At 41.1% G+C, this 207,275-nt stretch overlaps 8 protein-coding genes and 2 long non-coding RNA genes across 16 annotated transcripts; 4 read left to right on the top strand and 6 right to left on the bottom strand.

The window, feature by feature from the left end:
• The first annotated feature begins 24,928 nt into the window (after positions 1-24,928).
• On the top strand, positions 24,929-43,459 carry lhcgr (luteinizing hormone/choriogonadotropin receptor). The gene is made up of 11 exons (XM_061790621.1): positions 24,929-25,235; positions 25,404-25,475; positions 28,220-28,291; positions 32,857-32,931; positions 33,250-33,324; positions 33,543-33,620; positions 33,810-33,878; positions 34,726-34,800; positions 35,558-35,746; positions 35,868-35,915; positions 38,938-43,459. The coding sequence occupies exons 1-11, from the start codon at positions 25,075-25,077 to the stop codon at positions 39,923-39,925; spliced, it is 1,902 nt and encodes a 633-aa protein (XP_061646605.1). The 5' UTR covers positions 24,929-25,074; the 3' UTR covers positions 39,926-43,459.
• Positions 43,460-44,127: 668 nt separating this feature from the next.
• gtf2a1l (general transcription factor IIA, 1-like) lies at positions 44,128-50,425 on the bottom strand. The gene is made up of 10 exons (XM_061789677.1): positions 50,218-50,425; positions 49,350-49,451; positions 49,159-49,282; positions 49,027-49,076; positions 48,611-48,704; positions 46,707-46,922; positions 46,422-46,597; positions 45,791-46,030; positions 44,782-44,871; positions 44,128-44,700 (listed from the first exon to the last, which is right to left on the bottom strand). Exons 1-10 carry the CDS (start codon positions 50,242-50,244, stop codon positions 44,593-44,595), a joined length of 1,227 nt encoding a protein of 408 aa, XP_061645661.1. The 5' UTR covers positions 50,245-50,425; the 3' UTR covers positions 44,128-44,592.
• A 76-nt stretch (positions 50,426-50,501) lies between these two features.
• On the top strand, positions 50,502-67,293 carry LOC133485641 (uncharacterized). Of its 2 annotated transcripts, none has more exons than XR_009790743.1 (3): positions 50,502-50,610; positions 52,503-52,567; positions 67,158-67,293. It is a non-coding gene; the product is annotated as an uncharacterized LOC133485641 (long non-coding RNA). The 2 variants fall into 2 exon arrangements; XR_009790742.1 differs by lacking the exon at positions 67,158-67,293 and adding an exon at positions 61,820-62,892.
• LOC133485638 (stonin-1) lies at positions 52,715-61,189 on the bottom strand. Its single transcript, XM_061789672.1, has 4 exons — positions 61,031-61,189; positions 56,184-58,108; positions 54,617-54,819; positions 52,715-53,860 (listed from the first exon to the last, which is right to left on the bottom strand). Exons 2-4 carry the CDS (start codon positions 58,036-58,038, stop codon positions 53,795-53,797), a joined length of 2,124 nt encoding a protein of 707 aa, XP_061645656.1. The 5' UTR covers positions 58,039-58,108; positions 61,031-61,189; the 3' UTR covers positions 52,715-53,794.
• ppp1r21 (protein phosphatase 1, regulatory subunit 21) lies at positions 62,900-80,123 on the bottom strand. The gene is made up of 23 exons (XM_061789671.1): positions 79,855-80,123; positions 79,474-79,557; positions 78,347-78,415; positions 77,705-77,851; positions 76,547-76,648; positions 76,297-76,461; positions 76,144-76,202; positions 75,961-76,055; positions 75,464-75,516; positions 72,742-72,891; positions 72,540-72,641; positions 72,366-72,454; positions 72,142-72,278; positions 71,896-71,988; positions 69,212-69,339; positions 68,622-68,771; positions 68,264-68,356; positions 67,718-67,969; positions 67,397-67,432; positions 67,183-67,299; positions 65,909-66,007; positions 65,702-65,830; positions 62,900-64,261 (listed from the first exon to the last, which is right to left on the bottom strand). Exons 1-23 carry the CDS (start codon positions 79,855-79,857, stop codon positions 64,232-64,234), a joined length of 2,382 nt encoding a protein of 793 aa, XP_061645655.1. The 5' UTR covers positions 79,858-80,123; the 3' UTR covers positions 62,900-64,231.
• Positions 80,124-82,585: 2,462 nt separating this feature from the next.
• foxn2a (forkhead box N2a) lies at positions 82,586-113,373 on the bottom strand. 3 transcript variants are annotated; one of them, XM_061789674.1, is made up of 7 exons: positions 113,195-113,373; positions 99,530-99,675; positions 93,200-93,777; positions 90,093-90,217; positions 89,804-89,853; positions 88,773-88,841; positions 82,586-85,322 (listed from the first exon to the last, which is right to left on the bottom strand). In XM_061789674.1, the coding sequence occupies exons 3-7, from the start codon at positions 93,761-93,763 to the stop codon at positions 84,898-84,900; spliced, it is 1,233 nt and encodes a 410-aa protein (XP_061645658.1). In that variant the 5' UTR covers positions 93,764-93,777; positions 99,530-99,675; positions 113,195-113,373; the 3' UTR covers positions 82,586-84,897. The 3 variants fall into 3 exon arrangements, with proteins under 3 accessions (XP_061645658.1, XP_061645657.1, XP_061645659.1); XM_061789673.1 differs by lacking the exon at positions 99,530-99,675 and having other exon boundaries at positions 113,195-113,371; XM_061789675.1 differs by lacking the exons at positions 99,530-99,675; positions 113,195-113,373 and adding an exon at positions 112,816-113,170.
• On the top strand, positions 112,167-125,552 carry LOC133485642 (uncharacterized). The gene is made up of 3 exons (XR_009790744.1): positions 112,167-112,299; positions 123,697-123,823; positions 124,193-125,552. It is a non-coding gene; the product is annotated as an uncharacterized LOC133485642 (long non-coding RNA).
• A 7,628-nt stretch (positions 125,553-133,180) lies between these two features.
• On the top strand, positions 133,181-148,683 carry fbxo11a (F-box protein 11a). Of its 3 annotated transcripts, none has more exons than XR_009790741.1 (22): positions 133,181-133,476; positions 134,790-134,914; positions 134,997-135,078; positions 135,588-135,732; positions 138,764-138,893; positions 139,600-139,683; positions 139,762-139,894; positions 139,975-140,081; positions 140,164-140,275; positions 140,360-140,466; positions 140,584-140,721; positions 140,807-141,024; positions 141,108-141,288; positions 141,457-141,579; positions 143,093-143,178; positions 143,275-143,351; positions 143,438-143,581; positions 146,157-146,267; positions 146,352-146,459; positions 146,533-146,583; positions 146,724-146,822; positions 147,295-147,433. XR_009790741.1 is itself a non-coding variant. In XM_061789668.1 (22 exons), exons 1-22 carry the CDS (start codon positions 133,383-133,385, stop codon positions 147,422-147,424), a joined length of 2,643 nt encoding a protein of 880 aa, XP_061645652.1. In that variant the 5' UTR covers positions 133,185-133,382; the 3' UTR covers positions 147,425-148,683. The 3 variants fall into 3 exon arrangements, 2 of the variants coding, with proteins under 2 accessions (XP_061645652.1, XP_061645654.1); XM_061789668.1 differs by having other exon boundaries at positions 133,185-133,476; positions 146,533-146,641; positions 147,295-148,683; XM_061789670.1 differs by lacking the exons at positions 133,181-133,476; positions 134,790-134,914; positions 134,997-135,078; positions 135,588-135,732; positions 138,764-138,893 and adding an exon at positions 138,923-139,385 and having other exon boundaries at positions 146,533-146,641; positions 147,295-148,683.
• A 119-nt stretch (positions 148,684-148,802) lies between these two features.
• Positions 148,803-160,342, bottom strand: msh6 (mutS homolog 6 (E. coli)). 2 transcript variants are annotated; one of them, XM_061789666.1, is made up of 10 exons: positions 159,974-160,340; positions 158,328-158,533; positions 155,577-155,749; positions 152,895-155,463; positions 151,697-151,983; positions 150,111-150,228; positions 149,956-150,045; positions 149,722-149,876; positions 149,106-149,305; positions 148,803-149,034 (listed from the first exon to the last, which is right to left on the bottom strand). In XM_061789666.1, the coding sequence occupies exons 1-10, from the start codon at positions 160,204-160,206 to the stop codon at positions 148,953-148,955; spliced, it is 4,113 nt and encodes a 1,370-aa protein (XP_061645650.1). In that variant the 5' UTR covers positions 160,207-160,340; the 3' UTR covers positions 148,803-148,952. The 2 variants fall into 2 exon arrangements, with proteins under 2 accessions (XP_061645650.1, XP_061645651.1); XM_061789667.1 differs by lacking the exons at positions 148,803-149,034; positions 149,106-149,305; positions 149,956-150,045 and having other exon boundaries at positions 149,767-149,906; positions 159,974-160,342.
• A 13,908-nt stretch (positions 160,343-174,250) lies between these two features.
• kcnk12 (potassium channel, subfamily K, member 12) lies at positions 174,251-206,906 on the bottom strand. Its single transcript, XM_061790948.1, has 2 exons — positions 206,183-206,906; positions 174,251-175,369 (listed from the first exon to the last, which is right to left on the bottom strand). The coding sequence occupies exons 1-2, from the start codon at positions 206,520-206,522 to the stop codon at positions 174,492-174,494; spliced, it is 1,218 nt and encodes a 405-aa protein (XP_061646932.1). The 5' UTR covers positions 206,523-206,906; the 3' UTR covers positions 174,251-174,491.
• Positions 206,907-207,275: the final 369 nt, after the last annotated feature.

The raw sequence follows: 207,275 nt of genomic DNA, 5'->3' as shown, positions 1-207,275 counted from the left end.
TAGACCTTCTGTGTCCTAGTCTGTCTATACTCGTCTGACAGTACATACAGTATTTAGCTCAGCAACACAAGTTTATTTTCTAATGAAATACCTGGGACACTGACAAACAGCAAAACCGCCTTTAAAATCATTCATGGTTCATAAAGAAATTCAACATATTTATAATATAATATATTGAAGCCCTGCAGCCTTACCTATTGCAGTATATTACAACAGCTCTATTCTGCAATTATGGTGGAAAAGAGATTCACAAACTCATCTGAAGTCCAGAGACTTTTTTTCATCTTGACTGACATGTAAAACACTGCTATTGCTCAGTCCATCATCCATGACAATATATATCAATACACACTGGATATCAAGAGTCTTTACACACACCCTGTTCAAATGTCAGGTTTTGTGTAACTCAGTAACATAAAGTGAACTAGCATCACACACGAGTAAAAATATCTGCTGCACTGTACAATTAAGACTTCACACGAATGCTATAAGTAATTAAACTCACCCTTTGGCATCCACACACAACAACAAATTTGTGGGAATACAGCTAACCTAATCTGTAACTGCAACGTTTGACTGGACGAATGGTTAATAGCTGCCATGGGAGAAGCAAAAATAAAAAGATTTTCTTCTTTGATTGATGAAGATTGACTCACACCATAGGACATTCCAAACTCAGAAAAAAAAAAACATTAATGACTACAGGATCAAGCAATGTGGGCTTTCTAACCGTGTGTGCAGGTGAAATGCTTTCTTGGTGTCTTGCGGCTCTTTAGAAAACATTCTGCCTCTCAAAAAAATGTAAATCTGGACAAGAATATTTGCGACAAAAATACAGACGATCTGCCCTGGTTATAATGATTAATATCTAACTCATCCAACCAATGACAATACAGTCAGATATATTATGGTGGGAAATACAATTCACAGAGAGGAGTAATATCTGCAGATCAAGCAAATGGAATTACAGATGATTTTAAAATCCCATCTGAAATCATTTGAGAGGTTGCAATAAGTGGTTCAGTATAAGACGGTCTGGTCACCACCAGGATAAATTGCAACTCACATTACCAAGATTGTCATAAAATAGTAAAGTATTAAATAGCACAGAGATGGTATTAGTAAAGCCACATTACTCCTTTACAGCTAAAAGTGAATTTGGTTTACTTATGACACGCTAATCAAAGACGCCATATTATTAGTGAGATCCTACAATTCATACAGCCAATTTTCCTTTTCGCTAAATTTTAACATGAACAGATTTTAGTCTTAGTTAACTTTCTTTTGGTCGATTTTAGCTTTAGTGGACCATGTGGATTGGATTGTTGGGATCCATGCTTTCAGAATGTACATTTGGTATACAGTGCAGTGGATCGAGCGTTGCTTGTTGTTATATTTAGTCCAACTATTGTGGGTTGACGCTATTGTCTTGCGTTGTTGTGCCTTTTGCAATGCTAATCCAGCCAATTGCTAAATCTCTGCTGTTGTCCTGCAGGAAATCCGTCAGGTATGGAATTATTTTCTTCATTTAATTGTAGTTTTAAGCTCTCTTCTTTCTACTTGTCTTCCCTCTTCCAGCAAGCCCACAGAGGCGGGGGTATTAATCTAAACACGCTGGCTCTTTATTGCACCCTAATAAGTGGTGAGTGGATGCATGTCTGCAATGAGACCTACAATTCCATTACCACAAGGTTGTTAATTCATGAATTCACCCTGGGCCCCAACCAACGTCTCCTTTAGCCACAATTCTGCTTTTGGAGCGCAACCAGTGAAAAACTATTTTTTGGTTGTTTTTCTTTTTCATATTTAACAGTAGGAGATGAGCAAATAGACTTTCACAGTAACTGCTGCCGAAAATTAATCTGCAACATGTTTTTGTGTAAACTTTAGTAAGTGTCATATTTGTATACTTTTTCAATAGAGACCCGAAGGTCCACTAATAATTTGCTGGTCGACCTAAACTTCAGAATAACACAAATCGGCTTGAAGAGTATCTGGATAGGCTCAGACACTTTAGCATACTGGTACATACAATATCTAGGCATCTGCCTTCCCTAGATGAAGATCTAAAGGCCAGTCCACTCGCAATAATAATTTGCCCCATTTTGAGCCCGATTCTTCCATTTCTGACCAAAGTCAGCAAAGGCTTTAAATAATATCGTGACCAATTATCCTGTGGTGTGGTGTGTGATATCAGTGATATTTTTTCCCTCTGATCTTCTCGTGTGGAATAACTGTAGAATAATAATCTCAATACTGCTTGTCCTCATTAAGGTCACAGGTGAACTGGAGCCTATCCTAGCTGACTTTGGGCGAGAGGTGGGTACACCCTGGTTGCCAACCAACTGCAGATAACAATGTGTTCATTATTTACTAATCACCTCAAAAAGCGAATTAGCTGAGCAGCTTTCTAGCCATTATACGGTGTGTAAGTTTGAATACAATCTTTTAAAAATCAAGTTTTTATTTGGCATTCCTCTGGCCAATACGTAGATGCACTGATACATAACCCAAACCAAATAATCTATATGGTAAATCTATTAAACGCAACATCCCATGAAGAAATAATCGTACCACTGCTGGCAGTTGTTTAGGTCATTTTAGCATTAAGGCTGAAAATATGCCAGCATAGCTGGCCTGGCACTGCCCAAAGATAACAAAATTGTTCCACCAGGCACATGAAGCTACACATGGACATTTTTTGACATTATGGCAAGAATTATGATGGTAAAATTGATGAAAAGAAAGATTAATGAAAGATTTAGTGGTGAGAGATTTTGGCACCACCTGACATTCTCCCCTATTTTATTTTACACTATGGAGTATGCAAAATATATAACCCTAATAATAAAATATTCTGTTCTTAACACATGAATGTGCTCATTGTCACCTCAGGCAGTCTTACTTCAGTCTTCCTGTTGTCACGGACATAAGTCGAAGCCCAGCAAAATTTGGAGAGCTCATTTGCATTTGTGTGGCACAAGACATCGCTATTGAGTGTAATCCTGCAAGGCTTCCCCACATAGACTAGGCTTGTTAAAATGTGTCATAAATAAGTCCTAGGACCGAGACTCTTGCCTCCGGGGAGCACGAAGTGGCTAACAAGCACATTAGGCATGTCAGCGATGTGGTGCTCATTGTTTACAACCTTACTACAGGCTCACTCGCACACTAACATGTATTGTAGCACTCAAATAAAATGGCCGCAGGTAAATGAAGATCTTGACTATATTGAGTAATATTTGAAGTGTAAATATGTAGGCCCTTTCAGAATGCAGTGGAAACTTCAAAGTCAAATACCTCAGTAGTCGTACAATTTGGAATTCAACCAAATGGTAATGGGAAAATGTGTCCTGACGCTCCCTGAGACATAAGGTGAGAAACTGGGTTATTCGAAAGGGGCTCCGATTAAAGCCGCTGTTCCTCTGTATCGAGCGGTGCTAGATGAGGTGGATCGGGCATCAGGTTAGGATGCCTCCTGGAAGCCTCCCTGGTAAGTTTTTCTGGTCACGTCCCACCAGGAGGAAGGCCCAGGGACCGCCCACAACACGCTGGAGAGACTGTGACCCGGCTGGGCTAGGAACGCCTCGGGCTAAACGATGTGGCAAGAAAAATGTTTCAAAAGTAAGGTGATGGCAAGCAGGCTGTTGAAACGGTGTGTGTGTGTGTGTGTGTGTGTGTGTGTGTGTGTGTGTGCGGGTGCATGGATTGCGTGCATGCCTGCGTGCTTGTGTATTTTTGTGTGACGAAGGAAAAGCGTCTGGCTATTCAGTAAAATATGACTAGTACGATGAATTATCAATTACATTACAAATTAATGTTAGTTTGTTTTGAAGCAAAAGAATTGCATTCACATACCTTCTTTCTCCACTTCTTTTCCCTGCCTTCTCTGCATTGCAGCTGCATTGGCAGGAAATCTGATTTCTCACATGGGCAACTTTTCTCCTACTGAGAGATTATTTCAATAAAAAAATAAAGTCTTACCCCCTCGAGGCATTATAAGAGTCAAATGATCCACTCAGAGAATGGAGCTTTAAAAAATGAATTATGCATGTTCATTGTTGAGACTTTTGCCTGGAAAAAATATCCTCTTCCTGATGATCTGGAAAATGTTAAACCATCAAATAATTGAAATGTACATTTTTTTTCCCCCCTTAATAATAATTGTGTGTTGATAGTCAAACTGAGAAACAAGCAGTCCGACAAATGGTATTTTGCATACAAAAATCTGACAATTATTCTTCCACCTTGTTTTCAGAAAATGTATTTTACTATGTACAACGGTGCCTTGAAACATGAGTTTAATTTGGTCCGTGACCACACTTGTAACTCAAAACAGTCATATCCCAAATCATCTTTCCCTACCATCAAAAATAAAGAAATAGTAAATAGAATTTAAAGAATTAAACATCGGTGCATCATGATTAATTCACTGCGATTGCTCCTTCTGGTGTGTGCGTCTTGGCCGCCTTGGGAGTATAATACAGACATAAAGAGACACACGGAGACGGACGAGACAGTCACAATTCCTCAGTAAACTGTACTAGTATTAGTTGTTTTTCGCAGAGGTTCACAATTGCCGTACCTGTGTAAATAAAGGTTAAATAAAATAACTTACTTTTAAATGTACAGTGACAGAGCACATTTAAATATGCAGACACAATAGACAGATTTTTAAAAAAAAAAACAGTTAAGCCCTAAGGCATAGGGCCATCAGAGTCATCAATCTCATCATCAATCTCCTGCTTTTACCCAGTCTATGAAGTTCTCTAAGGCAGAAAAACTGACCCAAATGTGCAGTCATCTAACATAGCCCATTGTCTTAACTTAAAATAACTTCCAGACAACTACAGAGGAACAGAACCAAAACAAACCATTTGACTGATCAAGTCTACATCCCTGTTATCACAACCAACCACTCCATTTCTTATGCAGAGCCCTTGGAATTGTCGCTCATATCTCCCATCTTTACGCCACTCATCTTTATTCCACTGATCTGATTACAGTTTGCATTTCCAATTAATCTCACCACCAACAGTGGGACAAACATGGAAGGGAAGTTGATTTCACGATAGGGCTTGAAATGTGGCCTGATTGTAAATGAAGGGGAAACGAGCTGGGCGTGTGAAAAAATGCCAGCAATGCTGCAGTCCACAACGTGGGAAAGGAGCACATCTGGAGATACTTCAAGCACCTTGAGGGTTATGTGGCAGAAAACATTTAAACAGTAGAACGCAAGTGAGTTGACTTCGATCTTAGAGATACACTATATCGACAAACATACTCAAACACACATCTTAATCAATGAAATTATTCAACCATGATTTGGACTCAACCTCTTATTTCCCACAGCCATCACCAAAACGTCTACACACCCCTGTTCAAACTATAGGTTTTTGTGATATAGTTTTTGTGATACAGTAAAATGAGACCTAGAAAATGATTTTAAAACGTTTTCCACCATAAAATCTGTATAGCGCAATAGAAAAACAATCTAGTGTACATTGTTAAAATTGGGTAGATATGGGACAAAATCTTTAGGAGTACTGTAGTTCGTTTTTGAAGAACCCCTGGAAATGGCCAAAATGACCCTAAAATGGCAACTTCAAACCAAAATTATTACCTGTGGAAAACTGACAACAGACCTCAATGAATACTTCAGAAATGGACCCAAGATTGGACCAGGTCCAAAACTTTAAAGAAAATCTTCTGATGGCTATTACAGCATGGCCAGATGGAATGTATTGATTCTGGATTGGTGAAGGAGGAAGGTTTCAAATAGCGAGAGTAAAACAAGGAAAATTGCAGTCCAAGAAGCACGTGACGCTACTGAAAGGCAGTTTGTATTGGTAAATGATGAGCAACAGTCGCATGGGGAATGCTTTTGCATTACTCCTCCCACCAAAACTACAACAAACAATGCAACTGGAATGATTATCAGTATTATCTTTAGTACTTTGACTATTGACAGTAGTCCTGTAGGCAAGAGTTATCATTATATGATGTAATTGTAAAATACTGTATTATTACTATTATTAGTGCTATGAGCAACATCAAGGTCATTGATCTCTCATACTGTAAAATCCCTTGTGGCAGATGACTGCCCCTTATTGAGTCCTGGTGTTGTTCAAGGATTTTCTCTTTCCTCTGCGGCCTTCATACTCGCTCATGCCTCCACATAACTTTTGTTGTAATTTTCTATTTTAATGAATAAAACCTAATAGAAAAACAAATTTTATTGTCAGTATTGATTGAGGAGAAAGGTCCAACAAAACCTAAGGGCAAGTGCATCCTGTGTAAGACCTGCTGTAGAAAAAGGGTGTTCTTACTGGTGAGCTCATTTGAATGCAGTTAATTAGAGAGGTTGAGTGATTTGATGGCAGTAGTGGGGTGGGATAGCAGAGTGCACTCATCTGTGAAGGAGTCCACACGTAGGTCAATAATTTCCTCCTTTCAGGGAAGCTTTGATAACAACTTAAAGGGGGTAGCCTGCCTCACGTTTTTGTTTGACTTCCAGAACGACACTTATGATTGCCTGAATCATTCCGGTCAATAAAGTTTGCACTCCCAGTAACTTGGACACACATGTAGTGAAACTGATGCTGATTGCAGTGGTTTACTTGATTTAATAACACCGAAGAGTTTTAAATGAATCACCAAAATCAAGAGCTGCTTCGCTGTGTTTTTCAAAAGATGCAAACCACTTTACATTATGATTCATATAAATCCCTCTTTGAAGCTCTTTTTGGATGATGTTACATTAAAAGATAACTGATAACAACCACATATTGTATACAAAGCTTTTGGCCTTTTAAAATGTTAATCATTGTAAAATATGTTCACTCGTTACAATTACCCCACAGTGTAACCCTTACGTGCGTATACAACATCAACTTCAAAATTGCCGTCATTTACGCCATCACGAGCAATGTAACGTGTTACTGTATACTGGAAGGTAATCAGATTACAGATAAAGCATCAAACCAATGATAGTTACTATTGATACAACAATTATTCATATCAAGCAACCATTTATAGCTGATTTCTTGATGAAGCAGTAGCATTTTGCCAATTAAGCAGAGCGCTTCCTTTCTAACATCCATCCATTTTCTGTACCGTTACGACTCAAAATAGTCTCTGTTAATCATGACTTTAGCATGATTCTCATCTGCTACTCCATCTCAGTGGGCAGAGCAGGACTGTTCCCACAGGACACTGGGTAAGGATACATAAGAGACAGCCTGGACAGCAAGTGTGACATGGGACAAGTCACATCGCACTGTGACCGCCCTGGACACGTCAGTTACAGAGATACACCGAGATAAAATGTGTGCGAGCGACCAGCACTGTCGTTAAGTCAATCATTCATCTTCTTGCTATTGCGGTTTCCTCATTTTCCTTCCAAGGAAGCATTGAGAGCTCAGATCATTTCAGAGGGAGAAGAGATATCAAGTCAGTGTGTGTGAGTAGCCATGGTTTCCACTGCCAACAGCATCTGAGGCGAGATCCCACTCCATTTCATAGTATATGAAATATTCATTGTTATTCTAAAATATCCAGCAGAATACTGTGCAACATGGCCGGTCCAGTAGTAGAGATGAATTCTGGTTCATATAGAATACAAAAATATTATCTTATTATCATGTACAAATATTCTCTCTAATATTTAATCTATTATGGATTTAATAGGTCTACAATTGAGTAGACAGAACAGAGTCACCCTACCCCTCAATCTTACGCCCTAAAAGTGGTGCAATTTTGGAGTTCGAACATTTTCAGAAAAAAATATGGCTCGAAATTCAAATTAAACCATGACATCTTGGAAGACCTCAACAAATCTTGAGTGCCTTCAAATTACTGAGCATCTAATTAACTCTACATGTGTCTTACTTTTTCTTTGGCTTTTGAATGTTTTTTGTAATGGACAGAGGGATACTAATGATGGTAAAGAAGCAAGGTGCAATAACCATAGTACTTAAACATGACAAAGCAATCACAAAGCACAAGATGTGCTCTTATGCTGTCTGTTCCAAAAATAACTAGAATACTACTAGACAGCAGTAACATTCTCCAGACATCCCTCTCCATTACATGTCTGTTAGGTGTTTTAAAGGAAGTAGAGTAGTTTTGCTTTACTTTTGTTTTATTTACATTTGTCATACAATTGTTAATTTCTCTTTACGATACTATGAGTTACCTACATGGTTCATAAATCTTTGTAATGTTTAAGCATGGCGCTTATTAAATTCTAAAGAACTGTGAGGCAGACGCTTTAACCAGTCGCCCACCGTGCCGCTCACGTCGCCATCGTGCACAGTGTATTTGATTCCAAAAGCTAGTTTATTTTTAGCCTTGTCACGCGTCTTTTGAAGTAGTATTAGAAATATCTGACGGGAAATAAAGTTCCATCCATCCATTTTCTGAGCTGCTTCTCCTCACTAGGGTCGCGGGCGTGCTGGAGCCTATCCCAGCTGTCATCGGGCAGGAGACGGGGTACACCCTGAACTGGTTGCCAGCCAATCGCAGGACACATACAAACAAACAACCATTCACACTCACAGTCACACCTACGGGCTATTTAGAGTCTCCAATTAATGCATGTTTTTTTTGGGATGTGGGAGGAAACCGGAGTGCCCGGAGAAAACCCACGCAGGCACGGGGAGAACATGCAAACTCCAATAAAGTTATTAAAAAAAAAAAAAAAAAAAAGAGTCAGACTACTGCAATAAAATATTGTATTCCGATACAACCGCATCCCGTTTTGTACGATCATTGGGCTTTATCTTGTCAACTCAAATGCGACAGGATACACTCGTTACCGTGGCGACGACAACAAGAGTGGAGCGCGCAGACTTTGAATTATAAGGACAAAATGGGGAAAAACGTGTGTTGGGGGTCACTGGTGCTCAGGACAGGCCAGGACGTTCGTTTAAGGCTTGCTTGAGGTATGTTCACGTACTTTGAATACGATACGGCTTATAAGCAGGCAACAAAATGTTATGTAGCCTAGCAAGCTAGTGGTAACACGAACGGTTGTACGTAACCATGCCGCCAAGCCTCACTATGCCTTACTGGCATAAATAGATGAACAAAGATACATTATTTATTGTAAATATAATTATTTGAGCAATTAAGTACACAAGTATATACAGTAAATGAACAGGTCATTTAAATAGACACATTGCTCCATCTTGTGATCGGATCGGTGATCAGTTATCGTTTTTTTAAACTTGCTGATCGGTGATCAGTGATCGGCCCCAAAAATCCTGATCGTGTAAAGCCTAATTACCACAGGTATTCCAAATGCATTTTTTCAACACGCGTTGTAGGAGGCGACACTAGAATGATCACTGATGTGAGGCGATGCATTAGCAGACCCTAATTCAATTTTGCACCCTTCTTCTTCTTTTTCACGACAGCCAGTGTTAAACAGCTCAATGTCAGACCAGCAGCACTGGATTTACCTGACATTTTTATGTGATCGTTAGACTTTGTGTTCCTCTCAGAATAATAGAGGACATTGATTGCCGTCTCCTTAACCCCCACCTCCAGTCATTTTGAGTCTGTGTTGGCCTGCAAGTTAACGACTTCAGCCTATGTTGCACTTGACTGCATTTCCACAGCTAATTATGGTCTGATTGTCACAGAAAAACATTCACTCTCACCATTATAGCTGCTATAAACGCCCCCCTCCCTCCTGTCCCATGCTGCAGATGTGCGAAAGCCTAGAATGTCTTTTGTGTTTTCTATCTCTCACCATGAAAGCCCAGAAATGAGTATGTGATTAAAGTGTAGCTGCAGCATGGAAATTAATTGTCATGTTGGTGATTGCTTGTTTGTGTTATGGATTAGGAAGATATAGACCAAGATGGCCTGTCTGGGTACAGAAAATTTGTGAACCGATGTTCTAATTAATGGGAAACATGATTTTGTCATGATCAATTAAACTGTTGTGTATTTTGCAGGACTAACAGCTGTGCCCACATTGTGGAGTCGAAGTGTTTGGGTTCTCTGATGTGCCCATCCCAAATGGAATACACCAAGCCAAAGCAAAATATATATATATATATAGAGAGAGAGAGAGCTTTGTACCTGCCGACACTACTACCATGATACAAAAAAGACAAAAAAACATAGCAGCATTGCACAAATAGGCACTAAAGTATGCCGTCGTGTTATTTCCTCGTGTCTGAAGAGAGACGATGAGGAGGACAGTAATGGAGGACATGCACCACTATGGCCCTGCATCTACCAGCTGCAAACTCTCGCCTGGGACTTTCTTGTGGCTGGTTGTCATGGTGATGATTGAGTGCAGGAGGCTATTTGTTTTGTTTCCACTTTCATCTTTTTGTCAATATCCATACAGTACAGGTACACTTGTTTATTTGCAAGATGGTGCTTGATAGTCACTCTTATTGGACTGCCCAGCTGCTCTTCTGTTTGTCTGTGAGAGTGATGACGTCCCACTCCACTGTGCTATTTCCCGTTTCTATCCAGACTCACTTTTCTTTCATCACACATTTATTAACTACATGTTCAGTATCACTAATGCTTGTGTCGCCTGCTGCACCTTTTCTTCACATCACGTGAAATACAGTATGTACAAGGAACTATGCCCAAAGGCAAAGACCTCAGTTTGTAAGAAGCTCTTATGACATCTGCTGGTCATAATGTGAACTGCGGGACTGCAACGTGACTGCAAACCGGTTAGGGCTGAAAACCCAGAGCCATCACGTTCAAAGAATGATCTCAACAAACTATATTCACTCACTCGGGGGGAAAATAATTACGGCGCTAACAACCAGCTTTTAATACCAAATGTAATACAGTAACGGGAGCAGTTTAGTGTTAATAATGGCTCCATTAGTCGTAACTAATTTGCGCCACCGTTTATCACAAATATACATCAACCATATTTACTTATTTAAAAATTGGTACACATATAATATTAATTACTCATTTGGGTCTGTATTTTGTTATTTGAATAAATTAAATTCCACACTGTTAGACAATTAAAGAATAGTGATTATTGATTAAATTACAGCAGAAAAAAGAACAGCCAATCACATAATTATCTTTGCAGTGGTATTATTGCAAGTCACAGTATGCTTCTTTATAATAATTCTGACACAATCCTCTCCTCAACTCATTTTATTTCTGTCAAACATTGTTTAGAGAATACCCTAGAGTCCACATTTTTCTAATATGAGACTGTGCATACTTTATGAGCGGCCAAGCAGGTGTTGGCTTGATTTACATATTTGTTTCCAACAGCTTGCTGTGTTCTGTCGACACAGAGAGGTTGCTTTCGGGGGGAACACAGTTGTTCAAGCAAATTTAATCTGGAAATGTTTAGTTTCCCAGATGAGAGGTCTTTAAAATGCTGTCATAAATCTACAGACTCTTAATTTTGAGTTACGCCCTCCGTGGTTCAGTTACATATACTGACATTGAAAAACATACAGTTGTAGCGGACATGAGGCGTCACAGAGACTCGCGACCACCTGAGAACCCCCACTCCTCCACACTGCCCTGCTGTGAGACGGCGACTCAAACAGGGCCTGGTGTACGTCAAGTGGACCTTAACCTAATTAGCAGCTTCCCGTTAAATCTCGATTCCTGTCTTCAAAAGACCCCTTCCCGGACCAAACGGTTGGGGAAGTCTATGTGGTTAATATCCACCGATGCGCGTGAGGCTCCACCCACTGGCGTTGAGACGAACTGCAAGCGGCAGAACTTTTGGACGTGCCTTTGATGTTTGTTAACAGAAGATAAAATGTCCGTTTTTATATCTTGCAAACTGTGTAGAAATATTCCAAATGTATGCTTTGGTGTCTGTGTGCCCATTCTCAATTTGACAGGTCCTCTGCACGATTTTGAAAGCTGTTCATGATTTGAAATCAAACAGTACGAAATGTTGTATTGAACAATAAGCAACCCATCTGCCACGACCAAAGTTTAAAAATAGATTCTATGCGTGAGAGTACAAAGTTGGGATTGTTTGAGATTAATATTATTTTAAAACCTATTTACTCAAATTTGTAGACAAGATTCAGGCTGGTGGGCGTGGTCTTCTCCGGGGGTATTTAACTCTAAACTCACACCTTTCTCAGAGTTGCGTTGAACTTGAGTTGAGGCTTCTTTTTCCTTCTCCTCGTACCTGTGCTGGCAGCTCGTCAGCTGGGTGGCCTCCTCCCCCTTCTTTTGTTCCCTTTTTGTCCTCAGGCGTCTCCGGCTGCCACCACGTGCGCGAACGCCACCGCAACCAAGCCGGCGCAGTTTTCGATCGAAGAAGTCGACCATGCGGCTCCGATCACTTTCCCTAGCCACGATCGGTCGGCGGGACCTCAACGAGCAACTGCCGGTATCCCGGACGGATGCCGCAAGCCTCTGAGGCCCAGAGCTCGGCCCGCCACCAGGTCAATCGGCAGGGAAGTTATGAGCGCATCCCAAACGGGACAACAACTTTCCTTTCCTACTTCTTTGTATTTTCGTGCATCTGGTTTTTCTTCAACCGAACCTGCTTCTTTCCCGCCTGAGGTCCCCAAAGACCAGCTAATCTGCATTCGTGAGTCGACACTGCAATCCTTACTATGATGTACAACATCCGTGCGTAATTATTGTGGGGAAATTACTAGCGTCATACGAAATCCCAACCTTGCCTTCTCTCGCTCTGACTCAATGCATTAAATGCTCACACGCTCATTTAGTTTAGCCCAACGACCACACACGATGTCTTCTTTTCCATTTTCGTACGCCTTATGTTCTCTCTTTTGTTTACACTTAGTGTTATTTGCTTGTTGTAGTTGTGTGTTTCATTAAATATACCATAAAATTCCACTCGTGGTCGTATTTTGTGTGTGTTCTGAATTTAAGTAAACCTCTGTAACCTAGGACTCTAAATGTCGTAGAGTGTAGCAACCTACAGATCATGAAACTGATTTAAAAACGTTTGTCGTCATTTCGGCTAAAGTTAAACTTGAAAAATCTGATGCGGTGCCCTTTTCGAGACATTAGTTCGATTTTAACAATCAAATCAAATCAACGATAAACCAGAAGTAACGTAAACGTCGCTCCCGGCGTATTACTTTATCCTAAATTAATTGCAATTCTTATTTCATACATAATCGCAAAACACTGTCTCATGTTATATTACCATCGTTCATTCACCTCCGCCCTCTGGTTGCCAGTTAACATGTTGGACGTAAGGCAGAGAATGCACAAAGTAAACCCGATTCACAGACTGGATGTTGCAGAGAGAGTGTGAGGCTATGATGGGCCTTCTCCGGCAGTTTAATCTTATCCGTGACAGGTCAGTGTCTTGGAGAAAGCCGACAATCAATGCTCTTTCACCACCAGCCTAAATATCATAAGCGCCGACATCACTCATCTCCATGTCTCGGCAAATCCGGATTGATTGCAGCACTTTCACACTCCTGCGTGGACTTGGGACTGCTGTGAGTTGCTCACTTTGAAAACTGATGCTACAGTATACTTTCTTGAAATAATATCTGTCTGTGATGCTGAGGTGCATCCTCAATAAATGTACAAATAATAAATCTATAACTCATGTTAGGTCAGGATGTGGAACATGAAATCGCATATAATTTCATATTCAAGCCAGCTCTCGTCTTAAAAAGGATGCTTTCACAGTATACTATAAATGTTAAATATGTAGCTTAACCCTAAAAACATTCAAACATTTTTACAAATTAAGACCCAATGATCCATACGTTCAATAACAAAGAGTTAAAACCCTCTAAAAATAATGAATATCATAATTCATATATCTATTTCAAATACATATACAGTACACATCCAACATCAATAAACGTACACTTTTCAGGAGCAAAGCACTCTTGCAGGAAAAGTACTGCAACAGGAAATATACATCCCATAGATCAACTGTATTTGAGGGATTTTAATCCTAGTTAACAACGCAGCGTGTGAACCTCAAAAATCACTTTAAATTGTACATGAAAAAAACACACGCACATACAGCACACACAAACTTCTGTTTTTACATGTACATTCGCCATTATGCACCAACGATCGCTGCTGTGAAGCTGTACTTAAGTAAATTTTTGAGGTATCTACTTGAGTATTTATTTTTCTGATGACATTACTCTTTCTCCCAAAATTTGAAAACAGATATTTGTACTTTCTGCTCCTTACATTGTCATGTTGTTTTTTTTACTTTTTCCAACCTCTGTGGATGACAATATGTCTCCAAGCATTTTGACTAGAGATGATGAAAAGATGCTGATGTACAATTCAGAGCTCAAAGTGGTGTGTATTTATATATGATGTCCATGACATTAACCAGGGGAACGCAACAGAGTCAGAGAAGCAAGATATTCCCCATTCATGGCTTTATTTAAGATTTTTTTAATTATTATTTTATTTTTTGTTGTTGGCCGCAAAAATTATTCGTGGCGAATGTGTGCTTTCACGCCAGCCTTAAAACCATGAGCTTCTGGTGTTAAAACAAATACAGTTCATACTCGTAAAGGAAGGGTGTATTTTTCCAGTTAATTCAGTATTTTTTGTCAGTCATATCACAAAAAAAAAAGAATAATAATACATGAACATCAATGTTCCTGGCAGCAGATAATGGTATTTAATAGCAATATTAATATATTTTATTAGTATTTTTTCCAATAACATTAATTAATTAATAAAATGTATGTCTTTTGTCACGGTCCTGTGCCGTTATCTGCTAAAATATATTCATTCACAAAAAAATAATAATAATTCATTAATTTGTTTTACTGTATTATCCATCCATCCATTTTCTGTACCGCTTATCCTCTCTAGGGTCACGGGCACGCTGGAACCTATCCCAGCTATCTTCGGGCGAGAGGCGGGGTACACCCTGAACTGGTCGCCAGCCAATCGCAGGGCACATATAAACAAACAACCATTTGCACTCACATTCACACCAACGGTAAATTTATAGAGTCTTCAATCAAACTACCACGCATGTTTTTTGGGATGTGGTAGGAAACCGGAGTACTCTGAGAAAAATCCCGCAGGCACGTGGAGAACAGGCAAACTCCACACAGGCGAGGCCGGGATTTGAACACCGGTCCTCAGAACTGTGAGGCAGATGTGCTAACCAGTCGTCCACTGTGCTGACTGACTGGATTATATTATCTGCATTCTGATTGTGTGACTATTTAATCTGCTCAAGTGAATTTGTGCTCCACCAATGTGTGAATTACACTTAAATCGATTCCTGAGCAGAGTTGACGAGTGTGCTCTTCTATTCTATACAAGTGAAATAAAGCACAAGGGTTCTCATCGTGACATTGTCTTCTACCCTTTCTCTGCACCAATTGTATTTTAGAGCGCAGAATGCTCACACTCCCCTTGAGTTGCTTGTAGTTCTCCACGATTAACACTTTTCTCTTTGCCAATCTCTAAAAGCATGTGGTCGTGTTTCCAAACTGAATCCTTTCCCCTGTCGTCCCGTGTGTCACATAGTAATCACACCTTCTCACAAGTTCAACCATAAATGTTTAGTTTGAGCTTACTCTTGCAATGGCTCCCAAAATAGGTTTAGCAGTTATTGAGGTCCACTTGTGTATTTACTAACGCTGTTCCCAACTACAGCATCCCCAATCACAGATGTAGTGTATGGTATATGTTACGTGATAACATCAGGGGAATTCACTTTATGTCACTGGAAGATGTTCAGTTCAGCAATGTTAAGAGGTGAAAACACTACAAATGGTGACAAGCATTGGATTTAAAGTCGGAGGATGCTGGCAAAAGTAGGTTTTATCTATTTTACTGCGTAAGGAATCTGTGATCCTGTGCAGAAAAGAGCTTTATTGCTACACTTGGCAGGAGCATATATGCAGCACATCTTCACGCTGGAGAGGTCAAGAGATGAGGTTGGCTAAGAAGTTGCAGTAACTAAACTAAATGGATGTTTCGTGCCTCAGAAAAACATTCCCAATGAGAGAAATTTATAGACAAGAAGAACAAGCACAAGTAGAATGAAGCAATGGACAGTTTTGTGAGCAGATTAAAGAAACTTGAAGACAATAGAGAGGATTTTACACGTGATCAAGTGATTGATGAATGCACATCAAACACGGACGTCTAATATTGCTTAGAGAGAAATGTTAAAGTTCGGGGTTTCCCGATATGTCACCAACAATGGCGACAGTAAACCATTAAGCTACAAAAATGGATAAAGAAATAATGCTGTGTTGGCAAACCTGTGAGACCCAGGACAGTGTGAAAGAGGAGCACAAAGAATGCAGCACGACTTGAGCGCGGATAGCAAGGATGACGCTTTGCTCAAGGCCACCTCGACATTAGCAAGCAGACAACCATTATTCAACACCATCACACAAACTCATTATATGACCCAGTGAGAGGAATCTCAATGTAGTTATGTACTTGCTCTTTGCTAAATAACGAGTACTTTATGACTCTCTTACCTCATTGCAACTTAATGAGGGAATCAACTTGATGGATGACTGCAATAGCTGAGGTGTAATCTAGCTACCTTTATTTGTGCATCAATCTACTCTGGCTAACTAGTTAACATTTTAAGCAACGCTACTTCTATCAATGGCACTTGCCCAAGACATGTGACAGATTTTCAATCAGCTATACAGCCTGTAGGAGAGATTGGGTAAAGTGAGCATACAGTCCTGTTGAGCCACCCCTTGTTGCTCATTACAAAAATTGAGCATGTGACAAAATGTTTAGAGGGAAGACTCCATTTCATGGAATCTGTGAAGGTAAGAGCCGCATTGCAGAGTAAATTTACTCGATAAGGTTCATGATGATTGTGTAAAAACCAAAGCACAGTTTTAAATGTGTTTTATTCGGATAGCTATGAGCTGAAAAGTAGGTTATGATAGCCAGCATTAAAGGGCACCATATTAGCTGTGGGGGATAATAAATTCAATATTTGATCACATTTTTATTTATTAGATTCATCATAGTCCCTCAAGGGGAAATCCAACTCACATTCAGATGTACAGTATACGGTAGTTGTCCACCAATACACATAGGGGTGAGTTGGGAAATATGGTCAGCCATTGGAAACTGCCCGTGCAAATGGATCTATGGATAAAGTCTTTTAACATGATATGTATCCAAATTGGTGGCACGGTGGATGACTGGTTAGCACATCTGCCTCACAGTTCTGAAGACCCATGTTCAAGTCCAGCCTGTCCTTTTGCATGTTCTCCCCGTGCATGCGTGGGTTTTCTCCTGGTACTCTGGTTTCCTCCCACATCCCCAAAACACGCATGGTAGGTTAATTGAAGACTCTAAATTGTGACTAATTTGACTGTGAGTGCGAATGGTTGTTTGTTTACATGTGCCCTGTGATTGGCTGGCGACCAGTTCAGGGTGTACCTCACCTCTAGAGTTAGCTGGGATAGGCTACAGCACGCCCACGTCCCTAGTAAGGAGAAGCGGTCCGATTTATAGCCACATATGAAAGAAGCCTGGTTTGTAAAAATTGGAATTGGACTGTTCACACTAACATGAAAAAATCAGGTTACATTTGAGCAAAACAAATCGTAAGTCAAAACAAAACTAGACGTCATGCCCCGTGTGTACAGTATAAGCGCAAAATGAACAGGGGGTCAGCCTCCACTGAAGTCCGTGACAAAGCGGCCAAAGAAGTGAGAGAGGGAAAGTCTGTCTGTATTCTCCTGCAACCTGGACAAGTGTAATGTAAAGCAGGGAGGTTGTAAAATGGGTGAAGAGAAGGGATGAATAGACAAAAGGAAGGATTATGGATGAGCAAGGGAGGAGAAAAAAGAATGGATGATGAGGATGAAAGTTTCTGTTGGGATCATTCAAATGTTAACGATTTATTTTCATCTTCAAAGGCACATCAAGAAACATCCTGTTTTAAGAGGATTCAGCTTTTGTGTTTTCTTTTAGGTCACACATGAAAGCATTCTCAAGCCAATGTTGAAAGAAAAACTAGTAATATAGGCCTTATTGTTTATTGTGTTTTATAAATAAAAACAATTTTTTGAGGAAATGACTGATTTCATTCGGAGGGGCGAGGGAGGATGGGGGGGGGGTCTTCTAAGGGGGGAAGGGGAGGGTGAAAGGTTGGGGAAACTAGGGAGGGGGAAAAGGGAGCTGGCTCAACATACACCCAGTCCTATGCACAAAATTCATTACTGTAAGTAAACCTTTTTTTTTTTTTTTGCACATGCTCTATCACCAAAATGCTATGCTATGTTCACATTAAATCTGCTCTTTTGTAGGGGTGGGGGTAGCAATATCCTGAAATGCATATTCCTGTATTAGTTAGTCAAAAGAATTTTACTAACTTTCTGTAGTGACCCTGAAAAAAGAAAAATGCCTCAACCTAACCTGGTCTCCCACAGAGAATTCTTGTGTGACACCTGTAACTTGGAGTGATTTTCTGCCTCCACAAGTAAGCGTTTCGTCATACCTTGTGGAGCTGCGGTATCTGCATTTGGTGGTTTGGAATTGCTGCAATGCTCTGCCAATGTCCTATTGCGAAAGCACAAACAAGCTTAGTAATTTCGCATTCCCATCTGTCTAACAGAGAGCGATAAGATGAAGTGCAAAGGAAAAAAGTATGTGTAGAAATAAATGTAATATAGCTGGCACGGAGCACAGCTGCCTCACAGTACTGTGGACCGGGGTTCAAATCCCAGCCCCGCCTGTGTGGAGTTTGCCTGTTCTCCCCGTGCCTGTGTGGGTTTTCTCCAGGCATTCCGGTTTCCTCCCACATCCCAAAAACAGCCCACATCACACTGTTTGTCTGCACCACCGAAGGACCTCAACAGTCATCAGAAAGCAGACTAGCGTCTCTCCACCCAGCTGTCTGGATTTCCCATTTTTCATGTCTGCAGCGTGATTTGAACCTTTGTTGCTGTAGCCAAGTCCTCACAAACTAAGCTTATGTCACCCCATTACACCAGAGACAGCATAAAACTGTGGGGAAGAGGATGAACAGAAAAGCAAAAAGTAAACTGCCATACAAGAATAGTTAGCCATAAGATGATTGTCTGACAATATAGTCAAGGTGCTAAATGCCTACAAAGCTCAGATTGTACCCAGCAGGTATGGACAGTGCTGTCCTCAGACATTCCTCACAGTTTCTTGTCTCAGTAGAACATCACACCTTATCATATCTGGACAAACAATGCAGTATCCAAAGACAAAGATGCATTTAGATACACAGACACAGCAAGTCACCCACACACTCACACAAGCATACATAGGCTACACTGAAGAGCACACAAACACACACGAGGAGCCTATAGCCCACCAGCCACTGTTGCGATCCAGCTGGCTCGGAAATTGATGGTTTGATGTCGAGGTGCGAACAATGTTTTCTACTTAAAGAGTAGAAACTGGCTCGCGATTGGCTGGCGACCAGTTCAGGATGTACACAGCCTCTTGCCCGAAGTCGGCTGAGATAGGCGCCAGCGCACCCGCGACCCCAGTGAGGATAAGTGGTATGGAAAATGGATGGATGGATATACTGTATGCAGTATATATACTGTCAGAGGTGGGTAGCGTACCCAAATATTGTATTCAAGTAGGATTACTGCTACTTTAGAATAATATGACTCAAGTAAAAGCAGTCCTCCAAATAATTACATGAGTGAGCGTAAGAAAGTACTCAGGGGGGGAAAAAACTATTCAAGTACTAAATAAATGGTACGTAACTTAAATCAGCATGAATGTCAAATCAAATTACATTAATTAAGGCAAATTCCGCTCCAAGAAATGCTCTTAAACTATTTTGTTTCCACTTGTTAAACATCACAATAGGCTCAACAGGCAGAGATTGCAAAAACAGGAACAAGACTGCAGTAGATATAAAAAGTCTACACACCCCTGTTCAAATGCTAGGTTTTTGGGATGTAAACAACTTTAGGGCAAAATAAATCGTTTTAAAACTTTTTCCACCATTAATGTGACAGAATTTCCATCCATTTTCTGTACCGCTTCTCCTCACTAGGGTCATTGGTCATAGGCTGGAGCCTATCCCAGCTATCTTCGGGAGGGAGGCGGGGTACACCCTGAACCGGTGGCCAGCCAATTGTAGGGCACATAGAAACAAACAAACCATTCGCACTCACATTCACAGGGCAATTTAGAGTCTTCAATCAACCTACCACGCATGTTTTTGGGATGTGGGAGGAAACCGGAGTGCCAGGAGAAAACCCACACAGGCACGGGGAGAACGTGACAGAATTTACAATTTGTCTTTTTTATCTTTTTGAGCGGGGAAGTGAAAATAAACTGGAATTGTCTCATTCAGCATTCACCATTTGAAAAAGAGATGTTCTGTCTCAACTGGTATTTTACCTGGTCAAATAAAGTAATAATAGTAATCAAATGTTTGTGTGTGTGTGTGTGCGAGCGAGAGAGAGAGAGATGACAGAACGTACCCAGAAGCTGCATGTTGTGCAATTACTTTTGACCATAACATAGAGCTAATGTTGCACAGCCAAAATGAAAGCAAAGACATCTGCAACTTACCGCAAGGTGTCTTCTCGAGTGCGCGTTGAAATAATGCAAGTTTGGGCGGTCAAAATTTAAAATACATTGCATGGCAAAGCTGTTGTATTTCGGACTCTATCGTAAACAGACTGACGCAGATGTTTTTCCCCCCCCCAATATGAGTCACTTTGATTGGCCAGCGAAGGCTTCGTGTGCGGTCATGTGGCTGCGTTGAGCCGTTTGATTGGTGAACTGATTCAAATGACACTAGTGATCACTTTGGATTGGTACAACGGCGCTCTATGCTGAAGTCTAAAGCGAAGTCTAAAAACAGATTGCGCACGCAATAATTGATTGGAAAAAAAAGTAGCAAGTGACATGTAGATCACCGTAACAGAGTAAAAGTAAGGTTTCTTCTTCAAATAAATACTCAAGTAAAAGTAAAAAGTATGATTCATTAAAACTACTCTGACAAGTACAATTTATCTAAAATGCTACTTGAGTAAATGTAACGGAATAAATGTAGAGCATTCTACCCACCTTTGTGTACTCGATATGTTTGTGTGTGTGTTCGTGTGTGTGTATATATATAGAGAGAGAGAGAGAGATTTTGGGATTATCTATCAATTACCCCGTGTTGTCCCTGAATTGTAATTCCTCCTTTTCCGATCAAATTTTTATTCTATGATTCCAACTTGGACTCTGGACACATAAGAAGGTCCATAAATTGAATGAATGAATTTTGGTGTGGAAGCACATCACTACTGTCACTTTTAAGCCTCACCCCCTCACTAGAGTGACATTAAATGTGATGAAAATTCTTGCCCCCTCCTACATGCAACAGAAGGACTACCACTTCACACCAATGCATCAACTGGTGTGTTTTTTTATACTGCCACATCTCAAGTGAGCACTTAAAAGTTTTCAAGTCCCAGAATGCATTTATTCTGACTGTGATTTGATGCTGGGTTCCAATTCACAGAGCAATAAAACACAGAAACTCACAGAAGACACACAGTGGCTCTGTTGCCAGTTACTGCAAATGCCTCACTGATGTTCATTTGCGCTCAAGCTCACCACGGCTTGAAAACGACCCTTTCAGTGCAAATAGTAAGAAAACAGGACGTGACAGCAAATTGCTTCTTCTACCAATTTCAGTAATGTCTGCCTGGCCTCTCAATTCTAACACTTTTCCGGGATGTTTGTGACGTGTTGCTTTTTTCTGTTGTTTTCTGCAAGGTGGTTTTGTATCATTGCAGGTAGCCTACATTGGTTGTCCCCCTTTGCACACAGATCCTGTCAGACAGCCAATGTGGAGACCTCGGCGAGATTTTACAGTATATCGGCCCTCCATCTGCGATTTACCTTTAATTTATAAGATGTCACACAATTTGAAATATAAAATAGAACATTTTCTTCATTTCATGACTGTATCGCAGAACAAATCATGTGAGTAACTTGCTGTAGGACAAACGAAAAGTATAACAACAACTTGACCTCTCTCTCCCATTTTCCCTCTTTTTTTCTTCCGTGTTCTGAACAGTTTTGGTTGTTTTGACCTGTTTCCAAAGTTCTCTGGGGTCACATCAATAAATTCGCCACTACCCCAACAGAGAGCGAACAGTATACCAATCAGCCATGGAGGGATTATTTGGTATTATCTTTTGTATTAATATTAATATGGCATTTAAAAAAAAAAAAACAGGAATCCATGTTAGCTTTTCCATGTTTTTATTTTGGATTTTACTCAGTGAGCAAGCAACATTTTCAATTTCTCTCATTTTATTTTAACATTCAGTAGTTTGACAGTTCATTAAAAAGTTTAATTCCTTACATTTGCCTCTAGCAGTGCACTGGTATTTGCATTTGAATTATATTTAGTATTTTGAGAAAAATCAAGAAAAATGAAAAGTGAAAATAAAATTGCTAATAACTGTAAGTAGTAAGAGAGAAACATAATCCAAAAATTTGTAGTTTCTATAACATCAAGCTCCAGCCTTAGATTTATCAATTTTTCTCATTTCTCCACATCAAATGAGGCTGCCACTGTTGTTTTAACTTTTTAGTTTAACATTAAACAATTAATATATTTACATGTTCTTATTGCCCTTTAATATTGTAACGCACTGTTCTGTGTGTTTATTGTTGTGTGTTGCTGTTGGGGGGTTGTGAGAGCAAGATGTGTTCTGTTGCACTTAGCGCTGCTAATTCCAAGGGGCTTTGATTGCAACACTCTGCGCGGTGTGGAGAAAACGAGAGAGAGAGCCTCGAGGTGCGCTGACTTCAAACTACTGTACATAGTTCCACTTGCTCCTCTTATTATATTTAATTGTTTGCATTCATTTCAATTTAATCCTCTTTCCTTTCCCTATAGAAGAAACATGGGACTTGAAATTAAGAGTTGACAGTAATAATTCAGTTTAATAGAATTATATTGAAGGTGAATTTTCACCCAATTTTTGTCGGCACCCTTAGCATGTGCTAATTTCGCCCTATGTGTTGGCCAGCCCTGTTGTCAGGTCAGCAAGTTATCACCATGTCAACAGCCCCCACTTAGAGATAAGAGAAAAACTTACACAAAAACAGAACCTCTGACAGCATCCAACAACAATGGGGTGAAGGTGAGCGTGTATGGTCAGAAGAGATCACACCTACTGGCGATTATTTGAGACAGAAACAATTTATTGTCATCTCTTTGAATCGACAGGACGATAGGGTTTCTTGGCAGGCCTCTACTGGTTACAGTTGAAGGGTAAAGGAGCATTCAGGCCATGCTCCAAAGAAAAAAATATGGACACTGCAAGAATAAAGTTATAATTTCAGTTATAAAATAGGTTCAGTTTGCAGCATTGAAGTGGTGGGGCCCAAAGCAGATGCCTGGCGGCACTCCTGCTGCCAGATGATGTAAGGTGTGTCACAAAGGTTTTCCTCTTCAGTGTGGGCTAGAGGATCAACCAGCCCGTCTACAAAGATGTGCTGCAGTGTTTGCTTAGTTCAGTGCGCAAGAAAAGGCGAGCACTACGGCAGGAGAACTTGTTGCTGCTTCACCATGCCAACGCGCCTGCTCACAATGCCCTGAGCATGCGACAGGGAGTCATCAAGGGAACCCGTTTTGATGGTGTGGACGACAGCTGTGACGATTTCAATTGAGTTGATTTGAATTGAGACATTCCTGTATGTACATTTTCCCCTCGTAGTATAACAAATCAGAAGATTACAGATTTTTCCTTTTTAAATGAATTTGAATCCTCCAAAGGGAAATTCATTCTACACTCTGCTGTATATTTTTTGTCGCACACACACATGGGCATGCAATGAGTGATGTCAGAGTTATGGGACGTGCAAACGGTGACTGAGCAGAGTGGCTTGTTCAAGGGCACCTCAACAGTCATCACAATGCAAACTAGCATCGCTTCAACAACTATTTTTATCCACAGCATAATAATACAACTCTCATCACTTTTTGTTTTACGAATTCATTAACAATTTATTTTTAAAAAAAATCCTCGTAACTTTATTACTTATTAGTCATAAGATTACATTTTTGCCAGTCATATTAGGAATTTAATCTTGTAACATTACAATTTAATTATGGTGACTTTATCCCCGTTATTTACACATAATATTATGACATCATTGTCATTACACCATTTTCATCATAGTATTTCAACTTTATTCTCATTTCATTACTGGTAATTTTGACTTTATTCATTATCTTAATGCATTTTTCCTCTTAATGTTACAGCTTCTTTCTCATGACTTCACATTTTTTTACATGTAATTTCATTTTTTTTTTTTTTTTAGTGCAGCCCTAATTCTCTTAAAACACTTTTTCAATGTGCACAATTGTCAAGTTGTTTTACGCCAGAGAGGCTTTGTTGAATTTATGTTACGTCTCGATCCATTTTCCCCATTCTCTTTCTTCCGAGGTCAACTTGCCATTCTCTGAAGAGGTTTTCAAGTGGAAGACACAACTAAAGCACCCTGCGTGCGTGTCATCTTTCACCCCTGCTGACTGTTAGGTCATGCATGAAGTCGACTTGAACTGAACCTTTCCAATGATAGTTGAAAAGCTGTGCATGCACAATGCTAAATGAGCATGCGGTCTGTTTTTCACAGTTATGGGTAGAAAACCTTTTCTTTATAATTCAGAGAGACTTTTATACATCAAAGAGTTTTTCTGGTCACAATGCGTAGTAGTACTTGTAATAGTAGAAGATCTGATCTTTTTGGAAAACAGCTGTTGTATTAGATTGTGCGGGCATACCTAATGCGTTGTTAAAAGCTTTTAATGCAGTTTTACTGCATATTATTCAGATATCATGAAGAAACTATAGTGAAAGAGCTATCATAATCTCCACCCACTCAGCGTCACAAGTACTCCACTTTTTAGCCAACTCCTCCAGGCAGGCATGCATCTCACATTTACGTGAGTACATGAAGGCAACACTACCGCTAACACTTAAAAGGAGAAAACAAGACAGCCACCTTTTTTTTTTTGCAGTGTAGCTTAGGCGTGTAACATTACATTTTACTTATAAAGTCTTCTTTTTTTTGTAAACTTAAGGGTCTTTTTTTTAATTCTTGATTTCACAAATGACCCCCCAGGTGCTCTGGGTAGTGGTTGCATTGTCCGGCATCCTCTCTGTGACCTCCTATGAGGCATTCAAATGTCCGCGAATCTGCCACTGCACGGCCTCCAGCTTCCAATGCAGCAATGATACTCAACTGGCTTCTAAGAATAACACCACATCCATGTAAGTATCGTTGTCTTTGAATAAAGATCTAATCTAACATGCATCTTTTTTTGTTTTGAACTTGTAGTCAAACAAACCGATATTGTTACTATTGAGACATTCTGTTGCAATATTTCTACTGTACAAATACTGTGGAGGAAGCATTTTCCATTGTTACATATTTAACAGAGTTTTCAAACACCTGGATCTTGAAGAACTTCCAACCCATGCCTTCAAGGAACTGATCAACATAAAAGCAATGTAAGTTATTGCATAAAGTGTATTGAAGCATATCTTATGGGTTGAATCGAGCAAAGCAGCACAAGTACTCATGTTTAATATAAATGATTGAAGCAAGAATAAAAGCTGCTCCAGCCACCTTAAATAATGTTAAAAAAAACAAAACAAAAAAAAACGATTAGGAATGTGTCGTTGGAAACATTTCCCTAATAACATAATTACATTTTACTTGACGTATTGATCAGGGGTTTCGTTCATATTGGAATCAATATCCAACTAGCTCATAGGCAAAACTGTGTTGCTCTAGTTAATATGATGCACTCATTGGCTACAACATTAGGTGCAGATACACAACATATTACAGAGCTGTACCTGTATTAATATGCCTTGACAAAGGTAATAATGCTGTTTAAAGTGTATTGCTGTTCAAAGATATTATTCGAAATCACTGCCAGCCATACACACAATAATGCACATGTTACATTCCCAGCGCTCCAGCTGTATTTGGTGCCATTTAACTGTGCCATTGATGGTTTACATCTATGAATAATTGTACAGTATTAGTGTTCGTGTTGAGTGTAAAGGGCATCAGCAGACCATTTTGCAAAGTGTTATTTGTTATTAAACTGTGAAATTAACAACCATATACAGTCAAAGAATGCATTTGCATTTTATTGCATAATATCAATATTTATCGTAACTAACATTTTATGATATATAATCATAGGCATATTTAATTATCTTATATTTCATTTCATTTAAGATGCTATGGCTAGAAGAAAATCATTGCTGTTCTCCATACCTCATAGTGAGGCATAAGGGGTTCATTTTGAACACCCATTTAAGTTACCAAATGTAGTTCCTTGCCTGATAAAGCAGGACCTTTGCATACCACACTTATAACCATCACACCGCAAAAGTAGGCCATCAAATGCCAAAGGTCCCATTGACTGGAATGATGTGATATTGCTTTTCTTCAGAGGATTTTCTATAGAACTGTGATGAAGTATGTCCCAAAACTCTTGGAATAAACTCTAAACCTAGCATTTTATTCTATATAGCCAGTGAGTTTTTAGAACGTTTATAGTACTGCATATTTAAATGATTAAATAAAATATTCAGACTGGACAAAATCAATTGAAAGTTGTCCATCCATCTAAATCTAACTTATACTGTACATCTAGTGACAGAAAAATTTATATGAAGTAAAATGGATGTATTGTATCATGTTTACAGTTACAGTGTATCTATAAACCCTCAACACCTTATTGCGCTTTCCAATGTTGGCATTAGTTTTTAGTCAACAATTCTCTTCCAGTTGGAGGAGCAGATATGAAATGTTGTTTGGTTATGGTGAAAACTTTGCTCTCCTCTTCAGGGACGAGCCTTATCAGTCTGGGATACTTAAAATTCTAATCTGGTCAAAATGGGTTTACCGTGTACAAGTAACCTAAAAGAGACAACACAGCATTGTGTAAAATAGCACTCAGTAACTGTATGTTGTTGTCGGGAAAAAAAATGTTCTTTAATCATTTTTATGCAAGTTTGTACAAACAGTGCATACAAATCTTAAAGACTAAGATTAGCATGTGAAGTGTCCAGGCTGGTGCGGGGGTTAGCATGGGATGATAGTATTTTCTCTTACAAGCCATTTTAACATAAAATTGTTTATCACTACATATTGTTACTTTAAAGTAGATTACAATAAGGATGCTGCAAATGTAGATTGATACGTATTTCTCAGTTGCTCCAAGATAGACTGAAACAAGAAGCTCTCTATCGTGGGTGGGCAAAGCTTTCTTTGACAGCATATGGCAGGAAGGTTTGAAAATAAATTGTGGGATTTCATTGTCACTTTGATATTGAAGCACAGTGACCCAAGAATAGAAAAAAAGAAATTTGTAGAAAAGAGAGAAAGAGAGGTCAGTTATGCTTCTATTAGAAAACAAAACACTCAAGGACAAGTCTAAAAGTCTGTTTACCTTTCAATGTCTTTGTTTAGACGTCATTCTTAAACATTTTCACTTGATCTTCTTGGCCTAGATGAGGGGGTCACCAATCTTTTTGAAAACTGATAGCTACTTCTTGGGGACTGAGTAATGCGAAAGGAAACCAGTTTGATACACACTTCTAAATTAAGAAATTTGCCTGAATTGCCTTGAACTTCATGTTATTATTAATAATGAATGATATTCATCTATAGGAAGACTGATCATGATTTGTCGCAATAATTATCAACAGTGATTTACTGTAGCAAGATAGGAACAGATCAACATAAATATGCAACACTTTCAATTTATAAATCTCTACAAGCTCTTACATTTTCAAATGATCACTTCTACAACATACGGACAATGTGCCATTAATGTGTGCTACGTTTACAAGAGGCAGGCTTCTCATGTGGTCGGGGTTACATGGTGCCAGTTTAGCACCATGTTGGTGACCCCTGGCCTAGATACACCCATAATGTACTTTAAAATTGACTCATCATACAAGATGAAACGTGTTTGTGTAGGAAAAGAATACATTTTGCATGAAATCTATTACGCCAAAAGCCCTTTTGTGACAATAAGATCCAGCAAAGCATACCAGGAGTACAAGTATGCCTATTCATTTATTGTTTTCCATATACTGTACATTTTGTTGGATTTGTGGACTTCTTAAAGGCCATTCCTGTTTAATACTTAAATGTTAAATATTTCAGTTTCTTGATTTAGTCTCCTATCTCAGTCTCAACCTGATGTCAAGCTGTGTGTGTGCCACAGCATGATCTACTACAGCTCTGTGACCCGGATACAGACACACGCCTTCATCTCCATTTACGGCTTGAGAGAAATGTATGTATAACATACTGTCTATGTTGAAACAAGTTCATTATTTCAGCGGTTCCTCCTTTTCCCGTTTCAGTTTCCCAGAATTTATCGCTCAATTACACTCCCCTCCAAAAATAATGGAGCAGTGTGGGGAATCAGAATCAGAATCAGAATCAGAATTATCTTTATTTGCCAAGTATGTCCAAAACACACAAGGAATTTGTCTCCGGTAGTTGGAGCCGCTCTAGTACAACAGACAGTCAATTTACAGAACACTTTGGAGACATAAAGACATTAACAAAAAACAACAACAAACAACAATTGTGCAAAAAGATGCAGAGTCCTCAGTTCGAATGGCTAATATCGCAATAGTCCGGTGCAATGACCATTGTGCAAAGGGCACTGAGACTTCAAGGAGTGTATGCGGTTTAAAGTGACGAGTAGTGCGATAATCTGGGACAATGGTTGTGCAAATGTTACAGATACTCCTCAATCAGTGTGCAAATGGAGCAGATACTACTCTGGCATGAGTGGCCACTATATGCAAATAGTGCAGCACGGCGAGACAACTACAGTGAGTGCACGAGTAATACATAATACAGAAATGTGACAACGAACTCAAGTCAAAAAATTGCCAGCTTGTTGTAATGGAATTGTAAGTTAGCTGTTCAAGAAGTTGATTGCAAGAGGGAAGAAGCTGTTGGAATGTCTACTAGTTCTAGTTTGCATTGATCGGTAGCGCCTACCTGAGGGAAGGACCTGGAAGAGCTGGTGACCAGGGTGTCTTAGTTCTGGCAGCGTGCAAGTCCTCAAGGGTGGGTAGGGGGGTACCGACAATCCTTTCAGCAGTTTTGATTGTCCGTTGCAGTCGGAGTTTGTCCTTTTTTGTAGCAGCACCAAACCAGACTGTGATGGAAGAACACAGGACTGATTCGATGACCGCTGTGTAGAACTGTCTCAGCAGCTCCGGTGGCAGGCCATGCTTTCTCAGAAGCCGCAGGAAGTACATCCTCTGCTGGGCCTTTTTGAGGACGGAGTTGATGTTGGTCGCCCACTTCAGGTCCTGGGAGATTGTAATTCCCAGGAACTTGAAGGTCTCGACGGTTGACACAAGGCAGCTGGACAGCGTGAGGGGCAGCTGTGGCGAAGGATGCCTCCTGAAGTCCACGATCATCTCTACAGTCTTGAGCGTGTTCAGCTCCAGGTTGTGTCGGCCGCACCACAGCTCCAGCCGCTCCGCTTCCTGTCGATATGCAGACTCGTCACCGTCCTTGATGAGGCCGATGACAGTGGTGTCATCTGCAAACTTCAGGAGTTTGACAGTCGGGTTCGCTGAGGTGCAGTCGTTCGTGTAGAGAGAGAAGAGCAGCGGAGAGAGGACACAACCTTGGGGCGCCCCAGTGCTGATGCTGCGTGTGGATGAGGTGGCCTCCCCCAGCCTGACCTGCTGTGTCCTGCCCGTCAGAAAGCTGTAAATCCACTGGCAGATGGCAGGTGAGACGCTGAGCTGGAGAAGCTTGGATGAAAGGAGTTCAGGGATGATGGTGTTGAACGCTGAGCTGAAGTCCACGAACAGGATCCTCGCGTAGGTCCCTGCACTGTCGAGGTGTTCTAGGATGAAGTGCAGTCCCATGTTGACTGCATCATCCGCAGATCTGTTCGCTTGGTAGGCAAACTGCAGGGGGTCCAGCAGGGGACCTGTGACACTCTTGAGGTGGTCCAGCACAAGACGTTCAAAGGACTTCATGACCACAGATGTCAAAGCGACAGGCCTGTAGTCATTCAGACCCGAGATTGCAGGTTTCTTGGGGACTGGGATGATGGTGGAGCGTTTGAAGCAGGATGGAACTTCGCACATTTCCAGTGATCTGTTGAATATCTGAGTGAAGACTGGCGCGAGCTGGTCCGCGCAGACTTTGAGGCAGGATGGAGACACGTGGTCCGGGCCTGCCGCTTTGTTAATCTTTTGTTGTTTGAAGATGCGTCTCACATCCTGTTCATGGATGGTTAACGCAGAGGTCAGAGGTGTGATTGTGGTCGCGGGTGCGGCCGGATTGGTGTGTGGTGTGAAACTGTCCTTTTCAAATCTGCAGTAGAAGGTATTCAAGTCGTTGGCTAGTGTGCTATTGTTCTCAGCTTGGGGGGATCGTCGCTTGTAATTAGTCAGCGACTGGAATGCATGCCAGACTGATTTAGAGTCGTTTGCGCTAAACTGTTTTTCCAACTTTGCTGTATAGATCCTCTTTGCAATGTTAATTTCTTTGGTCAGCTGGTTTCTAGCTCGATTATACAGGGCCCTGTCCCCGCTCTGATATGCGTCCTCCTTAGCTTGGCGAAGCTGCTTAAGTTTAGCAGTGAACCACGGCTTATTGTTGTTGAATGTGCGAAATGATTTTGTTGGAACACAGACCTCTTCACAGAAACTGATATAGGATGTAACAGTGTCCGTATATTCATCCAGGCTGCCAGCTGAATTTTCAAAGACACTCCAGTCTGTGCAGTCTAAGCAGCTTTGAAGTTCCATCTTGGCTTCATTTGTCCACTTTTTGACTGTTTTCACTGTAGGCTTCGCACATTTAAGTTCTTGCCTGTACGTCGGTATTAAGTGAATTAAGCAGTGATCAGACGAGCCCAAGGCTGCACGAGGTATAGCACGGTATGCGTTTTTTACCGTGGTGTAGCAGTGGTCTAAAGTATTATTTTCCCTGGTAGGACAGTCGATGTGCTGCTTGTATTTAGGGAGTTCGTGGTTGAGTTTAGCTTTGTTAAAGTCCCCAAGAATAATGAGGGGTGAGTCGGGGTGTTTTTTTTCAATTTCGTTGACTTGATCGGCGAGCGTTAGCAATGCGGCGTTCGTGTTAGCTTGAGGCGGAATATAGACGCCAGCGAAAATGAATGATGCGAACTCACGTGGCGAGTAGAATGGTTTACAATTTAAGAATAGCGACTCCAAATGCGGGCTGCAGTGTGTGCTGATCACCGTGACGTCCGTACACCATTTTTCGTAATGGTAAAAATGCCTACATTTTTACTGTAGACTGACAAAATGTGTGTTTGACATCAAAGTAGGAATACGAGACAATGGATTAACCTTTCAGCTTTTATATTCAGGTATTTACATCTGAATCTGGTACACAACTCAGAAGACACCGAGCATTTTTTTCTTGAACTTACCCATTTTATATGGGTAAAAAACGTGCAATTTTTGAAACTGAGAGAAGATGGAAAATCAATCAGAACCATTACACAAACATTGGCCAAAGCCAATAAAACCATTTGCAAGGTGCTGAAGAAGACAGAAACCACTGGCGGACTAAGTGACCTACTGTACTTCAAATAAATAGGTCTATGAAAACAGCAGTAGATGATTACAATTTTTTTTTTTTTAGCATTTTAAAGAAGTACCAAAAGACATGTTAACCACATCAGCAACATCCTTCAGAGAAAAACAGAAAGGGCAAAATGTACAGAAGCTTACCTCAAGAATTCTGCATTAACGTTTTATGGAATGAGAAAAAGGATGAACCTTTACAAAAAAAATGGAAAGCCTAAGACTTTGAGAGAGTAATATACAGTACAATGCTCTTGATGTCAAACATCAAACATCATCTGTGAAACCGGGGAGGTAATGTCCTAGCTTGGGATTGCATGGCTTCTTTTAGGAGGGTTTCATTAATCTTCACTGATGAAACACATGATGCCAGCAGCAAAAGTAATTGAAGTCTACAGAAACATTTTTGTCTGCCAATATAAAGAAATATGCAACCAAATTATTGGGAGAACCTTCCTCATGCAGCAAGGTGGTGGCTAAAACACTAAGGGGAATGAAGTGAAAGGTTTGTGATTGCTCAAGTCAGTATCCAGTCTTATACCCTAACGTGCATGTATTGTATCCTCAAAAGAAGTTCGCTAATGTCAATAGATCAGAGGCTCAAGGCAGTTATGCTAAGGATTTGCAACTAAATAGTAAGTCCATCTGTTCTCATACTTTTTTTCACCACCCCGCACACACACACACACACACACACACACAATGGGGTTTTATTACAAATAACAAATATATTCTCTGTTGTGTACTGGAAATCAAAACTGAAATGTCCAAATGTTTTTGTTCTATATTTAAAAAAATAAATAAAATGGCCTCACTGTTGCAATTCTTTTGGAGGGAGTTTACATAACTGATCACGCTTTAGTTGTAGCACTGGGCAAAAGTCCTCCTCAAAGAATGTTTGTTTTATGTCGTTTGACATACAATACAGTCAAAAGTTTGAACACACTTTCTAGTGCTATTGAATGCGAAACTGCGTCTAAACCTTTGACTGGTAATGTAGTACACCTAAAAAATAATATACATGAAAAAGACAAGATTGTGCCTATTATTACATAGCATGTTGCTGCATGAATTCATTTTTAGCATGTGAATGACTACAGCATTAACCAGAATGTACCCTGCTAACAAACACATGCACAAACTCATTTTTGTGACTTTTGTTAAGAAAAACACATTTGAGTGACATTCTATTTACATATAGCTATTGTGACCTAGCCAAAACAACAAATGATTTTGCTCTGTATGTGTATTCCCGTAGTACTCTTAAAAATATGAAAAATCTGAGGACAATTGAAAAGGGAGCATTCACTGACCTGCCCGATCTGAATTATTTGTAAGTATATCCTTTTTTTCATAATTGTATTTTATTTCAGAGTATGTTAGCCTGTAGTAGTTCTTCATTATTCATATGTGAAAGTAATCAGTGAATTTTACACTTAGATTGACAGTTTAATCTTAGCTATCTCTCAGATACCCTTTTTAGACAACAAGACATGCAATACAGAGGAAGCATGTGCATTTAAATGTAACAACATGGACATTCAAGAGTAAATGAAAGGGATTCCTTGAAAGTAAAAGGTATGGTGGCGATGGGAAGAGTTACATAAAAACACATACCAATATTCACGTAATGTAATATCATTTTTCACAGGTGCATCTTTGGCACTGGGGTGATGCACTTCCCAGACCTTTCCACTATATCCTCCTTGGCATTCCCATTCAGCCTGTAAGTAATCCCATACAAAATTAATAGAGTGGTTGCCAACATCGTTTTTGTGCACTTACATTTTTTTCTCAAGGCCTATTTTTATACATCACTGAATGTCTCAATGCCACGAACATCAGAACATATCCTACAGTTGTTTCACAGTTCCTCAGACTGCATTAACTAACATCAGTGTCTGACTAATTAGCCAAACCTTTTGGATTGATCTGGTTTTGCAGAAAAATGCAAGGAAACATGGCCATAAAAAATATTCCTGCCAATTCCTTCAATGGTATGACACAGATGACCAGTGACATGTGAGTATAAATGCTAAAGACTTTGTCTTAGCACTTTAACAAACATTGGTGCTTTTAAGAATGTAGTCACAGTTTATTTATTTATTTATTTATTTGGTGTTTTGCTTCTCAAATGTGCTTTTGTAACGGAATGTTCACTTCCTCAACCTTGGCCATTGGATTTGTTGACTGTATATTTTACCTTGACAGCAGCCTGATCGGTAGCGGTTTCAAGGAAATCAACCCACATGCATTCAATGGAACCTTCATCAGAACACTGTAAGTCTTCCGTTGGTGATCTTTTTTCATTTAAAAGACAAGCGTGCAACAAATATAAAAGGCTGATGTAGTATTTTCCTGATAGTATATATCATTATGTTGTATACTTTTAATAGCTCTCTTATAAAAATACAGCAAACAAATAGTATGCAAGACTAAACAAAGACCGGATGTCCCTTTATTTTCTCGAACTTCCACACACTGATAGATGTCAATGGGTAGATGCAGTATATGCTTCAGTCAAATATGAATGATTACTCCATCCATCCATTTTCTGAGCCGCTTCTCCTCACTAGGGTCGCGGGTGAATGATTACTGTACACTCAAAAAGAAGTACAAAGAACTTCCAAAGTTGAATAGCCAAAAAAGTTGTACAATTTGGAGTTCATCTCAAATTTGCTGGAAAAACATGACTCAAAAGTTACAAAATAATAACAATAAAAATATTTGAGTGACATGAAATGTCAGCAAATCCCATCAAAATTCAGCTCAGTGGGCACAATTATTAGTTAAACAATAATGTGTCACCACAGAAGGGTAAAACCGAACAGTATAACCATATAACCAGGAATTGAACTTACTGTGACATAGTAAACGGCCAACCTGCTCAGCACAACTCATTTTTCAACAAATTAAATGTCCGTTATAGACACAAATTTGTTTAGCAGGCAAATGATGTGTTTAGCGTAGAATTACTTTACCGACAATACAAGTGCTCAAAATGTGTTATGCTGCCTGCCAACCATTGTCAGAGAATGGATTGTTCAACTTTGGAAGTTCTACTGTCAATGAAAACGATCTATTTTTATCTTTCACACTTTGAATGTAGCTCTTTCTTCATTTGTAGAGATTTAAGATACAACAGACATCTGTGCAACCTTCCAGAAGACGCTTTCGAAGGAGCCTTGGGTCCGCTTTATCTGTGAGTGTTAAAAAAACACATTGGTTATATATTTTTAACAAACCCAATTCAATTATATCAAAATTCTGGCTGTCAGTTTGGAGGGACATTTAAACCGGGTTTCAAAGCCACATGCAGTAGGCTAATCATGTTTGGAATTTAGCATTGAACTCATGACCAGTCGTAGCCTCGTACTGTGTAGGATCAGGACGGCTTCCATGAAGCCTCAGAGACTTTATCATTGTTTTGGTTTCGTAGCCGACCACATAGTCATATAGCCAACAACCTAGTCATATAGCTTTAAAAATGTGTGTGTGCGCGGCATAAACAAATTTCAAACGCTCACAGTGTGCCTAACCACACAATTAGCAGATAGCAGCAATAGCTTGATAAGTTGCAGAAAAATAAAATGGTAGGAACAGCAAGCATTTAGCTCTTAGCATCCAGCACTATCATTTATCAGCTAATATGAAGCAACCAACACGAGAACTAAATGCGGTAGTAGACCTATTCACAGGATGACCCAAATCCCGACAATTTATAAGCAATATTGCCTGAATGTTTGTCCTCACTCACTATGTTTTTTCCATGTATAGACACAAGTAGAATACTTGAGGTGTTCCATATTTCTTCATATAGGGACCCAGGTGTTTGTTTACTCACCTGCAGTTAGCAGCCAACGTTTATTTAAAGGGGAGATCTGCCTGCCGTTGTGTAATCAGGGCCGTATAGTTAAGGTAACCTCTTCTCTATGTGTACACGTCTGTGTGTGATTCAGGGATGTGTCCTCCACAGCTTTGACCTCCCTCCCCCGGAAGGGGTTGGAGCAGGTAAAGCGCCTGAAAGCCAAATCTGCTTTTGCTCTGAAGCGCCTTCCTCCATTAGAGAGCCTGGCTGAGCTGGGGGTGGCTGAGCTCACGTACGCGAGCCAGTGCTGTGCGTTCCGCTTGTGGTACAGCAAACACAGGTAAACAATCTGTCCTTCCAGATGTAACATGAAATAATAATACAAACATGAATACAATCCATCAAAAGTTTGACATTGAGCAAAGAAACATCACACTTAACACCTGATTTTACATTAACAGACAGGAGGCCCTCAAGAATCCAATCCCATTTTGTGAATCGATACACACGTAAGTTACTAAAATACAATATATCATGTATGACACTGCTAATTTTACTATCCATCCATCCATCCATCCATCGATTTTCATTACCGCTTATCCTCACTAGGGTCGCGGGCTGCTGGAGCCTATCCCAGCTACCTTCGGGCGGGAGGCGGGGTACACCCTGAACTGGTCGCCAGCCAATCGCAGACTAATTTTACTCTTAATATTCAAATCAAAACTTCAAAAAAGGTTTGTAAATTAGTTTGGTAGATTATTCTGTTGTAAAAATGTTTCTCGACAATACATTTTATACCATTGGAAAGCCTTTTTATTTCCCCTCAAATGATGCTCCATTTGTAAGGAACGTGTGGATTCAAGGGATGAGCAGTGCAATTGAATATGTGCCTGTAAAATGTGCCAAATCATCACTGCCCATGCAAAACAGCTTATTCTACTGTTGCTATTGTCTCGTTTGGTGTCGTAGTAGATTGGATTTGGATGGACATGAGTCTTAAGAGCAGTGGCAGGAAGCAATGAAGTACAAATACTTTGTTACTGTACTTAAATTTGTACTTGAGTATTTATTTTTCTGATGACTTTTACTTGTACTACATATGAAAACAGATTTTTACTTTGTAAAAATAGGCTCGTTCCTTTTTTCAACCTTCGCGGATGACGACACAATGTCAAAAAGATGTACTGTAAATAGAGAGGTAGTAAAGTCAACTGCGATTGAGAAATTGATTGAATGAGATATTGGGGTCTTAAAAGACAGAAAAAACAGGGATAGCAGTAACATGGAGAAATGGGAACAAGGAGGCATGAACGACAACCGTTTAAAAAAGAAACATGTGACAGGATTGTTTTTCTTCTCAGTACAAGTGCTTTGTAAGTTAATAAAAAATGGGAACTTTTGTATGCAAAAATAATGTTTTTTCATTGTACCAAGTTATCAAAAGGGATATTGGGAGTAAAATAAAATTTTTACTTTAGTACTTAAGTACATTTCCTACGGAAGCGTATTGCATTCACTTGGATAAAAAAAAAAGAAAACTCCTGTTTTTCTGAGTAATTTCTTTGAGGGCTTTGTTTTTCTGACAATTTTTTTCTGTTTTTCTGACAAAAAAAATTTCCGCCTTTTTTTCTGACTATTTGTTTCTGTTTTCTGGACAAAAAATTTTTCCACCTGTTTTTCTGACTATTTTTTTCTGTTTTTCTGACTATTTTTTCCACCTGTTTTTCTGACTATTTTTTTCTGTTTTTCGGACTAATTTTTTTCCACCTGTTTTTCTGACAATTTTTTTTCTGAGTTATCAGGACACATCGAACTCACGCGAGAACCTGCGAACTGCAAGTGACTCTTTGCGGAATCCGTAGTAAGCAACATGACCGGCTTATTCAGTTTGATCAAGTTTTATTTTGATATGGGTTTAAGACATTGGGAGATACTCCTGTCTTTGAGTCACATAGATGGTATTGTTATTAGTTTGTCGACATTACGCAGGCACCTGCTGACTTTGCGTTTGTTCAGGAGGAAAGCCCATTCAGATCAGGCTAGATACAGCAATGTTTGTCCAGAATCAGTTGGACAGATATGGTATGCTCCATGGATACAAGATAATGCATTTAAAATGCATTCAGGCTGGCTACGTGGTGACTCAAGAGACGATCAGGAGACTGATGAAAATACTGGACCCACATGGTGTGCAGCTGAGGCGCCGGAATCGGCTTCGCCAGCGTATGTACCACAATCCGGGCCGAGCAGTAAACCGGCATTAGTGAGTCCGCAAAGAGTCACTTGCAGTTCACAGGTTCTCGCGTGAGTTCGATGTGTCCCGATAACTCAGAAAAAAATTTGTCAGAAAAACAGGTGGAAAAAAATTAGTCCGAAAAACAGAAAAAAATAGTCAGAAAAACAGGTATTATTATTACTATTACAGGTACTATTTTTTTCTGTTTTTTTGACTATTTTTTTTTCTTTTGCATAAGTATCTGTATCTGTAAGTAGCACTGGTTGTGTAGTGGTAGATGCTGCTGTCCTTCATGTTGGTGGCATGTGTTCGATTCCTGGCCAGCACACCAATACCCAGGCATTGCTGGTTCAAGCCCGAATAAAAATGATGGGTTGTGTCAAGAAAGGCCATCCAGTGCAAAAACTGTACCAAACAAGTCATGTGAGTGACTTGTGGTGGTGACCGCTGATAGCTGAAAAGCCACAAGTTACTTCTGCTTAAGTATCGCAGTGGAGTACTTTTGCCATCTCTGCTTAAGAGTCACTAAATAAAAAAACAATTACACAATTTAGATAGTTGAAACAGTCAAGCAGTGTTTAAGAACGAGCACTACTGCTGGCACCTCCTCCTCAAGGTGGTCACACACTACTGCAGGATGGTATTCTACTCCTCAGCATGTTGGCAGGTCACTCCACTTTCTACCCCCAAATTCCAGAGGTAGTAGTTGATAAACACTGTTCTGTGGGGGTGGCACGGTGAACGAGTGGTTAGAACATGGCTTACAGTTCTTAGGTTGGGGGTTCAAATTCAGGTCCTGGCCTTCCCACATTCCAAAGACATTTTTAAAGATAATTAAAGACTAAATTGTGCGTAGGTGTGTCTGTGAGTGTGAACGATTGTTTCTCAGTATGTGCAATGCAGTTGGCTGGCGAGCAGTTCAGGGGTATCCCACCTCTCGCCCAGTCAGCTGGGATAGGCTCCCGCTCAAACGTGACCTCGGTGAGGATAAGCGGGACAGACAATATTTGGATGATCTTTTAGGGTTAGCGGATGGAGTTCTGAGGTATTATTACAACAGACCAAACACATATTCCCAACCTTTTTGTTTAAGGTTCAGTTTGATGACATTTTTCAGTGTTGTTTTTCCATAATAATGCAAGCAAAGAGCCTTCCGAACAATTAAAATAACAAGAATCTATTTGACAATGTACTGTTTGGAGAAATACAGTACTCCACCCTGATGTCCATAATATGATACATGTAAAATGTTCCATCAACTACTTAAAATAACTCAAATATCTTTGGTTCTCCAGACATTTCGGTCGAGGCATTGACCTCTACAAAGAGAATCCACAACTGGAACATATTTGTCCCAGCCACGCCGGCATCCAGTGCACGCCAGAGCCAGATCCTTTTAACCCTTGCGAGGACCTCCTGGGTCCCATCCTGGGCAACGTCACATGGATAATAGCATTTTTGACAATTGTTGCTAACCTCACTGTGTTGGTCATGCTGCTCTTTACCAGTCGCAAGCTAACTATCTCACGATTTCTTATATGTAACCTTGCCCTGGCAGACCTGTGCATGGGCTTTTACCTGATGCTCATTGCCCGCATGGACTGCCACTCTCGCCACGAGTACTACAACCACGCCACGGAATGGCAGACGGGCCCAGGATGTGACATGTCAGGCTTCCTGACAATGTTCTCAAGTGAGCTATCCGTTTATACGCTCACTGTGATAAGCTTCGAACGCTGGTACACCATTATCAATGCCATGGATCTAAACAAGAGGCTGGGGATGCACCATGTGGTGGCCATCATGGTTGCAGGTTGGGTCTTCTCCCTGCTGGTTGCTTTGCTGCCCTTAGTAGGAGTCAGCAGCTACAGCAAAGTGAGCATCTGTCTCCCAATGGATATTGACACGCGGGCTTCCCGGGCATACGTGATGATTGTGCTATTGCTTAATGTCCTTGCATTTCTGGGGGTGTGTTTCTGCTACGTGTGCATCTACCAGAGTGTCCGCAAGCCGGAGCCTGCCAATCACTACAATGATACAAAGCTCGCCAAGCGCATGGCGGTGCTCATTTTCACCGACTTCCTTTGCATGGCGCCAATCTCCTTCTTCGCAATCTCTGCGACACTGCATATGCCCCTGATCACCGTGTCTCACTCCAAAATTCTCCTCATCATTTTTTATCCCATCAACTCCCTCTGCAACCCTTTCCTGTACACCATCTTCACTCGGGGCTTTAGGAAAGAAGTGCGCCTGCTGCTCCAACGTTGGGGAATACTCCCATAGCATTTAAAGGTAAAGCTCCACAGCTCTCAAATTACCTGCCTCCAAATTATGCCCAACACAAAACCACACTTTAGTTTCTCTGCTATTCACTAGAATTGGTGGATGGACAGATGTTTCAGCATGTACAGTATTTGTGTGTGTACTATATTATATACAACCCCAATTCCAATTAAGTTGGGACGTTGTGTTAAACATAAATAAAAACAGAATACAATGATTTGCAAATCATGTTCAACCTATATTTAATTGAATACACTACAAAGACAAGATATTTAATGTTCAAACTGATAAACTTCATTGTTTTCAGCAAATAATCATTAACTTAGAATTTTATGGCTGCAACACGTTCCAAAAAAGCTTTGACAGGGTCATGTTTACCACTGTGTTACATCAACTTTTCTTTTAACAACATTCAATAAACGTTTGGGAACTGAGGACACTAATTGTTGAAGCTTTGTAGGTGGAATTCTTTCCCATTCTTGTTTGATGTACAGCTTCAGCTGTTCAACAGTCCGGGGTCTCCGTTGTCGTATTTTACGCTTCATAATGCGCCACACATTTTCAATGGGACACGGGTCTGGACTGCAGGCAGGCCAATCTAGTACCCGCACTCTTTTACTACGAAGCCACGCTGTTGTAACATGTGCAGAATGTGGTTTGGCATTGTCTTGCTGAAATAAGCAGGGGCGTCCATGAAAAAGACGTTGGTTGGATGGCAGCATATGTTTCTCCAAAACCTGTATGTACCTTTCAGCATTAATGGTGCCTTCACAGATGTGCAAGTTACCCATGCCATTGACACTAACACAGCCCCATACCATCACAGATGCTGGCTTTTGAACTTTGCGTCCATAACAGTCCGGATGGTTCTTTTCCTCTTTGGCCCGGAGGACACAACGTCCACAATTTCCAAAAACAATTTGAAATGTGGACTCGTCAGACTACAGAACACTTTTCCACTTTGCATCAGATCATCTTAGATGAGCTCGGGCCCAGAGAAGCTGGCGGCGTTTCTGGGTGCTGTTGATAAATGGCTTTTGCTTTGCATAGTCGAGTTTCTCAGTCTTTTTTGCCACCTGTCCCAGCTTTTTTGGAACGTGTTCATAATTATTTGCTAAAAACAATAAGGTTTATCAGTTTGAACATTAAATACCTTGTCTTTGTATTCAAGTAAATATAGGTTGAGCATGATTTGCAAATCATTGTATTCTGTTTTTAGGCGGCACGGTGGCCGACTGGTTAGAGCGTCAGCCTCACAGTTCTGAGGTGCGGGGTTCGATCCCCGGCCCCGCCTGTGCGGAGTTTGCATGTTCTCCCCGTGCCTGTGTGGGTTTTCTCCGGGCACTCCAGTTTCCTCCCACATCCCAAAAACATGCATTAATTGGAGACTCTAAATTGCCTGTAGGTGTGACTGTGAGTGCAAATGGTTGTTTGTTTGTATGTGCCCTGCGATTGGCTGGCAACCGGTTCAGGGTGTACCCCGCCTCCTGCCCGATGATAGCTGGGATTGGCTCCAGCACGCCCGCGACCCTAGTGAGGAGAAGCGGCTCAGAAAATGGATGGATGTATGTTAACTATATAATCAGAACTGGGGGAAAAAAGCATGCATTAACATCTCCATGTTGGCTCTAGAGAGAATGGAGCAGACTCTGGCTATGTTCTTTAAATGAGAAAAACCTGTTTTTGTTATATTTTTGATGTGTGCAATAAAAGTGAGTTCAGAGTCTAGAATAACAATGAGGTTTTTCATCAGTGGGGAAGGTTTTAAGGACAGTGCTTGTAGTTGAGTCAGCGGGCCTCAGGGCCACAGACTAAAACTTCAGTTTTCTCCTGGTTAAACTGGAGAAAAATGTCTGCCATCCAGGATTTGATGTCTAAAATATAGTTTAAAAGAGTATCCATTGGACAAGTGACATCAGGAGACACTGAGATGTATAGTTGCACATCATCAGCACAGCTGAGGAAGTTCGCTCCATGCCTCCTGATGACACTGCCAAGAGGGACAATATGCAAATTGAATAAGGCGGGCTAAAATTGATCCCTGTGGGACACCACGTGTTATTTCATGGATTTCTGAAGAGTATGTATCTAAACTTATCATAAAGGTTCTGTCAGTACCATTTCTGGTGGAGTAAAAAATATATATTTGTGTATAGTACCAGAGAGGCCAACCAGGTGTTTAAGTCTGTTTAAAAGAATAGTGGGGTCTACCGTGTCGAAGGCAGGACTAAGATTCAACAGAATCAGCACAGTGAATTGACAGTTATCAGAACTGACTCTAAAATTTTGAGGCCCGTCCCAGTGCTGTGATTCATGCTAAAACCAGACTGATACTTTTCAAGGATATTAAAATGTATTGAAAAAAATACATTAAAATCAGTGAATTGAATAAAAACATTTTTTTTCTAAAATTGTGCTTAAAAATGGTAAGTTAGATACAGGTCGGTAGTTGTTCAAATCATTAGAATCGGAATAGCTCTTCTTCAGAAGGGGCCTTACCACTGCTTCTTTGAATTGCGCAGTGAAGATTCTCATCTGAAGAGAGCAATTTACAATGTTTAAAAGTCCTTGGGTAAAAATCCATGTTTTAAAAATTTAATTGGGTCTAAAAGACATGGTGGACATGGACTTTGTCAAGTATCTCAGCATCAATATAAGTAAAAAAACTGTCCAATGTCTCTTCAGGAAAAGACAGGCACTCAGATGTGTTTAAAATGTGTAATGATTGGATCAAATGTTGCATCTGATAGTGTCAAACTTTCCTCTGAAGTGGACTGCCAAATCCTCACAGAGAATGTCATTTGGAGTTAAAGGGAAGCTGTTAAAATTCCGATTAAATAAATATTAAATAGTGGAGAATAAAACATTGGATGTATTTTTGTTGTTTGCGATTATTTTTGGCAAAATAAGCATTTCTAAAATATTTCACAGTCTTGTTATGAAATTTAAGTTGATCACACAATGCCTAATAATTGATTCTGGTCATATTCTTCTCTGTAACACCCTCCAGTTTTGTTTTAATTTAAAGCCAAACACAATCCATTCATGATGCTGGTTGACTACTTTGTTGTTCTAAATGTAGATTTCTGTGAGCAGGCAACATAAGGGCACATCTTGTGCTGAGTGGCCTGAGTACTGGCCTTCAGATGTATTATCTACAGTAACCAATTCATAGTCAACATTGTTGACTGTGAAATAGGAAAGATGTGCCACTCGTTGGTAATCTCCTCTGGTCATTTTCATGATAGTCGTTAGCCCCTGTGAAACTTAAAATATTGCATTGCTCATATTGCACTGCACAGCCCAAGTAGTTCCTATGCCACAGCAACTTCCATTCCTGCCTCTATGATATTCATTGTTAGGCTTGACCAAGTTTTAATTGGACATCAAAAATTGAACTCCAGAACAATTTTGTAGGGTTCCACTGTCTATCATCAAAACTATTTTTCTGACTGTACTTTTGGGTATTGTGTATAATTTTGGATTCTGTTAAGTCATTTTTGTGTAGAATTTTCCAATTTTATCAATCCATGATCTCCGCTTAATAACTTAGTTAATATGCACTCATGGAACCCTAAGAGATTTCTTGACTGTTTAGAATGTTAAATTCAATAAAACATTTTTTTAAAGATAAAAAAGGGGGCGGGGTTATCGTTCCTCATTGTGTATGCTATAGAGACAGACAGAGGAATTATTCTCAAGTCAGCCAACCTTAACCCACTCTTATCACAAACTGTTTACTGTCCTGGCATCAACAAACATGCAGAGAATATACTGCAATTCACGTTCTGTATCCACCTAGAAGCCTACGGTGTCCGTTGCATTGCGCATACCGGTACATTGTGTGCCGCTGACATGCCACACGAGCATATAGAAAATATCTATCATAGTGAATATTTTGACTGTTTTTATTTTTGTATTTATAGAAAAGATGCAGCTTCACTATTATATTGAAAGACATGCACCCCAGCATCTTTCAGTATGATACAATACAGTCCTATACAGAATTGTAAAATATAACAATGAACTGATACCCGTCTGACAGTGACAGTCAAAATTACCATTCTAAATATTAGTATTCGTAAGACAAACGTTTTCATACTGAAATGTTACTCACTGTCTAGATGACTGTACTGTAGTTAATTTAGTGTTCAGTGAGTGCAAAAGTCTCTACTAAATTCAAACAAAGAAATCATGGCGTATCTGGTTTTAACCATGATAATGCAAAGTCCCTATTTCAAGGTTTATTGAATGTTGCACACAGCATAGAAAATATGAGGAATAAACATTACAATCAAGCAAGGAACTCATATTGGCAAAACAACACAGGCGTACCCTTTAAACCAGAGTATTTTTTCTTAAAGAAAATAACTACAGAACATAAATTAACGTGAAATTAAATTACATTCGCAACCAATCTAAAGTACGGTAATTTTCTGTGTCGATTCTTCATTAATCACACTAATGAATATAAATACAGTATATCTAATTAGGCAACATGTGCTCTGTTGATATCATTTTCCCCTCCATCATAAGCAGCAGTCCCTGTGATTGGCTGGTGTCCAGTTCAGGGTCACCTCTCACCCAAAGTCAGCTGGGATGGACTGCCCTGACCTGCTGCAACCCTACTGAGCATAAATGGTAAACAAAATGGATGGAGCAGTGAATTACCATTCTGCTTCCCCAACAGCTTTAGAGAACACATAATCCCTGCCACCATAACACATGACTCCATCTTTCAAATGGAACTTCCAGCGGTTCTTACTGCGGTGAATCTGCAACCCGGTGAAGAACACAAACATTGCAATGTTAAGAATCAAAGCTCAGAATTTTGTTTTGCTGAAAAGGCCACTTACTTTGTCATATTGGCATACAATGACATTCTCTGAGTCAAAGAGATCTGGGATATCTTGTTCAAACACATCGTCACCTGAATTCAATGGATCCTGTTGAACAGAAAATGTGTTTCAATTTAACAGCTTCACAAACATTCTACCCATTTGCTTAGCTTTTAAATATGCTCATTGGCCATAAGACACACCCGCACAATCTAAACCATTGGTTCTCAACTGTTGTCACCCTAGGACCCACATTTTTCTATTGTCACTAAGTCTCAACCCACTTTTACAGAAATTGGGAACAAAGCGCATGCATTGTTCAAAAATACTATTTGAAAACATACCCTTTTTTAAACATAAATACTTATGCTTACATGTTTAAAGTGCCTTACAGAGCACCTTATTCAGAAACTGAAGATGAACATAACTGCACGTACAAAAATGTATATCTTGACACTCGTTTCTTTTAAGAAATATTTCTAGTAAATGAAGACTGCTGACCAAAAGCAGTTTTAACAGTACAATTCTTTTTTTTTTTTTTTTTTTTTTTTTAAACTGACTGTCTGAAACCCGGCGGCTGACTGGTTAGCACATCTGCCTCACAGTTCTGAGAACCGGGGCTCAAATCCGGGCTCGCCTGTGTCGACTTTTTGCATGTTCTCCCCGTGCCTGCATGGGTCTTCGAGTACTCCAGTTTCCTCCCACATCCCAAAAACATGCATGGTAGGTTAATTGATGACTCCAAATTGCCCTTCGGTGTGAATTTGAATGGTTGTTTGTTTATATGTGCCCTATGATGGGCTGGCGACCAGTTCAGGGTATGTCACCTAAAGATAGCTGGGATAGGCTCCAGCACGCCCCTGACCCTAGCGAGGATAAGCAGGTACAGAAAATGGATGGCTGGATGCTCCATGACACACTTTTAGGTCCCCACCCACCAGTTGAGAATCACTGCTAAACTACAGTGCACATTTGCAGACTACAGGGGGGAGAAATGTAGATTAAAAGGAGCCATACAGTACAGTACCTCATCTTCTACATGTTCAAGCTCATCAGGTCCTTCACTGTCACTACTGGAGGAGCCAGTGTTCCCATCACTGCTCCCGACTCCTTCCTGCAGAGCCTTGATGGCCTCTGCGTTGATCATACCCAGGAAGTCATTCTCCTCCAGTGGCACGACTTCTTCCTCTTCCATGTCCGAATTGTCCGCCGTACCATCCAGCTGTACGATGTCGGACAGTTCACTGTAGTTGAAGTCCAGGTCCAGCTTGTAGACAAAAGTTATGATTATCACAAGAAAATCAAGATTTAGCTAGAATAGAAACAGAACATTTCAACAACAACAAAAACGATGCCGAGTGATGAGGTCAGAAAGCTTAATTGCTAAGGGAAAATTCTTACATTTACTTTAAACCAGTGTTTAACAAACATTTTCATCCAAACTAAAAATTGGGTTCCACCCTGGGAGCCAAATTTACACCATGTTTCTCTATAACATTGTCATATACCAGAGATTCCCAACCACTTTTCCAAAGAACATTAGCGTTGAGAAAAAGTATTTAAAAAAAATGTGCCTGCTTAAAGATCAATAAAATGACAAAGCATTTCACTCTGGCATGCAACCTAAGCCCTGATTTAAACTGCTATATTGAAATTACCCCGAGAATTGCTTCAGGCTGGTCGCAACATTTGGTGTGAGCCAAGTTTCTTGCCCTTGCTGCTTTTTCTCGCTCCTCTTTAATGAATTCTTTGAGGATATCATCAATGTCGCTGCTCTTGAACTGAGTGGTCTTCGTCAAAGCCTCTTCGCTGCCGACCAACTGGCTGACGGCAGAACTTTTGACGCTAAGGTCCACAGGCTCTGGATTCGACTCGCTCGCTTGCCCAGCCAGTGCAGATTCCGGTTCTGGAGAAGATGCTACCTCAATCTGTGGGGGCTCTGTGATAAGGGTCTTGCTGGGGAACGCTGCTCTCCTGACTGGGGGGTAAAGTAGCGTCTGGCAGTTGCGATGAGTTGACCATAAGGGTCGGCACAGGCGGTGCCTCCTGAGGAAGTGTTTCACCAGGTTGGAATGAAGCCGGTGGAGGTTGGGATACTGTTTGCTGACCTGCTGGGGCCTGAGTAACTACAACAGGAACATTGACCTTGTAAAGTTGACCTATGGGTAACAAAAGGAGAAATTGTTTTCAGAACAGTCAGACCAAACTGTTCAGTGGAACAGAACACAATCTGTTCCGAGTCACTGACTGACAATTTGTTAGAATTTCAAATTTTTCCCATAACACTGGAATGAATACATCAAATCTTTATGATTAAATATTTATTAACTTACGGGGAAATGTTTTAAGTCACATTTTAATCTTAAGCATCAAACAAGTGTTAAAGTTAATTGCTATATAACAAGGCTAATTAAAAGCAAAATACAATAAAATTACACTCTTCTCCACATTGTACTTCTTAACATTCTTAACTGCCATACAAGTGTTAAAATAACTCGACGGCTTATTATTTAAAATTAAAATGATGCATACTCACCCTTAACTCTGATGACAAGGGTAGAAAACACATGACAGTGGTGAAACATCTAGAGAGAGGATTACTGTGTGTGCTTGAGAGGGGAGTCTCTTCAAATAACTTTTATTTTAATGAATGACATTGACTTATCGTAATTTAGCCGTACTATATATTATAGTATTACATAGCACCATTCGGGGTTGTATGGTCATTATGAATTTTTCCTTTGTCCCGACACTTGTACCCCCTACCGGGGTGGGAAAACATTTAGATTTTTAAAACAGATGGGTTTAGTCAGTCGTACACACATATACATACATATACACATATATATATATATATATATCTATCTACATATACATATATATCTATCTACATATACATATATATATATCTACATATACATATATCTACATATATATATATATCTACATATACATATATACATATATATACATCTACATATACATATATACATATATATATATATCTACATATATACATATACATATATACATATATATATATATATATATAGCGGCACGGTGGCCGACTGGTTAGAGCGTCAGCCTCACAGTTCTGAGGTGCGGGGTTCAATCCCCGGCCCCGCCTGTGTGGAGTTTGCATGTTCTCCCCGTGCCTGCGTGGGTTTTCTCCGGGCACTCCGGTTTCCTCCCACATCCCAAAAACATGCATTAATTGGAGACTCTAAATTGCCCGTAGGCATGACTGTGAGTGCGAATGTTTGTTTGTTTCTATGTGCCCTGCGATTGGCTGGCAACCAGTTGAGGGTGTACCCCGCCTCCTGCCCGATGACAGCTGGGATAGGCTCCAGCATGCCCGCGACCCTAGTGAGGAGAAGCGGCTCAGAAAATGGATGGATGGATATATATACATACATATATACATATACATATATATACATATATATATACACATCTACATATACACATATATACACACACACACATTCACATATACACACACATACACACAGACATATACATGCATATACACACACATGTACATATACACACACACACACACACACGTATATATATATTTATTTTATATATTTTATGAGATGACTGAATACTAAAAATAAATACATTTTAATGAACCCATGCAGAATCTCGATTATGTAAATGCTCGGTGAGAGCAGGCCTGCTATGTTCCCCGGGCCATACTTTTTCATCAACATTTTCATTACAAGCTCTAAAAGCTGAAGAGCCGAATTTTATGACACCTCGCGATCATGGCATAATGACGGTTCGACCTCAATATGTTTGTGCAACTTTCAACGGGTAGGATACGATAGGAACCATCACATACCAGAGGCTGTTTGTAGAGTGACTCCAGCAGGTATCTGCACAGGGTAAGATAGGCCAGCAGGAAGTGAAAAGGTAGCAAGTGTCTCAGAGTTGTTCTGCAATTGAACATTTGTTACAGTTTGTTGTGAACAGGCACAGGAAACAATTATACACAGTGCTACACCATTATAAAGTGGATCCGCAACAATTATTGATTAAATGGAAATAAATGGTTGTACATAACCACAATGTATGCCATTGAAATTGTAGGAAATAGTCAAGTCGATGAAAACACAGTGTAGCTGGAAAAAAAAAACTTCAGTTGAAAAAAAAAAAAAACGGATTATCATTGTAGAGGTTGAATCTTTGATAAAGCTCTTGACTAATAAAAATAACATGCATGTAATGTACTGGTTTGCATAAAATCCACATACTTGCCTTGACAGGGAAACTGTGAATATTCTGACTTGCGGGGATCACTACTGAAGCTGTCAGTCATAAGAAAACAGCTAATAGAACACAATTCATGCCACTGTTTAAAAGTTTGAAGTCTTGAAGTCTTCGTGCTACCTGTGAGTTCTGCATCATTGCGCCTGTAGTTAGCTGGAAGCTGGAGCACAAAGTCTGGAGAGTCACTGTTGTTCTTCCTGAAGTCGTCCATAGTCTTCGACTCCATCGTCTTTGTCTCCCAAAGCTGCATAACAGAAAATGCAGCATGCTCTTTCTTTTCTTACTCTTATTCAACAGTGTATTAAACTCACATGTCGTAAATTGTCGAGGATGCAGTCTTCAAGGCCCTCATCCAGGAACAGCTCCCTCATACTCTCAATCACATCATCGATTATTGACAAATAGAGCTTGGCCTGCAATCAGTTACCAGAAAAATCTAATAAACAATCAAGATAGGCTTTATCAGTACTGTGTATTAGGAGATTGTGTAATTCATTTTGAAATTAATGCGTTTAATTATCAAAACTAACACAGCTAATGTGGACAGACTCATATCAGCCTGAAGCAATGGTGGGCAAAGTGTGGCCCACAGGGCGACATAGAGCCCATTCTGTTCTTTAATCAGGCCACAGAGCATTTACAGTACATTATCAAGAGCCTTGAAATATTTGTTGCAATAATTTAGTTTTCCTAAAATGAATTTAACTATTTAGTCATTTACTTTTATTTTGTCTCAAATAATTGATTTATTGTAAGTACAAAAATAAACTATTGTAAATATATTTTAACTTTTATTAAATGTTTAACTCCGATTATAATTCAATAAAATGAAAAATAAAAACTATAACTTTCATGAAAGGTTTACACACACGCGCACGCATTTTCTTTTTTAAATATATGTACTGTAAACTTATTCTAAAAGTGACCGAGCTAAAACACATTTCCCCCCAATGTAATTAAGATAAACTATGAACATGATATATTCTTGTAGGCCATACATTACAGGCAATGTATAATAGATATTGTTAAGTCATATTTTTGCAGGAGGGCAAACAAATTAAATGCAAAAAAAAACATGTAATGGCTGTAAAGCACCATATGCTGAATTTGCATGACAATTGAGTTTTTACAAATGCTCTTTTTCATAGTCAAAATTTGCCATGAGGAAGCAGCTCTTACCACCATAGGGCCCATGTTGATCAGCATGATTGAAGGCACATAAATAGCAGCCACAGTGCACGTCCATCAGAACTAATGTGTGCCACAGTCACCCACAGGTGATAGCAATCAGCCTCCTAAGAGAAGCTGTGATTGGACTTGTGTCCCTCATGAAGATCCTCTCCTATTGTATTTCCTTGTCTTGTTATTGCTTGAAATATCACCTTAGAAGTTAGGTAGAATGAATAATTTTTTTAACCCATTAAAAAAAAAAATCACCAATTCAGTTATCTGATCTCGCAGATCCCAGTGATTGGTAGCTGCTAGCAGCTGTGACAGGTGGTGAAGATTGTGGCTTGTGCCGAAAGGATCCTTGGTTTGATCCCGACAACCATCTGAGGGATAGTTGTAATGGTGAGTGCCTGCTGTGCTCACTGAGATCAAATGCCACTTCGGAGGATTAAGAGTTTCATTATGGCCTATATGGGTTATCTTATCTCAGGCCCTCCTGTGTTAATTGTAGACTTGTGAGTGTAAATGGTTGTTTGTCTATATATAGTCACTGCAATTGGCTGGCGACCAGTCCATGGTGTATCCCGCCTCTCACCAAAGTCAGCTGGGATAGGCTCCAGCACAGCTGAAACCATAAGGACAAATGCAGTGGATGAATGGATGGCTAAAGCAGCTATAGGGCAGCACGGTATACAGCCGGCAAGCGTGTCTGCCTCACGGGGGCATGGGTTTTGTCAGAGGAGCACAGTTTTCAACATGCACACACACGCACTAAATTGATTTATTCATGATAATGTTTAATTGTACTGTCTTCAGTACAGTCTTTCAGGCTAGACATCTATGCATCACATATTCCCATTTTTAAAGGCAACAAAGAGCAGTGGAGAGGAATCAACAACATTTCAGCAACACAGTAGGCCTACTGTATATACAACTTTAACTATAAAAGGCTACAGCTTTGGGCTTGCTTGGTTTCATGTTGTGGTTAACGAATGTTAGTTCGAAGCATGCAATCAACTCAAGCTGACATGAACGCCTGCTCTGACATATTTTTATTCATCAAGTTGTTTTTTGATCAGAAGTATTTCCTTTATGGTTCATAGTAATTGTTTCTTGGTTCTAATTGCCTCTTGGCAGGTGGATGGTAACTTTGATGCTGGAATATTGAACAACACGCATTTAGTTCCGCCTTTTGCGTCAGTGCAATATCACAATGTTAATATTTACAGTACATATTGTAGTGCCGGAGAAGTGGCACAGAGTTCTCGTCATGTACCAACATGTTGTACATGTGGTAATCACGTGTCAGTCTTCATGCTAGACATTGTTTCCCCATAATAGTTGTGTCTGTGTTTTACTCACCTGTTGGTTTTTTGTTGTGTTGCTGTAACTAATCTTTGAGATCAGAAATCGGTCCGATGTCAGCAACAAGTATCGGCTCGGATCAGACTGGATCTAAAATCTCAGCTTTTACCGCTTACACAGCGCCCGAACAGCATGCAAATTCCATGTGATCACAAACACAGGTTGCTCAGGTGCTAAATAGTAGCAAGGAGTAACGTACTGTACTTACTTGCAGATGCATTATATAATTGTGTCAAAGATAGCTTCATTGTGGCGTGTCCAAACCCACGAAAGAAATCATTAGACGTATTCAGCTTGGTATCGCAGACTTGGCTCATGTCGAAACCGTCCTCCCTTTTTCGTGTTTCACCTTTCGTTTTGTTTCTACTGCAACTTTGTGAGTTCCACACTGAGGGACAAATAAAGGAATAACTTATCTCAAGTCTTCGCCAGTAGGTCATTGAAGGCGCCGTGGTGCCGCCTGTCACAAAGCCAGCTGAAGATTAGCATTTCAGGAAAACACTTTGACCTTACGATATTATTATCATGCGTGGCGTGTGTGCACGACGCATTATTGGCAGAGCACAAGATATACAGAATGCAGAGGGTTTAGTTTTGCCAAAGTCCGAAGAGCAGAAGGCACAATTTTGTAAACACTTAATAATGGCAGCGGCATGTTGAGCGACTGGTTAGCGCATCTGCCTCACAGTTCTGAGGACTCGGGTTCAAATCTGGTCTCGCCTATACGGAGTTGGTATGTTCTCCCCCGTGCCTGCATGGGTCTTCTTCGAGTACTCCAGTTTCCTCCCACATCTCAAAAACATGCATGGTAAGTTAATTGATGACTCATTGCCCTTAGGTGGGAGTGCGAATGGTTCTTTGTGCCGTATGGTGGACTGGCAACCAGGTCAGGGGTTCTCACCTTTTTTTTTTTTTCGTTCTTTCCCCAGGGTATCTCACCTAAAGATAGCTGGGATATGCTCCAGCACACCCCTGACCCTAGTGAGGATACACGGTAAGGAAAATGGATGGATGGATGCCTGCAACCCACACAAAAAGGCTCCGTGACACAGTTTTAGGTCCCCACCCACCAGTTGAGAATCACTGCTAAACTATAGTGTACATTTATATAAACAAAAGAAGCATTATTGTATTTATGAGATTCACAAGTCATACATATTTATTTCTCATTTTGCTTTGGTAGGACAGGATTTCAGAACCACATACAGTATATCAGTCTTAATTGAAGGCCTTTGAGTTCACTGTGACCAGGCTGAACTGTCACATAATAAGCACAACATTCGATTCAATGAAAACACATTCCTCCAAAATTGAACCTTGATAAAGACTTAAAGCCCAACTAAAGGTAAGCAGCAAATCAGATGAGATGCATAAAAAAATAACTAAGTCAAATAGTTATGTACAATTTAAGATCATGAGTGAAATTCTTGGGGTTTTGCAGCAGCAGCAGTTTATACAGAAAAATATACTGTGATGCATAATTAAAAACATTATTTGCCAATTGCCTTGTTACACTTTCACTCATTTGGCAGCTTTTAAGCTCAATGCACAAAATGTCCAACAGCTTGTTGGTTGTCATTATTACTAAAATGCAGTTCAGTTCAATCAAATTAGCCCAAATTAGAGACAAAATGAAGCAGTTGGTTGTGTTATTGTGTTTACATCACTCTTCCACATGGGGTTCACATTTAGATTTTGATTCTTTTGGATGATGTCAAGCATTTGCCATATTCTAGTGCAGTTAATTGACTTGTCAGTTGAACAACGTGGAATGAATGAGATGCTTAGAGCAGGAGTCAAATCTTTAAATACGATTATTAACATGAACCATAATTCACTCGTGTAACATAGGGCGTAATTGCAAACCTGATGTAAATCTACTTATCCCAAACAGCGAAAACCGCTCATTAATAATAATCTCAGTCCAGCCATTTATTTAGACTGAAAATGAATCTGGGGGGCAGTCCAGATGACACAAATGCAAGCATACATACAGTTTTCATGCATTTGTTATTTTACTTTTAACAATTACATGTAAAGTGCAAGTGTTATGATGTTTATGCATACAGTCTTAGTTAAAGGACTAAACCTTCAATAGCAATTATACCAAGCAATGTCAAATTAGATGAAAATGACACCAAATATTACGCAGTCCCTTGTCAACCATGTAAGCTATTTTAAATTTTATTATTTTATTTTTTTAAAGGAGTTTCTTTGTTCATCAATGTGTCATACAGCCGGACTCCTTCTTTGACTCTGTTTCAATCAATTTCTTCTCCACTTCCACCTGGACAAAAAAGAACACAATTAGTTGCGATTGGAATTGAACCATCTAGGACGAGCAATTAATTTTGCAAAAGGGCCATGTAACAAACTGGAACGGTTGCAGAGGGCCGCGTCATGCTAAGCTCAATTGTGGACAATATAAATTTTCTGACTTTATGGAAAGCAGTAATTGTATTGTTTTAATATGCTGATACTAAAATAAGTGTTCAATAAGTAAGCAGCCATATTAAAATTAAATATTCACATATTAACACTATAGGCACCATTTAATCTAAATAACAATTTCTGCAACAACCTTTCTGTATTTTCAAAGTCTGCTGACAGTATGCACACCCACTGCTAAGTCATATTAGCCATTGCTAGTTGAGACTCACAAATTATTAATGGGGCAAATCCCCCCCTTCCCTCCATCAAGCTGAAAATGAGAACGTGGCTAACAGGAGGACCACTGTTGAAAAGATAGTTGCTAGACGAGTCGGAAAAGACTTTAAATATAGTCTGTGGACAGGCTGGATGTGAGCTGTACTTTGCCCAGGTCTGATCTAGACTACATTATATATACACCTAGCAATTACACCCAGAGCAAATAAAAGTGAAAAATATACGTTTTTTTCAGCATACATTCAGGGACAGGCAAAGTTTACAGTCACAAATTGGAAGCAAAATAGAGGTTCTGCAAGAACAAAGGTGTGTGTGGTCCAAACCCTGGTTTATTAATTGAGATATGTGTCTGAAGACTGCTATTGAAACATCTTACCTGACAATGATAGCGTGTCCAGCTGGTCACGTGTTTCAGCGGCTGGATGTCATTGACCGTGCCCAGTGACTTGACTGTAGTCTGTGACACGACGGCGCCCATAATCTCACATTCCATTGTGATGAAAGGATACCAGTCGCTTGGGATTTCCTGATCAGATCCCAGCTCTAGTTTGCAGGAGAATGAATGAGGATGGTCGACTGCTGCAAGGGAACAAACACACGTTCAAGCTTTCATGCACTCGCCTGCAAACTTAAAACTTGCACTCCACAAGAAGCAAAGATTAGGACACACCGTACAGAAAGAATACAACTTTTTAATTTTAATTTCATTCTATTTCTATTTTTTTTTTCAACAATCGCATCTTATCCTGTTCAGGGTTGCTGGGTGCTAGAGCCTATCCCAGCGCTATATTTGGGCTCCCCAACCTTTTTCAACCTGAGAGCTCCTTCTTGGGCAATGATGCCGTACTGAAGGGCTACCAGTTTAATAGACAGTTCTGAAATAACAAATCTGCTTAAATTACCTTTAACTATGTATTATTAATATTGTACATTAATGATATTCTTCAATGGGAATACACTAATTATGTTCTCACAATAATGAATAATGATTTAACAAGACAGGAAACATAAGTCTCAATATACAACACTTTTTCTATAAATCACTACAACTACTGGATCACTTCTAAAACATTCCTAAGAATTCACAATGTCCCTTCATTTGTGAGCTATGTTTAGCATTGACCGGGGGTTACTCAAGTGATCCTTCGGGGCTACCTATTGTTATGATAAAATGACCAACAAAAAACATTTAAAAGATGGGTGAAGCACTTCCTTAAAGAGTATGCTCTGTGATTTTTAAACACACACAAAAAGTTTAAATGAGGGTTATTGAAACAGTTGATTGACATGCTTCAAACCTGCTGATTAATGTAGTGGCTGGTTTCAGGTCAGGGGTGCCACATTTCGTTTGAGGGCATTTGAAAAATCCCAAAACTGTTTTGACTTTCCAAAATCTCTTGGTACGATGAAGCATTCAGATTTTCTATCACTGGAGCTCAGGGGCTAATATTTTGGACATTTTCAACTTTGCGGGAACAGTTTGAAGATGACCTCTTCCTGTTCCAACATGGCTGCGCATCACTGCACTAATCAAGGTTCATAAAAACATGGATGAGAGCATTTGATGTGGATGAACCAGACTGGCCTGCACAATCCTGACCTCAACCCTATGGAACACTTTTGGTTCCATTAGAGTGGAGACTGAGAGCCATGCCTTCTCGCCCAACATCAGTGTGTGACCTCACAAATGTGCTTCTAGAAAAATGGTCATGAATTCCCATAAACACTCCTAAACTTTGTGGAAAACCTTCCCAGAAGAGTTTAAGATGTTATAACTGCAGAGGGTGGACCGATGTCATTATTAAACCCTATAGATTAAGAATGGGATGTCACTAAAATTCGTACCAGAGTTGAGGTAGCTGAGCGAATACTTTTGGTAATATAGTGTATATTACTTGGTGGAAGCACTGCTCAGTCAAGACTACGTAGGGTACGCGTGTTACCTGTGTTCTTTGCGGGGAGTCTGTCAATCTTCCACACAACAGCAGAATAGACGTTCTCATATTTGATGCTCCCGACTGACACCTGCATGACAGGCTGTGACTGTGCAGTGCTGAAGGAACCCAAGCAGGCATTTCTGTTCATACGGGCCTTTAGTGACCTCTGGCGCAGCAAGGCCGCTGTTTGTGTTACTTTAACCCATTCACCCGGTACCGGCACTCGCACTTCTACATTCTCACACAGTGGATACATGTCTGTCAGCCCCATAGTGGAGAGGAATGTTGCTGACATATTAAGAAAGGCCTGTAGCTCCACATAGGCACCTTGAACTGAGACCACAGCTTTTATAGAGAAAGGTATTTCTGTGCAACCCAAAAACATCGTCTTGTACCGCATCAACTCCACCCTACATGCATCAGGGGGGCAGAACTTTAACAGTCTGGAGGTCCGAAATTCTGTTTCATTCACGCACTTGTGAAAGTGGCAGTCTGTGATCTCCAGCCAGAGCTCACTGCCATCTTCAGATCCATAGCTCGCATTTGAGCGCAACAGGCCGAGGTCATTTAGGGCGAGAAAGCAATCGCCGACTCCATTCAGGAAAGCCAGACAGTGAATCTGCGTGAAGGCAGTCCGCTCCATGACTCCTCCAAACTTATCTTGTTGGACCCATATGTGGTCAGTGATCTGCAGCGACAGCTCCTGCTCCTCATAATTCCGCCTGGGCTGGTGGAGCATGGACAGCTTAAAGATCTCCTCCTCCATGGAGACTACTAGGTCTTCCATGTCTTTGTGTACAGTTGAGCCAAACTTGAGCAGTTGTTCAACTTCTGCTTCATGATTCACCTCCAGCTTGGGGTGGTAGCGTTTCTTTTCAATGTAAGTGAAATGTTCAACTTTGACTGTGAGGACTTTGCGGGGCTCACTGTAACTTTCTATCTTGAGGTCAGAGAGCCGACACTGAGGCAATAGTTGGAACTCCTTGAAGGGCTTCTCAAGCCCTTTCTCATAGTACATCTGCAGCACCCCCCCCGGTAACAAGCGGAGGTAGATCGGTCCCCATTGTCTTGAGGACATGCGGTTCTTTTTTTCAGGAATCCTGAGCATCACAGGCCAACCATCTCTCCTGTGGCTACGAAATAACCCCCGGGGGACAAACTGAGAGGGACCCTCAGTTATCACCTCACATTTTGAACTGAGGCGCCTCTCCTTTCTCTCGTGTCTTTCTGTCTCTCCACTGTTGTCCGATTCTGCTCGGAGGCCTTCGATTTTGTTGCAAACGAAAGACAAAGCGTTCTGGAGATGATCACGTGGAGGCTCACTGCCATCTTTGGCCCGTATAAAGAAACGTGGTAGACTGTTGTCAGATTCAGAGTCTGAAGAGGAGCTGTCCACATCAATGCTGTGTCCAGAGTTGTCCCAGAAAGGGTTAAAGTGTCCAGAGTTCCCCTGGAAATTAGGGAAGGCGTTTGGTCCATCTGAGCTTAGATTCAGGGCTTCTGGTGCAGAAGAGAGAACAGAAGAAAGAGATGTGCTGCTAAAGCTCTGGAAGAGGTTGCTCGTCTCCCTTGAGTTGGAGCGAGACGTGACGCTTGGAACGCCACTCATGGGGGTGCGAAGGGGCGTGTTACAGGGAACACAGGAACCTCCACTGAAACTTGACTGGCTTTGAGGAGATTCCAGAGAGCTGTTGAAGCTCCAGGAAGTGTCTCTTATAGGTGGAAGAACTAATTTGAGACCATTGGGACGTGGTAGTGCCGCTTTGATGCATCCTGGTGACTGTAGGGGCTTCTGTGGAGAGGAGAGTGGTGTGTTATCGTCTTCAAATGTAACCCAGTTTGAGTGATTGGTCGAACACATGGCTGATAGCACTTCAAAACAACTGGTCCTGCTTTGCTTTGACAACTGTCCTACACTGAGGAATTCTTATCTGCAAGAAAACAAATAGGAAATAGGAAATAATTAGAAAATCACACAAAGATTAAAAGGAAAACGAAATGTATTAAACAGATTTTCAAGCGAGGACAAGTATAGTACATGTATTCAAATGAAATACGGGATACAAATGCAAACATATATGCACATGTGGCAGGGTCAAATGACAAGTGTTTTTTGTGACATCAAGTCTGCGATTTTTTCAGTACCATACTGTGACATTTGGCAGTGAGGTGACAAGTGATGCTTGTCCGCTGTAAGGTTGCCTTGGTGCACTGTAACCTTACTGTTGAAATAAAATAAGTCAGCGCGATAGCTTTGTGTTAGGATGATACCACTGTTGTCCTTTACCTTGAATGTAGATGGTGCGAATTGACAACTTGGTAAAATCAAGAGACAATTTGCCACCAGCTGAGAAAACTACATAAGAATGAACAACATGGACAATAAACATAAGTATGTATCTTAATATATCTTTGGGATACTCCGACCTACATATGGATTTGACACTTAAACTGCAAATCATAGCACAGCTTATGTCAGCAACACATCTGGATGAATTTTTCTGTTGGCATGTTGCCTCACTCATGTTAATGCTAAGCTACAAGAAGTCTAAAATGTACTGCAAATTTTAATGTGCATGAAAGGGTTTTCATTTCAATCTCTGCCATGTTCAACATGGGAAAAAAAAACAGGAGAGGAACCAGGGTACATGGTACAAAAGCTTTGGATGCTTTGGAAGGAAGAAGCTGCATAAGAGTTAGAACCCTAACATAGAGTCATTTCATATGATTTAAAATTAATATAAGGTTTCATCATCCATTTTCTACAGTATACCGCTTATCCTGTTCAGAGATGTGGAGAGCTGAAGCCTAATCCAGCTGACTTCAAACAAAATGCATTTTAAATACAAAAAAAAAAAAATATATAAAGTTACAGCAATATTTCTAAAATAGCTGATTAGTACAGAGGATTTGTACAAACTATCAATCACAATCTATTTAAGTGACCTCAGAAGAGACAGAATACATTCCCCATGTCTGCTGCAACTGAACTAATCAATTCCATTTTAAGGAGACGTCCAGTGTGCAAATGAATTGAGCTACAAACAAACCAGGAAGTCAGCCTTGGTATGTTGTCGAAAGCTAAATCCAAGCTTTTCCATGAGTTCATCCCCTCCTCTACATCTCATGATGTTTTTCTAGGCTGAACTTCTGCTCACTAAGCAGCACAGAAATGAAAAGCATCTAAATCTGTAGTGGACAAAAGAATGAATTCCATACATTCCTTTGGGACAAACAGCCAAGCACACAGGAAATAGCAACAAGCTCTTATTTGTCTGTACATACAGCAAATATTGCCTAAATACAAGTTGATCAATTTGGGAGAAAACACCCACAATGTGATGAACACATTATAAATACAGCTACGTATAAAATGCATGTCAGCCAAACAAACTTAAACACATAACACACTGGAGTGAGTCAAACAATAATTGTAAGATGGCACCCATCTGTTTTTTAAATGAGGCCACCCCATTTTTGACATCACAGTCATCAAAGCTGCATTACAAAAACTACGAGTAGGAGCATCATGTGCTGATGGGTGAGCAATTACATCAAGCTCAATCATGTGGCAAGTTAAACCAAACCCTTCAAAATACGATGAGTTCAAGTAAATGGAACAGTAATTCCATGCGGGGGGTTATGACAGAAGCTAGAATAACTCATTAGACTCTCATTTGATTAATGTTGATGTGACCACAGTGAGTGTTATCAAGTGCAGAGCAGAGAATGCGATGACCCATTTCCAGAGGCAAAGTGTCAACTCATCAGTCAGCGAGCAGAAGAGAAACTGCTGCTCAGCAGACACTGGAAACACAACATGCAACAAGCATCACTAGTTAGCTGTGATTAATCACTAGTTAGCTGTGATTAACTTTCATTCCAAGGACCACAGCTCTTTTCCCCCCTATTAAAACAAACAGTGGTAAAATAAAACGCACCACAAGAATTAATAAATGGTAGTGATTTAGAGCAGTCCCTTTTTGCATTAAACGTCACACTTTAAACACAAACAGTTCAGAATATTTTGGTTTTTTTGCACCTATTTTTTTTAAAGCCAAATGCTCACAATTCACAATATAAGGTACACCTGCACAATCTACTGGGATCCAATACAAGCTCTGTATAAATTCTGTCTTCACGAAAATATACACTATACGTTTTAATACATTTGACATTATGCATATGACGTTGTTGTTATTGTACATAACAGTAGATGTTACGATGATGATTTATGTAAATAGAAGTGTTCTGAATCAAACATGTTTCCAACCTAGTACATCGCTTACATTTGCATGCAACGCTAAAGAATGAAGAACGAGCCCAGTTATTAGATTGTGCAGGTGTACCAATTGTTGTGACCCCAGTGTGTTTGCTTAGTTGTAAATTTAGTTTGGCAAACGGGCCGAAAGTTGGCGATGTTGTGATCTTCAGAGTGGATAGAGGTACGGTGAAGATCAGGACATAAATGAAAATACAGGACAATCACCACACTTCCGCTCCTCGGTAACTGCAGCCACTGACACCCACAACACCATCGCCCGGGCTCCGTGTCGCGGACACGCAGGCCCCTTTCCGGGCTCGCGGCTTCACGCCATTGTTTTTCACTTTGTGAACTTTACACTGAGTTTAGCCAAATTGTTTAAAGACGTTTTAACAACAAACGCCACTGGACTCAATCCCTGCTTTGCTGCGACTGACAACAATCACTGGGTGGGGGGGGGGGGGAGAACAAAAAACGTTCGTCCAACTTGGACCAAAGTCGGACTTTCGGCGCGTTGGAACGTCACGCGAACTAATCCCAACTCCGCACAAAACATACACGAATGGTGCCAAAGGCAAGACAAACTTACACATTCACAAAGGTAGTTCACTCTTCGAGGTCATCACTGAAGTTTGATGGACGCTGACGTCGGCCGGTCGGTTCTCTTCAAAATGGCAGAGTGAGAATCCCGGCCTGGAGTGTTCACGCTCCCCAGCACTGTCCTGCGACAGGACACTGCAGGAAGCAACAGAGCCGCGCTGCGTTCAGGAATGTGGGAAACCACACGCTTCAACTGCTCTTCGATTTCTATTCGCCAGGGGTGTCCAAACTTTGTTCTTTGAGGGGCACATTCAGAAAAATCGAACGATGGATGGACCACTATTAAATTATTCGACTTTAATTTATGTATTAAACACCGTATAACCAATCCAGCAAGCAAAAAGTTTTTTTGATACATATTAATTTGTATTTATTTTGGAATAACTGCAAGGTCATAGGTTTTTTTTAGAGGTGATAAGGCAGTAAGTTAAGGATTTTGGGGTGGCCCACAGACCTAAGCCAAATACCATCTCCACAATGAGTACCAAAATGAGAGGAATTTATAGTAAACTGACAAATTATAAAGCAGTGACTTATGGATCATTAACATGATGTAAAAATTGAAACTTGATACGAAGCTGAACGTGGAGGAAACCATTTTTGCTTCTGAAACGGAATGAACTTTATTCACAGTTATGGATGTATTATATTACTATTTTAGTCTTTGCCTAGCTAGAAAAGCTAGACTTAAGTTAGATAAAACCAATTCATCAATAATATTAATAGTTGTGTCATGTGACAGTGAAGAGTTGTCTGTCTCTGTGTGTCCTGTAACCAGTCCAGGGTGTCGTCTGCCTTTTGGCTGAAGTCAGCTGGGAAAGGCTCTGGCTCCCTGCAACCCTGAACAGGATAAGTGGTATAGACAATGGATGGATAACAACAACTAAAGAGGTGGGACAATTAAGCCTCCTGATACACCACTTATTCATCAAGGATAGGGCTCGAATGCTTAGCTCCATTCCCTTTTGGAAATGGTTGCATGGTGGGATTAGCTTGCTGTGCCCTTTCAACCAGAAAGAACATGAAAGGCAATCAAACCCCTTCGATATCATCAGACAGATCCATCCCTCCATTTGGAATGTGAGAGGAAGCTGGAATATCCACAAAAAACCCACACAAACACAGGGAGAACATGCAAACTCCACACCCGAAGGCCGGAACCGAGATTCGACCCCAGAACCTCAGAACAATGAAGCAGATGTGCTAACCATTTGTACAAGGTGCTGCCCTTCATTTCAATTTTGGGGAAAAACTATGAAATGGCAATTTTCTTGTACAAAGTAAAGCATGGTTGGATGAGTTTGCTGTGCCGTTTCAACTTTGGAAGGACATCAAACCCCTTTGTGATAAACTAGAACTGAAATCATGAGCCAGATCCCTTCACCTCTGACCTTATTTTTACAGTTCTTCTGAATAAATGGCAAAAATTCTCACACATTCCAGAATCTTGTTAAAATTCACAGAAGTGAAAGTTGTTACATTTGGAAAGGAACTAATTCTGTAGTTGTTTTTCATTTTCACTTCCAGGCACCACAGTCCTTAAGTAATCATGTACTTTATATTGTAGTGAAATGTACTGTATAAAGTGAACCACATGCTCACACTTATCTCAAATAGTTGAGATTGTGAGTTTTGAAGTCTATCAAGTACTTAAAGGCACAACAAGCTACAACAGATTGACACAGCATATTTTATAAAAAGATTTTGCCTTAAGAAAGTGACACCATTGAATAGTATTCTTGAAACAATTTCTATGTGAAATTAAATATTGTTACCTTATTTCCCAGTGGTCAGGGTAGGTCTTTGCCTAAAAAAGCCCTCACAAATACATTAATGAGAAGGCTCATACTAAGCCACATAATTTTAAAGACAAAAAGCTCTTTATTCTGAGTCTCACACACATTGTGAGCTTTTGAGAAGATTACACTGTGAGGATAGTAGTACAGTACTTTCAAACATGTGGACAGTTGGCTAACATTTGTTACCCAAGTGAAGACTGATGAGCAACCAGTGAGCGGCTTCCTTACTGACCTCATCATGTCAAAACAAGCCAGAACTGAACTGCAGCTGCACATTGCATGCTGCGTGAATCAGCTTGTCTGCGCACCAGTTAAAGAGTCCAGGCAACGACACATCCCATTATACAAACTTTATGAGACACACCCAAAATAAGTAGGTACAGACTTCATATTTTGTGAGAAACATTTGCACGTTCAGGAATGAAGACTTTCTGTATAGGGTATGTGTGGATTTTTAAGATTCAAACATGTATTATATACACATATATATATATACACATATATATATATATATATATATATATATATATATATATATATATATATAAATATTAATTGTATGTATAATAAATTATGCTTTATAATTCCAAACCACAAAAAAAAAAAAAACAAGGCTTCAATAGCTCAACAGAAGGGCACCTCTCCACACTTACTTTGGTGCTTTTTAAAAAAAAAAAAAAAAGAGGAAAAAAGAAACTACTGTTGCAAAGTAAGATCACACACTCGTACAGGATGCTTTACAAGCTACAACTTGTCCATTGTAGACTTTTACTTCCATGTAAACAATCAGTTTGTGGTTCCCGACAGACAACTTTGTTGTCCTCTTAAGAGGACTCAGAATAAGGGATGGATTCAAGTGTTTAATGGTTGGTTGATCATTGGAAGCCCTTCTTAGATTATGCAGGTGTTAGAAGCGATATATATATATACATTAAAGGCGGGAAACAATATGTGCATGTAAAACAACCGCACTGACATTTTGTGTTCAGTAAGCAGCAAAAACAGTGTCATTTCCCCCTCACATACCCACAACAAGGAAAAACCGAATGGCTGCTTGATCAACAGGGTTTGGTCTTCAAGTCAGCAAACTTTATCCATTTCCTGCATTCCAATTGGAAGGAATCTCTCCTATTCATTTCTGGCCAAAAGGTCAAACAGCCTCCAGCACTATTAACGTGATGCTGTGTCATGAGGAAAGAAAAGGCCTCTTCAGTCAGTCTTGAGTGTTTGTATTGCCAAAATGTAAAATGTGGAGGATTCTGAGGCTTTGCGTGTGACCTGGTTTTGGTAACATGGTGGTCTTGGTAACAGGATGCCATGGGAGGTGGGGGGCTCCACAGTGTCTTCAAGGTGCTCTTGTGATCCAAATGGAACCAATGTGAGGGCCACCGCTAGCGGCCTTTGTTCTTTTTGGCATTTGCCTGCAGAAGAAAAACAAACTCAGTTCAGGCTTTTTTTTTTTTTTTTTTTTTTTTAAACTGATAGTTGATGAGGAAGAATGGAGTGCACTTCAGTGCAACCACCACAGGCGCTGGTGGGTCTAGATTTCTGGTCTGAAAAGGAAAAACGTGAAATAGTTTTCACATTTATTTCTGTATGACATCATCATGCTGAACATTGTTAAAGACATGGTGCCTATTCATATGTTGTACAAGTAGGGATTTAAACATGTTGAAAACGTTTGACCAGAGGTATGTGCTTCCAAGCCGTAAATATTTTGCCAAGGTCGCCTTGCCTCCTCTGTACAACTCTTCATGAGACAGTGAGAGAGCTGGAGGGATATATGGACCAAATGAGCCATGCAGTTTGACGGCTCATTTTATGTGAAATTTTCGAACATTTAAAATGTTACTTTTACCAAATAATGTGTATTCGGTTACATCCATGTTTGCCTAAAACAAGATGAAGCACCCATTTTCCCATTATCTGAAAGAGGGGAAAAAAAAGCTTTTTTAAAATTTTTCTGTGGGAAAAAAAAAAACTGTTCAAAGCTTATTTGGTATCAGGAGAAATACTGCAAATCTCAAAAACAAAAAGTAAAACTTGCTTTGAATAATGACATTGTCATCAGCTACAGCATTATACGACTCAATAGAACACTGGCATCAAAACATCAGTTCTCCTTGATTGTTAATTTTCCCCATAACAGACCATTTAGTCGTATGCCCATCCCCAATTTACAAACATACTCCAAATGAATGTTTACTTCATCACATAAAAACAAAATCTGTACAGTATATATCTTGTAACATACAAGCACAATTGCATATGCGGTAGTACAGGTCGTGAATGCCAAATAGTTTCATGAAACTGAAAGGAGAAAAAGTAAAAGGAAAACAAACGCCCCCATTTGTGTCCAGTCTATATTGTCAAATTAAGGACTAAGGTTTACTTCACATTCCTGTGAGAATCTAGAATCATGCTAGATCTGGTTTCTGTCCTTCAAGAGAAAACCACCACCTTCAGATCACATGTTCTGTCCTGCCATTTGGCAACCTGCCCTCAAGCAGCCCGGCACGCACGCACGCACGACAGCAGACCTCTCCAACTCAAACCTAATGTCTTTTTCAGATGGTGCCAGTATGTTTGTTTTCCATTAGATCGTGCAATCAGTACACTGTTACCACTGACCTCCGTGTCCACCTTGTAACTGACAGAATCTTTACGACGTCACAGCTCACAGGCTAAAAACATAACTTAACCTCCTGAAAGACACTTGAGTTTTCTTATTCACTCCTTGGAGCTTTCGGTTTTCTTTTAAACCGTAACAGCAGCAGCCCATTAGGCCATATAGGGAAACGCAAACGGTGTCGTGGCATCCAGGGAGTACAAAAGAAAATAAAGAATGGTCATCAGTGTACCTTGCTTCCCAGTTTGAGCGTGTCGATCTCCTCTCTCTGTTTGCTCAATGTCTCGTTCATACTACACAAATGGTCACTCATCATGCTCAGCTGGTCTTCGTAGCTCCTCTTGGTCGTGCTCAGTTCATCCTGTGTGGCACAGGACAATTTTAACTGAAGGGACAAGTAAGTGTGGTCTGTGGTTCTTTGGTTGGAAGATCAACATACCTGCAGGTGTGTGATGTTCTGATTGGCCTTTTTCATCTCCTCGACGACAGTGTCCCGTGATTTCTCTGCAATGGCCAATCTCTTAGCCAAAGCGCGACACTAGAAAGATAAAGTGATTACAATGTTACAATGAATGCAAACTTATACTGCATTCTTTTATTTGAAGGCACAAATCTATACTGAATGTGGTTATTTGAAGGCACTGTGAACAGTTAAAGTTCTGGTTTGCAGTAGGGACAGTTTATCATCTGACATTCAATAGAATACTACTGCTGACATACTAATTGCAGATGAACATGTCATGTAATTTTATTTATTTACTTACCGGTACTTACTTACTTACACATATAGGCCTCTTTTAGTCTATTTTACTTTAAATGATGTCACAGTGTTTGCAGAACATTTAGTAACTTTGTGTGATATTCAGGAATGGGTCCGGACATATGACTATCCCTTGTGACACGACCTTGCTTTTAAATGGATTTACGGTTAGGTGTTACATCGTCACCTGTTGTGTTGGCATGCAATAGACAGCCATGGCAAATGTGCTTGTGTGGATTAACAGCACTGGCGGGGACAGGCAGACATTTTGACCCCAGGATTGAGGGAAAAAATTTTTAAAAACACCCATGTATTGGACTAGGGGTCACCAACGTGGTGCTCCCAAGGCAGCCCCCAAGGACCACATGATAATTAGCCAGCGGCCCTGCTCTAAAAACCGCTCACCAGTGATGTGACATTGTGATTTTCTAGGTGTGCTGTAAAGTGACCGTTTGAAAATGTAAACGCTGGCAGAGAGTTATAAAAATAAAGTGTTTAGTATTGATATTTATGTTTCCTAATTATTGTGAGAAATCATTAACACGATCAGTGTCTTCACATAATATAATTATTAATCCAGTAATATCGGATAATAACAACAACATATTAAAAGATAATTTGAGGAAATTTGTTACTTCAAAAATGCGCAAAAAAGGTTGGACACAAGCCATTAACTAATGTGGTGGAGTTTATTTATTTATTTATTTTTAAATAAGAAATAAGATGAAGGCCACATACTGACAGCGTCTACCAGTCGTCCTCAGCTCCTCGTCCTTCAAATATTTGGAAGGGATGCGTATACTATAAGGAATATTTGTTATGACTGGTGTTTTACACCTAATCTATAAGTGTCACTGCTAAAATGACTTACAATGCTAAATGGCTAAGAGAAGGTTATTTACACAAAATTATTGAAGTTGTTTTTCAGACAGACTGTCAAGTGAAGGCTTCACCTCAGAGTGGAAGTGCACTGCTTTGCTGTCTGACACCTGCAGCTGAGTGGTGAGCTCTCCCACTCTGGTCATGTAGTGAGTCTTTATCAGCTGCTCCCTGGACTCCTCATCTCCCACCTGCAAAACAGACGCAACATCCTGCAATGTTAAACTCGATTTATCCATGGAGAATATGCTGCTTTGAACTTTTTCATATAAATGCACGGCCACTCACATGCTCAGCTGTGGGCACGGTACACAACATGCCAACCTGGAGAGAGGAGACAAAAACACAGCTGTTGAGTAAACTGCAACAATAAAACCTTTGCACAGCCTGACCAGTGAGGCCTGACCAGTTCTGGATTATGAGGACACTGTGAACCTCTACAACAGTATTCTTCTATTGTACTGCCTCAGCAAATTGGATGTCTGAGTTTTATCGTGCAAAAAGAGTGTGGGGGCATCAAGAAAAGACAATTATTGTTACAGGAAATGAGATGCTCCAGCCATGAAGAGGAATTTTCCTCTGCAAGATAAAAGTGAGAAGTGACTGTACCAAGCTGGTGCACATAGTTTCCTTCGCAGCAGTTTTCAGAGCCGTCTCCACTTCCTCGTGGTTCTGTGTCAGCGTGCTGACTGCAGTTGTCCGTGAGTTCTGACCTGCCCCCTGAGCCATGGCGAGCTGTGCTTCCAAGTCTGAAATACGCTGGTTCTCCTTTTCCAGCCGCACCTTCCCCAGCTGAGCTTCCAGGAGCCAGTGTTCTTTTTCCTGCTCAAGACGTGCAATCTTTTCCTGACTTTGTTGTACCTGCAGGAGGCCAGCGTGGGAAAAATAAGAACCGTCAAACTAAGGGGACCATGCACAACAATTAAAAAGAAACTGAAAAATACTTTAATCTGGCTATCCTGAGCTCTTTTTGCAGCAGCTTCTTAAACTGTAAAATACAGTAATCATCTTGAAACTATTTTTTTTCTCATCATAGCCTCATACAACAACAAAAATAATCAGTAGCAACATAATTAGACAAACACGATCACATTAACACGTACGGCCGCATGCAACCTTTATTTATGACGACCAATAGAGGTATCAGCAACATACCTGTTTAGTGAGACCTTCTCTACTTTCAGTGGAGCTAGTGAGTATCCGGCGATTGGACAGCGCTTCCCTGTATGGAACGGACTGTGGCCTGGGCTAAATATGAACAAAGGTTTATTGAAAACAAAACTCAAGCAGTAACAACACATAATTGATGACATAATAGTAGTAGTTTGCAGTACATCTGTCAAAATGTGTTCGTATAGCTCACCGCTGCAAACTACTAACACTGTAATAAACACATTTGGATTACAATAGTAGTATGTTAAAGCTCTTAAACCTAACGGGGAGAGTGTTTTGTCCAATCAGTTGTCTACTAGTCAGTGAATACTGATCTGAGCAGAGTTTAGGCAATGCTTACCTTTTTAAGCGCGTGAATGTAAGCAGCTGCTTTCTTTTTGTTGGAAAGCATACTCTCGGCATGTAAAGGGTTAAGTGCTGCTGTGCTTCCTCTGGGACTGTAGCTCGATGATGTGAAAAAATCCAAGTTGTTGCTGAAAAATGTGGCAAGCTGCAAGAAATCACAGATATTAAGCCTCATAAAAATAAATCCTTCACAGCCTCTTGAGCCAGAAGGCAACAGCGATGGGTAAAATAAATGTCTATGCAGTTAGGATTCCTCCTGCAGAGATGCTCAATCTCAAAATGCTCCCTTCACACATCCTGTGCCAGTAAGTGTGCAAGTCACCGCACTGGGCCACCCATCAGACATGTCTTTACTCAAAAAGAGAATCATTTATCAGCAACTCTAGCTGGGGAGCAGCTGTATAAAACTGATTTAGACAGTGGCTTTGAATATTTAACTGCTGGCCACCTGAGTCCTGCCTAAAGTGGCAATTGAGCATCATGATACTACTGCTGTCAAATCTCAACTGTGGCTCAGAAGGCTTAATGTATGGTGTGTGAGATGAATCATAAACCTGGCTGCCTATTGCCCCCTATTGGCCGTACCTTGCCCGTGCTGTTGGTCAGCGAGCCCAGGGAGCCCAGCAGACACTCAGTGGTGGTGAAGAGTTTCTGTGTGGCCGTGGGGAGCTCCTGCTCTAAGCTGGCCTTCTGGTTGTAGTGCTTTGACATTTCTATGCACACACATGCATGCAGAAGAGTAAGAAGAGCAAGAGAGGTATAATTGTGACGATTTGCATCATATTTTGAAATTAATGCAGTTGACGAATGGACACATACAGGAAGTGTTTGACTAAAACCTGTCTAGACATTAAAAGCTACTGCCTGAAGTTAACCAAGCAATGATACAAGAACAATCCATCCATCTATTTTCTGTACCACTTATCCTCACTAGTTTCGTGGGCGTGCTGGAGCCTATTCCAGCTATCTTCAGGCGAGAGGGGGGGTACAGCCTGAACTGGTCGCCAGCCAATCCAGGGCACATATAAACAAACAACCATTCGCACTCACATTCACACCTATGGGCAATTTAGAGTCTTCAATCAACTTAGCACGCATGTTTTTGGGTTGTGGAAGGAAACCGGAGTACCACGCAGGCATGGGGAGAACACGCAAACACACAGGCGAGGCCAGGATTTGAACTCCGGTCCTCAGAACTGTGAAGCAGATGTGCTAACCAGTTGTCCACCGTGGACTTGTAAAAGGTTTTACTATCTCAGAAGGTTGTTTATTATTGGCTTGGGATGGGAAATCGAATGTTTGGTGAGATCAAAATGTTAAAAAAAATAAAAAATAGCATAACTTGTTGCTAGGTTTAAAATTTTAAAAGGTTTCGGAACAATCAGCTGTACAATATACCCTTAAGAAAACTAAAACCAGTATCACACAAGAGGAAAAGGGCTGCTCTTTCCTAGAGAGCATAAAGACTGTACTCTTGAGCAATGGAAATGGCCATGAGGTAAGTTGAATCCAAACTAGGCCTGGGCATTTTTTTAAGCAGCTTTCGTACAACATGGTCACGAACAGATAGTAGTTACTAGTTTACAAAAGCAAAGTCAGTGCTGCCAACTTAGCGATTTGGTCTCTATATTTAGCGATTCTTCCGACTCCTTAAGTGAGTATTTTCCAAAAAAGCAACCATAACGATGGCATTGGTTACAGGTGCATATCTAAGTTTCTGAATGTTGAAGTGAGCACAGTTGGGGCCATAATACGTAAGTGCAAAGCAAATCATACAAACATAAATTTGCCTCGATCAGGTGCTCCTTGCAAGATTTCTGACAGAGGAGTGCAAAGAATAATCAGAAGAGTTGTCCAAGAGCAAAGGACCACCTGTGGAGAGCTTCAAAAAGACCTGGAATTAACAGGTACTGTTGTCACCATGGCCTGTATGCACGCTTACCACGCAAGACCCCAATGCTGAAAAAAAAAGCATGTCAAAACTTGTTTAAAGTTTGCTGAACAACATTTGGACAAGCCAGTTAAATACTGGGAGAATATAGTATGGTCGGATGAGATCAAAATTGAACTGTTTGAATGCCATAATGAACACCATGTTTGGAGGAGAAATGGCACTGCACATCACCCTAAAAACACCATACCAACAGTGAAGTTCGGAGGTGGGAACATGATGGTGTGGGGCTGCTTTTCAGCAAATGGTACCGGTAAACGTCACATTATTGAAGGAAGGATGAATGGGCAAATGTACCGAGACATTATTGACAAAAATCTACGAGGATGATGAAACTGAAAAAAAAATCTGCTGCCATCTAGGAGCATGCTGAAAATGAAACTAAGGTGGACATTTCAGCAGGATCAAAAACATACTGCCAAGGAAACTCAATTGGTTTCAAACAAAAAAAAATAAAGCTGCTAGAATGGCCCAGCCAATCACCTGACTTGAATCCAATCGAAAATTTATGGAAAGAACTGAAACTCAAGGTCCATAAAAGAAGCCCACGGAACCTTCAAGATTTGAAGTCTGCTTGTGTGGAGGAGGGGTTGTTTAACACATCCATCTATCCATTTTCTTTACCGCTTATCCTCACTAGGGTCGCGGGCTGCTGGAGCCTATCCCAGCTGTCTTCAGGCGGTACACCCTGAACTGGTCGCCAGCCAATCGCAGTTGTTTAACACATCTAGATGTAAATACCATTAAATAAAACCTGTACTTGGTTCAATTTGTCACATCTCAGTTGAGCAACATTATGTGCCTCACTTTAAACCGCATACACTCCTACACTCCTTGAAGTCTCGGCGCCCTTTGCACAATGTTCATTGCACCGGACTATTGCAATATTAGTCATTCGAACTGCTCTAAGTGCTAAAGGACTCTGCATCTTTTTGCACAATTGTCAAAAAAAATCAATAAATGTACCGGTATTACCAGATAACTAGCAACCCTTTACTGCTCAGTGACTGTTTTTTTGTCAATGTCTATGTCTCCAAAGTGTTCTCTGTCAATTGACTGTCTGTTGTCGTACTAGAGCGGCGCCAACTACCGGAGACAAATTCCTTGTGTGTTTTTGGACATACTTGGCAAATAAAGATGATTATGATTCTGATTTTCCCATTAATTTGTATTATTTTCAGATGTTAGGGGCATAATTTAATATAACAACATCAGGGTCTATGGAGCTCCAACAATGACTCATTCAGACAGTTATTTGACTCAACCTGTTGTTACAAGGAGGCCATGAAGGTGGTCATGAAGATTAATGGCTGCTTACCTTTAACAACATCATGAAGACTGTGCAAACAGGCCGCCAGCTGGGTGAAGACTGCAGAGGTGCTACTTTGTGGCATACCATCCTGACGAACACCTAAGATAAAAAGCACACATTTAAGTGGACAAAAAAATCATTTGTGTTATCTGTGAAAAGAAACTACCACATCTATGTGATTTCTTTTTGCAGTATTGGAGGGATAATACACAAAGATCTTAAAACTGGTTTGAGTAATTCATGTAAACCTACTGGGTAAAGTCAACAGGTTGATGTAGTTCTGTAGTTTGTCAAACACTGAAGTGACACTCCTCACATCATTCTGCAGCTCCCGATTCTTCACTGAAAGGGCAGCAGTGCATAGTGGTGTCTGGCACTCCTCCTCTAGGCTGGGAGGAAACCACAGTTTAAAAAAAAACAAAAACAGCCTCCTCCACTCTCTGCCCTTATCGCACACATGCAAGAACATTGCTGACCTTTTTAGTTGATAAGGAAGAAGCTTTTGTAGAAAACGGGTATACGTGGAGAAATTGTCACTGAAGTTCTTCAGCTTGTCCACAGTCTCCTGCAATTCAACAACATAAAATAGATGGTGGTTAGATAGAAAGACACAGGACCTATCACATTGTATGTATCCCAGAACCTCTCACTAGCACTGTGACTGTGTCCTCTGTGAAACTTTGGTGTAACTGCATAAATCTTTCCTCCAGGGGGCGCACGTACACCGCATTCTCGTGCAGATACTGAGAGAACTGGAAGGAGAGAAAGTTTGTGACCATAATTACCCGTTTACGTTAATATTCACAAGAAATGTAGTGTATGCATGCTGTGTGTGTTTGCTGTTCTACTAACCTTCTGATTCAAAGGAGAAATGGGCTCGATAGAAGAGTCCAGTGGATAGATGTGGACTCTCTGCTCAGTGTATGAATGGAAGTTTAGCAGACCAGCCACCAGGTCCTGAATGAAGCTCAAGGCTTGAGCTGCCACATCTCGGGCTTTTAGCTGAATTTAGAGAATATATAATTCAATGTAATTAAAACTACAGCGTGTACATTGTTGATGCTTGAAATGCAAATCCATAAATCCATCCATCCATTTTCTTCTGCTTATCCGAGGTCGGGTCGCGGGGGCAGTAGCTTTAGCAGAGAAGCTCAGACTTCTCTCTCACTAGCCACTTCCTCTAGCTCTTCCGAGGGGATTCCGAGGCATTCCCAGGTCTGCCGAGAGATGTAGTCTCTCCAGTGTGTCCTGGGTCTCGTCCCGGTGGGATGTGCCCGGAACACCTTGTCCAGGAGGCATCCTAATCAGATGCCCGAGCCACCTCATCTGCCTCCTCTCAATGTGGAAGAGCAGCGGCTCTACTCTGACCCCCTGCTGGATGACCGAGCTTCTCACCCTATCTCTCAGGGAGAGCCCAGACACCCTGCGGAGGAAACTCATTTCGGCCGCTTGTATCTGGGATCTTGTTCTTTCGGTCACAACCCACACCTCGTGAGGGTAGGAACGTAGATCGACCGGTAAATTGAGAGTTTTGCCTTTTGGTTTAGCTCCTTTTTCACCACAACGGACCGATACAAAGTCCGCATCATTGCAGACGCTTCACCGATCTGCCTGTCGATCTCCTGTTCCATTCTTCCCTCACTCGTGAACAAGACCCCAAGATACTTTAACTCCTCCACTTGGGGCAGGAGCTCATCCCCGACCCGGAGAGGGCACTACACCCTTGTCCAACTGAGGACCATGGTCTCAGATTTGGAGCTGCTGATTCTCATCCCAGCCACTTCACACTCGGTTTGCGAACCGCTCCAGTGAGAGTTGGAGAACCACATCATCTGCAAAAAGCAAAGGTGCAATACTGAGGCCACCAAACCGGACCTCCCTCTACGCTGTGCCTAGAAATTCTGTCCATAAAAGTTATGAACAGAATCGGTGACAAAGGGCAGCCTTGGCTGAGTCCAACCCTCACCGGAAACAAGTCCAACTTACTGCCAGGAATGCGGACCAAACTCTGACACTGGTCATACAGGGATCGAATAGCCCATATCAAGGGGTTCGGTATCCCCTACTCCGGAAGCACCTCCCACAGGTCTCCCCGAGGGACACAGTCGAGCGCCTTCTCCAAGTCCACAAAACACATGTAGACTCCCATGCACCCTCAAGGACCCTGCTGAGGGTGTAGAGCTGGTCCACTGTTCCACGGCCAGGACAAAAACCGCACTGCTGCTCCTAAATATGAAATTCGACTTCCCGACGGACCCTCCTCTCCAGCACCCCTGAATAGACATTACCAGGGAGCCAGAGGAGTGTGATCCCCCTGTAGTTGGAACACACCCTCCACCGCCACCCCAGTCTGCCAATCCAGAGGCACTGTCCCCGATGTCCACGCGATGCTCAGAGACCCCAGACTCTGCTTCCTCTTTGGAAGCGTGTCAGTGGAAGTGAGTAAGTCGCAACATCCTGAGTCGAGGTCAGCAGTGTCCCATCCTCACTATACACAGTGTTAAAGGTGCACTGCTTCCCCTTCCTGAGATGCCGGATGGTGGACCAGAATTTCCTGTGCGGAAGTCATTCTCCATGGCCTCACCGAACTCCTCCCATGTCCGAGTTTTTGCCTCCGCGACCACCAAAGCTGCATTCCGCTTGGCTAGCCGATACCCATCAGCTGCCTCAGGAGTCCACAGGCCAAAAAGGCCTGATAGGACTCCTTCTTCAGCTTGATGGCATCCCTCACCGCTGGTGTCCATCAACGGGTTCGGGGATTGCCGCCACGACAAGGACAGACTACTTTATGGCCACAGCTCCGGTTGGCCGCCACAGCAATGGAGGCGCGGAACATGGTCCACTCGGACTCAATGTCCCCCGCCCCCCCGAGACGTGGGTGAAGTTCTGCCGGAGGTGGGAGTTGAAACTCCTTCTGACCAGGGATTCTGCCAGACGTTCCCAGCAGACCCTCACAATATGTTTGGGCTTGCCAGGTTGGACTGGCATCTTCCCCCACCATCGGAGCCTACTCACCACCAGGTGGTGATTAGTTGACAGCTCCGCCCCTCCCTACACCAAAGTGTCTAAGACATGCGGCCGCAAGTCCGATGACACGACCACAAAGTCAATCATTGAACTGCGACCTAGGGTGTCTTGGTGCCACGTGCACGTGTTCACACCCTTATGCTTGAACATGGTGTTCGTTATGGACGATCTGTGATGAACACAGAAGTCCCCTAGCAGAACGATGGAGTCCCCAGCAGGAGCACTCTCCAGCACCACCTCCAAAGACTCCAAAAGGGGTGGGTACTTTGAACAACTGTTTGGTGCATAGGCATTACCATCCATTTGTTTTATTCATCATAGGGGTTTTTGGAGCCATGCTTTGTCTGGTCCCTCACCTAGGACCTGTTTGCCATGGGTGACCCTCCCAGGCGCCTGAAGCCACTAGGATGATTGGGACACACAAAGCCCTCCACCACGATAAGGTGACGGCTCAAGGAGGGCTGAAATGCAAATCACAAAAAAAAAAACAAAAAAAAAAACAAAAACAATGGTACATTACAAGTTAGACCGTCCCCGAAACACCCACCTGATGTCTTCGATTGTGTGCCGGCACATTTAGACTGTTGTAGTCACTAAATTCTAGAGAATTGGAGGGACAAGGAAGACACTACAATGAGCAAAATATTCAACATCAGCCGTCTTAAATTCCGAAGGGATTAGGATCAACCGGAGGTATTCTATTTAGGATGGCACCAACATAATGTTTCGAAATTACGAGGAACTAGTGCAGTGGCATAGGAATACATCGTTACGTGATAAAATAATAAATAATATTATTATTATATATAATATATATAATAATATATATTATAAAATAATATATAAATCTTCTATTTATGTCCAAGAAGCGTTTTTAAACAAATATTTCCTGGACCATTACCTTAGCTTAGTGATCAACTACAGCACGCTGCGACTCACAAATTCGGGTTATGTCGTAAACTGAGAAGCCCTTTTACATTGGTTACTAGCAGAATACTGTATTTCTATTGCATTGACATTCTTTTTTGAGTGCAGGACACTTACTGGTGTCATTAAAGGGGACTTTTTCCTGAATGACGCTGCTGCTTTGTTTCAGCTCTCTGTTGAGTTCTGACTGGCATCGTCTTAACTGCTGCTGACTGCACAAAAAAATCACAACAGAACAACTTGTCAATATACCAGGACTAAGCTGTAAAAAAATCATTTAAAAAAAACAGGCAAACTTACCACTCCTCGGTTCTCAATCGGCAATCTTTTCCCTCCCTCTCCAGAGTCTGTGTTTTGACCTAACAAAAGAGGAAAGCACAAAAATGCAGTCAAATCAACTTACAATCGCATGATGAATTATCCTCTTGGCTTTTTGTTCTGGCTTATTCTCACCTCCAATCGCGCCTTGTCACTCTCCAGCCTCTCGATGGTTTCTGTGTACTTGGTGGTGAGTCCCTCCACGACAGTCTGGTGATGCTGTGAGTCTCTTTCCAACTCCTCGAGACGCGCCCTCATCTCGGCCTCCTGCCGCTTGTGCTGCTCATCTGCCTCGTAAAACTATAGAGTGCACAGGAGAAAAACTAATTTGCAGGCGCCTCAGCATCCTTCACTTAAAAAATATACAATATTAATTGGACCTTACTTGTATGTGAAGCCTCTCGTTTTCTTCAATTTTTTTCTGCAGGTCCTCATCAAAAACACTTTGTGTCCTCACAGCATGGTGTGAAGGAGAATCTCCTTTATTCTAAAAGTGGGAAGACACAAGCATATATTCATTACCATCCAAATGCATGTGTACAATTTGTTGAGAGATAGTGTTCGCTGAGATAAGCACATTTTCTTCATATTAATTTAGCATATAATCACAGCAGCACAGTGGACTAGTGAGGAGTACATCTGCCTGATAGTTTTGAAGTTGGTCGATGCAATATCGACTTTGGCCTCAGTGTGTTATTTGCATGTTCTCGCCGTGCTTGTGTGGGTTTTTCCCGGTTACACATTCACATCCCAAAAAGACGCATGTTAGGTTAATTGAAGACTCTAAATTGCCCTTAGGTGTAAATGTGAGCGTGAATGGCTCATTGTCTATATGTGCGATTGGCTGGCAAACAGTCCAGGGTCTACGCTACCCAATTTCTTGCCCAAATCAGCTGGGAGTGTCTTTACTTCACCCATGACCATAATGAGATCACGCACTATAGAAAATGGATGGCTAGCATATAATCACAGCACCATTGCGCAGAGATTCTAGTTCAACTCAGTACAGGTTTATTACTCATGTTATGTAGTATCTGGGTATTGCTATACGTTGTGATGTATTAACATGTAGCATTCAACACATTTGAGGGATTTTGTAGGGTAGCACTATTTCTCAGCTGCCCTTCCCTCTCAGGAAGTATATGCATAATATAAGCTATAACAACAAAAAAGGACACGTTAGATTTCAGCACTTAACATTTAAAAGGACAAAACCTTGCTATAACTGTAGAGGGCAATGCTGGTGCAATGATATTAAGTGTGGAATTCTGTCAGAACACAGCATTACTAGGCATTCAATCTGATTGATTTGATATCATGATTATACTTCTCACAACCCCCCAGAGGCCATATTTGCATGGTATCTTAAGATTGCCAATTACCAGAATTCTAGTCCTCCATTTTATTTCTGTGGTATTTCGCCTTGTGTGGCATCCCTTCGCATTACTTTTAAAATCAGATTAAAAGCAACAGGATTGGCTCTACAGGTATTCCAACAAGAGATAAACAATATATCAGATTCTAGTTGTACGCCCGTCATTACCTTCCCCTTTTTCCCCTTAGCTTCACTGGCAGCCAACTCCTCTTGCAGTAACTCCACCCTCTTAGCCAGCTGCTGGTTCCGAAAGCTGAGGCTGTCCATCTCCTGGTCCTGCTTTCTCAGACTCTGATCCCTCTGCTTCAGCTGCTCCTGAAGACAAGAACCAAGCAGTGAAATAGGAATAATGGTGCTGCAAATATATGGACTACCAGAGAATCACTAGTCTCTTTTACACAGAGATCACACCAAATTACTGCTTAAGAGTCTTAATACGGTAATTAGATGCGTGACGATATTATGCCACCAGATGCTTCGTTGATATTGTGAGAATACTTTGGACAGTGACAACTGCTTTCACTACAACAGGGCAGGAGAAGTCTTTGGTGTCACACACCTCTGTCCCACCTTTCCGACATTCTCACATAGGCGCCATGCCACATCTGTTACAGTTATGATACTACCGCCAAAGCCCTGAAAAAAGGCTCGGTCTTCTGATTTGGCTATGATGCACCAACTTGTAAAAGGGCTTCTGTTGGGAATTGCAATCAGCATTATAGGGACTGTGGTAAATATTTGAGCAGGTATAAAATAAATGCATAGATGCATAGTAGGCCTCTGTGATTTGTCTTTTAAAAGTCACCTTACCTTAAGGGAAGCTGAATTAGCCTGCTCATCGACAACTGCCTTCTTCAGCACCTGGTTCTGGGCACGAAGCTATGAAAATATACACGACATGTGCACACACATACACATGCATTAAAACAGCAGCTGTTAGGATCAAATTAACTGTACTACTTATTTAGTGGACATCATTATGACATTCGGCACAACTGTTTAAAACACTGAACTATACTAGCATAACATTATGTGAGGGGCAAGTACATAGTCAACACTTCCTAAGTAGGATGTAGCTGTTCACTAACTGGGAGATCAGTCAAACAGGAAACAGCGCACGCTGGCCAATGACCATACAATCAGCTGACATGGAGACAAAGGGCACATAGAGCCCACAAGAGGAAAAAACAGTTGTTCGTGCCAATAACCAATTTGACCATTTGAAATTTTGAAAGCATATGACTGCATGACATTGTAAGCATTTTAAGGTCTAAATGTGGCATGCAAAGACACCCAATACACCCTAATCCAAACAAGTGAGTTGCATCCAGCATTTTAGTATTATAATGAATGATGCTATTTAATTAACATAGTTTGAACATCTATTGTAATGTGAGGAAAAGAAAACACACACACTCACTAACCACATCATTAGGTAAACCTGAACAATAATTAAAATTTTTGTATTTAAGTCTTGGAGGACTGAACAATCTAATAATGAGACAATGATAACTGTCTTTTAAAAGACAATCTTACGTAGGTAAATAAAGTAACCAAAATATTAAACCCATTGAAGTTCCACACCACTGAAAACAACCTGAATAATCAACAATTAATAATCAAATCCCTACACTTCGTGAGAGATAATAGTGTATTTGTCAAAAAAACTATACATGGTGCAGTTGAATCCTATAGGATTCCAACGAGAAGCATTTATCTGTCGAATGTTGTTAACAAATAAGCTTTAGAATGACAATTAATTGGAACATCACAAATGCCATTGTCTTTCAGTGGTTATGTCTTGTTGAAATAATCCATATTTTCGCACTAATCGAACATGCATGGTGAGAAAATAAAACCACACCTCAGTGTCACTTTGGTGAACATCGATATGAAATATCAGAAGGAAAGTGAAATTAATTGAAAGGTTTCTTTACCTTGGAGTACTCCTGTGCCAACCTGCTGTATTTGGTCTGCAGATCCGTGACATTAGCCATAGTTCCTCGAAACTTTGTCGCGTCCTAAGAACGCGAGAGATATGACCTTATTCAGAGTACAAAGTGATTTCCAGAACTTAAGCAAAACTCTCCACTCTGCTTGACGGACGATACGAGTTAAGAAAGCTGGCTAGATCAGGTTAGCAAGTCCACACATATTACGTTCTTGAGAGCTGCAATAAATAATTGGCAGTGCGTACATCGCTAAAGAGATAGAGCCATAGTTTCCGGACAACGTAAACGTTGGTGGTCATCAGATTTACGCAATGGTGCAAATGCGGATGTAATTCTTCGGACTTGCCAACGATAGGTTGAAGTTACCATTATCAGCGATGACAGCGCGTTGCAGGCTAACTAGTTAGCAAAGTAGCAAAACACATCCCGGTGGTACCGAAAACAGCATAAATAGAACTTTAGCGGAGTTATCCGACAGACTAACGCTCACGTATACTGCCAAATACGAAGAGTAGCTGTTGTTATATTACTAAACAAAGCCGTGACATCAGGTACAATTCTTGTATTTTATTATTATTATTCCTCGGCGATGCGGCCAAGCACAAGCTTAGAGGTCAGAGTTGAAGGAAATAAACCTGCTGAGCGGCTCCTCTTAGTGCGCTCTCTAGCGGTTGGAGGTATACAAATGTACAAGTGGAGTGAGTAGATGACAGTACATACTTTATTTACGTCTACATTAAGCACTGCTTCCCAACGTTTACTTACACTAGAAAAAGCTCAAGGCACGCCCCCAAATAAAACTGTCAGAATAAGTATGACTACTGAAATAACGATCTCGTCTCAATTTACACATTTACTTAATGTGTGCAATTACGGCTTAATTAGTTGAACACAAAGCGATTATACTGTTGAATGAATGAATGGCAACAGGTGGATACCATCTTATGGAAGAGCATTTGTTTTTGTTCTGCATTTCACTATATGTCACTTGCATATATAGATGAAGAAAGATATATTTCTAATTAATAAATTCACTGTGTACGGTTTTTCACAGTCATAACGACCATCTGGGAAACTCTATGTGGCCCACGAGGAAAATGAGTTTGACACCCTCCATGTTCAGCAGCACAAACGAGCCAATGAGAACTAGAGTGGGATAACGCCCTTTTTTTTCATTTTGCAGGAAAGCGATCTAAAGTTTAAAGTTATATGACAATGATTACTTCTTTTGCATGTTTTTTTTTTCCACAGAAATTGTTGGTTTCCCCAGATTTTAGTTCATTACAAACATCTGTCAAATCTATCAATAGTTCATCAAAGATGATCAATAACATTAGTAACTATACCAAAATGCAGATGCACTGGCACCCAAGCACAATATTCACATGACCTCATTTTGACTAAGAGTGAAATGGCATGTTGCTAATGCAGCCATCACTCCTCAAATCCTTGACGATTAATTTCACCTAATCCATAATACAGTAATCTCTTCATATACTGACGACATAAATGTTTCTACAATTTATACACCATTGGATGCTTCATAGGTATTTACATAAAGAAGTGAATATTCTTCACCAACATAAGCATCATTTGCCACTTTCGTACATGGAAAACTCACACACACACACCGCAGCCAGTGGCTCCAGCATTGTCTGGTTGCCTGGCAACTGTCGGCGTGGCGTGGTTGCTAAGGCTGTGTGGGAGGGGGGGAGGTGATGCTGCTCTGATTTCCAGCTGAATTGAGGCAGTCAGTAGGGAGAAGCCCCCACCTCCCCACTTCCAGTCCGCACACAGGACTCTATTGAACAATAGTGCAGTCCCACTGGCCCGAGGCTGGTCACACAAGCTCTTGTTCAGGGTCACCACTGTGCTCATCCCTCCGTCCTCTAGATCAAATTAACTTAGAGCAAAGAGTGTGTTTAGGACATCTGATGATGAAACCATCTCTGGCACGGCCTCATGTTAATGTGAGGTGCAATTTTGGTAGCCTGCCAGGTTGGAAGAGTGAAAAAGACAAGCAGGAAGAAGGAGGCAGTGTGTGGTGGAGGAGTCACCCACGTGGTGCTGATCACAGATTGCGCAGTCAAAACAAGACTAGAACAGCCGGACTTGGTGGGAAATATTTGCCAGCTGTGATATGCTAATGTGAAAACTAAGAAGGCTGCCACATGAATGAAGAGTTGTATTTGAAGAATAGGCTATGATTAGCTTATACAAGTGCTGTGGCGTTCACAGCAGGTGGTAACGTTGATCAGACATGTAGCAAGTTTAGACTATTAACACACTGGTGGTGCATCAGAATAGAAAAGTGCTCACTGTGCTAAGAAGAACAGATTTTATTAATAGTTTTGTAATACCATATATAATGCAATTGCATATCTTTGGCGAAAATAAATCTTATAAACATTTTATCAACAGAGGTTAGCTTACAAAAAACAAAATTGTGTGTCAGTCAAAAGCCATGGCAGACACAAACCGATACTGGGCTGGCAGTTTTCATTGTTTTCTTTTTTAAACCAATGCAATTTAATCATACCCATACAGGAGCTGCAACATAATTTTGAGAACCATATGACCGATATTCAATAAAAGCTGATAAGCAACAGCGCGACCGGTGTCATGTGTGGCGTTAGCCTTGTGGCATCTCTACATTAGAGTCTGTGTTATGTCACCGAGAGCAACAGAATCTTCCTTAGACAAGTGCTACAGAAAGAATGAGTGACAACTCTCTCTCTCTATCAGGGGAGGGGAACCTTTTTCTTTTCAGGGGCCAATTCAGTTTTTATGGTGTCCTCTGAGGGCCATATCAAATTCATGAAAAAAAAAATCTTAAAAGTTTAAAAAACTGTTTATCATTATATATATCCATGTATAGTATTATATATTACAATAATTTGTGGGTTAAATTTTTTGGACTTCCTCTGAGTTCTTAATTGCTCTGTGGACCAGATTTATGCTCTCACGGCCTAGGTTCCCCGCTCCTGCTCAAAAAGAACTTTGGCTCTGCAATGACAGCAGCCTGGGGACTGCATGGGTCAGTCTTCTCCAATTTCCAGTGACAATCAAAATAATTCACAAGACCTGGAAGCATGACTGATGAGTGGCAGTAGTTTTATGCAGTTAGCGCAAGTAAAAAAATATCTTAACATACACATGGAGACAAAATGTAAAATGATTATATCAGAAATTCTCTAGCACAAGAGGAAAATGTGCCATTTTGCACCACCCAAGTTGTATATCAAATTTGGCAGCAAAAGAAGGGTTTTGTATGAATGTTAATCAACATTTTCTATCCAGACTAACAAAAAGCAAAGAAAACCTGGCAGTCATCATTAAATTGCAAAAACAAACAAAAATAAAACACCCGATCTATGGACAATTGGCAAAAATACTTAATATAACACATTAGAAGAGGGAAAATAGGGTGTATTTCTGTAAAATAAAAAGCAGAGCAAGACAAAATACTTCTCGAGAAAAACAAATGTGCCTCGTCATTCCTTTCGGATGACCAGTGTTTGATGGCGTTTCCACCTCATAAATTAATGTTATAAATAAGGTAACGATTCATGAACAATTGTTCTTCTTTCACAGCAAAATAAGACCAGTGTATGCAAGAATTACTGTACGTCTGCAGCTTACTTTGAACAGATCCAACCATAAAGTGGCTGAAATAAACCAAAGGATTGGTAGCGTCACTACACTGTCCAGAGTCTGGTCGCATTTCCTGTTAATGGGGTTCAGAAAACTGGGACATCAAGTCATGACCCTCTACAACTATATTGTGGTAACAGGGAAACATAGTGACCATGGCCCCTTGCAGTTTTACATCAGTGGCACAGTAAAATGTTTGGCACTGACTATGCATGATATACTTGTAGCTACTATAATCCACTGTGGCACTTTTTCTTTACTCACATGTGATGAGATTGCTATTGTGCATGTCTGTTTTCCTCAGACTGTGATGTACTTTTGATTTTAAAACCCAAATGAGAAACGTGGCTTGCAACCTCTCGCAGTGAGCCGAATGTAATCTGCTGACAGTAAACACCACATTTCATAGCTTGAGGGGGATTTCTACTTCCTTATTTTGTTTTTATGGAGGAAGTGCAGAGAGAGGAACACGAGTGGCCGACCGGAAGTGAGGGCCAATCACAAGAGAAGCACACATCTTCATATGGATTCCAGTTATGTGGAACCATGACTGTACTGTCAAGTTTATCATTCTTTTGACAAGCTCTACTGCAACTCTTTCCCAAATTAAACAGACCTTGCACCAGACTTCGACAAGGAATAAACTGCAAATACAGTAAAAGAACAAGTGGCTATTTACCATCCAATCCACAAGGGTGACTACACAATGAGTTGAGCAGCATGGCTACTTTTTTTTTTTGCATGGGAAGAGCAACTGATCCTCTCATCTCACCTTGGGTTTGGACTGAAGCGAACGCAAAAAAAAAAAAAAAAACAGTAAAAACTATGGAGGAAATCCTATGCACACACAGTGAACAGTGAAGAGCCAGATGTTCATTTCATTTGACACATCTGCACCGCAAATGGAAAACACACCGGTGGGTGAAAGTGATTAACAGACCAAAACAGAGCATAGCAGAGTGGCAAAGTTTGCAAGTAAAATTTGGCAGTGGCAGAGTAAATAGTATTCCGAGATTTTGCTAATCCTCAAACAGTTAGAACTTGTGTGTCATTTATGTTCATGGCATAACAAGACTCACACTATTTCATTCGCTTAATTGCAGCTTAACTAGCATCTCTGGGGCAGGAAAAGTCACAATATTAAATGATGGGGAAAAAGTTAAGGTTGTGGAATTATTATTGCATCTCTCTCTCAAGAGGAGGTGTTGAGCACAAGTTGTTTTAAAACTGTGCCATATTTTCTTTTTCTTTTTAGCACAAGAGGGAAAACTTGTAACACCAGGAGGTTAGCTTTTGTCCGTTACAAACATGCACTCGTTCACTTCATACATAGATTCACTTGGAAGAGGATACAGGTTTGAGGAGGAAGCATGCAACGCTTTGAGTTAGAAAACCCTTTCCCATTTTTCAGAGGAAAAAGAAAATCTTGATTCACCATCGTCTATTTCGACAGAAGCAGGCAGGTCATTTTGGATTCAGTTCGCCATAGCCTAGACACCCCGCAATATGCTGTGACCGCTCCGAAGCTGCAAAAGTCTCTTTATGGCTTTGTTCTCCTGTGTGAACAATACTATTGCCATTTGTTTTGTTGGACAGAGATATCCCAAACAAACAACGAAAGAAAGGCTCAAAATGGCCAATATTCGATGAGATAAGGAGAAGGAGGCACACCGGGACACACGACAGAGGTGACGGTTCACAGGGTCCGGAGTCTGATGACGGGGTATTTTTTTTCCGGGGTCTTTTTTATTATTTTTATTTCCTGTTAAGTTTTGTGCTCTTGACATTGCGTTTGGAGCCCTCCGTGCAGCTGCGTATACCAGCGAGGTGCAGCAAGGAACCAGCGGCCTCTTTAAGCTCATCATCCAGCTCCAGCTTGACATCGCGTCGCGGCCTTTTGCCGACAGGCCACTTGATGGCTGGCGGGCGGCGCTGCGTTTGGTTTGCGCTTCTCTCATCCCAGAGGTCGGAGTCCTCGTCGCTGTGGAAGCCCTCGCTGCCGGCGCGGCGGGACTGCCTGCGGTCGCAGCCTCCTTCATCTAAGGAGGACAGGGAGGAGGAGGAAGACCGGGAGGAGCAGCGCTGCAGGGCGACACTGCTGTAGTTGTGGTCCTGCTTTGGATCGCTGCTCACCAGCACTGAGTCGGGTCTGGAGAGGTCCAGTGGGCTGTCAGAGTTGCCTGTCGAGAGCAGATGTGGCAAAGCGTGATGAGTACTACAGTTTCCAGGCAAGTTGCTATTAGCGCACTGAAGTACAGCGGCTGAAATAAGTATTTAACATGTCACCATTTTTATATATTTATAAATATATTTCCAAAGGTGCTGTTGACATGAAATTTTCACCAGATGTTGGGGACAACCCAAGTAATATACCCAAGTTATGTGTAACAATGTGAAATTACACAGGGAAAAAAAGTATTGAACACATGAAGGGAGGTATAAAAAGGTATGGAAAGCCAAGACAACACCTAAAATCTGTCAATAATCAAATGTTAGGAGGAGAAATTGCCCTAAAAATACCATACCAACAATGAAGTTTGGAGGTGGAAACATGATGGTGTGGGTCTGCATTTCAGCAAATGTTACTGGTAAACCTCACATTATTACAGGAAGGATGAATCGGCAAATCTACTGAGACATTCTTGACAAAAATCTGCTGCCATCTTCGAGGAGGATGAAAATGAAACGAGGGTGGACATTTTAGCAGAATAATGATCCAAAACATACTGCCAAGGAAACTCTCAATTCGTTTCAAAGAAAAAAAAATAAAGCTGCTAGAATGGCCCAGCCAATCACCTGACTTGAATTAAATTGAAAATCTATGGAAAGAACTAAAACTCAAAGTCCATAAAATAAGCCCACGGAACCTTCAAGATTTGAAGACTGCTTTGGTGGCGGAATGGGCCAAAATCACACCAGAGCAATGCATGCGACTAGTTTCTCCATACAGTGGGTACGGAAAGTACTCAGACTCCCTTAAATTTTTCTCTCTGTTATATTGCAGTCATTTGCTAAAATCATTTAGGTTAATGTTTTCCCTCATTAATATACACACAGCACCCCATATTGACAGAAAAAAATGAATTGTTGACAGTTTTGCAGATTTATTAAAAAATAAACACTGAACACAGCCATAAGTATTCAGACCCTTTAATGGGACACTCATATATTTAACTCGGGTGCTGTCCATTTCTTCTGATCATCCTTGAGATGGTTCTACACCTTCATTGGAGTCCAGCTGTGTTTGATTATACTGATTGGACTTGACTAGGAAAGCCACACACCTGTCTATATAAGACCTTACAGCTCACAGTGCATGTCAGAGCAAATAAGAATCATGAGGTCAAAGGAACTGCCTGAAGAGCTCAGAGACAAAATTCTGGCAAGGCACAGATCTGGCCAAGGTTACAAAACAAATTCTGCTGCACTTAAGGTTCCTAAGAGCACACTGGCCTCCATAATCCTTAAATGGAAGACATTTGGGACGACCAGAACCCTTCCTAGAGTTGGCCGTCCGGCCAAACTGAGCAATCGCGGGAGAAGAGCCTTGGTGAGCGAGGTAAAGAAGAACCCAAAGATCACTGAGGCTGAGCTCCCGAGATGCAGTTGGGAGATGGGAGAAAGTTCTAGAGAGTCAACCATCACTGCAGCTCTCCATCAGTCAGGGCTTTATGGCAGAGTGGCCCGACGGAAGCCTCTCCTCAGTGCAAGACACATGAAAGCCCGCATGGAGTTTGCTAAAAAAAAACACCTGGAGGACTCCAAGATGGTAAGAAATATGATTTTCTGATCTGATGAGACCAAGATAGAATGTTTTGGCCTTAATTTTAAGCAGTATGTGTGGAGAAAATCTCAATATGGGGTGTTGTGTGTACATTAATGAGGAAAAAAAAAGAAAAATGATTTTAGCAAATGGCTGCAATATAACAAAGAGTGAAAAATTTAATACCTGAATACCTTCCAAACCCACTGTACAGGAAGCGTCTTTGAACCTGTTATTGCAAACAAAGGCTTTTGTACAAAGTATTAAATAAATACCAGTTGGCGTGTTCAACAGTTTTTCCCTGTGTCATTTCACATTATTACACATAACTTAATTTCTGAGCTTATATGTTCTACTTTCTTTGTATGTATGGATTACTTGGGTTGTTGTGAAATTTTCATGTCAATAGCACTTTTGGAAATATATGTTGTGAGAAAAATGGTGACATGTTCAATACTTATTTCAGCCACTGTATACTTCTTTTTATGAAGCCCAAATGCATTTGGTGGTTTGTGTATACGTATAATAAAATTCCAAAGCTACATAAAGCTCTAATTAGGAATGGGCATTAGGCTTGAGTTCCTTGATCAACCATGGGGAAAGTTAATGATCCATTAATCAATGATTTTTTTATTTGTATTTTTAATACAGTGGAACATCTGCTCACAAACTGTTTCCAAACTTAAGCAAATGTTCCCATTAAAATGAATGGCACTCTAGCTTTGCTGGTGAGGAGGGCGGGCAGCTGGGTGGCTGCTCCTCCAGCATGCATAGCCCAACGAGGGCTAATTTAGAGCAAAAAACAAAGATACATATCTGTATGTAAAATATGTGACGTACGGAGCGAACAATATTCATGCTGTGTGAGAACGCATAAGTGAGTGTTCCACATGGAAGCTGTGACGAAGGTTCCACTGTATTATTTTAAATGGGATCAGATCAGAACATCTGAATGTTCTGAACTCCTGCTGCAGGAGTTGTATTGAATAATGTGTGACTTTGGGAGAGATGCCATAGCAAAGGTCTTCATGGATGTAGCTCAACTTTTCATTGCTGATGGCATGTTGTTCTTCTTTTGACCGCAAATTAATTGAGACCAAATCAACAGCACTTGTCCGATGCTGTTTGCAAGTAGTGCACTCCATTTTTCCTCAATTTCTTCAAAACTCAAAGGAATTTATGCACACTGCACTTCTGCGTTTGGGGTAAAAAGACGTAGCAACTTCTGCTCGCCAGGTAAACGCATATTGACAACATGGGAAATGTTGAAACTAAAAAGAGTTGACGCAGAACATGGCGGAAAACTGCAGTTTTATCTTTAAAAGTAGTTTTGATGAAAGTTCAACACCAAACCTTTTTAGTATCCCTTACACAATCCCACATCCTCAAACATTTATAAAATGAGGTTATTTTTTCCATCAGATGGCATACCAGTAGCTTGAAACATACGGACAGCGGAAACTTACGCCTCCTAACTCTTCCACAGGAAATGCTGAATATGTTGCTGTGCATACATTCCATTAATCGGCAATCAACAAAATTCTTCATGATCAATTAATCAACTATTATGCGCACGCCAAAGGCGTAAGTGTAATTACTAATAATACTGATAATGATTTAAAAAAAAAAAAAAAAAAAAAAAGGGTTTTCCAAGAATCTATGATTAGCCGTGTTAAAGGGCCATGTAGTAAATGTTTTTGTAACTTCCTGTGCTTGAATAAGAATCAAACATAGATATTCAATTTTAATATGAACAGAGATGACGAAGGTATCCAAACGAATCAGCAGACAAATAAAAAACACTTAAGCAATGGGGTGGGTGGTATGTGAGGAGGGTGAACATATGGTTGCTGTTGGATTCTCTTACATGGGTCAACGTGGTGCCCTGGGGCAGAGTTTAAGAGCATCATGGCAGTGGCAGCATCAATATCAGACTCTGGAAGAGGAGAGAACATGCATGATGGTCAGTCCTAAGGTGTGAGCGCATGGCAGCAGGGTGTTTCTATCCCTTTAACACTGCTCAAGCCCTGTTTCCACCAAGCAGTACAGTTTGGTATGGGTCACAAAAGTACAAAATAACTCATCTCTGCTATTTGAGTACCAAGTAAAACAACCCCCTGTAGTCTGTTGTTGCTCAACAGAATGGTCATTTCTAATTTTTAAGTATTTTTTCTACCAACAGCCATACGACATAAAGGGGGGGGGGGATCTGCATGTCCCCTATTTTTATTCTTTATTTACTTAATTTTCCTTGGTTTAATTAATTAGTAGGTTAGACTGTGAGGTGTAATGCCATTTACATTGCTGATGAAGCTATAGCCATCCCACCTGCCTGCCCCATGGTGGTACTGCAAGCCGTAGAAAGGTTTAACTGTTCCTAAGAGTACTGTGGTAAGATGACCTGAACAGTTCCCCTTGATGGCTATGTGACCCAAAAATGCCTTTGGAATGGATTGGACCAAACAAAGATTAATCAAAACAAAGCAGAGGATAAATTCATGCCACAGATAGGGGGAATGCATCCGATCTTCTCAGACCTGACCAAGTGTCTAAAAGGCTCATGGCTCACTTCTGGGGCACTAAATTATTAATGATTACAGCGAGATTGAGTGCTCCATACTCAGCACCAGCGGAACCTCAGCCTGTTGTCAAGGTTACAAATCTAAGAGGCAGAGAGAGGAGCCATAGCTAAGGCATCGAATGGAGCACATGAGGCATCAATGACTTGAAATTAATAAATCAAACTAAGAATTGAGGCGGGGTGGAGGAGATGCTGGATGTTCTGTGACTGAAATGCACAAAAGCACCACAATTGCGATACATTCACAAGCACACTAAAAACAAAAGCACCAAGCTGTGGAGCATGTGAGCATACAAAGCGCAAGAGTGCTGCCTCACCTTTAAATGAGCAACCTTGCAGAAAGAGATGACGAGGGGGTGAGGAGGCACTGTAGGAGAGATTAAAAAAAAAAAAAAAAACAAGAAACATGAAGTGCCATACTTGAATTTGAAAAGTGTGTTAAAGAACTAGACACTACTCGAACCCATCAAAATGACACCACAAAAAGCATCTTCAGTTTCAAAGAACTAAGGCCATTTAACTCGGAACAATGGTCTGGTTTGATGAACAATTTCCTGCATCTTCACTTTCTGTCATAATTTATTGTGGTGAATGAAGAAGGGTCACCTGGGCGGGGAGGCGGGTGGTGTACAGAAGGCATGTGCGGCGGGAAAGTGCTGCTTCTTAAGGGCTTGGATCAGGTTGGGGCGGTATTCTGGGTCGACGCACCAAAGAGAACCTTTTCCATTGGCCTGTAATCATAGTGAAACATAATAAGACTATGAAGAATGAACATCCTTGATCCTGATAATCATAACAACACTTCCTAAGATCAACACTATTTTTAACCTCTGAGTTTTTGAAAGTGTTTCAACTATCAGTCATGCCACAGTGATCTTTATGTCTAACAACACAATTTATGACAGAAAATACAATGAATACAATTGTTTTCATTGTCCTGCTGCGATCATTTCACGTAACAACAGAAAACACCTATTATCACGGAATTCCTTGCTTCTCATAGTTTGTTTTTGGCTTGGAGAGGTCCATGCCATAAGAAGAGTCATACTGAATAACATGAAGTATTTTTAGGCCAAATGTTCCCCTATGTAAATTGCATCTTCATTCAATCTGCATTTACTCCACTTCCTAATGATAAATAGAAGTTAAAATTTTTTTTTTCAAAAAATACATTGATTGCCTCACTTAAACAGCATTTCTCCTGGTGAAGACAGTCAATTTAACAAAGTTCCTCCACATGCTGCACACACTGCTCCAATATTAGCGATGAATCTGTCTGTTAGTGATCCGTGCCAGAGTGTGTTAACTGTCACAGTATCTGATGGCGGTATATTCTTGCCTAGGCTGAGGGAGCGAGCAAGGGAGGGTGGAGAATAACCTTGACTCACGTTACTAGCCCGTCCCCGATGCAGGAAGAAGGAAATGTCTCCATGGCAACGGAAACCACCAGCCAGTGTCATGTGAAACTGGCGCTGGTCTGTCAGCAGATGAAGTGTTCACACTGTGCACCTGCATGGTGGGTGACTTGCGCTACTCCATGGTGCTACTCGCAGAGTGCTAACCTCCCCTATCCCCTCCCGTGGTAGAAAAAATATCAAGTTGTAGCCAGGCACAGTCCTAGCACCACAGGCTCTACCGGTCACAAGTCCGAACTCATACTGAAGCTCAATATGGCAACCATTGTGTCTCTCCCTGGAAAACAGTTTCTGTCACAAATTCAGACAACACTGGGTATGAACAAATATTCTTCTTGTGAGCATGAACATTACATTGTAGTTACAGGACCAAAAACTATACATGTTAGCCATTTTAGAAAGATCAACAGATCATACAAGATCATACAACAACAACAACAACAAACTAATGAGTCACGCCACACATTTTTCAAGTGTGTTTTTTGGGAGCTAAAGATGATGCTCAGGAAAACTAGTCCAGATTTTAAACTTTAGCCTCATTAAGAGAGAGAAATTCAGAAATCATGCAGCAAACCAAAACTGCTTAGACTCTTTAAAAAAGTAAAATTACTGAGTCTGCAGCTTGAAAACTCCAATAAGACAGACTTCAACCAGGCTTTCTGGCTCCCAAAACGCCAGTTCCTTGTGGATGAAAAACATTAAAACTATTACAAAAATATTTAAAAAAAATTTGGATACACTTAAACTAATTTCCATGAGGACAGGGTATAAGAGAACTGAATTACCCCAAACGACTGTTAAAACATCAAATGTTCATTGTTACACATGCAGGAAGCAGCTGAAGTAAACTTAATTCAGGTTACAGGAAAAGGGGAACATTCAGGGAACATCAGTTGTAGTGGGCTTTCTGTAACTAGTGTATAACGTAAACAAGAAGCTGGTCTCTCGGGACAGGGATGTCTGCAGTTTGGAAGTATTTTAATTCGCAAAGCAACAGTGACAGCAACAGTGTCTGTAATGTCTGTAAAGCGTTTTGAGTGGAACTGAGATATTTGAATTTGAGTACTACACTAGTTGGTCTATATTACGAACTCCACTGAAATGGGATTTTTTTTAAATACATTTTTTTTAAATACTTTAATTAGGACAGGATATTTAAATGTAATTCATTTGGATCATTATTTTGTGCTGCACAGATTAAAAGATTGGATTTGTTTACTTGACTTGTCTACTTGACTATACTTGTTTACCACTGCTGACTTATAGCCCTATAAAAAGGTATCATGTTGGGATTCCCTTAATTTAATTTTTTTAAAATTTTGATAATTGAGACAATTTGGATGCGCTATATTTTTCTTCCTAATGCATTGCCAAGGTATCGGATCAGTACTCTGTATCGGCAAACACTAAAAATCAAGGGCTTCAGATATGGGTAGGAAAAAATTGTGGACATCTCTACTATCAATCACTATAAATTTTAAGCAGACTTAGACTGATTACCTTGTTTCCCTGAGTAGTGACTGAATATTGACTTCGTTTATTGGAAACCTAGCTTCAGTCGTACTTTGTGGGGTAGCTCAAGCACTCAGCCCTTTTCTGATTTAGCTCCTAATTAGCCATGTGATTTAAAGCAACGTTTGTGGACACAGCTGTATTCTAAATTTAAATCATTGGGGTTCAAGAGGATCATTAGGTAAATTTATTATGCAAATAAATCACAGTATTTTTTTATGTTTTTGTCTACATAGAGACAAAACACTCAGTTCTTCAAGAGTTTTTTAAACTTTGGTTTTACAATCAATATTTACGTATATTTGGTAATTATAGTAATAGAATAGCTTAGTTTAATTGTATTATTATATTGTATGCATAATTTTAAAGCTCTTGATAAATGGCTCCTTAATAGCTGCTTTGCCTTGAGATGACCTTGATGGGACTTTTCCAAAAGTTGGTCAACTCAATTTTTAGGTCTAGATGTGCACTACCTTGGACATACAAAATCTTTCTTACTGTGCTTTGTTTGCAATTCCTGCATAGCTGTGACCTGGACAAAATTCCAGTCTTATTTTAGTCGAGGATACTGTACTGCCTTTAAATAGCTGACCTGGCCATTGTCACATTAGCCACACTATTTACAGTATAGGGATTTGCCGAATGAATTATTTTGGCCAGTAAAAATTTAAAAACAACATCAGTATAGTAGTATATAGTAGTAATAGTCTAATGATTCGATAAAATTGGACTGTATTGTCCTGATGAATACGTATGTTGAAGGGAGGAGGCAGCTTAATGACATACCTTTCCTAAACTCCTTTCGACCTTGCGGAAACATTTATTCAGGGAGAGATTGTGACGCACTGAGTTCTTCCATCCAGTGGGAGCGTTGGAGAAGTAAGGGAAGTGCTCAAGAATCCAGCCATAGATTTCTTTGACAGGTAAAGATTTGCTAGGAGATTGCTCAATGGCCATGTAGATGAGGAGCGAAAACGAGAAAGGGGGTTTGGACTTCAACGAGTCCCGCTCCCTACCCCTACTGTGAGCTGAGGCTGTGGCGGAGGTTAAAGTTCCCTGGTTGGATCCATAATCTCCCTCGATGTCAAAGAGGGGGCTGCCACTGGGTTGAGCTTCGGGACCTCCCAACGTGAAGTTCTGAAGCAGGTTCTCATGGAGCCAGTTGAGGTTGGTGAGTTCTTCATCTTCAGTACCTCCAGTCCGATCCACGCTGGTCGCAAGGGGACTGGAAGCGCACTCTGCCTCAGGCAGTGTTCCCACTCCACAAACTCCTCGGAGCCATGTCCGCCCCTCTTGCATATCCGGAATTTCCGTTTTCTTGTCTGGTGACATCCCAATAATTGGACCCATTAAATCACCGAGTTCTGTAAAAAAAAAAAAAAAAAAAGAGAGAAGATGGATCTCAATATTCTACATGATTAATCAGAAACATGTTTTTTTTAAGTTGCCATTATGGCAGCACTGTTGACTACAAATTGGAATATTAGGTACATATTTTCTTGAGTTTTCCATACAACCAAAGCATACTGTGGTCTTACTTTTGCACCTCAACTGTACCCGCTAGGCCTCTGCACCTCTCCTCCATGCCTGGCGAGGACGGAGAGCCTCTTGGCTCTCCACCTCTTGACTTTAGCCAAGGACTTTCATTGAGATCCTCTCAAGCAACTGAGCGGACTTAAGGCTCCACTCATTGACGCCCACCTCATTTCAGGCAAGACCTGGCTGCTCGTTCTGTGTAAATGAGCATGAAACCCACCAATGACTGCTGGAATCAAATGACTGCTTCCACAGTACAGTGGAAGGCTCTTACAGGCTGATCCACATTATGCAAGAATCAAGCCCCAATTTGTCACTTGCAAGATTAAGAAGTGTTTGGTCCTTAAAGTCATCTGTTCTCTAACAACTATAGGACATTTCACAGGCTAATACAGTAGGTTTTAGCAAAGTACATTAAATGAGAGAATGGCACCTCTTGTTCAGATGGGACAACCTTATGTGACTCTGTTCAAAAGTACAGTATCAATATAATGCATTGGTAAAACTAAGCACACTCATAGACATACTTTCGACATAAGTACTTGATCAATGTGCTGGATGTGTAACAGCCAAAACAAGTGAGAAAGAAGCAATAGGTCTTGTTCAGTTCAATTTTTTACCAATTGCCCAATGCCCACACACACAGGGAAGCTTTAGATTGATAATGTGGAATTTTGCCTGCCCTGAGCATTGCTTTCTTATTGTGCTCTACATTAACATTTATATCTACTGTATATTGAATGCATTCCTCCAACAAATACAAGTAAAGGCATTGTACGCTGGGGAGGCCAAGTGTACAGAGAGATTACTCTTTGGCTCAGCTCACAACAAGCTTTAAGTCTTGGGTGTCACCATGACAACCACACCGTCCTTTCAATTAAGGGGAAAAAAACCTCACAAACGAGAGAAGGAAAATGAGTAATCCATGTTGGCTGTCTCCACCATGATATGCACACAGCGGCATTGGGAATGCTGCAGCACCTGAGTGTGGACACCAGATGCCTGAGTGTGGTTATGTGTGATGCATTGAATGTGGACCAATGTAGCAATGTAAGGGGACATATAATCTGTCAGATAGGCGTATCTTTTCATTGCTGTGATAAGATAGGAATTGGATTAGACTAAAGAGTGTTTGCCTAGAGAACGAGATGGGAGAGGAGGGAGTGTATGCACTCACATACACACTGACACACAAATCAGTTTGTTAAATTCAGCCAGGAGTGGAAGGAGAAGGCATTAGTGCATTGACTATATTACCACTTAACCCTCAATGGAGGTGTAGGAACATATAACAGACAAACCCAATTTGCTTTATAGTTGAGTCATGGGGTTATTCCGGCCTTCAGAGTACTTGCAGTGGATTTGATACCTCTACCGGAGACAAATTCCTTGTGTGTTTTGGACATACTTGGCAAATAAAGATGATTCTGATTCTGATAACGAGGTTATGGTTTCACTAACATGGGATTGATTGAATGTATGCAAACTGAAGTTTACAGTTTGTGATGTAACAATTTGTTTTACAAAGATGGGTAGGTACTCTTCCAAGGATGTTCTTGTTTAGTTTTGATGAGAATCCATCACTTGACATCATTTGCTGCTTGTTGTTACGTTGAGCGAAAAAGAATAATGAATGAAAACAAAAAAACAAAAATCTCTTATACAGTGGAAGTCTGAGATACCAAATTAATTTGTTCCATGAGCCAAAAGGTTTGCAAATCGAAGCAATGTTGCCCATTGAAATGAATGGAAAAGCAATTACTCTGTTCCAGTCCCAAACAAAGTTTAAAAGTAGAACAAATAAGATCACAAATTAAGTTGTGTGTAATAATGTGAAATGACATAGGGAAAATGTATTGAACACATGAAGGGAGGTGAAAAAAGGCATGGAAAGCCAACACAACACCTAAAATCTATCAATAATCAAACAGCAATCCAGCACCTTTCCAGTGCAAATGAATTATCAGGTGGTTCAGTCCTAATTGATGGCCGACAAAAAGGTCTGAGTGCCAAGGTGTGAGTCAAGACACAGCTCATGATGGGTAAGATCAAAGAGCTGTCTCAAGGCCATCACAAAGTAATTGTTGCAAAACATAATGATGGCACTGGTTACAGGCGCATAACTAAGCTTCTGAATGTTCCTGTGAGCACGGTTCGGACCATAATACCTAAGTGGAAAGCCAATCATACCACCATAAATTTGCCTCGATCGGGTGCTGCTCGCAAGATATCTGACAGAAGAGTGCAAAGAATAATCAGAAGAGTTGTCCAAGAGCCAAGGACCACCTGTGAAAGCTTCAAAAAGACCTGGAATTAGCAGGTAGTGTTATCACAAGGAAAATAGTGAGTAATCCGAATCAGAATCATCTTTATTTGCCAAGTATGTCCAAAAAACACACAAGGAATTTGTCGCCGGTAACTGGAGCCGCTCTAGTACGACAACAGACAGTCAATTGACAGAGAACACTTTTGAGACATAAAGACATTGAGAAAAACAGTCACTGAGCAATAAAGGGTTGCTAGTTAACAGGTAATGCCAGTACATTAATATTTTTGTTTTTTTGACAATTGTGCAAAAAGATGCAGAGTCCTCTAGCACTTAGGGTAGTTCGAATGACTAATATTGCAATAGTCCGGTGCAATGACCATTGTGCAAAGGGCGCCGAGACTTCAAACGAGTAGTATGATAGTCTGGGACAATGTTGATTGTGCAAATGTTGAAGATACTCCTCAGTCAGTGTGCAAATGGTGCAAATGCACTCTGCCGCCATGGCCTGCATGTACGCTCACCACGCAAGACTCCATTGGTGAAAAAAAGAAGCATGTTAAAGCTCGTTTAAAGTTTGCTGAACAACATTTGGACAAGCCAGTTAAATACTGGGAGAATATAATCTGTTCTGATGAGAGCAAAATTGAACTCGTTGGATGCCGTAATGCAACAGTGTTTCGCGGAGAAATGGCACTGCACATCACCCTAAAAACACCATACCAACCAGTATACCAGTGAAGTTCAGAGGTGGGAACATGATGGTGTAGGGCTGCTTTTCAGCAAATGGTACTGGCAAACTTCACATTATTGAAGGAAAGATGAATGGGCTAATGTACCGAGACGTTCTTGACAAAAATCTGCTGCCATCTACGAGGATGATGAAAATGAAATGAGGGTGGACATTTTATCAGGATAATGATCCATAACATACTGCCAAGGAAACTCTCAATTGGTTTCAAAGAAAAAAAATAAAGCTGCTAGAATGGCCCAGCCAATCAACTGACTTGAATCTAATCGAAAATCTATGGCAAGAACTGAAACTCAAGATCCATAAAAGAAGCCCACTGAACCTTCAAGATTTGAAGACTGCTTGTGTGTGTGGAGGAATGGGCCAACTGACACCAGAGCAATGCATGAGACTAGTTTCTCCAAACAGGAGGCAACTTGAACCTGTCATTGCAAACAAAGGCTTTTGTACAAAGTATTAAATAAATACCAGTTGGCGTGTTCAATACTTTTTCCCTCTGTCATTTCACATTATTACACATAACTTAATTTCTGATCTTATTTGTTCTACTTTCTTTCTATGTATGGATTACTTGGGTTGTTCCCAACATCTGTTGAAATTTTAATGTCAGTAGCACCTTTGGAAATATATTTAGTGAGAAAAATGGTGACGTGTCAAATACTAATCTCAGCTGCTGTATTATGAACAACATATCATCCCTGTACACAGCATTGTTTACAATCGCCATGACTACACATCCCACAATGCAACACAGCTTTCCCACAATGCAATATCAAAACCACATTGCATTATTGGATGTGATGGTAGTTATTCAGCTAGCGGTAGTGATGGCGAGATGAAGCTTCGCAACACTTTGGCCATGTGCATAATCACAGGCAGCTGTATCTTTACCATATACAATATGTGCTGCGTTGCATTTTTGCGTCTTTTTGGCTCTTGTGAATGACTATGTATTACAAAACAATGTTTGACCAAGTAATTTTCTAACATCCATCCATCCATCCATCCATCCATCCATTTTCTGAGCCGCTTATCTTCACTAGGGTCGCGGGAGTGCTGGAGCCTATCCCAGCTGTCAACGGGCAGGAGGCGGGGTACACCCTGAACTGTTTGCCAGCCAATCGCAGGGCACATATAAACAAACAACTATTCGCACTCACATTCACACCAACGGGCAATTTAGAGTCATCAATTAACCTACCACGGATGTTTTTGGGATGTGGGAGGAAACCGGAGTGCCCGGAGAAAACCCACGCAGGCACGGGGAGAACATGCATACCTCCACACAGGCGGGGCCAGGGATTGAACCCCAGTCCTCAGAACTGTGAGGCACACGCTCTAACCAGTCGGTCACCGTGCCGCCAATTTTCTAACAAAGTGCAAAATATATAATTTTTGAACATATTCTTTGTGCTTAAAATGTTCCTCATCACTGGTATGGCAGGTTGTGTAATGTTTTTCTGTCACTTTGGGAAAATGGCATGGGCTTAAGAGGGCAGAGGATTTTGAAAGTGCTTATTTAGAAATAACATTTTATCATCTTTTTTTTTTGTGTTAAGTGATTCATTCAAGAGCAATATTTTTAAATTGGGGTACAGTAATTTCTCCTCTACCAGTGAGGTTTTATTTTACCTTACTTTCTGTGAACACAAATACTTTCCCCGTGAATAAAATCATAAACGGTGGAAAATGCAGTTTTTGATAAACAAATGTAATTGATAAGCCTCAATTACAGTTCCTTATGCGGTGCGGTCCCGCTTGGGATTCAAACTCAGGCAATCACTCTACCCCAGGTTGACAGTGAGTGCACCAACGGCTGGGCTATTAGACCAGAGTGCTGGGTTAGCAGCCAGCAGCCTCTTTCCAAGGATTCTGAGGAGTGACGGAATCTCTACTGTCCAAATTGCTGTCAACACTCTCCAAACTTATTATTATTAGTAGGCTTTACACGATCAGGATTTTTGGGACCGATCACCAATCAGCGAGTTTAAAAAAACGATAACCGATCACCGATCCAATCACAAGATGGAGGAATGTGTCTATTTAAATGACCTGTTCATTTATTTTATATACTTGTGTACTTAATTGCTCCAAAAAATATATTTACAATAAATAATGTATCTTTGTTCCTCTATTTATGCCAGTGAGGCATAGTGACAGACAACAAATGAATGTGCTTCTATTTGATGGCAGGAAGTAAATACAGAAATTAATATAACCACTTTTTGTGACGTTTGTTGGTGTGCCGTGAGATTTTTCAATTGTAAAATATGTTCCTTGCCTCCATAAAGGTTGGAAATCACTGCTCTAGTCAGATCGTGTATTCTAATCTGTCATGTCAAACCAACATTACATGACAGAAATAATGGGTGCTAACTTACTGTAATTAAATTACTTTATTTTTAATTAAATTACTTCACCCACACCGAAATTTTAGCGCATGATTCGATAGAACGGCGGCATGTTTACGTCCAACCGTTCGTGCTAGCAGTAGCTTGCTAGGCTACATAACATTTTATTGCCTGCTTGTGTGCCGTATCGTATTAAAAGTACGTGAACATACCTGAAGCAAGCCTTAAACGAACGTCCTCTCCTGTCCTGAGCACCGGTGACCACCAACACACGTGGGTTCAATCCCCGGCCCCGCCTGTGTGGAGTTTGCATGTTCTCCCCGTGCCTGCGTGGGTTTTCTCCGGGCACTCCGGTTTCCTCCCACATCCCAAAAACATGCATGGTAGGTTAATTGAAGACTCTAAAGTGCCCGTAGGTGTGAATGCGAGTGCGAATGGTTGTTTGTTTATATGCGCCCTGCAATTGGCTGGCAACCAGTTCAGGGTGTACCCCGTCTCCTGCCCGATGATAGCTGGGATAGGCTCCAGCGCTCCCACGACCCTTGTGAGGATAAGCGGCTCAGATAATGGATGGCTGTATGGTTATCTGTTCATAAAGTAATTTATAATGGTAATAAATTGGTTATCCATTTATAAAATGATTATCAGTATGCAGTTATCCCTTCACCATCGTGGGGGTTTACATTTAAGTCCCTATTTAAATACACCCTAGCATGTTTTTGTAGCATTTATGACCCTTAAATTTTTTGAAAGGTCTATAAACACACATAAACCAATACAAACACATTTAAACACATAATATATTGAGAGCGCGCAAGCGCAATGGATAAAACAACAATATTGTACAAACGGTATAAAAATAGAGTAACAATTGGAATTAAAATCTGCAATATAGCGGGACTGAAACAAAACATTTTCAATGATGTGGACATAGGCTAGTGTCACTATCCATGTTTAAATTGTTTAAATATGAAAGGAGAAAGTATCATGCATTACATTGCACTTTAAGTTGTTGTCATATAATTTCAATGATCATATTTGACATTTACAGTTTAATTAGTCAGGTTTGATTTAATGAGCAAAAGAGTTTTACAAAATAAGGGCAAAATTCTATTCTTTTGGGGATTTCCCCCCCCTCTTTTTTTTTTTGCTGACCCGAACTTTGAGTTATTTGATCCGTTGCACCCCTTTTTTCTACAAAATATGTGTGCCAATCCCAATTTGTTCATAACCCAGGTCATTTGTAACTCAAGGTTCAGCTGTATTACGAGGTAATGTTTGCTATGTGTTTAGGTGATGGGCACTTGACAAAAAATGTCGAACATCTAAAATGAAAATAAACAACAAATTATTGATTTTTAGAAAATATATATTTTAAAAGGTATGGCGGGAAAACCTCGCTCTCTGAACTCCTGTTCCAATCCCAGTGTCGTACTTAGCAGATTAATGCTAGTAGCGGAGTAGTTCCACGGCATGGATTTACCTCAACATTGCAGAACTGATATGTGGTTTAGAAAACATGTTCTTGCGTAATAGCGCCCTTCATTTTGCCTCAATTGGTGGACGAGTCAATTCGTAAACAATCAGTTCCACACAATGGCTAGTACAGGGGTCTCTAACTCATTTTGTCACGGGCCACATCACAGTTATGGTTCCACTCAGAGGGCCGTTATGGCTGCAAACCCGTATGAATGTATGATTGCCTCATATTATTACAGATACACAAATTCATGGATAATTACTTTTGAAATCAGAAGCCAGTAAAAACTGTTTGTTCAACTACAGTGTGAATCAATTTCATTTTGAAAGTGGGGTTGGTAACAAAAAATGCTTGCAATATCTCAATATTTTTAAAAGTGAAGACAATTTGCAATTTTAGTATTTTAACAAGAAACACAAAGTTGATGCACACTCTCACGGGCCACATAAAATGATGTGGCGGGCCAGATCTGGCCTCCGGGCCACCAGTTTGACACCTGTGGGCTAGTATGTTTAATTGAAGTGATTCACGATTATTATGCCTGTGTAAAGAGAGAAGAAGCTTCCCGGTTCCAAGTCATAGGTACGGTAATAGTCAATTTAAAAGGCACAATCACGTTTAACATTATATCTAGATTAAATTTTCAATCTGAATGAAATTTAACAATATTTTAGCTATTACTGTAAGACTCCCAGAGCCTTGGCCTTCAGTGAACTGCTTTATAGGTAAAAAAAATATTTAACTCTTAGCAGAGGTCTGTGCATTCTGAGCGCTTGTTTCGGTTGTTTATTGTCTGCTGTATACATTAGCTGAGGTTGTGTTAACCACATTTAGTAATGCATTCAGGATTACCTTTTAGTGTCAGCACATACCGCAAATTCCATAAATGTTTTCAATTTTGAAGTTATCTTCAGGCCAGGGTGGATCACACCACTTACAAAACTTGAGCAACAAGATACAGCATGTGATGCAACACTATGTCAGGAGGCTGTGAGAACTGTCTATTTGTGCTGTTAAGAAAATCTCTACTATGGAGACCAAAACACACACACACAAAAAAAGTTTTTTTTTTTTACATAACAGGTTCCTATTCTGAATGATTTTTCAAATAGAGAGCGTACCAAGCAGAGAGACTCCAAGGAAAATAGCATTCACTCTTCCAAACAACATTTTTGACTAAAAGTAGCCAAGTCTCTAGGCTGCATATTCATCACTTTGTCCATGTCACTCCTTATAATTTGGAACTAATCAGGCTGGGGCCTGAGGATACATGTGTAAATCCCAGAATAGGTTCTAAGATTAAAGGACTTGGACCTACAAAGTTCATAATTCTGCTTGCTGATCAACAGTGATGCCCTGATTGAGACTGCTCTTTCCAGTCTAATCATGTCATGATTGTGTTACCCAAAACATTCCACTGACAGACATTAAGGTGACAGTCAACCACGCACAACAATTGTGACTGTATTCTGTAGACATTTGTTTCGCTGAGGCCTGAAGTAATTTTGTCTTAATATTATTAAAAACACGGCATAGACGAGATGGCTCTGTACATATGTTCCAGTTTTGTTGCTTGGAGATGAAAAGAAGTCATGGTCTGGCTAAAGCATCAGAACACTGTTTAACCCTAAAGCACATGAGGGCTCCATGCCGTTCCATCTTAATCCTGACCTCTCAGCTGGGCCTCTTCCGACTGCCTGAGAATAACTGGTCCCTCCAAGAGGAAAACGTTATTTGAATATGAACAGAAGCAATGTGAATGGATGGGGAATTATTTTTTTTTGCATCCAGTCAAACACAGGAAATGTTTTCCGCTATTGCAGCTGGTCAATTACCCCTGAATTTGTAAGGATTGGGCTTCACTTCTCTCTTCATTCTGGTGGGGCCAATGGGACGGACCTGCCTGTTGATTGCAGCTCATTGTTGAAAATACACCAAAGCTGGAATTGTGCTGACCTGATGGCTCATCTGCAAGTTAAAATAGCCAATGCCATGAGCCGCATCATATTCATGTGCAAACAGGCAAGGACAAACAGCAGGTGCCAAGGCAAATTTTTCACCCCTTTCAAACTGCTCTTTTATCCTGTTAAGCACTTAGCCTATTCAAAAATGACATAAAGACACAGATAGCTTTAAGCAGCAGATCAAGCCATTGATGTGTCACATAGGTGCAACAGAATGTAAAGGGGAGACCATGTTTGCGTCAGCGATGATCTCGGGCAGCGGATCTGACTTTCAGGAATCAGTTGCCACGGCAGCCAGTGTGGCGAGGGAAGCGGTTGTGCTCATGTCTGCGCATGAAGAGAGAGCTGATGTGGGGAGATCAATACAGGCGGAAACTGCTGAGGCCAGCAGTCTAGTGCTGTTCTCCATAAAACCTGTCTGACAAAGAGGGGCGGGAAAGGCAGCAGCCAACCTGGATGACATGGTGCTATGACGAATTGCCATGAGGGTATACTTAACTTATAGATGCTCATTATATATAACAGGATTTTGAGAAAATACATAATTTCGGAAAAGAAGCTTAAGTTTATACACTGTTGAACCACACCCTGCTCACAGCCACTAACTAAACCAGTCGACACAAACCAGTTACACCTCTTAGGACACAAAGGTGTGTCGCAAAACCCCAATGGCTGTTATTTGAAACCCTCTGTAATGTTTCTGACTACTCTGCGAATCAGAACCTGAATTAAACAGCTGGTATGAGAATAAGGCTTCTCTACATGCATTAAAACAATAATTCATGTGAGGGCTACTCTTGCAACATGGCATATAAAGTATACAATCTTATAAAAACAAATCTACTAAATGGATTAGAACAATCTACTCAGTAAGAGTAGTTATCAGTGGTAAAGAGCGAATAAAAAAGCTTACAAACAGTTCACACACTCACACTAAGGTCGTACAAAGATGCAGTTGTTTTGTCTTTTTTTAGTGTGCTTCTGTCATGTTTCTAAGTTCTCAGTATTCACCTCACAGTTACAAACAGATGACCAGGAGGGAAGGAAACACCTCCTGCCTGTTGAGGAAGTCAGTTTTCAGAGAGCACTCACAGTTGGGCCAGCTTACACTAAAACAGTGAACTAGCTCAAGAAGAGCCCAAACGTTTATAGAATGGCAGCAAACACCCACGCCTGTTAATGACACACATGGAAATAAAAGTAACACAGGAAAGATTGAGTTGTTGGGAACCGGCATCGATTTTATAGTTACAAACTGCACTTTGACTCTAATCAGAGGTTAGTTTTCCAAAGTACAGTCTCCCTCCCAGCAAACACTGAAACCTTATCTCCAGGGTCATGTGCCCGTCAAGTCTATAAACCCTCCTTCCTCCATTCGCTTATATACTTCCAAATACTACAAACAGCAAACACTGCCATACCATTTGCTTTTGGCCTGTTGTCAGTTAAGGTGCATATCCTTCTAAAAATCTAAGGTTTTAACACACATTTGCTGACGATAGTGCCGTGAAACAGTATTGGCCATGCTTCTCAAATTCTTATATTTTTGCATAATTTCCCCACTTTGTTTAAGATCATCAAACAAATGTAAATATTATATACATGTTTGCATTTTTTGGTTTAAGGAACAAACATAAAGGTTACAATGTAAATCCCTGTAAACTTTATTGACCACAGAAATTTTCCAATGACAAAAACGAAAAAGAATTTTCACTCAAAAGTCAAGTTGAAGACAATTGGAATTGCCTTGCTTGTATACTGAAAATATTAACTGTTGATGCAGCATGCAGCTGTGAATTGCAGCAGCTTGTCTTGGGCAGTATTTACTGCGGTCAAGACTAGTCAGGAAATCAAAACATTGCAATGTTAAATCTGATGAATGTATATTAATTTTTACACACACACACAACAGATTTGCTTTTCCCATTGATCATAACACCTAGTTTATCCCAAGAAGTGCTAGAAGCAGCACACTACTTGCACAACAGCTCCCAAGTCCTGCCTGAGTATAGTCGTTTATTTTTCGTCTATTAAATGAACCCTGTTAATTATGCCAGGGATGATGAGACAAAGACCCATTGTGTTTCACCGCTTCCCTGCTACTCAATCAAGGAAACGTTCACATCAGTAGTGTTAGTGAGGCGTGTCCTAATCAGCAGCGTCTTGCGTCCACCAGTCAGAAAGGAGAGAGTGGAGGAGGTGTTACTCGCAATCAAGTTAGACATGCATTTCCATTGTAAGCAGTCAGTTAAACTATAGATTGTACAGATTTGGCAATACAGTTTTCTCAATGCTGGACCTTGTCTAACACCAAACTCAGCTCGCAAAGTGTCTTACAAAGACAATATTGTTAAGTGACTCAAGAAAGACCTGACTAGTTCATTTAAAATTACAGCACTCCTCAATAATAAAATCTTGAAAGTTCATCTCTATAACGATCAATTAGGACACAATTTATTCTGGGATGCTAGTTAACCACCCTTTGTGTGAAGCTATGAACATTTAAAAACATCATAAAAATGTAGTTAACACTTTAATTGAGCATACAAGTTACCAATAAGTTAACCACAGTTTATTTTAAGTAGGCTTTAGGCGATCAGCATTTTTGGGGCTGATCAGCGAGTTTAAAAAAACGATCACCGATCCGATCACAAGATGGAGCAATATATTTGTGTACTTAATTGCTCCAAAAAATATATTTACAATAAATGTATCTTTGTTCATCTATTTATGCCAGTCAGGCATAGTGACAGGTCTTCTATTAGATGGCAGGAAGTACATACAGTATGTATCCACTTTTTGTGACATTTTTGTTTGTTGGTGTGCCGTGAGATTTTTCAATTGAAAAATATGTTCCTTGGCTCCATAAAGGTTGGAAATCACTGCTCTAGTAACGTCATGTATTCTATTCAGTCAGGTCAAACCAACATTACAACATGACAGAAATAATGGGTGCTAACTTACTGCAATTAAATTACTTTATTGTAATTAAATTACTTCACCCACACCGAAACTTTAGAGCCTGATTCGACAGAACGGCAGCATGTTTACGCACAACCGTTAGTGCTAGCACTAGCTTGCTAGACTACATAACGTTTTGTTGCCTGCTTGCAAGCCGTGTCGTATTAAAAGTACGGGAACATACCTCAAGCAAGCCTTAAACGTATGTCCTCTCCTGAGCACCAACACACGTTTTTCCCCATTGTGTTCTTATAATACAGTCGGCGCGATCCACTCTTGTTGTCGTTGCCACAGTAACGAGTGTATCCGGTCGCATTTGAGTTGACAATGTAAAGCCCAATGATCGTAAAAAAACGGGATGCGGTGGTATCGGAATACAAGATTTTAGTGCAGTAGTCTGACATAGTGCAATCGTGAAAGAGCATATTTGTCTTGTAGTCTGATCCGGGCATTACGTGTTGTCTGTCTCAGATGTGTTGTCTGTCCCATACCGCCGACATGTTTTTTTAATAACTTTATTGGTCGTCAGACATTTACAGTACGACGTTAAAAGACACGCAACAACTAGCTTATGGATTCAATGATGTCATTGATCGGATCGGCGAATTATGACATTAAAGCCGATCAGCATAAAATGCTAAATATCGACCAATACCGATCAGATCGGTGTAAAGTCTAATTTGAAGACATAAAAACAATAAGACACTCACGTCTAACGTAATGACAAATAACAAAGGCACAAGGGTGATTCACATGGCAGATGAGACTAATGCTTCTAGTTTTTTAACATTCGTACATATCACACAAGAGTAAAAAGAAGTGAGCCAACAAGTGACGACGCACATGGTGAAGCTGGACCAAAGCATTATGACAGCAATAGAGTCAGCTTTGAATGACGCTTACATCACATAACTTTCTGTATATGTTCTTCTGCCACTCTTGCCAGATTCTTCTTCTCTTAACACGTCTTGTTGAAGCTGGTATGTCACTTTGGGAGTGTTGCAACTAGCGTTAATCAATTGATGGACGCTGAACTAAGCTCTTGTGGTGAACGCTGACGTCTTGCATGAGTGCGTGACTTTGGAGGGATATTTTTCCCAATAATTTGGTTGAAATTCCAAGTTGTCCAAAATAAAGCCTGGCGCACACACAAAGCTACTCTGGATGATGTTGAGCTGGGTTCCTCCTTCCTGACCAAAGTCGGCAAAGGCCAGATCATCCTGTGGTGTGTAGTGCTTTTTGTGACCGATTTTTTTCTGGCCTACAATTATAAAAATTTACGATTAAAAAATCCTTAAGCGTTTGGCCAGTAACAAGGACAGTCGAGCCAAGGACTCCATTGTGACATGGAACTGAACTAAAACTTGCGCTATTGCCGAACTTCAGAAAAGGAGGTGCAAATGGTTGAATTCAGTATTTGTTTAAAGTCGCTACACCAGACTTTTGGTTTGGGGAACGAGATTCTTGATTTTCAGCGTACAGAAGATTAAGTGTGTTGTGTGCTGTTGTCATCTTGTGTACGACACACACACACACACACACACACACACACTATGGAAACACACTATGGAAACAGTAAGAAAACATGAAAAAAAATCTAGGGAATATTCAAATTCAGAGGTTCTAGTGTACTTCTACAGTCCCGTCCAAAAGTATTGGAACGGCAAGGTCAATTCCTTTGTTTTTGTTGTCTACTGAAGACGTTTGGGTTTCAGATCAAAAGATGAATATGAGACAAAAGTTCAGAATTCCAGCTTTTATTTCATGGTATCTACATCTAGATGTGTTAAACAACTCAGGACAGAGCACCTTTTGTTTGAAGCCACCCAGACATTATAAAAGTAACTTAAAACGAATAACATTTAATATTTGCTGGCATAACTCTGACTTGCAGTCGGCACGGTGGTGACTGGTTAGCACATCTGCCTCACAGTTCTGAGACCGGGTTTCGAATCTCGGCACCGCCTGTGCGAAGTTTGCATGTTCTCCCCGTGCCTGGGTGGGTTTTCTCCGGGCACTCCGGTTTCCTCCCACATCCCAAAAACATGCATGGTAGGTTGATTGAAGACTCTAAATTGCCCGTAGGTATGAATGTGAGGGTGGATGGCTGTTTGTTTATATGTCCCGTGCAGATGGCTGGCGACCACTTCGGGTGTACCCTGCCTCTCGCCCGAAGATAGCTGGGATAGGCTCAAGCACGCCCGCGACCCTCGTGAGCGGTACAGAAAACGGGTGGATGGATGGAACCCTTACTTGCAATAACTGCATCAAGCCTGGGACCCATTAACTTAACCAGACTGCTGCATTCTTCATTTGAAATGCTTTTCCAGGCTTTTACTGCAGCCTCTTTCAGTTCTTGTTTGTTTCTGGGGGTTTCTCCATTCAGTCTCCTCTTCAGGAGGTAAAATTCATGCTCTATTGGGTTATGGTCTGGTGATTGACTTGGCCAGTCTAAGACTTTCCACTTTTTCCCCCTGAAGTCCTTTGTTGTGTTGGCAGTGTGTTTTGGGTCATTGTCTTGTTGCATGATGAAGCTTCTCCCGATTAGTTTGGATGCATTTTTCTGTAAATTGCCAGACAAAATGGTTCTGTAGACTTCAGAATTAATTCTCCTGCTACCATCATGAGTTAAATAATCAATAAAGACTAGTGAACCCGTTCCAGAAGCATCCATGCAAGCCATGACATTACCTCCACCATGCTTCACAGATGAGCTTGTGTGTTTTGGATCATAAGCAGATCCTTTCATTCTCAATACATTGGCCTATCTATCACGTTGGTAGAGGTTAATTTTGGTCTCATCAGTCCTAAAACTTTGTTCCAAAACTTTTGTGGCTCATCTTTGTACTTCCTTGCAAAATCCAATATGGCCTTCTGATTCTTTTTGCTGACAAGTGGTTTGCATCTTGTGGTATGGCCTGTATATTTCTTCTCTCAAAGTCTTCTTCGAACAGTGAATTGTGATACCTTCACCCCTGCCCTGTGGAGGTTCACAGTGATGTCACTGACTGTTTTCTTTGGGTGTCTCTTTACAGCTCTCATAATGTTTGTAATCTATTGCTGTTGATACCCTTGGCCGACCTGTTCGATGTCTGTCGCTCAGTACACCAGTAGTTTTGTTTCTTTTTCGGCACATACCAAATTGTTGTATTGGCTATGCCCAATGTTTGTGCAATAGCTCTGATCGATTTTCCCTCTTCTCCCAGCTTCAAAATGGTTTGCTTTTCTCCCATAGACAGCTCTTTGGTCTTCGTGTTTGCTTAACAGCAAATGCAGTTTTCACAGGTAAAACCCAAAGCCAAAAACAAGCACTGTTTAAGCAATCATTCTAAAAAGCAACACCTGAGTCACATGTTCCAATACTTTTGCTCACTTGAAAAGTGGGTGGGTTCAAACAAAAGGTGCTCTGTCCTGAGTTGTTTAACACATCTAGATGTAAATACCATGAAATAAAAGCTAGAATTCTGAACTTTTGTCTTAAATTCATCTTTTGATCTGAAACCCAAATGTCTTCTGTATACAACAAAAACAAAGGAATTGACCTTGCCGTTCCAGTACTTTTGGAGGGGACTGTATAACAGACAACGTCATGATGCCTTACTGAAACACGTTGTGATTAAAAACATGTAAATAATAGGGGCACATAAGAGCATACCTTTAAGTGTCTGAAATGTTACTTATTTTCCCCGCTTACTCCTTTTAAACCCAGAATGGTTTCATCAAGTCATTCAATATGAAGCCATCAAATTCTTGGGGCAATTTATGGTGTATTCAGAAAAACATTTTAAAAACTGGAACAGCATTTGTCTTTTGAGGCAATTCATAAGTGCACTATAGACTGGTTTAAGCTATCAGAATGAGAAGTATCTGCTTTCACAACAAATCTAAAACTGTAGACAGTCACACGCCTAAAAAGCACATGGTGGATTTTCGAGGACGCAACCTTCCATTTACTTTGGGTCAGAGTACACAATACTGTGATAAGACCGATTACATGGCCACACCACCATTTTTAACTGCAGTTCCTGTGCCACTTTAGCCTCAATAAGAACAACAAATACAGACTTTAGAGTTTGTGTTTGTTATTTGTTTCCCCAATTGCTACATTTCATACATTGAGCATAGTGTGATGATTGTGCATAAATTCAGCTCATTCATTCTGTATACTGGTATGTACATTATGAAAATGGAGCCTTGACGGTCACATTTCTTCACTGTTAGCATATATACCCTGAGGGGCATCTGCATCAATTCAATAAATTCAATAAAGTGAAATGGAGCAACTGCTTGGACCAATGAAACCAATAAGTATTCGAAGTTGTAAAAATGAAGTGTGGTTTCCAGAGGAGCTATGTTTGTTACTACTGAATTGAGTACAGTGTTCTGTTAGAGTAAAATATCCCCAACAATGGCTGCTCTGTGACAGCCCAGTCTAAACACAAATACAAAAAGCCCAATACAAAACATGACTGTCCATAATCCAATCCAATTCAACTCAAAATCAGTACGGTCTGGACTTTGCCCTAATCTAATGATCTGCGTTCAGCAAGTGGGGCCATATCCCATTTTAGGCCATTAACCCACACTAGCAAAATGGCACTGTTGGGTTCTCCATTTTAGTTAAGATTCAAATATCTCAAGAACTTCTTGCTTGAATGACTGGTCATTACATCATGGTAACCAGTTAGACGTTTTAAGCCAGTGTCATTTAATTTCTCAGATACTAATAACATTACTAACAACATCGTCATTATGTCAAAATGGACTAAAATGTACAACAGACAGATAGCATTGTTCAATGAATTGACTCAGTGCAGCTAACATGTATGCAGTCAACCATCAAAATACCGGTAGTGTATTGGTAATAGGCACTGTAGAAGGAAATCATAAAATAATTTCATATGATTTTATTAAACATCTCCCAAGAAAGCAACCAAACTCAATCGTCACATTAACAAACTGCATGTAAACTCCCTCCCTAAGTAATAGCCCTCGATAATCATGACACACAAGCAGTCAGTCATTCAAATGGTTTGGTTACATCATCAGCTTGCTCCCATATCAATCACACTGAGTATGAAAATAGTTACAGATACACAGTTTTTTTTAAAACCGCAACAAATATCCCTGATTATAAACGGTCCAAGAACAATAAAATACCAAATTCAAACCAAAACACTGTCATGTTAGTCATCACCTCGAACAACCCAAAGGCCGTCCATCCTTAGGAGCGAGGTCAACCACTATTTCTATTAATTTGAACAGATGCATTACTTTTGTCATTACTGTGATAATACATAAATTCTGTATTCTTTGATGAATGGATTACATTTATGGTAAGGATATAAAATTTAGCAGAATTTAAAAGAAAATAGTCACTAATGCATTCATTCGGCTGTTTTATTTTTTAAAAGCAGGTTGTTATTACATTACCTTATAGAACCTCATTTAACATTTGAGTACCTATCACTAAAGCATGAGACATTAACAGATTAACATTATTACAGTGGACCCCACTATTCGTGGGGGGATAGAGATCGCCGGACCACGAATGGCAACAATCCGCGGATAATTGGCACCCATTATAGTTGTATTGAAGAAAAGAAAAAAATAATAATAATATATATATATATATATATATATATATATATATATTTATTTATTTTTAAACCCAAAATATTCTTCAATAAGTGGGGATAAACCGCTAATAAGCGTTTTTGGGGTTGGTTCACCGCAAAAAAGAAAAAAAAAATTAATAGGGAAAAAAAATAAATTAAAAAAAGTTTTAAAAAAAAAGAAATAGAGAAAAAAATCTGCAAATTAGTGAAACCACATTGCCCAACCGCAAGTATGCGGGGGTCCACTGTACTTTTAATTTGCATGTTTCTAGCTTATGTCAGCAGGTTTGCATTATGTCTCCCCTGTTACTTTCAAAACAAAAATTACTAATTGTTGTTGTTTATCATGAGTGAATGATTGGAGAACATCAGTGCGCTGTCAACATCTAACCCAAACTAAATTTTTAGTGCAATTTTATGTTTACTCACAGTAACCATTCCTACTACTGTGGCCTCTACTTAAATAATGAATTAAATTTTACTCTTAATGTTACAGGGATTCACCGAAATTAAAGGTATTTAACATCAGCAAAAACAACATTGCGGAGTCCTATTTATAGTAATGAATGTCAGTAAAGTTAGCAGGCTCTCAGCTATTCTGGGGGGCAAGAGTACTAACCCTGCAAAGGCCTCTGTACATACAGACGTGGAATACATGCAAGGACTACAAACAACAATGAAAACAACAGATGGTTGTGGCCATAGAAACACTGGCTATAAAGTAATGGCAGATTGATAACATCGGCTTTATTTTGTTCATTTATCTTTATCGCCCTTTGTTTTGCATTCTATTTACCACAAGGTCTTTAACAACTGTCAAAATAGGCTTAATTAAGTAAGTCAATCTCAATGTCACAGCGCAACATTTTTTCTCCAAACACAAAAAACACATCGACAGTAAGTAGGAAATTAAGGATGGATCCAGTTAATGTAGAGGATAAAGTAAAGAAGAAGTAATGGTAAGTGGACTATTTTGTCACTGTAACATTTGATGGCATCCTGAATAACATCAGTCTCTTGTGAACGTCAATAAAAGCATAATCTCTACATTTAGATATTATTTACAGAACACGCATTATGTGGGACAATCTTGTGATAATCCATTACATCATGTGCTCAACCAATGTAGCCTCACAATCTTCGGTCCTGTAGAAATATACCATTACATATTTGTCATGTATAGATAAGACAGAATAAATATATTTACTTGAATAAAGTATCACTGCTGTCGACTTCAATTGTCGTTAGTTTAAAATGTACAGCATTCAAAGAAAACAAATTACTGTTGGTGACTTGATAAACGGATGGATGAATCACCACACAGTCACATGCTACGTGGAATATGAAGTTACACGGAGTGACGTGAACTATTGCACAATACATCCCGACAAACCGGACTCGTTACCGAGTAACTTATTACCGCTTAACAACCATTTGGTCAGCTTTAACAGTAAGCGTTTCATGCGTTAGCTCACCCAGTACAGGCACGAAGCGAAGTAGCCTTGGCAGCCGCTCGGTAGGTCAGTGAGTGAGGGGAAATCCAAAGCTAGCGTTAGCATTGTACAACTTTAACTCCTCTATCGATTATTTGTCGATAAAGGTGACATAGCTGAGGATAAACAGAGGTATGTGCTTGGAATAAAAGGCTGGGTACTTGAATATTGGAGCTTGGGAAGCAGAGGGGAAGTAACGTTAGCTAGCTGCCACATGCTGTCGCTTATTCTGCCATGCTGGCTGCTCTGAGCAAAGTCACTTGACCACGTTTACTTTTAGCTTGTTCCGAAACACACGCCTCGCAAACACACACGGACTTCAAACAACAGCGAGAAAGCGGGAGGAGGGTGTAATACTCACTATCATGTACGGCGTGTCTCAGCGCGGCGTGTTTAAAGACACGACAGTACGCAGTTTATTCGGTTGTCTGCCTCGCACAATGTCAGAGATCAGATCAGCAGCTGCTTCCTCCATGCACGCAGCGCGCGGATCACACAGCGCACGGCAACGCTACCAAACCCCTAGCCGTCGTCATGGCAACACAGCCACTCCAGCCAATCACAGCCCCTCCCCTCCTATCTCCCCTGGCAACTGCCGCAGCCAAGGGGCTCCACGAGCGCGCACGCTATCCTATTTTGCATCGCCAAATAGGCTTTCACTTTTTTTGCCATCTCCCTCTAGCAGAGGGAAATAGATTGAAACATTTAATTATTTTAATATTGCACCGCTGACAGCGACGTATACGCGGAAAGGATTGTTAGAGGTCGTTTAAACTGAATGTTGTTTAGATTATACACAAACACCTCGGGGCGGGGAGAGGATGTGTCACCACACCCATCACAGTGGACCCTCAACAGGGCCCCACCTAAAGTAAACCGTGATACTCATGAGCTAACCAGACCTGTGAACACACACACATTGATCACATGCTGAGTGATACCTAAGACAAAACACATATTTCAGTAACATTCCTGTCAAGGTTCATTTGCTATTTATTGAGTTGTTTAGCGAGTTGTGATTTTAAGTGTAGATTATGAAAATGAGTTGTAATCAATGCTTGATTGATATTGTGTTGTATGATTAAGTAGGTTGCGGACCCATACTGGGAGGTTCTCGTCCAAAATTACAAGCATATTTAATGTTTGTCCCATGATGGACATGCATTTTGTTTTATTACATTTTTTTTTCAGACAGGCATGCATTGTATTTGTACAAACATTATTATTGTTGTTTTTATACTGTGCATGCAGCTCAGAGGCCTCTTCAATTTGTGCTTAACGCTGTGAAAGTGAAATAATAAATCTCATGGCCTTATTTTGTGCAATGTTGCTGTTTAATTTTACTTTCTTCACTTTTATACACATTGTTATCATGGCACCGTGTTTGAAGTGTGGTTGGCAATGTACTTTAAACTTGACTTTGACTTGACATTTCCCACACAGCGGCTGTCTGGTTAGCACATCCGCCTCACAGTTCTGAGGACTGGGGTTCAAATCCCGGCCCCGCCTGTGTGGAGTTTGCATGTTCTCCCCGTGCCTGCGTGGGTTTTCTCCGGGCACTCTGATTTCCTCCCACATCCCAAAAACATGCACAGTAGGTTAATTGATGACTCTAAATTGCCCGTATAGGCGTGAATGTGAGTGCGAATTGTTGTTTGTTTATATGTGCCCTGCGATTGGCTGCCAACCAGTTCAGGGTGTACCCCGCCTCTCGCCAAAGAGAGCTGGGATAGGCTCCAGCACGCCCGTGACCCGAGTGAGGAAAAGCGGTACAGAAATGGATGGATGGATAGATGGATTTCCCACACAAACCCAGCTTCCTGTTTTCTACAGAAAAAGTCTGTTGGACAATCGAAATTTGCCCCATTGCAGCCCTATTATTAAGCCCCAATGTTACACAATTTAAAAGATGTCTCCCCTTCTGCTTAAGTCTGAATGACTTGAAGTTTCTCACTTAGGTCCATTATAGGGTCACATACCAAAAGTTGACAAAAATTTGCCAAATGAGTGTGCTATTGTTAACTGAACCCCAAATGTAAACATTTTGACAAGTTGCACCTCTAAGACAGATAGCTAGAGTTAAGAATTATTATATTTTCCAAACTGCACACAAAATGCATCCGATGTAAGTGAAATATGCAAAGACCTTTGCACCACAACATTAACATTTTAGCCTAAACGTGCGGTGGAAGAGAGCAGGTTTTTTTTTTTTTTAATCTGTCCTTGGCTATCTGTGGAGTGCAGCTTTACTGGCTGAAAGCGACTTCACACCAACGTGCAACTTTCACATACTGGTGATATCGTGCTCAACCTATTTCATAAGCATACATAAGTACCTCTCTGTGGTCTGATCTAATAGGTTCCCTGTGTGCCTTTATTGTGCATAAACCCACATAGCAATCATGCCGTCATGGCGTATGTGCTGTCTGTTGTACAGTAGATGCACAAATTTGCTTTGGCCTTGTTTTAACTTGGCAAACAGGTTTTGCAGCGGTTGTTGTATACCACAGCAAATGCTTGACTTGAAGTATTTCAGGCCTGTCATTAAAATCATTTTCATGCTTTGCATCTCAAACAGGTACATAATGCACAGACTCAAAGTGAGAAAAGGAAGAGATAGTTCATGGTTTAGGTGGGCATTATCATTGTCATGTTATATTCATTCATGTTTTTAAGGCCTATGCTGACATCATTTTCTTGCACAACAAAGCTATTCTTAGGGACAGCAAGCTGCGTAGACTGCGTCCCATTTTCCCTCCTGGCGTCACTCTCAGGGATGAAGTTGCAAAGCTAGCGAGGGACAGAGAGGAGAAGCATTAATCACCAGGGAAACTGTTGATAGAGGATGCCTTGAAAAGACAGGACCATTAGCCGATGTGTCTAAAATGGGGCTAATCTGATTGCTAAACGGTTTGGCTAAAGCAACATACCCTACTGACTACCATCAGAAATGTTGTGCATGGTATTGGAGCATATATCCAGAGTTGTATAACAAACTGCATTCAGGGTGCGACTGGGGGAAAAATAAAAACTTTCATGTGGAACATCTTAAAGTTTTGTGTTAACATGAAAGTGGTTGCAGTAACACAATTAAGAGTAAACAGCTCTCTCAGGTAAAGAGGAGTAAGGTGAAGAAGTGCAGGATTACAGACTTTGAGTAGAGTTCATGTACGGCAGTAAATGTGAGGGGATGAACAATGAGGAATCTATCCCATCCTGTAGAGTAGTGACTGAGCATGAATGAGGGCGCGGTGTGTTTTTGCAAGCCAGCCTATGGTGGCAGAGTGGTCAGGAGCCCCGCTGCTTTAATGGTCCATAAATCTGTGTGGGCTGGCTGCTCTGATGCTGCCCCAGTGAGACCCTCTCAGGCGGAAAATGAATCAGACCATTTTTACGGAGCGCCAAGTGTTGAGGCTCTTGCCCTCCCTTTACTGCCAGCGAAGCGATAAGAGGCGCTGCACACACGCGCTACTCAATTTCAGCAGGTCTGGAGCTCATAAAACTGTCTACTAGTGACAAACCTTGTTTGTATATTGCACTATATTCCCTCTGTCCTCTTGCCTTTGTTGCACCCTCTCTATTTTCTTTTTACCCTCTTTTTAGCAAGCTTTGGAATAGAAACACAGTCAATCACAGACAATCAGGTGCCCACTCAGCCCAATCTCATTTGCTATAGACCCCAGGCCTAACATGATGTTGCAAGGGAGGGCAGTTGACAAATACATCCATCCATTTTCTGTACCGGTTCTCCTCCCTCGGGTCGCAGGTGTGCCTGAGCCTATCCCAGCTATCTTCGGGCGAGAGGCAGGGTACACCCTGAACTGGTCGCAAGCCAATCGCAGGGCACATATAAACAAAGAACCATTTGCACTCACATTCACACCTACGGACAGTTTAGAGTCTTCGATTAACCTACCACGCATGTTTTTGGGATGTTGGAGGAAACCAGAGTGCCCGGAGAAAATCCACGAAGGCACGGTGAGAACATGCAAACTCCACACAGGTGATGCCGGGATTTGAACCCCAGTCCTCAGAACTGTGAGGCAGATGTGCTAACCATTGCACCATGCCGCCGCAGCTGACAAATACAGGTATCAGAAAAAAATTATATTAAAAAAAAAAAAAATAGGAAATTAGAAAATTGCTTGCCTTGTGCTAGCCGCATTTAAATATGCTGTGTGTGAGTGTAAGTATGGGAACTACGGTAGTCTATTTAACAGAGCATTTATACTCAAGAACACGTGGTTACTTTACCCAAGGGGGTGTCTTTCTAATGCACACCCACTGAATTGATGGTGAATATGGTGTAAGTCATCAATGACCAACAAGCGCCAAGGGGTTCATGACGACGACTCGCTTTAGCCTCAATTCCAATCCCCTTTGATTATTTGCAACATTTATGGAGGCACTGTAGATACACCACTCTAATTTTTGTTTAGCAATATTCTAATTTATAGCTAGAGTGTCTCAGTAGCACAGAAGATCCCAATGATAATACAAGTGAAAGTCATAGCTGGTAGTGTCTTAACTGGCTACTTCTTGGTTAATAGTAGCAATGTTCGATACCACTTTTTTTAGACTGATGCCAATAGTGGTGTCGGTATTTCAATACTCAAGAGTATTCACTCTTGCCTTTGTTGATTGTCATTGGTATTCACTCTTGAGTACTCAACAATACCTAGTACCAATGCCACTACTACTAAAATTTCAGTTAACACAATGACAGATAATTGGCAAGAAAGACCTTTTTGTCTTTCTGATGCACATGATGATTCGCCGATGTGTCAAACCGCTTCAGTGTAGTGCCAAATACTGGCAATTTGGACTTACTCAATGTCAGATTTTTTTTGCCTTAATTATATGTGGCTGGTATCCTTCACTATAAATACCTTGAAATAAGGCTAGTATCAGCGTGATACCAATACCTGCTATCGGTATTAGCCAATCCCTAGTTAATAGAGGATTATGATTCTGGAGGGTGGATACAACACAACTTTATCCAGATCCTCACCACATTTTATAATGAGCACATAATGCATTCTTCCTTGGCTCTACCCAACAACAAATGGGAAACAGTTCATATTTTTGTCCATTAAATAGAACTGTGAACCTACAATGCCAAAATGAGCGCTATGAAAACATCTTATTAAAACAACAAAGTTAGTTATGACCCAATACTTAACCCTTACACAGTAGTGTATATAGATAGATAAAATACTGTACCTTCCACAAGTGTGGATGGACACTGTACAGACAGTGAGTTCATATGTTCAATATGTCCCACTGTTGTAATAGAAACAAGGCTAAAAGACGACCGTACTAGGTTAAATAGCTCCTTAGATATGTAAAATGGAGGAAAGGTCAAGAGAATTGTGCTAGAATGCACAGGTACACATGCATAGGCAAACAAATGTACACATACACTTAGGCATAATGACACTGGGCCTCATTCACTAATAAATGTGGAGAAATGTTCTCACGCTGCGCACAAGTTGGGCATACAATATATGAAAAATCCCCATCAGATTCATGACACTGGACAATTTTCGTCACACCACCGTGCGTATGTTAATGACTCAGAATGCATTCTAAATGACGGGCTCGTGCCCGTGGCGCTCCAATCTCCATAAAGTGCATCCCTATTTCCCTTTAAAAGGGCTTCTGTTTGAACCATCTCAGCCAATGCGCAGAGGTTAAAAGTTGCAAGACATGGCCCCAAAACGTTCTTAACGCTCTTCTTTATACTATTTTCAAAAGGTTTGTATCATTGGAAAGCTTGACACACACAGAAACTGACAATGTATAATAATGCCGTTAATTATATTTCATTAATTCCAAAGTGGCACGGTGGCCGACTGGTTAGCACATCTGCCGACTGGTTACCAAATCTGCCTTACAGTTCTGGGGACCGGGGTTTAAATCCAGGCCCCGCCTGAGTGGAGTTTGCATGTTCTCCCCATACCTGGGTGGGTTTTCTCCGGGCACTCCGGTTTCCTCCCACATCCCAAAAACATGCGTGGTAGGTTGATTGAAGACTCTAAATTACCCGTAGGTGTGAATGGGAGTCGAATGGTTGTTTGTTTCTATGTACCCTGCGATTGGCTGGCGACCGGTTCAGGGTGTACCCCGCCTCCTGCCCGAAGATAGCTGGGATAGACTCCAGCAGCCCGTGACCCAAGTGAGGATAAGCGGTAAAGAAAATGGATGGATGGATGGATACTTCCAAAGTCAAATTAGACGATGCTGCACACAAAACCTGCATAGACATTTTTTTATTAAGAGCTGATAATGAACAAACACGGCACTAGTGGTGAAAATAGATGTGATGAATAAATATAGTAGGCTACAGCAAAGAGGCATTTGTAGTTGATCAAATTCATGAGATTAGAGTTGGAAGTGACAGAAAATATACAAGCCATGCCTGAGTGCTCAGAGTCACGGCACAAGCAAGACAGTGACGCAGTGTGTGGCTGTGATCTTTTTGACGGTCGTTTTTCAACTGTAACTTTCGGGAAATGTTGTTCGTGATTAGTTGTGTGCATATGTATTTGATCGATACAAAAACTCTGCAGCTTTGGATTCATGCAACAGGATGTGAGACGCATCTTCAAACAACAGAAGATTAACAAAGCGGCAGGCCCGGACCATGTGTCCCCATCCTGCCTCAAAGTCTGCGCGGACCAGCTCGCTCCAGTCTTCACTCAGATCTTCAATAGATCTCTGGAAATGTGCGAAGTTCCATCCTGTTTCAAACGCTCCACCATCATTCCAGTCCCCAAGAAACCTGCAATCTCGGGTCTGAATGACTACAGGCCTGTCGCTTTGACATCATGAAGTCCTTTGAACGTCTCGTGCTGGACCACCTCAAGAGTGTCACAGGTCCCCTGCTGGACCCCCTCCAGTTTGCCTACCAAGCAAACAGGTCTGCGGATAATGCAGTCAACGTGGGACTGCACTTCATCCTAGAACACCTCGACAGTGCAGGGACCTACGCGAGGATCCTGTTCGTGGACTTCAGCTCAGCGTTCAACACCATCATCCCTGAACTCCTTTCATCCAAGCTTCTCCAGCTCAGCGTCTCACCTGCCATCTGCCAGTGGATTTACAGCTTTCTGACGGGCAGGACACAGCAGGTCAGGCTGGGGGAGGCCACCTCATCCACACGCAGCATCAGCACTGGGGCGCCCCAAGGTTGTGTCCTCTCTCCGCTGCTCTTCTCTCTCTACACGAACGACTGCACCTCAGCGAACCCGACTGTCAAACTCCTGAAGTTTGCAGATGACACCACTGTCATCGGCCTAATCAAGGACGGTGACGAGTCTGCATATCGACAGGAAGCGGAGCGGCTGGAGCTGTGGTGCGGCCGACACAACCTGGAGCTGAACACGCTCAAGACTGTAGAGATGATCGTGGAGTACAGGAGGCATCCTTCGCCACAGCTGCCCCTCACGTTGTCCAGCTGCCTTGTGTCAACCGTCGAGACCTTCAAGTTCCTGGGAATTACAATCTCTCGGGACCTGAAGTGGGCGACCAACATCAACTCCATCCTCAAAAAGGCCCAGCGGAGGATGTACTTCCTGCGGCTTCTGAGAAAGCATGGCCTGCCACCGGAGCTGCTGAGACAGTTCTACATAGCGGTCATCGAATCAGTCCTGTGTTCTTCCATCACAGTCTGGTTTGGTGCTGCTACAAAAAAGGACAAACTCCGACTGCAACGGACAATCAAAACTGCTGAAAGGATTGTCGGTACCCCTCTACCCACCATTGAGGACTTGCACGCTGCCAGAACTAAGACAAGGGCGTGCAAAATCCTCTCGGACCCTCCGCACCCCGGTCACCAGCTCTTCCAGCTCCTTCCCTCAGGTAGGCGCTACCGATCAATGCAAACTAGAACTAGTAGACATTCCAACAGCTTCTTCCCTCTTGCGATCAACTTCTTAAACACCTAACCTATAATTCCATTACAACAAGCTGGCAATTTTTTGACTTGAGTTCGTTGTCACATTTCTGTATTATGTATTACTCGTGCACTCACTGTAGTTGTCTCGCCATGCTGCACTATTTGCATATACTGGCCACTCATGCCAGAGTAGCATCTGCTCCATTTGCACACTGATTGAGGAGTATCTGTAACATTTGCACAACCAACATTGTCCCAGATTATCGCACTACTCGTCACTTTAAACCGCATACAATCCTTGAAGTCTCAGCGCCCTTTGCACAATGGTCATTGCACCGGACTATTGCAATATTAGTCATTCGAACTGCTCTAAGTGCTAGAGGACTCTGCATCTTTTTGCACAATTGTTTTTGTCAATGTCTTTATGTCTCCAAAGTGTTCTGTAAATTGACTGTCTGTTGTACTAGAGCGGCTCCAACTACCAGAGACAAATTCCTTGTGTGTTTTGAACATACTTGGCAAATAAAGATGATTCTGATTCTGATTCATTGGCTTTTTTTCCGATGGTTGCATGATCAAAGCATGAACCAGTGAAAACTGCTCGTTGCGTGACAACTACCAACACAGAGACGGCGGATACACATATACAGCACTTTCTAAATTTGTTCGCAAAGTACGCACATATTCAAGTATGAACACATTGCTTAATCACAGATTTGTGCGTTAAACGCGTACGTACGATTTAAACACAAATGTGTGCATACGCACTGTTAGTGAATGACGTCCATTGTTGCTAGCTAAGTATAGTCAGAGTGGTTTAACAAGAAATCGTACTTGCATTCAACTATGCCCACAATAATTGTTAAGCTGCCATGGCCCTCTTTCTGGTTAAAAAGCTTGATCTTTTCTGTGACTCCATGTTGCTCTACCCACTTGCTAACTGTTAACAGAGCAAACCAGGCGTGGTCAACTTATTTCAAATGCAACACCTGCTTTGTTCTTCAGGTTTGTTTCCCTGGAGGTTCTCCCAGCTTTTGCCTGCAGTCATCCTCAGTTGAAGAGGATGTTTGCCGACAGAAGCCTTTGTTTGACAATCCTTTATGTTAACCCAGTTTTATGAATTGTGTCAGCAATTGCTGATTGTCTGTTATCTGTCAGCAGATAAGTGCCTCCTTTCAGGCGCAGGCAATAAAGTGCTCAATGTGGAGGGCAGAGGAATGATCTTTTCAATCGTAAAACAAATATCCTGTAATTCTGTATTGATTCGATTTATTCAGGTTACAGCGGGAACATGTTGTATTACCAGGCCCAATAGTCATTTTGTTCCTTTGGAGAATTAAGCATGCCATCAATAGGGAGAGTACATTAAATTTAACATGGGTTTAATTAAAAACAAACTCAACAGTTAAATGACCTTTAACTAGCTGTTTAAAGGCTGATCATATGTCACTTTTTGCAATTTTACTGTTTCTTTGATAATCAGTTAAGAGGAAAGCACTTTAAAAAGACATCAATCAATCAACAATCTTATATAAAAGTCATCACTGAAAGCACAATTTTGTTTCTGCCAGGTACAAGGGGGTGCAACTGACATGAAGTAAAATTAAATTAATTCACAACATTTAGCACATTTTGTAAGGCTATTTTTCTTCAACATTTTTCTTGCTAACCATACAGTACATTAAATTATCCATACATATAATCTGGCCAATATTTTTACAGATAAAAATATTGTGACAGTAGCTTCTGACACAAAGAAACTACATTCTTCTGTTTACATTTTCCTCGTGTGTACATCACTGATTATAGGCTTAGGCAGGCAATCAATACACTGTAAGTGATTGTACTGTTTACAAAGACAGTGATTTCTACAACTTGATAACAAGCAAAGACTGCCTTCTTTGCCCCGAACTGAACTGTCATCTTTTTATTCCATCGCCTTGAATCTTTTTCTTTTCTCTTTATTGACCATTGCTATCTTGCTGCACTTCGAAATACACTAAAACAGCAAGTCTCTGTTGCAAAGTTAAACAATACACCACATGCAGGGGTGATTGAATAAACCCATTGATCCCTGGACGGTCTATTGCCGAACCAAATTTGGTTATTCGCCCTTAATGACTGCTCCTTACACACAAATGAACACTTGCAGTCAATTAACAGTGGAGCAGGAGCACTATGAGACAACCCCACATCTCACGTAGATCTCTCAGTTTAAAATGCACCATCAGCTATGCGAAGTCGTGACGTCTGCGAGACATCTGGCTGGTAGCTTTACTGTCACAACAACAACAGCTTTGTTCTTTGACACCCGCATAGATTTGCGCAGCTTCTAGTCCACCCCGCCATTCCTCGCTCACAAACACACTGTATCGTCTTGGACAATTGTGGTCTTATGCGCAGCAGCGTTAGCTGGCACTACCAGTGTTATGCGTTGTTAATGCTCCTGCATCATTGTCAGTATTTATGCATGTCGGGTAAAAGTTACAACTGCTGGTGGCAATTACTTATTCAGAAAAACTGTGTCCTAACCTTTATGTATAACCTCAATTGATGATGACCAGGTGAAGCATGGATACTCATGAATTCAGTGTAACAGGCAGAGCCGTGAACGCCACATATGAAGCCACAACCGTTTGTCGCAAACATACTGGTAACCCTTTATAGGGCACTTTTTTCCGTTTCAACCCTAGACATTTATTGAATGGTACAAAACATCATTTTTTCAAAATGTTATCATGATTATAATGACTAAGGTTGTTGGCTCATATCCATTTTCTATACGGTTAACTTGGATTAGAGATGGGGTACACCCTGGACTAGAGCTCTGCGATATGACAATATACACTGTAGTGTGATTAAAAAAAAAAAAGTCTACCGTACAATATAACCCTCTATAGTTTATATCGTTATTTTAGCTTTCCCTTGTCGTTACTAAGCTAAATTTATTTCCCTCCCCTTAGTGATATGCTTACGCGCCACCGCCGCCCGGCCACCGCGGACTAGGGAGAGACACGCTGGTCTACCGGCAGCCGAGCCCAGCAAAGCAACGAGCTTCCCCAGTTGCAGGGAGTGAGCTGGGATTGCAAGGTGTGTTCAAAGTGTTTTTGATCAATTTGTTCTGCAATTCACATTAGTTCTAGGAGCTAGCTGCATTCTTCATCGACACACGAGTCGAGTGAGCCACCGCTAGTTGCAGCAGTATGGTTGGGTAAGACCGGCCGTCGCGTGTTGTGAAACCTGTTCTGGACAGTCAAGTTTGGTGACTTTGGTCACTCTGTTATTCCCAAGAGATCTTGAGTCTTCTGTTCATTTGTAATTTACTTTATTTACAGCTCAGCACACAAAGCTAACAACATCCATTTATCTACTTGTATATCCATATGACTCTATTTTCTTCTTCATCTCTTATTTCTTTTTAATCTCTTATCTAACTATCCATTTATATATTGCCTCTAGAGTTCAGACTGCGACACCAGTCGGGGATCCCAAATACCTTCAGAACAAGCTGACCAACTTGAGTTCCTCACATTCAACCTCTGGAGCAGTTCATTTATTTTTACTTTTTCTGGTTAAATGGTATGCAAACTCAAATGTTACTTGAAGCGTTTTGTTATTGCTATTTGTATTTATTTTTATTCTTTGCACTTCATTGCTTTCTTTGAAAACTGGTTGTACTATCTGCTATTTTGAATTGTTTATTATCTACTATTTATTTTGCCACGAGATACTTGTTTTATTTTATTTCTATTAATATTTTATTCATTTTAGTGTGCTTTCCATATAAAATGTGTTTTTACAAATTAGTGGTGAAATGTTAAGACAAAATTGCCATTCATTTTTCAAGTAATTTTAAGAGAAAATACTACAGGTATATCATTATCGGGAAATAAAATTACCTACAGTATATCTGGAAAAAACATTTTGACCATATCTGGACTGATCACTTGTCAATCAGAGGATTAACAAATAGAGATCACAACAACAATTTAGTCTTTAATTAACCTAACACACTTTACATGTTTTTGGACTAGGAGGATGCATAGTAAAACCCATACAAGCAAAGGGAGAATGTGCCAACAGAGTGGCCAAAACCAATGATGATGTAATCCCCAAATCTTCTTGTTGCAGAGCAACAATTCTGACCACAAGAGCACTATGGTGCCATATAACATCATTAAATTTGAAATGCTTCGTTATTATCTAGGTGAGCTTTATATGGTAAACCACACCCAACGTCAGCCATCCCCGTGACTCTATAAGGGATAAGTGGTATAGAAATCTAAACATTTTCTCTTAGGTGATGAGCTAGGAGAATGTTCTGTTCTGATACCTCCAAATGAGGCATTCAGGGTTCATTTTGACTCCTTGCGTAGCCTTTTATGGGGCACCCATTAAAATACTTAATTAACCTCAGAAGAACCAGATTCGGTAATTAAAGGATGGCAGGGGTACCAAGGCACCTGTCCTTGACTGCCGCCCAGCACACAATGCCCCAGTCCCCTACTTAGCCACCTGCAGCGGGTGATGGATCCAGGGGATTCAGTTTAGATTGGTTGGGCATCTCCTATGCCTCCCATTCTGTTCCCTTCTGAGGTGTTCTGGATATGTGCAACCAGAAAGAGGCTTTTGGAGAGACCTAAAACATGCTGAATGGACCAATGTCTTGTGGATTGTTTGCAAATGCTACTAGTGTCCTCCTTGTGAAGTTGTAGGAGGTGTTTGGAGACAGCGGAAATAGACGGAAGATGAATGAATGTATGAATAATTGGCTGAGAGAAATCGAATGGTTCTACTGCACTAAGTGTGTTTTGTCTATTTTGCCTCAAGTTTCAGTTACCAAAAGTGGTTCCTTGCCCTATAGTTATTAACATGGTGCCTTGCCTGATAAATGGCTACAAGTACCACTCTACCCATCGTGTAGCTCCGTGCATAAAAAGCGAGAGTGACCCAATGCCTGAGGGCGTCTATCCCGCCTGAGACTATAGAGAATCTGACTGCAAGGCTGTAAGAGGGCACACGGCTGTAGACTGGAGAAAGTGGTGCAGTGCCTCTGTGCCTGGCTGAGCACAGGGTAATGAAGCATGGCAGAAAAGAGAGGAAAGGAGTGTGTCTGCAGGGTAGGCATGGCTCTCGTGTTCCTATGCAACCAAGTCGGAGGGCTAGGTAATGCAGGCCCACCTTTCTGCTGCCTCCATTCTCTCCCCTTTCCCATTCTGTGCTCCCAAAATATAAATGTGATCCCATCATGCAACCTATCACATCTAATTAGTTTTCCTTGGAAATGACACACGATCATTTGAAGTTGGTGTGTACTTTCTAATCATATTAAGTTAACTGCTCCATAATTACCCCCACTAAAGTATTAATGTGTAACATTTATCTTAATAAGACGCTGCTCCTCCTTTTTCTGTAAGACATTTAGCTGCAATCAAAGGTCCACTGAGGACATATGTGCTACAGACTCTGATATGTGGACTTGACTGACATACTCAACATGGGAGGATGTAATTCCTCACCTTACCTCACAGTATGGCCCATATTTTGGTGTACTTTTAATTTGCATACAGATGAATACATTTACTAAGCTTTGCAGCCTTTTAAAACAAGGTCAGTGACTCAAGTGGAGGATTAAAAATAACAACACTATCTGGCTAAAAAAACAACAACTCTCCCGACATCAGCATCAATGTGTAAGCTTGAAAGTGCATCATGTAAGGTTAGGGCTTCCTACAGTACAGACAATGTATTAAACTACCTTTAAAAAAAACAACCATTGTGATGCTACACATTTCCTGTGGGCAACAAGTGTGGATCTATTCTTAGCTGCTGGCCTGGGCTGCAGCACGCGCTGCTCCCATTCCTCATAGGTTGGACAGGATGAGGTGTGAGTCACTCCTGCCAGGTCCCACTGTGTTGTTGAAGCCCGTGTCCAGCTGTAATGACAGTGGGGCCCAATGACCATCTGTCCCCAACCAGCAAACTCAGTGCTCAGGGAAAAGGGGGCAGGAACGAGATGAGTTTAGATATGGGGGGGTATCAGCTTTGTGTTACCATAAAGCTGTCGCTCCTCTCTCCTAGCAACGGCCTCCTATTTCCTCGTTTTTAGGCAGTATGGTCCTCTTGGTCGGTGTGCATGGCCCCCTCACTCACTCTCTCCTTGTCCTATTTATGGTAATGAGCCATCTGCCCTCTCTGTAACAGCCGCCCAAATAGAAGAGGGGATGGAAGGAGGGGTCTCTGACAGACAAGAGTCTGAGACAAAGACGCTTATCCTGTTGTGTCTGCCTCTGTCCCAGTGGATGCCTTCAGATACTGACAGGGTTAAATGACTATCAATCAGTAATATGTGTTGGAGACAAAGCATAATAGAGGGTTATTGGAAGTGAAGGACTGACCCAGGTTTCTGTGCGCATCTGATTGATATACGGAGTAACCCCGGCACCATGTCAGTATACATGAAGTTGCTAATCACGAAGGCTATTTTGTAAATCTCAGCTCCACAATGACACCTCCCCAATCTTGCACACACAGTTTTGACTACTGAACTGAATAATGCAGAACTCACTCAGCTGCATCCCTGTGACTTGGTGACATGATTGCAGTGGTCACATCAGCCAACACAGAGCGTTCAATAGACCTCTGTTGCCACTGGATACTAGATTGGTTACCAAGCCAACACATGTGCTGCACTGTCATAACTCTAATGGATTAGTCAAGAACAGGATGTGTTTTTGCAAGTGGACTGTTGAGCCAGTGTGATGTTTTACATGCTTAAATAAAGATTATTGGTTATTGGAACAATGAGTCCTAACATTTTATCTTGTGGGGATAGCCTGTGTCAAGCACAAAAACACATAATGATTCATGCTTCATTAGTTTTCAACTGACTACTATCCATAACACGAGAAACACTTTTGCAGTGAGGAGCATTAGGAACAGAGAGGGATTTTGTACAGTACCAGCATCAAAAATAATATCCTCAGCTGACTCTCGATTCCTCTGTTTGCAAGGTCAATCACCATTAACCTTGTCACAAAGCTACAAAGACAAACACGTGGCTGGGTCACTGACCCAAAAGCAGCATACCACAGATTTTCTGCTAGTGGAGCTCATTGTAGTTAGCAAACTGTTACAAATTGAAATCAAACAAATGCGGAAAGATAGCGAGCCGTAAGGTGACGTGGAAAAAAAAGTTTGCATGTTCTCCCCGTGCCTGCGTGGGTTTTCTCCGGGCACTCCAATTTCCTCCCACATCCCAAAAACATGCATGGTAGGTTAATTGAAGTCTCTACATTGCCCCTAGATGTGAATGTGAATGGTCGTTTGTTTATGTGTGCCCTGCGATTGGCTGGCAACCAGTTCAGGGTGTACCCCGCCTCCTGCCCGAAGATAGCTGGGATAGGCTCCAGCACCCCCGCGACCCTTGTGAGGATAAGTGGCTTGGAAAATGGGTGGATGGATATTTTATTCTTCCATGCATATCTTCCATCCTTTGGGGCGCTGTAGAAAGGACAAGTATGAAAGTAAAAAACAACAGCATTTGATTGGTTGCACTCAAGATGTCGCCTTCAGGCAACTGCTGGTTAGTTTTGCAGCTCAGTGGTGTGAGTCATCAAGTGTATAATAATGCAACTGAAAGGCAAATTTAGTTTTAGACCAGTTTGGAAAATGTTTTAATAGTGATCACACATTGAAATAGTATAAAGGTGCACATTAACAATTTTTACTGACCACCAATATGGAATACAATGGGGGAAGACAAAAACTGATTGAGGTGACTGCGATTGGCTGGTGACCAGTTCAGGGTGTGCCCCGCCTCTCGGCCGAAGTCAGCTGATAGGCGCCAGCACACTCGGAACCATAGTGAGGATAAGCGGTTCAGAAAATGGATGGACGGCTGATTGAGGTGAAGCATCTTCCAGACAAGAGACTGTGTCTCTATTGGATGGAGGGCTGGTGACAAATACATTGTTGGTATGGACCGCAGACACCATGTGACACTCATTCAACTCACAATTGGTGAGATGTGAGAGGAGACACCTAGTGGGCAACCATTGCAGCTCAATTATTAATATTTTTTTTAGTATGAAATGCAGCAAGGGGTGTTTGTTGGTATTAATATATAGTCCATGCTTATACTGTAATCATAAAATAATCTGTGCTTCTTGTCCTCCCATTGACCTTACTGATTTTTAAAAATAAATGGTTTTAACATGTAAAATTTGATGTGGTCCCACTCATTTCAACAGATTAATGAATTCATGTTTTTCAAGTGGATACATTAAAGAAGGTACCCAATTATTGCACCAGTTGAATCCATTTCTCACATAATTTGGCATATAAAAAAAATCTAATAGTGTCTCATGACCAAGCATAATAGTCTCTTGCTTGAACGGTGCAATTAAGTTTCCCTCCTTAAAATGCATCCATCCATCCATCCATTCTCAACACCGCTTGTCCTGGTTTGGGTCGCGGGGCGCTGGAGCCTATCCCAGCTGACTTCGGGCGAAAGGCGGACTACACCCTGAACTGGTTGCCAGTCGGTCGCAGGGCACATATACTGTAGACGCAGACAACCAACCATCCGCACTCACATTCACACCGTCACTGAGTGGGAACTGAACCCACACTGCCCGCACCAAAGTCAGGCATGTGTACCACTACACCATCAGTGACCTTCATTCAACAACAATAAAACAACAGTTTAAAATATAACAACAACAACATGAAATTGAATAACACCAAGTTGAATAACACACATTGAATAAGAAATGTAAGTAGTAACACAACTAAAATAGAAAAATCACAGTAAAAGGTTTGAAAACATTACCACATTCTATATACAGTACTATATAGTACAATATGTGATCTGGTTAGAGTATTATACGTCTTAGCGCTCTGTTTCATGCCATCCATTCAGGCTCAATAGCACCACCATCTGTTTCAATACAAGGAGACGGTTTTCCCAATTCACTTAGAAGAACAAAACTATTAAAGAAAATTTGCAAAGTTAGTAAAAGTTATCTCAAGATCATACACAAGCTCACTGGTAAAAATAATATTGAAATAATATTGAATGCTGAAGTAATATCTGTGAGTAAACTGTCACCTTTCACCACACCATGAGTTTTCAACTTGTCATCCAGCCATCCATCCATTTTCTGTACCGGTTATCCTCACTAGGGTCGCAGAGGTCCTGGAGCCTCTCCCAGCTATCTTTGAGCGGGAGGCGGGGTACACCCTGAACTGGTCGCAAGCCAATCGCAGGGCACATATAAACAAACAACCATTCACATTCACACCTACAGTAAATTTAGAGTCTTCAATTAACATACCATGCATTTTTTTGGGATATGGGAGGAAACCGGAGTGCCCGGAGAAAACCCACGCAGGCACGGGGAGAACATGTTCCCACACAGCCGAGGCCAGGATTTGAACTCTGGTCCTCAGAACTGTGAGGCAGATGTGCTAACCAGTCATCACTGTGCCACCTTCAACTTGTCATGAAAATCAAAATCAACTACATTTAGTAAATACCACATTATGAAGACTTCATTAACCAAAACCGAAGCCTATCCATCCCGGCTGACTTTAGACGAGAAACGGTATATGCCCTGGACTGGTGGCCAGTCAATCACAGTGCACATACAGGGCCATGAAAAAGTATTTGCCCTCTTCTCAAATTCTTATTTTTTATTTGCATAGTTTCCCCACTTCAATGTTTAAGATATATATATATATATATATATATATATATATATATATATATATATATATATTAGACAAAAGATAAACCAAGGAAACAAAATTCATTTTAAATTGTTACTTGATTTATTGAGAGAAAAAAAATATTCAAAGCTATGTACCTGGCCCTGTGCGAAAAAGTTATTGCTGCCTTGTTAAATCATGAATTAACTGTGGCTAACCACATTTTTTCTTTCTTTTTTTTTTTGGAAAGCTGCGATCATTTTCACTGACCACACCCGAGCCTGATTACCTGCAGACCTGTTAAATCAAGAAATCCCTTATATAGTACCTGTCTGGAAAATGATGTCAAAAAAGCTACAACAAAATCCCACGATCCAAATAAATTCAAGAACAGATGAGAAATAAGGTAACTGACATATATCAGTCTGGAAAGGGTTGCAAAGTCATTTATAAAGCTTTAGAACTCCAGCGAACCACGGTGAGAGCTATTATCCACAAATGGAGAAAACATGGAACAGTGGTGAACCTTCCAAGGAGTGGTTGGTATACAAAAATGACCGCAAGAGTACAGCAAGACCCGGTCCAGAAGGTCACAAAAGAACCCAGGACAACGTAAAGAACTGCAGGCCTTCCTTGTATCAGTTAAGGTTAGTGTTCATGACTCAACAATAAGGAATAAAAGATACTGGGCAAAAATAGCATCCATGGCACTGTTCCAGGACAAGAACACAGCTGACCAAAAACAGTATGAATGCTCGTCTTACTTTTACTTAAGAAAAAATATGGATGATTCTATGGACTGACGAGACGAAAGTGCAACTTTTTAGAAGGTGTGTGTCTCGTTACATCTGGCGTAAATAGGGAAAATTATAACAACAGTGAAAAATGGTCCTGGTAGTGTGATGGTCTGGAGCTGCTTCACTCCTTCAGGACAGGGACGACTTGCTGTGATTAATGGAACCATGAATTCTGCTCTTTACCAGAAAATCCTGAAGGAGAATGTTCGGCCATCAATTTGTGATCTTAGGCTAAACCGCACATTGGTTCTGCGGCAGGACAACAACAAAAACACCAACAAGTCAACTTTTGAATGGCTTTAAAAATAATAATGGTTTTGGAGTGGCCTAGTCAAAGTCCAGACTTGAATCTGATTGAAATCCTGTGGCATGACCTTAAAAAGGCCGTTCATGCCCGAAAACCCTCAAATGTTGCTGAATTAAAACAATTCTGCAAGGAAGAGTGGGACAAAATATCTCCAAAGAGATGTGAAAGACTCATAGAAAACGCTTGCTTTCAGTTTGTTGTTGTTGAGGGTGGCCCCACCAGTTGTTAGGTCTACTTTTTCACACAGGGCCAGGTAGTTTTGAATAGTTTTTTTCTGCTTAATATATTAAATAACCATTTAAAATATGCATTATATGTCTACTTAAACACTAATGTTTAAACACACACAAAAAAAAAGAAGAATTCGGGAAGGCTGCAAATAGTTTTTCATGGCACTGTGTACCGACAAGCATGACGTTCACATTCACCCCTATGGACAACTTAGGGTCTCTTTAATTAAATTCACGTTTTTAGAATGGCAGCACAGTGGACGACTGGTTAGCACATCTGTCTCACAGTTCTGAGGTCCTAGGTTCAAATCTGGCCTGTGTGGAGTTTGCGCATGTTCTCCCCATATCTGCGTGGGTTTTCTCCAGGCACTCTGGTTTCCTGCCACATCCCAAAAACATGCATGGTAGGTTAATTGAAGACTCTAAATTGTCCGTAGGTGTGAATGTGAGTGCAAATGGTTGTTTGTTTATATGTGCCCTGCGATTGGCTGGCGACCAATTCCGGGTGTACCCCGCCTCTTGCCCGAATTCAGCTGAGATAGGTGCCAGCACATCTGCGACCCTAGTGAGGATAAGCGGTTGGAAAAATGGATGGATGGATGTTTTTAGAATGTGGGAGGATCTAAATACCTGGAGATCAGGCAAATTCCACAGAGGAGGCTGAAGCCGAACTTCAAACCCAGAACAGAGGTAGAGGCACACCTGCTCCCCAAACAGCAATGAAGTGAGTATTAGGCCTCAGGTTACACAATTATAATCATGTAGGTGTGTGTCTGAAATTGTAATTTAAAGTTAGTGAATACTATCATGACTGTCATTATAAACACTATATTGATAGTTCAGTCAGTCAATGGAAAAAAATGTCCTTAAATACTTAATACTTTATACAAATCTATTGGTGTGAAACTAGTCATAACACACTTGGTACACCATAACAATCTAACGAGCTAAATTTAAAAAAAAAAGGCATTAATGATAATAATGCTCAGTTTGAATGAAGGCATACTATTTAATTACATTTGGCTACATGATTACAGCGCAGTTCTACACGACTGAATAAGTACAACAATAATACACATGCTAAAACGACTTTCCCGACAGTCTTGAGCAATATTATCTCTGTAAAGGCTCAATACTTTGATTCGAGTTTTGTGCGGGAATCTCTTTAAATTGTGAAGGTTTACTTAATTAAGTGTCCGGTGTAATAATCATATTGCCGTTGAGCAAGTCATCTTACCTCTAAACGGGAGCCCCACTTGAGCCTTCGTTTCAACTTGGATGTAGTTGGTGCAATCGTAATTGAATGTTTGGCCTGGATGTGAGAGGACCATGTGACGGGGAGAGGTTGTCCCATGTGATGCGACTGATTCCGGGCTGACGGTGCTCGTCTGTTATGGCTCCTCCTGCCACAGTGGTTAGGCCGAGACGTAACACCAGCGCAGGGGTTCGGGAATAACACGATCACCGTGCGATTTTCCACTGGAGCCCACCGCGGAAGATGACAGATTTCACAATGCTCCTGGAAGACGCATAGCCGATGCGTTCGACGTCGCCTCTTCTGCTGTGAAGGCTTCGACATTTCTTCCCGATTAACAACACCCCAAATGAACTCCGTCAGAGCAAGTAACGTTAGCAGAAGACCAAGGCGAGTGTCGAGGCCGCGCCCGGTGCAGCCGGGGAGGAACCACCAGGAAAGAGGTAACCGCGATAATAGCCACGGTAGCGTTCGCGGTGCTGTCTCTCGTTTAATACTGATTTGGAAGTATATTTATTCATTGAAGGGGTATGTTCGACACAATTGTTTCAAATCTACAGAATGTTGGTTGTTGATAAGACGACAGCTACCGTGTAGCAGGCGTATACGTCGGTTTGCGTTGTCAGGAAACACCGAGGCTTTTGTGTTCCTAGCTCGCATTCGGGCCGCGCTTTGTTTTGCTGTATTTTTTGCTCTGCGTGGGCATATATTTGACTTAAATTGTGTCGCTTAATGTTGAAAAAGTGTGTTTTCCCACCGACTAACGTTTGTTGTGATGGTGAAATGACGAGCTTGATGCGGGTGTTGCTTGATTCACGAGTGGCAAACGTAGGAAATGGTACACAAAGTGCTTGTCGTAGCATACTCAATGAACCCAGCCGTACCAGATGCTATTATTAGCATGTTTGGCTAACTAGTTGAGCCCAGGTGTTTTGTATGACACCTTTTATTGTCAACGTGGGAATATAACACTGGGATTGTATGCTTTAACTACAATGGTTTGAATTTTATTTACAGTAACGTACATTGACTGTGTAATGTTGTGGAGTACGTGCTGCGATTGTTAAACGTAAACATTAGCTGGTTATGCTCACAAGTCTTATATTGTTTACAGTTTACAAATACGTTTGATAGAGAACAAGAGGCCACTTTAGGTATCCATAGTAAGTTAGTAATTAGTTGCTAGTGGATATCATTAAACGTCATCTCTCAGCTAGACTGGTGTCATAATGTGAGCTCATAAAATATATTTAAGGACATTTATTGCCCATTAAACATTGTAACATGGTTTTTTCAGGTTCGTCTTTGCAATTTCTAGCAGTTTTGACTGACCCCGATTGTTCCAGGTTTTGTCGTGGTTACTGGCCCAGTAGCCTAGGAGAGTCATCTTTGCAACCAGAGCAACAAGTAGACAAGGCTTTGCATCTCTAGCTAACAACCCATCATTGCTTAGTGTATAGCTCTGGATGAATGCTCCATTTAGGCTTGATTGAATCCCCTTCTTGATGGGATCTGTATTGGTTTCTGGAGCATACAGAGTAGGTAATTAAATCTTTTTGTTCCTGTGTTTTATTGTATTTCTTTGTCCTGTTACTGAAAAATGATTGTGCACTTTGAATCTTTGAGACAGGATTGATTTAATGCTGTAGCTTTACACACGTTAAATATGGGTGCCACCTGTACTTAATGTCTCTCAAGATCATATGTACGTGTATCGTTCAGTAGTTTGATTAAGTTCTATTGCTACCATTACCAGATGAGGACGTTCCTGCAGATATGGTTGCAGAAGAATCTGGTCCAGGAGCTCAGAATAGTCCATACCAACTTAGAAGAAAGTCTCTCCCCAAGAGAACAGTGTGTCCGACAAAGACAAACATGGAGGTACAACCAAGAAAATTATTATGCATGGCCCATAAACACAGGTTTGTCTGCTAATGTTTCATTTAACTTGTTCTTCTCATAGGGTGCTTCCACTTCAACCACAGAAAACTTTGGACACCGACCAAAGCGACCTAGAGTTTCAGGCAAATGCCAAGATATACCATGTAACTATCCACATTTTTTGGGTGTACTGTATTACTTTATTGTCATTTGAATTAAAATGCACTTATTATACAATTGATTATCAACAAATTTGTTAATCTTTCCAAATATGTTCAGATGTGAAATAATAAAACATTTGTTGAAATATCTCCCAATTTAATACAGGTAATTCATCAAAACATAAAGTTATGTAGTATTGAGCGAAATTAAAACAATTAGTGTTAAAAAAAGGAGAGATACAGGTAGAAATGTAATAAACAATGTAGGATTTATTGAGTATTTTTGTTTTACAGCATAATGACATCTTCTTTAACCATTTTACTTTACTCCTGCTAAAAACTTCCAATAGTGATATACTGAACGTTCTAAATCAAAACACCTATAAGTAAAATGTCATTAATTCAGGATGAATTAATAAATTAATGCAATTTGACTTCTTGTAATCAAGTATTTTAATCTTCATCCCAAACACCTTTTTACGACTGCATTTGTTTCATTTTCCTCCTTTCAGCAGCTCCAGCAGAGCAGTATTTACAGGAGAAGCTTCCGGACGAGGTGGTGCTAAAGATCTTCTCATACCTACTGGAGCAGGACTTGTGCCGCTCCGCATGCGTGTGCAAGCGCTTCAGCGAGCTTGCAAACGACCCTATCCTCTGGTGAGTCTCTGGTGGGGTGTTACATCATTTAAAGCACTTTTCACAAGGATTTTTTAACAGTACATGTCTTCAGGAAATCTGCTTACAAGGATGTGTTTATATTTTAATAAAGTTCACACTTGTTTCTGTCGTGAATTCTTCTGTATGCCACACTAATGCTGTCACTATGACTTTGATACTCTACTTGTATTAAGTACCTCCATACTGATACTGAAATGATACCATGGCAAATTGTAAAGCAGTGAAAGTGGAATCATACGTAGCAAAACATGGACCTTCAAATTCTTTATATTCATTTATTCAAAACAACATTAGGCCATGGAGGATATGAAATAAAAAATATATATTCCCTCTTGATAAAATATTTTAAAAAAATTGACATAGCAGTTCAGCTATTAAACTAATTGAAATGATTCTCACAGCTGCTGAGATTTGTAGCGTTCTTTAAAATGCAGATATTGGTTCACCAAATATTTCTGTCAAAAAAGAAAAACAGATATGTTAAAACCTGCACACATTTCTGTTTATTATTCTGATACATGGGGTTGTATATAATACCCTCAGTAGAAAACTAAAAACTATGCTCTCAAGAGCAGAAAGGTTGAGTCATTTGTGTAAAGTGTACCTGCATTTAAATATACTGTAGTCGTGAGCAGGTTTATAGTCCTGTAAGACCTAAACTTAAGATCAGTTATTATTTTCAGGCCCAGCTGTGTACTCTACCTAGTACGTATAGATTACAGTCCCCTCCAAAATTTTTGGAACGGCAAGGTCAATTCCTTTGTTTTTGTTGTATACTGAAGACATTTGGGTTTCAAATCAAAAGATGAATATGACACAAAAGTTCAGAATTCCAGCTTTTACTTCATGGTATTTACATCTAGTTGTATTAAACTACTCAGGACAGAGCACCTTTTTTTTTTTTAGCCACCCACTTTTCAAGTGAGCAAAAGCATTGGAACAGACATTGTTAAATTAACTTAAACTGAATAACATTTATGATTGAAGACTCTAAATTGCCCGTATGTGTGAATGTGAGTGCGAATGGTTGTTTGTTTCTATGTGCCCTGCGATTAGCTGGCACCCAGGTCAGGGCGTACCCCGCCTCCTGCCCGATGATAGCTGTGATAGGCTCCAGCACGCCCGTGACCCTAGTGAGGATAAGCGGTAAATAAAATGGATGGATGGATAACATTTAATATTTGGTGCCATAACCTTTACTTGGAGTAACTGCATCAAGCATGCGACACATTGACTGCACCACACTGTTGCATTCTTCATTTGAAATGCTTTTCCAGGCCTTTACTGCAGCCTTGTTCAGTATTTGTTTGTTGCTGGGGGGTTTCTCCCTTCAGTCGCCTCTTTAGGAGGTAAAATGCATGCTCTATTGGGTTAAGGTCCGGCCTTAGACTTGGCCAGTCTAAGGCCTTCCACTTTTTCCCCCTGATGAAGTCTTTTGTTGTGTTGGCAGTGTGTTTTGGGTCATTGTCTTGTTGCATGATGAAGTTTCTCCCAATTAGTTTGGATGCATTTTTCTGTACAATGCCAGACAAAATGGTTTTGTAGACCAGAATTAATTCTGCTGCTACCATCATGAGTTACATCATCAATAAAGACTACTGAGCCCGTTCCAGAAGCAGCCATGCAAGCCCAAGCCATGACATTACCTCCACCATGCCTCACAGATAAGCTTGTGTGTTTTGGATCATAAGCCGATCCTTTCTTTCGCCATACTTTGGCCTTCCCATCACTTTGGTAGAGGTTAATCTTGGTCTCATCAATCCATAAAACTTTGTTCCAAAACCTTTGTGGCTCATCTCTATACTACTTTGCAAAGTCCAATCTGGCCTTCCAATTCTTTTTGCTGATGAGTGTTTTGTATCTTGTGGTATGGCCTGTATATTTCTTCTCTCAAAGTCTTCTTTGAACAGTGGACTGTGATACCTGCACCCTTGCCCTGTGGAGGTTGGCAGTGATATCACTGACTGTTGTCTTTGGGTATTTCTTCACAGCTCTCACAATGTTTCTGTCATCAACTGCTGTCGATACCTTGGCCGACCTGGTCGATGTCTGTTGCTCAGTACACCAGTAGTTTCTTTCTTTTTCAGGACATTCCAAATTGTTGTATTCGCTATGCCCAATGTTTGTGCAATACCTCTGATCGATTTTCCCTCTTTTGTCAGCTTCAAAATGGTTTGCTTTTCTCCCATAGACAGCTCTCTGGTCTTCATGTTTGCTTAACAGCAAATGCAGTTTTCACAGGTGAAACCCAAAGCCAAAAACAAGCAGTCTAAAGGGCAAAACCTGAGCAACTACAAACACCCATCAGTCACATGTTTCAATACTTTTGCTCACTTGAAAAGTGGGTGGCTTCAAACAAAAGGTGCTCTGTCCTGAGTTGGTAATACATCTAAATGTAAATACCATGAAATAAAAACTGAAATTCTGACCTTTTGTCTCATATTCATTTTCTAAATATGAAACCTAAATGTCTTCAGTATACAACAAAAACAAAGGAATTGACCTTGTCGTTCCAATACTTTTGGAGGGGACTATATAGATACTGTTTAGACACTGAATTCGCACATGCTTAACATCAGTCAATTATATCAATCGCGGTTATTTATATAAACTTAAACATAGTATGCATGACTATATGTGAGTACATTAGCTAACGTGACACGTTGTGTTTGCCTGTCAATGGACTTTCACATTGTTAGCATGAAGGTAGCAGACTTTTTATTATTTCATTCTTTGTTTCACTTGTCTTTAACAGTAAACTTCAACTGGGAAAACTAATGATAAATAAGCATCTTAAAGCAAACACATTTTCCCTCTTATTTGGAGAAATTCTCACTATTTACGAACTGCACACAGCACGTTCTGGGAGTTCAGAATTGTCATTCTTAAAAGTACCGGTATTGAGAAGACGCGGTTTCATTGCATTTTTTGACGGCGAGGTACCGCGATATACTGTGCAACCATATGCCACTTATTGGATGGTTTTAAACAATTACGTATCTTGTTTCAGGAAAAGACTATACATGGAGGTTTTTGAGTACACACGACCCATGATGCACCCAGAGGCAGGGAAGTTCTACCAAATAAATCCAGAAGAATATGAGCAGCCAAATCCGTGGAAGGAAAGTTTTCAGCAGCTGGTATGGTATAATTTTATGAGCCTTCTAAATCTTCTTGTCTTTTTGTATTTTGACTGTTTTATTTTGTATTGTAGGTTCACTACTATGGTAGAACAATTTGATTTTGCAAATAGTGGATATACTGCATTCTTTAATTTTATTTATTTTTTTTGCATTGGTGTCCATGGCCACATTAAGTACAACCACACAATCTGGATATTTATAAATTATAAAAGTTTTAACTGACACTGATAAGAAATGTCACCCCATTCATGTAGCTACAGTAAATGTTAGAATGCCTTTCACTGCGTTTTAGTGCAGTTCTACACCACAGGCACGACACAGAACATAGTGTTAAATAAATGACAGATATCCTTTTTTTACACCTCTATCTTGAAACATTTTGTCTTTGTCTTTCTTGTCTTCTGCGACAAGTCCTCTGTGTTTGGCTGGCTAATGTCATGTGAAATGGCAACACCACAGGCCATAACTGTGACCTTCCATTTGCAGAGTGTGAGTGGGACACTCTGTGTTTAATTTGTTCCATTGGGCAACAAAAACCCTCACGGTTTCCATGAACAAACACATTTCTGAAATATTTTCATGATAGCTTCTCACCCACTCATCTTAATCTTAATACAGTCATACCTAGACCATGTCTTTGTTTTCTGAGTTCATAATGCCAAATATGTCTAATTTTGTCATTTGTGTGATGGTTTGTTTTCAGTATAAAGGTGCTCATGTTAAACCGGGTTTTGCAGAACACTTCTACAGCAATCCTGCGAGGTACAAAGGGAGAGATAACATGTTTGTAAGTGACTTCATGACATTTCTCATTCCGTGTCAGTATCGAGCAGTTCATCTGACTCGTTTTTTTTCCCCCCTCAAGTACTATGACACCATAGAGGATGCCCTCGGAGGGGGCCAGGAGCCCCACTTTGATGGCCTCATATTTGTTCACACTGGTATTTACACAGATGAATGGATCTACATTGAGTCGCCTATCACAATGATCGGCGCTGGTATGCGTGTCTTACTTTTCAAATGTCCTTTCTTGTTAATCAATCTACAGTCTAATTTCACCCTTCTGGTCTGTTGGTAGCTCCTGGAAAAGTGGCAGAGAAAGTCATCATTGAGAATACCAGAGACTCCACGTTTGTGTTCATGGAAGGCTCAGAAGATGCCTATGTCGGATACATGACCATAAGGGTGAGATTACATGTTTATTATTGTTATGTTCCCTGATATCAAAGACAAGGTGATAATCTGGAATGTTGCGTGTTCACTGTAGTTTAATCCTGACGATAAATCCGCCCAGCATCATAATGCACACCATTGCTTGGAGATTACTGTCAACTGCAGCCCAATTATTGACCACTGCATCATACGTAGCACATGCACGGGTAATGAAATCTTCTGCTACTTTGCTCTATTTCAAGTGTTGTCCGTACATTACGTTGGTGTCAATGTTTATTCTGCCATTTCAGTGGGTTCGGCTGTGTGTGTTAGTGGCCAGGGTGCATGTCCCACAATCAAGCACTGCAACATAAGTGACTGTGAAAATGTTGGGCTATATATCACCGACCATGCACAGGTACTATGCCCCTTTATTCTTATTCGTCAGCTAAAGATCTTTGTCCAGGAAGACAAGCAGTGTTTGGAATAAGTTTGAGAATGAGCTGAATTCTCAGAAAACTATTTGTTTTTCCAGGGAATATACGAGGACAATGAGATCTCAAACAATGCTCTGGCTGGTATCTGGGTGAAAAACCACGGCAACCCAATCATCAGACGGAATCACATTCACCACGGCAGAGATGTCGGTATTTTTACATTCGACCACGGCATGGTAAGTCGCACATTTTCAAGTAAGCAGTGTTTTCATCCCATTACAACATTGTGGTTGTACTTAAATTTTTGTGGTCTGTTTCCAGGGTTACTTTGAGAGCTGCAACATCCATAGGAACCGCATCGCCGGGTTTGAGGTGAAGGCATATGCCAACCCGACAGTAGTCCGCTGTGAGATCCATCATGGCCAAACCGGGGGCATCTACGTGCATGAAAAGGGCCGTGGACAGTTCATTGAAAATAAGATCTATGCAAATAACTTTGCTGGTGTGTGGATCACCTCTAACAGTGACCCCACAATACGGTCAGTATGGCTGCCTCACTGTCAAAAATGTCTATATATCTACTAGTGTATTACATGCTGAAATATGTTGTGTTTTAATACAGGGGAAATGCTATATTTAATGGCAACCAAGGTGGAGTGTATATTTTTGGTGATGGCCGAGGTCTCATTGAAGGAAACGACATCTATGGCAATGCCTTGGCTGGGATACAGATCAGGACAAATAGCTGCCCTATTGTCAGACACAACAAGATCCACGACGGCCAACATGGTGGCATTTATGTGGTAAGGTATAGATTTAGACTAAATCCATCAAGTTTGAACATTTATCTTTTAAACATACATGTGATTTTAATGGGGCAAATGTTTTGTGTGTGTGTGTGTGTGTGTGTGTGCGTGTGTGTGTGTGTGTGTCTGTGTGTGTGTGTGCGTGCGTGTGTGTCTGTCACACAGCACGAGAAAGGACAAGGTGTCATCGAGGAGAACGAGGTGTACAGCAACACGCTGGCTGGAGTGTGGGTCACAACGGGCAGCACGCCGGTACTGCGGAGGAACAGGATACACAGCGGCAAGCAGGTATGATTACAACCCACTTACACAGGGTTTCCGGAGGGTCTTGAGAATTCTTAGATTCGAAAATAAAAATGTAAGGCCTTAAAGTCTCAAATTCACTGAATATTGTTTTAAATAATTTTGAATTGGTCTGTAATTGTCTTACATTCATTTAGTGTATCTCAAATCAAACTCTTCCACAACATACTTCAATGTTTTACAACTATACAAGCTCAACAAGCAATGTGTCCAGCAAAGCAACCGATTAGCTGTCACGTTATTAGTGAATGCCTTTCGACACCTCAGGAGAAATATAATAATAGCTAAGTCACTTTTACTGTCCTCTCCCGATATGACACTTCCGATTTTCAGGGTTGCCATTTATTTGGATTGAAAGCGTAAATATGCTCTTCACCGCCATTTTTCACCAGACACCTAGACAATTGCATCAGACACGTCACTCACGTCATCCGCGAAGAGAGCACCGCTCTGATACAAATGGGACTGAGAAGAGGATAGAGGGAAGGTGGTGGTACAATAAATAAGGATTTAGTAAAACAAGAAATACTACAATCTCAGCTGTTTTAACAGAAAACTATAAAGGACTGCGTCATACAAGGTTTACCTTGACAACTTCCCTGTCCAGCATCGATGGAATACCGACATCACATAGAAAGGTCAAAGTGAAAAATATAAACAAGCTGATACAATAAATACAGATACTGCTATTATCAATACTACTGCAAATGCAAATGGCACATGGCTCATGTAAAGGGACAAGCTTGTCCTGGATTTGCAACTTCATACAGACATTTTCTTTTTCCGTTTATTCAGCCATGTGAAGGTATAGACTGAATACTGTATTCAATTCGAATTTATTTTCTGCCCACATTTTTGTAGTTTTGATGTCATGTTATATAGGTCTTAAATTTGAGTTTGTGAATCTGGGTGAAACCTTGGACCAGAAATGAAATCTTAATATGCAGTGACACCTCAGAGATAAACGTAATCAAATGTTTTTAATTTAAAGGTCCCATATTTTGGCTATTTAGCCCTCCATAGCGTGACTCTCTAATTTGGACTTAGTATAAAAAGTGTACATTTCATTTAAATAAAAAACACCTTGGGGTTGTCATACTAGTGTCCAGAAAAGCCCCCTCTGACATCTACTTCTGTTTGACCCAGTTTTGTATATGCTTTGTTCTATTTGGAAAAGACCAACCCTTTTCCTCTGATTGGTTGCCTCCGTGTACCAACCCTCACTACCTGTGAGGGCAAATGTTTATGTTGACAACGTTGGCTCAGGTGCAGATAGGTTGGTGGAGATCTTCGCTAATGAATTCGATAAGCTTGAGAAATTCAGCAGAAAAACATCTGTAACTCAGGAATGCGCGGACGATTTTAATTCATATTTCACTTTTACTAAGGCACGATAGAACCAATATAACATCGTAAGTACTATAAAAAGTTGGTTTGGTAAAATATGGGACCTTATCAGTCTTATCAGAATATTGAACATCTTCTTTCATTCTGTCAGGTCGGGGTCTACTTCTATGACAATGGCCATGGTGTTTTGGAAGACAATGACATTTACAATCACATGTATTCTGGAGTTCAAATAAGGTTTGTATGAAGATAAATGCCTTACCTTACTTTGGTTAATTCAGACTTCTGATATGTGTTCTTTAAGTGAGCGTGTGTCCTAATTCACCCACTTAGAACTGGCAGCAATCCCAAAATCAGGCGGAACAAGATATGGGGAGGTCAGAATGGTGGCATTTTGGTTTACAACTCAGGTGAGATGTGGACTCCATCTCTTTGTATTTTATTTTTTTTAAAGGTGTGATCCCAATTTCCTTAAATTTGAAACAATGTTTTTCAGGCCTGGGGTTTATCGAGGACAATGAGATCTTTGACAATGCAATGGCAGGAGTGTGGATTAAGACAGACAGCAACCCCACTCTGCGAAGGAATAAAATACATGACGGGAGAGATGGTGGAATCTGCATATTTAATGGCGGAAGAGGTAACGATGTTGACCTGAATCACTGTTGGAGTATTGAATACAGTGAACCTCCACCTATTCACCTATTCTTTTTTTCCCCAGTGAAATGTACCTCCCTATTTGCCCAAAAACAGCTTTTCAAGTGTTTTTGTGCTTTCTGTAACTCCCTAAGATGGCACAAGATGGCATCTTGTGGCATGGCTAAAGTAATAATTTGTGTCAACGAATTATTGTCGTCATACTTCTCAACAACTGTGATGAAGAGCATTGTGTGTTGGAAAGAGCTAAGTGTAGCCTGTGTTAGTGGAAGTTAGTCTTTGCAGCATGTACATGTGCATCTCTAGTGCATTTTTTTCTAAATCAAATAATCAGAATCGGAATCATCTTTATATGCCAAGTATGTCCAAAAACACACAAGGAATTTGTCTCCGGTAGTTGGAGCCGCTCTAGTACGACAACAGACAGTCAATTGACAGAGAACACTTTGGAGACATAAAGACATTGACAAAAAACAGTCACTGAGCAATAAAGGGTTAATAGTTATCTGGTAATGCCGGTACATTTTTTTTCCTTGACAATTTTGCGAAAGATGCAGAATCCTCTAGCACTTACAGCAGTTTGAATGGCTAATATTGCAATAGTCCGGCGCAATGACCATTGTGCAAAGGGTGCCAAGACTTCAAGGAGTGTATGCAGTTTAAAGTGTAGAGTAGCGCAATAATCTGGGACAATGTTGATTGTGCAAATGTTGCAGATACTCCTCAATCAGTGTGCAAATGGAGCAGATGCTACTCTGGCATGAGCGGCCAGTATTGGTCAACAACAGATATGCAAATAGTGCAGCGTGGCGAGACTACTACAGTGAGTGCACGAGTAATATATAATTGGCCCCACAGAAATGTGACAACGAACTCAAGTCAAAAAATTGCCAGCATGTTGTAATGGTTAGGTTAGGTTAGGTGTTTAAGAAGTTGATCGCAAGAGGGAAGAAGCTGTTGGAATGTCTGCTAGTTCTAGTTTGCATTGATCGGTAGCGCCTACCTGAGGGAAGGAGCTGGAAGAGCCGGTGACCGGGATGTGGTGTTGTGGAGTCATTGTTTATGGCACATAAAAAAAATTTAAATACAATTTTAAACCTTGGGGGGGAGTAGGGGCTTGTCACTCACTCATGTTTCTTTTGCGATTCATAGCAGGGCTTGGTTCCTATTCCTAACTAATACCAGGGATTTGGTGTACAGGTACAGTGGGTACGGAAAGTATTCAGACCCCCTTAAATTTTCCACTCTTTGCTATATTGCAGCCATTTGCTAAAATCATTTTAAGTAAATTTTTTTTCCTCATTAATGTACACACAGCACCCCATATTGACAGAAAACATTTGTATTTCTCACCATCTTGGAGTGCTTCGGGTGTTTTTTTTTTTTTAGCAAACTCCATGTGGGCTTTCTTGTCTTGCACTGAGGAGAGGCTTCCATCGGGCCACTCTGCCATAAAGCCCCGATTGGTGGAGGGCTGCAGTGATGGTTGACTTTCTAGAACCTTCTCCCTTCCCCCGACTGCATCTCTGGAGCTCAGCCACAGTGATCTTTGGGTTCTTCTTTACCTCTCTCACCAAGGCTCTTCTCCCCCAATTGCTCAGTTTGGCCGGACGGCCAACTCAAGGAAGGGTTCTGGTCGTCCCAAACGTCTTCCATTAGGGAAGCAAGGATTATGGAGGCCACTGTGCTCTTAGGAATCTTTTTTGTAACCATGGCCAGATCTGTGCCTTGCCACAATTCTGTCCCTGAGCTCTTCAGGCAGTTCCCTTGACATCATGTTTCTCATTTGCGCTGACATGCACTATGAGCTGTAAGGTCTTATATAGACAGGTGTGTGGCTATCTTAATCAAGTCCAATCAGTATAATCAAACACAGCTGGACTTCAATGAAGGTGTAGAACCATCTCAAGGATGATCAGAAGAAATGGACAGAACCCGAGTTAAATATGAGTGTCACAGCAAAGGGTCTGAATACTTATGTATACTTACACTTAATTTCAGTTTTTTTTTCTGTGGTATGGGGGTGCTGTGTGTACATTGAGGTAAACCATGAACTTAAATGATTTAAGCATATAGCTGCAATATAACAAAGAGTGAAAAATTTAAGGGGGTCTACCCACTGTATATCGATATGCACGTGAAGAGTGATATTTTAATGGTGTACATTCAAGGGATGTCAGATTTGTATCAATTTAATTATGTAGTCACTGGATTGTGGCGTAATGGATGCATAGTCTCAGTCAGAAAAGCAGGAAGATGTTTGATGCCTTACTGCAGCTTCCCTGTCAATAGGCTACTCTCATTTATTGATATGCTCATATCTCACTGCAAACAAGTGGGGGACTGGAGTTATGAGAGTAACTTTTGTTGCAGATAGCTTGTGCATATTAGTCTGTTGTCAATACATTCTTTTCTTCTGGACACAAGGCAGCTATTGTTTGTCATCTAGGTCAAATATAATTATTTCAATAGATTTTCTAAGTAGAAAGATAATTGTGGAATAACACCTGCTATCTTTGGTATTTAATGTAAATTGACATTTGTCTTTTTTCCATCAGGCTTGCTTGAGGAAAATGACATCTTCAGAAATGCCCAAGCAGGTGTCCTCATCAGCACCAACAGTCACCCCGTCTTGAGGAAAAATAGAATATTTGATGGCTTTGCTGCAGGTCAGTCCATTTGAAATCCAGGATTCGGTGTCATTACAGTGTTAAGAAATGCAATGTGTATCAGATCGTGTTTGTCTTCACCAGGTATCGAGATCACCAATCATGCCACAGCGACTTTAGAGGGCAATCAGATTTTCAATAATCGCTTCGGAGGGCTTTTTCTCGCATCTGGTGTCAACGTTACAATGAAAGGTACGAGCTTTGACTGACACGTTTTCATAACCAACAATGATCAATGACAACTGGAATTTTTCTCATCCCGCAGATAACAAAATAATGAACAATCAAGATGCCATTGAAAAGGCTGTGAGCAGAGGTCAGTGCCTGTACAAGATTTCAAGTTACACCAGCTATCCAATGCACGATTTTTACAGGTAATCGTGTCAGAGAACCAGAGGACAATGTCACAGCTGGTTTTGTTTTGACTTTTCACGGCTCCCATTTGGCTCGCCGCAGGTGCCACACCTGTAACACAACAGACCGCAACGCCATCTGTGTGAACTGCATCAAGAAGTGCCACCAGGGACATGAAGTGGAGTTCATCAGACACGATAGGTCAGTGTACCAAACACAATTTGTTGCCCTGAAACATGATTGAGATACACCATTTTGTATTAAATAAGCTGCTGTCAGCTATATTAAGTGGTACCTTGACTTATGAACTTGCAAACTTTTCAAGTTATGAACCATCGCTTCATCACCGATGCATTGTCAGCCTTTTATTGAACCGTACAGTCAAACAGACAAATACAAAATGAGAAGACTAGCAAAGAGTTACAGTAAACAGAGTTCACGCCCGGCAACAACTTTTTTTGTGGGGTTGGATCAGTTTGTTTAATTTTACTTTTATTTTAGAAGTTTAGTGACAGAAGTACTCATTCGCAAGTCAAGGTGCCACTGTATTTCTCCTTAGTGAGGTTGTCCAACACAGTTGTAAACCAAGCATTTTATCTTCTACATTTGACTAGCTAAATAATGCTTCCTTCCAGTCAACGTGATTGTCATTTTCCCATCTCGCCACCTGTAGGTTCTTCTGTGACTGTGGCGCAGGGACGCTGTCAAATCCTTGCACATTAGCCGGAGAGCCGACGCACGACACAGACACCCTCTACGACTCTGCGCCTCCGATAGAGTCCAATACGCTGCAGCACAACTGAGCCCCAAACCACAAGTCCAGTTGCGCCTCAGCAGTAATGGATGCTTGGAAACGTAGTAGAGGAAGAGGAAACCCCAATTTAAATAGAGACTCTCACAGAGCATTTAGAATGGAGAAAAAAAAAAAAAAAAAGACGAGGACATAAGATGCCTAGCCTTTCTGTCCTTTATTTTATAGAACAAGGCGACAATGGAAAAAGCTGTGGAGGAGGCTTGTGGGCATGTCAGGTTGCTGGATGACTGACAATGACAACCGGCGGAGTGGATAAACCTATTGGCAAAAAGATAATGCAGTCATGTACAAACGTGGCAGAGATGCTGCATTCTGGTGGAGTTAAAGGCCACAATGCTTCCATTTCTGGGTGACCGAGCGCTCATATAGGATATGTATGAGAATATCTGAATTAGCACTTCTGCACCCCAACACCCAACTCAACTGTTCATTTGATTTTAATGCTTTTTGTGCAGTTTTGTATTTTCATGCAAACAAATCTTACTGTACTTGAATGTCTTTATTTTATTAAATGTTTTTTTTTTAATTATACCCCAGAATTCCAGTAATTATACTCATGTCGCAGTATCTAACTTCTTTCTGTGAAAGAGATCTGAGAAATGAAAGGGAAACACTAAGCAGTTTCTCCTGCAACACCGGCTCATTTGCAACTCAAAGACTGAAATGTACTTTCACAAGACTTGTAGTATGACTTCACATCATAAATGCATGCATTTGTTCCTCCCAATGAACTGTTCCAGGGTGTCTGTATTTGTAGGACTAACTAGATAAAACCAAAGTCTGCGCTCTTCTTTTGACCGATACATGGCTGTTTAATTTGATAACTATTGCAATGAATCTAGTGTCATTTACGTGACCAAAATCCTAATAATTCCACCTTGTAGTCTAGCTGCTTCATTGTTTCTACCTGACAGGGTCCCAGGTCTTGTGAAATTCTATTCAGTTTTTTTCTCTCCTTGATTTGTCAATGTTGCAGGAAAACTCAATAGGCTTTTACGCCATTGAAGCTGAGACCAGTATCTACGTACAACAGCACTATATAATTTCATCATCCCTTCCCAAGTCCTGTGTACTGGTGATTGTGGGTTTTAATTCAGACTGAAATGTATGCATGTATCATAACATCTAGACCTAATATATTGTGACGTATTCAATAACAGTTATGTAGGCGCTAGCTTGAATTAAAGGTTTAATTTCCTAGGTGAACATTGTCTTTTTTAAAAAAAATAAAATAAACCATTTAGATCACGGCAGTAGTGTTTTGTCTTCAACAGAACAAAGAATGCACTAACATGGCCATTGACAACAAGCTTGAGCAAACTGTTTTGTTGACAAGTTTGAGTACTATGTATCAAACTAAGCCACAGTGCTGGAAAAGTTGTTTAATATGAACTGACTACATATGTAAATATGATCGCAGGGAGTGTAGTGTACCGTGAGTGTAGGGTTATTACACCGTATTGCGGTGTGATAGAACATGCTGGGGGGGAAGAAAAAAACAAAAACAGGTTTCCAAATTATATGCTTTGGATCATCTGAACAAGTGCAGCAAAGTGGGACTTGTCCTGTGTGGGGTCTTCTGCAAACTGGCAGAGCTTCCTAGAAGAGGAGAGAAGAGGTCATAGTGAGCTGGGGAACGAAAACAAGAAATCAGCACACAAATAACATACTTGAAGAGTCTAAGGCTGATGGTGCTCTTCTCAAACTCTCTGGCCTTTCTGTGCCCTGACTGAATGACCTCTTCTGGTAGGCTGGCAAGTCGAGCAGCATTGAAGCCATAGCTCTTGGGACATGCTCCAGAGATGAACTTGTAGAGGAATGTAATGGTCTCTTGGCTTGGGTCCTCACACTCGTTCTCCACCATGCACGCCTAAATGTGACGGATTGCAGAACATGTATGAATTGCCCTGAAGCATATGTGATTGAAATGTACACTATTTCCATATGCTCCACTTGGACAGCAACCATCAAACAAAAGCCTCCACTCTACTTGTAGGTATAGTATTTAAAGCCTCGGGAAAGTCATTCAAGTTTTTTTATCTTCCTAAATACATTCAAAGCGTTTGAAGTGCTGAAAACAGAATAATTTAGTACTGAATTGATGAGCTATAGCTTTAAAAAGTTTTTCACCCTCTCAGTTGTCTAGTTTTTTTGGGTAGGGTTGAAAAGGTCACACTGACATCACCAGGGAATAGTATGAGTTGGTACAAATTCAGGTTATGTGGCCCGTCATAAACTGAAGACCATCTGTATATTACAACTGAATGTTGCAAATGACATCCGCACCATGTGGCCGAGGCACACCGCAGGATTGTTGGCGAAGTCCTCCACCAGGGAGTGGTAGTGTGTAGAGAAGAGGGTACGACAGCAGATCTTTTCAGCGAGCTCCTTCACAACAGCGCAGGCGATGGCTGTGCCGTCGTATGTGGCCGTGCCCCTTCCTGCCCACATTTCATGACTGAATGGTTAGCCTACACAAACACAAGCAAGTTTAACACACCATGACAAGTGAATGTGTACCTAATTCATCCAGAAGCACAAGTGAGTGTTTGGTGGCATGGTGCAGAATACATGCAGTCTCGCTCAACTCAACAAAGAAGGTGCTCTCTCCTATAGCAGAGATGATGATTAAAAGAAGTGCAGAAAATGTTTTTTTCTTTTTCTTTTTTCTTTACCAGCCATGATACGATCGGAAGCTCCCAGCCGAGTGAAGACTCGATCGACTGGTGTGAAACGCAGACTCTCAGCAGGAACGAAGCAACCCAACTGAGCGAGCACAATCACAAGTCCACACTGCAGCAAGGCACAGAAAGATAGATACTACTTTAATCATCCCGTGAGAGAACTTAAATTGATATTCACACATAAACACTTGTACGTATAATATAGTAAAACTCAAAGTAAAAACAAAAAAAAAGAGCAACATTTAGGGATTTAAAAAAATTTAACCTGAAAAAATTATTAGGATGTTGCATCTTGGTATACGGTAATAAATAGTTTAACAAGCGCTGTGAGCAGCTATGAGCTGGCCCTCGCACCCCTGGCCACGTTGGGAGTACTGGGACATTGGGGATCCATTGAAACGCCATGAATACATTCCAGGGCCCCCCAAAACCAAGGTATTTTGGAATAAGAAAAATATCCTTTTACATACAGGAATAACATAGGTTTTCACAAATTCATGAGAGGAGGAGGAGGGGTTCTGGTGGCATGGAAGGAGCATATCGTTGCCGTCGGGCCGAAATCTATGTCAAAAATTGGTAAATTTCATATATTTTCACAAATCTATACTAGTGACGGTTTTGGAGGCATGAGGATTGCGCCCAGCGCCAGCAACATGTACAATTCTCACAAGGACTCAAATAAATCTAATCACAACACTCAAAACACTTGATGGCAGATAAGGTATGTTTAAAAGAAAAATAAACTGACTGAAATAAAATATCGGGCTGCAGTTAAAAAGGGCACTTTTTTCATCCAGGGCAAAAGGTCAGATGCTTGAGCAACACTTGAGGGTTAATGTGTGCCTGTACTTACATACAGGAATAATATAAAGAACTTTTGATGTGTGTGCCAAGTTTACCAGTAAGTGTCGCAAACAAAGTCGACGCACATGATTTGCTTGTGGGCCACATAAAGAGATGAGGCGGGCCGGATCTGGTCCCCTGGGCTTGAGTTTGACACCCGTGTTACAGGACATGGCTTTTGCTGACTTTTTTTGTACATCTTGTTACACATGCCTCTCAATTTTTGTAGTTCTAGGTCGAGCGTACCACAGACAGTGCTCAGTAGGGGGTGCAAGTTATGTTTTTCCCCAGAATCTTGTATGACAACTAAAATACATTTTTCACCAGGCCAGATGTGGGTGCAAAGTGTCATTTGTTTTGGTGCGCGTTTAGGCTGTCAAAAATGTGTTTGTTTATGGAGAATAATAATGTCTAGATACAAAAAGGCATCTTGCTGCAGTCACTGTTCAGGTTCAATGTTTGTAAAATTAGTGTAAAATGGGCAGTATAATACTGACAATGATGTATAATGACATTGATGAACTATAATACAAACCATAAGTATGAAGATTTTAGAATGAAAAGGGAATTCAGCTAAATAATAGTCTCATATTCTAGAGTCACATTTTACCGATAAGTGCAAATTGAAATCTATCAATATGGATGGCAAAATAACAGTGCACCATGCTTATGCAGCATGTCAATATCAGACAACATAGTGCCAAATGTCTTGCATGCAGCCATGAGTGACCCACCTGTCTCATGAGAGTCGACTTTCCACCCATATTGGGCCCTGTGACGAGGACACAGGAGGCATGACGTTTTTGCATGTCATCTTCCTTGCTGCCACGGGGGCAGCCGATGTAGATGTCATTAGGAATGAAGTCGTCGCCAAAGAATGTCTTGGTAACACAAGGGTGACGAGAACCATTGAGCTCGAGGAAGGGTGCTACTTGCTTATCGCCATCCGGGAGAACCACCTGTGGCCTGGTCATTGGACCATCTCCCCCTTGGCTGTATCGTGTTAAGGCCAATAGAACATCTGAAAACAAATTACTACTATGTTAGTAAAAAGTAAAGCCCAGTTCATAATTGTACAGTCAAACCTTGGTGCACAAACTTCATTCATTCAAATAGGTTAGTTTCCAATTAAATTAACAGAATTCTTCTGTACATGACCCTGAACCAAGTTGCTTACCTTGTTTTGAGGGTTTAATTAAAAAGGATACAATTAAAACAGACTATTACAAAGCAGCACATAGCACTTTCTCATATTCCTAGCCTCACTAACAGTATCACCCTTTTCATGTATCCACTCTAACAACTCTTCTACCTTTTAAATAATTGGAGGCATTTGCTTCATTAAAACAGTTGCTACTTAATTCACATCAGCTGCTTTTATTGGCTCTTTCGGTGGCATCAGCTGGAAACCTTGCATCTCCAAAACCACCTTTTAGGAAACCAAAACAAAAAAAACCCAGCAAGTTTGTTGAGCCATTAACACTGCAGCGTCAAAAAGAGCAAGCATTTTCAACACTTTATACTGGTCAATAACAGACCCAACGTGGCGACTGACCAATAGTATCGATTTGTGAAATGGTCCAAATAGTACAGATGGTAGATTTAGCCAAACCAAACTACATAGCGAGATCAGAAACATGAACACCATTCTCATGTTCAGCTATCATTAAAAAAACAAAGATACATATCTGTATGTGAATTACTTCATGCATCGGGCAAACGGTGTTTACACTGCGTGAGAAAGCCCAACTAAGCGTTCCAGGTGGATGCTGTGACTATTCGTGAACCAAAGCAACATTTGGTCGAAAATCCAATTTGGTCATAAACATGGTAATTTGTGAACTGAGGTATGACTGAATATACAGTAGAATCACAAGGTGTCTGAATGATGCTGTGGTAATTAAATTAAAGAAATTTTTAAAATGCTGATACCGAGCACAGCCATGCACTCCACTGCAGTCTTCCAGTTGCTGTAGTTCTTGTCAAAGTTGTAGAAGAGCCTCCTCATGCAGTCTTTCAGAGCAGCGTCTCTCTTCTCCTCAAATCCTTGTAACTCGTAGAACAGCTGCTCAGACTCCTTCGTCACGTAACGCTTCCAGCCTTTTTTTGTCGACTTCACCTCATATTCTTCTGGAATATTCCTCTCAGAGATGCTGTCGGGCACCTCCATCTGAAAGCGATTTCGCCCAGTGCCCCAGTACGCCATGTTCTTACAGCCTATTCTCTTTTTCTGTCGGTCAAGATAATCCTGTAGCTTTCGCTCGCAACTCTTGATGCCTACCAGAGCCTGGTCATATTCTGAGTCAAAGCCCTTCTTTGGGCTAATGACACCAGTGGCACGAGCTTTTTGGTGGTCGAAGGCGGTCTCCCAGCGCTTGAGTTCAGCAGACAGGTCAGGAAAAAGACCACCATTGTCACTCTTAAGACTGACCACTTTGCAGAGTAATGTGGACTGAAAGTTACCAGTAACTGCTGCAAAGACATTGACAATCTCCTGCATCGTTTGGAAACCTTCAAATGCTGAAAGAAAGTCTGCTATTTTTCTCTTACTGTAGGTGACCTCCTCATAGAGAACTGCCCTGCTGTCTGGGTGGTCTGGCCCCTTCAGTGGTGTGCCAATGCTGTGAATTTTACTCAGGAGGCGCTCTAAATCTGGAAGCTTCTTAAGCAGGTCTGAAACTTCAGACACTTGTGCTTGAGCAGCCATCAGGTCTTCCAGTGCATCCAGTCTGTCCCTGATGGATCTTGGGTTACAGAGAGGAGCACAGAGCCACTGCTTGAGTAGCCGCTTTCCAAAGGGGCTGGAGCAAGTGTCTAGGTGCTCGAGCAGCGTTCCCTCTGTACCGCCAGAGCCATTCTGAAATATCTCAAGGTTTGCCAGAGTCACTCCATCCAAGACCATGCATTGGCGTGTCTTAGCAAAGACACTTTTTCGTCTGGCAGATTTCTCCATTTCCACATCGACAGGGATGTATTCTTCGAAGTTCGCCATGGAGAGTAGCTCCTGGTCTACAAGACACTTCTTTAAGTAGAAGATACATCCACCCAATGACGAGAGTGCCAGTTCGTAGCCCTCCTTGGGGGTAAGACCAAGCAAATCACTCCCAGAGGTCATTTTTTTAAGAATACCAGGGAGAAAACTACCCCCCGTCCCATGGTCCTTGCCTGCACTTGTTCTAAAGTAGTCTTCCTCTGAAAGCGTTTTCAGAGTCTTCTGAGCATCCCAGAACTGAGTGCTTGAATTCAGTCCCTCTTGTAGCACTGCAGCGAGAGAAGCCTTTAGTATTTTGCGTGTTTCAACGGATGGGTTCCCCTTTTCGAAAAGTACTTCAGCAGGGGCAAAGTGTGCGATCAGGGTGCGTAGACGTGAACAATGCCGGTCGTCTGGAAACTGACCAACATGGAAGAAGCCCACAGAAGTATCTACAAAGCAGACTCCATAGAAACGGCAACAACCACCCTTTCCTTCATCTTCAGGTTTTTCCTTTAAACTTAACAGAAACTTGCTCTGACTCTCAGCAGGAGTACCATCCAACACGCTGTAGGTTTGGGTGCCCCGCGTAATGATCCTGCACACCTCTCTTTTCACAACACGGTCAAACTTAGTGGGCTTGACCAGAGTCTTACATCGGGCTTCCATCATCTCTGGGGTTTCAGTCTGCTCCACACGTGCCACCTTGTAGCCCTTCTGGACTAGTACATTTGAGAAGCGTGCAAAACCAATCTCTGGAAAGCCAGAATGTGCCCAGGTCCCTTTCATAAAAGTCAGTCCAAGCTCATTGACTCCGATCACAGCATCCATGTGGTAGAGTTCGTAGAACTTTCCAACTTTGTAGAAAATAACGGTGTCCAACATCCTGGATTTGATAAACCACCACTGACGCATACCAGGAGTGTTTCTGTTGTTGAAGTCTTCTGGCACATACAGAGTGGTAGGATCATATCCCTCATCCGTGACTTTACGCCTTTGACTGTCTTTCCTCCTATGATCCTGCAACCACTCCAGCTTCTCGTGGTCCCAAATTGTGGCTCCGCCAACTGTGGCTGACCCATTGGCTTGGCTTTCAAAGCTGTCATGGGCTGAAAAGACAGATAAACGAGACTTTGTGTCAACAGCTACAGATGCTGGAACTCGTTTCGGTGCACTGGAAGGGGTCCTGGCTATCTTTGGCTTTGCAATCGCAGGCTTCTCCGTGGGACGTTTACGCTTTACAGGCTTAATCGGGCTTTCCGCTTCAGACTCTTGTGGGCTCTCTGCTTCTTTGGCCTCACTGCTCACTGTGACTCCTTCTTCTTCGTCCTCACTGCTGCTTGTGGCTTGCTCTGGTTTGAATTCATCATCGGATCCCTCGCTATCTGAGGCCACGACTATGCGGCGGCGCTTGGCTTTATTTCCCTTGGACCGTGTTGGACGTGGACTGACCTCAGATGACTTTAACTCCTCATTTTTGTCTTGATCCTCATCACTGATCTCATCATCAGTCACTGTAGATTTATCAAGCTGATAACAATAATAAAAAACAAAAAAAACATTATTAAACAGAAGCATGGGATGATTGTCACAGATACCCATTTACAGCCAATTATAAAACAAATTTAATTAAATTGTGTCACCTCCATTTCTTCTTCCTCCTCTTCCTCATCCGAGGGATCTGTGCAAAGAGGCATCTTTAATCGTTTTTGTGGGCTATCAAACAATACTTTGTCTGCAAGCTCCATTGCATGGCGGATTTTAGGCTTCCCACTGAAAAACAACCCTCCAGTTTTAGCATCACTACTGTCAGAACCTGCAACACAGATGAGAAGACATCCCAAATTAACAAGAGTCATCTAGTTTAGTTAAATTACCAAGATTCATAAAATGTTAAAGATGCACAAAAGAGGCAAAAAATGACTTGTATAATTGACACACGACGGAAGTGTTTTTATAAAGTCTCCCAAATTTGAATTAAAAAAAAAAAAAAAAAAAAAAAAAAAAAAAAATGTAAAATAAGGCTCTGAAAGCTGCAGGACTGTGTGGGCATGTCCGCTAAAGGCGCTGAGACAGCCCTTCACCTGGCAATCAAATAGGTTCACTCGTACGCTATGTGGTCAAGCGTCTGCAGTCAGCTACTGGCTGAATAATATGTGCCGCTGTGGTTATGGTTAATAAACAGTTAACATTCCCGTGTCTCTGTTGTGTAGGGAGACCCACATACAACAACTCAGAGTTAGGGGCTGACGTTTTGGACGATTCCGCCGCGGTCGAGCGAGCTCCCAGGCTAGCAAACATAATAGTTAATTTTCCCTTAAGTGTCTGCGTTGCATGGATTTACACACAGCATATGGAGAAAGACGGTGGAGTACTGGACGGTGGCAACGCCAGTCCATGAACCCACTAGCGGATAATAAGTACTAGCCTAGCTGCGAGTAGCAGGACACTTTGCAGTGGAGCAGTCCAACTCGCCGTAGCTGTATGAACCGTGGGCGGGTCACCACAATAGAGACACTAGCCCAAACAATGCACACACACTTCAGGGAAGATGCATTTTTCGGCATAGCTTGATGGCTAAACAGAGGTGGGTAGAGTAGCTAAATAGTGTACTCAAGTAGGAGTACTGCTACTTTAGAATAATATGAGTCAAGTAAAAAGTAGTCCTCCAAATAATTACTCCAGTAAGAGTAAGAAACTACTCAGTGAAAAAACTACAAAGAACAGACTAAATGGTGAGTAAATCAGCACGAACGTCAAATTGAATATAACTACATAAAATATGAATGTCCAAATTAAGATATTGCTGAAAAAAAAATTACTTCGTCTAAAACCGAATAAAATAAAATCATTATAACAAAAAAAATCTTTGTAAAATAAATTAAGGCAAATTCAGCTCCAAGAAATGGCCTTATATTATTTTGTTTCCACTCGTTAAACAGCACAAAAGGCTTCACAGTAGGAGATTACAGAAACAGGAAGAAGGCTGCAGTGGATATAAAAAGTCTACAAACCTGTGTTCAAATGCCAGGTTTTTGTGATGTAAAAGAATTTAAGGAAAAATAATGTTAAAACTTTTTACACCATTAATGTGATAGAATTTACACAACTGAATTATTTTTTTTTTAATCTTTCTGAGAGCAGAGGTGTAAATAAACTGAAATAATCTTGTTCAGGTCACCATTTTAAGAGATGTCCTGCCTCAACATTTTTTTTACCTGGTTAAATAAAGTTTAAATAAAATAATAATAATCGCAATCAAATAAATCTGGTTGCACAAGGGTGCACTCCCTCTTATAACTGGCATGTGGCTGTGTTCAGGAGTAACCAATGTGTTCAGGAGTAACCAATCACATTCAAACTCAAATGGGAGTCCACACACACCTGCCAGGCTGCCACTGCTTCATTTTTTAAGTTCCCTGAAACACATCCATGTCTTACAGATTTTTTTTTTTGCTTTATTCACTGAAATGACTGAATGAAGCCGTTTCTTGACCAAACTTATTGATAGCGCGTGTGCGCTCCTGTTTGAGCGAGGGAGAGATTATAGAATGTACCCCAAAGATGCATGTTTTACAGTTACTTATAAATAAAATAGGGCTAATGTTGCACAGCCAAAACAACAACAAAAACATTAAAACTTACTGCAAGGTGTCTTCCTAAGTGTGGGCTGAAATATCCAATTTTGGGCAGTCACAATTTAAGACTACGCTGCATGACAAAGCTGTTGTATTTATGAATCTGTAAAGTAAACAAGTCGTGCAGCGGATAGTTTCCCCCAATATGAGTCACTGATTGGCCTGTGAAGTCTTTGTGTGCAGCCATGTGGATGTCTTGTGGCGTTTGATTGGTGAACTGTGATCACGGATTGGCGCAAAGGCGCCCAATGTGGAAGTCGAAGTCTAAAAATAGATCATGCATGCAATAATTGATAAAAAAAAAAAGTAGCAAGTGGCATGTAGATCACTGTAATGGAATCAAAGTACCGTTTCTTCTTAACATAAATATTCAAGTAAAAGTAAAAATTATGATGCATTAAAACTACTCTGGCAAGTACAATTTGTCCAAAATGCTACTTGTGTAAATGCAGCGCGTTCCCCCCCACCTCTGTGGCTAACTGCACAATGCAGTGCTGTAACTAGCAATTCCAGTGATTAACCATCGACGACGCTTGTTAGTTATATCGTGACGGATGGCCGACTAATGCTTGGTGACGTGAGCGCAACCCTGTTTAAGCCCCGCCCAAGAAATCTCCACAATTCAGCACTAAAGTGTCCTCGGTCTTAGCACATTTTCAACACTCACCTTCAAACATATTTAATGTATTTACAGTAGAAACCAAACAAATAAATGACTTTGGTGCAACTTCAACAGCAATGCTAGGAATGGCCAACCTTTGTACTCTCTGATGTACTTGGCGCTGACCCATCCCCGTGTGGGCGGTTCATCAAAGAAATGAACATGTATGCGCTGGGCCCGACCACGGCCTCGCATCTGCTGTCCGGTCAAAGGTTGAGGTACCACCATGCATGGCCACCATGGGTGCCCCTCCAGCTTTGTCCACACAAGAGAACCCGCACTGAATGCACTTGTGGAACTCCTGAAAGTAAAAATGACATCCAACAATGATCCCAAGCAAGGCATTTCTGAGTCTCCATTAATCATTGTAAACATTTAGGTGCTATGTTTCTCAAAAATAAGTCAATAATTACCTTGGGGTAGTCTTATAAAACATACCTCACAAGACATTGTCAATCTGTCATTCGGCATCCCTCAGACAATGTCACATGTTAACAGTGTGGTTGTTGCTACTTTTATTCTGATTTTATCAGTTGGCACTTTTTTCACATTTTAAACATGAAATACAATCAAAAATATTAGAATGATGCATACTGTCTGTTTTATCCAATACAGTACATGTTTCACTATTAATGTACAACCCCAATTCCAATGAAGTTGGGACATTGTGTTAAACAAATAAAAACAGAATACAATGATTTGCAAATCATGTTCCACCTATATTTAATTGAATACACTACAAAGACAAGATATTTAATGTTCAAACTGATAAACTTTGTTGTTTTTAGCAAATAATCATTAACTTAGCTCAGCTGTCTTTGTCTTTCAAGTAGAGTACTATGTATTTTGTATTTCATTTGATAAAGTGTTAGTTTTTAAACATTTATCTATGTTGAATCAAAGTACTTTTTTAAATTTTTCTATACTTAAACGCAGTGATAATGTTCAAACTGCATAATAACTGCAGTATTTGCATATACTGGCCACTCATGCCAGAGTAGCATCTGCTCCATTTGGACACTGTTTGAGGAGTATCTGTAACATTTGCACAACCAACATTGTCCCAGATTATCGCACTACTCGTCACTTTAAACCGCATACACTCCTTGAAGTCTCAGCGCCCCTTGCACAATGGTCATTGCACCGGTCTATTGCAATATTAGTCATTCGAACTGCTCTAAGTGCTAGAGGACTCTGCATCTTTTTGCACAATTGTTTTTTGTCAATGTCTTTGTCTCCAAAGTGTTCTGTAAATTGACTGTCTGTTGTACTAGAGCGGCTCCAACTACCAGAGACAAATTCCTTGTGTGTTTTGGACATACTTGGCAAATAAAGATGATTCTGATAACTGTGGCTTACAAGATTAAATATAGATTTACAGACTAAAATCACTGCCTCGTTTTTGATGAGTTGAGAACACTTAGGCCTACTACGTTACAGTGTTTTAATGTTGGTCGTGAAGCTGGTACTTTTTGAGGTGGTACTTGGTGTAAAACACCACTTACCTAAATGGCCAGGAACTATGTTTTACATAATTTGCAACAGGCATGAGTAATTATAGTAGCGTCTGCGTGTAAAGGTGAATGCATAACTGCAATAATGTACAGTTTGTTTAATTTACTAAAGGAACACACGCGCGCGCACGCACGCACGCACACGCGCACACACGTTTTCGAACACTGAAAGGAAAAACTCTCCGGGAATTAGACGGATCCAATACCAAACCCCACGATTAACTCACACATGTTTGGCTGTTGACGCCTTGTCACTGAACAGTTTGTTGAATCCTCCTTTTGAATTCTTAACGACACTTTTTGGTTTGACTTTGGTGGCCTTGCTCGAGTGTAGTTTAGCTTCTTCTTTTGGAGACGAGGTGGACTTGTCGACGGAGGACGGGTAGGCTCGAGGCTTCGGCTTAGACATCGGCGGTGGAGACTTGGAGAAGAAATTGAAAAGTGAGCTTTGCTTCGCCATGACAGAACGTTGTCAGTGACAATCCCTAGCGTTTGCTAACTTCGGGTCCTGACGCCATAAACACGCAGCACGAGCCAGTCTATGTTCGCGGTAAAACACAGTGGGTCGGAAGAAAGGCGTGGCTACGACGTGCGCTATCCAATGACAAACGAGCGCTGGAGAGCCAGAAGGTCACGTGGTCCCAACATCACTGTGCACGTAATTAGGCTTTCACGTAATTTGTCGGCAAGACACGCCCCACTGCAACATGATTGGCCCCTGCGTCGCGGGAAAGGCAGGCTACGCAGATGTAACGACGTCACCATCCCGAACATGTATTACATTGTTACGAAATAAAAACAAAGAAGTTTGTTTTGTTAGGTTTAGGGCTAGGGTTGGGGCTTAAGGCGGCTTAAACATGTTAACGCGGTCGCATCTTGTCCCGTCTGGGAGCGGTAGGGCGTGCTCTTCGGGGAAAAAAAATCAGATAATCATAATGTAGGGCGCGTGTCCTGGAGCCAGTAATAATGGAGCAGGGCGTGTCCTCCCGAGAAACTTGGTGGGACTCCTCATCACGACAATGACGTCGGCTAAAACACGGAAGAAGGACGAGCGCCATTTGTGACACAGTGGTCACAAATGGGACTTGCAAACATGGCGTCCATCACGTTCACGGTTAAAGAAACCCATCCATCCATTATCTGAGCCGTGCCGCCGGTTAAAGAAATGTTACATCAAAAATATAGACATATAAAAACCCCGATATGAATTATGTATTATGTAAAACATTATATTAATTTGCACATAAAAATGAGAAGGTTTGTTTCTTAAAGCCCTACATTTACTATATAGTTGAATTTGTTAATGAAACTGGAAGGTTCCTCCACAAAAGTAAATACAATAGAGAAATGTCTAACAGTAGCCGGAGTGTCCCGGTTTGAGTCCCACTGTGGCCTAAATCATTGGAGCAAGATGGAGAGATGCGATTTGCTTCCTGACTACTGTCAATGTGCCTTTTCACCCAATGCTGAAGAGGTATAGGCTCCAGCACGGTTTGTGCACCCCTTCACACTGACATCTGTCCTTGCATGTCTGCATGTATGTGAACTAATTGGTTTGGTGCAAAACAAATAAACAGCAGACTGTACATTGAATTTCTCCTTGAGGGATTATTATTAATTAGAAAATATAACACAGTGAAGTAAAATAAAAAATTAAAGACCTAAAGTACAGTACCTGTACTATATTTGGCTCTTCACGGTGCTAATGTTCCACTTCCAGAAGAGGGCAGCAGAGTACTAATACAGCAGTAAAAGAAAGATGCAGTTTGAAAATAGAACATGCGTTCCAACGAGACCTCGTGTTTCATGGATTGTCCTTTGCATAGCTTCCATGATGTTCTTCATGGCTCTTCGCCTGTACAGTCCATAGATCCGTAGGAGTCCCACGACCCGATGTAGAGACTGGTCTGTGAAGCCCCTGCAACCCACTTCAATGGGCTTGCAGAGGGCCCTCCGACACTCAGGCACCGGGTCAGTATAGACTTGGCCTTCCTCCGTTCCTGAGCTGCCTCCATCTGATATTCCCACGGGGCAGTTAGCTGCACTAGCACCACTTCCTTGCTTGCTCCAGACATCGAGAAGGTAATATGATATTGTTCTTGTTTTCTTGCAAAAAGTGACATAATTTTGAAAAAATAAAACCTAAATACCCAAGTATTCAGAATGTTTGGCATATGGTGTGGGGGTGACAAGAAAGCATCTAATTAAGAAAGGATTATGAAACCCTACACAGAAATTGTGTCATGGAGCCACGTTTTGGTAACATTTGTCTTTGAGAAGACACAGTCTTACTATCTCATTGTAGGTGGTAGGTGTCAACATTAATTGACTACCGTATGTCACACAAAACAAAGACTCCTAATTAATTTTATGCGGCTATGCAGACTGAAGAACACAGATAATACAGCTGTGAATACATATACAAAACAACCAACAACATAAGTATAGCTCACACCCATTAGGGACTGTGGTTTACTGCCAACACAAAATAAAGGGGTTGCTGAGTTGTTTATGGGGGACACATGAGTTTTTCTTGTGTTTATGTTTCGTTTTGTCATACAACACCATAAATTCCAGAAGAATTATACCCAGAAAATAATAATAGTCTTTAACCTCAATGGAATGCGATGTGGGATTAGCTGAGCCCTGGAGCACAGACTTTAATAATTGCAACATTCTTCTAAAAAATCAACATGCACTCAATGTATGCATGAGTAATCCTGTGGTCCAGTGGTATTAATTTGGTCAAGAAAAATTTCTGGAGCAAGCCTGCAAATAAATAGATACATCAACCAAGATTAACTTGTTAGTTTTCACTGTTAATTCATGTGCAATGTCTCTTTGCCCTCTTCAGTACAGTCTCAGATAAAAGAGACTGGGGACCAATCCACACAAGCGGCATTAAGTATTTATACTCAGAGCACACATACATTAGTTTTGAAGAAACACCACCGTGCCAAATGATTTAAATGAAGTGGGTGAGGAGGACATGGGAAAGCTATGGCTGATTTTAAATATGCCATCAAGTTGATCCAAGAAGGATTTATATACAAAACCTCTCATTAATGTGCATCACAAATTAGATTTACCGAAGGCAATTTCAATCCCTCGCCCCTCTCATTGATATAGTGCAAAGTCATGTGAACATTGGCTCACTTGTTGTGACTTATTGGAGCTTGTGAACAAGTAGCTGGAAGCTGCACTCTTCACCCTTACCTGTTATGTTTATGAGAACAACATCGTAGTAAAGAAAACCACATTTTGCATTACCCGGTAACATTCAATGTAGTGGCGCTTCAAAAGATAATACACATAAATAGACATTCTTATTGAAGATGCTGCAATGATCTTGGGGGTAAAGTTGATGAGGGAGCACAGAACTGCATGTACACTGCTCAACACTAATTAAGGAAACATTTGTGCCAAATATTCAACCCATATCGCCAACCATTTGAGACCTGGGTCAAGCTGTGAACACAGGGGCTACTTGTAAATGTCGTCATGAAGACTCTTTCCTTTTTTATTTATTTTTTATTTTAAACCTGTCCCGTTCAGCTGCACGGCCATGCAGAATGGTGGATCTGTATGCCTTTTGTCGTGGAACAGTTTTGCTATGCAACAGGGGAGTTTGAAATACCCTTTTTTTTTTTTTTTTCTGAGCCGCTTCTCCTCACGAGGGTCGCGGGCGTGCTGAACCCTGTCTCAATTTTATATTTATGTAATTAAAAGACCTACTCTATTGGGTTCCATTAAGCACTGCTACACAGTGAGATTTCTTTCATTTTCCACTTGATTGGGGAGGTTAACTAATATACTTAAAATAACTTTTGTGGTGGCAAACTGGTAAAGGTCTATGGCCAATGAGCCCATAGTTAAATCATACTGTACTGTATGTACTGTACTGTATACAACCAAAATGTCTCATAAGGCACCCAGTGATTTGCTATTCATCATACAGTATTTTGGCTTAATGACACTGAATGATGGACTTCAGGTGAAGCTTTACTATCTACCTATTTGCATCATATATTTCAGTGATGTTATGATGCTAAGCACATTTACTGGCTATTTATTCATTCATTCATTTTCCACACCGCTTATCCTCACTCGGGTCGCGGGGGTGCTGGTGCCTGTCCCAGCTATCTTTGGGCGAGAGGCGGGCTACACCCTGAACTGGTCGCCAGCCAATCGCAGGGCACATATAAACAAACAGCCATTTGCACTCACATTCACACCTACGGGCAATTTAAAGTTGTCAATTAACCTACCATGCATGTTTTTGGGATGTGGGAGGAAACCGGAGTGCCCGGAGAAAACCCACGCAGGCACGGGGAGAACATGCAAACTCCACACAGGCCGGGGCAGGGATTGAACCCCGGTCCTCAGAACTGTGAGGCAGACCCTCTAACCAGTCGCCCACCGTGCCACCACCGTTTGAAATACTCCCTCTGTTTATTTTTAATTTTTTGAATTATTCTGATGTTTATTGAAAATGCATCCGGACAGAAAAGGGTTTTAGGGGATAGGCCGAAGGACAGAACGCACAAGGCTACCACACCAGAACAATAGTTAGACAGTCTAGATATTTGAACACAAGTAATGTTGCAACAGTCAAATCTTGTTCTTATTTGTGGAGGAGGGAGGACACCTGATGAGCATGTGACAACTAACCAAGAGAACAAGATGAGAGAGGAGAGAACAGGGAAGGACTGGATAGGATGTGGGAAATGAGCAAGGCAGTGCTACTGATGAGTGGTGCAGTAGAATTCTTTCTAGTGTCTAAACACCTGTTAGAACCTGTGAGTTGATATCTTAATATTCCATCCATCCATCCATTTTCTGAGCCGCTTCTCCACACTAGGGTCGCGGGCGTGCTGGAGCCTATCCCAGCTGTCATCGGGCAGGAGGCGGGGTACACCCTGAACTGGTTGCCAGCCAATCGCACGGCACATAGAAACAAACAACCATCCGTACTCACATTCACACCTACGGCAATTTAGAGTCTCCAATTAATGCATGTTTTTGGGATGTGGGAGGAAACCGGAGTGCCCGGAGAAAACCCACGCAGGCACGGGGAGAACATGCAAACTCCGCACAGGCGGGGCCGGGGATTGAACCCGGGTCCTCAGAACTGTGAGGCTGACGCTCTAACCAGTCGCCCACCGTGCCGCATATCTTAATATAACCTGTGTTATTATTAGTGGTCCCAGCACAAGCAATTAAAGCATATTGGTTGTCCATGGCACTTATTAGAGAATGAACACCATATCACATGCATGTTAGTCAACTGGTGTAAGGAGTTGCTGAGGCGGTATATTGAGAAAGCCCACAAGGGGGGCCAAGCCAGCGAGCCCATCTTGTGGGGGACCCAGCCAGGGGGATGCCACCCACTCCCCAGGACCCAGTGCACCTCCCCCCAGCCTAACCAAAGCACCCTGACCAGTCCCAAAGGGAGGGACAAGGGGACCGGACCACCAGCCCCAAAGCCCAAGCCATGGCGGCCAGAGAGCAGGCTGGAGTGCCGGAACACCTGGCCGAGTGTCCTCTGCAGCCCGACACTGTCCTCCCCCCACTGATGGGTGTATCATGCATTGAAACTGGAGAACCGGCAGGGAAGAGAAGGGGGCGGGGACACCTCACAGGAGACCAACACAGATGTGCCAGTACCCGGCCCGGCGGCCACCCCATCATGCCTCGTGCCAGCCCCCAATGGGACCCTGAATGAGATGTGAATGTGCGAAATATGTACAGTTTGAGTAATTTAAAATATACTGAGCGTGTGAAGTAAGAGACTCCTGCGGGCCCAGTCCAGCCCGACCGGTAGGAAGACCAGAGAGAAAAGAGGGGCAGCCCTCGCCACCCTACAGCTAATACCACCCCCAAATAATTAATAATAACCACCCCCAAATAAAAAGCAGGAAAATGTGACCATATTGCATCAATTCCATGACAATATTGGACAGTTTCCACAGTAATCTACTGGAAGCCTGCTTTTAATGCATACGAGGTTTTTGTTTGGCAAAGATAATGACAAGTCAGTTGAAATGTTGTCTATTTCTCCATTTCATGTGAGTCAGTGGTGTTCAAAACTGAAAGCTTTCCTGCAGCCCGATGAGTATTCATTCGACTTTATCTGATGCAAAATGCGCCGACGTTTTATTGCCTTTGAGCTGGCTGTCACTGAAGAATTTATGCAATAATAAACACCTCCGTATGCCGATCAGAGGGAGAGATCATAATATACTTCATTAGCTGAATTGGTGAGTTTCCCCTATCTATTAACCCCTCTCTCCTCCCTATCTATCCCCATGGTAACTGAAAGAGCAGATGTCATAAGGTAATTGGCTCATTAGTCTCAGGCTGCTCGGCCCGTTTACATGTAAATGTCCTGTTTCCACATGACTTCACATTTTCACTTTAACTCGAATACTGTATGCACTCTCACCAGATACTATAAGAGCTATAGTGGAACCTCTAAAGTTGACCGTAATCTGTTGTGTCGCTGGTTGACTTTCAATTGACTCAAATTTTAAAACCTTCTTTTTTTTTTTTCCTCCATAGAAATGAATTGTATTAGAAATACTCTCTTTCACCGGCAAACTGTCGCAATCATAAAAACCTTCATCAACTGTACAGGCAATGTTTTAAGTAACTGTCAGACTGTGCACGAGCAAATGTAAGGCGACTACTGTTAATAACAAGACGTTGAAAGTTTGTCTTGATGTGCCACTCCCGCAATGACGTGCAGCCATCAGCAAGAGGGTAGAGAAAAACTATGTATTAATTAGTATTGGCATGTGTCTGTTGGCCACAGTAAGATTAGTTAGTATTCATTTGACAGGAGACTGAAGACCACAGCAACAAAGTAGACACTATTGATTATTACTGAACTAAAGCGCAGCAAAAAGTTAAGCAAACCTTAGCATGTGGAGGGTTCTTTGTCAATAGTTTTTGTCGAGTTTGCTAAATTGTCTCTCGGGCCACCACTTTAAATATTACTTTAGAGGCATATTTTACGCAACAATTTTAGTTGAATTCCATACCTTAAGGGAGCTGAAATTCACAAGTTCTGTTTTATTTTAAAAGGCTGACAAATGACTGAAAATTTAAAAAACATGAGATGTAGGAAAAGTGCAGTGGTTTAATGTGACTCAACAAATTATTGCCTGGGAGTTGGAGCTGTTTTTATTGTATAAAGGCAATCAAGCTTATCATCACAATGTGCAAATCAATTCTATTGACCTTTCATGTCGCTGGTTTTAAGAGTTTGCCCTTTTCACCTCTTTGTATACATTTAATATACAATGGATTTTTCTTCTAGCAAAAACTCACTACACCGTTTGACATTCAAGCTTCTTACACAGAGATCCTGAAAAATTGCTGGCTTGACTTTGTCCCCCCCCCCTCCATTTACAGTATATTGAACAGTAATGTTATAAAAAGTGAAAAATATCCCAGCTTTTACACAGCCGTAAAAGACGCTACTCTGACATCATTCTGTCTATGTTATGGCTCTGAAAATCCATTAGAAGGCAAAAATAAAAAAATAAAAACACTTTTTCCCCCATCCTGCGTCAGTGCTGTTTGTACAGAAGACCATCATTGTAAAAGGTGGAAAAATGCTGGCTTTAACAGTACAGTAACAGTTACATGGACACCACCCTACCTCTGTTACGACTTCTAAAGGAGGAAAACTGACAAGTCTACTTCATCCGCTGTTTACTGTTGATACAAATCATACAGAAGAGTGTAATGCAATCTTTTTTTTAAATGCCAGCTATTACGAGCATGTGTAAAAGGGGCTAGACAGTTGTTGCCGTGTCAATTTTGTCACCCTGTAAAAAAAAACCAAAAAAAAAACCAGGCAGGGCAAAAGCAGCTTTTATAATGACTCTTCAAGAGACCTCAAAAACCAATTTGAGTGCTCTAATGCTTGTACTGATCCGTTCAGCTTGACAAGCCTTTATTAAGAGGAAATGATTCTTAACAGCTTCCCATCCTAATCACTTGCGACAATCACTTAAAATGAAGATGTATTACACACTGCTACTATGAATGTGTGTGGTACATTTTAGTATAATACGGCGTACGAACGCCTCTGTATCCAGAAAGCAAAGGGAGAAGTGGCGTAAAACTAGCACTTGGCAATGCAGCAAAGCAGTGAGAAGAGAAATGGTTCATGCTGCAGCATAGTAATATTGCTCTTACATTAGCTGGAACGCAAAGGAAACATTTCTGCCTGCTTTGGGATAAAATAATCACATAGGCTACTTACTGCACTGTGAGCCAACAGATGGAAAAAAAAGGACATCTCAAGTAGCATTTTTTTTCTTTAGCCCATCTCTTCAATCAAGGAACAATTTTTGACTGCGTTTATTATTTGAAAATGTCCACTCAGATGACCGCACTGACTTTGTGGGATACTTCATCTGTAGACTCCTTTTAACCTCTCAGCATTATGAAAATGTATCCTCATCCACATTATTTGCTGGGATTAGACTGATTTTCTTAATGAATGCAACTTCAGAGCCTTCCTTTATGACTAAAATTCTAAGTGACCCATTACTGAAGAATCGACCAGAAGCCGTTTGTCCTTCAGCATACTTCTTGTTCTAAATGTAAATTCAAAAATGGTAACACAACATATTATGAGTATACAGCTGTACAGCAATTGTAGACACATTGCACCACAGTGCGATGCAGTTAAAACAGAAATTATTTATACCCCGGTGAAATCTTGAGTAAAATAGAATTCATATTCTTTGACTGGGTATCTTTTAGCTGGAAATGATGCAAAGAGGTGGCAAAATATTTCTGTTCATGTTTTACATTTTCAAAAATTATTCATATCCCTGACCTTGTTGAAATTCCTTTCGGAGACATAATCTTTTGAACCATTCTAAACAATCCTGATAACTTCTACTATCATACAGAGCAGGCTTCCCAACCACCGAGCCGATCCGTGGGCCACTTGGTACAGGGCCGCACAGAGAGATTGAATAAAAAATATTTTATTGATCAACAGTGTATGAAAGAACTTAGTTTTTTAAAGATCAGGTGCAGCCGCCTGTGCCTTTTTAATCATCTCAAATCGCTCGTCATGGTCATGTGATAGTGTATAGTAGTAAAAAAGTAAACCCACAACCTAGCCAAAATAAGTCAAAAACAAATGTTTTTGAGAGCTTCTTCTGAAAGGTGACAGAAAGAAAAGACCAAATACTGAGGAAAAAAGAAGTGCCATAACTTCCAAGAAAAAAAAGAAGCTGCATTGAGAGAAAATATCAGCAGTCCTACTTAATGACTACTTAAAGGTGATTCTTACCAAGCCCACGTTGCGTAGTATGACAGCGACCAAAACAAAATTACAAAGTAGAGCCAAACATAAATTTTGTTGAGCTGACATTATATCAAACATTTCCAAGTGATAAGATCAACCATCAAGCGCTCCTAAATTTGATGAAAAGGCATGCGTGGAAGATTTTATTCATTAATTAACTTTATGCTGCATGGAATTAGCCATTTTTGAGTAATTAGTCAGTAAACGGGTGGCACGGTGGACGACTGGTTAGCACGTCTTCCTCACAGTTCTGAGGACCGGGGTTCAATTCCCGACCTTGCCTGTGTGGAGTTTGCATGTTCTCCCCGTGCCTGCGTGGGTTTTCTCCGGGCACTCCGGTTTCCTCCCACATCCCAAAAACATGCATTAATTGGAGACTCTAAATTGCCGTAGGTGTGAATGTGAGTACGGATGGTTGTTTGTTTCTATGTGCCCTGCGATTGGCTGGCGACCAGTTCAGGGTGTAGTTCAGGGTGTTCTCTCGCCCAAAGATAGCTGGGACAGGCTCCAGCACCCCCGCGACCCGAGTGAGGATAAGCCGTGTGGAAAATGAATGAATGATTAAACAGCCAGAAAACGTGCTTAGCATCATAACATCACTGAAATATATGATGCAAACAGAATTGCCATAATAGCAAATAGGTAGATAGTAAAGCTTCAGCTGAAGTCCATCGTTCAGTGATTAAGCCAAAATACTGTATGATGAATAGCAAATCACTGGGTGCCTTATGAGACATTTTGGTTGTATACAGTGCAGTACATACTGTACAGTATGATTTAACTAAGGGCTCAATGGCCATAGATTCTTACCAGTTTGCCACCACAAAAGTTATTTTAAGTATATTACTTAAGCTCCCCAATCAAGTGGAAAATCAAATAAATCTCACTGTGTAGCAGTGCTTAATGGAACCCAATACAGTAGGTCTTTTAATTACATAAATACAAAATTACAATCATTAGTAAAAATGTGCAACTTGCAAACATAATTCATTTACATTCATGAATTGGATGTTACGCCACATTGCAAGTGACATAAGATGAGGTGTAAATTTCATGTCAATGGAGCCAAAAGGAGTCAACAAATTGATGGATCACACACATTTATCAGGAAGTGTTTTTAAATTCTCTCCTGGATGTGTTCATTGTCTCTGTACCAGGAGACGAAACAGAGAAATCAAGTTCCAGGTTGAAAGCTAATGCTGAGATCACAGTCCCACATCAGAGGCAACCCAAGCAAGAAAGCAATACATCATTCTGTTACTGAGATGTTTCCCTGCCTGCTGCTTTCAAAGTGCTTAACACAGATGAATGCTCGTAGCCTCAACCCTTTTAATCCTGAAACAAGTACAGGCAAGAGCCTCTACACAAGGCCTTGTATCATGCTATGACCATCAAGAAATAACATTTTTATTGAATTCATCAAAATGTAGGGCACGTTCAAGAAGAATACTTAACTGCAGATTCTACTGTTTTCTAATTTAAAGTCGTCTCGTGCTGTTGCCTCACGAGAGGATTTCTGTGTTGTACGTCTTAAGCAAAAGAGAAATTAGTGGGGTTGATCTTAACAATTATGATAAAAAGAGTACGAAGAATAAAGCTATGCTGGTGCAAGGCTGCAGTGTTCACTTACACTGTATGTACAGTGGAAGTCTTGCATCGTTAAAAGTGAATTTTGGGTGAAAAGATAAGAGGAAATAGTATGCAGCCAGTATACAAAAAGTTATATTTAAGCAGCATTGTTCAAATTTGAGCAATGAGCATGAAAACTAATAGATCTGTCTCCTCTTATAGATAGAAGACAATGGTGGGACCGTTAAAAACATTGCAAAAATGCAACTGTATATACATACTGTACATGCATTCTTATATGACCTGAAATGTAATTATCTCTATTGTTACGTATATTGTATGTCTAAAAGGCCTGATGTGTTTTCTTGAATCAAATGACCTGTGGGAGACTTACGTTGCGGAAAGCGGTCCATTGTTTCGCAGTACAGTACTTACATTCTCCCTCGCAGCCATTTTTTCACTTATGCGTCTTGTTGAAGGTTAATGACAGATTGAATCGAAGAGCTCTGCAGTGAGCTTGTAATCCTAAAACCTCTGGCCTGTAACTTTAAGCCTCATTGGGGAGAAACAAGGTGCACTTATAGAACATAATACTGACTAGCTCAGGGCTATAAAGGAGCACATGGTTGCTCTACTACGCCAGTATTCCTACTTAAATGCCTCCAGGACATGGCATTTTTTCTGTGCGCAAGGTTACAGCTGTCAGAAGCATGTTGACACAAATATGACCCCAGCATGCCCAGCAGCACATATCATCATAAAACACACCGAATGCTGCAGCTGATGAGGATTGTTTGAAAATCACACTAATATTTGGCCGAATGCGCTTACTCGCTTTCTTTGGGGTTGATGGCCGCATTTAAACTCATGTCTTCAGACCACTATGCATATGCATCTTACATCCTGCCTCAGTTTGAGTAGCTAAATCCTAAAAATCACAATTCAAGGAGGGTAAGTTTTGTTTGCCATGTAAACGACAAAAGCTTTTTGGGACTACGGGCTGCGAGCTTAATTGTGTTAACTTTTATGAGCCATTGTATCTATGACTTTTATAGTAACAAAGCTGTGTCTTTCCTCTTTGCTGCATGACCATGTAAAGAACATGCCACAGCAAGACTTTTTCTATTTGTATTAAGTATAGAAACATATAAAGTCATTTTCTTTTATACTGTAAATCTTATATGGCTTTACCATGACAGCATGCAGGAAAACACAAGACAAGCCTGACCTTTTTTTCTATTTTCAAATGCAATAATGATAAACAAATTAAAATGATATATACAGTGGAATCTCTCAAAACGTCAACTGAGTCAACGTTTGGGGAAAAATACCCACAGAAGGGGGCCAGTGATGGCAAAGAGGAAATGTCAGGTAAACCAGAAATAAAATTGGGAAAGTGGTAGACTTGTCTCTGCCCTGACTACTAAGCCAATAATACTGTAAATTGATATCAAAATAAAGGAGGAAGATTTGAATGTACACTGGAAAAAGAAGCTGCGTTTAGGCTTCATGTGACAAGAGTCACCGCCTTAGCACAAACATTTCGTCACCATGTCTGTCACTCATCATCAAAGGTGAGGGTGACCCATAGGAATTCGAAAATGTTTTGACTCTTGAGCGCATTAATATTTCCTATGGGAAATATATTCTAACTTCGACCTAAGAGGTTGCACAGTCCATATTTTGGCCAAAACTTAAATATGGACCAAATTTGCTATACTGGCATGTATGCTGTAATATCAACAAAGATTTCATCCACAGCTGTTGTAGAATGTATATTAGACCGATATGTAAATATGACATGGAAAAAAGGCGGCAAGGGTGAAAACTGCTTAGCACATCTGCTTCACAGTTCTGAGGACCTGGGTTCAAATCCGCCTCACCTGTGTGGAGTTTGCATGTTCTCGCCGTGCCTGCGTGGGTTTTCTCCGGGCACTCCGGTTTCCTCCCACATCCCAAAAACATGCATGGTAGGTTGATTGAGGACTCTAAATTGCCCATAGGTGTGAATGTGAGTGTGAATGGCCGTTTGTTTATATGTGCCTTGCGATTGGCTTTGGATAGGCGCCAGTACGCCCGCGACCCTAGTGTAGATAAGTGGTACGGAAGCTGAATGAAGGAAATGAAGGAAAAAAAAATAAATAAATGTTCAATATTCAGATGCTGTTATCTATGTTAATTCTTATCAGGTTGTGAAATGTGCTTTGATCAACAGTAAAAGTACTAGATGTACTCTTATTCAGAGTGAGGCAGATGAGCATAAGGAGAGAGCTAAGACAAGGAAGGAATGTAGTTACAGTGCTATGTGTGTGAATGAAGGTCGTGATGTCTGTGGCCTGAGAGGTTACGGAGCTAAAATGTACCAAGAAAAAAACGAGTCTGAGGCTGTTGATTTGCAGTCGGTATGAATCTGGCTCTGACAGGAATCTTTTACTGCTACTATTAACGCTATCGCCCCTGCTGCCCACCCCTTCTCTGTCAACCTCCTCTGTGTCTGTATGTGCACAGCAAACATAATTGCGCAGCTTTAAATCACAGATGCCTTGGAAAAGACACTCGCCGCCAATAAGGACATTGATCGTGAAGTCTGACAAGGTCGCACAATATACTCTCCAAACATTCTAAGCCATTAATCCTCACCGGCACATTTACACTGAAATCAGATGGAAAATCAAGCTCTGGAAGCTTTTGGGTCATCTTTGTTTTGGCGAGAGAGAAAGATGGAGCGAAGGAGGGAGGGAGAGAGAGAGACAGCGAGAGACAGCGAGAGACAGCGAGACAGAGACATGAATCTGCAATGATACCTCCCTTGATGAAAACAGCAAATACCCAGAAAAGCGAAATCAATGCAAGTGGGAGAATCCTTCAGGGTTTTGCTTCCCAATTTAGACTAGCCCAGTTTCTTTCAATCTGAATCATTCAGCATATAATGTGCCTGCAATATAAACCCATTTGCCTTCTCATAATCCCCTACAAACAAACATAAACTTACGTCTCATTTATTATTTTTTTAAGTACATTTTCTCAGTACAAAGAGTGATTAATACATTGCAAGTCTTGAATGTTTGTTTTCCTTTCCACACACAGCTGTGAGAAGAGAGAGGGAACATTGGAAGGTACCTCTCTTACCCTTCAAGTTAAAATCTTTGGCCGCAGAAGTGTGTTTGGAGCTGATAAGAGGACCGTTGACTCTCTCAACAAATGGACTTTCATTCTTTAACCGTGGTCTTTTCTCCACGGTGAGCAAGAGAGAAAAGCAAGATGTCTCTTTGTTGCCTGTTGGTTTAACACATTGTAAGCCCCTCCCAGTGCAGCCTCAACAAATCTGCTACATCATGCTTATAAATTCCTTTCCTGCCACTCTTGTGTCAAGATAACGCGTAAAAGAGAAGGTATAGACATGGGGCAAAAATAATGTATGAGATGTATAATGCATAGATTGGTATGTGCTGTATCATCCAGTGATTATACGCTATCTTAAATGTTAATATCACCACTTATTATGGACATTCATATATATATATATATATATATATATATATATATATATATATATATATATACAATACACACACACAAACAATAGTGATTGCGCCGTATGCTTCCCTTGGCTCTATTCATCTCAGTCTCAAAAAAGACATCATGCAGATTTCATTTTGGGTGTTTGTCAGTCGGCCAGAGTTATTTACCCTGCTGCTTGATGTCTCTTTATGCTATCAACATCTAATAGTCAAGGATCCCTGTCATCACAGGGGAAATTCAAACTATACAGTCCTGCGCATAGGGGGATAACATGTTGACGTCACAACAGGATTTCTTCCTACTGTGTCCTTAATCCTCTACCTGGAGTTACTGGTCTCTGCCAGTCTGTTGTTCATAATGCCCAGGGCACCTACTCCCCCAGAGAAACCGTTATGGCGTGAGCTGCCACAAACCGTCCTGGGATACCCATTGGCCGACTCAGAAAGCTGCTTCTGCATGATGGCCAGTGAAACCTTGTTGGAAGCTGCCAGATCTTTCATAGAAATCATCTCCCCGGACAGTCTGCGACCCTCAGTGTCACTGTCACACGGTCCGTCCTGGCATGGCGGATGGCGACCCTTGGAACCTGGCCGGATGGCATTACGTCTGCCCAGGAAGGTGCTGGCCTTATTGCAACGCTGGCAAAACAAGCAGCTCATCTTCGTCAGCATCCAGTTGAGCACCTGCTTGATTACAATGGAGATGACATTGAAGAGCGAATAGATGCAGCACACCCCTGTTAACATGAAGAGGAAGTTCGCCACCCGGTAAAGGCCTTGGTATTCGTAAGCTGCATTTTGGCTGCTAACAAAGTCCCCAAAGCCGATGGTACTGAAGGTGACGAAGCAGAAGTACAGTGAATCTAAGTAGGCCCAGCCCTCCACGGGAGTGTACATGGCCGAAGCACAGCAAGAGATAGTGATAGCTGATAAGCCTAGAATCAGCATCACGTGGTAAACGGAGGGTTTCCATCCGGGGAGACAGAAAGCAGAGAAGTCCCGGTGAACCCCCGGTGGGAGAAGGCCGCTGTTTCTGATCCGTCTCTCCCTCACAGCCTTCATGACAACGGCCAGCAGTGTGATTATGCGCTCCAGGAACAGATTAAAGAAGAGGATGGTGGCAGCGCAGCCCAGGAGCCCATAGAAGATCAAAAACACTTTGCCTGCAACCGTCACAGGTGTTGTCATCCCAAAACCTGCAGAGACAGAGGAAATGTTCCACATTAGGATAATTCTGTCTGTGGTTGTAGTCCTGGGAGGTGTTTAGCAGAGTCCAGCCACAACTCAGAATGAGTTTTAAGAGGCTTAAAACTTTCATGCCTTTGAGAACAAATATAACAGCAACAGGTAGGTATAAGCACAATGTTGTATATTTCACCATAATAGGACCAGGTTGAAATCCCAATTACAATAATTACTCCTCAGAGAGGTGGGTAGAGTAGACAAATATTGTACTCAAGTATGAGTACTGTTACTTGAAAGTAATATAACTCAAGTAAAAGTAAAAAGGAAGCCACCCAAAAATGACTTAAGAGTAAGAAAGTACTACTTAAGTACTGGGTAAATGGTGAGTAGCTTCTGATTTGTCAGAGCATGAACGTCAAATAAAATACAACTAAAACTAAACTATAACTAAATAAAATGTGAATGTGCAATGTGTGTGAGCATGCGTGTGTGTGCGTGTGTGTGTGTGTGTGTGTGTGTGTGGAGTACGCATGTGTTATGGTTACTTATGACCATAAAATAGGGCAAATGTGGGCTCATATGCACAGCCAAAACAACAACAAAAACATCTGAAACTTACTGCAAGCTGTTTTCTCAATTTCGAAGTGGGCTGGAATATCCACGTTTGGGCAGACAGTGCCAGGCAAATACTACAATGCATGAAAGCTGTTGTTTTTTTCGTCTGAAATGTAAACACAGTCGCGCACCTTTGCCTTCAAAAGGAACAATTACCTTCCCAACATGGGCATGTCGATTAGTCGGGTTGGCGTATCTAGTGTTTACACCTGTGCCCGCGAAGCCCAATAGAAGCCGTTGTGTGCGGCCATGGGACTGTCTTGTGTCGTTTGATTGATGAACTAGAATTAGACATCACTAGCGGCTACATTGTATTGGAGCAAACAGCGCCCAATGCATAAGTTAACATAAATACTCGAGTAAAAGTAAAACGTATGCTGCATTAAAAAATACTCGTCCGTGTGTTGTGTGCCCCTTGGGACAGGGGATTCCTGTGTAATTTAGGGTGAGACATAGGATTATTGTAATGCGGCACCTATGTGGGACATGGGCCTGCCTGCGGAAGGGGAAGTTAGTGTGACGAAGCATGATGACACTATGGTTGTGTACATGTTCCTGTTATCATGCTAAACTGCTTGGCTTTATGGTATTGCGGTGAGTGCGCAGGTTTTATAAGCCAATACACTCAGTTTCAAATTTAATTATAATCGTGGTCAATTTGGTAGTTACATTGTACATACTATTTACATTTATCATACAGATTTAGTTCAGCATTTAGTTTCAGACTCCCCCAAGTGTAGATTCATATTCGTGTTAGACTTTACCTGTCCATCTCGTCACTTTTTGTTAGTCTTGTCTTTTTACTTTCAACTGGTATTTTCAGACCGGGGTTCAATCCCCGGCCCCGCCTATGTGGAGTTTGCATGTTCTCCCCGTGCCTGCGTGGGTTTTCTCCGGGCACTCCGGTTTCCTCCCACATCCCAAAAACATGCATGCTCGGTTGATTGACAACTCTAAATTGCCCGTAGGTGTGAATGTGAGTGCGAATGGTTGTTTGTTTGTGTATGCCCTGCGATTGGCTGGCAACCAGTTCAGGGTGTACCCCGCCTCCTGCCCGATGATAGCTGGGATAGGCTCCAGCACGCCCGCGACCCTAGTGAGGAGAAGCGGCTCAGAAAATGGATGGATGGATGGATGGATGGTGTTATCAGTTCTCCTTCAGTGTCTGATAGTCAACTTGCTACCTAATGCTTTGGCTCCCGAATTGTACGCTTTTAATGTGGGAAAGCAATATTCAAGAACAAAAGGTCAGAATGGGCAGACTTTCATGTCTGTAAAAAGCCTTAGCTAAGATCATTTTCCCCCAGTTTTAAAGTAAGGCTTCCTACTATTATCTGATTTCCAAGTCAATTAAATGAAGTGTTCAAGCGGAGGCACAGAAACAGAGAGGCGTGCTTGTCAATCTCAAGTATCGCAGGTGCAGCTCAGGGGTAACCTCTATTTAAAAGATGTTTGAGTGCAGAAATGTTCTTTGTAGTCTAAAATCCCAATACATTGCTAATTTGTCTACACGTAAACGGGTGTACAAACATTCTAATTTTCAACATCTTAACCAATGTGAGAGACTCCACATATGATGAGGTAAAAATCAGCATGTCTGTTCCTGTTCTTATAGTGTGTGGTATGTGTGAGATGTGTAGCGTGTGCCATGTGAAGACAGCATGGTGCTGTAGGATATCGAGACTGCAAAGAAGAAGAAAGAGTAGATGTAGAAAAAGAAATAGAACAGACAGCTAACTGTTTGATTATCCCGTAACTACGTTGCGGTTCCAAACTGTTCTCCCTGTCATTTTTCTTGTGACCAATGACTTTTGAGACATATTATATTACACAAACACTCAACACAATCAGTTACTCCTGTATTTGTGTCCGGCAACAGCGCGATTCAGGATGTTTCCTAATTGGCTGTTGTTTTTGGTGTTTACCACACATACATTAGGATTTGTGATCGTACTGAAGTGGTTAAACATTTACACTCAGCCCAAAGTCACTCTTAACACACTTCATACTGGAAGGAATGACAGAAATTACATGCACTTCCACTCCAGTAACCTTACCAACTAGATAGGTGTAAGTTTAATAATAACAAAAAAAACATCTTCATTTTATACTTAGTGTACACACTGACAAAAACACTCACACATACAGCTCACACTTGTATTGAGCCCTACCCACTGAACAGCACACTGTACATTTGTCAACAAATTCACTCATGTTGTGCAATCAACATTTCCTTTATCTCTATCACTTCCGAGCCAAGGTCAAGTGATTTTTCCATTATAGCAATCCTTCATTTGAGTCTCCTGTAGGGCAGTACTTTCTTCCTTTTGGCATCAAGCACCTTTATAACCACCTTTGGCCAGTCATAAATGACATCAATATCGAGACAGTACTTACTTTATGGTACCCAAAATGGCTTTTTCGACCTTATCTTGCTCACTGACAAGCACTCTCGTGAGGGCTGTTGACATGCTGGGTCATTTCGATCAGTACTGATTGACACAGATGGTTTCTAAGATACAACAGGAAATAAAACATCACATCGAACACATGGTTTAAGAGTATGTTTTGCACAAAATGTGTTTTTCTACATGTAGCCTACTGTTTATCCAGTAATTTACATTTGATACAATGTTCTGAAGGTAGAGGGAATCCTGTACAAGCCCTCTCGCCTTCATTCCTTTCTTGCACTGTTGTCAAATTGTGCCAAATAAACAAACCAAACCAAACCAAAATCAACAGCTATGCATCAGTCAGCACTGTGTTAGTGATAAAATAACTAACTAACAGACCACGAGGAAAGGTGGGGGCTAGATATTCGCCGAATTAACTTCTGAGACGAAAACCTTTGAGTTTCATATTTAATTAATTAGCAGCCCAATTCTCTTGTAGTGAAAACTTAGCGTCTTCTTCTAAGTGAGCAGAGACTGTCGTGCGCACCGCATCGTCTCTCATTACCAAGCAAACGACCTAAGAGACGCAAAGGCACCAGGCATCGATTGAGCGTAGCCTTACAGAGATATTACTCCTGAGCAGAGTGTCAAGACGCATTAGTGACAACAGAACAAGAACAGAACGCAAAGGACAGGCATGCTGCAACCAAAACTGGGCGCTTCAGGATGACTTTATTCACATAGATTCCTGATAAGGTGTGGAAGTCAACAGCATAGACCAACGATGCTTCCGACCTTGGTGACCAACAGCCACAAGGAACTATTTAACTCTGCAGAACCCAATACGAAAAGTCCATCCATCCATCCATCCATCCATTTTCTGAGCCGCTTCTCCGCACTAGGGTTGCAGGAGTGCTGGAGCCAATGCCAGCTATCTTCGGGCAGGAGGCGGGGTACACCCTGAACTGGTTGCCAGCCAATCTCAGGGCACATACAAACAAACAACCATCCACACTCACATTCACACCTACAGGCAATTTAGAGTCTTCAATTAACTTACCATGCATGTTTGTGGGAGGAAACCGGAGTGCCCAGAGAAAACCCACGCAGGCACGGGGAGAACATGCAAACTCCACACAGGCGGGTCTGAGGCAGACGCGCTAACCAGTCGACCACCATGCCGCCTACGAAAAACATATGTGTGCTAATTCCAACAGAGTGCATAGGAGCATATTTATTCATCACCATTAACCATGCTCATCTCCACATGCAAATGATTTTAATAGTTAATGATTCTTGCAAAGGTAATTACACACCAGAATTTCAGGAATGGAGACTGGACCAATTGTACCTATGAATTACCATTTGACAGGTTTAAGAGCAAAAGAAGATGCTGTAATGGTTATCGGGGACACACAGCAGCTCTCTCTTGCTATACTCAAATGCTATATTGCAGTGAGTCATTAAGTCAAAGCAATACAACAAATCAGTGAGAGGGCCACTAATAGAGGTATTGATGGACTCAATTTATTTTGCCCTGCTTGGACACAATAATCAACCAATAAATTTCAGTTCAAAACAAATACCCTGGGTGAAACACAAATATCGAATTACAGTAAGTTTTTAAATATCTGTAGAGAATTTTATTATCGGACAATGTTGTACCAGTAAACAATGCATAATTACGTGAGCATCAGGTGCAAATGGATTAAATCCAAGTGCCCAAATAAAGCTGTTTCATCTGGCAAGTTTGCATCCATTTGCTAATAGGATATATGTATACTCACAAGTACACTTAGTTACACTTGTACAATAAAAGAGTCAAGTGGCTGTAATGGAAGAACCGAGAGTATATCTATACCAGGTGTGCATTTTAATGAAGAGGACTACAAATGGACTGGAAAGGCAGTCCATTGTCATTGTATTTATGACAACTAGCCATAAAGTGTATTTGTGTCCAAATCTGAGCAGAAGAAATGTTCCATATCGAGTGATGTCAAGCAAGGGAATAATCAATAATGTAACTATTTTCTCATTTGAATGCATTAAGCCTGCAACTTTAGTGTCTTTGTTCGCTCTTTCTTCCATTTATGTTTATTTTCAGAACCAGCAGGGAGCTCTTTAGTGTAAAAATGGCCTTTCAGAACCTGCTGTGTTAACGTTCCATCACCAAATGGCAAAGAAAAAAGCGCAAAACATTAACTGGTGGTGGAGTACTTAGAAGGTAAAAAAACAACAACAGATTTTTCCCTCATGTATAATACCAGAAAGTGGTGTTCATTGCGTCCCCAAGACAAAACAAAAAACATTTTTACATTATGTTAATGAGAAAGTTTCTCAAACACCAAGTTATTTTTGCATTTGGCTTCTGAATGCTAATTTTTGCAGCAAGGGCTATTAACAACATGAAGACATAAATGAGTTTGGGGCTATTCCCAGATGTAAAATGTCCAGAATTTGTTGCCTGATACTGCATTTTACATCCCACATTCCATGTGGTCCTAATGCACATTGAATGAGATGAAAATGTGTCAACCGTATCCAAAATTCTAGCATCACAATGATAGGGGCGTAAGAGGAAGAAAAGTAAGGATGATTCTAATGGTCCATGACTGACAGGGGCCCTTGAAAATAGTGCTTTCAAATTGGAGCATTGAAGTAAGAGGCCCCAAACGTGATAGTCCACAAATTCTTGGACGCACCCCTGCACAAAAGAGTAAATGGTCAAAATGTCTTTCAGAATAGTCTGCTGATTTTTCTCCATGCTAGCTTAGAGGCTAATGTAAAGTTGCACATACAAACGACAGAGGACCTTGAAAAAAATATTTGTTAATAAACTTAAAAAAGAAAAGAAAACACGCGACCAAGTTTCAGAGTTGAAGTTTTTTCCAATTCTGTAGGTGGCCGTAATGTGCAGTATAGAGGGGTTGAAAACCACCAAACAACTGAACCAGTGAAATCAAGGGCCCTTTTTTTAGTTTTGATAACATTCCAATGAATGAATGAATGAATGAATGAATGAATGAATGAATGAATGAATGAATGAATGAATAAATAAATATTTTATCACAAAAACCATGCCATGCGCTTGGCTGGAGAGAGTTTAAATTTAAAGTGTAAAATTTCAATTTATACCGTCAGAATGGTATAGTAAAGTATATATTGAGCAATATGTTAATTATTGTGATTGTATTTACAATGGTGACAAATACATTTCAGTATGATGCAGTGCAGTCCTACAACAACAAACTACAGTACAACAATCACAAACACGCACTCACTGTTTTATCACGTTGCACTATTTGCATGCTGTTGTTGATTACTACTGGCCACTTATGTGTTTGAGAACTCTCTGCACCATTTGCACAATTGTCACTGTACCAGATCATTGCACTATTATATATATATATATATATATATATATATATATGTATGTGTATATATATATATAATCTATATGTGTGTATATATATATATATATATATATATATATATATATATATATATATATATATATACAGAAAGTCCTCGATCTACAAACGAGTTCCATTCCTACGCTGGCGACGTAACACGAATTTCCGCGTAAGTCGGATTTCCCGGTTAGTCGAAATTTACGGCGAAATACTTCTGTTACGGGTATTGTCCCACGTGATTGTGACAGCAAGGTCAGTCTGTGTGGGCGTGTGCGTCAGTGTGTGAGTTGAGACGGGACTGCGCAGGCGTCGTCCGGCGGGACTGTGAAGGAGGAAGGAGTGCGCGAGTGTGTACAGTAGCCAATGTAGCGACGGCGACCGGGGAAGAGTAGCGATTAGCGGAGGACCCGTTGACGTTGAATTTGCAGAGGAGCTAATAAAGCCATTAAAGCAGCAAATCGGTGCTTCGTGCCTTTATTGTTGCCGCCACGCAGCTCAGCTGTGCAATGAGAGAAGGGAGTTAACCCCTGCGTCTCCCGACCACGGTCAGGTGACCGTAGCAGGAAAGGTTAACACTTCGTATAAAGAAATAAGATGCTATACTTACCATTAGTGCTGAGAGTGTGAAAAAGGCAAAGATACTCCCGGCGCACAAACACAGAAAAGCACTATGCACTAGCTAAGCAGAAACACTACGTCGGACGAGGCACGGGCGTCGTGAAGTCGAAACGTCATAGGTCGAGTGCGTCGTAACTCGAGGACTTCCTGTATATATATATATATATATATATATATATATAGATAGATAGATAGATAGATAGATAGAAAGAGAGCGAGAGAGAGAGAGAGGAAGCGATGACAGGAGACAGAGTGGCCAAGATTCCTGGCACTGTACTCTATTTAATAACAACAACATTCACACTACGCATGTGTATTGTTTAATAGGTCACATATAAAGTGACTTTATTTTTTCAATGTAAAAACAGGGGAGTCAATCAAAATGTTTATAAAAGCAGTTGTATCTTTGTGTTATGAAATGATAATGCAAGTGCACTCTGACGATGAAGATATGCGGCTGTCCAGCTACAAATGATGACGTGGATGTGTCCTTTTATGGCACTGAGGAGCCATTTATCCAGATTAATAGCTTCCTTTTGATAGGTTCAATGGGCTTGTTCTTGGCTTTTTCGTGACACTGTAGGTGCCCTCCATGTTTGTATATGAGCTCACTGACATATAGCTTTCTGTTATTATCCCCCAGAGTAAACACACCTGTCATGATGGAGCCTTTCAAACACTGGCTCTCTCAGATCGTACTCAGCAGAAAAGTCTCTGATACAGCATTGCAGTGATGCTACATAGAATGTGAAGAGTTGCAGGAATCTCTTGAACGACATGAAAAATAGGACTGTCAAATCTTGCACATAGACAATGACTGCAAAGTAACTTTAAAACACCTTTAAAATTTATTTTGTGTTGTAAAAGTGAAAAATGGCAAACTGGCTCACTTAGATGATAAGGCAATGCTCAATCACTAGTAATTGATTTTAAGTCTCATCCCTCACTGTGTTTTATTCCCAGTCCACAATCCGGAAACTATCCAGTAACAGATTTACTGGCCACAATATTAGATACACCTGCACAATCTAAGCAGAACCAATACAAAAGCTGTATCAAAAATTGTGTCTCTCGATTTTGACTGGCTGCCTTAGAGCTGTTCATTTATTTAACTGTAAATTTGGTGTGATTGTCATTGTCGGTGGTGAAGAACTGTACTGCACCATACCAAGAGTTTTTTTTTTTTTTTTCCAATATTTTGCCCAGCCATCCATTCATTTTCTACTCTGCTTATTCTGTTCGTGTTCTTGGGGAGCTGGAGCCTATCCCAGCTGACATCAGGTTAAAGGAACCTTTTTGCCGTCCTTTATTTGTTATTCAAGTGTTACTCAAATTAACAAACATGCAGGCAAGAGAGAAATTTAAGAGTGCCTGGTAAGCGCTGAGGCGCTGTACTCCTGAGCAGTGTGAGGGTTCGATGCCTTGTTTAAGAGCAACTCAACAGTGCTCAGGAAGCAAACGAGCATATCTCGAATAAACAGCTTCGGTTTTGTATATTTAGTCTTTCTGTCGACAGTTGATTTTGAACCGTCAAATCAAATCCAAGGCCTTAGGAACTGAGCTACCACCACTGTGGTCTTTCACACAGAGACACTGCTTCCAGCAATCAGATAATTAGATCCGTGACGACGTCTAATAGTATATATAGTAGTTAGCACATCTGCCTCACAGTCGCGAGGTCCTGGGTTCAGATCTCAGCTCGAGCCTTTCTTTGTGGAAATTTGCATGTTCCTCAAGTGCTCGCATGGTTATTATCTGTATACGCCGGCTTTCTCCCATAGTCCAAAAATCATGCATGTTACGTTTATTGAACACTTTAAATAGTCTAAAAGTGTTAATGTGAGTGTGAATGGTTGTCTATATATTGCCCGGTCGTTGGCTGGCGACTCTTCTTGGGAGGACCTTGCCTCTCGCCCAAAGTCAGTTGAGACAGCTCCAGTGCCCGAATGACGAAAAGTGCCATAGAAAATGGATAGATGCATGGAAATCTAGCATGCGTATCTCTTTGCCTATGCATGTGCTCAATGTTTTCCAGAAAGAACTGGCGGCAAATACTATATAAACACTTTCCACTGACAATGCTATTATTCAACATGCTATAAAAGCAATTATTTTTATTGTAAAAATCATTAAAATATCAAAGGTTCTTCAAGGAGTCATAATCGACGCGTCTGAAGGCATCAGGCAGACTTCTTAATTAAAAAAATTAAAATGCCTTCACTGTGAATCCATTTAGGGTCAAATTCAGAGTGTTAAAGAGTTTCATTAATTTGAATTGTTGTGCTGGATGAACGCTTTAAACTTCTGCTATTCCAACTGAGCTACACAGTGTCAAATTGCAGAGATGCTGTTTGATGCAATCACTCACTTAAAAGATGAATAAATACAGAAATCCCTTATGTTGTTTCTTTTAATGCAAACAATTACAGGCTATACCGACAGAGAAGCTACACTAATACAGTTGTTTTCCTGAAAGCATTTTCATGTCTAAAATTAAAATGTTAAAACAACTGGCGCAATTGATCTTTGCTCCTCCATAAAAGCAAAAACTAACTCGTCGTTTACACAGTGTCCCGCCTCTGCTACTCCTCTGGCACTACATCATAAAGCAGAATATTGTCGGGAAGCCCTGGCTGTTACATTTTAGTGCCGTTTATACGGAACAGTGACCTGGAAAAAAGGAAAATTCCACCTATAGCGGGCAGTGTAAAAAGCTTTTGAGGAGCTATTGTTGTAGATATTCATATCCATGTCATGATGTTTTGGAATATGATCCACTGCTGTACATAAAACTACTAAAAATAGCCATCTGCGAGGAGAACTCCAGTGAGGCATCAGTTCAAGGCGGCTAAAGGTGACAAGAAAACTGCCCTGTCTAAACTCACACAGATCCTGAGGAAAAGGCTCATCACATTGACGATGGCTGAATGACATCGATGGAAGGGTAATGAAAGGCCATGGAAGCAAGGCGCTTTTATTGGCAACCCTTTCAGCTTTACCAAGAAGCTACTTAGCCCAAAGCGTAGTGGCAACCTTTCCTGTCCTGTAGGAAACCGACCACATTTTCAGCATCGCAGTCAGTGGCGCCTCGAGAGACCAAGAACTCGGCCAATGCAAGGCAGTAGTGAGACCTCCAGAACCAGTGACCCTGTTCAACTGTGCTGAGGCCACCCTGACCGAGGTACAACAAGCAGTTGAAGCTGGTTTTAGTCCTGGTCCTAGCAGAGTACCTTATAAGGTATACAAGCAGTGTCCACAGCTCCTCAAGCACCCCTGGAAGATACTCAAGGTGATCTGTCGAAGAGGGAATGTCGTGTAATTGAGGCACACAGAAGGCATCTGGATTCAGGAAGACAGTTTTGCATCATCTCACTGCTCAGCATGGAGAGCAAGATATTTTTCAGGATCCTTTCCCAATGCCTAGCAGAATTCCTCCTGAATCGACACCTCTGTCCAAAAGGGGAAGTTCCAGGAATACCTGCTTGCTCGGAACAACACACTAGCTGGCCGAGACCACCTGTCAAGATACCACATTCCAGTAAAGACCTGTATCCTCATCATGCTTGAGGAAAAAGAGAGGTGTCGACTGATACAAGATGAGATTTGATCAGAAGTGGTGGAAGAACGCAACAGCAAGATGGTTGGCATGTCCAAGCAGGAAGCATGGACCAGGTGGAAGTACACACAACAATGAAGCATGACCTGGGCAGACCTGTGGCGAGCTGAACCATTTCCCATTAAGTTCCTCATCCAATCAGTTTATGATGTCCCCCCCCCCCAAGCATGGCTATCCTTCACACTTTGAGCTTTGCAGAAACATCAGAGTGCAAGCTGTGCTGATAGAGGGCCACCATGGAGGACATCCTGAGCTGCTGTCCGAAGGCTCAAGGTCAGTATTTTGCAACCTTGATGAAGCCAAGGCACCATTTTACATCAGAGAAATCTCACACCACACCACCAAACATAAATGTCACAAAGAGAATGAATACTAAAATAATGATGATCTTGTCTCAATATATTCACCAATTTACTTAGTGTGAACTCTGGGCCCAATTAATTGAACACAAAGCTGAGACACTAGCAGAAAACCGTTAATTATTCTATTTTATGAATGACAAACGGGTGGATACACAGGCTTGTTATACCTTGCCATCTGATGGAAGAACATTTCATTGTTTTACCTGTCACTATATTTCTCTGGCATAGATAAACACAAATATACAGTATTTTTAATTAAAGATAAAGTAATAATTTTCTGATAAGTTAAAAATGAAATTAGTTAATTTACGGCAGCACCCCTAATGAGCTCTCATGGAACACTATTGTGCCACGGCACCCTGTTTGGGAATCCCTGCTCTTGGGGACCGGCATTATTGCTGGCAACATGACCAAGTTCTAAGATCTTTGGCAGATCAACGATCCAGAACAGCAAGTCTCAAGAAAAGCAATCACTTTTATTAGAGTGGGTGAGAAGCCTGAGCATCAGCCCAGCTCCACAGGAGGAGGGCTTCTCGCCATCACTCCTGACTGCCAGCTCCAAGTTGACCTCAAAAGACAGATCAAGTTCACAGGAAACATCACAACCACTTCCACCTAGTTACAGTCTTAAAATCGGTGGAACTGACTGTCCACTGGGAGGACCGGATTGAAGATATGAACAAGCGCAAGTGCATGCATAACACTGGTGTGATTTTGGTCCATTCCTCCACAGAGGCAGTATTAAAATCTTGAAGGTTCTGTGGGCTTCTTATATGGACCTTGAGTTTCAGTTCTTTCCATAGATTTTCGATTGGATTCAATTCAGGTGATTCGCTGGGCCATTCCAGCAGCTTTATTTTTTTTTCTTTGAAACCAATTGAGAGTTTCCTTGGCAGTATGTTTGGAATCATTATCCTGCTGAAATGTCCACCCTCGTTACAGTTTCATCATCCTCGTAGATTTTTGTCAATAATGTCTCGGTACATTTGCCCTTTCATGCTTCCTTCAATAATGTGAAGTTTACCAGTACCACTTGCTGAAAAGCAGCCCCACACCATCATGTTCCCACCTCCGAACTTCACTGTTGGTATGATGTTTTTAGGTTGATGTGCAGTGCCATTTCTCCTCCAAACGTGGTGTGCATTATGGCATCCAAAGAGTTCAATTTTGCTCTCATCAGAGCAGATTGTATTCTCCCAGTATTTAACTGTCTTGTCCAAATATTCTTTTTTTTTCCAGTAATGGGGTCTTGCGTGGTGCATTAATCACTGTTTTCCTTGTGATAACAGTACCTGTTAATTCCAGGTCTTTTTGAAGCTCTCCAGAGGTGGTCCTTGGCTCTTAGACAACTCTCCTGTTTATTCTTTGCACTCCTCTGTTAGAAATCTTGCGAGGAGCACCTGATCGAGGCAAATCTATGGTGGTATGATTGTCTTTCCACTTACGTATTATGGTCCCAACCGTGCTCACTGGAACATTCAGAATCTTAGATATGCGCCTGTAACTAATGCCATCGTTATGTTTCGCAACAATTAGTTTGCGATGGCCTTGAGACAGCTCTTTGCTCTTACCCATCATGAGATGTGTTTTGACTCACACCTTGGCAATGAGACCTTTTTGTAGGCCATCAACGAAAACTGAACCAGCTGATATTCATTTGCACTGACAAGGGGCTTGATTACTGTTTGATTATTGATAGAATTTAGGTGTTGTCTTGGCTTTCCATGTCTTTTTGCACCTCCCTTTCTTCATGTGTTCAATACTTTTCCCCTGTGTCATTTCACATTATTACACACAACTTAATTTCTGATTTGTTCTACTTTCTTTGTACGTATGGATTACTTTGGTTGTTCACAACATCTGGTAAAAGTTTCATGTCAATAGCCCCTTTGGAAATATATTTAGTGAGAAAAATCGTGACATGTTAAATATTTATTTCAGCCACTCTATTAAGGGTGATAAGAGGAAGCACTTGTGCTCAATGGTCCCAAAATGAGGTACACCTCGAGATCTAATGCTAGAGTTGTATCAAATATAGTAATTCTCTGTTTTGACTGACATTTATGTTAATCAAAACTGTCCATTATTGTCTTTTTGTAAAAGCATTTTTTTATTTCTCTCATTTAAAAAAGTGCCAAAGAGTGTATTTTGTCAAGTAATGTTATGTGAGCGCAGATGCTGTGTTAATAAAGAAGTCGACTTTCATCTCAACCTTCCAAATTGTCCTCAAGTATGCAAAGAGTAAATTTGTTTGCTTAGCTGGCAAAAGATGATGTGTTTATCTCAGCTTTGTTACATGTACTGTATACAATCTATATTGTCAGTGAATCACGAGAAAGATTAATCTTGAACAGCAGAAAAACATTTTAACTTGCTGTCCAAATTAGAATGGATGAGAAACGGGTCAGATGACCGCAGGGTGCAAAGGACGCACTGAGAAGATTGTCTCTTTGCTCTGCTGATTGCAGAAAGCAGAATGAGTGAAACACTAATCATTTCGAAGAGGAGGAAGTTCAGAAAAATCTGCTGTGTCCTCTAAACTGTTCTTGAGATCACTTCACTTACATGATTTGAGTCTATGAGTTACAGTATGTAGGTAGGTGGACGTCCTCGCTAGTCAGCACAGATTTATGTCCCGCAGTGACGCTGCAGAGGTGTGCGCAGATGCATATAGGGCTTTATTGTGGAGCGCACGCAAGTATTAATAAGGCCTTTAAGGTGGAGTGTGGGATTTTAATCTAATACATGTATTGTCAGTTTCATCAGATATCTGCCCTCTAGCCTCCCATGTACATTCCTGGTTTTGTAGCTGACTCATGGGCCGTCTGACACAGCTCCAACCAATCATCAGCAGAAGCCACATGCTTGTGGACAGTTACATACCTATTGCTACCTTGTTAGAGGAAAGTTGCTGCCTAACAGCGAAAGAAAATTTTAATCTCGGACCTTTCTGTGTGAAATCATAGATATACTGTAGAAGTAAAATTGTGTTGCAGATGTGAATGTGAGTGTAAATGGTTATTTTTCTCTATGTATCACTCCTGTGATTGCAAAGTGATATGTTTTGGGTATTCCCACCCCATCACCCTAAAGCCTGGTACACACATAAGGATTTTTAAAATCTTAAAAGATTATATATTGTAGCTGTGACAGACAGAATCTGGCATTTAATAGTTTGGGTCCTAGTGTGTGGTGTGCTCCAATAATCTCAACACAGAACACCACACACATAAAGATTCTGTTCCACTGCCAATCTCAAAATCTCAAGTGCTCACATGCGATCTCTCAAAACCGAAAAAGAGCCACTTCTTGATATGCGGCAATGTTTCCCCAATGTCCATGAAGGTTACCGTAGCCGGGAGCGTTTTAAAATCGCATTGTCCTCAAAAAACGACTTGCTTTGGGAAATTCTTCTTGCTGTCTGGGTAGCCCACTTTTATACAAAAAAAAACAAAAAACACATTGGGTAAAACATGCTTGCTTTTATTTACGGTCTTTTGCTTTTGTTGAGTCAGGGCGCTACTTGATTGGCTATATTCTGTTCCACATCACAATTCACCGCATAAGCCTCAGGAGAAGTTCACTCTCCCAAATATTGAACATGTTCTGTATTTAAGATTGTCGGCCCAACCTGTTTCGGACCCTTAAGTCGGGATAAATTCTCTCTGAACACACCTCAGACCTAAGGAGAATCTTATTGGATAATCTTATAAAACATAACATTGTCTGGTGTTTGACATGCTTGGTCAGGAAGGGGCAGAATTGGCACAAAAAATTGTCTTTATGTGTGTACCGGTCCTAAACCGGCCGGGATGGATTCCAGCTTCCCCATAACCCTCGACAGAACAAGCGAAGTAGATAGTTGTGATCAGTGGCGGTTTTTGATATGGGTGACCCCCTGTTGGATTTATAATGTAAAGATGTACCATCGGTTGTTTTTGTACTGATTTTGAGGATGAGAAGCTCCGTCATCCGGGAGGATCTCAGAGTAGAGCCGTTACTCCTTCACATCGAGAGGAGCCAGATGAGGTGGCTGGGGCATCTGATTCAGATGCCTCCCGGACGCCTCCCTGGTGAGGTGTTCCGGGCACGTCCCACCGGGAGGAGACCCCGGGGACGACCCAGGACACACTGGAGAGACTACATCCTTCGGCTGGCCTGGGAACGCCTCAGGATCCCCCCGGAAGAGATGGATGAAGTGGCTGGGGAAAGGGAAGTCTGGGCGTCCCTGCTGAAGCTACTGCCCCTGCGACCCGACCTCGGATAAGCGGTAGAAGATGGATGGATGGATGGATGATTTTGATGGCCAGAAATTACTCGTCAGCACACCGCCCCCACCCACCATCTTGGCCCTTCTAGCCAACGTATGATAGTCACCGACGTTATCCTTCTGTCTAAATCTATTGCATCTATGTTAGCGCCTGTTAGATGGGCCAGACATACTGTATGTATTAGCTCTAGTTATGCTGCTACAGTTTTGTACTCCTTGCCAATAGAAAAACATTTATTGATTTTACTTGTTACTGAAATCTATGATGTGTTCATTGGAAATCCTTGTAATCTTTGAAGGTGTACAATAGGTACTGATCCAAATTAGGATTGTTTGTTCTTGGCGCAGCTCCGCACTGCACCATTGCACTCGTGTTGTATTTTTCCACATATTGCTGATGGTTCAAGTTTTTCAAACTTTGAATATTTTCACATGGCCTTCAAGCACAACTGATGTTTAAGGCCTGCTGTGACCCTTTTATTGGCTTTTCACCGCAGGTCCATGACTATAAGGTGAGTTGGCTTTGGCTGTTACTATAATAACTTGCTGACAGAAATGTCACACACAAGCTTCAAAAGTGCACTGTAATCTGCTTTTCTTTTGCTGTCTTTGACTGGTCAAACAAAAACCTGACCCACTGTTAGGGATACAAAAAACAGACATTTAGAACTGATTTATTTATTGGATCAAATGGATATCTGAATGGTCCTGTTGTATACAGAAAGCTATTAATATTTTGTAATAATGGAAAGCTATTTCAACTTACTCAAACAAAATGACCATATTTGATAATTACAGGTTGTTCCTTTTTTTTTAATGAAATTTTTTGTTTTGTTTTAAAGGAAACCCTGGCGACCAGTTCAGAATGTACCCTGCCTCTCGCCCGAAGTCAGCTGGGAAAGGCACCAGCACACCCACAACCCTAGTGAGGATGAGCGGTTCAGAAAATGGATGGATGGAGACATTCTTTCAAGAACACGTAAAATGATTGTGCTCCCTATTTAATTTGTTTGCCTTTTTTAAACTTCAGTTCACATAATTCTGCTTTAAAGCATACATTCATTATACTAAACGATGATGACTTCTCCCTGAACTTAGTTGCTGTTCTTCATTGCCTCCTCGAAACCATTCTATGCTGAGCTCAAGACTACACACAATCTAAAGAGACCCCCGGTGTTGTTGCTGCGACTGCAGGTCCTCTGTTGTCCATTTTTAACTGTGACATTTCGTCTGAGTCTGTCAGTTCACAGAGTGGCACGGCACATCTAAAGAAACTAGAGGGCAGAATGATGTGAGCTAATATTATATACTGTGTGTGTATATATATATATATATATATATATATATGTGTGTGTGTGTGTGTGTGTGTGTGTATGTCTGTATATACTGTACAGAACTATACTGTACTCAACTGTAAAATGTCTTGCACTACTTTAAGGAGTATACAGTATTTGGTTGGATTGTAATGCTGTTCAACATGCATGCACTATTTAGGTTAAAATGAGTGTATTATTTATTTCTGTATGAATTTCAGTGAAAAAACAGAAGTCAAATGCACCTAAGGTCCTACCATTTGAAATTCAAACAACATTTTCTGGAAAAATACCCCATTTAGAGATGTACAAAACTTCAAGAAAGTCATACCATGCGATGTATAATCGAGCTAGAAACCAGCTGACTAAAGAAATTAACATTGCAAAGAGGATCTATACAGCAAAGTTGGAAAATAAGTTTAGCGCAAACGACTCTAAATCAGTCTGGCATGCATTCCAATCGCTGACTAATTACAAGCGATGATCCCCCCAAGGTGAGAACAATAGCACACTAGCCAACGACTTGAATACCTTCTACTGCAGATTTGAAAAGGACAGTTTCACACTACACACCCACCCGGCCACACCCGCGACCACAATCACACCTCTGACCTCTGCGTTAACCATCCATGAACAGGATGTGAGACGCATCTTCAAACAACAAAAGATTAACAAAGCGGCAGGCCCGGACCACGTGTCCCCATCCTGCCTCAAAGTCTGCGCGGACCAGCTCGCTCCAGTCTTCACTCAGATCTTCAACAGATCTCTGGAAATGTGCGAAGTTCCATCCTGTTTCAAACGCTCCACCATCATTCCAGTCCCCAAGAAACCTGCAATCTCGGGTCTGAATGACTACAGGCCTGTCGCTTTGACATCTGTGGTCATGAAGTCCTTTGAACGTCTCGTGCTGGACCACCTCAAGAGTGTCACAGGTTCCCTGCTGGACCCCCTGCAGTTTGCCTACCAAGCGAACAGATCTGCGGATGATGCAGTCAACATGGGACTGCACTTCATCCTAGAACACCTCGACAGTGCAGGGACCTACGCGAGGATCCTGTTCGTGGACTTCAGCTCAGCGTTCAACACCATCATCCCTGAACTCCTTTCATCCAAGCTTCTCCAGCTCAGCGTCTCACCTGCCTGCCATCTGCCAGTGGATTTACAGCTTTCTAACGGGCAGGACACAGCAGGCCACCTCATCCACACGCAGCATCAGCACTGGGGCGCCCCAAGGTTGTGTCCTCTCTCCGCTGCTCTTCTTTCTCTACACGAACGACTGCACCTCAGCGAACCCGACTGTCAAACTCCTGAAGTTTGCAGATGACACCACTGTCATCGGCCTCATCAAGGACGGTGACGAGTCTGCATATTGACAGGAAGCGGAGCGGCTGGAGCTGTGGTGCGGCCGACACAACCTGGAGCTGAACACGCTCAAGACTGTAGAGATGATCGTGGACTTCAGGAGGCATCCTTCGCCACAGCTGCTCCTCACGTTGTCCAGCTGCCTTGTGTCAACCGTCGAGACCTTCAAGTTCCTGGGAATTACAATCTCCCAGGACCTGAAGTGGGCGACCAACATCAACTCCGTCCTCAAAAAGGCCCAGCAGAGGATGTACTTCCTGCGGCTTCTGAGAAAGCACGGCCTGCCACCGGAGCTGCTGAGACAGTTCTACACAGCGGTCATCGAATCAGTCCTGTTTTCTTCCATCACAGTCTGGTTTGGTGCTGCTACAAAAAAGGACAAACTCCGACTGCAACGGACAATCAAAACTGCTGAAAGGATTGTCGGTACCCCCCTACCCACCCTTGAGGACTTGCACGCTGCCAGAACTAAGACAAGGGCGTGCAAAATCCTCTCGGATCCTCCCCAGTGACCGGTCACCAGCTCTTCCAGCTCCTTCCCTCAGGTAGGCGCTACCGATCAATGTAAACTAGAACTAGCAGACATTCCAACAGCTTCTTCCCTCTTGCGATCAACTTCTTAAACAGCTAACCTATAATTCCATTACAACAAGCTGGCAATTTTTTTACTTGAGTTCGTTGTCACATTTCTGTGGGGCCAATTATGTATTACTCGTGCACTCGCTGTAGTTGTCTCGCCATGCTGCACTATTTGCATACACTGGCCACTCATGCCAGAGTAGCATCTGCTCCATTTGCACACTGATTGAGGAATATCTGTAACATTTGCACAACCATTGTCCCAGATTATCGCACTACTCGTCACTTTAAACCGCATACACTCCTTGAAGTCTCAGCGCCCTTTGCACAATGGTCATTGCACCGGACTATTGCGATATTAGTCATTCGAACTGCTCTGAGTGCTAGAGGACTCTGCATCTTTTTGCACAATTGTTTTTTGTCAATGTCTTTATGTCTCCAAAGTGTTCTGTAAATTGACTGTCTGTTGTACTAGAGCGGCTCCAACTATCGGAGACAAATTCCTTGTGTGTTTTGGACATACTTGGCAAATAAAGATGATTCTGATTCTGATTCTGATCTCAGTTCAGAGAATGGATTAACTCTAGGTAGTGCTGCACGATTATGGCCACAATAATATTCACAAATATTTTGATTAATATTGTAATCACGATTATTAATCATGGTTGTCCCTCATTTTAGGGAAATGTTAAATTTTTATTGCACTACTTTTTAACAAACAATATGTAACAGTTTTCAGTTCAAAATGATTCTTTACATAAGAATAAATGATAGATGATCATTTTAAAAAATACATTCTTCAAAAAAAAATCTACTTTTGCAATGACTAACTGAATAAATGTGCTATTACAAAGCACAATCACGAATTGCGACTTAATGGAAGGAAATACAGTTAATGGATAAAACGAAATAACTTTAGTCTGCAAGCACTCATTTTTCATTTGAAGATCCCCGTAGTTAATATAGTGAATTGTTAAGGGAGCGTGTCCGTTGTTCTGCTTGAGCATTGGTCAGTCGTGCAGGGTCACAAACTGCAAAGAACGTGACAGTCGTGATTTCCCTCTGTATTTACTCCTGGCGTTTTTTCATTGCGGTCAGGCCAGCCAAAACGTTGAAGTCAAAGCAGCCGCTACAACGATTGTTCATAGTGTTTTACTGTGACATGCCACCTCTTTGCCAACGTGCTGAGAGGGCCAACTTCAAAATAAAAGCATCATATATTACTACATTGGACATCAATGGCATTTTAAGTTTTTATTTTGAAGTTGGCACTGGAGCGTCGGAGTTTAATGAAGCCTTAACCATGCTTTCGCCCCCTTGGTGGCTTGCTGATGAGGTTGCAACAATGCTTCAAATGTAGCACTCTTCATATGCAGCAGTCCCGGCATTTGAATGTAAAACATCGCCGACAATCAGGCTCATTTAATCGTGGCTGCCAAAATCACCATCACGATTAAAATTGTATTAATTGTGCAGCCTTAACTCTAGGTATGTGTTTTGCTTCCTCTGGATTTTTTTTTATAACACTTGATTGTGCACTATGAAGACATGAGCATATCACACTTGACCTCAGTCTCCTTAATGAGACCTTTGTTCAGTGAGCATTAAAGGATTTTCCTTTGTTGTTGCTTTTTTTTGCAGCACATATTCCGAAAGCACGGCTAAGCTCAACAAGGGGTATTCAGACAAGGCAAATGTAAAGATACGGGGTCTTCGATTGATGGTATTTTGTTCCTATGATGGTGGCTTGCGAGGTAACCTAGATTTGCAGGTAAGTCATAATTACAGTAAATATTTCTATGAAAATCAGTTCTTGGCCATAAATAAAAAAAATATAAAATGAAAAAAACAGTAATTACAGCATTATTCTCACTCCCCCTACGCAAAGTATAGTTTACTGAGCGCCGTTCGTACAGGACCGTCAAAAGGCCACGATCCCCTTTACACCATAAGTTAGTTCAGAAAGCAGTAAGATTCTAGCGGTTTCCCCATACTTTTATCGTGCATCACCAGGCGTCGTCACCTGACTTGTTAAGAAAGGTAAGGTGAAAGTGTTTTATATGGGTGTGTTTTCCAATATTAACTCTCTTTTGAAAAAAAATGGGTGACAATTTACAAATTATGATGTAAATCTCCTTCACATTACGGCTTTGTCATTGCCCAAGAGTGTGATTGAATATTATTGAACTTATTTTTAGACCTGTCTGAAAACATTGGCTGGTCAATTAATTAAGATATGACGACGGACGGGCGGCACGTTGGACGACTGGTTAGAGCGTCTGCCTCACAGTTCTGAGGACCGGGGTTCAAATCCAGGCCCCGCATGTTCTCCCCGTGCCTGGATGGGTTTTCTCCGGGCACTCCGGTTTCCTCCCACATCCCAAAAACATGCATCGTAGGTTAATTGGCATCTCTAAATTGCCCGTATGTGTGAATATGAGTGTGAATGGTTGTTTGTTTGTATGTGCCCTGCGATTGGCTGGCAACCGGTTCAGGGTGTACCCCGCCTCCTGCCCGATGATAGCTGGGATAGGCTCCAGCACGCCCGCGACCCTAGTGAGGAGAAGCGGCTCAGAAAATGGATGGATGGATGGATGGATGGATGACGATGGAAGCAAGTTGATCTTGGATTGGACTATATCTGTTTCCATCATTTGCTGATGGATTGTTTCTTTAATCCCGAAAACCCAGAGGTCGACCAGCATCCTGGTACGTAGCTTGAACCAAGTGGTACCACTGTTATTTTATCAGAGATGGATTTTAAGCAAACGGCACAGTAGTCGAGTTGTGAGCATGTCTACTTCACAGTTCTAAATTTCTGGCTTGGAATCTGAGCTCCAGCCTTCCTGTGTGGGATTTGTATGCTCTCCTCGTGCTTGCGTGTGTTTTATCTGGGTCCTCCAGCTTCTTTTCTCATTCTAAAAACATGCTTGTTTGGTTCACTGTCCAGAGGATGAATGAGAATTGTTGTTTGTCTATTTGTATGCCAGCGACCGGTCGAGTATGTATTACGCCTATCACCCCAAGTCAGCTGGGGTAGGCTCTAGCTAACCCTTGACAATCAAAGAATGGATTGATTTTAGATAAAAAAGCAGACAGATGGAGGAGCAGATGTACTTGCATGAGGACAATTTAAAGTTATATGGAAATGGTGTCTGGGATTGCAAATTAACCTATCACAAACCACATTATAAAATCACAAACACCAATAGCAATAACCACACAGTCGCTTTATTGTCAACGAGGAACCACCAAACCATTTAATCATAACAGAACACGAGTCATGATGTGACCTACTAAATTACTTGAATGCCAAAATGCACGTTTCCTCACTTTGAGGTCACATTGTCTTGTGACCTCAGAGCACCGTACATCGAACCCATTAAGAGTTGTTTTTTTTTTTTCCTTTTGGCCCGTGTCATGCAAGCGTGAATTGAGTAATCCAATTCATCGCTTTTAATGAATGTGTATTACATTGCTTATGTGAGCTCTATTGTTGATGTCAACTGTGATGTCTCTGCTAAATGAAGGATTATAAATCATATACACATTACATAGGATTTTTATTTTGGCACTATTTCTTAACTTTTACAGTGAAATAGTTGCTCTTTGGCATTCTAGTGCAATTATGGCTTCACTCAGAATACTATGTACTATATCAGATTTTATTTGGCCAGTTATTTTTATTGGTATTATGATTATACTGGGTTAGCACATCTGCCTCACAGTTCTGAGGACCGGATTTCAAATCCCGGCCCCGCCTGTGTGGAGTTTGCATGTTATCCGCGTACCTGCGTGAGTTTTCTCTGGGTACTCCGATTTCCTCCCACACCCCAAAAACATGCATGGTAGGTTGATTGAAGACTCTAAATTGCCCGGAGGTGTGAATGTGAATGTGAATGGTTGTTTGTTTCTATGTGCCCTGCGATTGGCTGGCGACCAGTTCAGGGTGTACCCCGCCTCTCGGAGGGAGTCATCTGGGATAGGCTCCACCACGCCCGCGACCCTTGTGAGGATAAGCGGTACAGAAAATGGATAGATGGATGATTATACTGTAATATACAGTAAATGATAAGTAGCTTTATTGTACTGTCAAACTATGCCAGAATCTAATTTCCTTAAACCGTGTCAAGTTGTTTCAATATCCATCTTTATGAAAGGATCCTCTTAGCGCTTTGTTTGAGGGATGCAATACAAGCAATTCTTTGCAGCCCAAGAAAGCACAGCAAAGAGTTGAAAGTTACATTTATTTGTCATCTTATGCCACAGTTAAGTAGATATTTCCATTTAGGTATTTGCATGATTTTGCCTTTCAAAGTCAGTACTATAAATCATAATTTACACATCATTATATCAAACGCTATATACTGCGGTTGCGGTATCGTGCGCATGCTGGGTGAACATAAAGTGCACAGTGGGAGCCATTAGCCCGATGAGACCACCTTAATTACTTTATTACAGCATTTACTTCAGCTGACTGGCATGCTGTGCAACTGGATGGTAGAAAGGTGGCCAGTGAGTCTTTCTATGCTTTTTGAATTGTGCTTCTGTTCTTTGTCTGCACTTGGGACTTCTCTGTGTGGGTGGCTATAACTAGTGTGATGGAGTCTGCAGCGTTAGCATGCCAGGGGCAAACAAAGGAAGGACAATAATCCAATGTACAAACCTGCCGCTGAATATGATACGGAAACTACTCTAATTGGCTTTACCCTCTTCATCCCAAGCACACCTGATTCCTACTCTGAGTACTTTTCGACCAAAAAACAAAGAACATCTCTAGGATGCCACCGAAGCACTAAAATTAGCCAAAATTAGATCTTGAGACCCATACACAGATTTGGAGAGCTGCTGTAATTGGGAGCCATCATCTATCAATCAGTTTCAGGTTATAAATAGCAGATACTGTATAATAATAGAATAATGTTGTTTACAGAACACACTTAAGCAGCCCCTTTAATGAACAGTGAATTGTAATCCAAGGCAGGGCAACACAAATGAGTTGGCTGTAGAATAAACATACCTGTTACTGGAACTTTTATAAAAATAAAAGTCTTTGACTGATTCTCTTAGTTATTTCTCTGCTCTCACATCTCAGATACTGTGTTCAACAAATCCCGCCTTTTCTGACTGAGTATTGTACAAGTAATAGTCAAAAGTTGTCACATTTTCAGCTACACAGACTATGCTACAGCCAGCAGTTGCAATAGATGAACAACAAGCAATCTAGCTCCATCGGGCATCCTGCGTGCTACTGATGCATCATTAGTGATTTACCGTGGCCGAATTCATTAGAAACCTGTTCTCCGTTGAATATCGCTCTACATTTGTCAAGAGAGAACCGGGTGAAATTGAAGAAGTATAATTGCTTACATCGAGCTGCTGCCCTGATATAACTGACAACACGTCTTTATCTTAACTTCTCTGTCAAAGTCAAATCTCACTAGGCCTCGATCGTCATTATTTTTGCAGAATTAGGGGGTGTAATTATTAGTTACTGTTTGGGACCCTGGTGGACTCCTTAGCTGATGTTTTTACAGAAAATAAGCAATGTGCTTGCCACGAGGACCAGAGAGAATGCCAGTTTTAACTCATCCTAGGGGGAACACAAGATTCACTGCCAATACATTAAATAGTTGTCTCTGCGGAGAATAGTTTCTCATTGGGTGTCATTATTATGTTCTGCATTTCATGGCAATGCAACTAGTATGCTGAATCATTGACTGGAAAGTAATTAAGAATCAAAAGAACATCAGGCATGTATTAGTAATTGCAGCTTATTAAAGCAAATCATCATCTTTTTTTAAGACTGGTCTATTACACTTATTAGATAGAACTCTTCCATTGTAACCAAATGCTTCCTATCTAAAATCAACGTGGCATAAAATAAAAATATAAGCATCTATAATTCCACCACAACTGAGGTGACTAGGTGATAAGATGACACCCAGAGGTGCTCCAGAGTCTTGTCCGGCTTTTGCAAGTGTTCATATGCAAGGGGTAGACAAAATAATTACTATAATTATCAGAAAATTAACTACAATTGTGAGGTTAATTTTAAACATTTACAATATTTAAGCTCCTATTTTAGCATTATGGAAAAATTTTGAGTTTTCTTGAAGTGAGGATCGCAGAGTGACCGATGGTTACGACATTTTCACAATAGTTTGTCAATAACGTTTACAATATCACAGTGCAGCGATTATGTGATAGTGGATTAATTGGTAGAAAAGTACAATACAATATATTGCCATAAATTTATAATATATTATAGTATTATAATATGATATAACCAAATCCCAAAACACACGCTTCTTTCATGATTACCATAATACAATATAGTCTGGTGAGAGTAAGAGATAACATTATGCATCAAAATATGAACAGGGATGTCCCAATCCAACTTTTTCACTTTCGATCCGATATCGATATTGCAGCCTTGAGTTTTGGCCAATACCGATATCGGTCCAATCGGATTTCAGCAATAATTATACATAATTTACTTATTTTGTAGTGTGGAATGTTAGAAAAGGCTTGATCAAGTGATATTCCTCAAAAGGAGAACAATAATGAGCAACAGTAGTAATTAAGTAGTAGGTAGTAAGTGGTGTAGTTAGTAGTAGGTGTAATTCTTTTGTTATGTCTGTTTAGTTTTACAGTGAACTTCAACTGGAGCGTCAATAAACGACTTTAAGCAAGCAACATTCACTCTTACTGCTTGCTACAATGTTAGCAACTTAGCAACCTGTTGTTGTGATTACGTGGGCTCTGCATGACATCCGGGCGCTGCTGGATAGAAGTGCTGGAGTGGGGTACTGTTGTTTCGTTCGCAAACGTTTCGCTCAGAAGAACAAATCTTTTTAGTGAACGAACTGATCTGAATCAGTTTATGAAATGATTCGTTCTTTTAGCCTGGCCACCGCCCGGCGCCGTGAGATGGGCGAGTCGGCTGGGAGCGGAAACAGAACTGCTGAAGCCTTCTGTCACTCACTTCTGAATCTTCGGCCAATGACCAAGGAGCAGCCAGAGTGCAGGCGGGGGCGGGACTTCATTAAATGTACTGCCATGTGATTTGCGATTCACCAGCGTTGTCACTCACAACGGTGAATGATCAATGAGCAGCCAGCGTCAGGCAGCGCTGTGCAGGTGGGGGAGGGACTTAAGTGAATTGAGTGATTCGTTCAGTGAACTGGTGTACTGGTGTACTGAGGAACTGAAGAATTTAAGAGCGATTCGTTCGTGATCTGTTAGACATGAGTGGTTTGTTCGTTGAACTTCTTTGTTTGTGATCTGCTAAGAAGCGATGTACTAGTACAATGAGTGATTTGTTTGTGCAAGGAAGGATGTACTACGCAGTGAACATACTCATGAGTGATTTTAACCGCATGTCCTGATAGCTTGCACTAGCAGCCGTTTCTTCTTCATCGGACGGACACCCCTAAATATGAATTCCTTAGCCCACCCCTAGACTTTGTGTTTTAGTTGTCAAACGAAGTGTGGGTGGATGCATGAAGGAAAAATGACCACAACCATCAATCTATCCATGAATTGTTCCGGTCACCAGTGAATCACAGGGTGAGTGTGAAGAGTGCATTAATGCTACCAAATGTTTCAGCGATGCTTATTTCACTGAAAAATATTTGCCCGTATTGTGACAGTTTTCGCAGAAATGGCCTTTCTTCAGCGATTGTGATCTGCGGTATTCCCCCATCTTGGCAAAGAAACTGAGTCCAGCTCGAGTGTAGGCTGACCAAATGTAGGCAAACTTTCATCCTTCACAGCCAGACTGTGTGCCACATGATGGCGAGAATCACTGTGGAACTGAATCCTCTATGACAACAGAGTGGGAGCTGGAAATGCTTGGGAGGATTGTCTAGAGCTGCAGGGGGATGCCACTGTGATAACTAACACCTTGTGTGGGGAGGCCCCATATCCCTTTTTATATCAGCAGCTCATGCCGCACATGAGCCAAAAGGGTTGGGGGTGGTTTGCAGATCAAAGCGAGATGGCAATCCAAACAGAAAACCCATGCAAGCGCATGAAACACACTTTGGAGAGAACCTCCGAATCACCTCCTTCTTTTCCCCCCGCCAGACAGAGACGGCTGAGTCAGTTTATGGGTTCTGTTTGTCGGGGGGAAGCGTGTGCGACAAATGGAGTACAAAGGATTCTAAGCAGACACACACAAACAGAAAGACAGCTTCCGTCTCAGTGAGCGGAGTGTATGCACTGCCCTGGAGCTTTCTGTTTGTATTTTATGTAAGAAAAGTAGAAGGTGCATAAGAAGGAGATCAGAGTCAAGTAAATACATCTAATAGGGTTACCTTTTATACTTTTCTCTTCGTTTCAAGGGGATCCTTGTGTGTATACTCTAGATCCAGTATAGCGGGCAAGGTCGTTCGGCAACTCTCCTAATCACCTGAGCTCACCTCCTCCATCATTTAACTTTATGCTCTGGGTGGGAGATTGGGCATCAGGTAGTAGCCATCAAACATGCAGGCCATCACCACAGCAGTGGCCTGCGGGATATCCTGGGAGGGACACTTGCTCTTTTCTGACCTATCGCACAAGTAAATGTTACAGGGGGTGGTTAGGGAGGGAATGCAGAAGGGGGCACTCGATGACATTCCAGTTGGTTTGAATGGAAATGTGGCAAAAGACTGCACCCATGGGTGCTGTCCTATTGTATTGGCCTGTCCTATTGCAAGAGATGAGTGTGCTGTTCCAAATGGCAGGCAGAGTCAGATGTCAGGCCCTTGCCAAAGGCCCCTCACAGCCAAAATGTAATACATGATTTGGGGGTAGAAAAAAAATGCATGTTATGTTCTGTATGTAAGGCAGTGGAAAGGAGACTATGGGACAGAAGCCCACAGCTGTCAATAACAACATGAATATTGCTATTGTATTGATATATTGAATATAGTCATTTGTGGCTTGAGTTTTGTGTTCGTGCGTGTGTGTGTCCATGACACAGGTTCATTCGACTACAACATGAATGGATAGGTAGGTAGATAGATAGATAGATAGATAGATACATAGATAGATAGATAGATAGATAGATAGATAGATAGATAGATTTTGTTTTGTTACTCTTATGGTTCTAGTGTGGAGATGGTCTATATATATATATATACACACACACACACAAAGACATCAACTTTTTCACATTTTCTTTCTCACTGTCTGACATCAGACTACACTTTTCCAGTTTTAGGTCAGGATTAGGATTACCAAAATTATTTCCATTTGCTAAATGTCAGAATTATATATATATATATATATATATATATATATATATATATATATATATATATATATATATTTTTTTTTTTTTAAAGAAAATTTTCATTACTTATTTACAAAGTCAGAAATTTACAGTCAGCAGGATTACTATGCCATAAAACAATTCGGGGAAACCCAGATGTTGATGACATTTCTTCAGAAGTTTCTGATTGATTCTGATGATTCTGGTTTATTGACATAATGTTTGTTAATTAGAGACACACCGGTGAATTTAATTGAACTAGGGACAACTGAAACCCACTGCTTCTTTGTGTGACATCATGGGGAATGTCAAAAGAAATCAGATAGCAGGATGATAATTGTGAAAAAAGTCTGCTTCACCATTGGGTGCAATTTCAAAATGCCTGATGGTGCCACATGCATCTGTTCAAACAATTATACACAAGTATATACACCATGAGAATATCCAGCTATCATACCACTCAGGAAGGAGATGGTTTCTGTGTCCCAGAAATGAATGTGCTTTGGTCCAAAATGTTCAGGTACATATCAACCCAAGAACAAAAGCAAAAGACCTTGTGAAGATGGTGGCTGAAGCTGGTACGAGTGTGTCATTATTCACAGTGAAACAAGTAGTGTACTAACATGGGCTGAACTCTCACACTGCCAGGAAGAAACCATTACTCCAAAGGAAACATCAAAAAGATAGATTACAGTTTGCAAATGCACACAGGGACAAATATCTTAATTTTTGGAGACATGTCCTGTGGTTTGAGGAAATTAAAATTACACAGTTAGGCCATTATGATAATCGTTACATTTAGAGGAAAAAGAGGGAACCTTGCAAGCCTGAGAACATCATTTTGATTTGAAATACGGGGGTGGGAGTATCATGTTGTCTGTCGGGTTGTTTGCTGCAGGAGGGACTGGTGCACTTCACAAAATAGATGGCACCATGAGGAAAGAAAATTATGTGGAAATACTTTCGCAACATCTAAAGACATCAGCCAGGAAGTAAAAGCTTTGGTGCAAATGACTCTTTCAAATAGATAATGACCCGAACCATACTGCCAAACTTTTTTCAAAGAGGCTTAGGATAATAAAGTCAATGTTTTGGAGTGGCCATCGCAAAGCCCTCAATCATATTGAAAATTGCTGGGCAGACCTGAAAAGGCATGTGCGAGCAAGGTGGTCTACAAACTCGGCTTCTATCAGGAGGAATAGGTCAAAATTCCTGCCAACTAATGTGAGAAGCTTGTGGAAGGATATCCAAAACGTTTGACCCAAGTCATGACGTTTAAAGACAATGGCACCAAATTATAATGAAATGCATCTACATTTCTGACTTTGAAGAAAGTTATGAAAATTGTCCAAAAAATCCTTCTCTTATTATTCTGGCATTTAGCAAACACACACAAAAAAAACATACCCGCATAGGGACTGACCAATTTGAAAAAATATGAACTTGACCAAATTTGGACATAGAAGGTTTCGGCCTGATGCAGCAATATGTAGAGGTACATTATATTGCCAAACATATTCGCTCACCTGCCTTGACTCACATATGATTTTAAGTGATATTCCATTCTAAATGCATTTGGCGTAATATGATTTTGGTCTACTCCTTGCAGCTATAACAGCTTCAGCTCTTGTGGGAAGGCTTTCAACAAGGATTAGGAGTGGAGTGAGTTTATGGGAATATTTGCCCATTCTTCCAGGATCGTATTTGTGAGGTCACACACTGATGTTGGACAAGAAGGCCTGGCTCACTGTCCACTCGAAATCAACCCAAAGGTGTTCTATCGGGTTGAGGGCAGGACTCTGGGAAGGCCAGTCAAGTTCATCCATACCAAATTCTCTCATCTGTGTCTTTATGGACCTTGCTTTGTGCACTGGTGCACAGAGATGTAGGAAGAGGAAGGGGTAATCCCCAAACTGTTTGACTCTCCAAAATCTCTTGGTATGTTGAAGCATTCAGAGTTCCTTTCACTGGAGCTCAGGGGCTAATTTTTTGGACATTTCCAACATTGTGGGAACAACTTGGAGATGACACCTTCCTGTTCCAACATGATTGCGCAATCAAGGTCCATAAAGACTTGGATGAGAGAGTTTGATGTGGATGAAGTTGAGTAGCCTGCATAATCCTGACTTCAACCCCATAGAACACTTTTGGGTGAATTACAGTGGAGACTGAGAGCCAGGCCTTCTCGTCCATCATCAGTGTGTGACCTCACAAATGCGCTTCTGGAAAAATTGTCATAAATTCCCATAAACACACTCCTAAACCTTGTGGAAAGCCTTTCCAGAAGAGTTTTTTTTTCTTTTTTTTTCAGAGCTCTCATTTCATTTCATTTCATTAGTGAAATGAGCATCACTGAAACCTTTGGTAGTGTCAATGCACTCTTCACATTATTGCGTTTTCAATAAGCTGTAGTTTTTACAGGAGCAGGTGATTGGCCTACTGCCCAACCCTAGCACCTCATTTTCCTATGTGGTCTCCCATCAAAGTACTAGCCAGGACCGACCCTGCTTAGCTTCCGAGATCAGACGAAATCGGGTACTCTCAGGACAGTTTCCGGGGTCCAGAAGAGTTTAAGACATGGACTGATGTCATTGAACCCTACGGATTAAGTGGGTTGTCAATTAAATTCATATCTTAGTCGAGGCAGGTGAGCGAATACTTTTGGTAATATAGTGTATCTATGTCCTCAGTTGATCTGCAGTATTATGCTCATGCCACAGAGAGGCACTAGGACACATGCCTCTTGAATTTTTGCTTCCTTCTTTGTGTGGCAGTTAGTTCTTTGATGGCTGTTGTTGTTGTCCCCCCCCCCCCACCACACACACACAATAGGCTAATGTGACACAATTCCTTATTAAATATGTCACGGTTTGTTAAGTATACTCATATTCTCCATTGTCCCTGCATCCAAATGCAACGCTAAACTGCAACAACTGAACGTAAACCGCTCAGGATGCAAGGGTCAAGGAAATGACTTGATGCTGCAAATAGATTATAAATCATAGATCAATAAACACCCACCTATCGTTGACACCACAGTTCCAACGAAGTAAAAAGCCCCTGTAAAATCCCATCGTGGTCTGAGACCATCAGCCCGGATCCCAGCGGCGATGGCAGCCTCGTACTCCCGCAGGAAAGAGTTGAGCTCCCCTAGGCTGATGTTGAAGGTGTCGCTGAAGTTGCGGAGCGTCCCGTTCCAGCGGCCGTGGGCCCGCAGCTCGGAGGGCCTCTCGATGGCCGAGAAGACCGCAGCGCCGCACAGTAGGTAGAGGATGATGAGGACTGCGAGCAGCACGAAGCGGCCGTTGTCCTCGTTCAAGTGCAGGGAGCGGCAGCCTTGCAGACGCGGGCCAGGCATCATCCAAATTTCAGCACCACTCGCGCGTGGGACAGCAACAAGCTCCACATCGGAGGAGGCATCAAAAGATGCGGGACGGGAGGGCTCACTGCACCGCCGTCACTGCACGTCCCCGGGATGCCTCTCCTTTAAGTACCCCGGCACCCCGTCCCATAGTGGAGTGGGCATCAAAGAGGCTCCGCTTGGGGAAACTCAACACTTTGAAAAGACCGACCGAGGAGCAAGAGTTCAAGAGAAAAGACACCGGCGCTGCATAGTGTCATGTTTGATCGCCGCCCGCAATCGTTTCCCAAATCCAAACGAGCAAAAAGAAAAAGAAAACTGAAGCTGAGTATGGAAGAGCTTTCCGCTGCGTGCCTTGCACCAAGAATCTTTCCTACAGTCTCGTGCGTGGGGAGCTGCAGACTGCACACTGGCTCATTGGCGCGCAAATGGCGAGCTTACTCCACGTTACTATCTCTCCACTTGAATGAGAGTAGACCTAAATTAGTATTTATTTCACTCGAGAGCTTTGTTGCATGGAGGTCAGAGCACACTATTAGCCGCGGGCACACGGGAAAGTGAATCATGTGCCCAATAAGCTGTTTCAAAGTTTTGCAGGAAGCTTGACGCTATTATATGATAGCATTCCCTTTCTACTGTTCAAAATGGCAAAAATATTTCAAATTTGCATTTATAATACCGCATAATTGTTATTTTTTTCCCCTGAAAAGTATCAAAACGCTGTGATTTTTCAAAAGCAGGGGCGTGCATGGG

Source organism: Phyllopteryx taeniolatus, chromosome 11, assembly GCF_024500385.1.
Source record: "Phyllopteryx taeniolatus isolate TA_2022b chromosome 11, UOR_Ptae_1.2, whole genome shotgun sequence".
Taxonomy (NCBI): Eukaryota; Metazoa; Chordata; class Actinopteri; order Syngnathiformes; family Syngnathidae; genus Phyllopteryx; species Phyllopteryx taeniolatus.
Note: the sequence above shows the minus strand (reverse complement) of the source record. Positions and strands in the feature narration are given on the sequence as shown.

Coding starts and splice junctions, on each gene's coding strand:
- fbxo11a (XM_061789668.1), top strand. CDS start 133,383: ATGAACTCCGTCAGAGCAAGTAACGTTAGCAGAAGACCAAGGCGAGTG. Junction 138,894..139,599: donor AGGAAAGTTTTCAGCAGCTG/GTATGGTATAAT, acceptor GTTTGTTTTCAG/TATAAAGGTGCTCATGTTAA. Junction 140,467..140,583: donor ATATCACCGACCATGCACAG/GTACTATGCCCC, acceptor TTGTTTTTCCAG/GGAATATACGAGGACAATGA.
- lhcgr (XM_061790621.1), top strand. CDS start 25,075: ATGACCCCCCAGGTGCTCTGGGTAGTGGTTGCATTGTCCGGCATCCTC. Junction 34,801..35,557: donor GCCTTGGGTCCGCTTTATCT/GTGAGTGTTAAA, acceptor TGTGTGATTCAG/GGATGTGTCCTCCACAGCTT. Junction 35,747..35,867: donor TTGTGGTACAGCAAACACAG/GTAAACAATCTG, acceptor TTACATTAACAG/ACAGGAGGCCCTCAAGAATC.
- msh6 (XM_061789666.1), bottom strand. CDS start 160,206: ATGGCGAAGCAAAGCTCACTTTTCAATTTCTTCTCCAAGTCTCCACCG. Junction 158,534..159,973: donor GCGTCAACAGCCAAACATGT/GTGAGTTAATCG, acceptor TTTTACTTTCAG/GAGTTCCACAAGTGCATTCA. Junction 149,306..149,721: donor CGGTGTGCCTCGGCCACATG/GTGCGGATGTCA, acceptor CGTCACATTTAG/GCGTGCATGGTGGAGAACGA.
- ppp1r21 (XM_061789671.1), bottom strand. Junction 76,203..76,296: donor GTGACAAGGCGCGATTGGAG/GTGAGAATAAGC, acceptor CTCTTTTGTTAG/GTCAAAACACAGACTCTGGA. Junction 66,008..67,182: donor CAGTGCACTTCCACTCTGAG/GTGAAGCCTTCA, acceptor TTATCTTTCTAG/TGTCGCGCTTTGGCTAAGAG.
- kcnk12 (XM_061790948.1), bottom strand. CDS start 206,522: ATGATGCCTGGCCCGCGTCTGCAAGGCTGCCGCTCCCTGCACTTGAAC. Junction 175,370..206,182: donor AACTGTGGTGTCAACGATAG/GTGGGTGTTTAT, acceptor CTGTCTCTGCAG/GTTTTGGGATGACAACACCT.
- LOC133485638 (XM_061789672.1), bottom strand. CDS start 58,038: ATGTGTTCGACCAATCACTCAAACTGGGTTACATTTGAAGACGATAAC. Junction 54,820..56,183: donor ACTCCCCGCAAAGAACACAG/GTAACACGCGTA, acceptor GTTCCCTTGCAG/CAGTCGACCATCCTCATTCA. Junction 53,861..54,616: donor GGACACGCTATCATTGTCAG/GTAAGATGTTTC, acceptor TTTTTTGTCCAG/GTGGAAGTGGAGAAGAAATT.
- gtf2a1l (XM_061789677.1), bottom strand. CDS start 50,244: ATGCTGATCAACATGGGCCCTATGGTG. Junction 48,705..49,026: donor TTCACAGTTTCCCTGTCAAG/GCAAGTATGTGG, acceptor GTTCAATTGCAG/AACAACTCTGAGACACTTGC. Junction 46,031..46,421: donor AGCCTGAAGCAATTCTCGGG/GTAATTTCAATA, acceptor TTTGTCTACAAG/CTGGACCTGGACTTCAACTA.
- foxn2a (XM_061789674.1), bottom strand. CDS start 93,763: ATGGGTCCAATTATTGGGATGTCACCAGACAAGAAAACGGAAATTCCG. Junction 90,218..93,199: donor TCGAAAGGAGTTTAGGAAAG/GTATGTCATTAA, acceptor CTATGATTACAG/GCCAATGGAAAAGGTTCTCT. Junction 89,854..90,092: donor CCACCCGCCTCCCCGCCCAG/GTGACCCTTCTT, acceptor TCTCTCCTACAG/TGCCTCCTCACCCCCTCGTC.